This window comes from Phocoena phocoena, chromosome 13, assembly GCF_963924675.1.
Source record: "Phocoena phocoena chromosome 13, mPhoPho1.1, whole genome shotgun sequence".
In the NCBI taxonomy this organism is placed as follows: Eukaryota; Metazoa; Chordata; class Mammalia; order Artiodactyla; family Phocoenidae; genus Phocoena; species Phocoena phocoena.
Genome location: NC_089231.1, coordinates 79,997,142 through 80,285,499, shown reverse-complemented (window position 1 = coordinate 80,285,499; position 288,358 = coordinate 79,997,142). Strand labels below are relative to the sequence as shown.

At 47.3% G+C, this 288,358-nt stretch overlaps 2 protein-coding genes across 2 annotated transcripts; both read right to left on the bottom strand.

Moving 5' to 3' along the window:
• Positions 1–24,406: 24,406 nt before the first annotated feature.
• Positions 24,407–37,967, bottom strand: HSPB8 (heat shock protein family B (small) member 8). The gene is made up of 3 exons (XM_065890037.1): positions 37,147–37,967; positions 31,210–31,273; positions 24,407–25,416 (listed from the first exon to the last, which is right to left on the bottom strand). The coding sequence occupies exons 1-3, from the start codon at positions 37,511–37,513 to the stop codon at positions 25,257–25,259; spliced, it is 591 nt and encodes a 196-aa protein (XP_065746109.1). The 5' UTR covers positions 37,514–37,967; the 3' UTR covers positions 24,407–25,256.
• Positions 37,968–55,998: 18,031 nt separating this feature from the next.
• On the bottom strand, positions 55,999–217,841 carry SRRM4 (serine/arginine repetitive matrix 4). Its single transcript, XM_065889530.1, has 13 exons — positions 217,711–217,841; positions 103,975–104,121; positions 94,335–94,421; positions 91,590–91,661; positions 88,781–88,807; positions 86,959–87,009; positions 83,525–83,623; positions 80,511–80,667; positions 67,363–67,664; positions 64,112–64,303; positions 58,810–58,920; positions 58,036–58,176; positions 55,999–56,290 (listed from the first exon to the last, which is right to left on the bottom strand). Exons 1-13 carry the CDS (start codon positions 217,839–217,841, stop codon positions 55,999–56,001), a joined length of 1,809 nt encoding a protein of 602 aa, XP_065745602.1.
• Positions 217,842–288,358: the final 70,517 nt, after the last annotated feature.

The following is a 288,358-nucleotide window of genomic DNA, read 5'->3' as shown; positions in this document are numbered from 1 at the left end:
AGCTTGAGAGCCTTTCTGTAAAATAATAATAATAATAATAAAAAATGTCTATATATTTAACATATGAATGCTGAAGGGAAAGAAACAAATGAAATGTAAAAGCAGTTATCTCCTTTTCTGAATAGAGGAAATGTGGATGATTTTTATTTTCTTCCGACTTTTCTGATTCTCCTTTCATAAAATATTTTTATGTAGTTAAAAAATAATGAGAGGGACTTCCCTGGTGGCACAGTGGTTAAGAATCCGCCTGCCAGTACAGGGGACACGGGTTTGAGACCTGGTCCAGGAAGATCCCACATGCCACAGAGCAACTAAGCCCATGTGCCACAACTACTCTAGAGCCCACGAGCCACAATTACTGAGCCCATGCGCCACAGCTACTGAAGCCCGCGCACCTAGAGCCTGTGCCCTGCAACGAGAGAAGCCACCACAGTGAGAAGCCCACGCAGCACAACAAAGAGTAGCCCCTCCTCACCGCAACTAAAGAAAGCCTGTGTGCAGCAATGAAGACCCAAAGCAGCCAAAAATAAATAAATAACAAAATTAAAAATAATAATAAGAGGGGAAAAAAGGAATTGATGTAGCTCCTGTGAGAAAAATGAGGAAAAGCTGCCCGCTTAGGCTTCCTCTGTGGTGTTTCTGTAGATGTCCGCGGCCTTCTGCTCCAGGAATGACTTTTTCTCAGCAGGGGTGTGAATCGTAGAATTCAGAGCAGGGAGGTAGTTACAACTGGAAATGGCTCTGTTACAGACTGAAGCCTTATGTCCCCCAAAATTCATATGTTGAAGCAGCACTAACCTCTGGGGTGGCTGCATTTGGAGATGGGGCTTCAAAGGAAGTAACAAAGGTTAAATGAGGTCATAAGGATGGGGCCCTAATCTGATAGGATTAGTGTCCTTACAAGCTCCTTCCCCAGTCACCCCCAGTGCCAGCACCAAGGAAAGCCCAGGTGAGGATGCAGCCAGAAGGCAGCCCTCTGCAAGCCAGGAAGAGTTACACCAGAAACCAAATCTGGGGCACCCTGATCTTGGATTTCCAGCCTCCAGAAGTTTGAGGAATAAATACCTGTTGCTTAAACCACCCAGTCTGTACTGTTTTGTTACAGTAGCCTGAGCCTACTGATACAGGCTTCCTCCATGGTGAGGGGCTCCAAGTTTCCCATCTGCTACACAAACAATTAGAGGCCTCCCTTATAGGTTATCTGACTGAGGGAAGGGAGTCAGACGGACCTGGGTACAAATCCTCCTGCCACTGCCTGGCTGTGTGAACTTGGGCAAGTCTCTTTACATCTCTAAACTTCAATTTTCTCATTTGTTCAACAGTGGTGAAAGCTGCCTATTTCCCTTATTGGGATGCTGTGAGAATTAAATTGAGGGAATGCATCTGCACCCAACTTGACCAAATCATTCTCCTGCTTAAAAATCTCGTTGGGTGAGGCCACATGACATAGATGAGATAATGCCTGCAAAATGCCTGGCATACAGTAGAGGCTCAACAAAGATCAGCTCCCTCATTTCAAAGGATTCTTCATGAATTCATTTATTTATGAGAATAAATTATCTTCTGGTGCCTCAGTTTTCTCACCTGTCAAAGGAGGATACATAAAATAACTATTTGGTTGAACCACATGAAACTGATAATATTTGATTGTTTGGGACCTATGGCAATTTCATAGGGTGCCACCCAATACCTCCTGGGTCTGTGGTAAAGATTTAAAAAAGAGTTAAAACGTGTAAAATGATCGTGAAAAAATATATGAACCCAAATGATGGCTATGATGACAATTATAAAGATGATGGTGATGATGCTTATGGTATAGAAGGCTCTGAGCTATGCCCTGGAGATATTATGGGAGACAAAACACCATTCTAATCCTTAAGAAGCTCACTGTCTAGTTGGGGAGAAAAACAGGTGCGAATGATCCAATGACAGATGCTTTGACATTTATCACCTCTTTCTTGGGGACCATGGACATTAGACAAGATGCCAGAGGGAGCAGAGTGCTGGTGGGTGAGGAGAGTCAGGCAGATGAAGCCAAAAGTGAGGGCAGGTCAGATTGTTTCAGCTGGAAGGAAGAACACGTTTTAAGATCTGGAGAGAGAGCCTGAGATGTCTTCTAGGTAACACCACGTCCATTCTGGTTGCCTCTCCCTGAGGCACTGATCCAGGCAGAGATCCTCCTTTTTTTTTTTTTTTTTTTTTTTGTTCTTTTGTGGTACGCGGGCCTCTCACTTTTGTGGCCTCTGCCGTTGCGGAGCACAGGCTCTGGACGTGCAGGCTCAGCGGCCATGGCTCACGGGCCCAGCCGCTCCGCAGTATGTGGGATCCTCCCGGACCGGGGCACGAACCCGTGTCCCCTGCATCGGCAGGCGGACTCTCAACCACTGCGCCACCAGGGAAGCCCGAGATCCTCATTCTTGAATCACTATATGACATGCTTGGACCTTCACCCCCTGTGCACCCACAATATCCTGACGGGGATTCTTTGCTTGAGTCTCTCTCTTAGTGCCCAGTGTGCTCTGGCAAACCAAACTGAGCATCCTCACTGCCTTGCTTTGCTCTCACTGGCTTCCTTGCCTGGGCTGTCTTCCTGCTGCCCTGCTCCTGGCCCACATGAGTCTCCCTCGTCTTGCCTCATAAGGACCATCCTAAGATGTCTTGTCTGTTTCACCCAGAGAATACTCCCATCAGTCTCTTCCCTACCAGGAACTGTGTCCTGTTCCTCATTATAGCCCGTGTCCAGCAAAGTGCCTGGCACATAGGAAGCACTCATTAAATGTGTTGTAGAATGAATGAATGAATGAAGGTGAACGGGCAACATATATTAAGTGCTTGGCACATAACACCCCCAGATTCTTCTATCTAATCTGCCTCTACCATTTTATATTTTACAGATGAGGAAAGTAAGGGCTAGAAACATGAAGAGACTTGTCCAAAACTAGAAGTGAACTTTTCAGAGAAGCAATAATGATCATAAAAGCTGTCACGTATTAAGCTCGTACCATGTGCCAGGCGCTAAGCTCATCACTTTATGGGATTCGCTCATGGAATTCTCCATGTAACTCTCTAGAGTTGGACTGGGTTTGACCCTTGTTTACACAAGAGGAAACTAAAGCTCAGAGAGGTTGTTAGTTGCCCAAGGCCACACAGCTGGATTCAAAGCTAGAGTTATGGGGCTTCCCTGGTGGCACAGTGGTTGAGAGTCCACCTGCCGATGCAGGGGACACAGGTTCGTGCCCCGGTCTGGGAAGATCCCACATCCCGCGGAGCGGCTGGGCCCGTGAGCCACGGCCGCTGAGCCTGCGCGTCTGGAGCCTGTGCTCCGCAACGGGAGAGGCCACAACAGTGAGAGGCCCGCGTACCGGAGGAAAAAAAAAAAAAAAAAAAAAAGCTAGAGTTATGTGTTTGAGTTTTGGCTCTCAGCCCCTTGTCCACATTCCGGGAGCATAAACAAATGCTTCTGGGTTAAAAGAATGAAGTGGACAGGCTCCTCTCAAAACATGGGCTGCCCTCAGAGCCCTGAGGATGGGGGCGCCCCAGAGGGTCAAGGGCAGAGCTGGAAGATCAGGGCTCCAGCCGAAGCTGGAGGCGAATCTTGGTGGACTCACCTCCGACCTCCAGGAGGTGCTCTGGTTATCTTCTCCAGTGGTCTTTGAGGGGCTTTGGCCAATGCACCAAAAGTCAATTCTATGATATGAAGATCTCTGAAAAATCAAGTTGCCAACGACCAACTGCTCAAATTAGTCAACACTGCCAATTTTCCAAAACCTTATTTAAGGAAAATTCTTATCAAATATAGTTAACAAATATGAATACATTCCTCTTGAAGACAATGACTTACACTCTTATGCATGTGCTAGTTTAATACGCTCAATGACATTCACTGAATTTATACTTCTTGAACACTCCTATCCCAAAATTTATTCAGGATGTTTTAATTATATTCAGAACTTCATTTAAGATATTCAAGAACAAATTCTTCATTAGAAGATCGTCATAAGAAAGCTAAAGAGCTCCCATATTTCGCTTCAGACAAATTGAGCTTAAAATGCTACTGAGAATATATTCGCTGAAAACATTCAAGACTCATTTGTTAGCAAGAAGACCATTTTCATATTCATTGAAAATATTCAAGAAAGCTAGTAGTCTTCATGGTATTTGTGGCAAATTCAGGAAATTGGTGAGTTGATGGCCCAGCTCAGCCAGGTGTTGGTCTGAGGCCTCTTGCACCAGCATGGGGACACACTCCTCTCAGTTCTGTGGCAGACATGGGACAGGCCAGTCCTTCTAGAAAGCTGTGAGCTGCATTTGGACCCTCAGAGGAGAAGACAACATTGCTGTGTCCCCAAGCACCACCTTGACCCTTTGGTCACCTTCATGAGAGGGAGAAACAGAAGACACGTTTCCAAGGGCTCTGTACGCATGATTTCCCTCAGTCACCCGGAGGACTTGGTTATAAAAATGATCCCTTTTTACTGATGAAGATGCTGAGGCTCAGACAGGTGAAGTGACTTGCGCAAGATCACCTAGTTAGTCAAGGGCAGAGTGGGGATTTGAACTCAGGCAGAGAGAGAATCTGAACTCTAGTGGCTGAACTTCGGAGCCCAGGGTCTTGGCTGGTGGACTGTACATCCTCACACAAAGATGACCTTCTATGAGCTTCACTGAATCAATGAACAAAGAAACTATAGTCAAGGTGGGGACCTGCTAGTGGGGACTGAGTAGCTGGGGCTTTGAAGAAGGAAGGAAGCCAGGAGCTATATGGGAATTTGCTGGCATATCCACTTGGAGATTAGAAGCTGCAGGCAAAGCAGGAGAAGGAGAGAGTGAGTCACGAGGACAGGCCCCTTTTCCTTTCTCTATGCCATGCAGAAACGAAAATTATGGATATTCTGATGACCTACCTGTGTTTTTCACTTGTTCCACAGTCATGTGATTGCTTAGAGCCCAGATCTGGCTATATTATGTTCCCTGAAACCTTAAAAAAAAAAAAAACCTAAGCACAAAGCGCAGCAGGAGAACAAGGCTAGCCATTAACGGAGATGCTTGCACTGTTTCCCAGCAGCAACCTTAGAGAAGTTTTCCAAAGTGTTCGCTTCATTCTTCCTTTGGAGGGGAAAATAATGTTCTTATTTTCTTCTTTATTTTCCAAGTGAGATGCACACCATATGCACATTGTTGATAAATCAAAAAGTATGTATAAGCTAAAATAAGACAAAAATCACCCATAAATCTTCCTTCCCCTACTTCAAAAACTCCTTGTTAACAGCGGGTGTACATTTTTCCCCAGGGCTTTTGTTTTTATGCAATTTTTAAATGGGATCATATTACACATGTTATTTTGTAACTTAATTCCTTTAATTTATTATGATCTTATTAATGAAGACAACTTCACATCGTTTTTATTATTGCAGATTTCTGATTGTTGATGATTCATTCCCTGAACCCAAAGAGGTAAGAGATGGAGAAGGCTTTGGGGGCTACTTGGGGTGCTGGCTGTGGGACAAGGTGTCCTCCGACAGGACTTAGGAGGGTTTTGGTGGGTGGGTCTCTGAGGAGGGGCCACCTATGGCTCCCTCCAGCCAGTCAGGGCTCAGGAACTTCCGATGGCAAACATGTGGGGAGACGTTACAATGATCTTCCACAAGTGACAGAACCCCACCTCTGTCAAGTGGGGTAGCTTTGAGAATTGTGTTACATCAGCCTGCAAAGTGCCTGCCCAGCGCCTCTCCCTTGACCCTCTCTACTCCACTGATCTAACACAGACACCTCCACAGACACAGCAGCGTTCTGGAAATCCCTCCCAAGGACGACGGATTTTAGCAGCTTTCGTTCCACCAAGACAGTAGTGTTTTGGCAGGGCACAGCAGAACTTGTCTGGACGGCGTGACCAGGCTCCTCTGAACGGCAGGAACTTAGCTCTGAGGTCACGGTTTCCTGGACCTCAGCATCCTTCCCCTCACCACCGGCTGGCTTTTCCACATCCTCCTCTTCTGCTTCTTGCTTGGTCTCCCTTTCTTATTCCCAGTTGTCTTTTTTTTTTCCAGAGTCTAAACACATAGAGAGAAGCTTGATGTGGTGGATGTTACTGCCAGGGGTGGGGAGCTAATGAAACCCTTGGGAGGTGAACTGGGGCTGGACCACCTTGTATTGTTATTTGCTGCTTGAGAATAAATATAAAGAATAGACACCCTTGGAGAAAAGGGAACCCTCCTACACCATTGGTGGGAATACAAGTTGGTGTACCCACTGTGGAAAACAGTATGGAGGTTCCTCAGAAAACTAAAAATAGAACTACCATATGCTCCAGCAATCCCACTCCTGGGCATATATCCAGAAAAAACTATAATTCAAAAAGATACATGCATCCCCTCTGTTCATAGCAGCACTATTCACAATAGCCAAGACATGGAAACAACCTACATGTCCATCAACAGATGAATGGATAAAGAAGATGTGGTATACATATACAATGGAATATTATTACTCAGCCATAAAAAGGAATGAAATAAAGCCGTTTGCAGCAACATGGATGCAACTAGCGATGATCATACTAAGTGAAGTAAGTCAGAAAGAGAAAGACAAATACCATAGGATATCACTTAAATGTGGAATCTGAAATATGACACAAATGAACCTATCTACAATGCAGAAACAGACTCACAGACACAGAGAACAGACTTGTGGCTGCCGAGGGGGAGGGGGGTGGGGGAGGGAAGGACTTGGAGTTTGGGATTAGCAGATGCAAACTAGTATATACAGGATGGATAAACAACAAGGTCCTCCTGTATAGCTCAGGGAACTATATTCAATATCCTGTGATAAACCATAATGGAAAAGAATATGAAAAAGAATGTCTCTATGTGTATAACTGAGTCACTTTGCTGTACAGCAGAGATTGGCACAGCATTGGAAATCAACTACACTTCAATAAAAAAAAAGAATTAATAGACACCCTCAAAGCAGTCATTCCCCTATGCAACAGAGACTCCTCAACAATATTTTATTTTTAGCTAGTTAGTGAGATAATGTATATTTAAAAAACCACAGTGCCGGGCTTCCCTGGTGGCACAGTGGTTGAGAGTCCGCCTGCCGATGCAGGGGACACGGGTTCGCGCCCCGGTCTGGGAAGATCCCACATGCCGTGGTGCGGCTGGGCCCGTGAGCCATGGCCGCTGAGCCTGGGCGTCCGGAGCCTGTGCTCCGCAGCGGGAGAGGCCACAACAGTGAGAGGCCCACGTACCACAAAAAAAAAAAAAAAAAAAAACCACAGTGCCTGGTACATAGTAAGCACTCAATAGATGCTAGCTATTACTATGATTGTGATCCCTTAAAAATGCATAGAGGGGGGCTTCCCTGGTGGCGCAGTGGTTGAGAGTCCACCTGCTGATGCAGGGGACATGGGTTCGTGCCCTGGTCCGGGAAGATCCCACATGCCGCGGAGCGGCTGGGCCCATAAGCCATGGCCGCTGAGCCTGCGCGTCTGGAGCCTGTGCTCCGCAACGGGAGAGGCCACAACAGTGAGAGGCCCGCGTACCGCAAAAAAAAAAATGCATAGAGGGGTTTCCCTGGTGGCGCAGTGGTGAAGAATCCACCTGCCAATGCAGGGGACAAGGGTTCGAGGCCTGGTCCGGGAAGATCCCACATGCCGCGGAGCAACTAAGCCCGTGAGCTACAACTAATGAGCCCACGCGCCGCAACTACTGAAGCCCGTGTGCCTAAAGCCTGTGCTCCGCAACGAGAAGCCACCGCAATGAGAAGCCTGCACACCGCAATGAAGAGTAGCCCCCGCTCGCCACAACTAGAGAAAGCTCAGGCGCAGCAACGAAGACCCAACACAAGAAGGAAGGAAGGAAGGAGGGAAGGCGGGAAGGCGGGAAGCGGGGAAGGGGGGAAGGGGGGAAGGGGGGAAAGGGGGAAGGGGGGAAGGAAGCATAGAAAGCATTTAGACCTTGCATCTGGGCACCCACGGGAAGTCTGAAACAAACACCATTCCTGCAATGAGACCCTCCTCCCCGACCCTGGAAACAGCCCCGGGCAGAGTGCATGCTAGCAGTATTTTCATACCCCATCACCTCCTGAAGACAGCCAGGGTGTCACCAGGCAGGTAAATGCGCTCATCTTTTCCCGCTGAAATTGGCACGTCCGGCGTGGAGCTTCGATGATCTATTTATCGGGGACAGTTCTGCTCTGGCATGGAAGTGCCCTGGTTTGCTGAGTGGTCTATTCATTTGTCTCTGCTGGCAATGCAGGCTTGTGGGGTCCCCGTCCTGGTTCCCACTGATGCCTTATTCCTCCTGCGTCCTGCAGCTCACACTGAGGGCAGGCACGGGGGCTGGCGGTGTGCTTGCCTCCCCACCTACAAAGGTGCCCTCCAGGGCTGGCTTCGAGTGGGCAGATCCCTGGGGATGGTCATGGGGCTGCGGGGTGGGGGGGGGGCAGCTCACGTGGCATTAAAGAAACCACACCTCCAAGATCAAGGCCCTTTTCAAGATGCCATGGGAGTGGAATTGCTCCAGGCTCAAATGCTGGCTCTGCTTTTTCTTAGTTGTACGCCCCAAGCAAACGGTCGTTATGAGGGAATAAAGACACGTATTTCCCGCTTTCCTGTGAGGAGAGCATATGTAAAGCACCTGGCACATAGTAAAGTGAGCCTGACACACGTAGGAAGCTCTTAATAAAAGGCAGCTATTGTTCACATCTTCATCCTCATTACCATTCCCCTGGGCTCAGAGCCCGTCCCGAAGAGGGTGGGGTTTTCTCCTAGGCTGATGAAATACCAGAGCTGGAAGCAACCTACAGAAAAAGCCAGACAGCTGGATTGAAGCTTTGACTCCGTAACACTGTCACACTGTGTGACGAGCGGCAAGTTATTTCACCTCCCTGAACCTTAGTTTCCTCATCTGTCAAATGGAGTCAACAAAATGAGATACATCACGAGAAGCATCAGGCCTTGAGGGGACTCAGTGAAGATCAGCTTCTTCCACCCCTCCCTCACTTGTGCGATGCTTTACAATTTGCAAAGGGAGGTTACAGACATTATCTGATGCGATCCCCCCTCGACACCCCCAGCCCAGGGACAGATCACAATCCCTGGTTCACAGATGGGGAAACAGGGGCTCAGAGAAGCGCAGCAACTTGTCCCAACTCATATTCATTCATGTAACAAGTATGTACTGAGTGCCTACTGCGCGCCAGCTGCCGTTTCAGGTGCTTCGGATATAGTGATGCGCACAACAGGCAACAAGAAAAAAAAATCCCTGTCCTCATAGAGCTGGGGTGCAGATAATGAACAATGGAGATAACAAAAAGACAAATTATATGTTAGGAAGTGACAAGTGCTCTGGAAACTAGATCATGATGGGGGGATCACGAATGATGGATGGAGGAGAGACAGGTTGTAGTTTTTTTTGTTTGTTTTGTTTTGTTTTGAGGTACGCGAGCCTCTCACTGTTGTGGCCTCTCCCGTTGCGGAGCACAGGCTCCGGACGCGCAGGCTCAGTGGCCATGGCTCACGGGCCCAGCCACTCCGTGGCACATGGGATCTTCCCGGACCGGGGCACGAACCCGCGTCCCCCGCATTGGCAGGCGGACTCTCAACCACTGCGCCACCAGGGAAGCCCAACAGGTCGTCGTTTTAAGGAGGGTGTTCAGGATGAGTCTTACTGAGAAGGTGACAGCAGAGCAAAAACTTGAGGGAGCCGAGGGCGTTAGCAATGCAGACGTCTGGTGGGGAAAAGCATTCCAGGCAGAAGGAACAGCGCATGCAAAGGCCCTGAGGTGACAGTGAGCCTGAGGTGTTCACAGAACAGCAGGGAGTGGAGTGGAGAGAGAGGGAAGGGATGAGGTTGGAGGGACACAGAGGTAATGGGGTGTGTGTGTGTATTCAGAGAGAGAATCCTTTAGGGCTTTGTAGCCATAATAAGGACCATAGCTCCGAGTGAATTAAGGATCCATAGGAGGGTTTAAATAAAGTCGTGCCATGGTCTGAGTAGTATTCTCCCAGGACTGCTCTAGCTGTTGCAGACAAATTGAATGCAGGGTATTCATCAGGAGATGAATGTGTAAACAAAATGTGATCTCTCCATACAATGGGATATCATTCAGCTGTAAATAGGAGTGAAGTTCTGACACAGGCTACAACATGGATGAACACTGAAAACACGCTAAGTGAAAGAAGCCAGACACAAAGGGATCTTGTATGATTCGAATTCTATGAAATACCTAGAGAAGGCAAATTCATAGAGATGGAAAGTAGATTAGCGGTTACCAGGGATGGGGGAGAGAAAGGAATGGGGGTAGTTATTGCTTCATGCCTACAGAGTTCTATTTGAAATAATGAAAGTTTTGGAAAGAGATAGTGGTGATGGTTACACGAACAGTGAATGTAATTAATGCAGTTGAATTGTGCTCTGGTAAACAATGGTTAAAATGGCAAATTTCGTTATAGATTTTACCAAAAAAACAAAAATTGACCGCGGGGACAAGGATAGAAATAGCCTATAGGCTGTAACAGAGGCTCAGACCAAGGCGAGGAGGTGAGAGGGCTCAACGCTGGATACACGTGTGAATTAAGACCAGGTGTGGAACCTGGTCTCCCGAACCTTCCCCAGGACCTCAGGGCCCTGGAACCACACAGAAAGTGTCCTGTGCTCACCGCAGGTCCCCACCCTCCCAGTCTCCTGATGCTTCCAGATCCTGGTGGCGCAGCCAGGACGGGTGCTGGATCCCTCTGGCTCGTTGGGAGCATGCGGTGTAAGTACACAGAGGGGAGGTTGTGGGCTGAGGCCCTTGTGGACGTTGGCACCGCTCCCCCCCCCTCCGCCACATGCACGCACACATCCAGGGTTTGCACCACCAGCCCTGCCCAGGCAGCTCAGCTCCAAGTTGGCAGCTACACCTCTGTTTGCTGTATCGCTCTGGTTGTCTGGGAGATGAGTTCCAAGGTCACGAGCCCAGATTAGAAACTGGGGGGAGCCCATGAGCTCACGAACAACACTGTTGCTGTTTGCACACCATGGACCTTAGTAACCGGCCAGAGAGACACTGGCCCAAATCCTGCCCCTCCGGAATTCGGGCACCATGGACAGAGGGGATACCGGCTCAAGTTAAAAAAATAACCTGAACATCCACTTTATTTTTGTAAAAATTAGTGTCACTTTAAAACAACTAAAATATAAATGCAAATTTATATTTCTTTTAAATGGAGTATTACACAGACTGCTTGCTTGAGGCCGGCTTTCCCCATGCGCCGTGACAATAAATCACCTTCAGGAGTGTGGTAGTTAATGGCTGCATACTTTCTCCCATTGTGTGGAAGTGCCATCATCTGTGCAACTAAACCCCTCACGCGGGCTATGGGTTCTGACAGTCCTGAGCTCAAATCCCAGCTCTGATTTCTACTTCCTATGTGACCTGGGGCAAGTTGCTTCCCTTCTCTGATTCCTTATTTCCTCCTGTGGGGAGTATACCACCCAGCTCCTGGACTTGTGAGGGTTAAGGGACAAACAGGTGAATGGATGTTGTAAAGTGACAAGTGCTAGACAAACAGGAGGATTCGTATGACAGAGGACCTCAGAGAGTACGGACGACGCCTAGTGACAGGCGGACAAGGAGAGAGGGCAGTCGAGGAGAGTCCTGGGTTTTCTGGGGGAGGAGTGCGTGTTGATGCCGTGAGCGAAAGTGGGGAAAGGGAGGGAGGGGAGCAGTGTGCAGGAAGAGATATTGAATTCCGTTTTGCTCGTGAGAAGTTTGAGAAGGCCTCGGGTGGAAATGCTTAGGGGGTATTTGGAGCTCTGGAGAGTCGATCTGGACTGCAAGGAGGAATTGGGTGTGTTAACATAGTGGTGGCCATTGGAGCTACGGAATGTGTGTGCCGATCCCAGGGAGAAGCAGAAGGGGCTTAAGACAGGATCCCGAGCACCACTGCATTGATGGGATGTTTCCAGGAGATGGAGGAACAAAGGGAGAGGTAGGAGGACTTGCCCAGGGTCACAGAAGGAATTTGTTTTTGAGCTGGATCAGAACTCAGGGGCCCCTTTGTAGGTGGCGTGCAGGCGCCGCTCAGCCCAGCACCTCTCCATGTCTCTCTCTCTCTTCCTCTCTCGCTATAGCAGCTGGTGTTCATTGTTTTCAAGGGAAAGAAATGGACTCTATCTAGTTCAGGGGGAAAGGATTTGGTAGAGCACATACAGTTGAAAGGAAAGCTCAGCACTGGCCCCCAGGAAGTGTGGGAACCACTGCCCTACACTGCCCACCTTGGCCAGGCACGACCATAACCACTTGCGTGTGTTGTCTCACAACAGGAGGTCCCGATAAGGAACACAGTGTGCTGCTGCCGAAAACTAACCAGGAGGATTCGGGAGGGGCCCCAAGGAGGGAGGAGACGCCAGCCCATAATGTTGTCCTGCCAACCTCTCGTGCTGGAACCTTCGTGCTGGAACTTGGCTGAGAGATGCGTGCGCCACCAGGAAGGACCCTGAGTCAGACCAAATATGGGCCAAGCAAGATGACTGGCCAGAGACAACCCAGAAACTGACCCCATCACCATAAAACCCGAGACTGCAAGCCACGTGGCAGAGCAGTTCTCCTGGGCTCCCTTACCCCGCTGCTCTCCACCTGGGCGCCCCTTCCCAATAAAGTCTCCTGCTTTGTCAGCACGTGTGTCTCCTTGGACAATTTACCTCCGAATGTTAAACAAGAGCCCACTTAAACCAGGGTGCCCCTTCCTGCAACAGAAGGACAAGAAGGGAGTCGGGCTGAAGACCTAGGGAGTAAGAAAAAGGAGCATCTCTTCAGGGCATCGTCACTGGGATGAATCAGCTTCAGTTCTTTCCCATCCTCCCGTCTCTCTGCTAACGGTTCACATTCCCATGAGAGACCCTGATTGGCTTAGCGTGGGCCATGTGCCCACCCTTGGTGAAAGAAGGACAGGGCCCTGGGATGGCAATTCCCAATGAAACCACACGCAAGGGTGAGGATACCCCAAAGAGATATTAAGGGACTGGAACCAGAGGAAAGGGACATGGAAGCTGCCAGGCAGAAGCCACAGGTGTGACTCCACTGGGCGCAGGGTTCTCTGGAGCCTCCGAAAATGGGTTAAAGGGCATTCCCTAGAGGAGGCGAGACTTGAGCAAGGGTGCCCGTGATTAGTCAACCTGATTAATTCATCACTACCCTCTTATACCTGGCAGGATCCCAAAGGGATGCAACAGAAGGTGGAACAGGATAGCTTTAACGAGAAGAGGAGGAGCAAACAAGACCTTAGCCACTCAGACGCGTTAGGGATGAGAGTGGGGCAGGGGAAGGTAGGCCTACGCTGCCACAGTGCTCTCTCGATGCCAGGACTGCTCCAAGCGTTTTACGTATCTTGACTCATTGGTTCCTCAGCACAACTCCACAAAGCAGTCTATCATCACCTCTACGTGATCGCCAAGGAGCCTGAGGCACAGAGAAGTTACGACGTTTGCTCAGGGATACCCAGCTAATAAATGATGGAGAGCGATTCCAATCAGGGTGGTCCTGCTCTGGACTGTGTGAGAGTGAGTGTGTGTGTGTGTGTGTGTGTGTGTGTGTGTGTGTGAGAGAGAGTGTGTGAGTGTGTGTGTGTGTGTGAGAGAGTGTGTGTGTGTGTATAACAATTACATGGCACATAATGCCATGTTGTCGGAGGGGAAGTAAAATGTGCATCAGGTAATATGTTACCTGAAAGGGTCTCTTATGAGAATCAAATCATTTTTTTCTTTTTTTGGCCGTGTGGGATCTTAGTTCCCCCACCAGGGATCGAACCCATGCCCCCTGCAGTGGAAGCATGGAGTCTTAACCATTGGACTGCCAGGGAGGTCCCGAGAATATAGCACCTAGGTTTACTTTTCCCATTTTAAAGGTAAGACACTCTCTAGGCAGAATATTCAAACAACCCAGAAATGCACAAAGGAAAGAAAATAACTTGAATATCCACTTAATTTTTTAAAAAAATAGTGTCACTGGGCTTCCCTGGTGGCGCAGTGGTTGAGAGTCCGCCTGCCGATGCAGGGGACACAGGTTCGTGCCCCGGTCTGGGAGGATCCCACATGCCGCGGAGCGGCTGGGCCCGTGAGCCATGGCCGCTGAGCCTGTGCGTCCGGAGCCTGTGCTCCGCAAAGGGAGAGGCCACAACAGTGAGAGGCCAGCATACCTCAAAAAAAAAAAAATAGTGTCACTTTAAAGCAACTAAAATATAAATGCAAATTTATATTTCTTTTAAATGGAGTATTACACAGACTGCTTGTTTGAGGCCGGCTTTCCCCATGCGCCGTGACAATAAATCATCTTCAGAAGCGTGGTAGTTAATAGCTGCATACTTTCTCCCATTGTGTGGAAGTTCCATCATCTGTGCAACTAAACCCCTCTAGTTGAGCCGTTCTGTCATTTCCAATTATCCCTGAGTATAAATGCAGCAGACGCTGCGGGTGATCGGCTCAGATCTCCTCATATGCTTTTTACTGTTTCTGAGCACACCTACCCTGGCTGCTGGGCACTCTTGTTGGCATGGGTCCGCATCTGTGACTTTTCTCTGCAGAACCACCCTGGGGGTTACTGAAGCCACAGAGTCCAAAAGCCTGCCGTTTACTTCCTTGTGGGGGAATCTGCCTCCCCCACTTCCGTCCCTAAGGTAGACCTTGGCCTATGAGTGCCGATGTTGGACTTCTAAAGCCCAGACCTCTTGCCTCAGGTCAGAACAAATTCTGACCCACTTGGTCCCTCTCTGGCAGCACTGTTCGACAGTGTAGGGCAGAAGCGTTGTCGTGCCATTTTCACAGATAGATCACAAAAGACCTATCGGGCTTTTGTCTCACGCTCTCTCCTGGATTGCTTGCTCCCAGGGAAGCCAGCTGCCATGCCATGAGGACACTCAAGCAGCTCTACGGAGAGGCCCACGTGGTATATGTGTGTGTGTATGTACATATACACACACAGTAAGTCCCCTACATACAAACGAGTTCCGTTCCGAGAGCGCCTAAGTCCAATTTGTTCTAAGTCCGACAAAGTTAGCTTAGGTACCCGCCTAACACAATTGGCTATACAGTACTGTACTCTAATAGGTTTATAATACCTTCCACACAAATAATACATAAAAAACAAAGAAAACCTTTTTAATCTTACAATACAGTACCTTGAAAAGTACAGTAATACCAGCTACATCACCGCTGCTTTTACACTTGCTTCCAGACATCCTGGTCTTGAAATAAAGATACTGTACTTTATACAGTACTGTGTGTAGTAAAGTAACAAAAGCACAATCACTTGTAGAGGATGCACGCACGTGACAATGCACACCAGACACGGGAACGAACTTACGTGACTGGACATGCGAACACACGTTCACGTCTTTGAAAGTTCACAACTTGAAAGTTCCTATGAAGGGGACTTACTATATATAAAACTGAATCACTTGGCTGAAACTAACACAACATTGTAAATCAACTCTACTCTAATATGAAAAAGAAAAGTAGACCCTCCATTCCAGTCAAACCTTCAGATGACGGCAGACCTGGCCACCACCACGATTCAACCTCATGAGACCCCAGATCAGAATGACCAGCTCAGCCTTAGCGGAATTCCTGAACCTCAGAAACTGTGAACTATTAAATGTTCATTGTCTTAGGCTGCTTGATTTTAGGCTAATCTGTGATGCAACAAGAGCTACCAGCCGAACCTTCTTCTTAAAGGTTCACAATGCACATCGCCAGGCTAAAGAAGAATGTTTGAGTATTGTCTAACCCAGGACTTCCCAAAACTATTTGACTGCAGAACCCAACCCATTCCCTTTTCTTCTGACGGAACTCACTTTAGGAACTGCTGACCTAGTGTGAAATCTTGGACACACCAGAGATGCTCAATTTCTGGCACTTCCGCGAGACCCTGTCTTCTGACAACTGTGTCTTTGCTGGCTTAGATCTGAGGAGCCATTGGCAGTCAGCTCTGTCATCCTGTCTGCTGTGGATTTTGTAAGCTTTCACTGTCAGAATCAGAACAAAATTCACACAGCTGTCACGCAGCTCTGATGGAGCACAAACAGGCAGAGGAAAATGGACACTGTCCCAGGATATCAGGTCACTAGGCAACACGTCCGAGACAAGTGGTCCATGACCCTCCTCTGCCCTTCCTGCTTTACTGGGCTGCTGGGATGGTGATAATAACTTAGCAATGGTCCTGTTTGATTTACAAACTCACTCATCTTCCCAGCCACCCTCTGGGGGATATCCAGGGCAGCGACAAATGAGCCCCATTTTATAGGTGAAGGGACTGAGGCTCTGAGTGAGGATTAAGAGCTTTGTTTTTTTCTGGCATGATTCCCTCTTCCAGAAACCCTTAATCCTTCTTTCTACCACACATGCCCCCCGGCCTAGCTAACACTGGTCTGAAACCAGTCTGCCTGAGTTTAAAACTGGCTCAGCCATGCTGCCACTTCCCAGCTGTGGGAACGTGGGCACATTTCCGCATCACTGTAGTTTGGCTACGGATTAAATGGAAAAATGGATGTGCAGAGCATGGACAGCGCCTTACAGGTAATAAACATTTAATAACGTTATTATTATTAACTCTCATCCTTTCAACTTTGACAACATTTCTTCCTAGAAGCCCCCAGGAACTACTCTCACCTAACCCAGGCTGAGTCCAACCTGGGCTCCTCCTGTACAGCCGTGCCCCCCCCCCCCGCCCCCAATTCTCCAGTGGTTCCTAACCTTGGTTGCACATTGAAATCCTTGGGGAGCTTTATAAAAATAACCGTGCCCAGGCCCCACCTGAGATCAATTAACATCAGAATCCCTTGAAGGATTTCTAGAGCATGAGCTAAGCATTTCCCCACCTGACCTTCCCCTCAGCCACTGAGGGATGCTGGAGACTGGGTGCCTGGGCTCCAGCCTGGGAGGGCATCCTGACACCTTCATTTGGGACATGATGGAGGGAGGCGTGAGGCTAGCCAACCAGCATTGCCCACCTGCGTCTCTCCTCAATTTCCAAGTCTTCCAGGGAGGAGAATGCTGCAGTCTACTGCCAGCCTGCTGTCTGGGCCTCTCCCTTCCGCCATGTTCTCTTTTAAAATTAACCCTCTCCGGGGCTTCCCTGGTGGCGCAGTGGTTGAGAATCTGCCTGCTAACGCAGGGGACACGGGTTCGAGCCCTGGTCTGGGAGGATCCCACATGCCGCAGAGCAACTGGGCCTGTGGGCCACAACTACTGATCCTGCACATCTGGAACCTGTGCTCCGCAACAAGAGAGGCCGCGATAGCGAGAGGCCTGCGCACCGCGATGAAGAGCAGCCCCCGCTTGCTGCAACTAGAGAAAGCCCTTGCACAGAAACGAAGACCCAACACAGCAAAAATAAATTAATAAATTAGAAAAAAAGGCACTTAAATGCTATGAAAAAATAAAATTAACCCTCTCCACCATGGTAGTTTTGTAGGATAACCAACAAAAACAACAGTGATGGTAATAGCTGATATTGTGAACCCTTCCTATGTTCTGGGGACTGTGCTGAAGGCTAAGGGGCTAAAGTCATCCTCCTCTTCCATAGAAAAATACATCATTCAGATTCCAAAGTTATAGCTACAAGTTTCTACTGATTTAAAATAATAGGTTCAGGACTTCCCTGGTGGCGCAGTGGTTAAGAATCCGCCTGCCAACGCAGGGGACACGGGTTCAAGCCCTGGTCCAGGAAGATCCCACACGCCGTGGAGCAACTAAGCCTACGTGCCACAACTACTGAGCCTGTGCGCTAGAGCCCGTGAGCCACAACTACTGAGCCCGCGTGCCTAGAGCCCGTGCTCCGCAACAAAGAGAAGCCACTGCTGTGAGAAGCCCGTGCGCTGCAACGAAGAGTAGCCCCCGCTCACCACAAATAGAGAAAGCCCGCGCGCAGCAACGAAGACCCAAAACAGCCAAAAATAAACACATTTTAAAAAAGAATAGGTTCATGGTACAACCACTGTGGAGAACAATACGGAAGTTCCTTAAAAAGCTAAAAGTAGAACTACCATGTGATCTAGCAATCCTACTCCTGGGCACATATCTGGAGAAAATCATAATTCGAAAAGCTACGTGCACCACAACACTCGTTGCAGCACTGTTTATCGATACAACAGCCAAGACGTAGACGCGGCCTAACGTCCGTCGACAGAGGATTGGATAAAGAAGATGTGGCGCACACATACAATTGAACATTAGCCGTTAAAAAGAATGAAATAATGCCATTTACAGCAACATGGATGAACGTGGAGATTATCAAACTAAGTGAAGTAAGACAGAGAAAGACAAAACTCATGTGATATTACTTACGTGTGGAATCTAAAAAGAAAGATACAAATGAACTTACTTACAAAACAGAAACAGACTCACAGACTTCGAAAACAAACGTATGGTGACTAAAGGGGAAAGATGGGGGGGGATAAATTAGGAGGTTGGGATCAGCAGATACACACAACTATATATAACATAGATAATCAACAAGGACCTACCGTATAGCACAGGGAACTCTACTCAATAGTCTGTAATAACCTATATGGGAAAAGAATCTGAAAAAGAATGGATATATGTATAACGGAATCACTTTGCTGTACACCTGAAACTAACACAACACGGTAAATCAACTATACTCCGACATAAAATAAAAACTAAAACAAAAATAGGTTCATTCTTGGGTGGCGGGGGTGGGGACTGGCAACTAAGATGATAGAGACGTGTTATCAGGGTTACCTCTAGACCTCTGACAGTGGAGACTGAAATCCCCTCAATGCCCCTAATTCCCACTCTTCTTGTCCCTAATGGAGACCTCGAGAATTAGGAGGCAGGTGCTGGGAGAGCATCAGCTCCAGGTGCAGACTCAGGCCACTGGTTCAGTAACCTGCCACGGCTCCCTGGCAGACCCTAGGTTCCGCCTTCCAGGCTGGGCTCGGGCTGAGACCACCCAGTGCTTGTGGACTTACTCTGCATTAGTACCTGTGGGCCAAGCACTTGGCACACACTTGTGTAATCCCCACAGCAGCCCTGCATTGACATCACCCACTTCTGTGGATAAGAAAACAAATGCCTGCCCACAGAGGTCAAGTGACAAGGTCACATGTAGGGTGAGCCGCAGAGCTGTGATCACGGTTCAGATCCCCAGTAGCCTTGCTGCTCCCTGACCTCAGGGCTCACACTTAGTTCTGCCCTGGACCCTGCTATTCTCTTTGCTTATTTACGTATGGCCCGAGATCCCCATTATACCCTCAAGTGCAGAGACTCATGTCTGTCTTTTTCTCCAGGGCGCAGCATGGTACCTCATACATAATGGGCCTGGGGAAAGGAGGCAGTATTCAGAATCTTTAACAACTTGCAGGACCAGGGCACTGGCTATTCAGAATGGCCACTGGTCCAAAGGGAGCTGTTGATTCCTAGAAAAAGTGGGAGAAGGTAGAGGGAGGAAGGTGTCTAGATTTTAAAATGTAGATTTCATCATTATTCAGGTATGGCATGGCTAAAAGATCGGGAGATGAGTGCCATAGAAAAAATAGCTCAGTACATTCACAGATGCCAAGAGGAGGGGGCTTGCCACGTCATGGGGGCCACACGGGGAAGCACCATGTTCGGTCAGAAGGCAGAGAGAATGTGGACAAGAGCCTTTATTGTGGTCTTTACGGGAAGGAACAGGGGAGGTGGCGGAAACAGACTTAGAATAGGCTAGTTCAAATAACTTCAGTTAGCTCTGGGGCACAGGGGCTGTCCCTAGTTGTTTGGTACCTCACCTTGAATGATCTGGGCAGGTGGGCGGTGGCTCAGAGGGAAAGAGTGTGACAAGGGTTGGGGTGGGGTCTCCGGATTGGTCTTCCTAAGAGAGGGGTGCTCGCAGGCTATCTCTGTGAGGGGCAGTCCCTCCAAGGTCAGCAAGGCGCCCAGTAGTCAAAGCACCAGAATAAAAAGACATGCTTAATAAAGGCTGAGACACTGCGGGCAGCTTAGAGGCAGTGCCATTTGTCAAGTGGTACTGAAGTATTTCAGTATTTGGACACCTGGCTCCATTGTACCTGGGCATACAGTTGAATCTGTGCTGAGCCTGAAGAAAGGCACTCAGTAAATATACATCCCGCGGCTGAATTGTATGGGCGGGGCCTGCAGTCTCCTTGCCTCCCCACATCTCAGTTCCCCTTGGAGAATGACCATGGCAGTGCCATTCCACACGGCTGCCCTTCCCTTTTCCTTGGGAGCCACCAGGGAGCCCCCATCTGCTCGTACTTGCAGGACTTGGAGCTGGTGGTCGGGTGGGCTGCTCTCACTGCAGACAGGGTGACTCAGCCAGCTCTCAGCAACCAGAGCGCAGAGCCCACAATAAGCCTTGAGCCTCCCACCCCTTCTGGCAACTCCTGGGCCCAGGGCGCTGGGTGGGAGGGGGCCTCCCAGCGGCCCTCCGCCCCGCCAGCTCCAGGTGTTCACTCCTGGATGAAACAGTGTTGATTTTCACATTATGATGCACAACTCGGCAGGTGCAAAGTGGAGGGGGTGGAGGAGAAGCCAGCCACTGATTCCGGGAATTTATTTCAAGACACATTAATTTGTTTCTTTCCTTCAAGGTCAAATCAAGTCATCTCCATATATCACCATTAGCAGTGACTGGCTGGCAGGCAGTTAGGAGGGGGTGGGGATGGGCTGAGGATAAAACTTTCCAGGGAGCTGGGTCAAGGGAGCAGAGCGTGGAAGCAAGTTCTGGGCGGTCCCTGTCCCAGCACCATCATCAAAGTGAGGGCTCCGGAACAATGTTCCTCCGTCATTTCGTTGGAGATCTCTGGGGAGGGGCCGAGTCATCCGTTTTGATGACAAGGCTTGTGTCTGTAAGCTGGAAGCTCTCAGAACTGAAATGAGCTGGCTTTCTGGGGTCTGAGATCGTGTGTTTGGCCTAATTTCTCAGGGAGACCCACACTCACCATTCCTTCCTTCATTCATCTATTCGATACGTATGTACTTTCAGTGGGTGGGCTCTCAGTTCTACACACTCAGGGTCTCACCATTCAGCGACCCAGAACTGACGAACGTGGAAATGAAAGCTTTGCTTTTCTCTTTCCCTCACCAGGCTCTCAAAGTGAAAAGAAAGGGTAACACGACACCCAGCAAGGTGCCTTGCACTCGTATGTGCCCAGTAAATATTTGTTGAACAAATATCAAGTAAGTAGGGATTTTCCCCTTTACTTGAATTTCTCCTTTCATCCTTAAAAGCAGAGCAGTTGGAATGAGTTTTGGTGTTTGTGATTGTTATTATTATTTATTCTGCTACACAAATGCCCAAGCTGTTACAGGATGTGCTGAGCTGGGATGGGGGTAATGATGAGGGGCTCTGGCCAGCTTGCTGGGAGTCTGAGCTGAGATCCTAAAGGATTAGCCAAGGAAGACGCTGGAGGAGTAAGCCCTGGAGAGAGAGAGCAATGTATTCAAAGTTCTGGGAGCAAGACAGGGCCTGTCTGGTTAGAGGAGCCAAGGGAAGTCAGATGGGGCTGCAGGGCGAAGGGAGGGGGTTATGGGAGGGTGGAGAGCAGTGACCCGGGGGAAGATCCCATAATGCCTTGCAAGTCTTGCAAAGAAGCTTGGACTCAATCCTTTGAACAACAGGGAACCACCAAAAGGTTTTAAAAGGGACATACCCTTCGCTTTGGCTCTTGTGTTTTCTTGTGCCTGTGAGGCACCTCCCCACCCCAGCCTCGTGTGCTCAAGCCTGACAACCGTGGAGTGACCCCTCCTCTGATAAGCCAATCCTATCCCCACCCCCTGCCATGCCCCGATTTGAAAGGTCACTTCTCTTCCCACAAGGTGGACGGACTCACTTAAGACACCCTTACGTTCTGCTTTGCTGACAGAAAGGCAGAACTGGGTAATAGGTTAATAGTAGAGTCAGACTCTCTAAGCCTGTTGTTTAGCAGGTGGGTGATTTGGGGCCATGCACTAATCCTTGCATGCATCAGTTTCCTTATCTGTAAAATGGAGGTAAGAACCGAACCTTCCTCCTGTAAGCGAGCAGGACCCTTACGGGGACAGACCGCCCCCGCTCTCCGCCCTCCACCTGCCTCTTGTTCGTAGTAAAGCTTTAGCTTCCTAGGCGTTCCCCGAGTTCCAAAGAATAAATTTCATCAGAGAAGCGAGAAAAGACTGAGACAAAGGAAAACGGTCAAGCAGACAAAATTATAATAGTTTAGCCTTTAAACAAAGTCAAGGACCTTTAGCTCCTTCTCAAGGGCTGTAGATACTATTCTGAGGCAAATCCTTTGAGCTGTTCGGCAGATACTGAAACCCGCCCCCCGCCCCAGGTGGAAGACGTTAACTACATGCTGAGAATAAACGCACACTTCCCCCCGCCCTCGCCGAGCCTGTTGGAACCAGAAGGTTGATGACGCTGACTCCCAATTAACTCACCACCAACCAATCAGAAGAACGTCCAAGAGCTGACCAAACACCCGGCAACCCTCTTCCTCACTCTGTCTTCAAAAACCTTTCCCCGGGGCCTCCCTGGTGGCGCAGTGGTTGGGGGGTCCGCCTGCCGATGCAGGGGGCGCGGGTTCGTGCCCCGGTCCGGGAGGATCCTACGTGCCGTGGAGCGGCTGGGCCCGTGAGCCATGGCCGCTGAGCCTGCGCGTCCGGAGCCTGTGCTCCGCAACGGGAGAGGCCGCAGCAGTGAGAGGCCCGCGTACCGCAAAAAAACCCACAAAAAAACCTTTCCCTGAAAGCTGTCAGGGAGTTCAGGCATTTTGAACCCTAGCTGCCTGGCCTTCATGCTTGGTGCCCTGCAGTAAACGCTGCACTTTCCTTCACCACACCTGGCGTCAGTAGATTGGCTTTACCGCCTGTGGGCCAGGGGACCCAAGTTTGGTTCGGTAACGCTCATAGAATTGTAGGGTGATTTAATCTATTAATACATACAAGGCACTCAGCACGGTGTCACAGTGAGGATTTGGTGAGGGCCGGGCTTTCTATTATCTGCCTACCCCTGTTGCTGCTCGGAGTTCCACTGGGAAGGAATCGTGGCTGTTTGCTATATGCTTGGCTCCCAGCATGTGATCAAAATAAGTAGGTGCTCAGGAAATAGTCACTGACTCCTGCTGTCACTCCGGGGTTTGGAGGTGCTCTTAAAAAGAAGCTCAGCAACTCATTAACTCTTCCGGAAGCAAACGTCTAGGTTCAAGTTCTACCATCACCATGGGACTTACCTGAGCTACTTCCCGGAGACGCAGCTTCTTCACCGTAAAATTGGACATCTACTTCCTGGGCTAACGTGAAGCTTAAGTGAGATTGGCTCCAGGGATGGAGCATGTGACCCAGGCCTTACCAATCAAAGCACTGATTTCCTGGGCTGTGCTTAGCTCAGGGATGGTCATGTGACCCAAGCTGGTTCAATAAGAATGACTCCCAGCAGAAGCGAAGAGAAAAGAGTGGCTTTTCTCGCTGGGGACTGGAATGTGGGGATGTGGGGCTGTAGTGATCGCAGCTGTCTTGTGACTACTTGAGAGGACATGGGGACACAGAAGAACAGGGGCAGGGGACGTGGAAGGCAACAGGGAGACTGGAGATGGAGCCGACACCGCAGGACCAAGAGACAAACAGTTCTATTAACATCATTAGAGACCTGAAAGCAGCGTTTAACCTGGACTTCACAGCTGTGTCCAATAAACACCCCTTTTTGCTTAAATCGGTTCGAGTGGGGTTTCCCAGCACTTAGCACAGAAACAGTTCTAACTGATGCACTCTGGTAGCCTCCCTGCTCCCCACCACCTTACTTTAAGGGTTCTGGGCTCCTGGCAGCATCAGTGTGGGGCATCCATGAATTGCTGATTGCCCCTTTTCTCCTTCCTAACAGAAGCTTGTTTTTTCAGGCAGCAATGTTCCTGGCCTCAAAGGACAAATCGGTATTGATCTTAGGCCAACACGGCATTCCTTTCCCTTTGCCAGGGATTGGCTGCCGCACACACACGTGACCCAGTTTTGGGCAATGAAATAAAAGAAAGAAATCTGCTGAGAGAGAGCTTCTGGGAAAGATGTTACCTATACAAGAGAAATGCAGACAAAAAGACTTTCGTACCCTTGCCTTCTCTTCCTATACATTGTCATATAAGGTTGAGATGCTTGGAGCTGCTGCAGCCATCTTGCAAACATGAAGACAGAACTTGTAGACTTGTCAGAGACGGCAGAGGAAAATGGTAGAAAGACTCTGGGTTCTTGGTGGCATAACAGCTGAAAAAGTAACTCCGAAATCACTCATATCTAAACTTCTTGTAAAGTTAGACAGATATTTACGTCATTTAAGCCACTATGCATTGGGCATTATTATTTGCTGCCACAAGCATCCCTAATAGATGTGGCATATCTAAGTGGTACCACATTTAGTTCCCATCAAAATGACACACGAAGCTAAGAACAAGCTCCTTTATTATTATTATTATTTACTGTTATTTTCCCCTAAACAGCACAATTCAAATAACAAAGACACACATGTCCCACCCATATACACAGTACCACGAGTCTGCCTGACAGGCAGTCTGGCCTTTGCTTGGTTCCTGGTGGAGCTGCCTGGAGACAGCCCCCTCTGTAAAAATCCCGACTTGGACATAGGAGACACAAGAAAGGGGGGACTTTTTAGCCAGAGAATAAACTAAGGGGCTTCCAGAGTCCTTGGGGAGTGCCAGCTTGGGAACATGCTATAAATGCCTGGGTGGAGGGCAGAAGGCACTGTTTGTTTTCATGTGGTTGTTGGATAAATCCCATATGGGGATGTAAGACCTGTCTATAAGCCTGTGTAAACCAAGTCTTCAGAAACACAGCGGGGTGAGCTTCTGGGCTCCGTCAACCAAACCCTGAGGCAGGCATGGACACTGGGAGCCCAGAATGGGAACCTGGGTGATGGGGAGGTCCCCAGAGAAAAGCAACTCTTGCATAGGCTGCAAGGTAAGATACAATGTGAAATGTTATGTCCCCTTTTATTTGTTTTGCAGCTGTAGAATGTGCAACATTTTCATCACGATAGAAAAGGTAAAGAAAGAAAAACTCCCAGCATCTTGGCCTAATGCAGCGGAACACGACCTGCCAATTGCGCCATCTTGCGGAAAAACCTACTATTACGCTCTCCAGGGAATCTGGTCAATCCACCCTGACCCCCAACATTTCAGTCGCACTAAATCTACGAGTTCAGCTAAAGTAATGTATCCTGGAATCAAAGAAGCCCAGGGGTTGGGGAGGGAACAAGGAAGGGCCACGACTGGGGTCTCAGGTACAAGTGACTTCCTGGCTGTCTTGGGGAAGCTCGTTGTTGAAACTGCTCTCTCCAAATGGTGAGTAAGGGGGGATCTGGGGGGCTTCGATGATCAGCAGGCCTTCTGGGGAAAGCGAGGCGAATACTGTCACAGGATCCACCTCTGCAGGAAGCCTAGGAGAAACACACGATTCACTTATTATCTTTAATATAGCCAAACATTCTCATTTCATTTGAAAGAAAATATTTTCGATATTGCCTGGTGGGATTATTATTTTGATAATAATCCCAGCAGGCAAGTTCCACTACTATCCCCAATTTATAGATGAGGAGACTGAGATCAGAGAGGTGAACTGATTTGCCCAAGGTCACACAGCCGGCAAGCAGCAGAGGGGAACAGAATTGGAATCCCGGTCTCCGAATTCAGAGTAGCTTATCATGTTGCTCCCCTGTCTCCCCAGGCACCAGACTTTTGAAAAAAGGTCCACGGTAGGGAAAGCCAGAAGGTTCAATCCCCATAGATCACCGGTCCAGGCTGGCTCTGACTATTGTAAATGCAGGGGTCTTGATGAAAGACCCAGGAAGTAAGGTGAGCCCATTCTGGTCATGGGCAGAAGGACCGTTCCTGGAGGGGTTGGGGAGTTTTTTGCTGTGAACAGCCACCTGTAGCCACATGAACTTCCTCTACCAGGGAGACTCCTGCCAAAGTGAGCCACGGAGATTACCAAGGGGCCTGCAGGGAAGGATAAGGATGGAAGAGAAAGGGAACTTGCGCAGTTGCCAAGCCAAACTTCTGAAGTAGAGACAAGGCCAAGAGTTTGGACCTCCCTCTCTGGGCTGGGGATGGGCTGACTCCGTTTAACCCTTTGCACGCCAACCCACAGAACACCTGGGACAATATGACAGGGCAGCCATGGTCCACAAGCATGGACTTTGCAGGCGGGCAGACGTGAGTCCAAATCCTGGTTCTTCCTGACTGTGCGACCTTGGGCTAGTGATCCTGCCTCTCTGAACTTGTTTCCTTATAGGAAAAGGGGGTTAAAAATAGCATCTATCTCTTAGGGTGGTGTGAGAATTCTGTAGGATGATGAAAGCAAAGGGCTTAGCACAGTGCCTGGCATACAGGAAGTGCTCAGTCAGCCTCACCTTCTACATTGTTATTGAAGTCATTGGCTGTACAAGTGAGCATCTTGACAGCTGAGACTATTTTAGCAGAAGCACTGACCCGTGAACTGTCGGAGCCCGAAAGGATCTCGACTGTCCAGGATGATGCTCTCATGTTACACACGAGGAAACTGAGGCCCCGAGATGGGGAGAGACTTGTTCAAGGGCTCTCACCGGGTGACCTCTATATTGAAACACGTGGTGGGAGAGCTATTCCTCCTCAACCCTCTTGCAGATCTTTCATTCACATCTAAGGGAAAGTCTCAGCTCTGTGTTAACATGCCTTTAACACCTTGGCCTCTATCTCCTGCTATTTTCTCTCTTTTAACAAAGAAAGAGCTAATCTATGACTTAGACCCTCAGGCAGGCAACACGGCCTGGTTAGAATTTAACCACATTTTGCTTCCCTTGGATTTATTTTACAATTGCCTTCTTCAGTGAACGTTTGACTGATGAGAATTGAACCTTATCAAAAGCGAGTTGATCGAAAAGAAAAAAAGTCGTGAGCAAATAATAGTATGGGAACGTAAGCACAGAAGGCAAAAACTAGTTGAAGATGGTTCGTGAACCACTCATTTGGTTTCCCCTAACCAAACAGGAAGGTCGTGGGCTTGGAAGGTGGAGAGACCTGTGTTCAAGTCCCAGACCTGCTCATCATTGGTTATGTGACCTTAGCTGAGTCCCATCATCCTCTGAGCCTCAGTTTTCTCATCCACAAGGTGAGCTTAATGATACCTACTCTATAGCATCCTTTTTTTTTTTAAACATCTTTACTGGAGTATAATTGCTTTACAGTGGTGTGTTAGTTTCTGCTTTATAACAAAGTGAATCAGCTACATATGTACATATATCCCCGTATCTCCTCCCTCTTGCGTCTCCCTCCCACCCTCCCTATCCCACCCCTCTAGGTGGTCACAAAGCACCGAGCTGATCTCCCTGTGCTATGCGGCTGCTTCCCACTAGCTATCTGTTTTACATTTGGTAGTGTACATAAGTCCATGCCACTCTCTCACTTCTTCCCAGCTTACCCTTCCCCCTCCCCGTGTCCTCAAGTCCATTCTCTACATCTGCGTCTTTATTCCTGTCCTGTCCCTAGGTTCTTCAGAACCTTTTTTTTTTTCTTAGATTCCATATATATGTGTTAGCATACGGTATTTGTTTTTCTCTTTCTGACTTACTTCACTCTGTATGACAGACTCTAGGTCCATCCACCTCACTACAAATAACTCAATTTCACTTCTTTTTATGGCTGAGTGATATTCCATTGTATAGATGTGCCACATCTTCTTTATCCATTCATCTGTCAATGGACACTTAGGTTGCGTCCATGTCCTGGCTATTGTAAACAGAGCTGCAGTGAACATTGTGGTACATGACTCTTTTTGAATTATGGTTTTCACAGGGTATATGTCCAGTAGTGGGATTGCTGGGTCATATGGTAGTTCTACTTTTAGTTCTTGAAGGAACCTCTATACTGTTCTCCACAGTGGCTGTATCCATTTACATTCCCACCAACAGTGCAAGAGGGTTCCCTTTTCTCCACATCCTCTCCAGCATTTATCGTTTATAGATTTTTTGATGATGGCCATTCTGACCTGCGTGAGGTGATGCCTCATTGTGGTTTTGATTTGCATTTCTCTAATGACTAGTGATGTTGGGAATCCTTTCATGTGTTTGTTGGCAGTCTGTATATCTTCTTTGGAGAAATGTCTATTTAGGTCTTCTGCCCATTTTTGGATTGGGTTGTTTGTTTTTTTTGATATTGAGCTGCATGAGCTGCTTGTAAACTTTGGAGATTAATCCTTTGTCAGTTGCTTCATTTGCAAATATTTTCTCCCATTCTGAGGGTTGTCTTTTCATCTTGTTTATGGTTATAGCATCCTTTTCAAGATGAGACAAAATTAAAACTCTACATCTTTTAACATGACTCCTGCCACACCACCGGGGTCACTAAATGGCAGATCAGATAGACACCACGGAGGATGTGGAGCAAAGACACTCACGTCTGCTTTGGTTCTGGGCATCCTCCATTGATGACTTTCGGCATCCCCTGGCCTCTCACTCCAGTTGGGTGTGGAAAAGCTCCCATCTCCAGGCTTTGCCCTGCACCTAACCTGACTGGCAAATTCCAAGACCTCTCCCTCTCTCCCTCATCCAGTCAAAACAGGGTCTTTCACATGGGGAAGGATGTGTTGAGAAGAATTCCTAGCCGTGGCTGAGGCAAACGGCTGGAGCATCCTGTCTGGGAGGATATCTCCAAGGAAGAATCTCAGCCTGGCTGAAGGAGCTTCCCTGGCCTCTAGTGACTGGAGCTTTTCCTGGGAGAGGCAATGAGACCTCTGAGATGGGGCTAAAGCCATCCCAGACCCCAGTCCCACTGCTTGGTGTCTGGAGTCTGGGCAGAGCCAGGAGGTCCCAGGAGTCCCAGCTGCTCTTGCGTGATTCCAGCCTTGTGGAATCTTTAATAATTTTAATTCCCATGGGCTGGGCACTGAGTCTGTACACATCCTCTCGTTCCCCATCCTGAGGGAAAGAGGGATACAGGAACAGAAGTTCCGAGCAGTTCAGCATTTTGCTGCAAGTCACCCACTCAGTCATGGAGCTGGGACTCCCTACACGCAGAGGCGAGGTTCAAAAATATTTAACAACTGGCGCAGCTGGACCAACCAGAATGGATGGATCCATGCTGAAGTGATGGAGGAGGGTCCTGGGGGCCCTTTAGTCGCTGGAATGTTGGGAGGCTTGCAGGGTCCAGGGACAGTGTTGGGATGACTGGTTGACTAAGGAGAGCCTCTGGGGGGCTCCTGGCCGTGTCAGTCCAGCGTCCTAACAAGCAGCCCAGCTCAGCTGCCGAGCCTCTAGCAGCCTTAGGCACTTCTATCTGGTCAAGTAACTCCCCGCAAGCTGTTTCCCCGGAGGCCTTGGAGATGGTGAGATCCATGGAAATGGCTGTCTTTTAGAGATGATGAATTTGCTGACTTCTTTCCGGTTCAGTCCCTTTCACAGCTCTGCCCTGCCTGTGACTCCATCCTGAGACCTTCTTTCAGTCTCTTAAAAGAAACATCAGGGCTTCCCTCGTGGCGCAGTGGTTAAGAATCTGCCTGCCGATGCAGGGGACAAGGGTTCGAGCCCTGGTCTGGGAAGATCCCACATGCCGTGGAGCAACGAAGCCCGTGCGCCACAACTACTGAGCCTGCGCTCTAGAACCCAGGGGCCGCAACTATGGAAGACTGCAAGCCACAACTACTGAAGCCCGCGCGCCTAGAGCCCGTGCTCCGCAACAAGAGAAGCCACCGTGATGAGAAGCCCGCGCACCACAACGAAAGAGTAGCCCCTGCTCGCCACAACTAGAGAAAGCCCGCGCGCAACCAAAAATAATAAATAAATTATTTATTAAAAAGAAAGAAAGAAAGAAACATCAGCCCCCTCCCTCCCTCTCTCCCTCATCTCTCCCCCATCAGCAACATTTGTTCCAGCTGGCTGCGTTACTAGGGAAAGGTGTGGGTCTTGGGGATGGCAGGCGAGCCAGGGAGCACGGAGAAGAACGGTTTGGCGTTTGCCTTATCAGGAAGTGGCTGCAGCCTTTTAAGTACTCCAGAGGCACCCGGTGGGTTAGGAATGGGCACATGGCAGGAGAGACAGGACTACAGAATCCTAAAGCTGAAAGCAGCCTCAGAATTCGGTTTGTGCAATCTCTCCAGACACAGGATATCTTTGCCAGGGCGAGGGGAGGAGTTAAGATTCAGTAACAAAACAATAATAGTAACAACAAACCACCACTTATGGGGACCTGCTGTGTGCCCATCCCAGTGCAGTGATCTCACTTCCTTTTCAGCATCCATCCTTTTCACAGGTGAGGAAAGGGCATTCCTTGCTCAAGGAACGAACACGGTGAACTCAGAGTTCAAAGGTCTGTTTGGGCTGTTCTAGATGCTAATTTTAACACCCTTGGGTATGTCCTTTCACTTCTGGGAGATTTTGTTTCCCCATAATACAAGGAGGGTAATGTCTCCTTTCCCCACTGCATACCTTTGCTGCAAAGGTGAAATGGGACTGGGAAAAGACTTTGGAGCCAGAAGTACACATCAGTGGAAGGATGCTGATTAGGGGGAAGGTGAGTCTCTTCTGCCTACAGTTGTTGCCATCGGGGCCTCGGTGTGGCTTTGACTCATTGGCTCAGCCTGCTGGTCTTTCTGCTGCTTGTATAATCCCCCCCACCCCCCACCCCACCCCCTGCCTCAGCCCTTCTCACTCCCCTCAGCAAAACTGGCCTTTCCTTTGTCCCAATCTCTCAGCCTGAAGACTCCTCTAGGTGGTGAGTAGTGATTGACAGCAGGACACCTTCCAGCCTAATTCATGTGCACGCTCTAGGGAAGGCGCGCGTTCTCCTGGCCATGGGAGACTTAGAGCAAGCAGCCTTCGAAAGATTCTATTGGGGAATTTGGGGCATCATATCTCATGGGTGGGTGAGTGCCCCAATTTTCATGGAATTGTGGACAAGTCATTTCGCCTTTCCCATTCTCGGATTCTTCATCTACAGAATGAGATTGTTAATCCCACCCCACGGGGCACTGAGCAGATGACTTGGCACAACCTACGTGCCGCCCTTTCTGGGAACACATTGCACGTTTGCTGTGATACCTTCTCCCCTTTAGGTGCAAGGGTTCAATTCCCTGCCCTGGGGGCAGGGGTGTGTATCTTGAAGTAGAGATGCCCAAGAGGGAGAGACCTCAGATCTCAGGTCCCAGGCATCCCCACTTCCACTCCAATCCTACCCTGAAATCCAACTGCCACGTTACTTACTGGATTTTCTTTGTGAAGTTCTTGGAAACAATGCCACCTTCTTGCTGCTTCTCTTCATGTTTACCTGGAAGGGAGAAGAAAGCCATGTGTCAGCGGCTATGTCCCTCGGGCATCATTCAGGACTCAGGCTCAGATGTAAAACCTGCCCCGGCCTCGCTGTGTGGCTCGGGGCTTGGTCTAGAGGCTCCGGTTGTCTGCGCCTCTGGTCCCTCATCTGCTAAGTGGACCCACTTGATACCACCTCCCAGGCTGCCGTGAAGATGCAGTAAGACAACAGGCAGGTCCGGAGGCCTTGACCGTGGTTTGTAGATGATTATGCGTTAGACTTGGGAAATTACAGAGTCTATCTCCTGTCTTCTAAGATGTGGCATGGCATCTTCAAAGCCTTGCGTCTCACCCCTCTCTCCTAACCAGCCAGGAGACCCCTGAGGCCAACATCCCAGAATGGGTGAGAGGAAAAAGGTGGGGCTAGTTTGCCACCCAGCTGGCTTTAAAATGCACAGAGCCCTTTCCCAGCTCTGAGGATGGGCCTCTTTCTCCCTCAGTTACCGATGTGAAAACTGAGGCCCAGGGATGGGTCTAAGGGCACCCAGCAAGTGCATGGCAGCCCCAGTCTCAGAACCAAGTCTTGGAATCGAAGCCAAGGGCTGGGGTCCGATGCCCCTCCGCCTGTTCCAGCTTCCAGTTAGTTATTTGGGCCCCATTATCTGTACTGAGTCCTGAAAGAACTGCCTGGAAATAATGCTTCAACCTGCTAGAAGAAAACAACACCCTAAGGGGGCTTTCCTGAGAAGTGACACATTAGTCGCCATGGATGTGAAATTCCACCCACCCCTCCTCCTCCAGGCTGGCAGGCGAGGGCTTTTTTTCTTTCCTTAGGAAGGAAAAATATGAAATTACAAGAAAGCTTAGGCGCAAACTGGCTGTCGTCTGCAATTTATGTAACAAATTCTGAGCCCGTTGGCCATCGCCGCTTTTTTTTTTTTTAAATGGAGAGAGTATCTCTAATTTCTCTTTAAACAAATCGGATTAGCGCCTGGCAGAGCCATCAGGCTCCTATTATTACTCATTCCTCATTTGCGGCGCCACATTCCAGGGCCAAGAACCCTCATTTACCCGCGGACATCCTTCTGAGGGGCTTTGGAACTAGACTGTAAATAACCTTGTGTAATATAGTGTCTTACTGCAGTCAAGATTTTAAGCTGATAATTTATAGGTGATTACATTACTCATTACCTTTTTATTATTCATTATTCCTTTATTAATAACATTTTTCTGATTACAAGATAACGCATGTGTATGTTTGAAAATGTAGAAAAGAAAGAAAAAAACATCAAAACCCTCGATAATTCCATCACCCCAAGGAAACCACATTTTTATATACGTTCCAGACTTTTCTATGTTACTTAGAAATGCATACATGTTATATAGTATAGACGTATATCACCCATTTTATCAAATGAGATCATACTGTATGTTACACCTGAAAATTGTTTTTCTCTCTTACTGACGCGTTATAATTATTTTTCCATATTATAGCGAATATTCACTGCCAACCTGACTTTTAATGGCTGCGGGGAGATATAAGTTCATTTAGCCAATCCCCGGCTTTGGGGCACTGAGAGTGTTTCTGACATCAGAAAGAACCTCACCGTACTGAACATTCTTGTAGCTAGGTCTTCACACCTGGCCTCATGACTTCCTAGGATAAATTCCAAGTTCTAGAATTTCGAAGCCTTGCTCTATATGTTGTAAATTTCCCTTAGGAAAGGCTGCATTAACGTAGTCTCCCACCAGCTGGGCGGAAAGGGGTACATTTACAGGAATTCATTTTTCAACGGGAGTGTCTGGCTAACCAGAACATACTATTCTGCCAACGTGCTGCCTCTTGAAGCTCAGAGAGTTTATTCTGACCTGCCAAGTCCGTGACCACCAGCTGACCAGCTCTGATACAGGCCTGTGGCCAGAGGAACACTGTCTGTCCCCTGGTCCCCTTCCCAAAGCCTGGGCCTCCGGAGACCTGCTTCCCCTGGGGACAGGCCAGTGCCTCTGACTCAGCCCTTTTGCACGCTTGCTGTCCTGGCAATAATAAATGATAATGATGGTGATGGTGAGAATAATAATAGCAAACTCTTATATTGCAGCGCTTCCTTGGTGTCCGCCACTGTTCTAAGCACCTTACCGATATCAACTGTTCATTTTTCACAAAAACCTTAGAAAGCAGGTACTTTTATTATTACCATTTTGTGGATGAGGAAATGGAAGTTCAGAGAGGTTAAGTGATGTGCCCCAGGTCACACAGCTTGGAAGTGCTGGAGCAAAGACTCCAAGGCAGGGATGTGGGTTGGGGATTGGAGTCCCTGCTCTGACACTTCCCAGCACATCTCTCTTCTTCTCTACAATGGCGGTGACAACAACTTCCTAGGAGCCAATGAGTCACAGAATTGCTTTGAAAGTTGTAAAAATACCATGTGAAGGTGAATGCTTGTGGTTTATTTTGATACTGGGGGAAAAAACTGACCCACAGAAGCTAAACCTCTCTGTCCATGCTCTGAAAATAGGGTACTGGGGTTGTGGGGGAGGATCTCTAAGCAAAGGCAGCTCCGTAAAGGGGGGCTTGGGGGAGGGGGTTAAGCTGGGTGAAAGAGGGTTTTTGCTAGGAGGCCCCTGCTGAAGCTTAATTTGCATGGTATTTGGATATCTATTTACTGGGGCAGCTTAAGGATTACAACTGATTTTTAATTTCTTATTTTGCTTTCCTGTCTACATTTTCTACCATGGAAATATTTTATGTTGGTAAACAAAAAAGCAAGTATTACGAAAAAAACAATAAAACGAACCCATCTGGAGGCCAGGGGAAGCTAGAGGTCCCTCACAGCCACCGAGAAATGTAGGTGCCGAGAAGCAGCATCAGCACTTCGGGGAAAGCCACCGGCCCAGCTGAAGAAAGAAGGGGCTGTTTCCAGGGGAGGCAGAGGCCCTGGGGTTCAGGAGAGGGGGTGGAATAAAGCCACCGGCCCAGCTGAAGAAAGAAGGGGCTGTTTCCGGGGGAGGCAGAGGCCCTGGGATTCAGGAGAGGGGGTGGAATAAAGCCTCTGGCTTTCCAGTCCCTTCCTCGGCCAGGGCCTGGGCCAGCGGCCCATGAAGAGAACATTTCTTGGCTGGTGGCTGCAGGGTGGGGGAGGGGTATATGTGAGGCATGATGGAAACCATCTAGTCTAGCATTTTCCAAACAGTTCCCTAGGCCTAGACACTCATATGTGGTCAGATAAGACAGGGCTACCTCTCAGAGATTCATAAACGCCATTAGCAAATTCAATGCTCTGATAAGTCCTGCAGTGAGGAGACCTGCATTTATCAGATGCCCAGTGATATCTTAAAACACACCATTTGGCAAATACTGATCTAGTCCAACTCCTCATAAGACCAAGGGTAAAGCTGAGGCCCAAGAGGTCGTAGGATTTGTCCCAGGCCACTCAATTAGAAGCAGATCCAGCCATCCTGACTTGGAACTACCTAAGCAGGCCTGGCTTTGAATTTCAGACCTTGCCATGGAGAAGCAAGTGATCTCGGGTGACTTAGTCTCTCTGGGCCTCAGTTTCCTCATCTGTAAAATGGGTGCAACAAGCCTACGCATATTTCCTTGGAAGTCCATGTGAGGAACCAGTGAACCAACATCTGGCTGCGTTTAGCACAGTGCCCTGCACAAACAGCTTGAGGAAGAATGGGTGTGTCATTAAGTGAGGTAGGATGGGAGACTGATCTGACTTCCCACGTCCCTTGGAAGTTGCTGTTCAAACGGAGCCCCTGATAATCGATTTGATTTTTTAAATCCCTGTTATAAAAATCTCTGTATGTATTCTTGGGGGATTTGGATTCTGTCAAGCCGATGTTGCTAAGTGCACAGCTGTGAGGCATTTTCAACCTGAAAAGGCTTTGTCTGTCTTTGTCTTATTTAAGCCCCCAGGGACCCCATTTTACAGATGTGGAAGCTGAGGCTAGGTGACCCACTCGAAGTCTCTGGGTTAGTACGGTACTCAGCTGGGATCTCAGCCTGGAGCTGCCAGACCCCACCTAGAAAGGAGGATGGAGAGGAAAAAGCTCTCCAGGCTGGACAGAGTTCTCCTGAAGGGGCCACAGGGCATGGGACACCCTCCACCCTGGGGCGGAAGCCTCTGGAACCCTAATTCAAACAAAGACAGGAGGAGCGGTGATAATAATCACCTTGTTTGCAGAGTGCCAGGCAGACACTAGTATTAGCTCCATTTTACAGACACTCTGCATTTATTATCATGGATTGTCTGCACGTACTTTATCTTCCCTACAGCCTTGCAAGATGGATATTATTATGATCTCCACTCTTCAGATGGGGAAGCCGAGGCTCAGAGCAGTGAAAAGACTTTCTTGTCCATATCCATTCAGAGATTGAACAGCGGTGGTGGGATTTGAACCTGGGTCTCAAAGAACATCTAGCATTTATGTATGTATGTATGCACGTATGTATGTATGTATGTATGTTTTGGGGCCTTAATATTCTAGTAACATCAAAACAATGCCGATCCCTTGTGTTTTAGGCACTATGTACCCACTTTACATGCGTCATCTAAGACAAAAATCCTTAGGCCGTGGAACCATTTGAACCCCAATTTCCAGATAAGAAAACAAAGCCCAGAGAAATGGTTTCAGGCGTCTGGCACCCTGGCCATCTCCCTCCACCTACATAAGGCCCCAGAATGCCGCCTGGCCCACCACACCCTCCGGAGCCCCTGATGTTTATAATTCTGCCCTGGGAGCCTTTGAAACTCCCCCTGAAGACTGCTCTGCTGGGGCTAGTCCCTACCCAGCCTGTTTGCAATGGCTTTTATCGATTTTCCAGCAGGTAGAGCCTGCCAGGAACATGCTTTTTAATGGAACATTAATTGGGAGGGAAGGGACAGAAAGCTTTTCCCCTGCTGCCCTGCTTCGCAGGGACTGAGCGTCCATCTCCTCTTTCCTCTTCCCCAAAACGTTCCCTCTCCCAGGCTGGGATGTGGGCAGGCCCAGACTCTGCCTGCTGCTAACTCACGGCGTGACCTTGGACGAGTGCCCACCTGGGCCTTAGCCTCCTCAGCTGCAAAATGGGACTAGCCACCTCTGCTTCTCAAGGCTGGAGTGAAGATTATTTGAGAGCAGGAATATAAAAGCTGTAGCCCTCGGCACCTGGTAGGTGCTCAACAAATTGTCAACTTGCTTCTGGCCTCCCAATTCCCAGACAGCCGGGGTTGGAATCCTTGGTGATCTTGGGTGGGTTACTTTAACCTCTCTGTGCCTCAGTTTCCTCATCTGTAAAAAAGAGGAGACAGGCCCCGCCCCTTCTGCTTGTGTTCATTGAGATGCCACGGGTAAAGCTCTGAGCATGGTGCCTGGGAGACCGTAAGCGCTCGACCAGGGTTACCACGTCGCAGCCTTATAATGACAATTATGCCTCAGTTTCCTCATCTGGGACAAGGGAAGGTGTTTCTCTTGAAACCTGAGCTAGTTACTAACACTGTCATTACACAGCATCAAACACCCCCTTCTGGACTGTGTCGTGATGCTTGGGTACGTGAACCCCACTTCTTCTTTGGCTTTTTATTCCTATGTCTGTTAAACTTATTCTTTATATTAAATTCTCTCTCTTAGGACATGCAACGTGGTTTCTATTCCCCTGCCTGTTGGCTGGCTGACTGACGCAGCGCCCAAAGCCCCCAGCAGCTGAATCAGGTTAAAATTCCCCCTAGGAGCTGCAAGAGGAGAGCTTTTCTGTAAAGAGAACTTTTATGGGCTGCATTCCTGAGCCCTGAAGTCACCTGTGTCATGCAGCCACAGCGTCCCCTCCAAAGGAGCCTTCTCTTGGCTCTTCCGGGTCTGAGGTCTACACCCCCTCCCCGGCTTCTCTCCTTCCTGCCCCCCACTCACCAGACACCTCCACGTATCCGTCCTTGGTCTTTACCATCAGCTCCTCCGGCTTAAAGCTGTGCACATTGACACACACTTTCCAGGGCTCCCCGGGGAAGGGGGGCGGGCTCCTGCCCTCGGCAGGCACCCCAAATCTGGCCACAGCAGAGGGCCCCCGGGGCACCATGCCCGACCTCAGGGTCCCCGGCCAGGCGGAGGAGAGTCGAGGCAGGGCCCAGTCGGGCCAAGGGGCAGTCAAGTCGTCGGGGAAGGGGTCCATGCCGAAGCCATCATCCAGCAGGCGGGAGGACAGAGATGAGTCCCGGAAGGGGTCCCGGCGCCGGCGGCTCGTGTAATGGCAGGGGAAGGGCATCTGACCATCAGCCATGGCGGCTGCTGAGCTGGAGGGGAAACAGAGGCTCAGAGAGAGGGAGCCACCTGCCCAAGGTCACACAGCAAGGTGATGTGGGTGCACTGGCCTTCCAAGGTTATTCTTCAGCTTCGGAAAATGCCACTGCCAAGGACAGAGGCCCAGCCCCGCAAGACTCTCCAGCCACCAAAGGCGACCCTTGGCCGCTGCAGCAGAATTCTCAAGGACCCCTCTCCACACAGCCTCACCGGAGATGAGCCAGCCACCGTCCGCCCAGGCCGTCCAGGCTGTCAGCCAGGGCCGCTGAGTGGAGCGGAGAGCTTAATAAACCGGGAACGCGGGTCTAGAAACTTCTCGCTCCTCCTGAGCTGGGTGCCTCCTATTTATTCCTGCTTGGGGCTGGAGGCGGCTTCTGCAAGCACCTCCCGTCACAGGAGTATTCAGAGGTGATGAACCAGCCCCGGAGAATCTGCGGAGGGGACAGCTGGGCTCCCGGGGGGCTGGGAGGGGCCTTCGCGGCCAAGTTCTGCCAGCCTCTCCGGACTCTCCTCCCCCAGCTCGGCTGGGCTCAGCTCCGCCCTCCCTCCCGCTCCCTTCCCCCCAGAGCCTGCCCGCCCCTAGCGGGGCACAAAGGCCTGGCTATTAATAACCCTCGCCTGGCTGAGGGCTCAGATCACCCTCCTGAAATACCTTCTCCAGAGCCTGCAGCATCCCGCCTCCCCACTGGGGACCCGCGGAAGGGGAGGAGAGAGACGGGAGCCAGTGGACCCTGGGTTGCAATCCCCCCTTCCAAGCCTCCAGCATCCTCAAGCTCTCAGAGCTTGCCTTCTGAGGGGCGGAACATTCTCCCCCGGGTGGCTCTGAGCTGTCAGCTTTCCCACCTGTAAAATGGACGTAATAGTAGCCTCCTCAGGGATGTATCCTGAGGTCATCCTCCTTAAGCATTCAGCAAACCATCACTTTTATATTTTCAACGTTGATTCTCAATTACATGACGCTTGCTACATGCCAGGCCCTGTTCCAAAGGCTTCACAGACATTAGCTTTGCGTCATCCTCACCAACAATCCCGTGAGGTGAGAGCACTGCGACGATCCCCATTCTACAGGGGAGGACACTGTCATGGCAAGTGTTATCCGACGGTAGCTTCTACTGTGACGGTGACAGTTAATAATGGTAATTATCCAAAGGTGCTGTTCAGGCAGAGTGTCTGGTCTGGGATTCCAAGCCCAGAGAGGACCTATTTTCTAGACTTCCCTGCTCCTCCCAGGTAGCTCAGAGAATGAGTCCGTAAATTGTCCTTTAACCTAAAGGCCCCTCGAGCTTGGGCTCCTCTTTCATCTGTCCCCAGCGGGTGTGCAGTTCGGGGCGTGCTATGCCCCCTCTACGGGCTTAGGGTCGGGACCCTGCCTTCCTCGTGGGCTGGGGTGGGCTGGGGGTTGTTAAGGAGTTCAGTGAGTCATCGGTTGAGATATCGGTTTGGTATTAAGCAGGGCGCACATGGGGCAGTTTGCTAAAAATAATAGTATGGAGGGTGACAGCACCACCATTGTTTACTGTTCCCTGCGTACCTGCCACGGCGGTGAGCAGTTGCAGATGTTATCGCCCTAAACCCTCACAACAGCAGTGCGGGCGCTGTCACCACGCCCATTCTGCAGGTGAGGAAACAGAGGTGCAGAGCGTGGCCTGTGCACACCGCTGGGGGGCGGCAGGGCCTGGGTGGGAACCTGCAAATCTGGGCTGAGCTGACAGACCCAGACCCCGCTGCCTTCTCCTGGGGCCGAGAGGGGAAGATGGAGGCGCCCCCATCCCAAGTGACTGGGGTGAGATCAACGTGCTGGAAGCTTCAGGCTGACGTCACGTTGGGCACCGAGGCCTCAGCTCTCTCTGTAATTACAGCGGGGCGAGGCTGGCTGGGTGTGGAGCCAGGAATGGGGAGAATCACTGCGTGACACACAGAAGAAAGCTGGCCCTGCCTGCGACCCGAGCAGGGGCTGGAGAGGTTTCCGAGCAGGGCTGGGGGTGGGGCAGTGTTCGCCTTCCTAAGCGCGAGTCTGCTGGTGGGTGTGGTCTAGAAGATGCTGCTTCTCCTTCCTCCCAGTCTTCCCTTCGATAAAGGCTAGGGAGGGGGTGGGGAACACAGGCTCAGTGACCTCACTTACCTTCTCATTTCACTGATGATTGCGGCATTCAGGCCAGCAGGAGGGAAGAGACTGCTGTGCAGCTAGAAAATAGCGACAGCAATCATTAGCATTTATCTGGCACTTTCCACGTGCCAGGTTCTGTCCTAAGCACTTTAGATTTATGTATATTAACTCAGCTAATCCTCCCTACAACTCCATGAGGAAGGGACTTTTATTATCCCCATTTAACAGATGAGGAAACTGAGGCACGGGGAGAGGATGTGTCTTGCTCCTGTCTATACGCCCAATTAAGTAGCAGAGCTGGGATTTGAACCTCAGAAGTTTCACTCCTGATCCCTCTGCTGTACCGCCTCTTGTAATCATAGTCACTGCTCACGTTGATTGAGCACTGACTGTGTACCAGGCCCTGTGTCCAGCACTTTCATTCATCGCCTCAATGAATCCCTGTAGTTCAGAGAGGTGAAGCCACCTGCCCCGGGCCACACAGCTGGCTGAGGACTGGAACTCGAGCCAGTGGGATGTGGGAGACCCCGGTAACCAGAATGGGACAATATTGCCCAGGCCTTGTCTGGCGATCCTCCTGCGTGCCTGTCGTCCTTTCCGCCCCCCCCCCGCCCCCCCTCTCCGCCCCCGGGGGGTTCCTATGTTTCTGGGTCAGGCCAGCCTTCTGTTTTGGGAAGCTGAGCAGGGAGGCAGCTGCTGGCCCTGCTGACAGGCGGCCTGGAGAGGAGTCAGCGAGCACACAGGGAGAGTGGTCAGTAAGCCCTGCAGGCTGTGGGCGGGTGGCAGGTGAAGTATGGGGTCAGCTCCGGGAGAGGTGGGGGTGGGGGTGGGGGGGCGGGGAAGGGCCTCCAGGCTGGCTCTCAGGGAAGAAAAGACCCCGGTGGGGCTGGGGAGGGGGCGATGCTACACCCCAGGTCCTGGAACAAGGGTTCTCTTGGCTGCCATCCTCTTGGAGCTTTCACGCAGGAAGGTCCACAATTAATCTTCAGACAGACAGCCCAGGGAGAGGGTGACATCACCCTGCATTCTGGAAACGGGGGCCCTGGGACAAGAAACAGCAGCCTAAATTCACACAGGTAGTGCCAGGACAAAGACCCAGGCTGATTCTGTGCAAGTTCTTTCCACTGCCATGAGAAACCCAGGTTCTCTCCCTCCCCAGCCTTTACCCCTTCACCTGCAGGTACAGCCACGATGGGGGTGGGGTCTGTGGGAGCTGAAGGGGGGCTCTATGAAGCCCTCCAAGGCATGGCTTTCTGGATGTCATTTTTGCCTAAAGTTTGCCCTACAGCTCCAGGGGTCCGGACTCTTGCTCTGGGCGTGGAGGCGGGTTCTGGCAGCCTCCCCGCTTCACTCAGGCTCCAGGTCCAGGAAGACCCAGCTCAGAGTTCGCTCTCTCGGTCGCGCCCAGAGCCAGCTTACTCCCCAGCAAACAGGAGGCAAGAATCATCATGCCTTTTTTCCTTCCTTTTCTCAGCTCCCCTGTGGGTGACAGTAATGGGATTTCCAGTATCTTCAGCTCCACAAGAGCAGGACCCTCGGGCATCTCGTTCACAGCAGCATCCCCTGTGCCTAGAAGGGCACCTGGTACATGACGGGAGCTCAGGAGATCTTGGCTGAGCAGATCAGGTCTTATTCTTGCTGCGTCTGAACTGCCTTGCTACGTGTGACAGACTCCACACACAGTGACAGCACTGGAAAATTAACTGAAATTTCCGGAGTGCCTAGAAGGTGCCAGGCACGGTGCTGAATGCTCTCCAAGCATGTTTTTACTCAATCTTTACAACAGCCCTCTGCCCTGCAGTTTGTACTATCATCGCCCCAGTTTTACTGATGAGGAAACTGAGGCTCAAGGCATGACGTAACTTGCCCAAGGCCACCAGCCTGTGGGCTCCGAACCCAGGAGTGTCTGAGCTTCAAGCCCTTCATCTGCCGCACACCCATACAAACACGTGATTAATAAATAAAATTAAAAACAACCCACATGGCCGCTCCCTTAACAAGCCGACACCCTCCCAGCCCCATGCAGGTGGTGCTTGCTTATTAAGCTCTAGCTTCTTCCTACCATTGTCTCCAAAGTTCTCTCCTGACGGCTCCCTCTGACCACCTCTAAAAGTAATTACGGTAATCCTCATCACAATTAAAATAGCAAACATTTACCATTTGGTACCAGTTGTGCTTTATGTATCGACTTAATCGTCAGCCAAATCGCTCTGCAATCGCTATCATTATCTCCATTCATAGATGATGATACCGAGTCACAGAGAGGTTAAATAACTCTTTCCAGGCACACAGCTACCAAGTGGCAGAGCTGATATTCAAATCCAGGCACACTGGCTCCAGAGTCTGTGCTCCTAACCACTCCGTGATTCTGGGAATAAGAACAATCAAAACAACGAAACAGTCATGAACCCACCGTTATTCTAGACCGGTTATGTCAAGACCGAGCTCTGCTAAAGGCCCTGTCTGTCTTCTCTCTTCATCCTCATAAAAACCCTATGAGGCAGTGGGATACCGTTAATCCTGTTCTACGTGGAAAAGTCTAAGGCACAGGGTCAGGTCTGTGCTGACTGGCTCCTAAGCCTATACCTTCAGCTGCCCAGTAAGCTGGGCCGCCTGGCCCCCGCTGTACGCCTGGCCAGAGCACCAGCTCTCCAAACCCAGCCGGGCCCAACAGACCGCAGCTGAGGTGCAGGTCACGGCCCACCTCTCCCTTCATCTTCTCACTGGGCCTTCCTCTCTAGAACTTTCTACCGGTCCGTCCAGACCTTCCCAGTAGAACAAACGACACCAGGACACACTCACATTTGGGAGCCTGGAGGCTGCCTGGGATGAGCCATCATGGTGTCAACCAGAGGATCCTTACGTGTTACTGACGTGAAAGGTGCTCAGAGCCGGGGCGGGGGCAGGGGCTCGGTGGACTCCGCGGAGGGGGTTGGATCTTAGCTGCATGTGGCTCCAGAACGGAGTCAGGGGTCAGCTCTCTCCACCCATCTTCAAAGATGGACAGCCCTGGCTAACGGCTCTCAGGGGCCCCTTTACTTATTCCTCATTATTTATTCCTTTTATCAGGACTTCTGAGACCCCTTTCATAACTCAAATAGTTATTCTGAGCCAGGCAACCAGATTTTTAAGGAGTGAGAGTGCCAGCATTGACCACTTATAAAAGACAGTACAACATGGTGGGTAAGAATGTGAACACACGCTGATTGAATCCTGTTAGCTGTGCTGCTCTGGGCAAGTGTCTTAGCCTCTCTGAATCTCTGTCTTGCCAGCTGTAAAATGGGGATGATAACAGTACCTATCTCACAGGGTAATTGTCTGCACAGGTTGTGAGGGGGACATGGTCGAGGAGGTCAGTATGGGCCAGGTGACGTAGGGCCTCGTAGACCCCACTAAGGAGTTAGACTTTGTCCTGAGCACTTTGAAGATCCACTGACCTGTCTGGAGAGGGAGGGTGATGTGATGAGATGTGAGATTCTAGAAAAATCACGAGCTGCTTATGGAGAGTGTATTACAGGGCAAGACTCCAAGGAGACCAGTAAAGATTTTGTTGTAGGATCTGGGGAAGATGGTGGCCTGGGCTAGGAGAGGCCTGGCCTGTTGGCTAAGAAGAGGTGAAGGGTGGATATAATCCTTGATACAGTAAAGAAGCAGAAGCAATTTGACCATGGGATTGGATGGGAGGGGAGGCTTAGGAGTTTTTAGACCTGGGCGACCAGGTGGACGGTGGTGCCGTGCAATGAACATGTGAGGACAAGCAGATATGGGGAGTGAAGGGACCCATTCGTTCATTTACTTTTTTTTTTTTTTTTTTTTGCGGTACGCGGGCCTCTCACTGTTGTGGCCTCTCCCGTTGTGGAGCACAGGCTCCGGATGCGCAGGCTCAGCGGCCATGGCTCACGGGCCCAGCCGCTCCGCGGCATGTGGGATCCTCGCGGACCGGGGCACGAACCCGTGTCCCCTGCATCGGCAGGCGGACTCTCAACCACTGCGCCACCAGGGAAGCCCCATTTACTCTTTTATTCATTCACTTCGTATTTATTAAGTTCTTACGTGCCAAGCACTACCCTAGGGGCTAGAGAAATCAGTGAAAAGGCGAAAGTCTCTGTTCTCACATCGATCAATAAACAAATAATCCAATCAACAATTTAAATACCTTCAGATGGGGCTTCCCTGGTGGCGCAGTGGTTGAGAGTCCGCCTGCCGATGCAGGGGACACAGGTTCGTGCCCCGGTCCGGGAAGATCCCACGTGCCACGGAGCGGCTGGGCCCGTGAGCCATGGCCGCTGAGCCTGCACGTCTGGAGCCTGTGCTCCACAACGGGAGAGGCCACGGCAGTGAGAGGCTCGTGTACCGCAAAAAAAAAAACAAAAAAAAACCCTTCAGATGCTGAAAAGTCTTACGAAGGAAGTAAAGGCTCTTAGTTCTGATCTGATTTCCTGCTCCCATCCACCCCTTGCTCCCTGAGCTGAAGTCCCAGTGGCTTTCTTTCTGCCCTTGGGACAGAAGAGCCACACTTACTCCAGTCCGAGGACCTTCCAGTAACCTGTAACACTCCTCCCCAAATCTCGGCATCTCTGGTTTCTCACTTTATTTGCGCCTCTACTTAAATGTCACTTACTTGGACAAACCTTCTCCTATCGTATTCTCTCACATCAGCTGGTTTCTTTTTCTTCATAGCCCTGGCCGTTAACTGACAGTTACATTCTACCACTCTATTATTTGGGTTTTTTTCTTTTTAATCCATCAGAATGAGAGCTTCACGAGGGCTGAGGGTGGGGACCTTTGTTATTTAGGGCTCTGTCCTTGGCACCTAAAACAGTACCTGGCACATCACTGGGATTCAGTACAATTCTGGGCACTTGGTAGGTAGCAACGTACTTCCAGATGCACTGTGGTTCAGAAAAGCCATGTAACTAGTTGTGGCCAATGAATTGTGAGCAGAAGTGATGTCTGTCAACTCCAGTCCCAAGCATTTAATATAATAGCCCCAGGGAGACCTCAGCTCCATGAGGGCAGGACCCTTGGGTGATTCACCTTTCCTTCGGCACTCTGGTCCCCAACATCATCAATGAGAGACGTCCCCCTGCTGGATGGGAAATAAAGCTCTGTGCTCGTAAGACTCTGACATTCGGGGTTTCTTTGTTAGTACAGCATAACCCAGGCTATTCTGATGAATAGTTTTCCAAATTCTGTCCTTTTGTGGTTGCTGGTGTTCCTTCAAGAGAACTTTCTCGGTGCTAGCATCGTTCTGAGGGGTAAGTCATTCTCTCTCCTTCTCTATGGAGAGACCTGGCTGGGAAAGAGGTATCTATTCCTCCCAGTTTGGGACATTTATGCAGAATGCCATTACAAAGCACTTAGCAGAGGGTCGCTCTGAGACCTTTGGGGAGAGCTGGAAAGTCTGTAATCTTGAGGTCCCCTTTCCCAGATATCTCTGAGGTCAGGGCAGGAGGTGGTTTGACCAGTTGGTGACCGTGACACCAGGCAACTGCTTTGGAAACTTTTTTTAATTTTAGGTCTGGGGATGACAGCTCTTAGGAGGGCTCAGCCTGAGAGGGTTCTCACGGTCTGTGCTGGGAGGGGGAGGAAGGTTGAAGTCTCTGGGAGGATGTACAGAGATGGACAAGGGGAGATATAAACATGATGTCTCCTTCTCAGGGCTGGCTTAGATTCACCCCGAATACGAGGTAGGATTAGCTTCAGCTGAGAACAACAGAGAGTCAAAATAACAGTGGCTATAAGAATAGAGAGGTTTCGTTCTTCCTAATATTAAAGTCCAGAGACATTCTTTCTGAGCTGGCACGATGCTGTGTTCCCCGCAGACCTTGGGGACTGACACCTTTCCCTCTTACTGCCGCATCTGTATGGGCTCCATTCCCAAAGCCATCTCATGGACCAAGGAGCCACCTGAGTTCCAGCCACCATGTCCTCATTCCAGCCAGTGAGAAGAAGGAAGGGATGAGGAAGAAACCAAAAGCACACAACGAATCTCTGTTATAGCAACTTCTGGAAGCAACCACGTAAAAATTCTGCCTTTTCTCGCTGGCCAAAATTAGCCACATGGCCACCATAGCTGCAAGGGAGGATGGGAAATGCAGTCTTTATTCTGGGTGGCCCTGAACCCAGTTAAAAATTGAGGTGGGGGTTATTACTCTGGATGAAAGGGCGATGGCTATCAGGAGGCAACAGAAACTCTGCTGCATCTTGAGAGAGTAAAGACAGATTTTGCAGAAGAGTCCTAAAATCTTCAAGTTGGGCTCTTTTAGAAAACTGGTGGGAAATATGTACTTCTCTGCACCAAAATGCTTATATTTTCTTACATAAAAACTTGGCATGGGTTGTCAGATGATTCACGGACTCTCTGAAGCCCAAGCACGGGAGGTCATGGATTCCCTTAGGTTAAGATTACTTTACCTAGAGATAGGATTTGAGGTGAGAGAGACTCCAGGGAGAAAAGAAAACCTGCCACGAATCACCCGGCCACAGGTTGGCCATAGTTATAGAAGGTTCAGAGCCAGGACTCAGAGGGAGTGGAAACCCCTGTTGCTCTGGGTACAAATGCCTGAATGATGCCCCGTGTCTTTCCACTGATGGAGGGATGTGAGAACTACTCTGGTAGAAAATGTCAGGGTGGGGATACATGTGGGGAGATCGCCAAGCTCTGAGGCGACTCTGGATTCTTCTAAGTGGAGGAGATATTTATGGAGGGCGGCAGCTGGGAGCGCCTCTCTTGAGAATTCAGTGTTCGAGGTGATGAAAGGTGAGAAGAGAGGCTGTTTGTTTGAGCTTTTGCCAAGGTGACCCGGCACCATCCATGAAACTTATCAGGAGGGTATCTAGGCAACTCAGCCAGCCTACCCCCAACCCCCAACATTTTTAGGATCAGTAACAAGGACACTACCTCCATCAGGCCCTGGGCTAAGTGCTTACACGCATCACCTCTATCCATCTCCACGGCACCCTTATGAGATCGATACGTTCATTGTCCCCATTGGAAACACGAGGCACCTGAGGCTCAGAGAGGCCAAGCCACTCACACAGAGACACTGAGCTAGGAAGTAGCAGAGTCAAGCTCAAACCCAGGTCTTTCAGACTCCCAAGCCCTCACTCAGAAACTGCCTTTAAAAAATCATGCCGTTTGCCCATATCCCCCAGAGCCTCACACGGTGCTGGGTGAACAGCAGATGCCCTCATCCGTCCGCCTCACAGCCCACGCTGTCTCCTCTCACTCCGGGGGAGGGACGTAGCCCCTAGTGGGGACGGTGTGCACACCAGAGATCCTGTGGGACATGTCACTGCTTTGTCCTCCTAGCCACACTCCCCATCCCACACCCCACATAGAGTAAAAATTAACCAGTTTAGAAATGCATGGGAATTGGAAGGGTGGGGCGCAGAGCTGACAACTCCGAGCAGACTCAACTACACGGCAACCGGCCAGGGCCAGGGCCGGCACTTCCTGCTGGGCATACGGGGAGCGGGGATGGACGAGGCAGGCAAGGCTTCTGTCCTCTTGGAGATGGGCAGCGAACACATAAGCAAGTAAACACACTAATTACAGATAGTAATAAGCGCCATGGAAGGAATGCACAGGGCAGAGCCCGACTTTAGGCAGGTGAAGTCGTTCCTCCGGTCCCGCACACATGCACTCGCCCCTGCCTGTGATCCCCGCCCCTCCCTCCTCTTTCTTGGGCCCCCTTTTCTGGCCTGGCCAACTCCACTCATTGCCCAGGCATTAGCCTAGACGTCAGTCTCTCTGCAATGCCTTCCTTGAACCTCCAAGGCTGTTTTAGGTGTCCCTTTGGACTCACCCTCATTCTAGCATCCAGCTGTGCCACCTACTAGCTGCGACCCGAGGCCCCTGTCTGTGCCTTAGTTTCTGCGTCTGTAAAACTGGCATAAAATAACACCTACCTCGTAAGGATGTGAGGTTGAAATCTCATAAGTAATTTGTGTCAATATCCATGAAGCGCTTGGGATCGTGCCCTGCACAGAGTAGATCCTCTGCAAAGTGGCCGTCGTTCCTTGTGTTCTCAGTACCACGATGGCAGCTTGTACCACACCACAGGATAGCAAATCTGGACGGCGGATGACATCGTAGGTGCCACCTAACTCAGTTGTTCTCAGTCCTGGCTTCATATTAGAATGACCTGGGAAGCCTTTAAAAAGATGGCTGACTGGCAACCACTCTCGGCGATTCTTATTTGGGGTGGGGGGATGGGACTCGAGCATGGCTGGTTTTATCAAGGTCACAGGTGTTTCTAATGTAGAGCCAGGGTTGAGGAACCCTGGTCTCAGCCAACCTCTTCTATCAGGTGGAGTAACTAGGGCCCAGAGAGGGCTCGGTTTGCTCTCCTCATGAAGCCAACTAGGGGCCCCTGCCCCTTGGGAACTTTTATTTCCTGATGTTGCCCCCCACCCCCTGCTTGTCTGATCATCTTCACCCAGTGGAGGGGCTGTGTGTGCCCCTGGGGCTGGAGAGGTTTATGGTATACGTTGCCTCTGCTCCATCCCTGGGCAGCCGCCAACCTGGCTGGAAAGAGAGGCACTTCTGGAAGCAGGGCTGTCTCCCCTGGAGACTGGGAGGGCTGGGTCACCTGTTCAGGCCAATCGCAGGAAGAGAAAAACACAAGAGCTCCATAACTGGGAGCCAGAACACGGAGAGAAGGGCAAAGACCTCCTCCATGAGTCACTAGGAGGCGGCTGGCATCACAGGGACCACCTCCTGGCAGACACATTTTCCAGAAGTCATCGGAGGCCCTTAGGGAGGGCTAGCTCTGAGCAGATGGGGCTCGCACCTTTGGGAGCAGAAAGGTGCGGCAGAAATGGCCCTGCAGCCCACAGGCCTCGGTTCAAATACCCACTAGCTACATGGACTTCCCTGTCCGAGCCTCAATTTTCTGCTCTGTCAAATGGGGCTAAATGGGGTTTAGGAAAATGAAATAAGTTAATGTACGCAAAGGGCTTGGCACATAATTGACCCATAAAAGGTAATTATTATTATTATATTATTATTTATTGATGAAACCTCAAAAGAGGACACTGGTGGTTGCCTTAACCAAGCCAATTTGGGAAGGAAGGAATCAGTGTGCACAAGGTCGGGCAGGGGGCACGGGGCAGGGAGGGAGTGGGGATAGATAGCTTTGGATCTACCCCAGGGAGGTGATCCCATCCAAATGACTCCCAAGGACGATTTCCAGAGGGATGGTGGTAACCGGTTTTGTTTGATCTTTCTCCCCTAGCTAATTAGTAACACACTTGTGTGTAAACAAGGGGCTGAAACAACCTCCCAGTAGCCCTGGGGGTATGGGTGAGCGTGGGGCTGAGGCACATCCTCCTGTCTGGCCCCTGGGATGATAGATATAGATATATATATGGTGTGTATGTGTGTGTGTGCGTGTACGCACGCAGTTTTGTGGACCCACAGAGTGTTTGAAAAAAGAATGAGTTATGAACATTTTAAACATCAGGAAATTCTATCTAAAAATTCAGGTTCTCTTGAGAACTTGGGAGATGTGGCAACACCAATTTGAGAACTCTCCCTGGCAGTGGAATATTGGGCTCCCCGGTTCCCCGGAGTCCCAACCCTGTACACTTCCTCACCTGGCTGTCCCCACGGGTGTTTCCAACTCCTGTTCTCCACGGAAAGTAACTTTCACACCCGACACTGAGAACATTTCCGGGGGCCTCCACGGGGTCTCGGGGGGCCGCCCACTGTTCCGAGCTGGCTACTTTAGGCTGTCTTTCCGAAAGCCCCTCCCATAGCTCGGTTTAGGAAACAGTCATATGCTCACTAACATCCACTGAGTGCGTTGCATGCACTCAATTAGTTTTTTTTCGAGCCACCAGTGGGGTGTGCTCCTTGCTCCGTGGCACAGCGCTAATAATGACGGCGTCCAGACTAGAATCCAGGTCTCTGGACTCCCAAATCTGTGCCCTGCGCTGAACTTCCTCCTGACCGTGAAGGCCTCGGAGAAAAGGCATTGCACCAAAGGAAAGTGGTCACTTACTGCACAAGCAAATGTTGTAGGGCAGAGCAGTGAACAGCCTGGGGTCTGGAGTCAGCCCGCCGGGATCCTATCATCGATTCTGTGACCTTGGGCTGGTGACTTTGCTTTTCTGGGCCTCAGTCTCCTTCTTGGTAGAAAAGAGATCTTAATACCTATACCTAGTATAGGTTGTGCTGAAGACCGAGATAAAAAGGCTTAGGGAAAGGTGGCTGCTATGGATGTATATATGAACCCAAAATACTTACAGGCTTGTTGTGAGGAAAGGAGCGAGATGAACACTGTGATGATGTGTAGCACAAAAGCAGGTGCCACTTGGCTGTTCTCTGTCCCCGTCTCCCAGCCACCCTCCCTCTGCTTCTGGGCACCCTACGTAGACAGAGGACGCTGGGCCACGGATGAGAACACCATACCATGGAACCTTTTATTAGAACAGAGACACGTTTCGTACAGGCTGAAAAAAATCGGAAACCTAGGGTAGGTTATGCTTAGCTGTGGACACCAGATATCAAACAAGCCATGGCCACTGTATCACTGGGTAGAGCACAGGGTCCCAGGATGCTGGAGAACACAGGAGCTTCTCCCCCTCTGATGTGGGCATGTGGGCAGAGGCCGGCTGCTCAGGCTGAGCTGGGCTGGTGGCGGATCCCCCAGGTCGGGGTTTTCCAGGTGGGAGTTCCAGCCCCCGATGTGGATCAAGCCCCCAGGGCTGATGTGGTAGATTTTACTAGGTCCTTGGCCAATGACTGCTGGAGGAAACAGCTGGGTATTGGGAGAGAAAAGATACAGCACACAGAGAAGTCCTCACAGCCTAGGCCTGGCAAGAAAGAGCTACCGAGAAGAGCGTGGGTGGGGCGTGGAGTCAGGCAGGTTGGAGCTCAAGAGAGCCTGGGCACGTCAGTTCCCCCTTCCCAGGCCTCAGTTTTCTCATCTGAAAAGTGGAAATATGACCCGTGTCACTGGCTTGTTTGAACAATTGTACAAAACATGGCCTGACACGATACACGGTGGTGAAATCCAGAGCACGGGCAAAGCCATCCTGGTCTCTCCTTTGAATACACTGGATGGCTGGGCTTGGAGAGAAGTTCAAGCTCATACAGAGGGCTTTAACCCAGGCCACAAGGGTTCCCAGGGGGCAGCACCTGGAGGTCTCCCGTGTCTGACTGCAGGACTCAGCTGCTCCCACCTCACCCTGCAGATGAAGTCCATGCCCTGCTTCTTTATTTTCTTCTGGCCCTTCAACCTACAGAATACACGAGGGACCCTATATCTGACAGTTTGGAACTCACAGCATCAGAGTTGGAATCCCCTCCCCTCCAGCCTGCCAAGAACACTTAGGCCAAGCCCCATTTTACAGATGATAAGACTGAGGCCTGAGAACCACTCCATTTCACCCAGACAGACACATACAGGCAAGAGAACCACAAAAGAATGCTGTTCCCATCTTTTGGGTTCAGCTCGTTAGAAGATGAGGCATAGCTTTTCTTGGCCACAGAAAAGGAATTACAATTTTTTGTTCTCTCTCTCTTTTTCAAGTTGTGACTTTTTAATAGAAGTTAAGTCTGTGCGCAAGCGTTTTCGTTCCTCAATTTCCATCTAAATGAGGATTTCCTGGAGATAACCAGTGTTTTAGTTCCCTTTGAGCTTAATTTGTATGACTGAAGCCTCCATTCCCGCCAATTCCAATTTGCTGGGTGGTTCTAGCACTCATTACCTGGGCGATTACGTCCCCACTGCAGACAGCCGCACCCAGAGCTGAGAGACGGACGGATTTCCAATAGCAATTTGGGAGAATAGGTGGTCCTTCACCTCTCCCAATACCACTCAATAAATAGGAAATAAATTATTAAATAAGCCACGTTCTGATGAGGAATCCCCATCATGGTATTTACAATGCAAAACAACTACCACCATCAAACAAAACAAAAAAACCCTCAAAAATCCAAAAATAACCCAAAACAACAGCCACAGACAGAGGGGAGACAACAACTCCATCAGTATCACTGGCTCATGGGTGCGGAAGTGAGAAGGAAAAGGTCGCAACAAAGCATTGCTTGATGACACTGCATCTACCCTAAGTTCCTCAGCTGGACGCTGCTGGCCAATGGAAGAGGAGGTGTGGTTTGAGGAGCCTTTTTTGGTTTTTTTGTTTTTCTTTCTTTTTAATCAGACAAAATTTTCTGTTCAGCTGGAGAAGAAAACAAAGCAAGACACGTGCACCTGAGACTATTCTGAATATTCGTGGAAAGGAATACAGCAGAAGAAAGGATGGAAGTGGGGCTCGAGAAGAAATACATGTGCTTTCAAACCTTTGGGAGCACCCCAAATGTTGGCCTCTTCAAGCAAAGCCTTTTGGAAAGGAAGACGGGTCTAAGTAAATGAAGAGATGGGGGCTCTCTGAGACTGAGACCCTCGTGTCTTTCAAACATCATAATTTGTGTTTTACTTTTTATCTTTTGCTTCTGGAAGATTGACTTTCCAAAGAAGGGAAGACGTGGAGGTAGGAATGCAGTCCAACCTGGATGAACTAGAATGTCCCTGGGTGGGGGATGTGAATTAGCTTTTCTGAATCAACTGAAGGGAGCTCACATATTGCTTTTAGGTTTTATTCTCATGACTGAAAACCTCCTAAAAATGTTTGAGGATGTTTTCCTTTTTTCTCTAGGTCTCAGTGAACTCACGCTGTCTTTGAAGAATTGCCCAGGCCTCAGGTCAACGTTTAGGGTTGTATCTCAGAAATTCCTCCACTACTCAAAGGTGGAAACTCTGGTCCACAGAAAGGAAGCAATTTGCCTAGCTCCACTCATCTAGCGACTATCCATAGCAGGAAGGGCGAAGGGCTGAATGTTGCTTGACCTCAAACCACGTCCCCCTCCCTTTTTCCATACTGCTTTTAAAAATAAGTCCTCACCATGAGCAGGTTGCAGGCAATCTGTCTTATTCCCTGGAAGCAGAAGTGCAATGAAGGTGCACTAGGCAGAGGAACAGCAGTGCCAGGGATTGGGGGTTCTGGTTAAACAAGGTTTACCAGCGCCCCCCAAACAGTTTTATTTTTGGATGGAAAAAAAGGAAATGTAAAGGAAATTCGAGAAACACGCCAAGTGACAGGGAGGGGACAGATTTTTCTCCCAGGAGGCATTTAAGCTCTTGCAAACCCTCCCAGGTTAGGGGTACTCCCTTGCTTGGGTTAGGGCAGAGCAAAGTCACATTGCCAGGGAAACAATCAGGGATGTTGCAGAAGTCTCACCAGACCCAAAGCTAGACCAGGCAAACTGGCCATGTCAAGGCAGTGAAGAGCGACTTTGGAAAGGGCAGGAGCCGTCTCCAGCCAGCAGCCAGAAGACACTGCTAGCTGCTCAGAGAGGCAGGGCTGGTCAAGACCGCTGGATCCTGGTTCCCAACACAGGTTCCAAAATGACCTTCTTGGTGGGAAACTCTGGCTGCTCCTTTCATCTTGTTTGTTTTGTTTTCTAAGTTCAGAAATAGTTGTGTGCTCTCTTCTGAGATCACAGAAAAAGGCTTTGGCTTTGGGTTTGTGTGTCTCTCCCAGGATGGCCGATAACCTCGTCACAAGGCAGGCTTGTCCACAGAGCAGCCTTGAGCTCTCAGGGGATGGGGAGAAATTAGCTAAGGGGGAGTCAGAAGCATGTGTTAACTTACACGAAACCAACTAGGTAGGCTCAGAAGAGCAAATGATCTCACCCACTAACTGTGTGCCCTGGAACGAGGGTGAGATTAAGATGTGCACATCTGTCTCACGTTGGGTGCCTCCCGAAAGGACTCTCCCAGGTGATTTAGACTCTGCAGCTTCGGCCTTACATGCTCACTTTAGACTCTGACCCCCGTGTCAGCTGTGACTCTACCATGTCAGGTCAGCACCTTAGCTCGTAAGCCTCTTGACTGTTTTCATCTTTCTGGTACCTCAGTTAGGTAGCTGGGGGGCAGGGGGCTGGAGCGCAGGCCTGAACCTCACCGGACGTGGACTTAGTCATGAACCTTTGGTCTGCAGTGCTTCCGGGCCACCTCCAGGGTGTTCCAAGCTTAGAGCTCTGTGAGTCTCCCCTTCAGGGAAAAGGCCAACATTCCCATCCACATCCAGCCTCTCAAATCCCATCCATGGAGACATGAGGGAAAAAAAAGAGAGATGCACAAAAATACTGTAGAAGTTCCCCCTCCTCCCCAGACACACACACACACACACACCCCTCTCCATATAAATAAATACTTGAATACTGCTAACGGCAACTGAGAGAGCGAGAATCCCATAAATAAATAAATAAATAAATAACCATAACTAAATAAATAAGAGGTTTGCTAGGAGCCCCCCCGCAAAATGATCCCCTAGAGTTGCTTGAATGAAGGCAGTCTGGACCGGGGGGCCGGCTCTTGGGTCTCTCACTGCTGTGGCTCCAGAAAGCCTTTGTCTCCATGGAGACTGGAGTCCAGTCTGGACTCCTGGGCGGGGAAGAGGGTTATTTACAGTTGCTGTACATGGCCTCCCAGGGCACCTGCCATCGGGCCTTCTGCGGTGGTAGCACTGGCATTCATTAGTCTTGGCGGGCGGGGCCCAGGTCTGGGCCAGAGGGCATCGTGGAAAGGCCAGGTCCTCCACTGCCGCCCTGGCACCTGGCCCCGCTCTCCCAGTGGAGGAAGGACTTTCCGGTTGGCGGCAGGGCAGTTTCTGGACCCGGGCTGATGTGATGGGAAAGACCGGGAGGGAGGATTTCACTGCTTCCAAGAAAAAGGATTTTTTTTTCAAAATGTTCCCCCCCCCACCCCTGCGCACCCCTCCTTGGGGTGTAAGGGATAAAGAATGTCTGGCTTCTGCTTCCCAAAGCCCCAGCATCCAAAGCTGGGAGCTGTCCCTTTCACCCTCTCCCTCCACGCCCTGTCCTGCTGCTGTTGCCACCACAAAGTGGAAACTCACCCGCAAGGCTCCGGAAAGCCAGTCAGCTGGTGAGGGGGATGCCCAAGAGTTTATTTTAAGGATCTTCTCCCTCACGCCCCTGTTCTCAGGGCCTTCCATGGGTGAAGCAGCTGGTGGTATTTGTGTGCTGGAGATCAACTTACCCTCGCTGCCCAGCCCTGGGCGGGGGAAAGTGGGGCGAGGGCAGAAATGAAGGTGGGGCTTTCCCGAGCTGATAAGAAACTCCGGAAACCAGTGCGAGCTGCGGAGCATCCAAGCCCCCTTCCCCCAGACTCGCTGCATTTGGATCTTTTCCCCCAAACCTGAGCTGCTGGGCCCCATCCCGGCAAGATTCCTGAAAGGCAAAGGAGGCGACTTAGGCTGAGGGTGGGTGGGTGCTGGGCTGCACTGGGGAGGATCCAGGGTGTGGCAGTCTGGGCCGTGGGGAGGGGCAGGCAGGCGCCAACCGGAGGGTAAGGGCAGACTGGCTGGCGCTGGGGACTGGCAGCGGGCCACGGCACTGGTGAACGTTCAGCAGACGGTCCCGTGGAATTAAGCTGCTGCCAGCTAACAGGGCTGAGGCAAATTTGGGAAGCGGGGCCGCAGACCAGGCTGTCCTGCTGTCCACCGTGTCCGTTCTCAGAGGTCGCCGGGTCCGTGTGAGCCGCCCAGAGGCATTTTGTGTAAACGGTGCGGTGGCCTCTCCCTGGCTAGAAACTACTGGGCCCGTCTTCCTGACCACGTGGAGGTACTGCGAGTGGCACACTGACCCCCTCCTTTTTGCTTCTACACTCACAGCCCGAGAGTCCATCTCCTATCTCCCGACACCTACCCCCAGCTGAAATGTCCATGACCCCTACCCACGTGTCTCCCTTTCTAGGACCCAACAGCCTTCTAGCTTTTGCTCTGGCCTATGTAGGGAGCTGAAAGGACCGGCCCCTCTCCTGGGCCCGAACTGCCCTTGGTCTCTTCTAACATCCACCCCTCACTCCCATCAGGGTCCACACACATGCAGCCATGAGACTGAATGAGAGGAGAATGAGGGCGGGTGTGAGGAAGCACACTGGCCTTCGTGTGCCACCTGCCAGCAGCGGGTGAGCAGAGCTCTCTCTACATTTTCCTGGCCTGACCCAAACTTTTGAGTCACGGACCCATCGCTTCTTACAAACCTTTGAGATTTCTCTGTGCCAACAGAAGGTGGTTCACTCCATATGCTCAGGCCTGAGTTGAGCCCCAGGGTGGTGTGGTGGAGGCTCCTAGGAGCTCGACATAGAGGCTGAAGCCCCCATACCCTCTTTTCCTCCCGCCCCCAGGGGAGCAGGAAGGACAGGGCCCAGGAGCCCTCAATGTCTATACCAAGGAGAAGGCAGAGCGGGCAGGGAGTGGGGGAGGCTGGCAGAGTGAAAGGGGCACCACAGGCAGCCGGCTCAAGGGAGGGCCTTTGCTTAGCGTCTTGTGCTGGAGTAGCTGTCTGCTGAGCTGTAGCTCCGGCTCCGAGAGCATAGGCTGGGGCTGCGGGAGCTGCAGCTGCTGCTAGTGCGGGTCCGGCTGCGGCTGCGGCTGCGGCTGCGGCTGCGGCTGCGGCTGTGGCTGCGGCTGCGGCTGTGGCTGCGGCCGTGGCTCGGGCTCCGGGAAGAGCTTCGGCTGGCTGAGCGGCTGTACCAGGAGGAGGCGCTGCTGAGGCCACTGGATGAAGAGGGGCTGGGCCGGTAGTAGGGGATGGGGCGTTTCCGGGCACTGCAGGGACCAGAGGGAGACGGCATGAGGGCAAGACTCCTCCCAGCCTCAATCCAGGGAGCACAGGCACTGTCCCAAGAGACATTTCCCAGCTCCTCAGGAAAAAAAAATGCAGTCCTGAGAACATCAAGGAGATGCTTTCAGTCTACTGCTGATATGTTTTGAAAAGTCATAATCTCACTTTTTTTTTTTTTAAACACAGCAAGGCTGGGCTCAGGGAGAACCTCCAGCTGGCAACAGTTTTGTTTTGCTATTTTTATTTTTACTAGAACCTTCTATTTATGGCAAAAAGAAGAGGCTGATTTTCCACTCACTGTAGTGCATCAAGTTTCCTCTTGAAATAAATGGACCTCTTAAAAAAAAAGCACATCTATTTACAGAAAATTAAGTAAATGGTACACTTAATAATCAGACAAGGCAAAAGTGGGGGATGGAAGTTTGGGAAACACTGAATGGGTTCATCACGATGGACTATTTGGGGTTGAGTATGGAAACCAGAGCGTCTTTTGGAAATGCAACTCTCTTCCTCTCAGCCTTCCTCCAAGTCCATTCCAAGGATACCTTCGAAAGTCAAGGCAGTGGGTGTACGACTCCCTTCCTGCGTGCCAGACCAAGGCAGGGTGTTCTGTGAGACACTTGAGAAGGCAATGCCATTACTCTGCCTTACTATCTGGGGCACAAGTTCTTCCTCCCCCTTCACGTCACCTCCAGGGAGGAGGCGTGGGAGGCCAGGATCCTTGTGGGTCTCTGGACTGAGCAGCTGACCCTTGGATGACCAGGAGGTAGGCCAACCGATTGTCAAGAGCCATTTTTAGGGCAACATTCAGCCATTCTCTCCATTTCAAGGTCTGAGAAATTTGTGTCCATTTAGACCTCAGGCTTCTCTTCTAGGGCCTTTCTCGTCCAAGACTTTATCTGTTACAGGAATCTTTAACCATCTAGTCTGACCATTCAGTCCATCACAGTGGAACACAGTGGGTTCTAGTGTTCTGCATGTAAGTTTATAAACTGCATTCACATCTCTTTGCCCCTTTTCATTTCATCCTTATGATACTTCTGGGAGTTATTTCCTCCAATAGTTCATGGGTCAGAAAACTTAGATTCTAGGAGATGAAGAGACTTTCCCAGCTCACCTGGAAAGTGGCAGAGCCAACATTCCTCTCCAAAACAGTGCTCCTCCCCTTACCCACTAGGGCTCCCTCCCAGTCCTTTTGGCACCTAAACAATCCTGTTTGCCCTCCCTACACTTGGTTCAGGGTATAATTACCTATGGGTCTCTTCAAGCCTTGCATTCGGGCTGTGGGTCTAAGGGCGGAGGTCTGTTGCCACCGCCTGGCTCCGCCCCCACGCAAAGTCCCGGTTCTGTTCCTTGCTTGGGTCCCCATTCCAAGGCCCGACCTCTTTCTACGGCCCAGCCCCGCCTCCCTCGCCCCCGCTGCATGCGCATATTCCGGCCACACCCGATTCCTCCGGCTGGGCTCACCCCTTTGCGGTCACTGCATTCTACCCAGCCCCGCCGGCCTAGGCCCCACCCGCTTCTTGCAAGCCCGCACGGTGGCTGAGGGTGCTGACTCCCCCGAGGCTTTGAACAGAAACTTCATTTCGGTGGCTGATGGCGGGCAGGGTGTCCCTGAGCTCCCACAACCCTGCAATCCAGCCCCAAGGAGGCCTGGGGAGAGTCTGAGACCCCAGCGGGTGGGAAGGGAGTGGAAGTGAGGGAGGAGGTGGGTGCCTCCTGGCTTCACCTCGTTATTCTCCGCGCCTCCAGGTGGCTCGGGGAGTCTCTCCGGCGCTTCCGCATGGGCGAGTAGGACCGACGTCTCCGCCGCGCTCGCTCGCGCTCCCGCTGCTGCGAATCCTTCTCGCTGTACTTGGGGTCCCGCTCCCTGAAGGGGTGCGGTGGGGATGTTACTGGGGAGCTGGGGCTGGCCTGGCTTTTCGGTGGGAGGGGGGCACTCACTTCCTCCTTACCTTTGCCCTCCCCCTCGCTGGGGCAGGGATGGGGTCTGCACGGGGCCCCTAGGGAGGTGGGAGGGAAAATGACACGGCTGTGGGGAGAGTCTGCATGGATGGGTGGGTACCCGGGGGCGGAGGAGGGCCTTGCAGCTGGACGTGTGTAGGGGTGTCAGCCTTTGAAGGTGGGCATTGCAGGGTGAGGATATGACTGTTAGGTGGGCCCAGGTGCCGAGTAAGAATCAGAACTGGGGGGTATGGACATAGGGATGAGGAGTAGTATTAGGTGTGCGAAGAGTCTGAGGGCTGGGGTGTGGCCGTTGGAGTGTTTGCGGTGAGTACATGAGAACGCTGGGATGTACTGGGGGCCTGACTGCCACTCCAGACACGGCAAAGGGAACCACTATGATGCTGTGTCATCTCCCATCCGTAACCCGGCAGGGCTTGACCAGAGAGAAACTCGCGGGGCTTGGGAGACGCCCCAGAGAAGCAAGTCGAGGAGGCGATGCCAGACAGGCGGATCCGAGCAAAGGAGTGGGGACTGGGGGGGGGGGGGGGGGCGGTACCTGCTGGGACTGTAGCGGGAGTAGCTGGGGCTGCGGCGGGACCTAGAGCTTCTGCTAGGCGGGCTCCTCTTGCCAGAGTTGGAGGAATAGCTGGGAGAGCGGGAGGAGGACCTGGAAGAGAGGAGACAGCCTCTGAGGGGCCTGCTGAGCTCTGCCGGGCTTGCCCCGTCTGTCCAGCGTTTTATTCAGCTGGTCTCCAGGCCTTTTTACTTCTGGAGGCCAGGCAAAGGAACCAAGCCCTTACCTGAGGATGAAATCCCCTCCCTTTTGGATGGTTAATAATGATATCAACCACTTCCCCTTATTGAGTTCTTCCTCTCTTGGCCACGTGTTAGCTGTGTGACCTTTGGGCAGTTGATTTCACTTCTCTGGGCCACTACTTTCTGATCTGTAAAATGGGCTAATTGTACTTACCCCATAGAATTGTAAATTAAACGTGTAAATTAGGGTCAATTACTTAGCATCTTGGCATATAGTCAGCACACAGGAAATGTTTATTATTATATGAGTATTATATATTCTACTATGTGCCAGATTTTGAACTAATTTTTTTTATATCTTTATCGGAGTATAATTGCTTTACAATGGTGTGTTAGTTTCTGCTTTACATATATCCCCATATCCCCTCCCTCTTGAGCCTCCCTCCCACCCTCCCTATCCCACCCCTCTAGGTGGTCACAAAGCACTGAGCTGACCTCCCTGTGCTATGTAGCTGCTTCCCAGTAGCCATCCACTTTACATTTGGCAGTGTATATATGTCAATGCTACTGTTTCACTTCGTGCCAGCTTCCCCTCCCCCCACTGTGTCCTCACGTCCGTTCTCTACATCTGTGTCTTTATTCCGGCTCTACCACTAGGTTCATCAGCACCAGTTTTTTCGATTCCATATATGTGCGTTAGCATGCGGTATTTGTTGTTCTCTTTCTGACTTGCTTCACTCTGTATGACAGACTCTAGGTCCACCCACTTCATTACGAATAACTCAATTTCGTTCCTTTTTATGGCTGAGTAATATTCCACTGTATATATGTGCCACATCTTCTTTATCCATTCATCTGCCGATGGACATTTAGGTTGCTTCCATGTCCTGGCTACTGTAAATAGTGCTGCAATGAACATTGTGGTACATGTATCTTTTTGAATTATGGTTTTCTCAGGGTATATGCCCAGTAGTGGGATTGCTGGGTCATATGGTAGTTCTATTTTTTTTTTTTTTTTTTTTGCTGTACGTGGGCCTCTTACTGTTGTGGCCTCTCCTGTTGCAGAGCACAGGCTCCGGACGCGCAGGCTCAGCGGCCACGGCGCATGGGCCCAGCCGCTCCGCGGCATGTGGGATCTTCCCGGACTGGGGCACGAACCCGTGTCCCCGGCACCGGCAGGCAGACTCTCACCACTACCAGGGAAGCCTGGTAGTTCTATTTTTATTGAACTAATGTTTTGTGTATATTATCTTATTTAATCCTCAGCATTTCCTAGGGTTAGGTACTATTATCAATCCCATTCTATAGATGAGGACACAGAGGCAGAGAGAGATGATGTATTGGGTTGGCCAAAAAGTGCCTTTGCTTTTTAAGTAAAAATAAAAGACACATTGTTCATTTTCACCAGGAACTTTACTGAACAACATATTCACCCTTTTGTTCCACTACCTTCTGCCATTTTTCAGGCGACTTCATAATTCCATCTTCCCCAAACTTTTTATCTTTTTGAGCCAAGAACTGTTCCAGGTGCCTTTTACAGTCTTCCAGGGAATTGAAATTTTTTCCATTAAGAGAATTTTGTAAAGACTTAAATAAATGGAAACCTGAAGGTGCAATGTCTTGTTCAAAGGTGGCGGATGAATCAGAACTTCCCAGCCAAGCTGTAACAGTTTTTGCCTGGTCATCAAAGACACATGTGGTCTTGTCTTACCCTGATGGAAGATTATGCATTTTCTGTTGACTAATTCTGGATGCTTTCCATTGAGTGTTGCTTTCAGTTGGTCTAATTGGAAGCAGTACTTGTTGGAATTGTTTGGTTTTCCAGAAGGAGCTCATAATAGAGGACTCTCTTCCAATCCCACCACATATACAACATCGCCTTCTTTGGATGAAGAACAGCCTTTGGTGTGGTTGTTCATTTCGCTCTCCCCGCGATCTCTTCCGCTCCAGACAACTGAACAGTATCCACTTTTCAGCGCCCACCACAATTTGTTTTAAAAACGGAACGTTTTCATTACGTTTAAGTAGAGAATCACATGCGGAAATATGGTCAAGAAGGTTTTTTTCCGCTTATGTGGAACCCAAACATCAAAGCAATTAACATAACCAAGCTGGTGCAAATGATTTTCAATGCTTGATCTGAATATTTTGAGTCTGTCAGCTATCTCCTGCATGGCATAACGCTGACTGTTCTCAATGAATGTCTCGATTTGGCCGCTATCAACTTCACTGGTCTACCTGACTGTGAAGCATCGTCCAGTGAGAAATCTCCAGCACAGAACTTCGCAAACCACTTTTGACATGTTTGATCAGTCACAGCACCTTCTCCATATACTGCACAAATCTTTTTTTGCATTTCAGTTGCATTTTTACCTTTCTTGAAATCATAAAGAATAGTATGCCAAAAAAGTTGTTTTTCTTCCATCTCCAATATTAAAATGGCTACACAAAAATTCGCCGATTTTGATGTCTTTTTTTTGAAATTTTGAAACTTTATTTTTTTTAAGTTTATTTTATATATTTAATATAATTATATTTAATACTTTTATTAATTTTAATATAGTGTTTTCCTTTTAACATCTTTATTGGAGTATAATTGCTTTACAATGGTGTTAGTTTCTGCTTTATAACAAAGTGAGTCAGCTATACATATATCCCCAAATATCCTCCCTCATGCACACTGATATGACAGCTGTCACATACACTCTAACAAAATTGTTTTGAATCAAGTTAAAGACAACTAAGTGCTACTAGAGCCATCTTACAGAAAAAACCAAACAAACCTTTTGGCCAACCCAATAATTTGTTCAAGGTCACTCGGCTGGTAAGGGGTTTGAACCCAGGTCTGTTTGGCTACAAAGTGCTCCTGACTTCTGCTAGACCACACTGTTGTGCACCCGAATTACGAACCCCTGTGCGATTTCCAGTCTTCTTCCCTCTTGCTAATGCCTCCCACGTTTAGAGAACGACTGCCTTGCTTTCTCCACCACTTTCCTAGGAACATCTACCCTTCTTTCTCAGTCTTTCAAATAATTTTCATCTCACAGTTGCTGATTTGATCTGCTAGTAGTTCCTGCCAGGGTTCAGAGGGATTATGTGGCCATGTCTGTGTTCAGTGGGAAAGAGGGCTGTGATGGATTAGCAATGTCTGCTACAGGCACAGGAATGAGTAGCGGGGGACACTCTCTCATGCTCTGTTTTTGCCAGCTTTCCCTCACAGGAATACTAGCAAAGTTTTCCCGTCCTTTTCAGTTTGAAAAGAAGTCTTGCTCTGACTTGCCCTCACCCAGGTGTTCCTTAGCCCCTTCCTACTTTCTTAGGTGATCATAATAACCATTGCCTTGGGACTCTATTCTTACATGTTGCCCAGCGTGATGGAAGGAGTGTGGACAAGTAATACAGCTCCTCCAGTCTTAGTGCCCTGGGACAGTGTCCAGCTATGGCCCCTGAAAAATTTGCTTTGCCAACTTGCTCTTTGGCTATATATTGAGAGACATTATAAAAAAGAGTTACGATGCAACAATGCTTTTGGACACTTTGAAAGGACGTCAGGCATTTCTAGCCACTGTACCACATAGTGTCCCTTTTCTGTGGAGCCATGTGAATAATTTTTCATACTTAAAACTCAGAAATAACTGCTCTTCCAAGCAACTGGTTCAATTTTTATCTTTTTTGTTAATAATGTAAAGGGACAATTTCCCTTTTTGCCTTGTCTGCCAGGGAGCTCAGAGTCACATTTGCAGCACACCTCCATAGCAATAACCGTCATCCCTCGGTATCTGCAGGGGATTGATTCCAGGAGTCCCTGCAGATACCAGAACCTGCAGGTGCTCAAGTCCCTTATATAAAATGGCATAGTATATTGAATACACTGGCCTTTCATAACCAGGGATGTGGAACCCACAGATACAGATGGCCAACCATACAGAATGGTAGGACATGGCTTTGGGACTTAACCTTCCTCCTGATTTAATTTTATTTCTCTCAATTTTCCTTTTAGCCTGATTTGCTCTTCTACTTATGTCACTCCATCATGTTGAATATTTCTGTTAGCTTCCTTGCCTCCTTATTTTGAATGAACTGGTCTTGAGGTAACCACCTACGTAAGCAACTGTTTTTTGATACGGTTGCCGAAGAGGAATAGTTGGGTTGCTGTTGGAAGTTCTTGTTTGTAGAGGGAAGCTGGACTCCATGAAGCTGTGGGTTGATTAGATTGGATGGAATCTTCCAATTCCTGAGATCGCATGTCTCTGCATTCTGCCATATCGTTATTCCACATGAGAAAATCAAACAATAACCAGGGGTTATTAGAATTGAGTGGTAAAGTGAAAAAAATGGGCACAATTCTTCTCCCTGTATCCATGCCCCTTGCAGTGTGATTTTGCAGTTCCTCCCACTAAGAGGAGCATCCCTTGCATCTATCTGGATTGGTCCTCTGACTTGCAATGGCTAAGAAAACAGCTGAAGAGGTCATGCCTGTTCCAAGCCGAGGCCTTGCACACTACTTCTCTCTCTTGGAACCCTGCCATCACCATGTGAACGAGCCCAGACAAGCCTGCTGGAAGATGTGAGGCCACATGGAGCAGAGATGAATCAGCTGGGGTCATTCAAACCAGCCAGCCCCCAGACAACCCACCAGCTAATGGAAGACACATGCATGAACCCAAGAGAGAACAGAAGAAGAACCACTCAGCTGAGCCCAGCCCAAACTGCTGATCCACTGAATCAAGAACCGACGAAAAACTTATTGATAAGGATGCTACACTGGGGGGATAATTTTTATGCAGCAGAAGATAACTGATACACGTGAATGCATCCTCATGCCAATAACAACAATCAAAACTGGTATTATATTCCAAGTACTGATCTAAGTGTCTTATAGTCCTCAGAACAATCCTTCAGGGTAAGTATTGTTACGGTTTTCATTTTGCAGGGGAGGAAACTAAGGCTCAGACAGGTTAACTGACAACCAAGGCCACCAGTGAGTAATAGATAGAATGGGCATTCAAACTCAAATCTGTTCCACTCCTGTCGCCTGGTGGTCAAACGACATCTCCAGTTACCTTAACTAGCTGCAGAGCCAAGGTCAAAATTGCACTCACCTTTTCCCAGAGGAGGTGGATCGGCTCCTGGTGTACCTGGGGGAGGTCCTGGGGTTTGGAGATCTGGAGGAGTGGGCGCTGGCACAGGACGAGCTGCGGGAGCGCCCTCTCATGGGGGAGCTCCGGGCTGTGGATGGGACCAAACTGGACTTCTTCACCTCGGTGCACTCCAGACAGGGTGACTGGAATCCTCTGCAGAGGGGAGAATGGCTGTTAGCACTGGCCCGCCCGCTGGTCCAGGGCATCTTCAGCTGATACTCACCTCCGTACTTTGCCTCGGCTGTGGTGCTCTCAGAACCCCCCATCCACCTTTCCCCGTCTTACTACCTCTGGAAAGACTTCCCAGACCACGGATGTTAGTGGAGCAGAGATAGAGTAGGACACATACCACAGGGTGCGTGATGGGTATGATCCAATCACATGGTGGAAGATTTCGTCCCTTTCCAGTCCCTCTGATCATATGAATGAGAAAGCCCGGGTTGGGTACTAGGGGGGTTTTACTGTCTCTTTAATGCTTGCAATCTCCCAAAGAGAGAGAGAGCAGGCCTGAGACTCAGAACCTTGGGCAGGCAACTGTAACTAACCAGAATTAAATACAGTGATTGAATCATATGTATTTTCACAGGTGCATTCTATTGAGGACAGGTGATACAAATTTTCTATTTAAGATAGTACTACAAGTTTCCTCATATTAAAAAGTGAGTTTATTAAAGTAAATAAGAGTAACAGTAGTATCTGGATACAGAACGACTCAAGAAAGTGACATGTAGTTGGTTTAAGTTGGGAAACTGGCGTAGCCCATTTTGCAGATGGGGGACTGGAGACCCAAAGAAGGGTGGAGGCTTGTACAAATTCACCCAAAGCACAGGGTCCTGTCATATTCTCACCTTGCCTAGAACCATGCTGGGTTCCTGTTGGTTCTCAGTAAGGACATGCTCATTGGGATTGGGCCAAGGGTCAAGTTCAAATAACATTAATGTAGTTTCATCCTGACCCAGCCCCTGCCCATACGCCATTCTCAGCTCTGGCACTTCCCTCTCTTGACTCCAGCCATAATGGACTACTTGTCCCTCCTGGAATATTCCTATTCCCTTCCTTGTCTGCAGGCTTTAGAACATTCCCACTGCCTGGAACCCTCTTCACTTGACAACTCCTACTCATGGTTCAGGCTTTCGACCCCCCTAAGGCTGGTTGTGTGACCTCCATTGTGTTATCAGAGCCCCCAGGCCCCAATGCCTCCCCCCACCCCTAGATGGCTCGCTTGGTCTTATAATTGCTGTCTCCCTCCCCCAGACGTGGAGCTCCCTGGGGACAGGACTCATGTCTCTCTGGACACTGTATCCCAGCACCAGGACAGAGCCTGAGACAAATGTCCTAGGTCATTGATAAACAGCTGTGGAAAAAACAGGCTGAGCCCCTGCACATCCTGGGAGCTTCACAGCATCATCTCATTTAGCCCCCAACAACCCTAGGAAGTTGGCACTATTATTATCCCTTATTTACAGAGAAGACCCAGAAGGGTGAGTTGCTTGCTCACGGCCACCCAGAGTCTCAAACCCTGATCTGTCCAGCCCTGAAGCCCACGTCCCTGCTACCTTGCCAGCCCCTGCCTTTACTGTCTGTGGTTCCCCTGATTTAGAGCTGATGTCTCTTCCATTCTGCCCTCTGCTCATAGCTGACATGACATAAATAGCCACGGATCTAAAGATCATCTATACTTCACAGTGAAAGGCTGGGTCTAAGTTACTTAATTTGGCTGTCCACATAGATCAGATTAAGCAGGTGACTGCTAAATGCTGTTCAGGCTTAACTCCAGTTCTGGAGACAGATCTGTGTTTCAATCCCGGTGTCCGCCCTTATTAAGTGAGGTTCTTAACTGCTCTGAGCTTGGTTCACCATCAGCTAAAAAAGAATTATAACACAACCTATCCCATAAAGGTTTCAGAAGGAGTTTAGGAAGATTATCTATGGAAAGCACCTGGCATAGTACCTCAGGGCTCCATAAATACTAGCTGCCGTTATTATTTTTGTTGTTGTTGCTATTCTCAGTATTTCCTGCATAACAGCCCTGAAGTATATGAGTAGATATCTGGGAACATCACTGCCTGTTCTTGGAGACATGGACGTTTGCTCTGACCCAGCCCTGGCTCCCAGCCGAGCTTGGGTGTGAACTGAGGCCAGGGATGCCCCGAGGCAGGCAGATCCATCCCTCTCCACCCTCTCACCACTGGCAACCACTCATCTTTTCACCGTCTCCATAGCTTTGCCTTCTCCAGAAGGTCTTGTAGTTGGAATCGTAGAATATGCAGCCTTTTCAGATTGGCTTCTTTCTATTAGTAACGTGGATTTAAGTTTCCTCCCTGTCTTTTCGTTGATTGGTAGCTTGTTTCTTTTTAGTGCTGAATAGTATTCCATTGTGTGTATGGACCACAGTTTATTTATCTCTTCACCTATTGAAGGATATCTTGGTTGCTTCCAAATCTGGGCATGAATAAAGCTGCTATAAAAACATCCATGTGTAGGTTTTTGTATGGACATAAATTTTCAATGCGTTTGGGTAAATACTGTGGTATACTTTAAAATGACAGTGACTTTAAATGTTAGACTTTCTCCTCTGATTATTGGCAAACTGATATCTGTTTTTTCCTGCCCAGCCTCCATCCCTCCTCCTGATAACAGTACCCTGCTTTTCCTTCAGAGAACCAGACATTCCCCAGTTTTAGTGTACATGGGAAGACTCATTAGCCCTGATGGTGGCATATGACAAGTTCTAGCCAAGAATACTGCATCCCCTGGGCAGTGTGATTGGTCTAGTGTGGGCAGATGACCCAAGCTGGGCCAAGCAGAGTCAATGAGCACTTGCCCTGATATTCTGCTGAAATTCTCGGGAAAGAGGCATTTTCCTTCCATTGGCTGGCTAGACGGATAGAATGTTAACTGGATGGCATCTTTGCCAATGCTTTGGGAGGATCTGCTAGAAAATAAAGCCAAGAGAGGGGGAAGCAGAACTGAGAGATGTAATAGGAAAGACAGATTCCTGATGACATATTTTTTGAGACCCTGGATCCAGCTATACCTGAAGCTGATCTCCTTGGATAGTTTTTTCAAAAATGATGCCAATCTCTCTCTCTCTCTCTCTCTTTCTCTCAAATAAAAGAGCTGGAGTCTGTGTGTGTGGTGTAGTGCTAGGGTGAGAGACTGAGATTGTGGAGCTCAGGCAGGACCCCCTCCTGCCACCCAGGTGCACTGACCTTGACTCTCTGCCCCTGCTGGTGGGGGAGAGATTCTCCAAAGCGGCCCCCTCGTTCTGGGGGGAGGAGGTGGTGAAGGAGTTCCCTGAATCAGAGGTGTTGCCGCTGTTGGGGCCCCGGCTCTTGCTCAGGCCCCCAGTGGGGCTCTCCTTCTCCTGACCCCGAGACCTGGCTGAGCTGATCTGCATGGAGGGTGGCGAGGAGGTGTCATTGCCCGAGTCATACTCCTGGGAGCGTCCTCGGGACGTGGCGAGCAGCCTGGCAGTTCTGGTAAAGAGGGTAGCAGCCCCCGGCCCAGTGATCTGAAAGCAAAAACACCCGTCGGACACTGCTGCGCGCTGGGTCTGCGGGCTGTGTCTAAATAACCAAGAAATGTTTACCATCATGATGCACTGCAACGAAAGGAAAGAGAGAGAGGAGAGGCAAGAAGAGACGCCAAAAGACAAAAGCACAAATTCCTAAAAGAATACCACAGAAGGGAGATCTTTTCTTTACCCCCTTCTAGGATAACTGGAAGATTTAGGTATCATGCAGAGAAAAAAGCATGCGATCCAGATTAAACCAAAGAAAAAGGAAATGATACAAAATTTAATTTCTACGGAATTAAACGAAAGCAACAACTTAAGAGAAGGGGGGGTGTAAACACCCTTAACCTAAAACAATAATAAAAATAAAGAAAAGTGGGGGGAAAGAAAGGAGGCTATGGGCCTGAAAAAATATATCTTGAAACTTAAGAACAAAAAAAGGAGATAAAGCCAAAAATTTAAACGTCAACCAGATCCTCAACAAATTTGACTTTTTTTTTTTTTAAAGAAAAAGTTGCCCGAATAGAACCCTAAACAAATATCACATGGGGAAAAGAAATGAAATAAAGATGAGAGGTTCTTTTTAATATAAAGTCAAGGTCACAAAATGATATTTTAGTAGTTTTCAACTAAAGGGGAAAAGAAAGAGGGGACAAAAAATAAAAAATGGAAGTCAAACTGTCTGACGGAAAACAAACAAAAAAAAGCTCTCTACGGATATCTGCGTGTGTCCTTTTCCCCCTGGAGAAGGTAGCTAAGGCGCTCGAGTGGCTTCTAATAAATTCTCTCATGTCTTTGCGGATTATATCCACTTACCAAGCAAGAACTCCTCCTTTAGTAGGTAGGTAAGGTGTAAGAGAAAGGGAAGAGCGGGCAAGGTGAGTCCATCATTAGAGTCGCAAATGACAAGAAAAAACACACACCTTTCTGTACATCCTCACACTTGGCCCTCAACTTTGGGTTTTGGGTTTTCAGTGTTCTTGACAGGTGAAGCATCACTTCTGGTTGGCTTTCTCAGTAACGGGACCTCAAGCCATCAACACTAACCTCATCAGTCCCTTAATGCCCAAGTTGGATCAAGAAACCCTTGCTGACAATGCAGATGGCGGCTAGAGTTCGCATCAATGTAAGGTGTCAAGATGGGGGGCGGGGAACAGGGAAGGTGTGCTTGTGACAAACGGCTTTGGGAGGGGCTGCCTTGGGGTGCCTGGGAATGAGGAGGGGTCCCCAGGATCCTGTGTGGGGCTGATCTAGGACAGATGAAGGAGTAAAGGAGGCGAGGGAGAGACAGCCCTCGGGAAGGCTATGGTGTGTTTAGAAGTACAATGGATGGTTTTCTTTAAACGTTCAGACCAGTCTCACAGCTGGGATGACATAGTGGGTTTGGTTCTGGTCCCGCAACAATACCATGCTTAGATGTGGGCAAGATGGACCTCTGCCCTGGGTCTCCTCCAGCAATAACCATCCCTTTGGGGTGAGAAATCTATGGGGCTGAGAAGGCACCACCTGTAAACCACTCCCCCTGAAATGACTCTCTGGGGACCTGAAATCCCAGAATTCTCTGTTTAAATGACCCCTGAGTCCCCTTCCAGGGTCTCTGCAGGATCATCCATGGATCTATCCTCCCAGGGGTAGACCATGCTTCAAGTGTGCACATTCCTAGGTCAAAGTGTGGCTATTTGAACAGAAGTTGGATGTTCAGGCTTAGGTGTCCGTGTGCTTGGGTGGGAGGTCCATCACGGTGCTGGACAGTGCAAGGACATGGGGGGAGAATGGGAGGGGCCAGGGCCTCGGGGCAGTTTCTCTCTACACTGTCATGTTGTGGCCTGGCGCTCCGAGGGGTCCAAGATTCTAAATCCAAATCTGACTTTCCAGATCATTTTGAAGGTATGTTTGCCAAGATAGGAGAACCTATTTCATCTAAGTTTGATGGCTTGATTTATAAACATTTGCATATATAGTGTGTGGCTCTCCTTCTATGCGCTTGTCCCAGGCCCTGCAAATATTAGTGTAGGCCTCACCATCAAAAGCCTGCTTCTCCCACCCAGTTTCTCCCATGCACCTTGGGCCTAAAGAAGGGGGACTTCTGGGCTTTCTTAAGGAAACCCTTCTGCCTTCTCAGCAGTTGGTCATGAGGGTGAGATACAGAGACAACGGAACTGTGAGAATAACAGTGATGACTCCACCAGCTCAGGATATCAGCTCCTGGAGCTGGGGAGGTGGGACTTCCTTTGCAGATTCTCCCAGGAGGCTTTGCACACAGACAAGGTGGTGGTCCAGCTTTACCAAGTTCCACCCAGCGTGGCTGCCACTGTACATGCTTGGCAATCTGGCTAGCTTTGCTCTGGGACAAGGGACCTCAAAATAAGGTTGCCCAAGTGGGGTTTTCTAGTGTGAGACTTCTTTAAAAATTAATGTAAAGGCCCTTTTTCCATTCAGCTCCTTTCTGTCTTGCAGTTTGCAAGTTGGATGCCATATCCTTCCCACCTCTGAGAGTTCAATGGCTACATATGTATTTCCACCACCTCTGTCAGGAATGACAAAGCATCGTGCCAGGCAATTAGATCCTGGGACCTGGGCTCTCAGGCTGGGGCTTGGTCTGGGGATGGGCTCATGGAATCTTTGTCTCAGAGACAGTGAATGTTTGGTAGCCAGTGTATCACAAGTGACTCAGGTGAACCCCTCCTGGAAGGAACCAGGCTGGACCATGAATACAATGGTTTCCAGTATCCTATGGCTTTTGCTACCTGGAGGCATCCAGTCTGGGCCTTTCTCTGCCCAGGTACTTGTTTCCACCCTGACTACTAATTTCAAAGGATATGTCCTGGTGCATCAAGAGTCCCCAGGGGGAAGGATCTCCTGAACATAAGGCTCCTCGGGGCTCGTGGATATAGAAGGGGACTTTGCCCTTTTCACATTCTCAACCCCACATCCTGAGCTCACAGGGACACTTTCAGAGTGTCGCTACCTGACCACGGCCACTATCCACGTGCAACTTGTGTGATCAGAACTGAGAAGTCTCTAAGGCATCATGCCCTCCCATCGGCACGAAAAACAGAGATAAATGTACTACTGAAATGCCCTCATTGGGCTGACCCTGGGGCTTGAAAATACCAACCTCTCCTGCTTGTTTAAAAGTCCCATTTCTTTGGATGAATCTAAATTCTTTGACATGCGTGACAGTGCCGACACTTCACAGCTCAACCCTGTGTCCTTCACAAACCTCATCTCTTCCATATACCCGCCCCCCCAACTCTGGCCCCCACGACCTTAGGCCAATCGATTAGAAAGTTTTCTCGGTTCTAACACCACATCTCGCTCTCCCAACCCCAGGCCATTTGCCTATGCCATTTCCTCTGCCTAGAACACTGTTCCCCTCTTCCTCACTTCACATGGCTGAGTTTATTCATCTTCCAGTTTACATATCACCTCCTCTTGAAAGCCTTCTCTGAGCCCCAGGCCAGGACAGCACAAAACTCTCTACTTCACTCATTCTAACATTCACTCTTTCATTCATTCACTCATTCATGAGTGGCTTCTGTCTGCCACAGCACTCTTACTGGGGCGAGGGGGCAGTAATTGCTTGTTTTACCTCCTGTCTCCATCTGGATGGGCTGAAAGTTGGGGTCTTGAGACCAGCTTAGGGCTGGGCATGTGAGCCAGAGAGAACCTCTAGAATAAAGTTTTAGGTCCAGGCCAGTGGCAAAGAGAAGGAATGCCCTCTGCTCTTCCTCCTGGCCCTCATCAGACCTAGGACCCTCAGAGAAAGCACACAGGAGCCCAGTCTACACATGCTCAACAGCGTAAGTTCCAGGCTAAGGTGAGAAGTTCCTGACCCGAGGAGCCTTCCAGATGAGACAAGCGGTGTTGGGTCTCCTTACTCCCTTTTCCACCTTCTGCTATTCTGGGAGGTCAGGTTAAGAGATGAAATGGGTCTGGCCTCTTGCACGCAACAGGGCTGCTGGCCCATGCAGTGACTTTGCTCGGGTGCTAGAACGGTGCTCCCCCTAGGTCAGGAACTCGAAAATGGTGCCCCACTCTGGCCAGACAAATTAGAAAAGAGATATACCTTTCTCTGGGCTGAAGCAGCCCCACATCGGTTTTCACAGCTGGCTCGACAAATGGAGGGTCGGTGGGGTGTAACTCCAAGGCCAGTCACCCTTGGACAGGGCACAACCAGTGTAACATGACATGCCTAGCAGGTCCTGGAGACGCAAATCTTCTCCCCCTGTTCGGCCTGCTTTAAGGATTACTTTGAGGGCCGCGGGAAGGGGTGGTGGCCCGAAGACTTGCATTCCTGCTTCCTTCAGCTGAACTCTATGTGGTTTTGTCTTTACCAGTCTTGATGGGCTCTATCTCTGTTTCCAGGTGATAGAAACATTTTCATAAACTCAGTAGGGATGTCTGGATCGTTTAATGGCCTCTTAGCCTCAGATTCCTCCTTCTCCAGAGCTCTCCAGTCACCCCACACACGGAGGAAAGACACAACGGAGGGGGGCCAAAGGCAGACTGTGGGGTGTGTGTGTGTGAGCGTGCGTGTGTGTGCGTGCGTGTGGGAGTGATGCCATGATAATGCAGGGGAGACCTTCGTGAAGTCAAGGACTTTATGACAGGCAGATGACAGAGGCCTCTGTGCGCTCGCCTCCCATCTCTAAGTGTCTCCTTCCTCGTCAGATGTTCACTCCCCCTCCGCATGGAGGATGCAGACTGCTGCCCACTGGCTGCTGGCGTGACAGGATGGCTCCCTCGCTTTCCTCCCCGTCTCCTCATTTAGATAACAGGCCACTCACAAGTTGTCTTTGACGAGCTCTTCTTCATCCACTGGAAATTTCTCTTGTATGCACATAACTGCTCTGTGCCCCTGTAATCCCCAGCTTAGCTGCAAAACGGTCTTCAAGAGGCCCGCTGGGAGGAGTCATCCTAGACCCACTTTTGTCCAGGAACAATGCCCTCATGGTACCCGGGACCCCTGTCTAAGATCTGGGACCCTCATACCAGGGCTCTCTTCTGTGGTCCACTCTGACCCCTTCCTCCATCCCAGACTTGCCCTTCTTTTTATGTCTTCACAAAGGCCTGCTTTTGGGGCTTGGCACAAAAATTCAGCCCCTGTAAGATTTGCTTCATCACCAAGTGAAATGCGCCTGTCTTCATATGGTTCTCCTAGAAACTGAGACAGGAATTTCAGTGCTGGCCGTTTCTTTGAGGACAAGGAACTTCAGTAGGAGAGTGGGGGCAATGAACAGGGGAGAGAAGCAGCCAGATGAAGATGCGTTATCAAGCCAGCTGCCACAGAGGGCTTCTGGAGGACACCCTGGGAGCCAAGGCAGAGACAGCTCCAGAGTTAACCCCAACCAGGGAGGGAGCTGTGATATTTATACACCAGTTCCCTGCCACTCATGGGTTAAAGGCTGCACCCAAAGGGTGTCAATTCTCTAGTAGGTCCAAACTGCCACCCAGCCAAACAAAGTGGTCTTTGGCAGCCAGAGAACATTACCTGGAAGCTGGAAGCTGGCAGTGTGTGAAGTGGGGAGGGGGAGGGGATATAAATGGACGGCATCTGTCTCAACACCCCAAACCACCACTAGAAAACGGACAGGCCAAGTTATACATTGTTTCAGATATGCTTTCTTTAGCCCATTTACCGGCTAAACAAATTTATGTTCGACAATAAATTTGAATGAACTGTCAACATTTTAGAGTGGGGCAGGTCCACATAACAGCCCATTTCTACTTCATGCTGAAAAATGAGAGGATCTGGCAAGATTGAGTCGACATTCCTGCTTGGTAATAATTGGCTTGTGAGTAATCGCAGCTGCCCCTTTTGGAAGCAGCACAAGCTCTCCCGGCCCCAGGCCTTATGGGTTCCCTGCTGCTTGTATCTATTAGCTGCCTGGCCCTTGAGACAACTAAGTTTGTGACCCTCTGTTCTAAGTGTTCGCTGCTACCCAGATCTAGCTGAAAGCAGCACAGACACGGTGCAACCTGTATGTTTCATCTCTCCCTTCCATCTCCCCCATCTCTGCCCTTTCGAACCCTCTTGGACTTTGTCAATGAAAGGAACCGGGAGACAGAGTCATGAAGCCATATCCAGACCTCAGAGCTATTACAAGCTTTTCCCTTCTGGGTCAGGATTGCTAATCTCAGATTTTTTTAAGGACAAACTGGTTTTCACAAACTCACGGCCACTGGGAGAAAACAAACGAATACGTTCCCTTTATTCTCTTAGCCCCTGCCAATGTGAAGCTCCAGTTTTTGTTTTTGTTTTTCTTTTAAACTCATAAGCTTGCCTATTCTCCTTTTTCCTTAATATACTCAGCGTCAACATTCGGGTTTTTCTAATAAGTAATTAAATCCCCCCACCATGAACTCCAGCTCCTGGTGTTTCACTGGGAGTTTCTCTCAGCCCTCCAGGGAAGCCGGCACTGTTATTTATTGTTTTTGTTTCAAATCATTATTTAATCAAGAACGGGGGAAAAGGCAACCTCTCACACTTCAAAACTTACTTTCGGCTGAATTCCGAGATCAAGAGACAGCACAGCCTAATAGGTTACAAAAATACAATCAAGAAGAGAATTCCAATTAAACTGAACAAGTCCATTTACTGAACTTCAAATGGCTCCATGGAGAGATGGCTATATATTTTTTTTCCCTCCCTGCCATATGGGGGGACTGGAAATTCTCATGTGAATGTAGAGCTGCATGGCAGAGCTTTTAGCTAGAGGGTTCTGCTTATTCCTTTTTTTTTTTTTAAACCTTTTGTTTCACAAAGACATTAAGTTTATTTTCCTCATTGTTGTTCATCTTCCTTTGCACATTAATTAGGAAGACATCAAAAGACTGGATTCATTGACCTGTTAGGAGTTCATTAGAGAGGGGAGGAATGGAGAAAGACAGGGATCTGCTGAGGATGTTGGGAAGATGACAAAGTCCTTTAGGGCTGGGGTGGTCCCACAGGGCTGTGCACTGAAGTTGACCTTGGGCCTGAGGCCAGATGTCTCTCCTTCCCTCCGTCAGGAAGCTGAAGGGGACCAGCAGCTTCAACCTCATCATTTCTCGGAAGCCCCTTTTGAGGGCCCTCAGCCCACCTTTTCTTGAAAATTTCTACATGGATCCAGTCAGGCAAAATTTTCACCAGTCCAAATTGAAATGAGAAAAAAAAAAGTTCAGTGGAATGAGTTTTTCATCCAACGAAATGCATTTGATTTAAAGGCTCATCCTTTCTTCTGAGGCCATGTCTATTCTTCCTCTTCAGATGGTAAATGTCCCTTTCAGTATAGAAAATGGTGGTTTTCTTTTTCCTGTTCTTGCTTGGCAAAAGTAAAAGTTGACAATGCTATTCCGTTTTCCATTTAAAAAGAATAACTGGTCCCACAAATGCCTCAGTCTCACGGCCCCCTGCTTCCGCATTTTAGTCCCTTTGTTCTCTAAATGGCAATGAATGGCATTGGATTAGCGAGTCTCCTAGTTTGGGCAAGAGCTCACTTTTGCAGAATGTACGTGAGAACCTGGGTCAGAGGTGGGAAGGCTGGACCCTCCATACATGCTCCCTCAGCCTCATTTCCCCTGCCTTCAAAATAGGAGGCATATCCTGCCATTCTCCTAGAGTTGTTCTGAGGTTCACCTGAGATCTTGGATATAATTACGCTTTTTGAGGCCAGAGATGCTTCAAAAACATCATGTCTGCTTTTACTGGGGGCAAGTTTAACCCAGCCATTATGATGACAAATCAATAACACTAGCAACTACTGTATACTGAGGGTTATGTCCCAAGCATCAGGCTAAGTTTTGCTCATAAAACAGAAGCTGCATGAGGGTAGAAATCTCCTCTGTCTTGTTCACTGCTATTCACCCAGTGCCTGGCACATAGTAGGGGCTTATAAATGAATGGGTACCTTATCTCATTCCACCCTCACAACCGCTCTGTGCAGTAAGTATGCTTATTAGTTAAAGGTACAGATGAGGACACAGAGGCCCAGCGAAGTGAAATGACACAAGGGAAGGCAAGTAATTAAGCACCTGGACTCTGAGGGTAGACTTTCTGGGTTGAAATCCTAACTTCTCCATTTAACAGCTGTCTTTTACTTAAGTTTTCTAGGCTGCAGTTTCCTCATTGTAAAATGAGGATACTAGCGGAAGATCCCCTGAAAGGCTATCATGAGAAATGCATGAGATGACACATGTAAAGAACTCAGCCTAGCACCTCGCACATAGTAGGTGCTCAGGAAGCATGAGTTATGGCTGTTATCCAGTCTCATAGGGAGATGAAATCAAGAACTCTGGAGTATCCGAATCTGCTTCAAAGTTCCTGTCTTCATCACTGTCACCTCCTGCTTCCTACTATTCACAAGTTTCATGAGGTCCTCTTTTACGGAGCCCAAGTTTTGCCTTTTTTTTTTGCCGTATCTGTGCTGATTTTTGTTGGCAAGGGTTATGTGGCAGCTGTTGGCTTGCTAGAGGCAGAAGGAGGAGAAAGGAGGAGACTGCCCTCTCCTGGGTCTAATTTCAGTCTTGATCAGCCCCCTTTAGATTCCCCCTCCAATTAGGATAGACCTCACAGAGGAGCCCCTGCTAGAGGACAGGGCGTGGCCAGACCTTGGGGCCACCAACCTCTCTGTCATCCAATAGGCCCTCTGGCTATCACAGTAAGCTTCTGAGATACAAGCCATGATTCATACCAGCTCCCCTTCCTACTCATTGGGTTACTGACCTAAGTCACTTCACCTCTCTGAGCCTCAGTTTTTCCATCTGAAAAATGGTGATAATGATGGCATCTACTTCAAAGAACTGTCTTGTGAATCAAATGAGAAAAAAAAAAAAACCGTGTAAAGTATGTGACAGTGCCTGGCACACAGTGGTATTTTGCTATCTCAGTAGCCATCTCAATTGGGTGAACTCCTACTCATCCTTCAAAGCCCAGCTCACATGTTCCTTTATTTGTAAAGTCCTCTCAGACACCAAGATCTCTTAGACATTGGTCCTTCCTCTGCGGTCCTACTACATATTGTACTTGCTTCCGTCACCTCCAGGGGTGATATTCAAAATATTCAACAACTGGTTGAGTGTGGGTACTGCCCCATCTGCAGGTAGCTGGCCTTGGCACTGAAGGGCTGCCAGGTATCACCGTTTATCTGCTGGACTGTGAGAAGGTCCAGAAGGTACCAGAGGAGGGAAGGGATGGCTTTGTTGACTGGGGGATGGGTGGTGACAGGGTCTGTTTGTCAACTGGTGTGCAAGTATTTGAATATTTGAACAGTGGGGGAGTACTAGCGTTCACTGACTCAGTCTCAGCCCTAATGACAACGCTTATCCTGCTGCATTGCAGCCTTCTGTTGACCGCTAGATGGTGAGCTCTGGAATTCAGGAAGCCTGTTTATACATCTCTCTGTCTCCCTAACACCTTGAACAGAGTTGACTGAGTGTAGATAAGGAACAAATGAGGCCATGAAGGATTCACTCCTTGGGACCCTCCATTTGGATTTGGGCTCTGACCAAGAAAGAGGGCTTCAGGTTATCTTTAGCTCACCAACTAGGATTTTAACAAGATACAACCCACTTCTGCATATTCATGTATGCAAACAGGCCCCCTTGATGTAATGTGCCCACCCCTGATTTTTAAAGAGCTCTGCATATGCGATGCCCACCATGGAGTGTGGCAGGAACCATGGCATAGGAGACCCCTCACGCTTGGGCTCCTGTTCACCTCCAGAACCCCCAGAACCCCATCTCCTTCCCTGGAATTCTTTCTCCATCCTGATTCCAGCCTTTGTTTCCTGCTTCCACTGGCTAGTTTCTCAGTTGTCACCTCCTCTGCCCTAACCTAACCCTAACCCCAATTCCCTTCCCTGCCTGCCTACCTCCTGTCCCATCTCAGCATTCACTGTTGTGCATTGTCTTTTACAATTTTTACCTTGTCTGTCTTCCTTTTAAGAAAGCACAGGCTGTTTCTTATTCACTGGATCCTGAGAGCCACATCAGAGCTGACCCTTTATAGATGCTTAGTAGATAACTGGTAGATTTGAACAAGTGATGGAATGGGTGACTCAATGACAATGACTGTGCTGTTCTCTTCAGCAGAGAGCTCAAAAAGATCTTGGGGCCAGGACTCTTGGAAAATCTTTGGTCCAATGTGGTATCCTCTTCCATCCCTGCCTGTGCAGGAGAGAGGATGAGAAAGAGCCCAGCATGGAGAGCATCCAGAGGACCAGACTTGAGGGGCGTCTGATGCCCCAGGAGTCAGGCAGCCACGAGCAGGGTGGGGCTAGCCATTTGGGCTGCAGCTGCCACTGAGGATGGGAGGAAACTGAAAGCAGGGGAAGCAGGGCTTCTAGCTGTGGTCTCAACTCATCCACAGACTAGCCTGGAACCTGGGCCTGGAACCATTCTACTATTACTACTCCACTACTGTCGTTGCTACTACCATTACTACTTCCATGGTTAATCCTGCTGCTGCTTCTATCCACCGCCAGCAACCTAGCACCTACCACGTGCCTGTTACAGTCTGAAAGTCTTACTTACGTTGAGTCATTGCATGCTCCCAACATTCCTCTTATGAGGTAGGTCTTATTATTTTCCTCATTTTGCAGATTTGGAGAAAACTGAGGCACAGAGAGTTTGTGTAACTTGCTCAAGATTCCACGGCTGGGAAGTACAGAGCCAGCATCTGGAATGTTTTCATCACAACACCTGCTTCTATTTGCTGATCTCTGTCCCTGTGCCGAGCACTGGGCTCGACTATGTACAAAATCACTCTGCTTCTGTCCCCAAAACAAGGCTTTTGAGGAAGAGGTTTATTATCTGCAGTTTTTTTTAACAGATGAGGAAAGTGCAGGTCAAAAAGGTTTAAACAACTATCCCCAGCTCACAGCCAGGATTTGACCACATAAACACAGTCCCAAGTTTTTAACAACTCCGACCTGCCATAGCCCGTGGAAGTCATTTTTCTCCTGTGAGTCCAGGTTCTCTGTTTGGAATCAGGGTATTGGATTAGGTGAGCTCTTAAGGCCTCTGCCTTCTAGGTGCGGATGAGCTTTCTGCTCTTCTAATAGCAGCTGGGCCCTAAGAACCAACAGCCAATCTGGTACCTCACTCACTGGTGTGGGAGGACCACAATTTTGGGGTAGGGGGGGAGTCAACATTTGGCTTTTTGCAACACCTCGCACCTGACTGGTTAGGAAACCATCCCAGGTGAGAAAACACAAGCCAGTTGCTCCCAATGGCACTTTTTAATGAGGGTCAGTTAGGGCCACCGAACGGGTTGCCATAAATACCATGACCAGGGAGACGGGGTGGATTTTACCAACTTAAAACCATTCTTCCACCTCTTATTGCTTGTATTTTCAATTTATTTCTACCTTTGCAACAATTCCTTTGGGACACAAATGGGATAACCATGCTCATTTTCCAGTTGAGGAAGCTGAGGCTGGGAGGGGTAAAAGGATTTGTCCTGCCAAGCCAAGACTTGCCCCCAGGCCTCCGGACTCCCTGCTTTACTGGAAAGACCTTTCATAGGACATTCGTGGAGGGGAGAATGCAAGTGAGCATCTACCATCTGCAAATACTGAGCAACTACAGGTATCTCTACAAAGGAAGGCCCTGAGGTGAGTTGTGGATGACTCCAGCTAGGTAGAAGATTTGGGCAAAAGGAGACCTTGGTGATACATGGTGCCTTTACTGGTAAAGAAGAGTTTCCCAGAATGCACTGGAGATATAACTATTGTGTCAACCAGACCCAACCAGTGCTTATCACCTTCTCTTCCTTGACCTCTCAGCAAGAACCCCTGAGTTATTCCTTACTTCCACCTCATCCTTTCTAAGGGAGCAGCTCTCTGAAATTTTCAGATTTATGCCTAGCTAGAGGAGACAGGTCCCTTCCCAGCTGTTAGCTGTAAGCATAGGGTACGTCTGTGTGGAATCTCCTCCTATTTGTGTGTCTGTCCCTTTAGAGTCTACAAAAGGCCTTCACGTGATTTCTGTTATTGGATATCCCCAACAATCCCACATGGAAGTGATATTATTTCAAATTTACCAATGAGAAAACTAAGTTTCAAAGAGGTTAAGTGACTTTCTCAAAGCCACACAGCTAGGAAGTTGAGCTCAGACCCAACTCCAAATCCCTTGCTCAGCAAACTTCCTGGCATCGAACTGTCTGAAGTTGTATTCCAGGCCTCCTTCTTGACCTGAGGGACTGTTGCGTGATCCCATTCAAGGCTGGGTTCCTCGACTGGATTCGCTCTTGCTTTACTCAGTGGCTTCACTCCAGACCTTAACCCTTCTGAGCATCGGCTTTTCTGTCCCACCTGTGGAAGGGACTAGTGAGGGCAGCTGCATCCTCAACTCCCTGAGATCTTGTGTGGACACGAGAGGCCGAGTGCTATCAGCTCCTTGGAGGAAAATTCTCGCATACATTCAAGGCCGAGCTTACACAGGTGACATCAAACCCCAGCTGCTCGTCAGTGCTGCAGCCTAGCTGTCAAAGATGCAGACGTCACCGCAAAGCTGCAGTGCCTCTGCTGCCTCAAAGACCCCCTCTTTTCCTTCCTCCCCAAAGAAACCTCCTGTGGTGTCTCATACATGCTTTCCTGCAGATGTCACTCTGGAGGCCAACATGTACTTTCCAAGTTCCCCTGACAAAGAGCCGGGGGCTTCGGGTTTTTCCTGTCCCCCCAAGCCCTCACTTCCCAAGCCGCCAAGCCGAGTGCTGCCAAAGGCTGGTGAATGACCATCTGGTTAATCAATAAGGAGGTCTGAAACCAGTCGGATATTTGCCCAAAACTGAATTAAAATGTGTCATACACTGCCCTGAACTTGTGCCTCCACCCCCTCCAGGCTGTGCGGAATACTTACTACACCCCTGGCCGACAGGAAGCTGAGCATCTGCAGGGGCTGGCTGGGCGCGGGGCTGGACCGGGCCTCAGGGCTGGCCTTGCAGAAGCTCTTGGAGCAGCGGCGAGAATGCCTTCGGCGGGACTTCCGCCCTTCCTCGGGGGACTGGCCACGGTGCCTGGGTGCAGGAGAGAGAAAGCTGAGGGTCTTTTGATGGAGAGCATGGCAGAGAGGTGACTGAAGGACCAATAGGATCTGAGGACAACAGAGCATGTTTGGGTGTGTCTGTATGAATTACGTGTGCAGCCACCCACCCACCCACCCATCCATTCATTGATTCTCTCATTTGTTCATTTGACAAATGTTTATTCATGTACCTGGCACTGCTGTGGGGGCCGGGGATGCAGCTGTGAAGACAGGAAGGGTCCCTATCTTGAGGTAGTTGTGTGCCTGTGTGATTGTCTAGCTGCTTGCCTGTGTCTGTGACTGTGTGCATGTCTGGGTGTGTCCATCTGTGTTTTCATGTGTTTGTCTATAAATGTAGCTGCTTATATTTGTGTGTCTTTGTGTACGTGACTTTACCATCTGTGAAACAGAGGCATCTTATTGACTGTCACCCAAAACGTAAAAAGAAAATATCTGACAAAACCAACAAAGATGCCTCCGCAAGCCTGTCACATCTAGATCTGGCTGCCTGTCTGCAGTGGAAACCAAAGGAATCTCTGACTCCTCAGAAAGGGTGTGTCTGGACCCTGCATTACCTGTGAGCTCTGAGTCACAGTAGTGATGAAAATAACACCTTGTGGATTTGCACGGCACCTGTAAGCCCCTCTGCAGGTGCTTTCACAGGCCCCTCTACAACTTGAAGACATACACAGGGCAGATATTACTTTATTTTCAGATGAGAGAGCTGAAGCTCAGAGATGTTTAGGGACCTGCCTGAGGTCACACAGCTTGTAAGTGGTGGAACGAGGGTCCCCGTGGGAACCAATGCCTCTGGTTCTTGCGCTGGAGTGTCCCTCTCTGCTCTGGGGCCTCCAGGTCACTTTTCTACGGAGTGTGTGGCCCGAAGGCCAGCTCTCAGGTTGCTCCCACCTGTGCTGTAGTGCCTCTCAGCCCAACAGGCACTGGGGAGCTCGGGCGGCAACAGCAGCGGGAGATGTGACAGCAGCAGGAGGGCTGGGGCCAGGGCTGCGAGGTGAGCCCTCTCCCGAAGAGGTAAGCTTTGGAGAAGGTAGAGTGGAGCGCGCCGAGAGTCAACAAGCAGGCCCTGCACCGCCCTCCAGCCCAGGCCTCAGGCTGAGTCACACAGACCTGGGTCCTGGTGTCAGCTCTGCCAGTCACCGTGACCTTGCTCGGACCCCTTTGCCCACCAACACGCAGGTTTCTCGGCTGTAAATGTCTGTAATGCAGTTGAGCTCAGTGCGTCAACACCCTCCAGATAAAGCCCACTGGGGGCGCCCTGTACTTGAACAAGCATCGTTACTGCTCCCTGCAGTGGCAGGGAATGCGCGTCACGGGGGAGTGGAGGACGTCTCTGTCCGAGGGTGTTAGAGAGAACCTATTATGAGCACATGGTCGGGGACTCTGGGAGCACGCAGAGAGCTGGCTTTGGCCTGGACCGGGTGCTGTCAGAAAGCGGAGGTAACTCTCTGATTGGGTGTCTGAGGTCAAGGCTACAACTGGTAAAGGAGCGGCAGTCACTCACGTTTGCCAGGATGGAGAGATGCTGGGTTACTTTTGGGTTCTGGACAAAGTTCCTGTTTTGTCTGGGCTCGGACCTGATTACAGAAGGGTCTTGTTGTTGTCTGGACCACTCAGGCTCACAGAGCAGCCTTGTGCGATGGTGATGCCCTTTGAAGCTGCTGCTGTCCAGTGGGAACACCAAGGCTCCAGTACTCGACGCCAGGGGCTGCTTTCTCCTTTCAAACGCTTTTACACCTGGCTCCACATTCACATCACCTGGGAGATTTAAAAATCTCGCTGCCCTGGACCTACCTCATCTGGATTCGATCAGAATGTGTGGAGCTGGGATCCAGGCACTGGTATTTTTAAAACTTCCAAAGTGACCACAGTGCAGCCAAAGTGGAGAAGCTCTGGTCTAGCTCACGGTGTGACTGGGGTGATTAAGAGAGAGAACGTATTTGCAGCTGCAGCACAGCGCCTGGCCCGGGGTAGAATTTAGGTACATATTTCTCCTCCTCTTTCCTCTAGACGTTCTGACTTCACTGGGATGCAGTGGGACCGGGACAGTGAGATTTTTAAACCTTCCCAAGTGACGTGCCCACGTAGCCAAGTGTGAGAAGCACTTAAGAAAGAATAAAGGAGCCTCTGACATCTGGAAGCTGGCCTGGTACCATCAGGGGGCCCTTGATGTTCCCACTGGTCTCAACAATGTCAAACGCCAGCCTCAGCGAAGCCCCACTCCCTCCCCTCACCCACAAGAACCTCTTCCTCTTCTCAGGCCAGGGCAGCCAATGTGTCAGCAAAAAGAGGTTCCAGGTTAGGAGAAACCAGACTCGGAAGGGCCTCAGAGCTAGGTACCTTGTGCTGTGTGGCCTTTCATAGGTCACTTAGCTTCTCTGTGCTTAGAACAACCCTTAGTGAGAGACAGTCAAGTGCAGAGCCAGATGCCCCAGTTCAGTCCTAAGCTCTGTCACTTAGTAGCTACGTGCCTGGCAAGTTCCTTAACCTCTCTGTGCCTCAGTTTCCTCATCTCTAAAATGGGGATGACAATAGTGCCTCCTTCGTAGGGCTGGAGAGGGGATCACACAGGGGATCAGGAAGAGTGCTCAGTAGCTGGACACGGAAGCACGGTGTTATCGAGTCCTGTAGGTGGGGGCAGCGGTCCGTCTGTCTGCAGCCCCTTCTCTACCGGGAAGTGCAGACAGCCTGAGTGCAAGGCGGGGGCGCCCCTCTGCTGGGAAAGCGGCCTCCCCAACAGTGACAGTGGGAGGCAGAGCTGACGGTGACCGCGTCTCAGACGGGCTCTGGGCAGATGCCGGGGTGAGGAGGTGCCTCAGGGAGGGGGTTACCTGCTGTCACAGCTTGAGGAGCGGGACTCCGAACTCTGAGACCGCGAGGGGCAGTGGTGATGACGGTGGCGGTGAGACTTTCGGGGCCGGCTTCGCGATCTTGGGGCGGGTGGAGGGTGAGAAGAAACAAATCAGAGAGAGAGACGGAGAATTTCTGACCTTGTTACACACATCTTTCTCTTGCGCCCGAGTCACTGTCCCTCCCAAGGCCATGCATCTCCCCCGACCGGCCCCTTGCATCACCCTCGCCTCCCGCCTGTGTAACCAGCCATCCCTAACACAAGAGAGCAGAAAGGGGTCGTCTGGGGGAGACGGCCTGCCCCCCAGGGCTCTGCTGGGAGCAGAATCGTCACCTCTCCCTCGCCTGAAGCAGGAGTCTCGATTTCACACGGTTTCACGAACCAGTCAGATACCATAATGTGTGTATCAGTCACTCAGAAAATACCAACCAACTGAAGGGTATGGGCTAAAGAAAGTGTTTTGTCTCCAGAATAGTGCCGTGGTGCTGTATCTTCTAATTTTTCAAGTGAATATAGAAGTTGAGCTTTTTATGTAAATTATTCCTATTTTAAATGGAAGCTCTTTTTTTTTTTTTTAAAAAAAGACACAGTTTGGGGCTAACAAAACACATTTGCAGAATCCATTAGGCCTTTGGGCTGCCAATCTGTAACCTCAGCCCTGGAAAGGTAAGTCTGGATTCTTAGCATGGAGTCAAAAGCCCACTCTCAGAGGGAGTTACAAACATCATCGACAACAAAAATTACACTACCAATAACTGTTACCGCTGCCACTAAAACTGGTGCTATAACAGGTTACTTCAGCTTTCTCTAAATAATAATGATGACTCAGAAGTAGCAGTAGCAGTGGCAGTGGTCACTGAGGATGTACAAGGACTGTCAAATAGTTTGGGCCAAGTCAGGAAGCCAGTGGGAGTTAGAGATGATTCTATTGTGAGGTACCTTGGTTATCCCAACAAAAGACTCAGGGATTCTGGTAATGTGATCATCAGACCATATCCCTTCCCTGTTTAAAGCCCTCCCATTGTCCTTACGTCAAGTCCAAGCTCTGACCTTGAACCCCAAGCACCTTCAGGAGCCAGCCTCTGCCTAGCTCTCCAGCCTCCTTGCCTGGCATCCAGAGCCCTGGTTTGAAAGGCTCAAGCAACCCCGAGGTGCTTGTATTCTGGCTCACACATTTCCCACATTTTACGATGCCCTGATGGTGGTGATGGGGATGGTGGTGATGGGGATGGTGGTGATGGGGATGGTGGTGATGGGGATGGTGATGATGGGGATGGTGATGATGGTGATGGTGGTGATGGTGGTGATGGGGATGGTGGTGATGGTGATGATGGTGATGGGGATGGTGGTGATGGGGATTGTGGTGATGGGGATGGTGGTGATGGGGATGATGGTGATGGGGATGATGGTGATGGGGATGGTGGTGATGGTGACGGTGATGGTAGGTAACCCGTCTCTAACACATACTGCCTGCCAGGCACTGGGTTCTAAGCATTTTCCTTAAATGGACTCATCTACTCCTCAAAACAACCTACAAAGTGGATTCTCTTATTACTCCTATTTTACAGATGCAGAAACCAAGGCACAGAGAGATTAAACCACTTGCCTAACCTGCAGCCTAGAGTGGTTACCTCCATCCTTTGCCCCAGCCTAAGTTGCCCCTCCCTCAGGAAGCCTCCCCTCACCACCACGCCCTCTTTCCTGCACCCGGGCTCCCACCTCACCCAGGGCTTCCATCTGCCACTGCTGTGCTGTGACCTGTCCCACATCTGTCCCCGGTATCCTGCTGCGAGCTCCTCGAGGCCGGGAGGCACATCTGTCTAATCTCTGTCCTCGGGCCCCCGCACAGGGCCTGACACCTGTTAGGGCCTCTCTAAGGGATGCTGAATGAGAGGAAGTAAGTTACACCAGTGGTGCCCTGTTTACAAGCCGCCTTAACTAACCACGGACCTCGGCAAGAACCACCACCTGATCTCAGGGGTGCCTCGCGTTTCTTGCTTCTCCGTCTCCTGACTCTCGTTTTTTGGCTTTCACAACCTTCTTTTATGTCCCACTAGTGATTTCTGAGACTCGTCCATCTCTTGGCGCTGGGCAGGGTGGCCACCTTGCTGCCTTCAGGCAGGCGGTCCGTGCCTCTGTCGTGATCTTCCCACGCAGCCCCCAGCTCAGTGACTGTCTAGACCACAGCTCCACAGACAAGCCATGCTGAAGCCTCTGAGAACAGGCTCTGTCTGTGCTTAGCGTGATAAGAAAGCGTGACCAATGATTGCCTCTTGACGTGAACTGAACAAGCTTGATGATCGGGAAGTTCTTCCCTGAGCTAACTCACAGCTCTATTGCTTCCTTCTGGAGCGTTCCCCAGGCCCCCGTGGTGGTGTCTGAAATGCCTTCTTTCGCACTGGCCTTGGGTGAGGCGCTTCAGGCCGGCAAAGCTGAGCGCCAAGCCCTGCTTCCTCTTTTCCCTCCCCAGCAGCCCACTGACTCTCATCCCACTGCCTCTGATTCTCGCTTTAGAAGCTTCTTGGTGGGAGATAAAATGTTAGTTGATTGGAAAACACACTCACTAACATCTGCAAGGGTATAAAGTAGATGGGTTGTAACCAAATCTACTTTTAATTTGGCTGGGAACTGAACTCTTCAGGCAGCGCTGGCTGGTTTGAATTTCTACTACCAGCTATAAACCGTGAACCAGCTAGGACCCAAGGCCGGGGGAAGGAGCTCCCCTGATATCTCCATGCTCTAAGCCCAGAGGCTGGGGCTGGGACTCACATGCACACACATGTGTGTGCACGCATGTGATCACGTCCCGTTACCCACCTGTACACACACAGCGCACAGGTAAACCCCATCCCGCCCCTTCCCTATGAGTAATGCACACAGATTAAGTGGTGCACACGCCGAGGGCACCGAACTAGCACACAGTAGCAGACAGGGCACTACATGCATGCTATTCATGCTCACATAAGCACGGGCACACATACGCATTCGTGTGAACACAGATATATACCCCCCCACACACACTATGCACCTGCGTTGCACACAAATGTTCGCACGATGGAAGAATGTACAGGTAGTATTTACACAGTGCGCGCTACACGTATACGCACCACGTACAAACGTTACACAACGCACACAGGCACACAGAATTCACACACATGCACACCGTTCACTTTCATGCAGACACAGACACGCATGCACACACACACATCACATACACAACCTTATGTACCCATGCACGACAAACCCACGACTGCAAGTCTACAGAGTTCTGCTTCCCCTTCCTTCTCCCCTCTTGTTCGCCCACCCTCCTCTCCCGGTCCCCGCTTCTTTGGCAATTCTAACCCTCTGGCTGTTCACAGGTCAGTCCCCCACCTCCCCAAGCTGGACAGTGCGTTGCAGGTGGAATCTACTTACTGTTTTTTGTGCCTCTTCTCTTCCCTTCTTTTGTTTTTTGGGCTGCAGGAGCTGAATGGGAAATGGCCAGTTACCAAAAGATGCAAAATTCTAGCGAGAGATAAAGTGGTCAAGATGCTAAACACGCGGTGGCCACTAGATTCAGGCAGTTTGGGAATGGACGCCGATCGTTTCTAAGATCAGAGCAGTTGCTGCCAACGTTTTCGCCCAGTGGGTTCAGCTAGACACACTAGCCCACACGTACAGACTGGGGATGGGGGACGGAGGATGCTAAGATCAGCGCTGGTAGCTTCACAATAACCGCAGTAGCAAAGGTCATCATATCTGCCATGCTTTGAGGCTTTCTTATCAGGTAAGCGCTGTGCTAATACCTCTTGGCAATAATCTCATTTCATTCTCCCTACAACCTATGGGCAGTGGCACATTTAATAAGCACTCATTTTCCAGAAATAGAAACTGAGCCTTAGACGGGCTAAGAAACTTGACCAGGATCACACAGGTGAGCTGGAAAGTGGCCCCAGACCATGGGTCCCCAGGGCCCGTCCTCTTGACTGCTGTCCAATCAATTTCTAAGAGAAAAGAATGGGATATCCAGGGAGCTGCTCTAAAGCCTCATGAAGTTCGGCAGATTCTGAAACGTTCCGCTCGCGAATATTCGAGCATCTGTTTTCTTTTAAAGCCACAGTACTGGGGTGTGGGCAGAGTGGACAATTACGACTCAGGGTCCCAGCATCATCAGAGGCCCCAGACGGCGAACACTATTTGGTAGTTCAAGCCAGACCGGCGTCAGAGGGGCACCAGGAACGTGTCACTGACCTAAGTCCTGGGAACGAGAAAATTCGATTTCACCCAACTGAAGTCGCACCTTGACACATGTCTGGGACTCAGCCTGGGAGGTGGAGAGCCCAGGACCTCACTGAACGATCCAAATTCACATCCTGGCTCTGCTACTGAGTCGCTGTGTGACATCAGGCAGGTTACCTGTCCTCTTGAAGACCCAGTTTCCTTGCCCTTAAAATGCGGCCATTGCTCAAGCTGTTGGGCTGAGCGGACGGACGACATTGGTTATCAGTGTCTACTTGTTCACCGAATGAATGAAAGGCCTTTGCACTCTGCCAGCTGCTGGAATTGTGCTATTGTTATTCTGGAAGCCACGCAAGGGTGCCCTGACCCTCTATCTGACAGATTTGGGTTTGAGTTTTGGCCCTGCCACCTTCTGACCGTGTGTCTGTGGACATGCCTGCCACACCTCCTGAGTCTTAGCTTCTTCATCTGTAAAATGGAAATAATAAGGATATCCACCACACAGCGTTGTGATGGGGATTAATGGAGATTAAATACACACACGCATGGAAAAGGCTTAGCACAGGATCTGATTTATAGCGAGTACCCCATAGGTGACAGCGTTATGTGTGCTCACCCTGTGCTTCTAGTACTCGGCCTCTGTCCCTTGGCTAGGATCTGGGAAGGCTTTGGTGGCTGGCGTGTCTGGGGCTGATGCTTCTCTACATGCCCCAACCCAAGATTTCAACCAGCGGTCAAACAAACAGACCCTGGCAAGGGTGGCGAGACCTGCTAGGGAGAGGAATCGGTAGGAGCTGCTCTGGCAGCTGCCACCTGGCCTGGGGGAAACCGAAAGTCTGGCTTGGAACTTTCAGGGAAACCAGATCATGGCCTTCATTTCAGAGGAAACTGAGGCCCAGGAAGATGAAGGGGGCGTGAACGCAGAGGTAGAGGCAGAGAGCTTGACCCTAGATGCTGCCTAAACCTGGTTAGGAAAGCAGAAAGCTAAGCAGGTAGCGAGAGGCAACAAGATGCTTACCTGTGCCTTCTCTTCTTGGAGAATGACCTGATTGAGGGCAAAAAAAAAAGAGGAAGAGACAGAGGGAGGAAGGAAAGGAGAGAGATGGGGAGGGAGTGAAAGAGAGGAAGGAAGAGGGAAGAAAGGAACAGAGGGAGGGAGGGAAGAAAATAAAAGTGAGTCTGAAGTTTCTTTTCCTGGGATGGATGTATCAGTGCATTTGTGATCAGGCTACAAGGGGACCGGGACACCTAGCAAATCCTCCTGTTTTAGATTTGAAGATCATATGGGAAACATTGGTTTGCATTTTGAATTTCCAGGTCAAAACCTATCAGTGTTTCAATCCTCACCCAAATTTGTCAGTAAGCCTGTCCTGGAAAAGGTTGCATGAGGGGCCAGAAGAGAGTCCCTCTGCCTCGTCCCTTCCCCCAAGTCTCACGTTGGTCTTTTCTCTCCCTAGTTGTGGATTCTTCTTCATCATCATCATCATTATTTTCATCTTCATGGGACAACCGACTTCCACATGTGGAACTCTTTACTGGTGGCCAGACTCCGTGCTAAGCATGTCTCCATACAATCTCATTCAACCTCTTCCCCAAACCTGTGAAGTACTATTAACAACCATTTAACAAAGACAGTGAAGCTCAGAGAAGTTAGTTAAGTTGCCAAGGGCCACACAGCTTCACCTACGTAACCCCGATTCATTCTTCAGAGCGCCACACAGATGTCACCTTCTCCTTGTAGCATTTTCCAATCCACGCAGGCTGGTTTGGCGCCTCCTCTCTGTTCCCACAAACCCTGGGTGAGCTTCTGAGCTTAGCCTGACTACGGTACAGACTTCTGCGTAATATGACTACCGTTTTCCCCACTAGAACGTGAGCAACTTGAGGGCAGGGACTGGGCTCTAGTCACTGTTCTGTTCTCAGGCCCGTGAATCCTAATTCGTGACACACAATGGGTATTCAATAAATACGTGTGAAAAATGGTATATATATATATATTTTTTAACCCTGAAGGCTTAGTTAATTGAAAGGGAGAAAAAAAAGCTCAATGCGTCCTCTACCCCTACATCCCAGCTCCAAAAAGTCAACCATCACTAAGCAAACATTTCAGGAACTTGGAGAAAATGGACTAGAAGTAGAGTGATGCTCAGTAGATGAGGGTTTGGGAAGAACTGGCATCTGTATTTCCCCCTCCTAATTCCCCATGTTATGGTCCTTCTTCGCTCTAAACCTCCAACAACCCCTGTAGCCCCCAGAAAGAGAGCCTGTTTCTAACCCTCTGGCCTAGTCTCTTTCCCATGAGAAGAAGCCCTTGAGTAAGAAGCCACCTGGCTCCCAAGATTCATAGAGAAAAATGCTCCTGCTTCGCACCCAACCCCTAAACTGGGACAAACTGCTCAGCATAGTAAGGTGACGGCAGCCTGTGGTCACAGGCAGGCCCTGCCTCGACCAAGGACTCTGTGTTGGGGAGGTTTCGAACACCAAATTAGCAACATTTTACAATTGGTTTGCGCCCACACCTTGTCTTGAGCACAAACTCAGAGAGCATCAGTTGGCGTGTTTGGGCAGGTGGTAGACATAATAGGTGAGACGAAACTGAGTTGAGACCTTTCTGGCAACAAGGGCTGAAAGGCAACCACACCCCTGGGTTGGGAAAAGCCACGCGGGGGCTACTTTGAACGAGAGGGTGAGATGCGGTGGGGAGGGGAACCCACATGACCTCTTACCTTTTGTTCTGCTGTGATGGTTTAATTGCACAAATAATCCACCACCCGTGTAGGAAAATTGGAAGATACAGATAAGCAAAAATAAAATATAAACCACTCTTTCCCTGTCATCCACAGCCAACCACAGCAAATACCTTAACTTACCAAGACAGCTTCAAACTCTCGGAGCCCAGGGGGCCACACAAGCCTTGTAAATGTGTGTAGATGGAGGGGAGCAGGTTAGGTGGGGACAATGCGGCACCTCCGCTCTGTCTAAACGCACAGCAACTCATCAGCTCCAGCTGACGGCTGCCTGTGGGAAAACTGGTCCAATGAAGAGAGAGCTTCTGATTTTACAGAGGAGCAGGAAACCTTTGATTTTTGTATTGTGAAATCTTTCGATTATAAAATGTTGGCTCGGTCCATTAATCACAGATTTGAGACCTCTGGCATATAGCCTTCCTGTCTTTTATTTTTCCCCATAAGCATACGTGTGTGTGTGTGTGTGTGTGTGTGTGTGTGTGTGTGTGTGTGTGTACATGCACATGTGTATAGTGAGCTCCTTTGGGACTGTGTGTCCAGTTCCTAATGCCCCTTAACCACTGTCCACAAGGGTGTATGATCCAGAAGCCATGTTTCACAGGATCCCATTCTCTAGGACATAGTTGGACCAACCAGAAAGGTCTCTCCTTGGGAATTTGGAATAAGGAACAAGACCGAGAGATACTGGATCTTCCTGTGGCTGGGTCTGCAACATGAAGAGACAGGAACAGGGTGCAGGGTCCACATCCCCCTGTGTGCACTAGGGGGTTCGGCTTGGGTTGTGTCAGCTTTCCATTCATCGGTTCTAGTCCCTCACTGAGGCCGGGCTGGTCCCTGAGACATTCCTGTCTCCTTAGAACAAATCCCCCTCTGGCCTGAGTTAGCATTAGTGGGCCTCTGGTCCTTGCAACCAGAGTCCCAAGTTAGACGAGATACAAATACACGACAACACATAGATGAGTATTTTTTATAAATGAAATGATAGGCTTCCAAATGACCTTTCAGTGCCATCCACTGTCACCTCCACCCTCACCCCAGTGGGAACATCCCCGTTTATTTGCAGAGGAGGAAGGACAGTACCTGTGTCTCTTATGTTTCTTGGAACTTTTCTTCTTCTTTTTCTTGACAGGCGATGGGCTATATGATGGGGACCTGCCGGGGAGGGGAGACACACTTCAGAGGGAGGCTTTGAGGGACACGGTTGGTTTCACAGAGACCCTTCTCCAGCCCCCAGACATGCCTCAGGTCTTTCAGTAACACACATCAAGGATGATAATTTGTAGAGTTAGTTTGCATTTGTTTCAAATGTTATCATGTGTTTTACTACAGGTATTATCTCAGTTAATCCTTCCACACACTTCTTAGGTAGGTATAATTGCTACCCTCCCTTTTCAGACAAAGAAAGCGGGGTTCAGAGAGGTAAAGTGACTTGCCCAAAGACACACAGCTAAGAAGGTGGGTGAGCTGAGATTCAAATTGAAGACTCACTGATCCCAGGGGCTTTGCTCTCAATCACTATAGCACCCATAGCTGCCCTCCTGGTCAGGCCATAAGTATTTATTTTTGTCTGCTGCTCTCTTCCAAAACTGCACATACTTTAAAGGTCTCTCCTCTGCTCCACCCTGTGTCTCCCTGGTGAGACCAAACCCCTGCAGGAGATCTTGCCAGGATGCACTCAGCACGGTGGTGCCATGAAGGGGTAACCCGAGAAACAGAGACGCCCTAGGATCATGGTTATGACTCAAGGCTGATGTTCGGGTAACCCGAGTTCCAATTCTGACTCTACCATTAATTTATAAGTCACCTCAGGCATGTCACTGCTCACTCCAAGTCTCCTGTTCTCCCACTGATAAAATACCAACGTTGAAGTGTATCAGGAGCTGCAAACTCAATGCCAACACAGGCCTGCCTCTCAGATAGCTTAAATGGATGCAGCAGGTTGCGGGGGGCAGGGGGGAGCAGGGGAGACAGTAGGGAGTGGTGAGGCCTGTGGTGAACCAGAGAGCACCTGACCCAGGGGTATGGCTACTTCTCAGATCAGCTGAAGGTCCAAGGTAGGAATGTAGGCCTGGGCTTCTAGAGCTCCTTCCTTTTGAATAGAAGTTGCCAGAAAAACATATTTTCATATGACAGCTCCTGGTTTTAAAATATGGCCACCAATTAAAAAGACAAAAAACACTTTGCAGGTCAAATAAAACGTGTCTGCAGGGGTTATGAAGGGTTAAGAAACAATCGGACTTAGGGAATCATAGCGCTTGTCCCCAAAGAGTGCTCACTGAACATACTGAATGAATGAATGAATGAACGATGGGAGCCTGATCCCTCTGGTTTCCTTCTTTGATGTGTTCTCCTGTCCATACCTAAAATCAGGAAGCTCAGGCCACTTACCCCAATTCCACCCCTCGCCCTGGAATGGCTGGAACTCACGGTCTTCATTCACAGTCCCCTCTGGGTCCTCTTTGGGCCTAGCCCCTTAGAACTAGGTGAAAGGGGTGTGGAGGGAACAGGGCCCCAGAAAACCTCGAGTTAGGGCCTGAGTCATTCAGACTCTGCTCTCTGCTGCCCCCTGCAGGCTTCTTCAAATACTGCCTCCAAGGTTTGCTGGGATTTTTAACTTGCCCCTCTAAGGAACATCTCTTTGACCACCCCTTGGGGTGTGGAACACTGAACCTGCTTTTAGTCTAGGGATTGACAGCCTAGAAGAAACTCTGACAATATTTTTAAATACAAAAAAATTAAAAGGTACTGTACATAGAAAAACCTCACAGGGTACAAAAGAGTCAATAGCTGGCCCAAAATATAAAGTCCATTATCCTTGGCATTTGCGTGTGGTGGAAGCAACTGAGGAGCCTGGAATCAAGTGTCTGTAGGTTCTGTCACCTCCTCTCTGAGACTTATTTTCTCATCTCTAAAATGGGGATAACAGCTATAAGAGAAATGAGTCATGGTGACTAGAGTTGACAATACTGTACTGCTAAGAGACTAGATCTTAAAAGATCTCGTCACAAGAAAAACCATTGTAACTACATGAGGTGATGGATAGGTTAACCACAGTTACTGTGGTAATCATTTAGCAATATAAACATATGTCAAATCATGATGCTGTAACCTTGGACTAATACGATGTTATAGGTCAATTATATCTCAATAAAACTGGGAAAATTTTTTTCAATAAAAATAAAATGGGGGGCTTCCCCGGTGGCGCAGTGGTTGAGAGTCTGCCTGCCGATGCAGGGGACACGGGTTTGTGCCCCAGTCCGGGAAGATCCCACATGCCACGGAGCGGCTGGGCCCATGAGCCATGGCCGCTGAGCCTGCGCGTCCGGAGCCTGTGCTCCGCGACGGGAGAGGCCATAGCACTGAGAGGCCCGCGTACCGCAAAAAATAAATAAATAAAATGGGGATAATAATGCCTGCCTGCTAGATCGTGGTCAAGCGTAAAAGAGATCATGGAGATCACAGTGCTTGGTACAGCCGCTCACATACGTGAGGTCTCCAAAAATAAATAAATAAGTAAATATTCATGGTCATAACTATGCTTCAGACTAGTCATTTACTATGTGCCAGACACTGAGACAGCTGCTTCCACATCCACTTTCTCACCTAATTCTCATAAAACCCCAAGAGGCAGGTATTTCTACCATTTTATAGAAGTGGAAACAGGCTCAGAAAGGTGAAGTGACTTGCCTAAGGTCACACAGCTAGTTAAGAGGCATAGAGGGGATCTGAATCCCAGGGGAGTCACTGTCTGACTCCAAAGCCCTTATTACCCCTCTTTTGTCCATTCTCCCATCTTCAGTGTTCCATGTCCCTTGGGGCCCTCACCTCCTTCTCTTCTTCCGGGTAGCTTTCTTCTTTTTCTTCTTCCCCCTGGAGGAAGGGGGTGGCGTCAAGTCTTTGCCTTGGGAGGCACTGAGGGGAAAACAGAACTGGGTATTAGTGGACACAGGGTTCCCCAAACCCCCAATCAGGGCTGTTGCAGCTGGGAAAGCATCCAGTTCCTTGGAGGGTGAAGGACCCATAGTGAATACTTAATTACCACCTCATGGCTGATTTGGTTACACTTCAGATTAAATGCCTCAAATAAGGAGTTAATGCTGACCTAATGAGACAGATGCTGTACGTTACCCAAACATCAATTGATTAGTTAAACCAGAGTTACAGAGGTTAACTGCTCTTAATAGATTTATTATTGAATTTGCAAATGGCTCACCTTGGTAAATAAATCAGTTTTTAAATAATTAATCGGCAATTCAGCACCCTCTCTCCACAATACAACGTGTCTGTAGTTCCTGCTGGAAATTAAATAGGAGGCAGAAGGTAGGTTAAGTAGCAGCCGATTATTAAAACTATATTTGCCAAGGTCTAATGTAACAAGATCCATTTCTTATATGGCTTCACGGAACCTCAAAAATCTCCACTCTTCAGGAATAATTATTTGCTGTTCAATTAAATTCAAAGGCTCAGGCTGCAGTTAAATGAAGTCAAGTTATCTCCTTTTATAATTGGGGCAGGCTCCAGGGATTTTTTTTAAAGCACTATCCCATGGCTAAAAGATATGGTTTTGGATGAAAAACTGCTTGGGAATTGAAACATGCCAACCCAGCCGAACCTCTTTGGGAAAACAGATTATTAATAAAATGTTACTGTCATTATTAGTAACAACACAGCTACCGTTGATTCACTTACTATGCACCAAATGTTTTATATACTTTGATGCTCACAAAAGCACTTGAAGGGTGTTACGATTTTTTTTAACATCTTTATTGTAGTATAATTGTTTTACAATAGTGTGTTAGTTTCTGCTCTACAACAAACTGAATCAGCTATACATATACATATAGCCCCATATCTCCTCCCTCTTGCGTCTCCCTCCCACCTTCCCTATCCCACCCCTCTAGGTGGTCACAAAGCACCAAGCTGATCTCCCTGTGCAATGCGGCTGCTTCCCACCAGCTATCTATTTTACATTTGGTAGTGTATATATGTCCATGCCACTCTCTCACTTCGTCCTAGCCCACCCTTCCCCCTCCCCGTGTCCTCAAGTCCATTCTCTACGTCTGCAACATTAGTCCTGTCCTGCCCCTAGGTTCTTCAGAACCATGTTTTTTTTTTTTAGATTCTATATATATGTGTTAACATATGGTATTTGTCTTTCTCTTTTTGACTTACTTCACTCTGTATGACAGACTCTAAGTCCATCCACCTCACTACAAATAACTCAATTTCGTTTCTTTTTATGGCTGAGTAATATTCCATTGTACATATGTGCCACATCTTCTTTATCCATTCATCTGTCGATGGACACTTAGGTTGCTTCCTTGTCCTGGCTATTGTAAATAGAGCTGCAGTGAACATTGTGGTACATGACTCTTTTTGAATTATGGTTTTCTCAGGGTATATGCCCAGTAGTGGGATTGCTGGGTCATACGGTAGTTCTATTTTTAGTTTTTAAAGGAACCTCTATACTGTTCTCCATAGTGGCTGTATCAATCTATATTCCCACCAACAGTGCAAGAGGGTTCCCTTTTCTCCACACCCTCTCCAGCATTTGTTGTTTGTAGATTTTCTGATGATGCCCATTCTGACAGGTATGAGGTGATACCTCATTGTAGTTTTGATTTGCATTTCTCTAATGATTAGTGATGTTGAGCAGCTTTTCATGTGCTTCTTGACCATTTGTATGTCTTCTTTGGAGAAATGTCTGTTTAGGTCTTCTGCCCATTTTTTGATTGGGTTGTTTGTTTTATCAATATTGAGCTGCATGAGCTGTTTATATATTTTGGAGATTAATCCTTTGTCTGTTGAGTCGTTTGCAAATATTTTCTCCCATTCTGAGGGTTGTCTTTTCATCTTGTTTATGGTTTCCTTTGCTGTGCAAAAGCTTTAAAGATTCATTAGGTCCCATTTGTTTATTTTTGTTTTTATTTCCATTACCCTAGGAGGTGGATCAAAAAAGATCTTGCTGTGATTTATGTCAGAGTGTTCTTCCTATGTTTTCCTCTAAGAGTTTTATAGTGTCTGGTCTCACATTTAGATCTCAAATCCATTTTGAGTTTATTTTGTGTATGGTGTTAGGGAGTGTTCTAATTTCATATTTTTACATGTACCTGTCCAGTTTTCCCAGCACCACTTATTGAAGAGGCTGTCTTTCCTCCACTGTATATTCTTGCCTCCTTTATCAAAAATAAGGGGACCATATGTGCATGGGTTTATCTCTGGGCTTTCCATCCTATTCCATTGATCTATATTTCTGTTTTTGTGCCAGTACCATACTGTCTTGATGACTGTAGCTTTGTAGTATAGTCTGAAGTCCGGGAGCCTGATTGCTCCAGCTCTGTTTTTCTTTCTCAAGATTGCTTTGGCTATTTAGGGTCTTTTGTGTTTCCATACAAATTGTGAAATTTTTTGTTCTAGTTCTGTGAAAAATGCCATTGGTAGTTTGATAGGGATTGCACTGAATCTGTAGATTGCTTTGGGTAGTAGAGTCATTTTCACAATGTTGATTCTTCCAATCCAAGAACATGGTATATCTCTCCATCTGTTTGTATCATCTTTAATTTCTTTCATCAGTGTCTTATAGTTTTCTGCATACAGGTAGGTCTTTTGTCTCCTCAGGTAGGTTTATTCCTAGGTATTTTACTCTTTTTGTTGCAATGGTAAATGGGAGTGTTTCCTTAATTTCTCTTTCAGATTTTCCATCATTAGTGTATAAGAATGCAAGAGATTTCTGTGCATTAATTTTGTATCCTGCTACTCTACCAAATTCATTGATTAGCTCTAGCAGTTTTCTGATGGCATCTTTAGGATTCTCTACGTATAGCATCATGTCATCTGCAAACAGTGACAGCTTTACTTCTTCTTTTCCGATTTGGATTTCTTTTATTTCTTTTTCTACTCTGATTGCTGTGGCTAAAACTTCCAAAACTATGTTGAATAATAGTGGTGAGAGTGGACAACCTTGTCTTTCTCCTGACCTTAGAGGAAATGGTTTCAGTTTTTCACCACTGGGAACGATGTTGGCTGTGGGTTTGTCATATATGGCCTTTATTTTACTGAGGTAAGTTCCCTCTATGCCTACTTTCTGGAGAGTTTTATCATAAGTGGGTGTTGAATTTTGTCAAAAGATTTTTCTGCATCTATTGAGATGATCATATGGTTTTCATCCGGCAATTTGTTATATGGTGTATCACACTGACTGATCTGCGTATATTGAAGAATCCTTGCATTCCTGGGATAAACCCCACTTGATCATGGTGTATGATCCTTTTAATGTCCCGTTGGACTCTGTTTGCTAGTATTTTGTTGAGGATTTTTGCATCTATGTTCATCAGTGATATTGGCCTGTAGTTTTCTTTCTTTGTGACTTCTTTGTCTTGTTTTGGTATCAGGGTGATGATGGTGGCCTCGTAGAATGAGTTTGGGAGTGTTCCTCCCTCTGCTATATTTTGGAAGAGTTTGAGAAGGATAGGTGTTAGCTCTTCTCTAAATGTTTGATAGAATTTGCCTGTGAAGCCATCTGGCCTTGGGCTTTTGTTTGTTGGAAGATTTTAAATCACAGTTTCAATTTCAGTGCTTGTGATTGGTCTGTTTATATTTTCTATTTCTTCCTGGTTCAGTCTCAGAAGGTTGTGCTTTTCCAAGAATTTGTCCATTTCTTCTTTTCTAAGAATTTGTCCCGGTTTTCCATTTTACTGGCATATAGTTGCCTGTAGTTCTCTCTCATGATCCTTTGTATTTCTGCCGTGTCAGTTGTTACTCCTCCTTTTTCATTTCTAATTTTGTTGATTTGAGTCTTCTCTCTTTTTGTCTTGATGAGTCTGGCTAATGGTTTATCAATTTTTTTAATCTTCTCAAAGAAACAGCTTTTAGTTTTATTGCTCTTTGCTATCATTTCCTTAATTTTTTTTTCATTTATTTCTGATCTGATCTTTATGATTTCTTTCCTTCTGCTAACGTTGGGGCTTTTTTTGTTCTTCTTTCTCTAATTGTTTTAGGTGTAAGGTAAGGTTGTTTATTTGAGATGTTTCTTGTTTCTTGAGGTAGGATTGTATTGCTATAAACTTCCCTTTTATTACTGCTTTTTCTGCATCCCATAGGTTTTGGGTTGTCGTGTTTTCATTGTCTTTTGTTTCTAGGTATTTTTTGATTTCCTCTTTGCTTTCTTCAGTGATACCTTGGTTATTAAGTAGTGTACTGTTTAGCCTCCATGTGTTTGTATTTTTTACAGATTTTTTCCTGTAACTGATATCTAGTCTCATAGCATTGTGGTAGGAAAAGATACTTGATATGATTTCAATTTTCTTAAATTTACCAAGGCTTGATTTGTGACCCAAGATATGATCTATCCTGGAGAATGTTTCATGAGCACTGGAGAAGAAAATGTATTCTGTTGTTTTTGGATGGAATGTCCTATAAATATCAATTAAGTCCATCTTGTTTAATGTATCATTTAAAGCTTGTGTTTCCTTATTTATTTTCATTTTGGATGATCTGTCCATTGGTGAAAGTGGGGTGTTAAAGTCCCCTACTATGTTACTGTCGATTTCCCCGTTTATGGCTGTTAGCATTTGCCTTATGTATTGATGTGCTCCTCTGTTGGGTGCATAAATAGTTACAATTGTTATATCTCCTTCTTGGATCGATCCCTTGATCATTATGTAGTGTCCTTCTTTGTCTCTTGTAACAGTCTTTATTTTAAAGTCTATTTTGTCTGATATGAGAATTGCTACTCCAGCTTTCTTTTGATTTCCATTTGCATGGAATATCTTTTTCCATCCCCTCACTTTCAGTCTGTATGTGTCCCTAGGTCTGAAGTGGGTCTCTTGTAGACAGCATATATATGGGTCTTGTTATTGTATCCATTCAGCCAGTCTATGTCTTTTGGTGGGAGCATTTAATCCATTTACATTTAAGGTAATTATCGATATGTATGTTCCTATTACCATTTTCTTAACTGTTTTGGGTTTGTTATTGTAGGTCTTTTCCTTCTCTTGTGTTTCCTGCCTAGAGAAATTCCTTTAGCATTTGTTGAAAAGCTCGTTTGGTGGTGCTGAATTCTCTTAGCTTTTGCTTGTCTGTAAAGGTTTTAATTTCTCCGTCAGATCTGAATGAGATCCTTGCTGGGTAGAGTAATCTTGGTTGTAGGTTTTTCCCTTCACCACTTTAAATATGTCTTGCCACTCCCTTCTGGCTTGCAGAGTTTCCGCTGAAAGATCAGCTGTTAACCTTATGGGGATTCCCCTGTGTGCTATTTGTTGCTTTTCCCTTGCTGCTTTTAATTGTTTATCTTTGTATTTAATTTTTGATAGTTTGATTAATATGTGCCTTGGCGTGTTTCTCCTTGGATTTATCCGTACAGGACTCTCTGTGCTTCCTGGACTTGACTATTTCCTTTCCCATATTAGGGGAAGTTTTCAAGTATAATTTCTTCGAATATTTTCTCAGTCTGTTTCTTTCTCTCGTCTTCTTCTGGGATCGCTATAATTCGAATGTTGGTGTGTTTAATATTGTCTCAGAGGTCTCTAAGACTGTCCTCAATTCTTTTCATTCTTTTTTCTTTATTCTCCTCTGTAGTAGTTATTTCCACTATTTTATCTTCCAGGTCACTTCTCCATTCTTCTGCCTCAGTTATTCTGCTACTGATTCCTTCTAGAGAATTTTAAATTTCATTTATTGTGCTGTTCATCATTGTTCGTTTGCTCTTTAGTTCTTCTAGGTCCTTGTTAAACGTTTCTTGTATTTTCTCCATTCTATTTCCAAGATTTGGGATCATCTTTACTATCATTACTCTGAATTCTTTTTCAGGTAGACTGCCTATATCCTCTTCATTTGTTAGGTCTGGTGGGTTTTTGCCTTGCTCCTTCATCTGCTGTGTATTTCTCTGTCTTCTCATTTTGTTTAAATTACTGTGTTTGGGGTCTCCTTTTTGCAGGCTGCAGGTTCATAGTTCCTGTTGTTTTTGGTGTCTGCCCCCAGTGGCTAAGGTTGCTTCAGTGGGATGTGTAGGCTTCCTGGTGGAGGGGACTGGTGCCTGTGCTCTGGTGGATGAGGCTGGATCTTGTCTTTCTGGTGGGCAGGACTGCATCCAGTGGTGTGTTTTGGGGTGTCTGTGACCTTATTATGATTTTAGGCAGCCTCTCTGCTAATGGGTGGGGTTGTGCTCCTGTCTTGCTAGTTGTTTGGCATAGGGTGTCCAGCACTGTAGTTTGCTGGTCGTTGAGTGGAGCTGGGTCTTAGCGTTGAGATGGAGATCTCTGGGAGAGCTTTCACCATTTGATATTATGTGGAGCCGGGGGTCTCTGGTGGACCAATGTCCTGAACTCGGCTCTCCCACCTCTGAGGCACAGGCCTGATACCTGCGGAGTACCAAGACCCTGTCAGCCACACAGCGGCAGCTCTGTCCCTCACTGCACCTCCTAGGTCATGGCCTGCTGCTGCTGAGCCCATGTCCTGCTTCCACCTGTGGTAACCCAGCGGGAGCACGGGCAAGAGGACGGTCTTGAGAGGGTCTGCTGCTGAAGGGTGGCCAGCCTCGTTCTCGTCCCTCGTCCCGGCAGCAATCCAGCAGCTGCAGTCGGGTCTCCTTTCTAACAAATCCTAAAGGGTTACTCAGATGACACCTTGTAGAACTTTCTGGGGATCAGGGTCAAAGAGCCTGTCAACGTAGTGGCGACTGCTAGCTGCTGCTTCCGAAAGGACGCTCGTGCGGATTGGGGTCTCCGTCAGGCACGCCATCTTGGTGCTATGATTTTTACCGTCTTGTTCTACGGGCAAAGAAAACCAGGCTCAAGGGAGTTGGACTGTCTTGCTCACAGCTGCACAGTAAGGAAGTATCTGAGCTGGAACTTGAATCGAGGCCTGTGTGATTCCTAGCCTGAGAGCCTTCCCATAAAACCAGCTGCCTTTTCACACTTGTTTGTGTGGCTGATCTTTCGGAAGTTTCTCAGCTCTTTACAAATCATCATAAAATGCTGCCATGATTAACTCCATTCTGAGAATCTGGTATTTACAGTTACTAGAAAACAACGATACAGTGATTAGAATATATGTTAAGGTCTCCGCATTGTCAGCCAGTAAAAATCATGTAGCCATATGTAGAACAGTTTCAAGAGAGTCACTTTTAGCAGGTTAAAAATAAAAAGCATAGGGATTAAGTACCTAGCTAGTTAACTACACTTACATGTTATATAAAGCACAAAACACAGCACACATACCCAGGAAGCAAACAGGCCTCTTGTGTAAGCATGGTAAGCCACTTCCAAATTTTTCCTTCAGCGAGGGATTGACACAGAGTAAGAGCCTAATAAACATTTGTTGAGTGACCAAATGAGGGATGAATGGATGAAATAATTTAGACACATGTTAAATCATCTTGTTTCATATAAACACTTCCCAGTGTAACAGCTGCTAGGAATTTGAGAAAAACTGAAAACATTTAAGGCATAAATGCTTAAGGAGAAAGAAAAGACCTTTAAAAAATGTGTCTTATAAAATAGAGAAAGATTTTATTGTTTCTGTCAATTACTGTCACTTCATTCTCATACCCCAGGGTCTCAGGGGAGCAAGGTTTGGGAACCACTATCCTAAACTCAGATTTAAGTGATGAGATAAAACCCAAAAGCCCTACAGAGAAAGACAAATATCATATGATATCATTTATTTGTGGGATCTAAAAAAATGATACAAATGAACTTATTTACAAAACAGAAATAGACTCACAAATACAGAAAACAAACTTATGGAGTGGAGTGGGAGGGGGGAGATAAATGAGGAGTTTGGGGTTAACATATACACACTATATATAAAATAGGTAAACAACAGGGACCTATTGTATAGCACAGGGAACTAGACTCAATATCTTGTAATAACCTACAATGGAAAAGAATCTGAAAAAGAATATATATATATATATATATATATATGAATCACTTTACTGTACACTTGAAACTAAAACAACTTTGCAAATTAACTATACCTCAAAAAAAATACTGGTAGGAAAAAAAAAAAGCCCTTGAATCTGGATGGATTTGATGTCTGTGAGGGGGGTAATTAACCCCCTCCCTAAACCCCAAATGCCTTTCCTCTACCTCTTTATTTTCCATGCACCAGTCTCCCAGGTATGCCCTTGCACACAGTGGGGCGGTAGGGCCAGAATAGTGGTTAAGTGCACCACAGTGACATAAGGGGCGGTTAAACACGCAGCAGTTAAGTATGCAGCGGTCACATATACAGTGGTTCACTACACAGTGGTCAGATACGCGGAGGGGAAGTATGCAGCCATGAAGAATGCTGGCTCCAGAAACGGACACACTTGGATTTGAACCACTGCTCTATTACTTCCTAGCTGGGTGGCCTCTATGAGTATCATTTTCATCATCTGTAAGATGGGTATAAAACATGAGACCTGTGTCCTAAGTTCGTTACGAGGAATGAGGGAGCTTTACTTATGCGATGTGCCCTGGACCAGCACGGAGCAAGTTACAGTAAATGTAGTGTCTATTATGACTTTGATTATCACTAGCAATAGGTTTATCATCAATATTGTGGTTTTTACTCACGTCAGAGAGCAGGTCACAGATAGGGGAAGGGAGCAAGGGGCCTGGACACTCTACAATCGAATGGACGACACGGCATCATTTTTAGATTATCATGTCCAGAACCTTCTCTTCCGGCTCCGTGAGACTCCAACTAACATCTTAAGGTCCTCTTATATTCCAGGCTCACTGTCAGGATCTGTACACACCTGATCTGATTTAATCTTCACTTGACTTTGAGAATTAGATCTCAATATCCCCATTTTATAGTTGTGAAAACTGAGGCTCACACAAGAAAACAATCTTGCCCAAGGTCACTCAGTTAGTAAGTGATGGTGTGCAGGTTTGAACGCAAGTCCCTACAACACACTAAGTCCCCTTTGGCTGTTTAGGAGTCAATGTTTTGAAAGTATGGAAATTCCCTTCCCCTCCCCTTCTCTCTCCATCTCCTTCAGCCTCTTATGGAAACAGCTTTTCTTTTCTGTTTCCTGGGGAAAATCCTCCAGAACCGATGTTGAACTTCACTTCTTCAAGCTGATAGGACTTAACTGTTTCCCCCTCATTGAAATCACGGCCTGTAGCCAGCCTGGGTAGAGGGCACCCTGGGTGGGGAAGCAGCCTTCATCCATGAAAGCTGCTCTGGCTTCCTAAGCCACTGCCTCAGGATTCAGGCTCTTAACTAGAGACTCCTGTTCATAAGCCTCAGGGGTCTATGAGTCCTATGAAATGGTACACAGAATTTGGGGAGTATTCTTGGCATTCATAGCTTCCATCTAATTCTCAGATGGGTTTTGATCTGATTTAGGATCTCAAAGAGGAACTTGCAAAAGCGAGAGGGGAAGAATGGTCAGAGAGACAAACTTCATTTCTCCATCCTCAAGTTGAACTTCCTTGTTAGATTGAAGAGGGGAGCGGGGGCAGGGTCTCACCTGTGTGCTCTGGCAGGACTGGCCTCCTGGCAGGCTTTGCCTCTCTCCCAGCTGTTGGAGCCCAAGACCTCAGTGGCCAGAGGCTGGCTCAGCTTTTCTGAGGGTCCATCCTGAGCTGGGACCATGGGGCTGCTCTGGGGTTCTGTCCTATAGGGGAGGAAATAAGGAGGCAAAAGTGTTAGGATATGACAGAGATTCTTACTGTTCATCAAACATTCATAGATGTCAGAATATTTCCAACCTCCCTCGGAGTTAAGGTGGGGCCATATCATCATCAAGGGTCAATGGTCTCTGAATGGGAGTGATATGTATTGTTTCCAGTATGAGGCAGTAAGATCTGTGTGTCATCTCCAGCTCTCTCTCCCTCTGTCTCAGTGACTTTGGAGGCCACACATTCCAAAAGGTGAAGCTACTTGATGGAGGAGAGATGCCTGGGCCACATGAGACTTTGCATGACAGAAATAAGCCTTAGTTAGGTTAAGCCACTGAGGTTTAGGGACTTACTTGTTACTGCAGCATAGCCTAGCCTAACCTGATTGAATCACAGGGAGAGGCTGGAAACCAGCATTTTACTTCCTTCCTCAAGACTTAACTGGAGGCCAAAGCAGTATAGGATTAGTTCAAACTCTCCTTTGCCGTTTCGATCCCACTTTTCTGCCTTATCTGTGTATGGCACGGAGGCAGCTTCATTTAAACACTATCTTCACGATTTAGTAACTCTAGGTCCTGGGATCAGTCCTTCAACCTCTCTGAGCTGCAGTTTCCTCAACTATAAAATAGGGAATAATATCAGTCCATATATTGTTGAGCTGTTGTGAAGATAAAATGAGATAATGCAAGCAAACAGGAAGGCCTAAGAAATATCACTGCCCTTTCCCTTTACTTCTCTGTGAACCAAACCTCCCATTTGGTGTCCTTAGCAGGTGCGAAAACGCCTACTTGGGACGGCAGTTCCCATGAAAGCCTGAAGTTCTCTTCTCTGCCTCTGAGATGAGGTCCAAATAACACAGGGAAATTACCTGCGTCCCACCTCCTTCTCTGAGTCCCAGAGAGGGAAAGGAAGTTGCTTAGTTACTCAGTCTTTGAAGAAGTTGTCACTCAAGTCTCCTGGCTCCTGTCATTCAGTCAGGAGTCTGAGAACCACAGGTGGATCTGGCCCCATCCAGCAAGCATCCCAGCCCGCTCACCCTGCCTGCAAATCCCAGGTCAAGCATTGATCAAAGGCATTAGCATTTCTCCTGCACCGAGCTCCTGCAGCCAGTGCATCAAGATTGGCTTTATGACTCAGGATGAATACATTTGATAAGCCCCCTGCTCCTTCGGGCTGCCAGGAGCGCAGGCCAAGCCTGGTCAATATTGAAGGAAGGGCAGCAAAACACATCCTTCTCTGTCAGCCACTGATCGGTGCATCTTTAGAAGCAGAGCTGGGGGATACTTCAAGCCCAGGAAGGATGGAGATTCTAGTCGGGTCTGCCCAGCCCTCCTCACTGCCAACTCCATGCTACCAGAACTCCAGTTTTCCCTACACCTCCCTGCAGCCCTTCTCCCACGATGAGGGTTCCATTTCCATGCCTGCGTTCCCTCCAGCCTATCTGTGTGGAATGCTGCCCTGGCTCTTTTCAGATAACTCAAAGCTTGCAGTTTATGCCCAGCCTCCAGCAAGGTTTGCCTCTTGCCACACTTGTCCTAGCCAAGGCTAACCCAACATTCACTAACGCCTATTCCCTGAGTGCGTGCAGTGTGTCCAGGCCAGTTCTAAGACCGGCGATGCAGTGAACAAGACACAGGTGTTCCCCGAGATCATGGAGTTTAGATTACAGATGGAAAAGCAGGTAATAAACACACAAGAAAGTAACAATATGGCTTATTTGTTGGTAATAACTTATGGAGAGAATAAATCAGTGGAATGGGGCTAGGAAATGGGAGCGGGTGACTGTTATGTCGTATATAGTAATCAGGGAAGGACTTTTTTAGGAAGTAACAAGAGAGTGGAGACTTGAAGGATCAGAGACTAACCTTGCAGCTCGTGTTGGTTTTAAAATGTGTTCACAAATTCTTTGACACTCATACCATCAAAAGCTGAATCCTAGAAGATGTGGTATATATACGACGGAATACTACTCAGCCATAAAGAAGAATGAAATAGTGACTTCTGCAGCAACATGGATGGACCTAGAGATTACCATACTAAGTGAAGTAAGTCAGACAGAGAAAGAGAAATATCATATGATACCACTTATATGTGGAATCTAAAACACCCGATACAAGTAAACTTAGTTACAAAACAGAAATAGACTCACAGATATAGAAAACAAACTTACGGTTACCAAAGGGGAAAGCGGGGGGAGGGAAAAATTAGGAGTTTGGGAGTAACAGATACACACTACTATATAGAAAAGAGATAAACAGCAAGGACCTACTGTATGGCACAGTGAACTATACTCAATATTTTGTAATAACCTATTTGGGAAAATAATCTGAAAAAGAATATCTATATATGTGTGTGTGTGCATGTATGTGTGTGTGTGTACACACACACACACATACATGCACACACACACATATGATGGAATCACTTTGCTGTACACCTGAAACTAACACAATATTGTAAGTCAATTATACTTCAATAAAAAATAAATAAATTTTAAAAAGAGAAAAAAAAAAAAGCGGGAGCCTAACTTCCTTCCCTGTGAATACTGGATGGGCTAGTGACTCACTTTTAATGAACAGACTGAATTAAAAGTGATGATATGTGACTTCCAAGACTAGGTCATGAAGGCAACTTCTGCCTCTTCCTCTTGGATTGATCACTTTGAGGGAAGCTGGTCGCCATGTTGTGAGGACACTCAAGCAGCCCTGTGGAGACGCCCATGTGACAGAACTGAGGCCTCCTGCCAACAGCCAGCACTATCAGCCATGTGACTGAGCCACCCTGGAAGTGGGTCCTCCTGCCATAGTCAAGCCTTCAGATAAGACAGCAGCCGTGGCTGACATCTGACCACCATCTCATGAGAGTGGTGAGTGAGTCAGTCACCCAGCCAAACTCTTGACTCACAGAAACTGCAAAACATAACTGTTTATTGTTGTTTTAAGCCACAAAGATTTGGAGTATTTTGTTGCTCAGTAATATACAACTTCTATACAGGTATCCGCAATCAGTGGAAGTATGTTCTAGGCAGAAGGAATAGCAAGTTCAAAGACACTTGGCATGTACAAGGAATAGCAAGCAGGGGTTAGAGTGATAAGAGGACAGATCAGAGATGAGGTCTTTGATGGGACCTAGGAATCTGTATTCTTAAAAAGTTCCTTGGGGGCCTCTGATACTGTGCCAGGTTTAGCAAAGCCTGGACTACATAGGTCATGGAAGACCTTTGGGTCCCATGCGGCTGAAATGGGTGATGTGGTCTGGCTTACATTTCAGAAGGTTCTCTCCACAGGCTTCGGACACTCAAAGGAAGGGAAGAAAGAGATCGGGAGACTTGCAATGACTTAGTGATCAGCGAGTTTATCAATGGATGCGTATTGCCCAGCAGAGTCTTGAGTTGGACACACACACAAGAACGGAATTTTGGACTTTCTGGAGCGTTACAGGAAACCAAGACACAAATATGTGCCCCAGGCAACCTGGCACTAGGCGGAAACTGAGTCGACGTGAGGAGTTTGGCAGTGAATAAATACATGACAAATAGTGCTGCCATTGGATGGAAGGTCTCAGTGACTTGTGCTAATAGAGGCGTGGGTTATCCCCAGTGCAGGGAAAGCTGGGGGATACTACTGCCAGGCACTGGCGGACAAGGCTTAAGGCAGGGACAGTGCCTCACCCATCGCTGCCAGCAGCAGGGTGGAGAATCAGGGATGGCAACCCCGACAATGGTTTGATGAGGAGAGCGGTATAATGGAGCTGCTGCAGCTTATAGCTTAGCTTGACACTCCCTGATGTGGTAGTTCTTTTTTTTTTCCAATAGCACTGGCTTCCCCTTCCTGGTGTTGGGTACCTCACCTGGGATTATAGCACAAACAAAAACAGAATTGATTCTACCAGGCTGACAGGGAGTGGTGAGGGAAAGATGAAAGGATCCTTCCTAATGTAACATTTAAGATTGTTTCAATGTGTTCTAATACTTTGCTTCTTAGCTTTTTTAAAACTGAAAGAGACTCAGGGATCATGTAGTCCAGGTCTGCTAAACATGGCACAGTATCAGAGGCCCCTTAAGGAACTTTAAAAAATACAGATTCCTAGGTCCCATCATAGCCATAATAAATCAGAGTCTCCAAGGGTGAAACGTGGGAACCTGCAACTTAAAGAAACATCCCAGGTAGTTCACCTTCTATTAGGTCAAGAATAAATCCAAACTGATTATTGGGATTGAAAGGCTCTGAATGATCTGGCCTCTGTCCCTCTAGACCCCATCTCCTACCCCCTCCCCGTCCCTTACTCTGCTTTGGCCACATGGCCTTCTTGCTGCTCTTCACATGGAACAGGGCCCTTACTCAGAGCCTTTGCTCTTTCTGTTCCCTCCACCTGGTATGCGGTTCCTCCTCCAGCTATCTGCATGGCCGGCTCCTTCTTTTCACTCAAATGTCACCTCCTCAGAGAAGCCCTCCCTGATCCCCTTATGTAATCGTGCTCCTCTCATCACCAGCCACCGTCACAATGGCCTGCTGTGCCTTCCCTCCTTCACAGTACTTGTTACTATTTGAAATGACCATTTTACATGTTTATTTGCTAACCGTTTGTCTTCTGGACTAGAATGTAAGCTTCCTGAGCGTGGGAACTAGTCTCTTCTCTCACCACCGAATCCCCAAGGATCTAGTGTCTGGCATAGACAATGCCTCCTTACTCAGGAAGCATTTGTTGAATGAATGAAGTTACAAATCAATTCTGATGACCAATCTCATGTGAGAACCACAGGTCAGATGCAACCTCTCCTCACATATAAAGAAGCAGAGGTCCAGGGAGAAGGACCAGTCTGAGGCCACACAGCACTTCAGTGGACTCAGACCTCAGTCATGGTACCTCCACCCCCTTAGCCCCACCCATCTTCCTTCTTTGCCTCCAGCTTTGCATCTTTGCAGAGCTTTAAGAAAAATTCTGTGTCCCATCCTTGCTGAGGAGTACAGGCAGCTGCCTCGTTTTTTCCACGTAGCTCTTTGATGTTGCATTAAAAAAAAATACTTAAAAGAAGGTGAGCTCTTCAGGGGACGGCTAAAACAGTGAAGTCAAGGGCCAGTGCACTCCACTTCACAGAAGGAGGGAGGGAGGCACAAGTGCTGCATTCCTCAAGGCCTCCCGCTCTGGTTCCTGCTAATCAGCGACCTGGAGCTTAGATGCTGCTCTTCGTAGTCATGGCAACCAGCAGATTCACAGCCTGTGATAAGAGGGCTGAACTTTCTGCAAAACTCTCCAAGATGACTGGCTCCCTAGCTGCTTCCCTGCTTTCCCCATCAAAGCTCCTGACTCCAACAAAGTGTTCACTCAGTCGGTTGGGTGCCTCGAGCACTAGTGTGAGTTAAACACCGTTTGGGGAGTCAGAGACACACAACGGTGGAGGGGAGTGAGGACGCCGGCCCCTGCCCACCTCTGTGCAGAATGAGGAAACCGAGGCCCCAAGAAGAGAGGAGCCTTGCCCAAAGCCACAGGGCGACTCACGTCAGAGCTTCAGCTTGAACTGTGGCCTTCTGACCCCCAGTCCAGTACTCTTTCCACGTCCTTTGATCAAAACAACAGCTGGCATTTATCAAGCACCTACTCTGTGCCAGACACCGGGCTAAGCCCTTCTCTGCGTCGTCTCATGTCAGCTTCCAAAGAAAGCCAGGAGCAGGCATGGCCACCCCCACTGTACAGATGGAGAAATTGAGACCCAGGGGTAGTAAATGGCAAGAGCACCAGAGGCCCTGCTTGTTTATGAGAATCAGCTGAGAAAAAAGGAGAGCAATCTGGAAAACACTTTGAAAATATAAGGAAATAATAAGTGGGGGCATAGGGTGAATGTTAGTAATTTCCCTGTACGACAGGGATTTTTGCCTCATGTGTTTGGAGAAGGGGCTGTATCTCAAGCCTCTGGCCTGAACCTTACATTCCACAAATAGAAGTGGCACTTGGCCATTAGATTCGGGACATCCCTGACACTTACTTTCCCCATCCCACTAATAGCTTCTCCTGGGTGTAGAACACTTGCAAATCCAGCGTCTCAACAGATGCTGACAAGGCTCTCGGTAAGGTACTCAGTTTGGTGAACTTATCCCCATTACTTACACGAAGACACTGAGACCTGGGGAGGCAAAGGAACTTGCTTCCCATCCAAGATTCTTGTACTACACTTGCATCCAGGGCTGTGAATGATCCGCCCTTGTCCCTGCACTTAGCCAGACACCTACTGTCTCCCCGTTTCAGTAGACAATGAAGGCGCAGACCCTCAGCTCACGAGTCCAGCAGAGAACCCAAGGTTTATCACTGGGCTGAGCCAGCCCTTGGGGAAGATGGATTTGGCTAATTTGTGCCTTGGCTACCGGGGCTTCAGTCTGGGTCCTGTTAATATCCCGGCCTGACGTCTCGGTACCAAGTCCTTTTCAAGGTTAATTAAGCCTGGTTGGGGATCCTCTGAGGGAGCTGTGATTCTTTGAGCTTTGCTATCACGATTGGAAAAAGTGTAGGAGCTTGGGGGAAGATCAGGGATTCCAGACAGCCACCGTGGGAGGCATCGTCTGGATGTGGGAGCCACGATGCTCAGCTTAGTAAGAACTGAATGAGAAAGAAAACAAGTTTTATGAGGCTGGCACTTCCCTCATTATTTCATTCATTTATTCAACAGCTGTTTACTGAACGCCTACTTGGTATCAGATTTCAAGGACCCAAAAGTAACTAAAACTTATCTGTGTCCTCAAGGAATTTCCAGCCTGGAAGAGGAACACTGATTCCTCACCTGGGGATTACAATATGGTATATTCAGTTCTCTGATGGAGAGAAGCTCAGAGAACCATGGAACCACAGAAAGAGCATCTAATCCAGCCTGGGGAACATGGGCAGGTGGCTGTGAAAAGTCTCCTGAAAGATATTCGGAAATTGGTCATGTGCAAAGGCCAGGCACTGAGACACAGCAATGGACTTCAAGGAACTGCAGAGGAAGTCGTAAGTGGGAAGAGATAGTTGGGGTGGAGGATGGAAGGTAAGAGTTGAGACTGGCTTATTTCACTTAGCATAATGCCCTCAAGGTCCATCCATGTTGTTACAAATGGCAGGGTTTCCTTCTTTTTCTGGCTGAATTCTATTTCACCTATCTATCTATCTATCAGATACATATATGATATATATATCACATTGTCTTTATCCATGGACACTTAGGTTGTTTCCATGTCTTGGCTATTGTAAATAATGCTGCAATGAATGTGGGAGAGCAGGAAAAAACAGGAGCTGAGACTAAGGAGGTAGACAGGGCTAGGTTCTTCAGGGCCAAGCGGGCAGGTGCTTCTCACACCTTCACGTGTATGTGAACCACCTGTAGGGCCTGAGCTTCTGCATTTCTAACCAATTCCCAGGTGAAGTTATTGCTCCACGGACCATACTTTGAGTTGCCAGGTTGTAGATTTTACAAATGATTTGGACTAATCCAGCTTTCTAGCACCCTCTGTCCTCAGGCAACTGGTGAGAACGGTTTAGTTCAGTTCCCAGGGCTGAGAGCATGTGAGTGTGTGAACATGTGTATGTGTGCATGGTAAACACTCTGGTATATCAAAAACTGTACAGTTCCTGGGGCTTCCCTGGTGGCGCAGCGGTTAGGAATCCGCCTGCCAATGCAGGGGACACGGGTTTGAGCCCTGGTCCGGGAAGATCCCACATGCCGCGGAGCAACTAAGCCCATGTACCACGACTACTGAGCCTGCGCTCTAGAGCCCGCGAGCCACACCTACTGAAGCCTGCGTGCCTAGAGACTGTGCTCCGCAACAAGAGAAGCCGCCGCAGTGAGAAGCCTGCGCACCACAACGAAGAGTAGCCCCCGCTCGCCGCAACTAGAGAAAGCCCACGCACAGCAAGGAAGACCCAACGCAGTCAAAAATAAATAAATAAAATAAATTAAAAAAAAACCCCATCCAGTTCCCAAGTTCAGGTCAAAAGACAAAAGAACCATATGGAGACAAATCAGCTCAGCACTTCTTACCCAGCTCAGCCAGGCAGGTCAGGCCCCCAGCCTGCCTGGGTTTTGAACTCTCATCACAGAACACAAGCCTACTGCCCTGCAATCCACCCCCAGTCCACCCAGTCATTTTGCCCTTCACAGGCTGGCCTGTCGATTGCCTATTTGCCTAGTGAGGGTTCAAAGTGCCAAGAAGGGGACTGAATCAGATTCTTGGTGTTGTCTGACATGAGGGCTGCCCCCGGCTTGGGAGCTGGCTGAATTCCAAAATGTTGTGGTTTCCCACTTGACCACGTTGTGAAGGGTAATCAGGTGACGCTGGGAAAGTGCAGAGGTCCTGCAGTTCTACTGACCTGGCTTCATGCCCTGATTCTACCCAGCTGTGTCACCACAGGAAAAAGGAACACCTCTCGCTCCAGCCCAGGGGCAACTGCAAGACCTTTCTATCAGCTGGAATTGCAGACACAGAGTTTGGATTTCTCCATGGAGGGAAAATTGCTGATTAGATTTTCTTGCCCTGGGAGGGACTGTGCTAGATGAGTTCCTTTTGGACATCATTAAGGCTACTGCTAGAGGAGGCGCCAAGCAAGCAAGATCTGCTGGGAAGAGGGAAGAAGCCCTCAGCCTCATAGGAAACCTTCAGTCCGGAGTAGCAGAAGCCTTGGTTCAAGAGCTGAGAGAGTAATAACTGGTCCCAGGAGGTCCCGTCAGGGACTGTTCACGTATCCTTCCTTCAGCCACTGACACAACAAATATTTATTAAGCACCTACTATCTGTGGGGCATGTACTAGGCACTGGAGACACAGCAGAGAATGAGACAGAAAAAACTCTCTACCTGGCGGAGATTGCATTCTCCTGGGATGGGCAGAGGGGAGAGGAGAGCAGAAAATAAGCGGAACTGCATGAACTATGGAGCGTATTCGAAGGCAAAGAAGGCTATTAAAAAAAAAAGAGAGAAAAAGAAAGAAAGAAAGGGAGACGGATAAGGGGAACTGAAAATGCTACCAGGAGGGGAATGTGGTTTTACTCGGTATGATCACAGGAGGTTTCACTGAGAAGGGAACATTGGAGTGAGACTTGAAGGTGATGAAGGAGTGAGCCTGGAAACGAGCAAAACGGGCAGAGGGCACAAACAACGCGAAGGCCCTGAAGTTGGAACGTACGAGATACACTGAGGTTGGAAGTGAGTCAGCAAAGGGGACGAGAGGAGGGCGTGATGTCAGAAGGGTAAGGGGGGCTCAGATCATGTTCTGGTGGGCTACTGCAGGGCCGTGGCTTTTTCTGAGTGAGGTGAGATGCCGTTGGAGGGCTCTAAGCAGAGAAGCGATGTAATCTGACTTAGGTTTTAAAGGATCTCTTTGGCAGTTTGCTGAGCGTGGATAGCCAGGGAGCTGGGATTAATGCAGGAAGACCCGTGAGGAGATGATTGCAGCACCCCACAGGAGACGAGGGCCGGGATCGGTGTTATCGCTGGTGTAGTGGTGAGAAGCGGTCGGTTTCTGGACAGATACTGAAGTTGGAATCAACCAAGTTCGCTCACGGGTGACTCCAAGGGTTCTGGTCTGAGCAACGGGGACGATGAGCTGCCGTTGACTGGGCGGGGACAGCTGCAGGTGAGGGGTGTTTTGTAAGGGTTCCCCAGAGCTCAGTTCTGGACAAGTTAGTTTTGAGATGCTAATTAGACACCCCCTCGTGGAGATGGCAGGTGGGCAGTTGGATACAGGAGACTGGAGTTCAGAGAAGACATTAGCGCTGGGGAAAAGCCCTTGAGTGATGTCAGCATTTAGACGGTGTTGCAAGCCAGAAGATTGGATCTTCTGGGGAGTAACCAGGAGCACGTGGATAGAATGAAGTGGGAAACTGAGGACGAAGGTAAGCCCTGAGGGAGTTGTACCGGCAGAGTTTCAGAATGACAAAATGGCTCGATAGAAGTGTCCCAGCCTGGCGGACTGGCTCTTAAGATATACTCATAAAATGTCTGATTCCTCTGATTCATTCCTTTAGATGCAGTGATTCATTTATTGTTTATGCATTCATTCATCTATTTCTTCATTAGCTATTCATTTATTCACTGATTCATTAATCACTCATTCACTCACCCGCTAAGCATCACCTTACTTCTGGTGGAGGGTCATTTCAAGACGATCCAGACATGAGCCTTTCCTTCAAGAAGCTCACAGTTCAGAGGAAGGCAAGGGGTAGGTACATAAGAAACTCTCACGTGGGGTGAAAGTGACCCAAGAGAGGAGAAGTCCTGAGTAGAGACAGGGCACCACTGCCTGCAGGAAACAAGACAGGTGGCACAGAGGGGGCTGAGCTGCTTGTCCGGGGAGGGCTGCCAGAGCACAGTGGTTAGATTTCTCACACTGGCCCTGCCTGGGCACTCACCGTGCTCAAAGGCACGACCCTGGGCGAGTCCCTTCACCTCTCTGGTGAAAGCACAAGTTGTCTGCACCTCACAGGACGGTTGTGAGGATGAAATGGCACGATGCATGCCCAGCACTTAGTTTCTGGCACACGGCGGCACTTTAAATATCAGGGAGATCACATTGTTCACCAGCCTCACTGCTCATTCTGATATCCTTTCACCAAACAGCTCAAGACAAGGGATTCTGGGAAGGGAAAGGGCAGGGAGGTCAGGGTGCCCTTGAGTGTCCCCGGAGATCCTCCCTACACTGGGGCCTTGCTCCCCCCACCAAGCTGAGTGGCTACCCATTCGCTGCTGGGTCCTGGCTTTTCTCTCTCAATAGCCCAGGGATGAATTTATCTCTTCCTGTCTTCCCGGGACAACCAACTGGACCCTTTCATCAGCTGGAACTACAGAGGTGGGGGTGGTGATGAGGGAGGGCATCGGGGAGCGTGGTGCAGTTGGGACTTTGTGTTCCTGTAGACACACACAACACAGGTGTCCCCCCTTTCTGGGGCTGAGGTTTGGCAGAAAATTCCTAACAAGCAGAGTAAGCTACCACTAAAATCTGCAGAGAGGACAGAGCGGACAAGCCACAAACCTCGATGGCAGGCGGTGAGCAGACGGCAAGCTCCTGGGGTCTGGGCTCGTTAGTTTTTTTTTTTTTTGCAGTACGCAGGCCTCTCCCTGTTGTGGCCTCTCCCGTTGCGGAGCACAGGCTCCGGACGGACGCACAGGCTCAGCGGCCACGGCTCACGGGCCCAGCCGCTCCGCGGCATGTGGCATCTTCCCGGATCGGGGCACGAACCCGTGTCCCCTGCATCGGCAGGCGGACTCTCAACCACTGCGCCACCAGGGAAGCCCATGGGCTCGTTGGTTTAAAATAACACAGCAGAGAAGTGAGATAAAGGGCTTCAGTGGGGGAAGCTGTCAGACACCTCGCCTTACGCTGTTGGAACCACCCGAGGGGTCCCATCTCTCCTCCTGGGTTTCAGAAACAGAGACTGCAGGCTGGGGCAGTGGCTGTGTTGCCTGATCACAGAGCCAGAACTTGTCAGAGCTAAGCCAGCCCTTGCAACTCTACCCAGGAGAAGCTGAGGTCCAGAGAGGGGCCAGCGCTACATTCCAGGACACTCGGCGAGTTAGGGGCTGAGCAGGGACCACCAGTCAGTTCTTCTGCAGCTGTAGTGAAAGCTATTGCTCAGATCTTAGTCAGTGTGAGTGTTGCCTACAAATACCGCACAGGCACCCCTTCCAAGAAGGTTATATCCACCCCTGGCGGGTGGCGAGGCATCCCATAGCCAACGACTGACTTGGGAGTACAAACGACCTTCCCCCTTGCGGCAAGGTAATACAATTCACACTCTAGAGCTCCCTGTGGGATCAGGCTGAGGCTGGATCCAGTCCAGCTGGAAGTACATCTTTTCTTAGCTTTCTGTACTGCCCTAGCTTGCTTCGTCTCTCCCTTTCTCCTGAGAGCACACCCTCAATAAGTCTGTGCATCTAAATCGCTGTCTCAGGCTTAATTTCTTGTGAATTCCATCAAAGACAGAGCCAGACCAAGTTTTCCTCTACCAAACCACTAAACGCAAAACAATAGTTAAGTACTGTATTTGTTCAAACAGACATGGGTTTGAAGCTCTGCGTTGCTACTTCCAGGCTATATTTACCCAGCGGAAGTTACTTAGTATCATTAAACCGTCAATGTTTTCCCAGCCGAGGACGGCAAATATTCCTGGGTATGTTAATATTACCTGTCTCATAAGACGGTTGTAAAATGTTTAGCACATTTTATGGGGACATAACAAATGCCCAATATATGTTATCGGATGAAGCTATCTGACGTCTTTGACGATGATGGTGATGAGGAAGACGATGGCGGCGGAATGAGCGGACAGGCCGGTCCAGTCACAACTCCACCAATCAGCAGAAAGCTCTCAAAAGGCTCCACCTCTGAAGTTCCCGCACCAATCATCAGTGAGTTCTCAAATCACACCCTTCCCATTCATCCTCCTGTAGGCTTGGCCCAGAGGCCCCTCCTTTGCCATTGTCATTCTTCCCTGACAAAGGACTTCCTGTGGGAGAGAGGGATCTCTGTCTTTACCCGGAAGTGCCCATTTCTCAAGGCCAGCCCAGGCGTCCAGCTGTACCACCTGTAGAAAACGGCTCCTCCACAGTAATTGTGAGAAAGGAGTTGATGGGAAAGGGCTGTCCCTCTGCTGGGATTTTTACCTGCCTTTTAAAAGTCAAACCTTTATCTTTAGTAGGTAGTCAGCTTCAAGACTATCTCCCACCAACCGTGATGGGTCCCCGGGCTCCAGGAGGGCTTGGGGTGGTGGGGAAGGACTGTGGCAGGGACGGCTAGGGGCCCCCAGCGCGTGGGCAGAGGGCTTTTTCAGCTCGGCGGTTTCTCTGCTGGCCACAGACAGCACCCGAGCAACCGGGAGCCACAAGGAGCACTGCAATCAGGCCGACTGCAGCTTGAAAGCCGGTTTTGCTGTTTTCAAGCTGTGATCTTGGACGAGTCACTTCATCTCTCTTCTGCAGAACGGGGTAACTGGTAGTGTCCAGCTCGGAGAGGTGATGCACGTGCAGTGCTTAACACCATTCCTCGTGCAGAGCAAGCGCTTCATCAATGTTAGCTGTCATTGTAACTGGAATTATTCATTGTAAATAGCCTTCGGGGCAGAGTCTCTCAACTTCGCCGTCTGCTCAAGCAGATCCCTCTGCCCTGCAGTGCCCTCTCTTCCCTTCTCTGCCAGGAAAAGCCTCACTCAGCCGTCAAGGCTCAGCTCAGCTGTTTCTGACTCCCCCAGCCCACCCCCGACCCCACTGCCCATTTCCCCATAGAAATAAATTCTGCACTCTCTTTGCTCCAACATATTGCAGCATATTGAGCAAGGTCTCTCATCTATTTAAGCCTCAGTTTTCTCATTTTTAAAATGGGGATAATACCTTACGTATTGGTGTAGTTGTGGGAAATATATAGTTATTAAGGTAAGCACAATGTCTTACTATTATAATTGCAATTAGCACTGAAAGAGACTTGGTAGCTCCCATCAGAGAAAGAATTTTTGCCTGGGGAGGAGGCTCACGGATCATTCTTTCAGTCATCTTTGAAGAGTGCATGGCTTCCAACCTGCCTGGGACCTTGGGACCCTGAAGACAGGGGACTGGCCCCAGTGACCTCCGAAAAGCCTGTCCAATTCAAAGGCTTCTGTGAGTCAGATTCTCCTCTGGGTCTAAGTCGTCCCCATCTCTTTGCCTCTTTCTGAACACATTGGGGTGGCACAGTGGGGACCCACATGGCCCATTCACCCCCAGTTTAAGGATGAGAGTTGTCACCTCTAAACAGTTTCTGAGCTCCTAGGTGAGAGCATGGATATACCGACTTCTTCAACTCACTGTGTTACAGTAAAGGGACCTCATGTTTACTGAGCACCTACATTGTGCCAACACCTCATCAGATATTTAAAACACATTGTTTCATTTAAGTCCCATAATAAGCCCTTGAGGTGGGAATTGTAAGGGTTGTTTTTAGATGAGAAAAACAGAGGTTCAGAAAGCTGTAGTGACTTGCCTAAGGACACACAGCAAGTGAGGGAGCCCAGAGCTCTCAAGGAACTGTACCTGGGTGTCCCTGGTCTCCAGACTGAGGACGGCCACACAGTTCAGCTTTTGGTGTCACTATGTCTCTTTGCACTGTGACCATGTCTCCACCTCCCCCATGCTGACTGGTGTTCTGTCTCCTTCCTATTTGCTCTCCTGCACCCACTCCCCCGGCTGCTGTCTGCACAGTCTATTGATGGAGACAATCAATCAGCCAGCTTGCTCAGACAGCTAAAAAACATCCCATCGACCAATTTTCCCTCCAGCGCCTTTCCGCGGACCATGCAACCTCACTAATTTGGAATTTGCAATGATTTCTGACACAGAACCTGCATTTCTCATTCTGGTAAAAAAAAAAAAAAGAAAGTCTGAATGAAATAATATCCCATGGACCCCTGCGGACTTCTGAGTAAGGCCCTGGCAGCCAAGAGGCCCTGTTTCCACCCCTCTTCTCTTTGTTCCTGCTCCTGGTTTCTTCCACCTGCACCCACTTCTAGGTTGGATTATAACTGATGGCACTACTATAAATGCTAATACTACTAGTAATAAGAGCAGATGTTCCTGAAGCGGCAGCTGTGTGCCAGCACTGTTCTAAGCGCCTGGCATTTGTTTGCTCTGATATTCGTCACCACAATGATTTGAGGCTGGTACAATGATCAACCCCATCTTACCGATGAAAACACTGAGGCAAGAGGAGATCCCGATAACTGGGGGTGGAGGTGGAATTTGAACCCAGGCTGTCTGTTTCCAGAACCCATGGTCTTAACCCCTTCCCCCACTGTGCCTCTAGGGCTGAGCACTATGGGGGCCACTTGTGGACCCCTTGGACCCCAACAGTGCTTCCTGCTTTGGGCCTCTGAAAGCACCATGCAATGGGACAAGAAAATGTCGTGTCCTTCTATAGATGTGTGATGGGCGTGTTGAGCCAGGGATTGGAAGTCTGTGGGAAAGCTGCCTCCCGACTTGTGTCCGCAAGGACTCTACCGAGTGAGAGGCACAGAGCCTTCAAAAGAAACCGGTGGCAAGGGGTTTGAGAAGGATCTTTCCTAGGTTCAGAATCCTGTTTTAGAGTGTTGATTGCCCTTAGGGGTCAACCATCTAACCAAAGCCCTGGTTTCTTTCTACAGGTATTTTGCTCTATGCTGATAAGAGATGCAAAGTGCACCTGGAAAGCTATGTGCTGTCCCACTTGCCCCTTTCCTGTGCAAAGGCCCTGTGGCATCCTTTTGCATAGGCCCAGAGTGGACTTGCCTTTGTGGATCTGCAGTAGGGCATCCTCTTTTTTATGGGGGGAAACGCTGCCCACTCCGGTTGCCTTGGAATACGGTTTAAATGGAAAAGAAAGACCATGCCATTAAAAAAAATTCACTGAAATGACTTGACTCCTCCAATTACCCATTTGGTGGCGTTTAGACAGAGCCTTGGTTCCTGGTACAAATCTCTCAGCCCCTGTGGTAGGACCTGAGGCTTAAAACAAGTGCTGGGATTCTGGCAGGACTGAGGCAAAGCCCTTTAAACTAGTCCAACACTCCTCGACCGTGATGAAGCTGTCTCCCTGGCCACGGTATTCATGGTCGCGTTTTTACTTGCATCCAGCTAAGACTCTGCACATGAATGAATATATACGATGTGCCCAGAGGTGTGTGTATAAGGCGGGTAGAGCCTGGACCCCGGTGTTCTCAATGTCGAGATGCGTCATGTGGCAGCTCAGAAATGTCCAGGGTGGCCAGAGAATTCGTTGTGCAAACTGGAACACTTGGAGGATCAAAAGGGGCACAGACAGTAGATACCCAGGATCTGTGGTCACCATGGCTATCTCCCTTTTCTGACCTTGAGACTCGAGTGTCCAGCTGTCTCTTCTCCCTCTCCTCCCAGAAGTCCTATCGGCTCCTGAGACTCACCTGTCCAAACCTCAACACATCGCCACCCCCACCACCTGTTCTCCAGCCCCACCTTCTACTTTCTTAGGCAAGCAGCAACCGGCCATCCCCCGGACCCCCTCTTTCTCTCACTCTCATATCCAGCCCATCAGCAGATCTTCACCATTTCAAGTTCAAAACATCTCAGCACCCATCTCCTCTCCATCTCCACTGCCACCTCCCTGGTCCAAGCCCTCATCATCTCTCACCCAGACAACTGCAACGGCTTCCTTGTTCACCTTGGCCCCACCCCGCCCACTCTCCATGCAGCAGGCAGGGTTCTCTTCCAAAACGCAGATTCAATCACATCACTTCTGTCTTCAGAGCCCCAAGAAGCAAGTCCAAACTCCTTGATGTGGCTCTCATGGGCCTTCAAGGTCCACAGCCCCAGCTGACCTCTCCTGGTGTGTCATGCTCCGCTGCTCTCTCACTCACTGTGCGCAAACCACCTGACATCCCTGCACAGCCCTGAACAGTTCCGCACAGCCCCGCACAGCCCTGAACAGCCCCGCACAGCCCCGCACAGCCCTGAACAGCCCCGCACAGCCCCGCACAGCCCCGCACAGCCCCACATCCAGATGCAGCAGAGCGTGAAAGTTCAGGGTGCGGCCTGGTGCCAGACTGCTGGGTTCAAACCCTTGTCCTGCCACTCTGGGACCTTGAGCAATTGACTTCACCCCTCTGGGCCTCAGAGCTTCATCTATAAGATGTGGATAATAAGAGTACCTGCCTCATAGGGTTATTTCAGGGATTAACAGCGAATACATGTAAAGCTCTTAGAACAGTGCTTATTTCTTACTAATTAAGAAATGGCATCACTCACCTTGCCTCCTTCAAACTGTCCAGTTTTCCTCCTGTCCATTCTTCCGATTTCAACTTACAATGCCACCTTGTCCAGGAAGACTTCCCTGACTACTTAGACCGTTTATATACCTTCTCTATGCTCACAATATCCTTTACTGAAATTGTCAGTTTAAATCTCTGTTCCCCTCCCCTGGACTGTGAAGCCTTTGAGACAGAACCTGAACATTTTGCAGCACTGTGTCCTCGGCACCTGGAAGGTGCCACGCCCGTAGTGTCTTCAGTAAATACTGGTTGAATGGGAGAACTGACTGGATAAATAGCCCAATCAAGCCAGCAAGGAAGAGGTTAACTGAGGGGACTGGCAGTGGATGGCAGTGTATCTCACTGTCAGTGTGGCTACAGATAGCCGCTTGGGACAGCTCCCAAGTCCCAGGACACCGGCATTTGTAACAGAAATTTCTCCAAGATGGGCAGGTACTGAAGGGCAGCCAGTCTGCCCTGAGGATGCTGCACACAGAACAGGAGCACGGGTCTCCCTGGGTTTCCTGCTGTAGATGCCCCGCTATTCCCCTTCCCACCTTCCAGGCCACTGGTTCCTCAGCTCCAGGGGTCAGAGGACAAACCAAGTCCCTCTCCTTGGTGTTCTGGAGCCCCTCCCCCCACTGACCTCTCCTCCAGGTATCCGCCCCCCCGCAACCAGTTAGACCCTCTGAACCCAGAGACCTGGGTTCCAGTCGAGCTTTGCCACATACTAGTTATGTGGACTTGGGCAAATGAATTCACCTCTCTGTGCCTCAGTTTCCCCACCCATAAAGTGGTAAGCATAATAGTGCCTACATCACAGGGCTGTGATGGGGATTCAGTGAGGTCATGCATTTGGTGATGTGCACGGTACGTGGCAAGAGTGCAGTACTGCTTTTCCAGACTTTTAAAAGATGACTCTAAATTCCATGTCTAGTTTGCACTGTTCTTCCCACTTGAGATGCCTTCCCCCTGTGTCCCTGCATGGCCAAGCCTCCTGGGTGGGTCTCTGCTGTGCATCTAGACGCCCCAGCTGCTCTTCTGTCCTCTGGCGCAGACCCACGGCCATGGTGGACACCCGGAATGTTCTGGGCAGCTGCACCGTCAGCTTGGCTCTGGGCCCAGTAAGTCTGAGCCCTTTTCTGAAGAATCAGCTGGCCAGCAAATGCCCCTGGCTATCTTGGGAGTAGGACCATTCCCTTATATGCAGCCCTAGAGATGTGATCCCAGCATCCTTGGTAGGGAAGTGGGGAGGGAGACAGGGAATGAAGGAGCCACTAACATGTGGACCTGGAGCCTAATCCTGCTGGGGAGCCCTGGGAACCAGTGTAGACACACAACTCCGAGTTCTTTCACCTGAGGCACCTGGAGAATTTATCCTTCAACTCCCATCAGTCCTGACTGAAGGCTACTCCCCAGGGGCATTAACTCCTGCCCTGTGTCTGGGTGGAGTGGGCTTGGTGGCTGGAGAGAGCCCTCAGGTAGAGTCTCAGGTCCTGTTAGTTGGAAGTCAGGTTGGCATCCTCAGAAATGGTGGGCACTGAGGGGACACGGGCAGAGAAATAGCAACATCACTAATTCTGCCAGGCCCAGGCACTGAGTGGCGCCTGGAGGGCTGCAGTCACGGCCACACCCCAGAAAAAGGCCAACCACCAGGCAAAGCCCAATTTCCCTGGAACTTTCACAAGGTGGGGTCCTGAATTCCAGAAAATACCGGACTTCATTCCTTTGTCAAATCCACCCTTCTTGCCTCCCTTCCTTCCTACTTTCTTTCTTTCTTTTAAAATCAATTTTTATTGGAGTATAGTTGATTTACAATGTTGTGTTAGTTTCTGCTCTAGAGCAAAGTGAATCATTTATACATATCTTCACTCTTTTTTAGATTCTATTCCCATATAGGTCATTACAGAGTACTGAGTAGAGTTCCCTGTGCTATACAGTAGATTCTTATTAGTTATCTATATTATATATAGTAATGTGTATATGTCAATCCTCTTGAAGCTTTTTTTAAAATTATATTTTATTTATTTTTTATACAGCAGGTTATTTGTCATCAATTTTATACACATCAGTGTGTACATGTCAATCCCAATCGCCCAATTCATCAGACCACCACCCCTAACCCCCCACTGTTTTCCCCCTTTGGTGTCCATGCGTTTGTTCTCTACATCTGTGTCTCAATTTCTGCCCTGCAAACCGGTTCATCTGTACCATTTTTCTAGGTTCCACATACATGCATTAATATACAATATTTGTTTTTCTCTTTCTGACGTACTTCACTCTGTATGACAATCTATAAATCCATCCATGTCTCAACAAATGACTCAATTTCGTTCCTTTTTATGGCTGAGTAATATTCCATTGTACATATGTACCACATCTTCTTTACCCATTCATCTGTCAATGGGCGTTTAGGTTGCTTCCATGACCTGGCTATTGTAAATAGTGCTGCAATGAACATTGGGGTGCATGTGTCTTTTTGAATTATGGTTTCCTCTGGGTGTATGCCCAGTAGTGGGATTGCTGGATCATATGGTAATTCTATTTTTAGTTTTTTAAGGAACCTCCATACTGTTCTCCATAGTGGCTGTATCAATTTACATTCCCACCAACAGTGCAAGAGGGTTCCCATTTCTCCACACCCTCTCCAGCATTTGTTGTCTGTAGATTTTCTGATGATGCCCATTCTAACTGGTGTGAGGTGATGATACCTCATTGTAGTTTTGATTTGCATTTCTCTAATAACTAGTGATGTTGAGCAGCTTTTCATGTGCTTCTTGGCTATCTGTATGTCTTCTTTGGAGAAATGTCTATTTAGGTCTTCTGCCCATTTTTGGATTGGGTTGTTTGTTTCCTTAATATTGAGCTGCATGAGCTGTTTATATATTTTGGAGATTAATCCTTTGTCTGTTGATTCGTTTGCAAATATTTTCTCCCATTCTGAGGGGTGTCTTTTCGTCTTGTTTATGGTTTCCTTGGCTGTGCAAAAGATTTGAAGTTTCATTAGGGCCCATTTCTTTATTTTTGTTTTTATTTCCATTACTCTAGGAGGTGGATCAAAAAAGATCTTGCTGTGATTTATGTCAAAGAGTGTTCTTCCTATGTTTTCCTCTAAGAGTTTTATAGTGTCCGGTCTTACATTTAGGTCTCAAATCCATTTTGAGTTTGTTTTTGTGTATGGTGTTAGGGAGTGTTCTAATTTCATTCTTTTACATGTAGCTGTCCAGTTTTCCCAGCACCACTTATTGAAGAGGCTGTCTTTTCTCCATTGTAATTGTATATCCTTGCCTCCTTTGTCATAGATTGGTTGACCACAGGTGTGTGGGTTTACCTCTGTGCTTTCTATCTTGTTCCATTGATCTATGTTTCTGTTTTGGGGCCAGTACCATATTGTCTTGATGACTGTAGCTTTGTAGTATAGTCTGAAGTCCGGGAGTCTGATTCCTCCAGCTCTGTTTTTTTTCCCTCAAGACTGCTGTGACTATTCGGGGACTTTTGTGTCTCCATACAAATTTTAAGATTTGTTGTTCTAGTTCTGTAAAAAATGCCATTGGTAATTTGAGAGGGATTGCACTGAACCTGCAGATTGCTTTGGGTAGTATAGTCATTTTCACAATATTGATTCTTCCAATCCAAGAACATAGTATATTTCTCCATCTGTTGGTATCATCTTTAATTTCTTTCATCAGTGTCTTATAGTTTTCTGCATACAGGTCTTTTGTTTCCCTAGGAAGGTTTATTCCTAGGTATTTTATTCTTTTTGTTGCAGTGGTAAATGGGAGTGTTTCCTTAATTTCTCTTTCAGATTTTTCGTTAGTGTATAGGAATGCAAGAGATTTCTGTGCATTAATTTTGTATACTGCAACTTTACCAAATTCATTGATTAGCTCTAGTAGTTTTCTGGTGGCATCCTTAGGATTCTCTATGTATAGTATCATGTCATCTGCAAACAGTGACAGTTTTACTTCTTCTTTTCCAATTTGTATTCATTTCTGTTTCTTCTCTGATTGCCGTGGCTAGGACTCCCAAAACTATGTTGAATAACAGTGGTGAGAGTGGACATCCTTGTCTTGTTCCTGATCTTAGAGGAAATGCTTTCAGTTTTTCACCATTGAGAATGATGTTTTCTGTGGGTTTGTCGTATATGGCCTTTATTATGTTGAGGTAGGTTCCCTCTATGCCCACTTTCTGGAGAGTCTTTATCATAAATGGGTGTTGAATTTTGTCAAAAGCTATTTCTGCATCTACTGAGATGATCATATGGTTTTTATTCTTCAATTTGTTAATATGGTGTATCACATTGATTGATTTGTGTATATTAAAGAATCCTTGCCTCCCTGTGATAAATCCCACTTGATCATGGTGTATGATCCTTTTAATGTGTTGTTGGATTCCGTTTGCTAGTATTTTGTTGAGGATTTTTGCATCTATATTCATCAGTGATATTGGCCTGTACTTTTCTTTTTTTGTAATATATTTGTCTGGTTTTGGTATCAGGGTGATGGTGGCCTCATAGAATGAGTTTGGGAGTGTTCCTTCCTCTGCAGTTTTTTGGAAGAGTTTGAGAAGGATGGCTGTTAGCTCTTCTCTAAATATTTGATAGAATTCACCTGTGAAGCCATCTGGTCCTTGACCTTTGTTTGTTGGAAGATTTTTAATCACAGTTTCAATTTCATTACTTGTGATTGGTCTGTTCGTATTTTCTATTTCTTCCTGGTTCAGTCTTGGAAGGTTATACCTTTCTAAGAATTTGTCCATTTCTTCCAGGTTGTCCATTTTGTTGGCATAGAGTTGCTTGTAGTAGTCTTTTAGGATGCTTAGTATTTCTGCGGTGTCTGTTGTAACTTTTCCTTTTTCATTTCTAATTTTATTGATTTGAGTCCTCTCCCTCTTTTTCTTGATGAGTCTGGCTAATGGTTTATCAATTTTGTTTATCTTCTCAAAGAACCAGCTTTTAGTTTTATTGATCTTTGCTATTGTTTTCTTTGTTTCTATTACATTTATTTCTGCTCTGACCTTTATGATTTCTTTCCTTCTGCTAACTTTGGGTTTTGTTTGTTCTTCTTTCTCTAGTTCCTTTAGGTGTAAGATTAGATTGTTTGTTTGAGATTTTTCTTGTTTCTTGAGGTAGGCTTGTATAGCTATAAACTTCCCTCTTAGAACTGCTTTTGCTGCATCCCATAGGTTTTGGATCATCGTGTTTTCATTGTCATTTGTCTCTAGGTATTTTCTGATTTCCTCTTTGATTTCTTCAGTGATCTCTTGATTATTTAGTAACGTATTGTTTAGTCTCCATGTGTTTGTGTTCTTTATGATTTTTTCCCTGTACCTCATTTCTAATCTCATAGCGTTGTAGTCGGAAAAGATGCTTGATATGATTTCAATTTTCTTAAATTTACTGAGGCTTGATTTGTGACCCAAGATGTGATCTATCCTGGAGAATGTTTCGTGTGCACTTGAGAAGAAAGTGTAATCTTCTGTTTTTGGATGGAATGTCCTATAAGTATCAATTAAATCTATCCGGTCTATTTTGTAATTTAAAGCTTCTGTTCCTTATTTATTTTCATTTTGGATGATCTGTTCATTGGTGTAAGTGAGGTGTTAAAGTCCCCCACTATTACTGTGTTACTGTCGATTTCCTCTTTTATAGCTGTTAGCAGTTGCCTTACATATTGATGTGCTCCTATGTTGGGTGCATATATATTTATAATTGTTATATCTTCTTCTTGGATTGATCCCTTGATCATTACGTAGTGTCTGTCCTTGTCTCTTGTAACATTCGTTATTTTAAAGTCTATTTTATCTGATATGAGTATTGGTACTCCAGCTTTCTTTTGATTTCCATTTGCATGGAATATCTTTTTCCATCCCCTCACTTTCAGTCTGAATGTGTCCCTAGGTCTGAAGTGGGTGTCTTGTAGACAGCATATATATGGGTCTTGTTTTTGTATCCATTCAGCAAGCCTGTGTCTTTTGGTTGGAGCATTTAATCCATTCACGTTTAAGGTAATTATCGATATGTATGTTCCTATTACCATTTTCTGAATTGTTTTGGGTTTGGGTCCTTTTCTTCTCTTGTGTTTCCCACTTAGAGAAGTCCCTTTAGTATTTGTTGTAGAGCTGGTTAGTATTTGTTGTAGAGCTGGTTTGGTGGTGCTGAATTCTCTTAGCTTTTGCTTGTCTGTAAAGTTTTTGATTTCTCCATAGAATCTGAATGAGATGCTTGCCAGGTAGGGTAATATTGGTTGTTGATTCTTTCCTTTCATCACTTTAAGTATATCATGCCACTCCCTTCTGGCATGTAGAGTTTCTGCTGGGAAATCAGCTGTTAACCTTATGGGGAGTTCCCTTGTATGTTATTTGTCATTTTCCCCTTGCTGCTTTCAATAATTTTTCTTTGCCTTCAATTTTTGTCAATTTGATTACTATGTGTTTTGGCGTGTTTCTCCTTGGGTTTATCCTGTATGGGACTTGCTGCACTTCCTGGACTTGGGTGGCTATTTCCTTTCCCATTTGGGGGAAGTTTTCGAGTATAATGTCTTCAAATATTTTCTCGGGTCCTTTCTCTCTCTCTTCTCCTTCTGGGACCCCTATAATGCGAATGTTGTTGCCTTTAACGTTGCCCCAGAGGTCTCTTAGGCTGTCTTCATTTCTTTTCATTCTTTTTTTCTTTTTCTCTTCCACAGCAGTGAATTCTACCATTCTGTCTTCCAGGTCACTTATCCGTTCTTCTGCCTCAGTTATTCTGCTGTTGATTCCTTCCAGTGTATTTTTCATTTCAGTTATTGTATTGTTCATCTCTGTTTGCTTGTTCTTTAATTCTTCTAGGTCTTTGTTAAACATTTCTTGCATCTTCTTGATCTTTGCCGCCATTTTTTCCCCAAGGTCCTGGATCTTCTTCACTATCATTATTCTGAATTCTTTTTCTGGAAGGTTGCCTATCTCCACTTCATTTAGCTGTTTTTCTGGGGTTTTATCTTGTTCCTTCATCTGGACATAGCCCTCTTCCTTTTCATCTTGTCTCTCTTTCTGTGAATGTGGTTTTTGTTCCACAGGCTGCAGGACTGTAGCTCTTCTTGCTTCTCCTCTTGAAGCTTCTTATGAATACCCTTTATGGCTTGTGTTCATGACACACTTGGGAATTCCAGGGCGGACCAGTGCTTAGGACTCAGCGTTCTCACTGCCAGGGGCCAGGGTTCTATCCTTGGTTGGGGCACTAAGATCCTGCAAGCCGCACTTCAAAAATTCCTCTTTTCATTTCAGCTAACGTTTTTCTCTTGTTCTTCCCACTCAAGCTATCAAAAAACCTTCCTTCCTACTTTCTTTCCCTCATTCCCCAGACATTTCTTGAGCTCTGGCTCTGCTAAGCATCCTTAGGGTGTAAAGTTGATTAGGACACTACGGTCCACCAATCTAAAGCCTTTTTCCTATAAAGCTCAGAGAGGGGATGTGACCTGCTTCACATGAAGTGGCAGAGAAGTAAGCAGAACCCCGGTCCCCTAACATCTTAAGCCTCAGGCTACTCTGACTGACGAGGGCTCTTCCTGGAAACTCCGTCCCTGCCCATTCTGCCAGAGCCAGAGCCGCTTCCTCTGGCTGGAGGCCCAGGGTGGGGCTGGCGCAAGGATGCGGAGGTCAAGCTGGGCTGCTGGGTGCGGGGCTGGCAGCAAGCGACACCTCTGTCCACAGCTGCCCCGGGCCGAATCACCAGCCGGGCCAGTTTGCCTCAGCGTTTCAAACCGATCCTTATGCACGGGTAGTCTCAGGGAGAAAATAGGATTTTGCCTGTTGTTGCCATTTAAAAGAAGGGGGGAAATCACAAACACATTCTCTGTCTCACCAGAAGGCGGCCCATTTGAGACGATCAGTCAAATGTTTTCAGCCAAAGCCCAAACAGGTCCACATTTTCCCAAATTACATGGGTTGAAAGGAAGATGGGAGAGACGGAGAAAGGGCTGATGAGGCTAGGCTGGTGAAGAGATTATCCACAGCGGAGGGGGAGGGGGCTCCACTGTGTCTTTAGTGGGGTGGGGGGAAGAGGCTGGACAGGGTGTGGGGCTCCTTCTCTTGGTGGAGGGTCTTGGCTTGTGTTCAGAGATGCTGCAGAGCCCTGCAAAGACACGCACTGGGAGTTCAGCCCACTCTCAGTAACTCCTGTGGAATAATGAGGCTGATAATGAGACCGGCAAGCCAGAGCCGAGGGATGCTACCAGCTCAGGGGAGAAGCGTCTCCCTGCAGTACAGCTCAGCGGTTGTCAGCCACCGTGTGACTCTCTGATCCATCATCAACTGTAAGCACTGTCATGGGTTCGTTACTAATGACTGCTAAAGATGAAAATTTGGGAATGGTTTCCAGTTGAAGTAAATATATAAATACATGAATCTTCATCACCCCAGCTAACGGCAGCTCCTTTCAAGTGGTAACCTTGATGCTCTCCTTGACTTCTCTCTCGCAAACCCGAGGTCTGACTTATCAGCAAATCTAGATGCTGCCTTCAAAATGTATCCAGAATCCAAATAGTTCTCTCCTCCTATGACCACCACCCTGGCCCAAGCCCACATCATCTCTCACCTGCATTATTGCAAGAGCCTCCTAATAGGTCTCCCTGCTTCCACCCTTGCCATCCTGCAACCTGTTCTCCCAGAGGCAGCCAGACGGATCCTGCTAAATCTCAAGCCAGGTCACGGCACTCCTCTTTTCAAAGCCTTCCAAAGGCTTCCCTAAAGCCAAACTAACTAGAGGCCCATGCAACCTGGCCCCTGTTACCACCCTGACCTCACTTCCCATTCTCTTTTCCTGCTTTCTCTACTCCTGCCCCACTGGCCTCCATGCTGTTCTTCTGACACGCCAATTATAATTCTGCCTCAGGACCTTTGCACGTGCCATTCCCACTGCCTGGTACATGCTTCCTCCATATATCCATATGACGTCCTCCCCCTCATCTTCAAGTCTTTGCTCAAATGTCACCTTCTCAGTGACATTTTTTCCCTGACAACCCTACATAAACCCTATTTAAAATCGCAACCCCTCTCCACTGTACAATGGTCTCTTCTTGCTTTATTTCCCTCTATTGTACTATAGACTTTGTGATCTGAGATAACCATTTACGTGTTTATTTTGCTTATTGTATGAGCTTCCCATTCCCCCATTAGGATCGAAGTTTCGTGAGGGCAGGGATTTTTTTGTCTCTTTTGTTCACAGCTGTTTCCCCAGACTCTTGAATAGGGCCTGGCACAAAGTAATGGCCCAATTAATATTTGTGAAACGAGTAAGTGGATAGATTCACGATTCTTTCTCTAACAGAGTACTTTACCCTGAGTTGCACTCTGTATATTTCCTTGAGCAGGAAAGAAAGGTGTGAAATTAAGTTTGTGCACTGAATGTTAACATTATGTGATCTTGGGTTCATGCGGGGGGATGTGCTCGGTATGTGAACATCATCTGTCGTATGTTTGGACTGCTGGGAAAAAAAGGTTGAAAACAACAGGACTTATGAGTGGGTTTACAATATTGCATGGCTCTTAATTGCCTCCTGGCTTTGAGCAAGTTGCCTGCCCTTTCTGAGAGACAGCGGAGGAGCAATGGGACCGTCATCGCACCCAGAGCACTTTGGCTCAGGTCCTGATTCTGCCACCACAAGCTGAGTGACCCTAACCAAAGAACTTGATTTCAGAAACCTTTGTTTCCACGTGTCCATCATGGGGAGAAAGAAGCCACCAGGTAAGAGGGACAGCATCTATGAGGGTGAGCTGTGGAACCGAGACCTGGACTTGAATCCTGGCTCAGCCACTCCCTAGCCATGAGCTTCATTTCTTTTCCTTAAATGGGCATAACCCAATCCCACAGGAATGTTGTGAAGATTAAATGAGTTACTGAATAGACAGTGATACGGTAATAATAATAAGTGATCGTTTTAGTACTTATTTTCCAGTCTTCTAAGTTTTTATAGATAGATAACATTTAATCTTCATCACAATGCCATGAGGACAACATTATTATTCCTTCTATTTTAAATACAAGGAAATTGAGTCACAGAGTGGTTAAGTAATTCACCCAAGGTCACACAGCAGAGCCAAGTTTCAAAGGTCTAAAAACCAGCCCTTCCTCCCCGCTCCCTCTCTAGCCCTAAATAGAACCACCTGGGTCCTTAACATCCTCTCGTGCCAGTTAACAGGAGTTGGGGCTTAGGACCAGCCGACACCCCGCATTCTCTAGGTATGGCCCTACATCTTTAAGCACCAGAGTTCTCCTGAGCATCTGAGTGGAGAGGTGCGCCAGGTAGCTGAATTCGGGTTGATTAAATCAAGGAGAAAATCAATTAAATCTAAATAAAGAAAAAAGATTGGAAATCAGGCACAATGCCTTCTTAATTACAGCACCTAATCACTGGCTGAAAAAAAAATAACTACAGAACATTTCATTTCATATACGGCCTTGTGTATCTGAAGTGAGAGGCTCCTGATGAAATGCACATTTCCCCACTTGATTAGTAATTGACTAGGCGATTCCGGCAGTATCATGGGTGGAAATGATCAGGCATAATAGCGAGAGCTTTTTAAGGATGTGACGACACAGGATGCTTTGGGGGTTTATTGAGGGGTAGTTGACCCCAAGGTCCCCTATCCTTGCGGTACAACTCACAGTTCTCCCGACAGTGAATGCGGCCACTGGGCAGGGCCAAGTGTACAGTGCAGCAGGCGAGCGTGATTAAATGGCTTTTCTCTGCACAGTTCGGAGTCATTGCAAACACACAGGGCTGGGGAAGATCGCCAGCTATCAGCGACCAAACGCCTCAAAGAAATTACCCTGACAAGTATCCCTGCCATTCAAATCCTGGATTATAGCCTTCTAATTGGTCTCCCTGTCTCCTGTCTCTCCCCTTCCAATCTTTCTCGTCCACTGCAGCTAGGGGCATCTTTATAAAGCACATCTCACTGAGTCACTTCCTTGATTAAAACCCTTCATTGGATTCTTGTTGCGATTAGGGCAGTCCAGACTCCCTACCCTGGCCCAGGAGACCAGACATGATCTGATTCCAGCCCATCATTTCTCCAGCCCTCACTCCCCACTCCTGCACCCTTTATTCCAAACATACCGATCCAACAGAGTTCTTGAAAACCTTTCATGCTCTCATGATTGCATGTCTTTGCACATGCAGTTCCCTCTACCTGGAACACCCTTCTCTCCTTTCCCCACCTGACTAACTCCTGCATCACATGCTCCTGAACCACTCTCTCACCTGGCGAGGTTTCCTTTCCAGAAGAGCTTTCTCCTAACATGGCAAATGTTACGTGAAATAATAATTGTCTGTGAGCTCAACGAGGGCAGGGTCCTAGGTCTCTTGAACTGTTTTGTCCCCAGAACCCAGCACAGTGTCAGCCCTGCTTAAGGATTTTGTTGAATGAGTGGGTGTAGACTCACCAGAAATGGTCGTGATAATTTGGGTGATGTGCAGCCTCCTTCTTACAAGGTAATGCATTCACAACACCATCTCTCATCTGGGATGCTTTCTTGCCTTTTTTGACTATGAGTGAGTGTGACAAGGCTCAATGTTTGCTTGTTCTCCTGGTCCTTTTAGGATGTGGGAGCAGTGCCCAGAGCTCTTGGGGACATCACCGACTCAGTCAACGAGCCCCTATTTATTGTGTACCTGTGATTGCCCAGCACTGAGCTGGACACCTGAGCTCTAGAACGCTGACAAAGGTGCGGTATCCGTGCTACAGTAGCTCACAGCTCAGTGCACAACAGGTGTGTAAATGGATGCTTACAACAGCAGGACACGGGAAGGATAGATTCCCACAACAGCTCCTTTTACCTAAGGGAGGGGGACTGAGATGCAGAGATGTGCTATGGCTTTTCCGAAGTCACAAATAGGAAAAACATACATCCCACCTGCCTCCCCTCAAGGTGCCCAAGGTGGGGGAGAATCTCCCAAGCCACCAGATAAGCCAGATCCAGTGAGGTCATTCCTCAGATGGATAAGCCTGAGCGCATTTGGAAGCAGGTGAGGTTTAGAGTAACATGAGAATTAGAGTTAGTGAAAGACGCAGTGACTCCAAGAAGTGAAGGTCTAGAGACCAAGAACCCTACCCACTGGGTCTCTGCTCCAGGTCCACCGGGTGGTGCTGGAGAGAAGTTCTCTTAAAATCCCTCTTGTTGCCTGTAGTTTGTGGAAGGCAAGTGTTGAACCATCCTTTGAATTCATTCATCCACTGAACAAATACTTACCAGATATTTAAATGAGCCAGGTAGTATGCCAAGTCCTTTGCAGACATTTTCTCATTTAATACACAACCCTTGAATTAAAGCTGATTTCAAGGTATTATTCTAATTTCTCCCCCTTTGCATATGTGGAACCTGGAGTCAGAAAGGAAAATAACTTGCCCACGTAGGGGCCATTTATTGCATACCTGACATGGTGCTAAGTTAATATATCAGTTTTAATCCTCACAACAAGGTTCTGGGGTAGGTACCCTTAATGTCCCATTTTACAGATGAGGGAACTGATATTTAAAAGGCTCGAGGAACTTGCCCAGAGCGAATAGCTGGTGCATGACGGAGCCAGAATCTTACGCTAAGTCCGCTTGAGTCCCTAGTCCAGTATTAATCAACATGGTCCCTGAGTCACCTACATCAGAATCAGCTGAAACATTTATGTAAAATGCAGAATCCCAGGCCCACACAGCCCTCCAGAATCTGAGGGCGCAGCCCAGGAATTGGCATTTGATACAAAGTTTCTAAGTGGTTCTTACACTCACTAAGGTTTGAAGAGTTTGTTGCCAATCCTCAGGTAGGGACCGAGCAGCTTTCAACTAAAATATTGCATTTGACTCTCTCACTCAGTTGATTTGGAAAAACATAACCAAAGGAAGAAAATCAGTGAAACTCTCCCTAGGTCCCAGGAGGGCTGCAAGAGATGTAAAATGAAGACGGCAAAGACATTTTGATGCCAATACTCCAGCAGATGTGTTTACGTAAGTCGGTTTGATTACAGGTGCTAAAAATATCCCATTTAAATTTAGAAGCCTAGACCATTTCCCAGTGCTTTACCAAAAAGCAGTTTTTTAAAAATTTTAATTCATTCCTAACCCCAACCTCCTTCAACTAGTTATTAGTATTGACGCTGGAGTCCCAGAGTTTGTTATCGAGAATTATAATGGCAAATCACGAAGACATTTTCTCTGATTACACAGATTCTCAGTGTGTTTGGCTCCCATCTCCCTGCCAGCCATTCCTCTGAATCAGCAAAGCGCCAGCTGTGCTCCTTGACTTCCTTCGGGTGGTTGAATACCAGACCTCGACGACTTCCCCAAATAAATCTTCCATCCGTAGGGATCAGCCCCCGCTTCCTTTCCCCCAACCTCTCTTATTACAATTTTGTACTTTACATCTTTGAATCATATATTGGTAAGCCCTGAGAGGTTCAAAGACTCAACTCACAGAGGAGGAAACTGAGGCACAGAGAGACGGGGAATAATTCACCGGAAGTGGCAAAGCATGAAATGACGGGGCTGGCCCAGAGCCCATGCAACCTGCCTCTGAGTCCAGGGTTCTTCCCATTACCCCAGGCTGCTTCTCCTGGAATTCTGCTCTCCACCACTTACTAGCTTTTGACCTTTAACGCAGCTTACTAAACCTCTCTGAGCCTCAGTTTTCTCATCTGTAAAAGGGCTTTTGTGAGGATTAAATGACTCAATCTATGCAAAGTACTAAGCACGGTGGCTGGTACATAGTAAACCCTCAATAAAAGGCCGCTAGCAGCAGCAGCAGCAGCAGCAGCATGCAGTCCACAACACATGTTGATCAGTGAGTGATCACTAATATTAAAAATTCGGATCATTTTTTATCCTGCTCGCTTTTTTAAAATAAGAAGAAACAATGCCTTGCAAAAAACATAGTCAAGTGTTTGAAAAATATTGGCAGATGTTTTATGAACGAGTAAGAAAGATTCAAAATTACTAACCTTGAGATTTTGACCAACTTAACATTTATTTCGATTGGAGATTAGGGATGCTGACTATTGGTTAACCTTCACACAACCCATCAGCCCCTACAGGGGGGGACACTGGCCTTGATCACCGTTTCTCCTTCAAGACTCAAATGCTCCCCGCCCCTGGAGTCTTCCTTGGTCCCGCCTTCTCTGAGCTTCTCCCACAGGGCTTGGCCTTAGAGAAAACTTTCTCTTCCATCCCATACGGGTGCTCATTACCCTCACACTGCCTGTGTCTAAACACCATGAGGGGAAAGACGGCAACTCGCCCTGTACCTGGTGCGTCATAAACACTTGATGCGGTGAATTAGTTGGCTTATTTGCAGTCAGCTCCTAGCCCTTCTAGGACTTCTCCCTTCTAGACCAGTGCTAGATCTCTAGAGTAGCAACTTCACTGAAGAATCCCCGGGGAGCTTTTTAAAAGTGCCAATGTTTAGGCCCATCTCAGATCAATTAAACAGAATCTCTAGGGCAAGGGCTTGGACATTCATATTTTTTAAAAGCACCTCCCTCCTCCCAGGAATTTATTGTCTTATAGAGCCAGAGATGACAACTACTGCTTTGGACCATTTTATATATATATATATATATTTGATTTTCTAGCCCACCTGACTGGGAACCCATTGGGAGTAGGTCTTATTCGTCGTAGGTCTTATTCGTCTTTTCATCTGCAGCCTTAACATAGGGATTAACAAGCACTTAATAAATGTTTATTGAATTCGTGGCAATAACCTTTCATACTAATCACCAAGACCCTTACTGGCTCATAAAGACGGTGCTTCTGCTCTATTTAATCTCTGAGTCCCAGCTTCCCCATCACTTCATTGGGGGTGAAAATAATATCTATTTCCTGGAGCTATTTATGGTGAGCGTTGAATGAGATCATGTGGGTGAAATGCCTAGATGGAGCCAGGAACATCAGAAATGCCCACAAAATGTGATTTTTTTTTTTTTCTTTTCCCTTTACTAGTCCCCCTGGCAAGCAGTCAGAGGAAAGGAAGGGAATCAGCTGTGCTTAATCCAAACAGGAAATGTACACAATATCTAACACTGCCACACCCCTGCCATCAATACCATCACCACCAGCAACAGCATGATTAATAACGAGCCCAAACTCTGGGCAGACTCTTTTTTTTTTCAAGCACTGTACATATATTACTTCCTTTAAGCCAATGATGACCCTACTGAGACAGGCCTGGGACCTGGGACTGGGACCCTTTGCTGCAGTGCTTGCACCTGGACAGAAGTCTCCTCAAGCGACAAAATACAGAGAAACTATAAGGGACTAAAAAATAACTGCGTGCATGCACAGTTGGGGCAAATTCTGGACAACTAGATATAAAAGAGACCAAAAAGCCCAACTGCCACTTCTGATGAGCCGGGAGCCAAAGCAGGGTACTGTGCACGCCCCCTGCACATACCACCACCAAAGCGGTGGGCAAAACACCTAAGCCAACCCTCTGGCCCGACCCGTGGACACACCCCTACCCTCACCTCTTATAAGGACCCAGCTCGCCCCACCTCAGCGAGCAAGTGAGCAAGGGAACCTGTCGTTTGTTCTCGCTCCCCCCGCTGCAGCAGGGGCCCCCATAAAGCCTTGCCTGAATTTCTTGTCTGGCCTCTGATCAATTTCTATTGATTAAGGAGGCCAAGAACCCTGGTCAGTAACACTATAAGGTAGGTATTACCATGCTGGTTTTAGATGAGAAAATGGAGGCTCCAAAATGGAGGCTCCAAAAGATTATGTGACTTGTCCAAGGTCACACAACTAAGTAGTAATGCCAGTGTCAAACCCAATGTTTTAACCACCTCCCTCATATTCGTCACTACACTTCCCGATTTTTCAAAGACAGGCAATTCATTTTGCAAACTAGCTCCTGACTCCTGGAATGTCACATTCTTTCCTTCTTTGTGTGCCCAGCTGAGATGACACATGCCTCTTGTCTCACGTGTTTGCTCAGATCACCAGACAATGGACAAGTTGGCTGTTGGTGCATCTCATTTCTTTGCTCTCCTTTGGACGCAATAATAACTGTGGATACTTTTGAATCCGTCTGAGCTAGATTCCTATCAGAACCCTGGCTACTCTGTGACTTCGGGGCAAATGTCTTAAAGTAGCTGAGCCTCAGTTATTCCTTCGGTACAATGGAGCTAAGAAGAGTGGCCAGCTCACAGGACGCTTGTGAGAATTAGATGACGCGTGCAAAGTGCCTTGAACCTCACGAGGGCTCAAGGCAAACTAGTAAGTGGTAGTAACAATAGTTGTTGTTCCTCTTTGGAGAAGATGGTCTAGCTGCCCAGAGGCCGGCCACCTGCCTGTAACCAGAGCAGACTGGCTGGCTGCCTGGGTCCTGGCGATGTTCAATTACCTCCATCTGTGGGTAAAACAGCCCCTGCATAATGGACTGATTAATCTCCTTATCGCACGGAGCACACAGTGTAATTTCATCAGAGAATTCAGATCGCCAAGCGCAACATCAATGAGCGCAGAGGGGGCAGCTTCACCCTCCCTTCCCTAAGAGCCCGGGGAAAAATAACATGTCTTCCATCTCTGCCTCCCTCGCTCATCCTTCCCTCTGATGTGAGAGTGGGACTAAGAATGCATAGGCAAAAAGCTGCCTGGGGAGCAGGTAGAGGAGGAAGGTAAGAGGAGGGGACCTATTTTTAGGTCCGTTACTTCTGGGGTTCTGTGACAGCTGTCACTCCCCACCCCCCACCCCCCTCGGAAGTTGCTACTTGAGTTTGGAGGGAATAAGCAGTTGGGGGAGGGGGCAGGAGAAGAAGCCCCACTTGTTTTTTTTAAGGGATGGCTGGACAGAACAGTAATAACAACTACTCATAGTTGTCTGTTACGGGATTCTAACCACTGTGCCTGCAAAGGTTATCTCCTTTTGTCTCACGATAACCTTGTGAGGAAGGTGCTATTATTAGTCCCCATGATGCCGATGAAAAGAACGAAGGCTTGGAGAAGTGAAAGATTTCCCAGCTGGCAAGTGGCAGTCAGGGATCAAAGGCTGCCGAGTCCAGCTCTGAAACACGAGCTTTCTGGCTCTGCTCCCGTTCCCAGCCCCAAGGGCTGGGTCTGTGTGACAGGACACCTAGCTCCTCGCTTCCCTCGCTGAGAGTGTAACTCAGCCACCTTCATCCCGATTTACCTCCTGAGCTCTGCCATCCACTCATCAAATAATTTATGAGCATCATCTATGTGCCAGACACTGGCTAGGTGCCAGAAAGGCAAAGATATACGTATACACTTGGAGCCCACTCTCAAGGTGACCTAAGTCTGATGGGAGGATGCTCGCCCAGACCTTCACTGAGAAGTAATGATGGTGGCAACACCATGGATGAATCTCACAGAGCCCACGCTTTGCAAAAGAAGCCAGACGTAAAAGGTGGAGATGGCCTAGAGTGTGACTCTGTTCCTATGAAGTTCTAGATCTGGCAAATCTAACCTATCATGAAGAGTCATCAGGACGGTCAGGACCTTTGGGAGTCGGGGGCTAAGGAGAGACCTGAAGGAATTTTCTTGATGGGTGTAGGTTTCAAGGGTGTGTGCATCTGTGAAAACTCACTGAATTGTACACTTAGATATGTGCATTTCATTGTACGTAAATTCTCCCTAAAAAGTACGGTGAGCAAATATCAAAAAATAAACAAAAGTAACCACTTGTGGTGTGCTTAGTATGTGCTGAGCCTTTATAAGCATTAATAAATTTAATTCTCATAACAGCATTACTGAGGCACAGAGAGGGTAAGCAACTTGCCCAAGATTACACAGCTAGGAATGGCCAGAGCCAGGATTCCAGCCCAGATCTGTTTCTTTTGTTTGTTTGTTTTAATACAAATTCATTTATTTATGTTTGGCTGCGTTGGGCCAGGGCTCGAACCCATGTCCCCTGCACTGGCAGGTGGATTCTTAACCATTGCGCCACCAGGGTAAGCCCCCCAGATCTGTTTCTGACACATCAATCTGTGCTCCCAACCACTAAGCTATCCTGCCTCCACTTTCTCACAGTGCTCACACTGAGATTCATTTATATCTGTTTATTCGCTCACTCAACCAACAGATGTTTGATGCGCCCTGCACTGGGACTAGGTTCAGAACCACATGGTTAAAACACACCCCAGGATTTGAGCTAAAGGAGCTACTAGTCTTGTAAGAAGGGAGACGTGGAAGCAATCGGTCATATCGCAGTGTGATATGGTCTGTCGTGGAGGACCTGAGTCCTGGGGAGGACACACCTAAGCCCCCTTGGGAGAGGTGATATCCAATCAACCTGCTTTCTCGTAGCCCATTTCAGTGCCTGTCCCCTCTGTTTAATCTCTGGGCATCTGAAAGACAGATGGCGTGGAGAGGGGTGGGATGGCAAGCCAAGGAAATGAGGCTTCTCTTGGTGGTTTGGTGACGGACTACTTGTGCATGATCTAGGACATATCACATCATCTTTTTGGTCCCTAGTTTTCCCATTTGTAGACTTGGTGGCCACCTAAAATCTCCCCACATAAAACAGATTAAAGTGGAGCTCTTCCATCGGCAGCAGGGCTGGTAATCGGGATACCGGACCGTTCAACCGTCTGCCTGTTCTCTGAGGTGAGCTCAGAGATAGCTCTGCAGAATACAGTCTGGAAACTACAAACAGAGGTGGACGCTCAGACTTCCCAGCTCTCAAATACGAGGAATCTATGACTCCAAAGGCTATGGTCTGTCTTCTTCACAACCGAATCCCCCGTGCCTGGAACTGTGCCCTGGCCCAATAAATAGATGAGTGGACAGGTGATTCAAAATTGATTCACTTAGTGGACAGGTAGAAAGAAGCCAGGTTTTTTCCCCCCGGTTTAAAGAAGCTCCTGGAGGGAAGAAGCCTGCAGACATGTTTTGCTTGTGCTGCATGGTACTTTCCAACACTCAAGTTCATGGCCATTTCAAAAACAGGTGTTTCATGTACAAATTTCAATTTTAAGAAAGATCAGGGCTTCCCTGGTGGCGCAGTGGTTGAGAGTCCGCCTGCCGATGCAGGGGACGCGGGTTCGTGCCCTGGCCCGGGAAGATCCCACGTGCCGCGGAGCGGCTAGGCCCGTGAGCCATGGCCGCTGAGCCTGTGCATCCGGAGCCTGTGCTCCGCAACGGGAGAGGCCACAACAGTGAGAGGCCCACGTATCGCAAAAAAAAAAAGAACGATCAGCGTTGGAGACAAGGGACCTGCACTGCTCTCCCAAGGCAACCATCAGGCAGATCTAGGCAGCAGCGACCTCCTAGCTCACCTTAGTCCCCACCTGTTATCCTCAAAAGCGTTGGGAGTGAACAGAGCTAGCCACACCTGGGTCCAGCCTTGCCAGGTATCCATAACTTGGGCGATAGTTGGTAATCTGGTGGTGGCTTTCTATCCCCGACAGCTTCTAAGAAATTAACTGGCCTGTATAGAGCTGGCCCAGAAAACCAAGGCCCACCCTTTTCTCTTCTAGCCAGGAAGAGACAAGATGACTTCACATCTCATTGGCTGGGGGTGTTCCAGGAATTGCCCACATGGGCCCACACCCACGTCCTCATTTCCCTGGTAGGAAAGAAACAACCAGCCTCCCACTTTCTCCCTTCTCACACAGAACTCTTTGTTCCCAGGTTCCAAAACGCAGGCTCAGCCCCAATCAGGTTTGGGAGTGCCATGAAGCCAACGCTGTGGTCTCCAGCTGCTGGGATTATATTTCAATCACGGAAATCCATGGTTCTTAAATGTGTGTCAACAGCCCATGCAGATCTGGCTCCTTCAGAATCAGGGATGGCACTTTCTGTAAATACAGATTCCTGGGCTCCACCCTCAGGGATTTTGATCTAAGAGGTCACAGTGGTGGAGGGGTAGACTCCAGTATTTGTATTTATGGAAAGCTCTCCCAGGAGGGTGATTCTACTGCCCAGCCATGGGTGGGGCCATAGAGAACAGGCTAAACCACTCTGTGTTCCACTTACTCTGCCTTCCACCTCTTTAAATGCTGACTTTTCGATTGGGAGCTCTCCTGTTTCCAATTTTTGCCTCACCTTGAACTTCCCCCCAAGGAGATCTCTCTAAGCCTGATTTTCTCCCTCAGCTACCTTGAATTATATCCTTTGGGCTTAGCTCGGACCCCCTCTCCCCTCAGTTCCCAGTTCCACATTATACCCTGGCAGAAAAAAAGACACCCCAAATCAGTATCTTTGGGGACAGGCAACGCCCTTACCAACCACAGGCCTCGCGTGGGGATTTCTTGTTCCTTCTCCCTGCCATCCCCTCCTATTTCTAAGCCTCGCTGCCTTCCTTTTAGGATCAATTAATGGGAACAAGTGTCGTTCTATCTCCCGGCTTTGGAGATCCATCAGTTGTCTGTCTGCGACACCTCCATGGTGGGTACTTGGAAGAAGTCAGTCCTGAGAAAGAGGCTAGAAGCCCCGTGGCAAGCCGGGTGTGGGTTACCGTGCCCAGGGGTCCAAGCGGATGGGAGACAAATATCTAAAACTCCCACAGCCATGGAAACAGCAGCTCTTCAAGGTGATTTTTGCACACACACAAAAGGAAAAGAGAGTGGAGTTCCGATGAGGGCCCTGGCCCCACTGCGGCTACCCAGCCTTTCTGCTTGTAGAAGGGGCCGGTTTAGAAAGAGGAGGAAAGGAGAAAGCAGCAGGATAGAGGATTTGGCTGTAGGGTAAGCAGTCTGCACAAAGCCTGTTTTTTCTCCCTTTTTGTCCTCTGGCTCTGAGGCTGGGTCACAATAGTGACGATGGTGGTTATGCTGATGACTGCTAACAGGTATTCAGCGCTCGCCATGTGCTGGCTCAAGCCAGGCACTGCTCTACGTGCTGTTTGCATTTGCCCCTCACAACAGCTATGACATAGCTCCTATGTTACCACTGCTGGGTTACAGAGGAGAAAACTGAGGCAAGGGGGAAGTTCCAAAGCTTGGCCAAGCCCACCAAGGGACGGGGGAGGTGAAAGAGCCAGGCCTGTCTCCGTCTGAATCTGGAGCCTGACACTAAATGCCAGGCTGTGCTGGCTCTGGTCATCCTAGGCCCTGTCCGCACTCGGACGTCCCTAGTAGACTTGTATTTTTGTGAACATCTGCTAGGAAAGGTGTGCACCACCAGCCATTTAAGAACCTGAAATACAGCGGGGGAAGCCAGATTTAATAAAAATAGACCCTTAGCCCTAGATTGCCAGGCACTGTGCTAAGAATTTTACAGCACTACCTCATTTAGTCTCCTGACTACTCTGTGACCCACATCTTACAGGTAAGGAAACTGAAGTTCAGAGACATTAAATCACACACCCCAGGTCACACAGGGTGTGGGGGAGGAGCTGGGATTCAAATCCATGCCTGTTGGCTTCTAAAGCCCAAGCTCTGACCCAAAAGGTTCATGAAAAGGTAACAAACCACACTAGGGTAGTTACAATAAGCTACAGCATGACAAAAAATACTGGGCTCCCGAGTCTTATTTGTACAAATGTTTATTGAGCACCTACTATGTGCCAGGCACAGTACTAGGCACTGGGGATAGGATGTTGAGAAAAACGGTTATAGTTTCTTCCCTCATGGAGATTACCGTCAAGTGGAAGATGCAAAAGGTATGCAATTAAACAGAAGAACTAGGAAGGAAAGCGGCTAGTCCTGGGTGGACGTGCGGTAGTGGGGCTGGAGCAGAAGTGAGTGAGTGAGAGAGGGTAAGGGGAGACAGGCAGGGCAGCCAAGAGCCAACTCTGCAGAACCTGATAGGCTATGAGCCCTGTTTGGACTTTATTCTGAGAGCAGTGGAGAGCTCTTGATGGAGATTGGGCAGGAGAGTGACATGGACGGCTTCCTCTTTGGAAAGACCTCTCTGGCTTCAGTCCATATGATATTATGGATTGTGTATGTATGAACCCACATACGAATGTGTGGAGCCGGGGCCAGAGCCAGTGGTAGGAAGGCAGGTAGGAGGCCCTTGCAGGGATTCTGACAAGAGAGGATGGTGGGTTGAGGAAGGAGCGAGGGACTATGTTCCCTAAATCCAATCAGTGCTGTTGGTGACAAGCAACCTCAGGTGAAGGGTGTGGATGATTTAGTATAAATGCATCCCTGCAATCTAAGGAAGCAACAGCTCGACTCTGGAAGAGCGGTCCGCAAACTTGAGCATGCCTTGGAAACACCTACAGGGCTCGTGACAGCTCAGGTGTCAGGCCCCACTCCAGGAGTTTCTGCTTTGGTCGTCTGGGCTGGGACCCAAGAAGGTGCATTTCTAACAAGCTCCCAGGTGAGGCTGCTTCTGCTCATAGTGGGACCACATTTTGAGAACCAGTAGTGTAGAGTAAAAAAGGCACCCAATTTGCAGCTACATGCACTCAGGGTTGAATCCAGTATCTGCCCCTACTTAACCTGGGTAAAACTGGATTACCTCTCCAACGTTCAGTTTTCTTCATCTCTAAAATGGAACCAGTAGTATCAACATTATGAATTTGTTGTATATTTATAGTAAATCAGGTAAACGGCTTATTATAGTACTTGGCACATAAAAGAGGCTCAATAAGTAACAGCCATTGTTAGAGAAAAAGATTAAACCAGCACTTAGCCAAAAACGCATTAGCACTGGGACTAAAAAATGGTACTTTCAATGAGCATGCAAAACCTTGGGCCCCTAAAGTTATAAGTAGCTAATATCGGCAAATAACAAAAATTGGGTAACACATATTAAGGGGTTACTCTTTGCCGAGCGAGACTTCAAAGGCAGCCAGAAAACAGAGGTATTCATGGCTGCTAAATCAGCTTGTCTATTTATGTACCTATTAAGTGGGAAATCCCTTCATTAATCCACCATTTTCCATCTATCCATCCATCATCCATCCATCCACCCAACCACTTATCCATAGATTTTTCTAAACCCCTATTTTGGGCAAAAAAACTGTCCTAGGTACCATACAATTCAATGGCAAGACCCTCGATCAAGTGGGTCTAGCATTTGTGCCCTTCTGGCATTCCAGTTGGCTCCTGTTTCCATATTTTATCCAGGGACTCTGACTCACCCAGAGCAGTCTACACCGTGGTGGAGGTGGGCAGGGGGCAAAAATAGAGCAGCATGTCCTCAACTAAGATGAAAACCAAAGGAGAGAGGTGGTTAAGAATTAAGGCCCCAGAGACAGACAGACCTGAGGTAGATTCCTGATCGCTGGCCCTACCATTTATCAGCTGAGTGACCTTGGGTGAGTAACCTTTGTGAGCCTCAATTTTCTTCTCTAGAAAATATGGGAGTGTGAATAGTGCCCAACCCATGGGGGTGCTTGTAAGATAATACATAATGTATATGTAAAGAGGTTGGCGTGATTCCTGGTATATATTAATTAAATGCTAAACAAATCATAACTAGCATCGTTAGCAGTGGGTCAACGGGGCCATTTGCTCAGATCCATGTCTTCATTATCAGCTGAAGCCAAACCTGGCGTGGGGTTTTCCCTGGGACTATACCCTCCCCCTGCAGGAGACAAGAAAATAGTCTTTCTTTCCCCCTTTTCCACAAAGTTCTGCTTGATAAATCAGTGTCTGGTTTGAGGAGTAAGAAAGAAAAGCACTTATCAATACGTCTGATATTGGTAAAGCACTTTCTGCATTTCCAAAGCATGTTTATATCTTTTTTCTCACTTTACCCTGACAAAACCCTGAGCTTTAAATAAGCAAAGTCTTCTTCGCCTCATTTTGAAAAGAAGGAAACAAGCCCAGGGAGGTTAAGCGGCTTACCTAAGGTCACACAGCAACTTAATAGCAGGGCTCTGGTTAGTTTTCTGAAATGTTCTTTCCAAGATACTGCATGACAACCTGCGTTCACTTTCTTGGTTTTACGCCTTTTCATAAATATGAGACCAGAGGACTTTGGCTGACTCCTCTGGTTCTTTTTTAATACTCTAATGCCATCACTGGAAAAAATAAGTCTATGCATGCATTTTTGGCTATTGTGAATTATTAATGACAATCTCTTTAGTGTGTCAATTCCATTCCTTTGTTCGAAACGTTCCTTTTGGCATTGGCAACAGCACTGAAATAAATAGTTTATTTGCCAATAACGTAGCTTGTTAAATTTTAATCAAATAGAGTATTGTAAGCACATCGTTACTGGGATACACCCCTTGGGAATGAGAGACATCACTTTAGAAATGAATTAATAATGGAGCCTTTCGAAGCCAAAATGAAATGGCCAATGGAGCCTTGATGTGAATTATCCCTATTTGAGTTGTAAAGCAATGGAGTTGGTCTCACGCTACTCCCATTAAAATTTCCTTGTTAATTATTTTCGGAAGATAATAGGAACAACCCAACGTGGGGGGTACTGCTTTGCTTATTTTCTTTTGAAAAGCATGAGCTCTTCTTATGGTGTTTCAAGCACATCATCCAATATCCTTGCATGTTAAATCCTGGGGATCTGATGTTGTGGCTTTAGGGATGGAGACGGGAGCCCAGACCCATGGCTTCCATTAATTTCTCTCTCTCTCTTTCTCCTCTGTCCTCTTCATGGTCAAGAGAACATGGTATCGTATTTTGTGAGTGAAGATGCTCTTTACTCATCACTAGGAGGATGGAATTATTGAGTTGTTTCTGTTCGTGGAAAGGGATTTAGCCATAATCCCTTTTGCTCTTACTCACATATCCCCCTTATGGACCAATGGCTAGCGCTTGGGAAATGGTTATATGGTAGTTACTAGGGCTGTTGATTTCCAAATTCTTCGTTCACGCACACAGTAGGATCGCACTTACCCTCCCCCTTACATTGAGGCACATACTGTGACTTGCTTTGACTGATGAAGTGTGAAAGGAATTGATGTGTGTAACTTCTGGATAGAAACCTTTAAAGGCAAGTGTGAAGTTTACTATTTTCCCTTTCCCTCCGCCCTAGTAACATAGACTTTCCGAAGCGGTAGAAGTTCATTCAGCCTGGGCTCTTGAGAGCGGACACCACGGAGCAGGGATTCCCGCCAACCCGTGACGAACGTGTAGTGTGAGCATGAAAAGAAACCTTTGTTGTTTTAAGTCTCTGATGTTTGGGGGTTGGTTGCTACTTCAGCACAACCAAGCCCATCCCTACCGACAGATGCAGGATAAATAATGCATATGTTACCACGGGAGTCACACGCAGTGATGACCGTGAGATCACATCCGGGACTTCTAGTTCTTTGGGGGGAAAGAGATTGTGGCTTGTTCATCTCTGAACATCCACTGCCTAGCAGAGTGCCAACTGTCAGTGGATACCAGCAGTGTTTTCTGGAGTAATGACTTAGAAACATGGCGGCATAAGCTCTGGACTCTCTTCAATGGCTAAGGTGACGATGATGATGATGACGGTGGTGGCGACCACCTTACTGGTGACACCAGCACCTACTGAAGGCTTACTATGTGCCTAGCACTATGCTAAATAAGCTGACAGGCAACATATCATTCAGTCCTTGCAGTAACCCCTTAAGTTAAACATTAACGTTGTCTCCATTTTGCATATGAGAAAGCAGTGCCATGAAGAAGGTAAGGCAGTTGACCAGGGCCATTAATAAGTAGGATTCAAATCCAGATCCATCTATTCCAGGGATCCTCAAAGAAGGTGGGAGACTTTGCCTGTGACAATGTCTGGAGACACTTTTGGTTGTCACAACTGGGGAAATACAACAGGCATTTAGTGGACAGAAGCCAGGAAGGCTGCAATCATCCTACAACACACAGGGAGGTTCCCCAAAGAATTATGCAGCCCAAAACGCCAATAGTGCCAAGAAACCTCGATATATTCTTATGATGCCCTTAACCACTAAATTACACTGTCTCTACTTCTATCTCTTCAGAAATCAGGGAGACCAAAGCTTCAAGATTCCCATTTCAGTTTCCTGGAAGACCTATTGGAAATAGATACATGTGTTTCTGACTTGATCACATTACAAAATATAGATTTATATACAAATTTTCAGGAGCACACATTTCCCATTAAGTGAGACATGTCTGGAAAGTTATGTAACTAGTAGGTTCAATAGGTAAGGATGGCTGGAATTACAGACAGGAAGTGGTTCACGGTTGAATTCACCACACACGTAAGTCCTTTAATCAGCGCCCGCTGTCCTTGGTGCTGAACCACTGTCTGGGTCTCACAGACATGAATCAGCAAAGCCCCTGGGTTTGAGTGGAAGTTCTGCCCACGCGCCCAAGTGCTCACACAGGGCTACACCTTTTTCCTTTTCTAGCCTCCCCATTTCAAGGACATTCTGCTCCCACCTTTGGAACAAATTAATTAGCATGTGGGAAACTGCTATTTCTGAGTCCATCTTGAAGAATTTTCGGTCTGGGGCTTGACAGGGTGGCGATTGTTTTCCTTCCATTATTCATTCCTTCAACCTTTAAGGACTTTTCTGCCACTGAGTACACAGCGCTGCCACAGAGGCTGACATGTGCGTACACACACACACACACACACACACACACACACTCCACATTAAGAGGTGCTGGGAGGGAACAGGCATGCTCAGATGAAATAGGGTTTCTGAAAGGATGAAGCTGGGGAGGGAATGATAGAATACAGGGCTTCATTATCAGAGGAAACTAGCCAGTGACCAGCATTTGGCTGCCAGGTGAGGATTATGTTCCTTCCTCCCACCTTAGACTATGGGCCTTATAAGGTTGGTAAAGTGTCTGATAGAGTAGGAGTGAGCTGATCTCATCCTAGAAGCCTGTCTTTGGAAGTCATTATATCCTTCATGAAGCTGGAAGACCTGGAATGTCGGATGTGGAGGATCCAGTATAGGGGAGTCGTTTTGTGAGGCTTAGGACGGGATGGAAAGTTGAGTGCTAGGGAGCTGAAGTCCTTTTATGCTCCTTTGGAACATTCTCTCTCTCTCTATTTTTTTAATATTTATTTATTTGGCTGCGCCAGGTCTTAGTTGTGGCATGCGGGATCTTTTTTTTTTAGTTGCGGCATGCAGAATCTTTTTAGTTGCAGCATGTGGGCTCTTAGCTGCGGCACGCAGGATCTAGCTCCCCAACCAGGGATCGAACCCGGGCCCCCCTGCCCCTGCACTGGGAGCGCGGAGTCTTAACCACTGGACCACCAGAGAAGGGGCTGGACCATTCTTGGGAAGGACTCATGTCAAAGAAGTTACAGACGATGCATGGAGGACGTTGACTAAGTCCCAGTCAGCTAACTCAGACCTCACTTTCTTAGTCTCTGCTGAAACACCTTAGGGCCTGGGATATTCTGCCTTGTGTAGGTTCCAAAAAATACGAGGACTGATTCTGGTATTTGTGTGTGTGTGTGTGTGTCCCAAACCCAGATAAAAGTGCAGAACATTCACAGAGGTCTGACCCCTGTGAAGAACATTTGAGGTACAGAAAAATCCTCAGGGACTCTGGATAAATGAATAAGAGCGTATATGAGTGTACACGTATGTGCACACACACATGTAGTTATCTATGTCATGTAGAATGTGGGAATGTGTGCATGGGTACATGTGAAAATGTCCGTGAGTGTTTAACAGAGTGGGATGGGAGTGTCATATTCAACAGCAATTCCTCCTTTGGATCCATGGTTCTCCTGGGCAGTTTTTTTACTTTGTTTTTGCTGGTTTGTCCATCTGTCCACTGAGGTGGTTAATTCCAGGGGAGAGGGGTTTTTGCATCATGGGCTGATATGTGAGATGTTCTCAGGCCCCAGTCATCACAGATTCTGTTTCGTTCTCCTTTGATACCACTATACTCATGGAATCTCAAAGCTGAAAGACCTTCCAATCACTTCAATTTGTAGGGGGAGAAGCTGAGGTCCAGAAAAGTGAGTCAAATCTATACAAATTCACATAGAAGTCAGGGTCAGTGCCTGGACTGAGTCCACCATAGGGCTCCTTCCACTCTCCTACTTATGTTTCCTCAGCACCAGGGGACTGGATTAGCATCAAGCAGAGAACTGACTTGTAAGCCAGTCAGCTCAAATCTCCATCTGATCCCCAGCATGAAGGGACCCTGCACCCTCTCTCCTTTCCCCAGAGATGCTGGACACTTCCGTCTTAGAATCTGGCCTGCTCTGGGCTACCAGGATCGGACCTGGTAGGGGGCAAAGAGTTCCTGAGAGAAAGATCCAGAGGAAAGGTCAAGAACCAGGTTGGCATTGACATGAGACACATGGAAGATGTGGCTCCCCATTGCCTTTAAGATAAGACATGCCCCTGTGATTCGCAGGAGGGTCCAAGCCCTTCCTATACCTTCTCAGCTCCCTCTCTTTCAACTCCCAACTTGCACCCACACGCTAGCCAGGGTGGCATTTCCCAAGACGGGCAAGGCTCGTTCTCACCTCAGTCTTTCCACATATTGGGAACAACTTCCACGGCTCCTCTCCTCTTTCCTGGCCGACTCTTGCTTGTATCTAGAGTTTTGTCCCAATCATTACTTCCTATGGAAGCTTTCCACGGCTCCACAAGTCCTTGATATGTGTTCCTCTCTGTGGCCCTATCACCCAGGGAGATTAAAACGGGGACGTTCTTATCTGGTATCTGTGTCTGGTTGGCTCAGCCTTGTAGCCCCAGAGTTTTACTCAGTGCCTGTCAGAATGAATGAATGAATAAATGAATGAATGATGAACAAATAAACAAACATCCTTCTGAGTCCCTTCAACAGAGTTGGCAAGGGACTGAGTATGAAGTAGAAGCCCTGGGGAGTGTGTAGAGAAGGGGGCACTTAACTGGTAGAGTCAATGTTTCTTAAGCCAAGACCCACACAGAAGTGATTTCAGGGCTGAGGACTACCCCATAGGCTCTGAAATGCTGTCTGTTGTTCACAGGTCTTGTGCTTGCTGGACATGCAGGAGGGCCGGGCGGAGGTGTCTCCAGCTAAATAGCTGCAACCTAGGGAGACGTAATTGTAGGATTTGAAGGCAACTTTTCCATGTGTGGCTCTGCTCAGGGGAAAAAGTGATCACAGGCCTCCCAACTGGAGAGCCTGCCAAGTATCAGACAGCTGCAGGTGGGGAGGATTATACTGAATTTGGCTGCTATGGGCAGGCCAACCTCAGACAGAATGTGAGGGTGTTAAGGGCACAAAGTCTCTGGAAAAAAAAAGATAGGAGAGAGGAAGGGAAAGGCAGAGGAAGGGGGCTGCAGGGTGTGCTCCAGGAGAGAGAGTAGCTGGCTGGTCTCCAACTCTAGGGAGCATCAGGAGAGGTAGGGAGAGGAGAGAGATTTCTGACAGCAACTTATATTTCTGAGGAATGCTTGTGTCATTATTTCTGGAAATTTATATTATGATGGACCTCCTCCATAGAAGAGCTATAGAAGGGGCGAGATAACCAACGGGTAATGAACTTGGGTTTTTAACTCAAGCTGCCTATATTCTAATTCTAGCGTTTCCACCTATGGGCTGATAACCTGAGGAAGTCAGTTAATCTTTTAAGCCTCCACCTACCCCTCTCTAAAATGGGCACAACTCCTGTACCAGTCTCAGGGAGTATCTATCTCATTGTTACTGTTACAACTCCTGTACCAGTCTCAGGGAGTATCTATCTCATTGTTATGAGGGTTAAAAATGAGATAGTTCACATAAGGCACTTAATACAGTGTTAGGGACACAACATGGGCTCGATAAAGATTAACTAGTATTATTCGTGTCTTGTGTTATTATTTACCTAAGTATTCCTAATGCCCCCACCCCCAAATGTCTGGCACATAGTAGATCTCAAGAAAATATGGCACAAATAAATGAATGGATGGATAAATGAATGGAGTAAATCAACAAAATATTTTTTATGTACTCAGTGTTTGCTATGAGGCAATTTTATATATGCCTTGCATCTGGTGTTCCCTCTTCCTGGAACAGCCTTCCTCGTCTTCTTTCCCGGTGATTGCCTATCTGCTAATCAAGATTCAGCCCGGAGAGGCCATTTTCCAGGAAGAGGCCTTCCTGGCATCACTTGCGGGGGGGTGGGGAGGGGTGCTGGGAGAATCATGGTTGTGTCTCTGTTCTAAAAGCGGCTGTGAGTAGAAAGAACCCTGGACCTTTTCGTTTCTGTTCTGTTTCTAGCCTTATGAGTGACCTTGGAAAATCCCTTGATACCTTTTTAAATTGAAATATAGTTGATTTACAATATTGTGTTAGTTTCAGGTAGACAGTATAGTGATTCAGTATTTTTTGCACATTATATTTGTGCTTCTATCTTGTCATTTGTTGAATGGGGATGATGGTGTTTACCATATAATGTTGTTTTCAACATGTCCTTCCTTCAAAAATATTGAGCTCCTCTTATGAATCAGTCACTCTTCTGGGCTCTGGAGAAATCTCAGTGAAAAAGACAGGCAAGATCTCTACTATAATGGAGCTCATAATTTAGCGTAGAAGACAGACATTAAAGAAATGTGTTATGAAAAAAATATGTATATGATTATAATTTGTGATATGTGCAACAAAGGAAAGGAGGGAGTGGGAGAGACTAGGAAAGACTTGCTTGAAATCTGAATGGCAAGAAGGAAATAACCATTCAAAGGAGAGTTGAGTAAGAGCATCCCAGGCAGCGTGAGCAGCATGTGCAAAGGTCCTGAGGCAGAAGAGAGAGCTTGGGGTGGGGGCGGGGGGTTGAAGAACTGCAAAGAGGTGGAAAGGACATGAGGAAAATGGGACAGGGGAGGAGAGGAGTACCATAAGGTCAGAAAGGTGGGCACAGAAACCAGGTCTGCCAGAGCCTTGCAGGCCACAGCAAGGAGATTATAAGTGAGACAAGGGATGTCAGCTCTCCTAATAAAAGGTAAAGCTGCATGCAATGTCACATAAGACCCTGGCTACGGACCTGTAACCAGCCCTTTGGTTTCTCCATTGGCAAAGTGAGAGAACATCATCCGTCCTGCCACACGCCTCCGCCCCCCACCCCCCAGGTTTACTGATGGGCGTGACATCTCCTTGTAAGTGACATCTCTACATGACAGCGTACCGCACCTAAGCCTTACTGTGGCTGCACCAGGCACCGTGGCCCTGGTTATGCCAGCCCTTAGACAAGGCTGAGCTATTATCAAAGGGGAGGAAGCATCCTGCAGACTGTTTTGGAACCATGATGTATGTGGCTATTCTGGGCCTGGTGGGAGGGAGGCTTGAGGGGGGCCGGCCGGAAGAGCAGAGTTATTTCAGGACACTGCAGCAGGCAGTTTGCAGCCTGAGTGTACAGAGCAAACCTGGAGAGACCGGAGGGGCCAGGGACCCTGAACTGCCGAAAGCTAAAGGACGTCCTTAGACGGACCCAGAAGTCACGTGCTTCTTTTGTCAGGCAGCACGGCAGGGGCCCTGGAGGAGGACAGGGCTGGGACCAATGCCTGCTGTGTGACCTTCGGCAGATGCCCACTAGGTGCCAGGCGTGCTGCCAAGTCCTCTACATGCCTCAGCTCATCGTGTCCTCCCAACGACCTTATGGCGTAGCCTCTGGGTTGTTCCCATCTTACAGATGAGGAAACTGAAGCTCAGAGAGGTTAAGTGGCTTGCCACGGTCCTGGTGCTATTAGAGGGAGAGTCAGCTCCCAGATCTCCAGATCCCAAACTGTCTACCCTATGCTATTCTCCCTGCCTCTTATTACCCACGACAGAACAGGGTTGTCAGGCCAACTAAATGAGACGGTACCTGTAAAACACTCAGTACAGCTTTTGCCATGTAGTATCTGACACATAGACGTCTTGGTAAGATATCACTTGATTTCACCTGCACTCTTTGAAACTGCTCATTTGAACGTATGTACCAAACGTGAGGCACTTTATTCTTGTGGTGAGATAAAGGCAGGTCTTAAAACTCCAGATCCAGCAGGGACTGGCTAAACTGGGATTCTGAGGGGGGTATCAGCCATTGGGAAAAAAAACCTAAAGTGTGTGTGTGTGTGTGTGTGTGTGTGTGTGTGTGTGTGTGTTTTAATAGAATCCATGGAGGGATAAAAAGCTGCAACGTTAATTACATATATAAATAGCACTATTGAATGTGGTCTTTAAAAGAGTCTTGCAAAGTATAACGGCAAGAAGTTACTGTCCCATGGAACAGCTAAAGACATGGAGACACAATAGGGTTTATGGGGTTGTCCAAAGTCACAGAGCAAACCAGTGGGAGAGAAGTGACGGAACCCCAGTCTGATCCTTTCTGGTGCAGGTCTCTAACCCATGAATATTCTCAATGAAGATTGTAAATAAGATTTCATAGTTTTCCCTGCTAAGCATCTATTCTCTGCTATTATAATATGAGCAGTGGATTCTTCTTGAGGGACCATCCCCTTCTCTACTCTCAGTCCATCTGATTCAGGCAAAGGTAACTTCACTCCATCTCCCTGACGAGCTCATGATCCAGTCCTGGCCAATCACAGCATCACATGCCCCTGACCACAGTGACAGGCTCATAAATGGGCACCTAACCAAACCAGGCCAACTGAGCTACTGAGACTCAAATCTGGGGCTTCTACTGAAACCACTGGGAAGGGATCCACCATCCTAGAGGTTGCTAAAAAGGATATGATGAAAGCTCCTGGTAGGCCAAACTATACCCCCAAGAGGAGAGGATGCCTAAGAAATAAATAGGGGAAGACACTATTTAAGATCCTGGATGCAGCTAGACCTGAAGCTATTTAACTTTTCAGTTATGAGAACCAACACATCCTCTTTATTACTGGGGTGACCTTGGTATGGTTTACGTCCCTGTAACCAGAGGACTCCCAGCTAATGCAATCATTGTCATCATCAACAAAAAACTTTAGGTCTACAAAACGTAGGAGCTTCTGGTACCCATGAGAGTGGTTAAGAGCATGCATACTAGAGTCAGGCTCCTGGATTTGAGGACTGCCTCTGACATTTTCTAGTTGTGTGACTTTTGGTAAATTACTCTACCTCCCTGTGCCTCAACTGTAAAGTGGGAAGATAATATCCCCTACTTGGCTGAATCATTAAATGAGATAATATGTGACTAAGGCTTAGAGGAGTGCCTGGCACACAGTAAATACTCAATAAATGTTACTACTGGAATGTGGATCAGAAAGAAATTGTTTTACCCCAAACCTGGGACCCTTAGAGGCACCATGTGTACAAATCGATTTGATGGTCACAAAATAAACACAGTGAGAGCTGTCACTTTTTGAGTCCCTACTAGGCGCTTTACATGATTATTTTACATCAACCATATAAGACAGGTAATTTACTATCCCCCCTTAACTGACTACAAAGCTGAAACTCGGAGAGTCAAAAACCCTTACTCAAGACAACACAGCTAATACGGAGTGGAGCTGTCACTTAACCCAGACTTGCTTTCTCCAAAGCCATGTCTCCCTCAAAACATGTTTCCTAAACCTCAGCTGTTCACACAAGACCAATCACGATTGTTGACCATTTATCCCTGTGCTTTTTATATTTGCTTAATATTATTGAAATTGACTTATTTTTTCAATACATTTAGTTAAAGAAGAAACCTAACCTCACAACTGTAAATGGAAAATGAGTAACCTGCTCAGAAACAGAAGATAGCCTTAAAAATAGGTAGGATGAGAACAAAGAACATTATTAAATTCTAGCCATACTACTGCTATCTGCTTTGAGCTCTGAGCCTGACACCGGCTCCCTCTTTTGTTAAGAAAAGAAGATTAGCAAGTGTTGAGAGGTGTTAAAAATATAGCAGTCTCAAACTTAGACAACGCTTTGACAATCAGAAGGATAGAAAGTGACTTGAAAGGTCAATCACTTTCTCACTATGTTATTACATGTTATTTCATGTGTCCATGGGGCCACCTAAAATATCTCAGACAAATAATAATATGGGTCCAAAACTCTGGAAAACACAGCACCTCAAACTCCAATTTACCTATCCGCTATGGACCCTCTCTGTCTATACTCCACTGCGTTCTCTCTCTCTTTCTCTCTCTCAACCCTTGAGCATCCTAAATTATCAAAAAGTCTTCAATTCACAAGATTCTTCCCTCGGGTAAGTCTTGGAAGCACCATATTGTACGCTGCCATATACACCCACCCCATTACACCCACCTGACAGATACATATGGTCCTTATCAGCTGAAATTCACTGCCCTGCCCCTCTATTGTGGATGAGCCAGCACCCATCCACCCACTGCTACACGGGGATCCATCTACATTCACACAACAAGAACAGCCACTGTTGCCACAGTGATACATTCTAAACAAGGCAGGTGATACAATTCTCCTTGGGTATGTGGCATCAAAGAGATGATTGGGGCACACTGTTTCTGATTCAGACTCCTGGGGAGAAAGACTTCACACTGAATCGAATATACTACCAAGAGTCAGAAAGAGGAAAATGATAAATAAATGCCCACCAAGCTCTGAAAGGTACACTCTAGCTGTGTGGCCTTGGGTAAGTCATTTAGCCCAGATCCAAATTACAGCAAATGACTCCAAGCACCAGGACTTGCCCATGGTCACACAGATAGTGACAGAAGTACAGACAGACCCAAGGGACAAAGGGATTGTAGGATATTCCGTTCTGTGCCTGAATGTGCTACAAAGCAGCATTTACCAAAATGCGTTACAGTGAACACTGGTGCTACATGAATAGTTGCTTTTTCCTCTAAAATGGTGTGGGGATGGGACTGTCTACTCAAACGGAACTGAGAAACTCCAGGTTAAACAAAAAGGACCAGGTTTTGTTGCCACAGGACTTATCACAGCTTTAATGTGTTAAGTGCAATGTGGAAGCCCAGGAAGGGAATGTGTGATGCAGCCTTTCTCAAAAATTTGTGGCCACAGAACCTTTTTCTTAACATCTTTATTGGAGTATAATTGCTTTACAGTGGTGTGTTAGCTTCTGCTTTACAACAAAGTGAATCAGCTACACATATACATATATCCCCATATCTCCTCCCTCTTGTGCCTCCCTCCCACCCTCCCTAACCCACCCCTCTAGGTGGTCACCAAGCACCGAGCTGATCTCCCTGTGCTGTGCGGCTGCTTCCCACTAGCTATCTGTTTTACATTTGGTAGTGTATATATGTCCATGCCACTCTCTCACTTCGTCCCAGCTCACCCTTCCCCCTCCCCGTGTCCTCAAGTCCATTCTCTACGTCTGGTCTGCGTCTTTATTCTTGTCCTGCACGTAGAGAAACTTTGTTTTACGGTCTAGTGGCTAACAGTCCATGGAATACTTTGGGAGACACAGCTCCACGGAGTGTTCTCAGTCAGAACACCTTCCACAAGGGGAAACTCACTCCTTTCAGAAAAATTCTGATGGTTAGAAAATTCTTCCATCTGAACCAAGAAAGAAAACTTAATTGAGAAAAAACAGCCTCCCTGTAACTTGCACCCTTGAGTTCCATTTCTGCTCCCTTTTGGGACACCTAACATTTCTAAGCCTTGCTCTTTTTTCCTATAAACTGGGAGTGATTCTAGCCCTAATTAAATCCCAGAATTGGAAGAATTACACAGGATAACTCAACTTTTTTAGACTGTCGAGCGTTGTAGATATGTGAGCCATCGTGTATAAAGCAGAATCACAAATTGCTTCAGGCAGAAATGCTTAGGCCTAGCCCTCGTGGAGACAAATTATCCAGAACAGGGTTTCCCACCCTCGGTACTATCGTTTTGGGGAACCATGCTGTGCACTGCAGGACGCTGAGTAGCATCCCTGGCCTCTATCCACTAGATACCAGCAGCAACTCCCCAGTTGTAACAACCAAAATCATCTCCAAACATTGCTGAATGCCCCTTGGGGGATAAAAGTGATCCTGGTTGAAAACCACTGCTCTAGGTCAGCAAGCTTTCTGTGGTGATGGAGACACTCTAGCTTGTATCTGTACTGTCCAATATGGTTGCCACTAATACACATGGCTATTGAACACTTGAAATGTGGCTAGTGTGACTGAGGAAATGGATTTTTAATTCTAATAATAAACTTAATATTAAATCAATAATACATTTAATAATAAAATTTCATATTATTTAATTTTTAATTTAAATATATGTAGCTACAGGTGGCGAGTGGCTACCATCTTGAACAATACAATTCTAGATAATGTAATTTGAGGTCCATCTATTATGCCAAAAATATTTGTTGAGCACCTACTATGTGCCAACCACAATGCCCCTTACTTGATCTATACTGAAAAATGGCAATATGACTCCTGGTCTCACCCAACTGGGAGATACCTTCAAGTAAGCTACTATAAAAGACAGTGTGTGCTTTGGGCTTGCATGCCAAAGGATATCCCCTCTACAAGCCTGTCTCTCTGCCTGAAACCGTACCACATGCAGTCCATTGAGTTGCAAGGTCTCCAAAAGACACATATGTTATCTCAAGAGGAAAACTGATTACCCCCCACTGATGTGTCATGATGGGTTTGTTTGTGTGATTAGCTACACTGAACAGATCCCTAAGAGCTCTTTGAAAGCAGAGCCCTGTCTTGCTCATCACTGTCATCACCAGATGACAGTGGCACAGTGCCTGGCACAGGTGGGTGATCAGCAAATACTTCCCAAAAGGATCCCCAGAACAGATCCACAACAGCCTGTTAAAGACAGTGACGGTTCTGAAAACCACGCCACGTCAAGAACAACTAAACCACCTGACTGAACTTGATCAGGACAGTATCCCAGTACCTGGCACCAAGTATGTGCTTAATAAATATTTGTTGACCAAAGAGCTGGGGGGAAGGGCATGTTGAGAAAAGCTCAAAGCCTGTGTCAGACCCGGAGAGGTGAGGTTCAGATATGAAGAGTGTGTGATTGGTATACAAAAGAGAGACCCCAGCTGGGGTATAAGAAGAAGAAGAATTTATTATTACTTCTACTGTTACTGCTTGTTATGGGCTGAATTGTGTCCCCCACACCCAATTCATATGCTAACATCCTAACTCATGGTACCTCAGAATGTGACTGTATTTGGAGACAAGGCCTTTAAAGAGGTGATTCAGGTAAAATGAGGTCATATGGATGGGTCCTCATCCAATATGACTGTTTTCCTTATAAGAAGAGTTTAGGACATGGACAACATACAGACTGAGGGACGGCCATTGGAGGACACGGCAAGAAGGTGGCTGTCTGCAAGCCAAAGAGAGAGGCCTCAGAAGAAACCAAACCTGCCAACACCTTGATCTTGGACTTCTAGGCTCAGAACTGGGAGGAAATAAATTTGTGTTATTTAAGCTGCCTGATCTGTGGTCTTTTGTTATAGCAGCTGGAGTTGACTAATACGTTACCGATCGTTTAAAACACATTAGGCTCTGTACTAACTGTTCCACATGCATTATCTCCTTAAATCCTTGCACTGGTCCCCGTAAGTCTGCAGGTCCCCTGCAGCCTGATCTGGCTCCTTTCAATGGGAATCAGCCGTGTCATTCCTGTTTTCAAACCTGGGCTTCTCACCTCACTCAAGGTAAAAATCAAGGTCCTTATAATCACCAAAACTCATCATACAAATTGGCCCCCTGTTGACTCTCTAATCTCATTATTCTCTTCTTCTTTCAAACTTGCTGTACCCATGGCTGGCCAAGTGTATTCCTGCCTCAAAGCTTTTTTTTTTTTTTTTTTTTTTTGCGGTACGCAGGCCTCTCACTGCTGTGGCCCCTCCCGGTGCGGAGCACAGGCTCCGGACACGCAGGCTCAGCAGCCATGGCTCACGGGCCCAGCTGCTCCGCGGCATGTGGGATCCTCCCGGACCGGGGCACGAACCCGTGTCCCCTGCATCGGCAGGCGGACTCTCAACCACTGCGCCACCAGGGAAGCCCATGCCTCAAAGCTTTTGCATTTGCATGTCTGCCTTCCCCCCAGATGTCACCTGGATTGTTCCCACACTTCCTTCAAATCTTTGCTCAAGTATCACTTCATCAGTGAGGCTTGCCTTAAACACCAGATGTATCAATACAAGGTAACCAGGGACCCCTGCCCAATGCCAGCCTTTCCCTAACCCCCCTTTCCCTGATTCATTTTTCTCCCCACCAAGTATGCTGACTTGCATATCAATCTATGGCCTCTTTCCTTCCACTAAAACTTAGGCACCACAAGGGGAAAGACTTTCTTATGTTTACTGCTACATCTCTAACATCTAGAACAGTGCCTGGCACATAGTAGGTACTCAGTAAATATTTCTTGAATGAATGAATGGGTCCTCACAACCTCTTTATGCAACAGATATTATTATGATGCCCATTTTACAGGTAAGGAATTGAGGCTCAGAGAAGTCAATTCCCCCATTCAAGGTCAAATAACAAGGAAGCTGCAGGTGGGATTTGAGCCCAGTTTTCTTTGCCTGCAGTTCCCATGCTCTTAAACACCAGGAGGCCTTTGGAGAACTCTACTGTGGGCAGAGAGTGAGAATAACCCCATCAGCTCACAATCCATGCCTTTTCTTGCTGCTCTATCTAGCTCCTTTAGCTCCATCACATGGGCTGGCTGAATAGGTCTTGGTAATTTGACTCTAGAAAGAAGAAGAAAGGTAATGGCCACTGGGAATCATCTCCTTCCATATGACGTCATGGATCCAGCCTTGATCTGGGACTGAGCTGGGGGACCCAGACTCGGGTCTGGCTTTGCCACCCTCTCCAGGTGTACGATCTGGGGAAAGCTCCATCTGTTACTTCTCTAATCTCCAGCTTCCCCAACTGTAAAATGGGGGTTCTAACTCTTGCTTCACAGCACTGTGGTGAGGGTAACATACCAGAACATATGAGAAAGGGAAACCTTGAACACTGCCAAGTGCTATGCACACATAAGGCAGTATTCAAGCTGCTGAGTTCAAACATTTGTCTACGAATTGCTGGCATTTATTGTATACTGGGGCAGATTGTATTGCTGTTCTCTGTTCTTCTTGCTTCCTTGTGTCCACTCCCTTTGTCATGTGACTTTGTAGTTCCTCCTACTAGGGGTAGGCTTACTTCTCCACCCCATTGGTGTTGGGATTGGCCATGTAACTTGCTTTGGCCAGTGGAGGGTGGGGGGAAGTGACTGTGTTCCAAGCTTAGGCCTTCAGGGGCATTGTGTGTTTCTGGTTGTCTCTCTTGCACTTCGACCATCATATGAGAATTTGTCCTGGGAAGCGGTCCAAGGAAATGAAGGCATATGAAGCAGATCTAAACCCAAGCCCGGCTAGACTCAACCTAAACAAGCTGACTCCCAGTCAACCTGCAGATGCATGAGTGAGAATAAATGATTAACGTTTTAAGGCATTGAGTCCTGGGGTGATTTGTTACACAGCACTATTGTGGCAATAGGTGACTGACATACCTACTTGCTAAATGTCACATTACCCCATGAAATATGTGATAGGTTCAATAATTATCCCCACTTTAAAGATAAGAAAACTGAGAACAGATGGCTTCAGAGGTTTGCTCGTGGTCTAGCAAGAAAATGGCATAACTAAGCCAAAAACCATGGAACTGTGTGAGTGCAGAATCCTCTCGTTTTATACTCCAGGCTATGCTATTTCCTTTCACCTGTGAAATAGAAACCAAATTGTATCCAGATTATTTAGGCTAAAGAAATGCCATATTCTCATTGTTCTGGATATTTCAAGAGAGATTGGATAACGAAGAGTTTAGGCACCATGCTGAAATTAAAAACAAACAAAAACACCCAGTAACAACAGACCCCAAAGAGACCTGGGTTCTGATCCCAGTTTTTCCACAAACTGTGCGTTCTTGGTCAAGTTCTCTCCCTTCTCTGGGCCTTCACTGAACAAAGATGAGACTGGATTTTGAATCATTTATGAAAATAACTTATGTCATTAGCTCTAGGATGTTTCACGGGTTGTCTCATTTAATCTGTCCAGTGATCTTTCCAGGTACTGATGACAACCTGAGACAAAGACAAGTTAAGTAATTTGCTAAAGGTCACACAGCTGGAATTCAGAGCCAGACCTCCAGACTTACCCCAGGGCTCCAGGGTCCCTTCCAGATCCAAGGTTCCCTGGATGAGCTTCAATGTGGATAGAAGCCCAGAGATCTCCTTTCCCTGGCTACTTTCCTCCTTCTCCCCCAGGGGTATAATGGGAATAAAGACAGGAACTCTGCTTCCCCCTCCCTCCGTCCAGGCTGGGCTGGGAGGAGATAAAGGGGTCCTGAAAACCAGCCCTGGGATAATTAATGGTGCCCAAATCAGGCCTCTTTTCCCCCTCGGTGGGTCACTGGGATTGTTAATTCTTTTCTTTATAAAAATAATTAGCCTCAATCAAGACTGGAGCTCTTCAGAATTACAACTCATTAGCTGTGTGTGCATTCTTCGGTTCTAAGAAAAGTCCTGCGGCACTGATGAAAATTACAGGCCCCTGGAATCAGCATTAGAGTAAATCCAGCCCGTGCTCCCCGCCGATTACCATCAACCACGTTGACTCGGCTTCTGTGATTACAGATGGAGATGGAGGGTGCGTCTGTGTGTGTGCTTGAGTGTGTCTATCTCTGCGTGAGTGGGGTTGGGCACCGGTGACAAAGGCCTGGGAGTTCCGAAGTCTGGATGGCAACACACTCAGCTCTTTCTCCTTCTCAAAAGGAGGCATTTGCATCAAAGATGAGGCTAAGGGTTAATTCAGAAGGAACAAGCTACAGGGTGCTGGCAGTGGGGATGGAGTGGGGTGGGAGATCTTCTCCTTGGGAAAGTGTGGCATGTGGGAAGATTCCTCACCCACGATTCTGGAGTTTGGGGACATCTTGAGCCAGCAGGCAGGTCTGGGTTCAGATCCCAGCTCTGCACCAACTGCTTGTGACTATGGGTGTGTCTAGTTTTTGGTCCTCGGTCCCCACATGCATACAGCTGAGTCCAGTGACATTAATAATGAGAGCTAACCTTTATCTAACACCTACTATGGCTCGGACCCTGATAGATTTCCTCTGTATCATCTCATCTGATATTCGTGAACAATCCAATGAGGTAGGAACTGGTGTCATTCCCATTTCAAAGATGAAGAAACTGAGGCACAGCAAGGTATTTAACTGGCCCAAGTTCATAAACAGCAGAACTGGGATCTCCACCCAGGCATTCCAATTTACAGGGTTTATATCATAACCACAGCGCCATATTGAGTTTCTCAAATTCTAGCTAAGGAGAATCTTCCCAGCTCTGCTGGGCATCTCAGTGCCCTCTTTTTATTAATAATGAAAATCATAACATATCAAGCACTTAGTATGTGCCGGGCTTCTTCTAGATACTCCCCACATATTTTTATCTCTGTGGTGCCTCGCGGCAGCCTTATGACACAAGGCAACGTTGATCTACATTTCGCAGAAAGTGCGGCTCGGAGAGTTGAAGGGTCTTGGCCGAGTCTGCAGGACTGAGTCTGGGTCCAGAGCCTGTGCTCACAGCCACCGCGACACTCTTTCCATGGCCTGTTGTGGGAGCTCCAGCCCTGATCCGGGAGGAGGGACAAGCAGCCTGGGAAACTTTGCCTCTGACTCTGTTCTCCTCCCTGGGCCCCCATCTCCCCATCTGTGAAAGGCTCTGGGTCTTTGCGGCTCTGAGATGCTACCAGTATGCCTCCCCGGCCCGATCTCCCTCTCATCTCCCGAGGTGGCCACAAGGAGCTGCTCAGCTGTGCTCCGACCCCTGTCATGCAGATGGAGATAGCGCCAGTGACCTAGAAGCATTTCCTTTTCAGGAGACTGGAAAATAACCTGGAGCGTGGCAGGCCCTTGGGGCCACCCTAGTGTCTGGAGTCCAGAACATGTCCAGCCGATGGGCCCCCAGGGGTACCAGGAGATGTGCCCATGACACGGCTCTGAGTGCAGGGGTGGGTACGGGCGTTTGCAGCTCATTCTTCCGCTAGACTTTTCTCTCCCCCCCCACCCCCCGCTTGTCCTCTCTCTCTTATTCATTCTTTCTCTTTGCCTCTCCTTGTCTGAGCATCTGTCCTCCGTCCCCTTCTGACTTCCTCGGTCTCCCAGGTCTCCCTGACCTCCCCTCTGCTGTGTTTATTTTTCCCCTCGTTTCTGCTCTCCCCTCAGTCTCTCCCCGCTCCTTGCTTTCCCTCCCACCTCTCTCTCGCCCTTCCACCTCCAGCCTTCTTTCTGGTCCTTTAGCTATTTTCTCTCCATCTCCTCTCTTTCCTCAGCTCTTACTTCTCTTCTCCCTCTCCTCTCTCCACCTCCCTCTCCTTTTTCCTTTCTCCGCCCCCCCCCCACACTTTCCCTCTCCTCCCGCATCCTCCCTCCGGATCCGCCGTCCTCTCCCTCCCTCTCTCATCCTACATCACCCACCCCCGCCCCCTCCTCTAGGGCCTGCTGTTTGTTGCTGTCTGCAAAGGCTGGCAGTGTCATTGGTGGGCGGTGGATCACTCACATCAGAGGTCTGAATCAAATCAAACTGCAACTGAATTACACTAATAAACCAATTAAATGCCTTTCAAAAAGTAATTTCCGTAGCATCCCTCATATTCGCGGCTGCAAATCCCGTTTCTCGCACTGCCTTCTCTCGTTCCCGCCCTACCTCTCTCCTTCCTCCTCAGTCTTCTCTCTCACTTTCTTCATCCTCAGACGCTTTCCCCTTCCCTCTCTCGCCAGCTCTGCCTGCTTCACCCAGCCACCCACCCGGCGCACAGCCTGCTTCCCCAACCTGGGATTCCGACTACATTCTAGGCAGTTGGTCAGACGAAAAGAGAGCTGAACCGGGAGTCAAGAGACTTGAGCTCTAGTTTTTGGCTTTGCCGCTCACTGACTATTCTGGGAAAGTCCTGGGGTCTCTCTAAGCTCTTGTCACCTGCCCAATGAAGGCCCTGGACCAAGCTATTTCCAAGGTCATACCTAGCTTCTGAAGTCTACAGTTTCGTGTCCAATGCTGTTGAATGATGTCAATGATTCCTAGAGTTGAGGATCCTGAAGAGACCATCTGGTCCCACCTCCCTGCCTTGAAGCAAGATCCCTGGTGGGACCAAGGCAAGCTGAGCAGAGATCTCAGCTCGCTCTGGCGGCCGTTATCCACTCTCTCCTCTCACCGAGAATGCAGACCACAAGCCAGAGCATCCAATCACCTCGGTCCCATTGTTCCCATTTTGCAGATGGAAGTCTCAACACTACATGATTCTCAGTCAAGAACCCAACGAGGCGTTGGTTGGGCTCCATTTGTACACATCGCACCTCAGATCCCCCTCAGTACACACAGGCATCTTACAAAAGCTGGAGTCAACAGGGATTTTGGTCTGGGGACAGACTTCACCCTATCCCTTTACTTTCCTGAGGGCCGCTTAGAAATGTCCAACACTATTGCTGGCACTTAAACTTATGAACGAATTTGATTCAGTAGGGAGCAAGCAGAAAGCAGCTTTCCTCTTTCTCCCACTAGAAAAAAAAAATTTTTTTAATGTTCATGGGCTCCATATCACAGGGCTGTCTTCTGAAGTTGTATGGTCTGTTGTTTTATTCTTGAATTGAAATATCGTTGATATTATAGAAATTATGTAAAAATAGCTTACATGAGTAAGATTAGGAAAGTACTTTCACAGCTACACTGCACCTTTATAATATCTCTGTAAGATAGTCAGGGGACATTATCCTCACTTGACAGATGAGGAAACTGAAGCGTAGACACCTTAAGGGGCTCCAACAAAGTCACACAGATTTAGATTTGTGACTATAACCCAGATCACCTAATTAGACCTAGACAGAACTGGATTTGAATCCAAGCTCTGTACTTATTATCTCTTAAGCAAATGGTTTCACCTCTCTGTGTCTCAGTTTTCTCCTTTGAATGATGGAGGTTAAAACGAAATCCCCTCAAAGAATGAGGGTTATTATGACGATGAAATAAGCTAATATATGTAAGATTCTTAATATGATGCCTTGATCACAACGAGCAAATCAGTAAAGAGTAGCCACTGTTACTATTGTTCTTACTGCTACTGATGTTGGGACAAGTGTCTTTCCCCCATCCTCACATTTATGCCTTGCCCCTTAGGGGAGGTGGCTTCCCCCACTCTCTCTCCATTCCTGTAAAATTATAAGGAGCATTTCTGGCCTCCTCTCCACTCTCAAATTCACTCCTTTCTGGGTGAAGGTTGTCAGTCCAATTGGTCAGAGTAGGGAAATAACTAGGTCATGCTTTACTGGGATGGGGGAGGTTGCTGTGTATAAAGACAATGCACGTGCTCTACAGGCTGTCTCTTCCCGCTGTGTCTGTGTGGGTGAGAAAAGCTCTCTCACACTCTCCAGCCACATCTGAAAAGGTGGCTCTCAAGGTCCAGCACTTAGTTCAGGTGTCAAAGATGAATGTCTTCACTGAGCCTCAGAGCCAGGTCACCTTTTCTCCTGCAGCTTTCCCAAATTCAGCCCTGGCTATTCACATCAGTACTCTGGTTTTCATGTGGTTATTTACCTGCCACACTGCTTATACATCACATTGGTTGGATGGCCGACCATCTCGGTTTGCCTGGGACTGAGGGGAGTTCCCTGGTATAGAACTTTCAGGGCAAAGACTGGGAAAACCCTGAGCAAACTGGGACCACTTGGTCACCCTGAACACTGGTTCAAACTTTGAAGTGATGAGTGACATCCCAAGCCGCTTAAACAAGTAATAATAATTACAGTCATAAAACATGAAGACTACAGAACATTTGAAACATGTAAAAATATTTGAAGTCACCCCTAATCTCATCACTCAGGGACTCCTCCAGCCAGGCCCACCAGAAGACACTCCCGGGTGCTCTCAAGGGCACACACTTTACCTTGGCCATAACACAACTGGGGCCTTCTTGGTGCTGGGCAGTGTGTCACCACTGACCACAGCGTCACCAATCTTGTTTTGTGGGCTTTTCTCCTGTGTTCCGAGGGGAGCGAACAGCAGAACAAGGAGTGTGTGCGGTGCTGGTTGGTGACGAGAATTGTCAGCCTGCTGTGTTTGAGTCAAGTCCTGCCCCTGACCTCCTTAACTGCCTCAGCTTCCTGCTCTGTGCTCTTGGACTTGGAGTGCTGGGACAGAGGACGGAGGCAGATGAGACCTACTCTCTCTCAATCACTAGGGCTCGTTATCAAGAAAACAGCTGGATATTGAGAGGCCAAGTCAGCTCCTCCTTTTTCACCCCCTGGGCTCCTGTCTTCAGAGAAGGTGAGGGAGAATCATAATGGCTTTCCAGGGGGAGCTGATAATAAACTGGGTCTAAGAGGGCAGCAGGAGTTCCTATTAGCAAATTCCCGGGGACACCACCCTCTCGTGGCATTCCAGGAAGACGTGCAAATGAAGAGGATAAAAGAAGAAACGCAGAGCATGAATCCAGGACACAGGAGATAGCAGAGCATGATGAAATGATGAAGAAAACTTGGCTGAGTTGAGGAACAACTTCTGTTGGCAAATCAAATAGACGCAGCAAATTCCGGGAACAAAGAATGAGAAAAAACAAACACCTAGAAATCTTGGTAAATGATTTGAATTTCGAGAATAAAGAAGCAAGGATGCAAGCAAGGCAGGGGAGAAAGGTTAATTATCCGCTTAGCCACTGGATTATGAGTGGAGCAGAGACAGTGGTGGGGCTCACCTTGGTCACAGCTGTGTCCCCAGCACCTGTCAAAGCGCATGGCTCATAGTATTGGGTTGGCCAAAAAGTTCACTTGGGTTTTCCCGTAAGATGTTACGGAAAAACCCAAAGGAACTTTTTGGCCAACCCAATAGCTGCTGAATAAATGTTTGTTGAATGAATTAGGTGAAAGCATGTAATAGTATTATTAACGCTTGCCCAAGTTAGTCACTCCTACAGTATTTCAGCCACAGTCATACTTCACTGACCTGCTGGACCAGCAGAGGATACAACTACCCTCATTTCCCAGCTGAGGAAAGTGAGATTCAGCCAGATGATGCTATTGCCCAAGTTTATGTGTCCAGCAATGGGCGGAGCTGGAACGGGAACCCAGGTGTCTCCGTCACCAGCCCTGGACTCAGGCCTTGAGGGCTCAGAGGCAGCCCAGATACACTTTCATGGCTTCTCTCTCCTTCTCTTTAGCAAACGTACTGCAGGGCTTTTACCATGTTCCTGGGCAACACATACAAGCCAGCTGTCCCTGTGGTGAACACAGTGTGGAAGGCCTAACAGACACCTGCAGGGTACACATATAAATAAATCAACCACGTTGACCCGTGGAGAATTCCATGTGAAAACGTGGCCCTTGGCAACAGAACCTTGATTCGTGCAGCTCTGTTTTCCTTGGTGGGCCTGGGATAACTTTTCACCCAGACTGTAATGTGATGGGGAGGTAAACAGACATCTATAAAACATTCAACAGAAATCCAGTTTTCATTCGGAAGGGTTAGTGGTGCCCTCTCTCTCTCTCCTTATTTCCTAGTCTCCCCTCCTGCCTCAGCCACAAGACCCCTACTTTCTGTTTTGCATTCGGATAGAAAAATCTATTTTATGATAATGGTCCTTAACTCCCAGGGTATATTTCCCCTCATACAGTATGGCGTTTTGCAATCTGCGTGGCATGCATTCTGAGATCTCTGTCTTCGTGTGTGTGTGTGTGTGTATGTGTGTGTGTGTATGTGTGTGTGTGTGTGTGTGTGTGTGTGTGTGTGTCCCTACCCCTCTCCTTCCCTCCCTTCTTTTTCCCATCTGCCTCGCATTCCCATTTGACCGAGAAACACCAAAGTGGTGAGCTACCCAAGAGAGGTGGAGTCACTTCTTGTTTTCACCAGCAGGGGGCGAGGATATCCCCCTTGCCTTCAATATCCCTTGTTGATGCCACCACAAATAATTTCTAAGACCTTTGGAGAATGAGACCAAAAAAAATTGGGGGGTGCCCTCTTTCCCCAGAAGAGTGGGTGGCAGAAGTGAAAAGAGCTCACCCAGAACAGCATCCATAGCACCAACATGTTCCTCAAATACCACTGGAGAATCTGGGACCACTCTAGCAACCCTGGACACAGTTGGCTACAGCGATGTGAGCTATCATAAGGCACAGGTGGGCCGCACAGACCGTTCTGTAGCTTCGTCCTCCTTTCTGTCCTGTGTCCTTCCCCCTCTCTTCCTTGCCTTTCTGCATTCAACTGCTTCTTTCCCTCTTTCCTTCTCCTTTAAACTTGGACAATTACTTGCTTGAGCAGTATTCGCAACCAAACTGGCAATCAGGAACTCCCCAAAGGTGTTATCCATGTCCTTCCACTTGCGGTCCCCACTCTGCCACTGAGATGACCGAGAGACTACAATCACAGAGAGAAAACTGTCCTCTTCCTTTATTCAACCACGGGACCTTCTGTTTATGCTAGAAGCTGAGGAAGGGCAACCCTCACAAACCAGAGGAAAACTGAAGAACATCAGCAAGGTGGAGGATTCACCGGGAACGCATGGAGGCTGGGCTCCCCTGGTGGCGCAGTGGTTGAGAGCCCGCCTGCCGAGGCAGGGGACACGGGTTCGTGTCCCGGTCCGGGAAGATCCCACATGCTGTGGAGCGGCTGGGCCAGTGAGCCATGGCCGCTGAGCCTGTGCGTCCGGAGCCTGTGCTCCGCAACGGGAGAGGCCACAGCAGTGAGAGGCCCACGTACCGCAAAAAAAAAAAAAAAAAAAAAAAAAAAAAAAAGAAGGCCCAGGCTCAGATACAGGCCACTGTGTGCTCAGAACAACGGGTCTGGAAGCAAAGGAAGAGACTCTGGCTGGACCTTACAAACACCTGCTGGAGCCAGGGTGGGCCACAAAATCATCGGGATAATTTTGGAACCCACTGGTACCTCTGGAAATTGAAGTGGAGCCAGTGGCCACACGAAATAGCACTGATTCATACTTGGAGTGTGAGAAAACGTAGGGCACTGCTGGTATCTTGCTGGCTTCGCCACAAACAAGAAAATCTTTCACACAGTCAAAACTCCTCACCAAAGATATCTTTGGCCCTAGCTACCTCTCTTATCTCTCCAAGCAGCTGAATCTATAAAAAGGAAAAGGCAAATTGCAATAAATCTAAACGTTTCCCTTTTCCCTTCATCTGGCCTGATATATCCAATCAAAGATCTACTAAATACCTCTTAGAACCTGTACAAGCTTCCAGTTTACGATAAGCATGTACCTCACCCCATAAGCGTGAACAAACAGAGAATAATGTTTGGCTACATGAAAAGACTCAAGGTTTAGAAAGAGAAGATAAAGAAGACTCAACAATATAGAGATACTACAAGGAGAAAAATTCAGAAATTCTCTTGCTAAGATGAAAGAGGGTGTTGCATCTATGTAGCTAGAAGAGATAATCCGAGAGGGGTACCTAAGAAATCTGGAAAATGCCATGGAAATGAAAAACATATGGGCTGAGTTACAAATAAAGTTGCAATAGAAGCATTAAAACAGTAGACTGCTTATTACGAAGGATCAGATTTTTTGAAATGTAAAGATAAGCTCAAGAAAATCTCCCCTAATTCAGAAACATGTAAATGAAAAAGGAAAACGAAGAGACACAAAGGATGGATCCATAACATCCAATACTGTAGAATGAGAAGGAGAGGCAAGAGAACCAAGATACTGTGAAGAAAACTTCGCTGATCCAAAGAGGACATCGAAAAGAAGATGTGGCACATATATACACTGGAATATTACTCAGCCATGAAAAGAATGAAATAATGCCATTTGCAGCAACATGGATGGACCTAGAGATGATCAAACTAAGTGAAGTAAGTCAGAAAGAGAAAGACAAATACCATATGATATAACTTATATGTGGAATCCAAAATATGACACAAATGAACTTATCTGCAAAACAGAAACAGACTCAGACATAGAGAACAGATGTGTGGTTGCCAAGGGGGATGGTGGGTGGGGGAGGGAGGGATTAGGGGTTTGGGATTAGCAGATGCAAACAATTATATAGAGAATGGATAAACAACAAGGTCCTACTGTATAGCACAGGGAACTATATTCAGTATCCTATGATAAACCATAATAGAAAAGAATATGTAAAGGAATATATATATATATGTATATATATATAAAACTGAATCACTTTGCTGAAGAGCAGAAATTAACACAACATTGTAAATCAATTATGTCATCAAAATAAATTTAAAACAACAAAGAAGACATCAAAATGGCCAACAAGCCCATGAAAAGATGCTCATCACTAATCACCAGAGAGATGCAAATTAAAACCACATGAGGGACTTCCCTGGTGGTGCAGTGGTTAAGAATCTGGGAAGATTCCACATGCCGCGGAGCAACTGAGCCAGTGTGCCACAACTACTGAGCCTGAGCTCTAGAGCCCACGAGCCACAACTACTGAGCCCGCGCGCCACAACCACTGAAACCTGCGCGCCTAGAGCCTGTGCTCCACAACAAGAGAAGCCACCGCAGTGAGAAGCCCGCGCACCGCAACAAAGAGTAGCCCCCGCTCGCCGCAACTAGAGAAAGCCTGCGTGCAGCAACGAAGACCCAACACAGCCAAAAACAAATAAACAAACAAATAAATAAATAAATTTATTTTTAAAAATCCCCACAATGAGACACCACCTCACATCAGTTAGAATGGCCATCATCAGGAAGACAAGCGATCACAAGTGCTAGCAAGGATGTGGTGAAAAGGGAACCTCTATACGTTGTTAATAGGACTCTGAATTAGTCCAACCACTACGGAAAACAATACAGAGGTTCCTAAAATTTGTTTTAAATAGATCTACCATACAATCCAGCAATTCCACTTCTGGGTATACACCCAAAGGAAATGAGAACAGGATTTCAGTAAGATATATGCACACCCATGTGTATCGCAGCATTATTCCCAATAGCCAAGGTATTGAAACAACCTGAAATCCCATCTATGGATGAGTAAATAACGTATATACACAATAGAATATTATTCAGCCATTAGAAAGGAGGATATCATGCCATTTGTAATGACATGGGTGAACCTTGAGCATATTATGCTAAGTGAGATAAGACAGAGAAAGACAAGTACTGTAGGATATCAGTTATATGTAGAATCTGAAAAAGTCAAACCTATTTTTAAAAAGAGAGTAAAATGGTGGTTAGCAGGGGATGGGGTGTGGGGGGATATGATTGATGGTGTTTAAGGATACAAACTTATAATGAGTAGTAAGTAAACCATAGATATCTAATGCCCAAATCATAATTTTATTAGAATACTTTAACATACTTCAAAAAACTAAGTAGGTAAAAATCAGTAAGTCTGAGTAATATATATGTATTAGATGTTTTTCCTTCTGAGGCATGAACAAGATTCTTGAACATAGGTGGATAATTTATGAAAAAATAAATCCCCAGACTGGTAGAGGTTGGGATGCCCTGCCCAGATTCACCTTTAAGAGTGAAGGGTGTATTCTCCCAGACCCTGGAAGTCCTGCCAGCAGACAACACTTGGCTGTCAGCCCTGTCAGGGACTGCCCCCGCTGCAGACTGCAAAGCTCTGCCTCTTCCTAAGGCAGCCTGCATCCAATGACTGATGTGGGAGATAAAGGTTCATCCTCTTGCCCCCAACTCCAGACAACTCTGAAGGGTCCTCTCTGCTTCAGCGCTCTCTGTGGGGTCAGCTGCGGTCTCCACTGAGACTTCTTTGCAGACTGACTTTTCCCTCTGTGCATCCTGCTTCCTTCCCTTCCCTTCCTTCCCACAAGTGTCACTTGACCCCAAAGTCATTTCTCATAAATTCCCTGCATCTAATCTCCATCTCAGATCCTGCTTCCCAGGGAACCCCACCTGCAAAACAGACCTATGACTTGCTTCTAACAGACAGAATATGGCAAGAGTGATGGGCTATAATGTCTGTGATTAAGTTACATAAGATTGTAACTTCCATCTGGCAAGCCGACTCTCCCCCTTGCTGGCTCTAATGAAGATGGCTGCGACGCTGTGAGCCATTCTATGGAGGAGCACACGCAGCAAGAAACTGAGGGAGGTCTCAGGTCTACAGCTAACGAGGAGCTGAATCCTGCCCACAACCACCTAAACGAACTTGGAAGCAGATCCTAGCTGGCCCAGTCGAGACTTTGAATGAGACCTCAGCTCTGGCTTACACCAAGATTGCAGCCTTGTGAGAGATCCTGAAGCAGAAGAGCCAGCTAAACCTGATCCGTGGAAACCGTGAGCTAAAAAATTGTGTGTTGTTTAAGCTGCTAGATTTGCGTTATGTTAATTTGTTACATAGCAATACATAACTAGTGCATAAGGATTTACCATCAGAAAACAATCGTGGATGTGTGCAATGATGTGGACACAAAGAAGTTCACTGCAAAATTTTTATAATTGAGAACATTTGGGAACAGTCTAAATGTCAGTGAGTATCAGGCTGGAAATATCAATTATAATACAGGTGAACCGTACGAAATTGCCATTTTTATAGGTTAAAAAAGGTCAAATATCACTAATGTTATGTCTCAACCTAAGGTACTCATACAGTATAGACACTAAAAAATAGTAATCACAAAAACCAGTTTTCAATATGGTGGGAAAACCTCGTGAAAATTTCATGACATATTGTTAAGTGAGAACAAGTTTATAAAACTATGGAAGTATGATTTTAATTTTGCAATAGAGAGAGATGTACACATATGCATGTGAAAAAGACTGCAGGGATATCAATAAGAAGCTAACCGTATTTATCTTTAAATTATGGGATTTGGAGTGATTTTTATTTTCTTTCTTTCTATACTTTCTGCAACGGACTAATATTATTTTTAATGATCAGAAAGCAAAGTTAATTAATACACGTCAGTCAACAACGCAATAAATTCCTAAACCAGAACTAAACTTCCTGCTTAGAAGGCTGACGCTTGTTTCTCACAAATCATTCTGCCTGATTTCCAGGCTTTACAGAATCCCTGGGAGTGTATCTGTTAAGTGCCCTGTGATATCATCAACAGCTCTGCTGGATTAGCTTGCTGGTTTCTGGAAATTTGTCAACCCTCCCTTGTGGATAGATTCTCCCTCATCTTGTGGCATACCCTAGGTTCTCTGAGTTGCTCTTTACAAATCCCTTGGCTTCTGACATTTCATGGTGCCCAGCAGTCCAGGGAATTTCGAGGCAAACATGTGTTCTAAAAGAATGTGGAAACTCACCATGTATTTTTCTCTCCTGTTTCAGTTACCTCTGCCCTTCTGTCCACTGTTCAGTTTCATCTGTTACCCAGCTAATGACCCTGTTAGAGAGCTAAACGCTCCCCGGCTTCGTGGTGAATGGCTGCTGGATTTTCTCTCCCAGATCCCAGAAGTGCCTTGGGACAGCTGTGTGGGCCCCTGAGGGATGGGCCATTAGCTGGGAGCTCTCCCTCACTGAGAATTATCCCCTTACATCAGAATGTGTTCCTACCCCCTCTACTTGGTACAGCCTGCTTACTGTGTCTCTGACCATGTCGTGTCTGCATTGAATCCAAGGCTCCCACTCCGTGGAGGAGACAGGATTTGAGTGATGTGGTTTTGGCAAATTTCATTACCATCAAAGGCATATGTTATCACTGCAGGAAGAAATGGGGGTGTTAGGAGAAGGGTTAGTTGGTGACCATCCACATTTTCTCTCGCTGACGAGGGACTTAAAGTACTTCAACTTCAAAAGAGCCTAAGTTTTAACAAGATGGATTCAGGCCAACCGTGAAGACAAGAACCATTTCTGTTCGATTCTCCAAGCACCTAGGACCGTCCCTGGCACACAGTGGGCTCCTAGTGGATGGCTGTCGAATGGCTCAGTGACTGGATTAATGGATGACATCAAGAATTGTTAGCATGCTCTTTCGTAGTTTGGAATTCCCACCGGTTGGTCCAACTTCTAATCTTGGCAACCACACAGAGTAAACCTTCTCTCTTTTGCATGTGATTTTTGAAATGTTTGCTCACAACGCTTGTGTCTTCATGTCTGCGTTGACTGTTTCCTTGAAGCTTAACAACCCCGGTGGCTTCAATCACAGAACATTATCATTTTTCAATCAATGACAAAGGAAAAATCTCTGTCCTTGTCCTTTGCTTTGATTAAGGAAATTAGAATGGTAATAAGGGAGCAGGTGCTGGTGGGAGTGGATCCAAGCCATGTTGCTCATGAATGAATGGGGATGGTGTAATGCCTACCCATCCCCTCACATGAAAAAAGATATTGTAAGTTGTTCCTCCCCTTTGGGTATGGGGCATAGTGTTTTCCCACCTGTGTTTACCTTTTTCGGTGTTGGTCTCCTTAATCAGCTCCTTCCTGCCCCTCAGATCCCTGCAATTTTCCTACTATTCTGCCCAGACCTCCTTTTATGGAGCAACCCTCACTATGTGTCCTCACCGCAATCTTCCCGCTATGCAGAAATTCAAGCCAAGAATGTTTGCACAGCTATAACGCAGCAAGTCAAGCATTCCTTTGGTCACGGCTGTAGCCTAGGATGGCCAACTTAAACTCAATTTTTTTCAAGGTCTCCTCCTCCCCCTCCAGGAAGCCTTCCCTGAGCATTCCAGCCCACAGTGTTCTTTCCTCCTGAGTTTGAGATGCACTTCTATCTTGAGGTAGCATGGTGCAACAGACAGAACATGGACTTTGGACCCAGACTGAACCAGGTTCAAATCCTGGGACTAGCACTTACCCACGGTAAGGTGTGGGCAGATGAGATTTCCCAGTATGGTCTACTTTCTCCATTTGCAAAATGGGGATAGTAATGAGGGATACTAATCCCTCAACTACAGAGGGACTCATTCTAAGGCAGTGGCCCTCACAGTGCGGTCCCCAGACATTCCGTATCACCTGGGAACTTGTTAGAAATGCAAATCCTGAGATACCTCCCCAGCCCGTATCTGCTGAATCAGAAACTGGGGGTGGGTCCCAGCAATCTGTGCTTTTAACAAGCCCTCCAGGTGATTTCATTGCTCAAGTTTGAGAACCACTAAAGATTAGCAATAACATGTGCAAAGCACCTGCACATACGTGTTGAAGAGTCTTCACTACTATCAACCTGTACGTCCGTCACTCAGCTCGATGCTGCCTTGCACTAATGAATGTCTATTAGGGCAGACAGTGTAGCACAGTGGTCAAGAGTACAGCCTCTGGAGTCAGAAAGCCTTAAATTCCATCTATACCAGCTTTGTGGTCTTGGGTGAGTTAGTAATCTCTGTGCCTCCATATCTGTAATATGATGACAATGACAGTAAAAGAAAATAGTCTGTTGTTTGTTGTGAGGAATATCTGTGATAAGACGTGTTGAATACTTATCCCATTGTCTACCATGTAATAAGTGACCCTTAAAAGTGATCGATGGGCTTCCCTGATGACGCAGTGGTTGAGAGTCCACCTGCCGATGCAGGGGACACGGGTTCGTGCCCCGGTCCGGGAAGATCCCACATGCCGCGGAGCAGCTGGGCCCGTGAGCCATGGCCACTGAGCCTGCGTGTCCGGAGCCTGTGCTCCGCAACGGGAGAGGCCACAACAGTGAGAGGCCCGCATAAAAAAAAAAAAGATCGATTATTCTAGTCTCCAACTATGTTCATTTGTCCTCAGTTATACCATAGACTCTTTAAGAGCGGGGCTAACATAGGTCATTTATGCCCTCCACAATGATTTGCATCGTGCAGAGTATAGAGCAAGGGCACAACTAACGCTCGTAGATCTCTCATTGCCACATATACTAATATCACACAGGGTAAGAGCTTGAGCTTTAGCATTATCAGGTGATTCAAGCTGACATCAAAGAGGAAAACTGTCATTGACAAAGGAAAGTGATCTTGTAGGAAAACCTGGGATTGTGTCCTTACTCTGCCATCTATCAGCTATGTGACTTTAAGATTCCATTTCTTTATCAGTAAAACAGGGATTATGCTTTGCTTGAGTTTAGAAACAAATCCTGACTCAGATTGGTGCAAATCATAAAGAAATATATGATCTGAATTCTAAGCAGCCCAGTGCTCAGGTGGGCTCCAGGGCTGGTTTACTCAGTGACTTGATGATGTCATTCAGAGCCCAGGTTCTTTCCATATTTTTGCTCTCCCATCCTTGGTGTGAGGGCTGTGCTCTCAGGCTGCACTGTCTTGATTTCAGATTGGCTGCCTGTCCCAGACATTCTACCCAGACACCAGAATGTCCAGAGAAAGAAAAAGACTGTCTTTAAATGTGACTCCTTCTTAAGAAAGGAGAAATCTTTCCTGAAATTTCCCCAGCAAACTTCTCATTATGTCTTATTAGCTTAGACTGGGTTACACATAAAACATCTTAAAACAATTGCAGGTGAGAGAACAGGATTGGTTTAGACCTATCACCTGGTTTGTGTGGCTGGCTTGGGGGTGCACCAATGCCACTACATAGAACCAAATTTACAGGGTTGTTGTGGCAATTAAATGAGACCATTGTACCACACACTATATCCAGCACACAAATGACACGTGATAGGGTCCTCTTTCCGTCCCTTCTTTCACCTCCCCCATACATCAACCAAGTTCTAAGCATTCTGCCTCTTTAATTTAATTCCAATTTGTCCATTTCTCCATAGATCCCATCACCCCCAAGTCCAGTCCACATCATGCTTGTCTTGAACCTCTGCACTTTAAAAAAATAATATTATCAACCTCTTCTTACCCATCCTCTGCACAGCCACTAGAGTGATTTTCTTAAAAAACATAAATTGCTTAAAACCTTCCAGGGCTCCCAATTCTCCCTAGAATGAAATCAAATCCAGATGTGGGGGTCATGAGAATGTATTCCCCAGATCTCCAACCAGAGGGAGCATAACTGGCCGAAGGCCTCCAATGCCGAGCTCTGACCTCTGCGGAATCAATGGCTGGGATACCAAGGCAGGGATGCAAGAAACTCCTCTGACGGCCGCCGACTTTAGCTGGAGGGCTCCCCAAGAACCTTGCTGAAACTTCCTCAGACTGCACAGCAAGCTAGGATGCTTCCACTCGACCTTTCTTCCTCCCCTTTCTCCTCTGTTTAAGGTCTGATGCTCTCCCAGCCTTCCCTGCTCCCAACCACCCCATTTGGCTCCTGGGCAGTGCCCCTAGTAAAATCCTTATGTAATCCTGTCTCGGCATCTGCCTCTTGGAGGACCTGGACTCACAAGAGTGAGAATCTCCACGATCTGATCCAGCCTCGCCTCTCACTGCTTACCACCCGCACTAGATGTGCCGGCCACCCTGAAACACAGACGGCTCCCCTTTAGCCCCTGGTTTTGCACACGCTGCTCCTCTGCCCCATGCCACCCCCTTTAGTCTACACTCCCTGTTTGACTAAAGCCTCATTTCTTCTGGAAATCTTTACCCTCTGTTTCCCCCTACACACACACACACACACACACACACACACACACACACACACGATTACATGCCTGTGCCACGGACACCCACACTCTTCCCAGATCCCCATCACTCCTCAGTGTATAACTTTTTTTTTTTTTTTTTTGCGGTACGCGGGCCTCTCACTGTTGTTGCCTCTCCCCTTGCGGAGCACAGGCTCCGGACGCGCAGGCTCAGCGGCCATGGCTCACGGGCCCAGCCGGTCCGCGGCATGTGGGATCTTCCCAGACTGGGGCAAGAACCCACGTCCCCTGCATCGGCAGGCAGACTCTCAACCACTGCGCCACCAGGGAAGCCCTATGTTATAACTTTTGACTCAGGTGCCTCTCCACAGAGGATCAAGCCTGCAGAGCGCAGGACCATGTCTTCTCATTTCTCCTATTTGTCCGGTACCCAGGACAGGACCTGCCACACTGTAAGTGTTTAACAGCTAATGGTCCCCTTCTCCTCCTATGGCCCCAATACATGTCTGGGAAGACACAGAGTCCCTGACAGGGCCCTGAAACACATGCAAGTTACATCCCCAGCATCAGCCTGGTTTGGATGTAGAGGGATCAGAAAAGATCCAACGGCCCCAAGATCCAGCTCAGAGACCTGGCCAGCCTGCCTCGCCCTCTGTTTCCACAGGAACAAGTCTTTGCCCCAGGGAGGCTGAGCTTAAACGCATGTCAATCACGCTCTGGCAAATCCTGGATTAAAAGATCAAAGCTGACAGGCTGCCTGCTCGAGGCAGGGGCCAGCCAGGACATACAAGGAGAGGTTGGGTGTAGAATACACACCAAACCGGGGCTTGTGAAGAGCAGCGCTTCTGTGTGTGTGTGTGCAGTTGATGAATTACCCAAAGGTGCTCAGCCTAGGGGGCTTATAGGGGCTGAGCCCAGCCCGAATTCCTTCCACCAGCCTGTGTGCCCAGCTGTCAGGTTGCATCAGCAGAATCCAACCACCTAGAGAGGGCACCTTTGGTGACTGCACAGAGATACACCATGAGCCAGCAGCAACCCGGAGTGAGGCGGGGCCGGACTCCAGGAAAGAATTTGAGGCCAGAATCCAGCCCAGTTGGGAGACCAGAGCCTAGCGCGCACCAGGGGCTCAGTGCCTGTGGGCTGCTGTTGGGATGACGCTGAGGCCTCTAGCTCTGCTCCCCCGAGACACAACAAGCAGCCCTCGGCCATGTGACCTGAGACCTGTGACCTTTCCCTTTATCATCTGGCTCTCAGTGGGGACCAGAGGAGTTGCTATGCCTTATGGGATCTTGGCTGTCATAGTCCCCCCGCAGCTAGGGGGGCTGTTGGTCTAGAAGGAGTGAGAGGGGAATAAACACAACCCCACCAGCAGACACTAAGCTGTTGGCAGTCTCATCCTTTTGCAAAGGCACCCAGTTGTTCTCCATGTTGTGATCCAGGAACGTGTCCTTGTTAACCAGAATCCTGATTCTGTTCAGGTATTTGGGCTGGAGGAAGAGGGTGTGCCTCATTAGGGAAGGCTGGGCAGCACCACAGAACGAATGTTGGTTAATCAAAGCCAATCACGGAAAGTCCATTCTCCTTGCCGGTGACGGCTTAGGTATAAGCGTGTGACAGAATTCTGGGAGGCCTCGAGGGAATTTGTATTGTACTATTCCTAAGACAGGACACGAGACAGGATGCTCTGTCTCACTGTGTCTGCGTGCAGTGGCTGGAAACGCTGCACCCTTCTTGCAGGGTGGAGGGGAAATATCATTAACACCCCGAGAATGGCAGAGCCAAGCCTAAGGTCTAGCTGAGTTGCTCAATTAACCTACCCTCCCTCAGGACTTCTGTTAAGTGGGAGAATACGTTTCCCTCATCATTGAAGCCATTTTCCATTGTGTTTCCTGGGACCTGCAGCCGAACACACCTTAACTCGCACAGGGTCTCTGGGCCCACATTTGAGACATATATATATATGTATATATATATACACACACATATATCTATAAATATATAATGCCTTATAAATTTCAAAATCCCTCTGCCAATATTACGTGGGCGATGGCTAGCAACTCAACTCCATGATATATGAAATCTACGTCCAGTAAAGCTTCCCTCCTTCATATCAGGTAGATGTTCAACTAATTATGCAGTCAGGATGCCAGGAAGTTCTGCCGGGCATCTGGCTTACATTTCAACTGCTGCTTTAGGGACTCTCCCTGTGAAGCAAGTCCCATGGAGATCATCTCTTTGCCTTAAACAACTACCTGGAACCTTGGCCCCCATGGGACGATAACCTTAGCTGTGGTTGGATCCCTAGCATCTGGACCAGTGCCCAGCACAGAGTGGGTCTTGAAAAAGGGTTTTTTAAATGAACAAATAAACATGAGGTCCTCACCAGAGGCTCGAGCGGAGGCTTCACTATAAGAGAAAAAAACAAGCGTTCTCGTCTTTTGATTGAGTCACAACCACGTCCCTTTCCATTAACTTCAGTTCAGGCATGGTGCCCCTAGTGCGGCAGGACAAAAGCCAGCATTCTCAGCCCTTTATGAGAGGGATTCCAGCACCAGTGGCCACTGGGGGGCAGTGGTGCCCACACTCCCTCACCTGTCTGATCCTTGGGAGGCTCTAGTCTACTCAGGCTGATCCAAGGTGTCCCTAAAGTCTTCATTCTCGGAAGCCACGCGGTGACGAACGTACACCCCTCCCCTACCTACAAATCAGCTGCTCTCTGCTGACTGTTCTGCCTCAATTCCAAAACTCCTGTATTGTCTGCCTTGAATTTATAGGTAGTCATTTGCCTACAGATTCCACCTCCTCTACGAGCACAGGTTAGTTCTTTTCCTTTTTTTAAGTAAACTTCTAAGTGAAACATAACAGCCCGACAGAAGAGCTCCCAAATCATCAATATACAGCTCAACGCACTTCCACCACATTAAAGAAACAGAATTTTTCCAATACCCAGACCCCCCCCTCCACCGCCATGCTCACTCCTGGTCACTCTCTCATCTTCCTCTCCTGACTTTTCTGACTTCTAGATGAGTTTTGCCTGTCTTGGGGCTGAACATTGTTGGGGAGGGGAAATTTCTCCCTGTAACCCTCCTGAGTTCTTGTGGCTGGACTGATAATAAAATTGACACAAGGCCGGTTAACAAGAGAAAAAGACACAAAATTTTAATTCATGCACGTGAAGGTCTCATAGAAACGGGACCTAAGAAGTGGCCAGAGCAGGCAGCTTTTATACTTTTTAGACAAAGAAACAATACATTTGTGAGGAATTGAGAGGACAAAGAAACTTGGGTTTTGGGTGTTTAATTAGTAAGAAACCTAAACAGAGTTTGGGCTTGAATTAGTACTTTTTTTTTTTTGCAGTACGCGGGCCTCTCACTGCTGTGGCCTCTCCCATTGCGGAGCACAGGGTCCGGATGCGCAGGCTCAGCGCCCATGGCCCACGGGCCCAGCCGCTCCGCGGCAAGTAGGATCTTCCCGGACTGAGGCACAAACCCGCGCCCCTTGCATTGGCAAGCGGACTCTCAACCACTGCGCCACCAGGGAAGCCCTTGAGTTAGTACATTTTAAAAGTAACAAGGTTTGTTTGTACAGGCTCCTCATCCCTGTATCTCCGGTGCTAAGGGCATCCTTCTACCTCCAGAGGCAGGGAGTGCATCTTGCGCATGAGAGATTTATTTCCTGCTTTTGGGGAGACAGAAAGGAGGGCCAAAGTGTCCCTCTTGCATTGGCCATTTCTTAAAATAACTTTAATTCAAAATAATCAACATGCCTTTGTGGCATATTTTGGGGCAGCCTGCTCTGAGCCCCAACAATATAAATGGGATCATACTGTAGATGCCCTTTTGTGCCTGGTTTCTTTGGCTCAACGCTAAGTTTGTAAGATCCATCACTGTTGTTGCCTATAGAAGTTTGCTGATACCCATTGTACAGATAAGAAAACCGAGGCTGAGAAAGAGGAATCACAAGCAAGGTCCCCAGAAAACCAATGGAACCCATAGCTCCTCTCCACTGTCTCTGTGAATCACTTTCTTGGTGCCATGATAGCTCCTCTCTGGGGGGATCAGTATCACCTTTTCCTGTCCACCCAATAGGACTATTTCTCTTTGAAAAAGACGCGCTTAATCACCCCCTTTTTTCAAAAGCCTTTCCTCATTCTTGGCTACAAGATAAAATCCTCTTTATTTCCCCAGCTCTTTCCTTCCTGTGCTCTCGATAGAAAACCTTTCTCCAGCTCTGCCTGCAATTACCACCGAGAGAAATCTCAACTATTTTGGGCAATTCATTTGCGCTTTCACACCAGGCCTGTCTTTAACACACCTGAATGGTCCTCTTCAGGACAACCTTCCCCTTTGAGCTGCACTTTTGCAATGCCACCAGCCCTGACTCACGCCCCTTCCATCCCAACTCTTATCCTTTCCGTGATTTCATTCCTTGCACTGTTGGAAATGGATCATTCAACCCAGACTGTGCTGATAAGATGGATAGCTCTTCCCTGCTTGGGGCCACTGGGTTTAACCAACACCTCAATGCAAGCATCTTCTACAAGGATTTAATTCAGATATTTAGACAACAGATTTTTATCTACCACACCAGTTGCTTTGCCTCTGAGTAGAGTGGGGATAATCCTTTGGCTTTAATCAGGAGGTAGGTGAAAGGGTCTGTGTATGTGGGGTGCAGGGGATAAAGTTAGAAAGGCTGAGCGTCAAGACTCTCATCCCAGGTACCTGACTCACCGTCTGACCTTGAGAAAGTCAATTCCCCACTCTGAGTCTCAGGGTCCCATCGGTAAAATGAAGGGGTTGAGTGTTAAATTGGAGAGGGGGTGATCGATCCAGCAGGGAGTCCACGCAGGGCCACCACTCTCAATTGTGCAAGTTGCTGCCTGTACAGGGATACCCTGTTAAGGGGCTAAGTTGAGGGCGGAAGTCCACCCGGAGAAAGGGGTTCCCTTCCCTAATTCAAGGTGCCTTGCCACTAAGCAGCGGCCCTGGTGCTGTTGTATGCGCATGATTTTTCTGGGAAAAGCATCCATAGCTTTCCAGCTTCTCAAGGCATCCCAGTCCCCCTGAAGGATTCAAAACCATTCATTTGCATGGTCTCTCCAGCCTCTTGCTTCCCTGCCTCCAGTGAGTTTGCTGGTATTTCCTTTCCGCTTCAAATACCCTCACTTCTAGCTCTGAAATGATCCATAAGCACAGAGCCCTACCCCTCGAATAAAATTGCTGGAGAAGGGAGGTCTTGTCTGGGACGACTGTTTCATTTCTCAGTGAAGGAGTTTGACCCAAGGGAGGCTGAGGGAGAATGCTCAAGGGCAGAGGAAGCAGCTGTTAGGAATAGTGGGGTAAAAAATTAACTAAATGTCTTATTTGGGGAGGAGGTAACAGGGTACAAAGGCAGCCGCCGCCAGAGAAGGCAAAAAGCAGTTGCTGTTTGGGGTTCGGGGCTGAGAGTGAAAATTGAAAACAAACTCAGCTGAGGTGGGTGGATGATGGGAACATGCTTGGGGGAATTCAAATCCTGGGAAACTTCAGGGATTACCTGAATCCCTCTTTTACCCATGCTGATCGGAAGAAGGAAGATAACAGGACTGGATCTGCAGGCGACCCCTTTTCTGCAGGCAGAAAATCCATTATTTCCACCTAGGGATGGCAAGTGTGTCTATGATTAGGGCTTAATCGTCCACATGGCACAAAGGATTTAGTGCTCACCTTTTTCTTTAAGCTTCTATTAAATATTTAAGGGGCTGGCCCCCAGAGCATTTAAATTAGGATGTGGTTTACATCAAATTGGTTTACTTATCACCTTTGCCAGTCAGGTCCTCTCTTCTGGGAATGCGGAGTTGGGGCAAGGAGATTCAGGGCGTCATTGGTGGGGTGCAGATCTGGAAGATTATGGAGAACTGAGGGCTTCATCTGGCCATGTGGAGCGGCTGGGCTCTGGGGTGTTTCCCTGTGATGGAGGGCTTCATCTGGCCATGTGGAGCGGCTGGGCTCTGGGTTGTTTCCCTGTGATGGAGGGTTTCATCTGGCCATGTGGAGCGGCTGCGCTCTGGGGTGTTTCCCTGTGATGGAGGGTTTCATCTGGCCATGTGGAGCGGCTGGGCTCTGGGGTGCTTCCCTGTGATGAGCCCCTTCTCTACTTGGGCTTCACTGAGCCAGTTTTGGCTTCTTGCAACCAAACCACCCTTAAGGAGACACAAACTTCAGGCACCACTGGGTGGGGGGTGGTGATGGCAGGATAGATGCTCTAGAATCTTCAGTGAGGCCCTCATGACTCCTAGGTGGCTTGAGAGTAAGTATGCCCCACTTTAAATCAGTCTAGGGTATAAAATTCCAATTTACAACAAAGCAAATTAGAGTAATTCTTTCCATTACTCTAGAGGATTCCTCTTCCATCCTGGTGGCCCCCCAGTATTTCCAATTAAACCCATTCATTCTAGCTCTCATCCAGAACACATGCATTTCTCTCTCCCTCCCTGTCTCTCTCTGCTTCTCTTTTTCTCATAAGTACAATGGCTGTCATGCTTGGAGCTCATGCTATGTCCTAATGCTGTGCTAAGCTTTCTATTGACATTGTTTTAATATTCACAACAACCTGCTAAGATATTCTCCCCCATGTTAATGATGAGGAAATTGGGGTTCAGGTGGGTCAAGTAACTTGCTGGAGGTCACACAGCAGGTACGTAGCAGAGTCAGGATTTGAGTCAAGGTCAGTCTGAGTCCAGAGGATGGGGCAGAGCAGAGCCCCTCCTCTGCTGATAGGTGGGAGCAGAAGGGCTGAGGGGAGGGGGGCAGAATGAGTTCACTAGTAAACTGGCTGAGCCTGGAGACGGTGGGAAAGGGGAGTGTTGAAGGAGAGCCTCTGCTAAAGTGAAGAGGAGATGGACACACACCCCCCATCCTACAGTAAAGGATGCCAGAAACCTTTACCCTCGACTCTCCCTTCAATGGACTCCACTCATTGCTGCTTTTAAGAATCTCCAAGTCTCTAGGTTCTTGTCCCCAGTTTGGCTGGCAGAGCAACACTCATCCACGCATATCTCTGCCCCTGCTTCCCAGAAGCCCCCTACTCCTGCCACCCACCCTCCTGTTCCCCTCCCATCTTCCCCAGTGCAGGGAATGCAGCAGCTGCCTGCCCCTGAGCGCATGCTGAATCCACAGCCCAGATGCTGAAGTCCACAGTCGTGAGGGAGAAGCTCCAGAGGAAAGTATCCAGAGACAGGGCAATGTCTCAGCAAGGAGACAGCGCGCTGGTGCGCCATTTCAGGCACAGACTCAGGTAACTTTAGAACTGGAGGAAACCTTAGAGGTATGTCGGTTTCAAGATGGGGGAGAGTGAAGTGCAGAAAGAAGGAATGACTTTTCTACCATCATGCACTTAATGGGTGGAAAACCTGGGTTTCATTCATTTACTCATTCATTTGCTCACCCAAGATTTATCAAGCAGCTATTGTGTGCCAGTCACAGAAGATGGAGATACCAAGTGGAATAAAACAGTCTCAAGGGGCTTGCAGTCTAGGCTGTAGATGGTATGGCTCCCACGTTAAGGAATTTTCTAATTCGCGAGGATATTAAAGTTGGCTACATATTTAATAAGCATAATAGTACTTAGCATGTTCTAGACCCCAGAGTATTTACAATTATTATCTCATTCAATCCTCACAACAACTCAATGAGGTAGGTACTATTTTATCCCCATTTTGCAGATGAGAAAACTGAGGTACAGAGATCTGAAATGACGAAGGCTACACAGCTGCTAAGTGGCAGAGCTGGGATTCAGACATGGGCTGCCTGGCCGCCTGCTGCCACTTTGCCGTTCTCAAGCACTTCCATAGCATGTTATTATATAAGGAAAAAAAAAACCCTGCCCATATGCTGCTTAAAACGCCATAAAATAGGTAAAAATACAAGAGAATACGAAATCAGTATTAAGAAAAATAAATGACACAGTAGTCAGGGTGATGGAGGGGAAAACAAAACAGGGATTTGTAAGGTACGTGTGTTCTTTCCCAGGATTACTAGTGATGAACCGCAAATTTGGATATGTCTCCTAGCAGACAAAACATAAATTAAAAAGTCTGTTATATTATTTTCATAATTTCTGATTAGAAAATTTAATTTCTTATAGGGAAATACAACAATCTGTTTATTTTTTCTTAAAAAAAAAAAATATCGGGTTTCCCTGGTGGTGCAGTGGTTGAGAGTCCGCCTGCCGATGCAGGGGACACGGGTTTGTGCCCCGGTCCGGGAAGATCCCACATGCCGCGGAGCGGCTGGGCCCATGAGCCATGGCCACTAAGCCTGCGCGTCCAGAGCCTGTGCTCCAACGGAAGAGGTCACAACAGTGAGAGGCCCGCGTACAAAAAAAAAAAAAATCTATATATATACACATATATATGAACTGAACCCTGAACTCTTGAGGGCAAAGACCATGTCCTGCTCATCTCTATGAAGGGTCCTCTGACAGAGAATAATGTGAAAGGTGTTATTGTATTGGGTGGGTGGGTGGGGTGTGTGTACCTGTTTCCTAGAGCTGCCATAACAAGGTAGACAAACCAGGTGGCTTAAAACAACAGACATTTATTCTGTCACAGTTCTGGAGGCCAGGAGTCCAAAATCAAGGTGTTGTTAGGGCCAGGCCCTCTCCAAAAGCTCTAGGGGAGGACCCTTCCTCGCCTCCTCCAGCTACTGGTGGCTCTGGCTTTCCTTGGCTTGTGATAGCATCACTCCAGCCCCTGCCTCCATCTTCACATGGCCTTCCCTCTGTGTCTGTGTCTCCTCTCGTCTCATAAGGACACCAGTCATACTGGATGAAGGACACACCCTACTCCAGTACGACCTCATCTTAAATTACATCTGCATTGTCCCTATTTCCAAATAATGTCACGTTCAGAGGCTCTGGGTGGACTTGAATTGTAGGGGAGACACTATTCAGCCCGTTACAGGTGGTAAGAGAGAACGTTTCTGAGGAGGTGACCTTCTTGCTGACGTCTGAAGAATGAGGAGGACCCAGCCAGGCACACATCTGGGGGAGGAACAGTCCAGGGTGAAGTGTGAAGGCCCTAAGTCTGGGATGAACATGGTATGTGGGAGGGCTGGCAAGACCCCTGTGGCTGCAGCAGCATCGGGAGGGGAAGAGTGGGGGGAACACGGAGACACAAGAGGAGCTAGGAGGAAGCTGGGACCATTGCCAGGAGCTTGGATTTTATTCACAGTCCAGCAGGGCAGGTCTTGAGCAGAGGCGTGACAATGAAAAGGTTTGGTTTTTAAATGATCGGCCTGGTGGCTGCATTAAAGCACAGCCCAGAGAAGAATAAACAACTGGAAGTGGCAGTGGGGGATTTGGGAGACTGTCCCTGGGAGTCCCCAGGTGAGAGAGGATGACAGCTCTGACTAGTTCAGGGGCTGTGGGGATGGAGAAGAAGAGATTTCGGCTATACTTAGAGCTGAGAGCCTCCCTGACGGATCGACTATATGCTGGGGAGGAAAGATGGTCCTGCTGTCCTGAGAATTCTGCTCTACGTGTATCCACCTGCAGCTGGCATTTTCAGTGAAACACATGCCCTCTTTCCATGCCCAGACTCGGAGTTCAGCCTCATTCCTGTTACCGGCTTCACTGCCTTCCGTATTTGGGGTTGATCACAACTTATTATTTCTCAATTCCCCCATTCTTGGGCACTTAGGTTGTTTCTGATTTCTCACAGTTACATCAGTGCTACAATAAACGTACATCCAATTGCTCATGCCTTCAACAGATTTCTGGAACAGAATTTGGGCGTGTGTCTGAGGCTTTCTCCATGCTAGAAGGGGTGTAGCTGGGTTCTAGGGTACTCCCACTCTAATGGGATTATAGGTTTTTGTCAAAGTATACTCCCATGGGTTCAGTGACCAGAGATGTGCTGGTTCCTAACTAAGCAGAGAAAGCCCATCCCTTCCCCACCTTCTGAGGCTGAACAGTCCTGCAGGAGGCCCCCATCGCACGCCACCTCCTCACTTCCTGTGCTTCCCTAAATTTAAAAATTTCAGGATTCCTGTAGGCCATATGCTACCTTGTGTCTGGTCTTTAGAACACGGAGTGGCATTTGGGGAATGGGACCAGGCTGCCAAGTGTAGCTTGGATCTGGGAAATGGCCAGACTCTCCTTGCAGACGGCTTTTCTTTTCTCTAATACATGCCCTCACTTGAACGCAGGTCCAGCAGGAGAAGAGGAGATTAGATCCTTATACCTGTTCTGACTCATAGGTCTCCATCTGTTACAGCAAAGCATTCTTGGGAGAGGGAGAGGATTGGGGAGGGAGATACAATCTAGCTTCATTTCTATCCTTTTTCCAAACGCTACCTACAATTTTTTTGTCTGCTCTGAATCTCTATCCTCATCAGAAACAAACAAAAAAACTGTAAGGGGTAACACACATGACAGATAGAAGAATAATTTGCTTAATATGCAAAGAGCCCTTACAAATTAAAAAAAGAGAATGACCTAATTCTATTAAATGGATGAAGGACACGAAGTAAAGCAATCACAGAAAAATACAAAACAGCAAACAAATCTGCAAAGATGTGCATCCTCGCTCATTATTAAAGAAAGGGGAATCAGAACAGGCACATACTTGCTAACTCTCAGAGTGACATAGATGAAAGAGCTTGACCATTCCCTATCTTGTAAATGTCAATACCCTCGGGAAGGGAGGGTGCAAACTTTGGGGAGGGCAATAGGACAGTATCATTTTCTTTGCCCCCACCCCCTTTTCCTTTTTTTTAAATTAAAAAAAATTTTTAGGACAGTATCTTATGCTAGGAATATTAACAATTCCATTTCTAGGAATTTATTATAGATAGATATAGAGATAACGAACTCCAAAGTGGGCAAAGATATACCAAAATTCTTATTATAGTAATGTTTTTTAAGGGAAAATTCTGAAAACAGAGTGACTGTGAGTCAATAGGACATTGACTAAATAAAGAACGATACATCCATACAACAGAACACAATGCAGCGATTAAAAGAAGAACAGGGCGGCTCTAAATGTACTAATATATTTTAAAACCCAAGGTACAAAGTTCAGAAGAAAAGGCAACTTTCCTGGCATAATGCATTGTATTTTCATATAAAACATTTATGGAAAAATGGATAAAAAAAGCACAATAGCGATTGCCTCTAGTAGACAGCAGTAGAAGATGAAGAGACTTTCACTTTTGTATACTTCTACAGTGCTTTTTATAAATTATTATCAAATGTTACCTTTATGATTAAAACTTGTTTTAAAAATATTTAGCAGAAAGCAGATGATTCAAGAGTGGACTTAAAATCTGGAACTTGGAACATCTGAATCCTAACTCCAGTTTATGTTCTGTTTTCACCTGTGTTACATCAGGTAACACAGGCAAATCTCTGGACCTGACTTTCTCATCATTAAACTGGAGATGTTATGGGTTTCTTGGTGCTGGTGTCACTGTTGATGTTCTTTATGCCGCTGCAGTGACAAACTGGTGCAGAAAAGCAAGCAGCTTAATTGTTTGGCTCCAAAATTTGTTTTGTTTGTTACCCACGTGCAAACATCAATCGGATATTCTTGGAGATCGTGTCACTTACTTAGTTAAAGAAATAATAGTGATGCTTCCCGGCCGTGAAGGCGTATTGGAGATGTTAGAGGGCCATCCAATTTCACCCATCCTTCTGCTAATTCCGCCTGTAGCCTAGTGCATGCTGGGATTAAATAGCATCACCTCCCGGGTTGATGTAAAACACCTGGTGAGATTTTTCTCATGCTTGCCTTCCCTCAAGTTGAGAAGGTAAAATCGGGTCATTCTCCATCTGGGGTAGGAGTAAATAAAGACATAGTAAACGTCAACAGAGGAAATCACTAAGCAGGGGAGATATTATTAACAGGGACAGGAAGACTAGAAACGCTTAGGTGAGAGGTAACTGAAAAAAAAACAATAAAAGAACTTTGCAGGGTCTTTGCAGAGAAATTGCAAAGAATTGTGGGTTAAGGAACGAAGATGGAGGCCATGGTGGGGCAGAATGAAGAAGCTGGTTGAGTTGGCAGGAGTGCAGTTGAAAAGGGAGGGCCTCAGTAGCAGACAAAGAGTATCTCGGAGGCGTTCATTGGTTGATTAAAAAAAGGGAAGGGGGGACAGACAGGCTGAAGGACAGGGAGAAGAAAACTGTTCTTAATGATTATAAGCAACTTGCCCTACAATCCCAAAGTGGGACAAGGAGGACGGGTAGAAAAGGCTGACTCCAGAGGCCGGGAGGACGGTAAGCTGGGAAGAGTTCCCGGAAAGCCTTGTCTCCGAGGAGTGTTGCTAAGTCAGGGGATGTCCACCTGGGAATTATGTCATGGGAACCTTGGCTAGAAAGACACTGGGTGAGTCCCAGCTCAGACACCCTGTTACGTTGGTGTGTTGGCACTCCCCACGGGCGGGTGTCTGTGTTTGATTCATCTCTATCCAAAGGAAGTGGCCCATCGTGAGCACGTGGTGAATGCTGGCTGCACGAATGAAAGTCCTTCCAAGGAGGTGGGAAGAGAGACTCTAACCTTCTTCCCCACGTGACTGCTATTGGCTTATATTAGGACCTTGGCTAAAGTACAGCTTACAACTGTTGCCACTAAGCGTCGTAGCCACGGTGACTGAGCACTTTGCCACATCAGGACACCGTGAAATGCTTGCAGACATTCTCGTAGGTTATCCTTGAATCCAACCTAGGGGGTGGGTGTTATCCTCACCCCCCTTTTACAGATGAGGAAAGAGCTTAGAAGGGTGAAGTGACCTGCCTGGGGGTGCCCAGCTGGGATCTGAAACCAGATCTGTCGATTCCAAAACCCAAGAGCTTTGCAACAAGATACCAGAGACTGACAATGGCCCATGTGGGGGCGGCCTTAGTCTCCCTGTTTTACAGATGAGAAGACTGAGACCCGGGCAACGGAAGTTCAGATTGTCAGACTCCAATCGCGTGCTCCTTCCTCTGTGCGACTCTGGTCCTCTCTAATCCCATGGGAAGGCGGGAGACGTGACTCAATGTGGCTTTTTTTTAAATTTCCAAAGCCTTCCAAAGTTGAACAGTCCTGATTTTCCAGCCATGTCAGATATTTCTGACTGGATCAGTGGGTCTCAACCAGTAGCGATTTTGCTCTGCAGGAGACATTTGGCAATCTCTGGAGACGTTTTTGGTTGTCACAACTAACGGTGTGTTTTTGGCGGGGGAGTGGGGGGAGCAGTGTGGAGATTCTACTGGCATCTAGTGAGTAGAGCGCCCAGGGAAGCTGCTAAATATCCTAGAGTGCTGCTTATGTACCTCCACCTAGTCTTTTTTTTTTTTTTAATGTTTATACACATAACTAATACAGGGGGAAATCTTGTAATTTACGAAAACCTTCTCATTAAATACATAAGCCACAGAGACAAAGCTAAACATCCAGCCACTCCCCACCCGCCTTCATCAGCAGCGACACTGTCAGCAGTTTGTGTACATCCTACAGTGCAAAGGAAGTTCCTCACAATGGAGAATACATCATTCTTTTTGAAGTGGATAGACCCCTCTTTGGCCTCCCTTTGAGGCTGGTACTTTTCACCCTCAGTCGCTTAATATTAACTTAATCGCCCAGGCTGTCTGGGCGATTCATCCCAGAAAATATTTTCTGAGCACCTACTATGTACCAGGTGCTGAGCCTGAAGCTGTTCTGATGCAGAGAGAATATCTCCCACGGCACAGTCATGAAACATTAGAGCAAACAGCTTTGGCCGTGACACACACCAACTCAGGAACTAAGAAACAAAGGGGGAAAATGGTCTGACTGACAAGAGCGGAAGGAGAAGCATCTGGAAAAGTTGCTTGTAGCGACTGCTCTTTGGGCCCTACTCACACCTTATTCTTTATCAGTTGGTTTCCTTGTTCATTGTTAGCACCTCCCCGCACCCCAGTCTGTCACAGGTTCTCTTATATCTCTGACTCCTAGCATAGTACCTGGTATACAGCAAGCACTCCCTAAATATGTGCCCTTTGAATGAATGATATTATCTCATTCAAAAACCCCGTGAGTAGGTATTGCTATTATCTCCATTTTACAGAGAGGAACCTCAAGGCTCAGAGAGGTGAAGTACTTGGCCTAAGGTCACACAGCCAGCAAGGAGCAGAGGGCCAATTAGAATCCAGAGGTGCAGAACCCAAAGTTCTGCTCTTGACACCAGCCTTTAGAAGGCAGCCCTGATGGCTTAGTGAGTGAAAGTCATGCAGGGCAGATGGATTCAGGAAAGAAGAAAACCAACTTTTGCAAATCTTTTCTTCAACCTGTGGATTTGAGAAGGTCTGGTTCTTTGGGGCTGGGATCGCTGTGAATCTCCTCCATCATCCCTCCCCAGTAGCTAGTGCATCCCATCCCTTTCTTGCCCCCCGATTCTCCTATTTAATGGTCTTTCTCTCCCCTGCCTGCCTCCCTCTTCCCCATCTTGTCCAGTCCCCTGGGGCTGCCAAAGGTGCCATTCGGTCAGATAATTAAAGTTCCCCTCCTGTTAGCATCTCGCTCCTGAGCCCTTCCAGCAGCTGTTCAGCTGGAGCGGGTCTGGGAGAGCGCACAAAAGCTTTACCAATAATTGTGTCTACAAGCTGCGTGTGTGTGTGTGTGTGTGTGTGTGTGTGTGTGTCGCGCGCGCGCGCATGCATGTACACAGCCAGCATGCGCCCGGCCTCACCCCAGCCCCTTGGGTGGGGGCCACGGATTCATTACAGATTTTTCTTGGCGGCGTTGAGAGGAGGGAGGGGAAGGGGACCAGATGGCAGACAGGCGGGTGGCGGTGGGCCCTGCCTCCTCTTCCTCTCATCAAGCAGATGCCCTAGGAACAAGGGCCCCGGAGGCAGAGGCAGGATTAGAGGGGGAAACACCGTATCAATTAGTGTCAAAGGCCGGGGGACTTGGTGGAGGAGGGGCAGCCAGTTGGCTCTGGCTGGTGGGGGAAGGAGAGAGAGAGAGAGAGAGAGAGAGCACTGATGCAGGAGAGGGGACCAGACCAGCCCGCAGCCCACAAGGGGTTAACATGCATCCTCGCGAGGAGGAGCTGGGAGTGAGGAGAGAACCACCCTCAGAAATCACCAAGGGCAGCACCGCACTTTCAGGTGGGTAAACTGAGGCCCGGGAGGAGAAGAGGCTCAGCGGGAAGTCTTACAGCCCCTGCACTGGGGCTAGTACTACGATTAGAGTTTTAATATTATTAGATATTAGACAACATTAGATAATATTAGATAATAATAATAATAGATATTAGATAATATTAATACTACTAAGAACATTAGTAATATTCTTGTCTGTAGTAATATCAAAAATCCTAGCAGCAGTGAAATCGTATGAGCCTCACTGCTGAGCACTTACTCTGTGCCACATACTTGCTGGACAATTTCTTACCTAATCTAATCCCCCCAATGGCCTGATAAGCTAGATCTTAACAGCCTTGTTTTATGGATGAAGAAATTGCAGCCCAGAGAAGGGAGTGAGGCTGCCCAAAGTCACAAAGCAAATAAAGATGTGGCTGAGATTCTAACACAGAACCGAGCCGAGTGAACAGTCAACAAGCACGGCTCGTCTGGACTTGCCCTTGGAGTGAGCTTCGGTCCATGTTGGTTTTGAGGAGCAGCATTCTTAAACCCTCACTTCTTTTACTCTAAAAAACAGAACAGACTTTAAAGTTCCAAGACCAAAATTCAAGTTCAAGCTCTTACTGACAATCTGTGTGACCTTGGGCAAGTCACTGAGCCTCTCTGAATTTGTTTCCTCCTCTGCTCTGTGAGGCTATCCAACAACGGTGGATAGGAAAATTACTTCTGATTAATGCCTATAATGGAATATTATGCAGGCTTTCAAAAGTGACGAGATGGGTATTTACTGACATAGTAAGATACTCGGACTGTATTGTTAAATTAGAAAAAAAAATCTGAAATCAAAAAAATGCCCAATATTATCCCAAGTTGATTAAGACATATAGAGAGAAAGAGTGAGATGAGAAAATGAGAGAGAAAGCGAGAACAAGAGTGAGTTAGTGAGTCCAGAAGGATAAACTCCAAAATATTTGCAGTGGTTATTCTCTGTGCAATGATACTTTCTTTTTTGTATGTAAGTGTTTACAAAAATTAGTATGAATACAAGTGATAATATTACAAGTTTGTTCTGTCATCAGTCTTGCCCAGTCCTGAGTATTGTGAGGACCAAAGAGCCTGGCTCTGCATCCTGTAAAGTACCCACACATCCGAGGGATGGTTTGTCTCCTGGGGTGTGATGAGACGGGGAGGGGAGTGATAAGATGTAGGCCAGGGTCTTGTCTACAGCTCAGTTAGAGACCCAACAACATCAGTGGGTCAGGTCAAAGTCATAAAGAACCAGCGTCTGAGGGCTGCTGGGGAGGGAAGGGTTAATGTGCAAATCCATAAAGCTGACCCCGGGGTGGCCCGCTTAGGAGACCATCTGCCAGCAGGCCTGCAGCTGCCAATCCAGGCAGGCCCTGCCTTCTCGCAGGCTCCTCCCAGCCCGCACAGCTTGGAGCAGCCCAGATGCCTCTGCCTCGGCCTCTGACTCCAGCCAGGGGAGTCACATCTCTCTCCCCGTCCGCAGCAGCCGCACTGGCATCCGAGGCAACAGCGGCCGCCGACTTGCCCACTTAATGGTCTCACGTGACTAGGCAACAGCGGCCGCCCACTTGCCCACTTAATGGTCTCACGTGACTAGGCAACAGCGGCCGCCCACTTGCCCACTTAATGGTCTCACGTGACTAGGCAACAGCGGCCGCCCACTTGCCCACTTAATGGTCTCACGTGACTAGCAGACAACGACGTGGTAGGTCTTCCCATTGTGCCGCTGAGGAAACTGAGTCTCAGAGGCAACGGCGCTCGGCCGAGGATACGGAGTCTTGGAGACAGCCCAGGTTCCTGGGGGAAGCGGCGAGCCCCGCCCCACCCTCTGATAGTCTCCCACGGGCAACGACTCCTCCAGGAGCAGTTGAGGGGCCAGGTGAGGCTGATATTCTAGAGCCTGTCGCCAAGAGCTTGAGGCGACGGGGCAGGGGTGGAGGTGAAGCAGAAGAACACAAGATGGGCGTCTTCAGGAAGCTGGGTTCGAATCCCTGCTCTATCTCCCCACTCTGCCTCATCTGCTGGTCGATCTAGAAAGTCTTACGGGGACCTTCCAACCCTCCCATTTTGGGGAATCCAAGACCTCTGACTACTTCCGGACCCCAGGAAAAAGAGTAAGATGAGCGCCACTGGCACCCACTCTGGAGTCAGATATTGGTCCTGAGAGCCAAACGAGGGGAGAGAAAAGAGTTAACTTGAGGGGCGGGTGGAGAAGGGACAGAATCCTCTCTGGAACCTGCCCACGTGTCAGACTGAACAGCTCCGGACTGACGGCCAAAAGATGCAGAGAGAGACCCAAAAATTCCCAGAACAGATGGGCCAGCCCGGGCGTGTGGGGGATGAGATGGCCGTCATAATCATAATATCTCAAATTCCTCTGGTGCATTCCGGTTTTCAAAGCTCATTCAAATCCATTATCTTATTGGAATCTCACAACTCTTCTGGACAGTAGATGGCCAGGGGCTACAAGACCCATCTGGCAAGACGAGGCAACTAAACTCAGAGAGGCTAAGAGGTTTGCTCAAGGTCACACAGCTCGTGTGTGGTCAGAACAGTCAAAAAGAGAATTAGGTCTCCTGAATCCTAATTCATCCATCAGTGGACCTGTGATTTGATCCCCTCATTTTCTAACTTGGGGGCTTGGAATGATGATATATGTTAGTAATAAAATAGCAACAACAAAAACAGTAATAAAACCAACACGCACTGATCACTTATAACACGATAGGCACTGCTTTAAGCACTTCATACTATCTCATTTAATTTCCACTTTGACCCTGGATGAGGTAGATATTACTATTAGCTCCAACTTACAGATGGAGGAGACAGACTCACATGAATGAAATCACTTGCTCAAGGTCAAAGTTATAAAACACTGTAGCTAAGATTCAAATGTAGATCACCCTGTGCCTTCACCACCGCCAGTGGTTCCCAATCATCACTGCAAATCAGAATCACCTAAGAAGAGTTTAAAAAATCACTATGCTCATATGTCACGTTGAATCAATTAAATAAGGGCGTCCAGACATGGGGCCCAGATATCACTATTTTTTAAAGATTCCTAGGTGATTCCACTGTGAAGCCCAGTTTGGGAATCACCATACTACACTCTCCCCAGGTACAGTTCCATTGATCATCTCAGAAGAGCTCTGTGACAGCTGCGTTTCTCTGTTTCCCTAACTGTAAAATGGAGCCCCTTTAGCTTTGTTGACTAGGATCCATCCTCTCCAGGCTCAGGGCAGGAAAGTGTCAAGGCCCCAGAACTTTGAGCTGAGAGCTCTAGCTGCTCCCCCAGAGTCAGCTAGAGTGTGGGAACCCTATACCCACTTGACCCTGTTGTAAAACTTTTATTATGTTTATTTCAAATCAGGTTTTGTGCAACTGCAAACACTGGAATCTGTAGCAACAGGGAATGTGATGCTGCTAGCCGCATTCTTTACCTTCTCTGGGCAAACCCGTTCAGTGTCCCCCCAAAATATAGTGAAATCATAATGGAGGAGAAGCCAGGGGCACCGCCAAGGGAACAAAGGAAAACAGATCCTGGAAGAAGGGGCTGTGGCTTGCTGGAAACTGGGACAGTGGTTTTGTTTTGTTTTGTTTTTCCCAGACTCTGGCAATCATCTTCATTCCTGCCTTTGAAATCATCCCCCGGTTCCTCCTCAGAAGGAAGCAAAGTGCCTTCTCTGTGCCTGCTCTCCTTTCTGAGTCTGGGGGAGCAAAGTGTAGAGGGAAGGTGGTCTCTTCCCTGGGTTCAAGTCCTGGCTGTTGGCTAACTTGTTGCACGGGCTTGGACCGGCCGCTGGCACGCTCCAGCCAACTTCCCTGCCTGTAAATAAGGAGACTGGAGCCCCTCCTGACCTTGACCTACCTAGTTCTGTCATCAGATCTGTCAACCGCAGGATGGATAACAGAGAAACTCAGACGCACGTAGAAATGCAAAGAAAATCAGGCCTCCTCGAGAGCTCTCTGCTCCACCCCCCTTGCCCTTACCAGGAGAAGGTGCCATGGGAAGCTGTGGTGCTTTTCTGACCCCCTTGGAACTCGCAGTCCTGGTCCACAAATGCTTTGGGCTCAAAGCTGGGAGTTCCACGATTGTGAAGTCTAGGATCAAATGTCCTGATGAACAATGTCCCAGAGGAGGCGGGAGTGACCCCATTGGGCTCAGCAGATGACAGGTCTTGGACCCACGGAACTTAAGAACCATGGGATCCTATGGTCTCAGAATCTCAGAACCAGGGGCATAACCAGGTGTGTGGGGCCCGAAGCTTACACAGTTAGGGGCCTTCTTTAAAAACACAGCCTGAACCACTTCTATCATACTTTACACTCTAGACTTTTTGGTTGTATATTCCGACTGCCTCATCATATGACAATTTTGTAGTATCGTCAACTACAGAGAGAATAGGAAGGTGATTCTGCATTTTTTCTGTGTTGGTTGTTTAGGAGCACTTGGAGACCACGTGGTTGAGAGGTCCAAAGGTCCCAAAGAGATATCAAAGTGAAAGGAGTCCACGGCAGTGACCGACGTCAGGCCGTCTGGCAAGCCTGAAAGGGGCTTATGAGGACAGGGGTGTTCCAGGGTCCCTGTGGTCTTTCTCCTGCCCGTGAAGAGGGCTTCCTTTTGAAGCTGTGCTAGGAGCGGTATCTTAGCCACACTGAGCTCTTCATGCATAGAAGATAGCTCATTTTCAGCTGGTTATCTCCCCTCATAACTTCTACCAGCTCTCCTACTTAACAATCCCACACCCTTGGGGGAAAACAGGAACAGAAAATATATGCACAATGGCCCTCCGTTTTGATAGAGGTGTACGCAGTTGCTGACTTCAACCTTTTTGCAGCAGCTCCCTGAGAGAATCAAGAATCGAGGATGCTGCAGAAGCCTGGGGACTGGGGCTCGGCACGCACCGGAAACGATGAAGGTACGGAGCTCGGAGGTTTAGGACTTGGATTGGACGCTGCTGTTGTTGGGGGGGAAGGGAAGACAGGGAAATGCAGGCCGAGTCAAAGGGTTCAATCTACTTACCCCTGGCCCTGGATCCCAGGCTGTACAGCAAGGCTAGCAAAGCCTTCCCACAACTCGCCTCCTGCCTGGGACCCTGAGACGATGGGTAGCAATGCGGTACAGTGAGTCCAATCCCGATTCCCCCTTTACTCGCTGTGTGACCCTCCTCTGACCTCCGGGCTTCTCAAGTGTAGGATGAGCACGATGAAAATGTACCCGCCTATAGAAGCAGCACAACTCACACACCGCTCTCAAGACAGTGCCTGGCGCTGGGATAAACACTCAGTAAATGCTGGGCGTTATGATTCCTGTCCAGCTTGGCCCTTCTCGCCACCAGAGCCCAAGGAGAGACCCCTCCCTTGCCCCCGATCCCAGGGAAGGGCTGAGAGTGGCCCTCCTAATATCATATGCTAGCCCTGCACCGGTTACAGCATCTAGGGTAACTGAGAAATAGAACTGTGCCTCTTGCAGCCCTAACTGGTATGGAAGCAAGGCTCTCTACGGGAAAGGAAAGCTTCCTGGAAAGACTCAAATAAAAAGAATATGGTCCTTTACACCTGCCTACTGACTAGGTTTGCCCTATGAATGGGATACAGATCAGACCCTCTCAGTCAACTGAGTTTCCGTCCTATCCCAACGGGCCAATCAGACCCCAATTTTCTGACAACTCTGGTGTCCTTTCTGAGAATGTCTAAGAATTCTGGGAGAATAAATCCATCCCATGTCATAACTCTGCTCCTGGAGAGCAGAGACTTTCTCCAGTTCATTGTCACAGCCCAAGCATCCAGCACCAGGTCTGGCACGTAGAACACACCCGATAAACATGTTACTGAACGTGACAGTGAATAAATGGACACGAAATCTTCAAAGGAAAAAACAATCAGGGGAGATTACTTCCCAAAGATCAAAGAGAAACCTTCTGACAGTTGAGTATTTTTCCTTGTTTTCTTTTTTGTAGCAACATTTAATAAGCATTAATGGCAGTCGAGGCACTGACCTAATCACTTTGTCTATCACTGCATTTAATCCTCCCAGCAACACTCTGAAAGTTGCTCTTAACATAGGCAGTGTGGTCTGATGGTAAGGAATACAGGCTTGGGCTTCCCTGGTGGCGCAGTGGTTGAGAGTCCACCTGCCGATGCAGGGGACACGGGTTCGTGCCCCGGTCCGCGAAGATCCCACATGCCGCAGAGCGGCTGGGCCCGTGAGCCGTGGCCGCTGAGCCTGCGCATCCGGAGGCTGTGCTCCGCAACGGGAGAGACCACGACAGTGAGAGGCCCGCGTACCGCAAAAAAAAAAAAAAAAAAAATCAAGAATACAGGCTTTACAAAAATCGGGACGGTCCTCCATTACCAAATAACACTTTTGCGACATGCGTTGCTCTTGCCGTAGTTCTGGCACCTTATCGTTTTATTAAGGACCTTGTTGTGTTTTTTACCAACTTATTACTTGAAATGATAATACAGCCTGTCTGTTTGCTGTTTCAAGACTGTGATATATTTTCCTAGTGGTCTGGTTTTAAAAACACATAAGACTTAATTTTTCTTCAAAATAAAAAGAATACAGTCTTTAGAATTAGACCCGTGTTCAAATCCTAGCTTCAGCAGCTTCTAGCTGTGTGATCTTGGATCAGTTACTTCTCTCCTTGAGGCTTTCCTTGTCTATAAGATGGGAATGACAATATATACTTGATGGAGTTAATTTATTTAAAATGTTAATGCATGTGAAGACTTTAGCACAGTGCCTGGATCACAGGAAATGCTCAAAAAATAGTGACTGTTATTCTTCCGGCCCTCTTCCTCTTACATGGAGAAAGAGCTTATCAGAGGCCACAGATGCTCACCGCAGGATGTGACTCCAGGAATGAAAGGCATTTCCTGTGTATGGGAGAGGATGGCACCGAATTCCCTCCCCTTTCCACCCAGACCTGCTACTAGATTACCTTTCTAGTTCTCTTAGCACCTAGGAGGGACCCTGTAACTAGCCTTCACCAATGGAATATACACAGGAGTAATGGGTCACTTCAAGGCAGACGCAGTTAAAAGCAGGTGTGACCTCTCCACTTTGGTTCACTTTCCTCGTCTTCCAGCTGGATCATGCCACATAGCAGGGAAGCCACGTTACGGAGGTGGGTCCCTATACGGCTACATGAAGCAAAGCCCTCCTCCAACCCATTTAGGACTAAGATACAAACAGGAAACGACTGGTTCACGTGAAGCCACTGAGATCCCACATAGCTGCTACCTCCTGCCTACCCTAACCACACTATTTTTATTTAATGACCTTCTTGTAACATCCAAGATGCTATCTACTCTGCTTATTCTTCAGGTCTACCGGTATAAGCAGCCAGCAGATGTGCTCTCATGGTGAGAGATTATGTTCCCTGGAGAGAAAAAGCACTGGGAATCGATTCCAGTGCTCTGAGGGATTCCTAAGAAAGAACATGAGATGTGAAAGGAAGTCCCCGTCTCTCCAGCGGCACTGCCTTCCAGGTTCCCCCACTGGGCAAACAACCCCATGACTATGGAGAGTGCTAAGCTTCCACTTAGGTTAGGTTCTGGCAGAATGTCTTCATCTCCAGCTGTTTCTTTTTTTAAATTTTTTTATTTATTTTTGGCTGTGTTGGGTCTTGGTTGCTGCACGCGGGCATTCTCTAGTTGCGGTGAGCAGGGGCTACTTTTCGTTGCAGTGTGCGGGCTTCTCATTGCAGTGGCTTCTCTTGTTGCAGAGCATGGGCTCTAGGCGCACAGGCTTCAATAGTTGTTGCATGAGCGCTCAGTAGTTGTGGCTCATGGGCTCTAGAGAGCAGGCTCAGTAGTTGTGGCACACGGGCTTAGCTGCTCCACGGCACGTGGGATCTTCCCGGACCAGGGCTCGAACCCGTGTCCCCTGCCTTCGCAGGTGGATTCTTAACCACTGCGCCACCAGGAAAGCCCCTCTAGCTGTTTCTTGAGAAAACTCAGAACAGCCCAAGGATAGGACTGTCCATGGCTAGATGACTTGTAATCACAAAATCTAGGTTCCAATGGTAAGTGTACTTTCTGTGTTCTCTTTGCCTCTCTTTTCCCAGAGATGTCTCTCGCACCTAGAAACAGTTTAACCCAATCCTGGCTAAAGCTCTGGTATGGCTTTGCCCAAATGGTGACCAACACCACTATGGACTTTAATACAGGACCAGTCACTGGAAACACAGGGTCCACTGGAGTTAAATATATTGGAGATCCCATGGCGCCTGGGCCCAAGTCCCTTCCTTTCCCGTGACTAGCTGTGCAGGGGTGAGGAGAGGATCCTAGGAATAAGTGGCGCTCCTCCTTAGCTACAGGTGACCACGCCAACTCCCGCCGGTCACCTCCCAATTGTTCATTCCCATCCTTAAAGAGAACCAGCAAGAGAAGTATCTGCTCACTCCTATAAAATGGGAGACTCCCAGGTGTGCATCTGGGTGTTTCTTTGGTGTGCCAGATGTGCTAGGCTCTTTTCTAATTTATCATCTCCAATGCTCACAGTAACCTTGGAAGAAAGTTATTTCCCCCAGTTTAGAGATGATAAAATTGAGGCTTGGGGTAGTGAAATATAGTACCATGCTGGGGTTACTTGGCTGTGCTATTCAACGTATCACATGTCACACACAGTGTACAAAGTACAGTGCGAGCAGAGCAGAAAGTACCTTCGAAACTCCCGGCACCATTTTTGATGTGTCAAAGGATGTGAAGAAAAAGGATACCTGCTCCACCCACCTTATAGAATTAAAGCACTAGAGCGCGGCTCAATGGCACAAATATACACAAAGTATTTGAAAAAATGTAGAACACTGTATAAATGCAAATTATTAATTAATAGGCTAATTAATTGATTGACAAGGAGTTTGTATAGCATGGAGGTTAAGCGCGTGGGCTCTGGAATCAGATAGGACTGGGTTTGATGAAGTTTTGACCTCCCTGAATCTCAGTTTCCTCTTCCTCGAAATAGAGGTAAGAATATTTCCCGTCTCATAGGGCACTGTGAAGCTTTAATGAGTCAGTATATATGAAATGTTTAGTATAATGTCTGACTCACACTGCTACTATTTTTACAGATAACTCTATTAGTCTCAGTTTTTTCTTCTGTGAAATGGAAAAATATAATTCGACCCATTGCATGGTGCTTTCATGATTTGAAACTCTTTTAAGAATCCAGTATGCCAGGGTTTCCCTGGTGGTGCAGCGGTTGAGAGTCTGCCTGCTGATGCAGGGGACACGGGTTCGTGCCCCGGTCCAGGAGGATCCCACATACCGCAGAGCGGCTGGGCCCGTGAGCCATGGCCGCTGAGCCTGTGCGTCCGGAGCCTGTGCTCCGCAACGGGAGAGGCCACAACAGTGAGAGGCCCGTGTACCGCAAAAAAAAAAAAGAATGCAGTATGCCAATTCTGATGATAAATCACCCCCAAACTGAACAGAGGCTGGACACAGCTGGGAAAAGATGTGGCGGGAGAAGATTGGCATCCCTGAGGCCAGCCCTCCCTGCTGCCTCCTCGCCTTGCTGCACAGCAACTCAGGCGCTCCAGGCAAGACGAAGCTGGCCTCCATCGCCCTGGCTCTGAGTTCCGGAGCCCCAGCAGCAGATATGGCTCCTGCAGCCTCCCAGCATCGTGCTGGGAGAACACAAAGCCAGAAATGGCTCCCTTGGTGCAGGACGCCCCTTCTCCTCCTCGCCCTGCTTCAGCTCCCTGACTTGCCTGAGGAGATGGTGAAATGTGTCTGCTTGGCCTGGCATACTGTGGATCAGCAGTGGGCAGGCTGGTCCTTGAGCCCTGTCTCCATCCAGATTGTCTTGTCTTCTGAATCTCTCCCAGTAGCCAACTCCTCTAGAACTCGCTGATTCAACAAATACTTACTGTGTACCTAGTTTGTGCAAAGCACTGAACTAGATACTTTCCCATCACAAGCACAGCCAAAATCTCTTCGCTCTCTAAACCACCTCTCCCGGGGTATATAACACAATGCCTGTTCACAGCTCTAAGTAAATATGGATTGGGTATCAGTTGTGTCCTGGGTCCTGTGCTAGTGGCTGGGTATATGGAGATAAACAAGACAAAGCCCTCTGGCCAGATATATACATTCAGGCACTAACTAACAGATTCCGGGATTGCTCTTCTATTGACATTTCTATTCATCAACCTAATGGTTTATGTATTTAACAGTAGTTATCAGAGCTGGTTAGCCACTGTCTAGCTTCTTTAGCCTTGGGCAGGTGACCTTCCCTTTGTGAGGTTCTGTTTTCTTATCTGTTTAATGGGGGGAGGGGGTGTTTTGTGATGAGCATTAATTGAAACAATGAATGTAAAAAGCAAAGCACCAACAGCAAGGATACTACTTGATCTGATCCTTCCCAAAGCTGTAGCACTCCCTTCCTGGGAAAGATAAATATATAGCATGCATACTGCGACCTTCCTTTCTTGCACCAAGGACAGACATCACTAATGAATCAAAGCATTCTTCGTTACTCATCTCAGATGTAGCCCCAGAAGCCTTCTCAGCACAGTGATTCGGGCACATACTACTAATTGATTGAAGCTGTTGACATTCTCTATGGAACTTTTGTTGCTGTTGTTGTGGTACGCGGGCCTCTCACTGCTGTGGCCTCTCCCGTTGCCGAGCACAGGCTCCAGACGCGCAGGCTCAGCGGCCATGGCTCACGGGCCCAGCCGCTCCACGGCATGTGGGATCTTCCCAGACCGGGGCACGAACCCGCGTCCCCTGCATCGGCAGGCGGACTCTCAACCACAGAGCCACCAGGGAAGCCCCTATGGAACTTTTTTTTTGCCATCCTGCCCTTACTTCACTCAGTTGCATAGGTCTGTAGTTTAGCTGACACTCCAACGAGTATCCCTTTCCTCCCTGAACTTTACTCTTGGGTCTTGAGTGTAACCTCCTTAGAGACTGAACTACACGGGCATAGGCCCAGACGCATGCAGGTGGTGCCCATTATATGTAAATATTGACTGATATGCCTCTGACCAGCAAATGTGGCTCCCATTCTGCTGACTTGCTGAATGGTCTTGGGCAAGTCAGTTCTCATCTCTGGACAATTTTGACATTATTTTCTCATAGGTAGTGTGTTAGTAGAACATAGTGGTTAAAATCTTGACTGCTGGGGTCTTACAAGCTTGGGTTTGAATCCTGGATCCACTTCCTAGCTGTGTTACCTTGGAGAAGTCACATAACGTTTCTGAACTTCAGCTTCCTCATCTGTTAACTGGAGATGTCTTAATAGTACCCACCTCAAAAGCTTAAAGGAAATATTGCATGGAAATGGGATACTGTTTTGAGATCCTGATCTACTTGTTTTTTTTCTCCCTGTATTTTCCCCTTTTCTGTTTTACCATTTAAGCAGATCATGGGTTCTACCCTCCTTGCCTCAGGGGAGGCATGTGTCAGGGCTGAAAACAGGAAGAATATGAGAGTGTTTTTAGCTTTTGCTTTTTGGAAAACTCAAAGCCTTTAGGGGAAGAGGATTTACGGACTTAAGGAGAGAGTCCTGAAGAAACACAAAGGAAGAAAGATTTCTCCAGAGCAGAAACAGATTGCCTCTGCTGGGGAGTGGAGAGGAGAGAAGATGAGAGAGGGGAAGGGAGAGGAGGAGAGGGGAGGAGGGAGAGGTCTGTAAGACCAGAAAAGTCCCATGTGGGCAAAAATGATGGGTGTCTCCATGGTAATATGTGTGAATTGATGGTCAAGCTGGGCAACCTTGGGCAAGTAACATAACCTCTCTGGACCCGTGTTCTTACAATGTAAGGCTGTCTTGAATCACCCTACAAGTTTAGCGCAAGGAAATGGGACGTCCTTGTGCTTAACAAGTATCTATTCTCCCACGCTCTTCCTCAACACCAATGATTCCACTTGCGATCCTCTGCATTGCCGTGTTTGGGTTTAGCTCTGGGCAAGAAAACACATGGTTAACTACCAATATCTCTTGTGTCCTTGTCTTGAAGGGTTGTCCCTCTTCATGGATGGTTCGATAATCCTCTTGTTGGGCATGAAAGGCAATTCCCACTGGCGGACTCTCCTTCTCAGTAACTGCCCCGTGTGAAAAAGGACCACCACTACCCCCAGGCAACCCCTCACCCAGCCCCATGAGGTCAGCCTCCCTGCTGGGCAGTCCCTTCCCTCTCTGCTGGAGCCCAGTCTTTGCGGAAGCTTCCACTGAATTGATCATCTAGAAACTTGAAAGCAGGAGAAAGCTAGGCCTCACCAGTGACATTCCCCATGTTGTGCCTGTGGGGAAGCAAGAGTTGGGTAAGAGAGAAGACTGGCAGCAAGTACATCTCGGTTATAACCCTAACTCTGACCCTTACAAGGTGGTAACCTTGGCCAAGTTGCTTAAAGCCTCTAAGTCTCACTTCCACCATCAACAAAATGGGGACAACGCTATCTACTGCATAGGACTGGGGGGGTGAATTCAGTGAAGTGACATCTACAAATGGCCCAGCGTAGAGCTTAGTTTATAAGCAGGCAATATCTAAAATTGCATGGCATTACGACTAACTCGCTGATCTCTGGCCAGTCGCTTTACCTGTTCAGACTTTAACTCTCTTTTCGACAAAATTAACTCCTGCCATGCCTGCTAATTGCTAGTTATTAATAGACATGCCTCTCCTACTAGAATGTAAGCAACTTGAGATATCTTTATTCACGACTATGCTTTGCAGTGCTGGGTGAAGGTATGAATGGATAATCAGAAGGGATTTCAGATGTGAAATCCCCTTGCACAAGTTTTAACAAAGGATCATAGCAATTGTGATTCTTTGTTTCTGACAAGAATGAATAAGTACAATCATTTAAATCTCAATAGCAAAAGGCCTCAGAGAAAAACCAACAAACATAAAGTGCCTAAATTCCTTGGGACTACAATGTTTTAGGTGTCTTACAAAGAACTAAGATTGGGAGAACAAGTTCAACCAGGCTTTATGCCTGTAAGGTCTTAGAAAATAAATGATCTGACCTGCCATTTCTTATCATCTGTTAAATGAAATCAATAAACCTTACTTTACCATAAATATAGGGAAATGGTAAAGAAAGGCACAAAGCAGATGCTCAATAAATGTTGGTTGGTTGGTTGATTGATTGGTTGGTTGAATGAATGGATGGATGGATGGGAGAAGAAAATATCTGGAAAAAGGATGAAGGAACAAATAGCTGGAGAATAGATGAAGGGATGGATGAAATAATGAATAAATAAACAAATGGTTCCTTGATCAATGGATGGGTGTAGGGTAGATGGATGGATGGATGGATGGAGGGAGGGATGGATGAGTGACTACGTAGTGGATGGATAAATAAATGAACAGAGGAAGAGATGATGAGTTAATGGATGGATGGGTGGATGTGTCGGTCAAGTTCGTAGCAAGTGTGAAGTACCGTGCCTATGAAGAATGACCATGACTGCATAATAGATGCACCTAAATGGGTCAGCTTGGGGTAGGTGCTGCAATTAGAAGCCCCAAATTTCTCACTCAAGAAACACTTGTTCTCCTTGTTTCTCTCCCTCCCTTCCCTAGGGAAACTTGCTTCCAGGAAAGCTGCTCATTAATGTAGCATCAAACTCCTTCAGTGAGTTTGTTCACCTGAAAATAAAACTGGGCAGTACTAGTGGACATATGTCTTGAACTATGTTCTCTCTCATGCATCACTGTGGCACTGGGATGGAGCAATGTAAACAGCTTGTCAAGAACTTCCTCGTTTCCCTATGGTGCTCCTAATTTTTCTGATCTTTCCTTCCCACACCAGGAGATTGGCAGAGCAGGCATTCCCAACAAGAGCTAGTAAGAGTTACCAGCACAGGATTCAAATCGCATCTCTGACATCACCTAGCTGTGTGAGCTTAGACAAGTTACTTACCTTTCTGATCCTTAATTTTCCCATCTACAAAATGGAAATTGTCATAATATCTAACTACCCTAAAAAAATGGTTCAGTGTATTAAGTGATATACTGCAGATAAAGCATTTTGCTCAGTGATTGGCATGTAGTAAGTATTCAGAAACTATGATTAGGAACTATTATTAAAACTTTGACAGGTGAAGAAGTTGAAACACTGACATTCATGAGGTCACTGAGACAGAGAAGTAAACCCTGGGAGTCAGGAGACCTGTTTTCTGATTCACTATTTGACTTTGGGCAGGTAAGTACCTTTTCCTCTCTGAGCCTTTCTTTCTCTACCTGTATAATAGGGAATGGAACCCATGAGCTCGGAGATTTAGGGGTATAATCGCAGTGTCTTTTCGCCCTCCCCCTCCACCAAACTGATCCTCTTTTGAACATGAACCTTAATGTCCAAGGGCAATCACTCCTAACAGGTAAAACCAGGAATCAGCAACTATTCAAGTTAGAGACTTTTGTCACCCTGATGCAGACGAGGCTCAGGGTAGCAAAGTGACTTGCTCAAAATCACGCAGCTAATAGATGGTGGGATAGGATTCAAGCCCAAGCTTATCAACCACAGAGCCAGAACTCATCCAACTATGCAACCCCTTTCCCTTGGCCTGTGTCATAGCCGTGTTTGCTTGGCGAATGGGAGGTGATGCCTTCCTGAGGGCTGGATGAGCAGGGTGGATGGAGGAGTATGCTGAGCGCCCGGAATTTCCATGGAGAGGGAAGGCAATGGGGTCTTTGGGACCAGAGTGGGGACAGCAAACGTCAGCTGGCTGTGATGGCACCTAGCCCAAGCGACAAGATGGGAAACATCAAAAACATCTAGGAGCACTTAGACCACAGTCCCCAGTTCCTGCATTCAAACTATCACTGGGGATAGATTGAGAGTTGATTTGCTAAAGGGCCATAAATGCTATAGGTCCAGGGTGGAACAGCCAGTGTTTTGGGGTGCGGATGAGTACAGGCAGTGGATGGCAATCATATTAGCTCTTTTCCTCTCCCCTGGAACCCACTGATGCTCTACAGGGAACCCACTGTCTCTGGCATTAATTGCTTGTGAGGCCTTAGGCAAGTTACTTAACTACTCTGGGCTGGATTCCTTCCATAAAAGGAAGTTAGGGAGGGTGGGATGAAGAGACTCTTAAGGCCACCCCTAACTCTCTCAGTGGCAAGATGTCCTTTCTTGGGGGAGCGGGCGGTCACGCATAACCTCCCCCGTGGAAGGAAGGTTTCCAGACGCATGCTCCTCCCACTGTAGTTTGGGGCCTGTTTCCCCTCAATCAGGCCCCTGCAACGATGGGGTAAATTTCTTCCTCAGGCTCCTGAGCTCTGAGTCCCCCTTGCTGTTTTGGGGTCCTACTGCAATGTCTCCCTCCTCCCTTGGCCATTAAAAGGGATGTCACTCAAAGGGATGTCTCCACTTAGGAAAGGGAGCATACACAGGGGGCAGCTGTGTGGGGCATGAGGCTGGTACACTTAGTGTAGAGAAAGAAGGGGGCTTCAATGGGGGTAACACTGGCAATGCAGGCTGGTCAATGACCAGAGGTGGTCACACCTTTCCTCCCCTTGCCTGGTGGATCCATGCTCAGTGCACAAGCTCCTGGGGTCACACATTTTGTCTGCAGTGGGATGGGGACACTAAACTTGGAGTCAAGAGACCCGGGGTTTATTCTGGGTCTTTATAAGACCTTGAGCCTCAGTTTCTTCTTCTGCAAAATGGACATAAAACTGGCACTTAACTGTTGTGAGAATCAAATGAGGTCAACAGTAATAGTTAAACCACCACCACCACCACGATAATGTATCACGATTTCATGGTGTGACTTTTGGCAAGTCATTTCACATCTCTGAGCCTCATGTGTCCTATTTGTAAAATGGGAATACACGAATTTTTCTGCTTTCTTCTCCAAGGAACTCTGAGCAGTGCGGCGTCTTAGAACTGGGTGTCAGGTGGCCCGTATGTCAGCTATACCTCGGGCGCTAACACTCTGATGCTCCACAAAGTGCCCTGTGGACTCTCTGTGCCCCTGTCTCCCCATCTATAAAATAAAGAGGCTGTGTTCGAGTCCCTCCAATGTCCCCTCTGGCCCTCCCGTTCTGACTGCCGACTAAATGCCCCAGGGAGCTGACACTGGCTAATAAGGAGCTGATCACTGGGAAGTGCTATTGTGGTGATGGTTTCCGGCTAGAAAAAACCGTCCACACGGTAAAGAGTTGCCCCGAGCCTACCTACCCTCTATGGGAGTGGGCTGGGCCCCAGAATCACCTGCCGCTTGGCCTTGGAAGGGCGGCTGGACAGGGCGGCTGGCCAGAGAAAAGCCTCCTTAGTGGCTGAAAGCTCTGAAATATGATCCCAGGAACAGCCAGGCTGAGTACAGATGGACATCTCATCAGGATCCCCAGACCAGGCTTTGGGCGGCATATGTCACAAGAGGTCTTCATGGGGCAGGATGCCATATCTCACAGAGAGGGGTCGGGGGCAAGAGCGAGCAGTGTCTGATCTCCTGATCACAGCAGGAAAGCTCACACACAAACCTTGATGTTGGGCAAACACCACTTCACCGAACCCAGAGCTCACCCAGGCTGAATGAGGCTACGTAAGGGCCTTGGACAAGTCCTTCCCCTTTTGTGGGTCTCAGTCTTCCTATCTGCAAAATGAGGAGCCGAACTACGTGAGCAGGTCCTGGAAACCTTCTGACCTCTTAACTCTCTCAGTAAGAAGTTTTGAGAATGAACCCTCAGATAAGTGTATTTATAAATTATATCTGTACAGTTGTTCCGACACATTATAAAACATATCTTTCTGTCCTCCACGTGTAAAATGAGGAGACTGGATAATCTCCTAAAGGTCCCTTTAGCTCTAAAATTCTGAAGATGTATGTCTGTAGGTCTCTGAGTTTCCTCATCTGTACCATGCACTTATATACCCTCAATCATTCATTCAACAAACATCTAAAGAAAATGGGCCAACCACAGGCCACTGTTCTAGGTGCTGAGATACAGCAAGGAATGAGACAGACATGGTCTCCACCCTCAGTAGTTCAAAGAGTTCTCCTGTGAATCAAAGGAAACACTGCTGTTTTTGAATGTTGGACATTCCATGTGGTTCAGACTATTAGGTATAAGAATGATTCGATGAGGTGAAATTGCTACAATTCATGCATTCAACCAACATTTGTTTGGCCCCCTACTATGTCTCAAGTGAAAAAGGTAAACCAACAAGCAGACTGACACAGTCCGCATCCTCATGGTGCTTTTGGTGTATTAGAAGAGGTACACTTTAACCAATGATCCCGTAAGTCAGCGTAAAATTACTAATGTGTCGAGAACCAAGAGAGGTACTATAGTGATGAGAGTCTGTAATGCCAGGTGTGACCTAGTCTAGAGCATTGTGGGAGGATTCCCTAAGGAGATGACATTTGAGTTGAGATCTGAAAGCGGAGTAGGTATAAATTAGGCACCAAGGGAGAGGGACAGCTTTCTTGGCATCATGTGTAAAGGCCTGGTGGCAGGAAGGGCATGGAAAATTTGAGTGACTAAAAGGAGGAATGGGATGCAGCCGGAGCGAGAAGCAGCATTTTAGAAATGATCTTGTGGAAGGTGGCCAGGGGCTGTACCATGGCAGGGAGTCACCAAGGCCTAAAGTTCTGCAAACCAATGGACAGTGATGCAGCGCTTTAGATGAGGGTAAGGAGAGTGTATATGGTCTGGATTACTTTTCAAAGAGGTTCTTCTAGCTCGACATGGAGATGGGTAAGAAGGGTAAGGACAGAGGAAGACAGTGTTACGGACAGTGGTGTGAGATGGGATTATAACAATGGCAATTGCCTAAGCTGACTGGACGTAAAAAAAGATGATTAAAATAACACAAAAACACCCATGACCTTAAAATCCAAACCACAATGACAGGATGTACAGCAGGTAGAGAAGAACGTACTTGCCATTGAGCAGACCTGATCTCAGATCCTGGTTTCGTACTTACATACTACGTGACCTTGGACAAGCCACTCTTCAACTCTCTGGTCTCAGCTTTTCCTTTTCTGCAAAGTTTACTAGACTATAAACTTCTCAGTTAAAAGCTCTGGGTTTTTATTCCAATTCTGACTCACCAGCCACGTTCCCATGAGCAGGTCACTTCTACTCTCTGAGCCTCAGTTTCCTCATCTGTAAAATTGGGTCTTCAAAATACCTCTCTCCTAAAGTTACCGTGAGGATGGAATCAGACAACAGATGAAACGTGTTTGGCACAGGGCTGGGCACATAATAACGTAAGGAGCTCGGCACACACATTCCCACCGTGAGCAAGTGCGCGCACACACTATGAATGCACACGCGTCAGGCCCAGATGGCACCTCTCTTCCCGTAGGAGTGGTAACTGCCTTGTAAAATCCCAGCTCACTTGCCTAAGCTTCACTTTCAATGAAGCCAGAGAACAGTGATCCGCTGGTGTTTCTGCTCAGCGAACCCGGCAGCGGGATGTAAGCCCAGGGAATTCAGCAACGAAGGGATTCTCCTGATGAGAAACATTGCGTCCAGAGGATCTTAATATTTGTTTGCAACAGACAAATGCAGACGTGAATTACTTAATGACTGTTTTAGGGTTCGGCATTGTTCCTGGATTTGGTTTGGCTTTGTCTCTATGACATCTTAATTCTGTGTTTTATTTCTCAGAGCTCTACATACAGGCTGTGGTATATGGGAGCTCCCTCAGCAAAATCTCCAGTGGAGATGGGGGAGGGAAGGAGGGAGAGAGAGAGAGAGAGAGAGAAGAGAGAGAGAGAGAGAGAGAGAGAGAGAGAGAGAGAGAGAGAGAGAGAGAGGGAGGGAGGGAGGGAGGGAGGGAGGGGGAGAGAGAGGGAGAGAAAGAGCCTGCGAGCGCAGACTGTAGCTTCAAGGGTGTGTGGCAAAGGGGGCCGTGAGGTGAGAGGGATAGTATAGATTTGCACCCATGGATATGAGAGATACACCAAGCCCTCACCGTCATGGGAATAAGATTTGCCACTTCTGTTTGGAAGTCTAAACAGTGTCTTTTTCAATTTCCTAATCTGATTGATCACAATCAGAGTGACGTGTAAATTTCATGTTTGTCCATAACACATGGAGGGGCCCAGCTAAGCTTCCGACTCTGCCATTCAAAGTCATCCCTGGTTGCACTAGAGTCGGGAGAGAGGAGCCAAGAGAAGCAGATCAGACCAGGGACCCTGACTGAGAGGGCAGGAGCGCCCCTGCGACCCCCTCCATCCCCCCAGCCTAGGAGCTGAGGACCTGGGAAGTCCTTAGATGTCTTACAAGGCCCTGCTTGATCTGTTTCCTGCCTATGTCTAGGGAGTCAGCTCCTGTCAGTCTCCCCCTCACCCATTCTGCTCCAGCCACACTGACCTCCTTGCTATTTCTCAAATACATCAAACATGCTTCCACCTCAGGGCCTTTGCACATGCTGTTCCCTCAAACACTTTCCCCCCAGTAATCCTCATGGCTGGCTCCCTCCCTTCTCCAGGTCCCTGGCCACTCCATCCAATAAAGCCATCCCCGCCCCCACCCTCTAGCCTTTTGCTCAGCTTCATTCTTTTTAAAAGCACTTACTACCGCCTGACCTTATATTATTTGTTTGTTTCTTCATTTACTATTTTTCTCCCCCATGAGAGCGGGGGGGCTTCATGCTGTTCACTGCTATACCAAGCAGGAGCTCAAGAAAATTGTTGAATGAATGAAGTACAGCTTTGGTTTTTAGCCACAGGCAGCTTCTTCTTCTTTGTACATTCATTCCCCGGTGGTTTATTTTCTCTTTGACATGTATGGGCTCCCTCTGCTCCCCCCAGCGTCGGTGGCTGCTTGAGGAATGAAGACTGGATTTTGTTTTAGCCAGCGCTGGACCATGAAGGACAAGAAACCTAACAGCCCATGCCCGAGTCTGTATCCTTAAGCCACTGACAGGGGAGTCAGGAGATTTCTATTATAAGGGCAGTTCCTTTCCATAGCCTCCCTTCATTAGCACTGACTGGGACTCCCCACAGATAATGCCCCCTCCAGAGTTTAACCTGCTTTTTCTTCTGGGAAAAGGAAGCTCTTTCTTGAGACTCTACGGGGAGTAAAGGCTGTATCCATTCTGATCATTCCTTGCATTGTAGGTAAAACTGATGAAGAAAAAGAATCATTCCCATTTTACAGATGAGATAACTAAGGATTACTGTATGATAATAAGCAAGGGACTCCAGGTCTCACTGAGGGTCTCTTCTTCCTCTGGTTTTCCACATCCCCCTTTCTTTATTCCTACCTACATTTATAGTACTTAAGATGATCTGCCTCAGTCATACACACTCCTGTCTATGTCTCCCTTTGCTGCTAAATTCCGAGGCCCTCAAATGGAAAGACTGCATTTCATTCATCTTTTCCTCCCTGATGGGCCTGACACGTAGGAATAATAAAAACGATCATTTATTATTAATGGTAAGAGCTAACACTGATGGAGCCCTCACTGTGTGCCAAACAGTGCTTCTCATACATTAGTTCATTCAGTCCTCCCAACAGCTCTTGGAGGTGGCTGCTATTATTAGTCCCATTTTATGGATGAGGAAACTGATATTGAGAAGGTCAAGTTGCTTGCCAAAAGCCACGGAGCCAGTGAGCGTCTGTAAACAGTAAAAGGAAACATTTCCTGCGATTAGTTTGCCTTCAGGTCCTGTCGGATTTTTAAAACAGCTCTGTACAAATCCCCAGGGGCTCTTTTAGGCGACTGTAGTGAGAATAATCTCACTACAACTCCGTGAGATGAATATTTCACCGATGGGGAAAGTGAAGCGTAGAGAGGTGAAGTGACTAACAGATTCCAGAGCTGGGAAGTAGCCCAGCAGAATGTCAGCCTGGGTCCACCTGACTTCAGAGCCCAAGCTCTTCACCATTCTACCTCTTCCACCCCAGAAATATTCTCTCTCACCTCAGAGAAAGTCTTACTAACAAGCAATTACAGAACTCCGGTTTCGTTAAGCCCCTGCGAACTCTTCCACCTTGCAGGAAGGTAAGTCCAGCCACTCTGAAAGAAACGATATTTTAAAAAATGTACTGTGCCCCTGTGGGATGACTGAGGTGCCATGGAGCAGAAGGCACCTGACCCAGGCTTCCATCCTCATTTATAGGAGGTAGGCTTTTTTTAGGGACGTGGCCCCATTTTGGTGGCCTGGAGTCGGGGTGGAGTTAACGGAGACTGACACGGGCCTGGAAAGCACTTCCAAGTGACATTAAGTTCGACCTCCTGCCCCCGGACAAGCCGGCATGTTCACTCACCCAGCCACACAGACATCTATATCTAGAGAGCTTCATCCTGACACTAGTGAGAGTCAAATCTATTTGCAGTGTGTGTGTGTCTCCCAGCCTCCCGGGTTGCACTGACCAGCGTCCTCAGATTGTCAGGACCAGGGTGGGGCTGGGAGAGGGCTAATCTGATACTGGATCTGGACCATGTGTACTCATTCAATTAATGCATCCAACTTTCATTGAACATCTACCGCAGCTCGGGTCTCTAAGACAGCACAGCTGCCAGGTGAACATGGCAGTGTCAGAAACGATCCCCTCATTGACCCTGTACACCATTCAACCAATTTCACCTTTCAGAAGGAGAAAGGTTTGACCCAAACAGTAACACTCCCTTTCCCGAGAAAATGTTCATTCATCGCCAGGGCAAGCATTTTCCCTGACCCTCGTCTCCTGGCTCTTAACCACAGGACATCGCCTCCCAACAGCCCCTCACTCTGCTCCTAGAGACAGAGTCAGCACAAATGTGCTAACTGATCTCTTGGCACGAAGGGGAGACTTGAATTAAGTGGTTCAAAGGCATTTTCCCTGCCTTACAATTTGGCCGTCTTTCCCTTTATGCAGTAAAATCTCCAATAGTTTGGAATTTATGATCCTTTAGACAGGGACTGGGCTGAAGTCTGCTTCTGGACTATTCTGCACGGAAAGGATTTTCGAAGAAAATTAATAGCTTGCCCAACGAATGGTAAAGGGAATGCATAGTCTACTTAAGGGGGCCACCTCTCTAGCCCTTTACAAACACTCCTGTATCTACAAACAACTGAGATACTAATTACAAGTGATAGTTACGTGTTCATTAAGTCCTCAACTACTCTTTGTTGATCTGAATATTACAGTTTGAGTTGGCCTCCGACACTAGGTTTCCCACTTTGAGCCTAAACTTCTCAGGTGAAAACTTTTCTGGATTAAGCAATTAAAAAAGAGAATGACTTAATGCCAGGAAAACGACTGCACTTCTTTGGCAGGAACAAAAGAGGGGGTCTCCTACACTCCAAGTATCTTATTGATTCATGCTGGCTCTCTTCCAGCTGGTACAGGGTGAGGTTTGCCTGGGATACTTCCCATTAGAGCTTCCATCCTGGAAGAACCACCCACAGGCAACCCTTTTCACTCTTGATATGAACAACAAATGATATTGTCACTCTAGAGTTGATGGGCTAGGGGTTCAAACTATGGTTTTCAAGGGATTTGAGCCTTGGCTAGACTGGCAGTGCTTGGTCATCCCTACACAAAACAGAGTAATCTTCCATAGGGATGTCGTACCAATCCATTCTGAATCCAGACAATTCTTCACCAGCGCTCCACCCCCTAACTGAAAGCATCAGATCACAAAGCAGCTAACCTCCCCTCAGGGAAGGAAATATAGGGCCTTAGGGAGGAAAATATGGGACTGCTCTCATCCCACCCACCCCACCTCCTGTCGCCTGTCAGGAGCTGAAATCTCACAATTTTTATGGTCAGCATTATCAGGGTGAGAAATGGGTAGGCAGGAAAAACACAATACTGGAAGGAACTGTAGATTTCCTTTGGCCATTATAGCTCTGAGCTGTTTGTTTTAGAGGCAGTGCGTATTAAACAATCACTCTGTCCCTCGCACTGTGGGAAGTGCTTTACCTGACTCAGTCCTCCTAACTCACTGCCTGAGACAGCTACGATTATTGTTTCTATTTTCAAGCTGACAAAACAGGCTCAGCAAGGTAGAGCCACTTGCCTAAGGCACTCAGATAAACCGCAGAACCAAGTACCGGTGTTAGGGCCGAAGCTCAGCTCTGAGCCCTTAAGCACCGTTCGGACATTTGAGTCAGACATCTGCTCGCAACTTGATACATTATAAAGATATTGCCTCATCAAGTATGCCTCACAGAGGCGGAGAGGGAGGGACCAGGGGATGCTTTGCTTGGAGTAAGGTTGTATGATGTATGCATATTGCTATGAAATCAACGAATTGAATGTAAGCTTCTATCCTGGTACTAAATTATCTTCAGAAACAGACTTAAAATATCCTGGGGAAGTTCACTCAGTGGGTAGTAGCCCTCATCCATAAACAAGTATTAAGTGTGCAACCAACAGGACTGGCTGGTGGTTCCTCCTCCCCCTCCCCCAGCTCCCTGTAGACAGCTACTTGGGCAGATCCGCTGACTGTGAGCTGGGCCTCATTCATGGAACTAGACAACATTTCTGATGAGACCAAGTCCCCAGACTGCCTGTAGAGGAAGCTGCTGATGCTAAGCTCATGCCTCTGTCCCTTTCCTTCCTCAGAACTCTGCTTTAGAAACATGGTACTTTCACCCTTAAGTAAGCATAGAACCTTAAAAAGGAGGTAGAAATTGACCATCGCTGCATGTGGCTGGCGTGGGTGCAAATGTGGATGTTTCAGGCTTTACAGCCAGTCTGTTAAAAGACAACTGCAACCCAGCCCCTCCTGAAGACTTAAACGCAAAGTGGAATCTATCCTACAGAGAGGCCACGCCTGTTACAGAAGTATTAAAGAGGATCCTTTCAGCACGACAGAAATTAGGGACTAAATGCTCAGACTTTCACCTCGGGAGTGGTTTTCAGGGGGAAGGAGACTCAGGAGTGAAATGACGCCTGGGTGGGGAGGGCTGGCTATTATGAGTCTCATATGGATTAGATCGGGATTTGCACAAAGCTGCAGAAGCATGCGGGGTGGGAGACCTCGTGAGCAATCCATATGACTGAGAGTATGACCAGGAAAAAAGGCATGACAGTAACAGACTGACAGGCAAAAGGTGAAGTTACCAAGCAAGGTGGCCATCAGGTATGCTTATCTGAATTAAAATACCACCAGGAATCTGCTCTCCTCTCCCTGCACCCCTGAAATACATGGAATACTCGGGACCAACTGCCACACTTCTAGTTTCCAATGGAATTTCCTCTAGTCCCTTCTACAAGGGCATATCCTTTGGCCAACGCAGCACCTGATTTGTCAACAAGAGGTGCACTCCGAAGGTGGAATGGATGGCAGAAACCCAGGAAGATAAAACCACCGATGTCAAAGCTCTCTACAAAGAACCTCCTTCCAAGCAGAGCAACACCAGCTTTTGGTGGCATTTGGTGTTACTGTTCCCCTTCTCCAGCCTGTGTCAGAGGATGTCCCCTCACCCCAGCCACAAATACTGGCTGCTGCTGCCGCCACTTGCCGTCTGCTACATCCTGCTGGCCCGTCATGTTTCTAGTTCAGCCATTCCCAACGTGGGGTACCCGTTTTTCTTAAAGACCTGTACGAGCCAGGTCTCTATCAGACTATGAAAAGTTCTCCAGTCTGAGTTTGATCCTTAAAATATAAGTCCCCCATCGGTCCTCCGCCCCACACCCACTGGGGAGTTCAGATGCAGCTGTGCCATAACAGGCATTCTGTCCGAAGCACTTTCCCAGACATGTTTTCAATCTACTCCCTAATGCAGCCTGCCAGGATTAATAAATCCTCCAAGTGGTCTCCCCTGGTCCACTTCTTTCTTTTTCTCCCACCCAACCACTCATCCAACACCAGCAAAAGAAGAGTTTTCATTCAGCCTTGATTTTCCCTGACGGAGGGCACAGGCTTCTTCCTTTCGTTCTCGAACTCCTCTAAATTGAATGATCTATGAAAACAACTGGGTCTTCTCTGTATTGGAATGCTTCTGTTCCCCCCAACCTCCTCTCAGTTTCACCCCACATCTTCTTCTCCCTCTTTCTGCCTTTCTTTCATTTCTTCCCTCGTCCCCCCTCCATCACACTATTTCTATACCACCACCCGAGGATCGGTTCTTATGGCTGAGTTCAAAGCAATCAGATTCTTTTTGAAAAACCAAATAAAACTCTTCTGAGACCATCTTCACGATCTTGGAAGGCTCCTCCCTGACTCTTGAGCTCAGACTCCTGGTTCTGCGTGCTGGAGACCAGATAATTCAGCAGCAGCCGCCGCCAGGAAGGTGTGGAGGAGGGTGCTGTTTAGGGTGTATTTGAGGGAACAGCATATGGGCTTTTGTCAAAACAGTCAGAGCTCACTAGTTTCTGAGCTGAGCACGGAAATGTGCCGCTGTCTCTGAACAAGGCTTGAGCTAGTTCAATCCTCATCTCTTCTGGTACAACACCGCTAACTGCCGCAAATCCACCATTCCTTCACCCCCTGCCCTCGGAGCCCTGGGATATCAAGAAAAGTTTCTCAGTCATCTCCCACCTCCACCGCCCACCCAAAGACAGCAAAACCTTTCAAACAGCAGCTGCCAGGTCAACCGGTTGAGCGTCGCTCCCCTTAAAGACTCTCCGTCCCTTCCCACCAGCTGCCACCTCACACAAGCAATTCGTTCTCCCATGTTCCAGTGGGAGATACAGAGTAGTGACGGGAAAAGACAGGGGCTCTGGCCCAGCTGCCTGCCTCCACCCCGCAGGGCTCTGGGGCACAGGCCAGAAAGGGGGACCATCAGGGTCTCCCCTCTTAAGCAGGAGGTCATTACCTTGGCAGCGGCTTGCGGGCCGTGATACTGGCGACAATGATGCTCTCGGGACGCGGGGTGGCCACGGCTTTAAAGGTTCCTCGCCAGAACTTCTCAAAAAGCTGTTTCTCTCCTTGTTGAACGCTCGCCATGGCCAACCAAAAGGGCCCGGGGCTCCCGGGCGCTGTCCGAAGTGCTGAAACGAGGCTTCCGAACGGGGGCACACCCGGCCCCGCTCTCTGTCCGTGTGAGGCCGAGAAGGGTGGGGTGGGAGAGACAGGGGTTCAGGGCGGGGGATGGGCGCCTCAGCCCGGGCCGGCAGGGGAGGAAGAAGGCTTGTGCGCCGGTTCTCTCCGCCTTCTGGGTCGGCTCTGGGCTGCGCTCTGAGCTTGCAGAGCCTCCGCGCCCCAGGAAGGGAACGTTGGGCTGGCTTTCTCGGCAGCGCCGGAGAGAAGAGGCGACGGGGTCGTCCGTGTGTGCGTGCGCGTGTGAGCTCCGGAGCGCCCGGGTTTTGTCTCTCTCACAATGTGACGTTGGAAAAGGAGGCTGGTCGCGCGAGCCGCACTTTCCTCCCCGCTCTCCGCCTCTCCTCCGCCCCACCAACTCCCTCCGCCTTCTCAGCCTCCAGCCGCCATCTGCATAACAAAAGCCCGCAGGTCGAGGGAGGAGAAAGGGCTGGGCGCGCGCCCGTCACCGGGGCCCCGCGGCTACGGAGTTGCAGCGCTGACCCCTGAGAAAAGCACTCGCGGCACCCCGAACTGAACCGGGCGTGAGATCCTGCTACCCAGCCCCCTCGCCTCCCCCTCCGCCGCGGGCCTTCCCCCTACCCTCTCCTGCCGTGCTCTCTGGGCCCGCCGCCTCCCTTCCCAACCCCTTCGCGAGTCTTGAAGATCTTCTATCAAGGGAGAAAAAAAACTTAATCTATCCGCCCCCGCCAACCTGCCCCACCCCTCCGCCACCGCCCCACTTCTGGGAGGGGCTGTCTACAGCAGCAAGGGGACGGGGGACGTCTTCGGAATTCCTCTTTGCGCCTGGGTGCTGCGAGATCCCCACCACCCAGAAAGTGCCGTTTGATGGACCATCCGTCAACAATTCGGCCTCTCGCCATCTGCCGAGCCGGCCCCGCCCGCAGAGGGGTGCAGCGTTGCATCTGTGCACGCGGCTCTAAGGGCTATCTCTTTTGTGCCTCACTGCCAGCCAGCCCAACGTCCTGCTACCAAACCCATCCAAAGGAAAGGGTGCCCACACCCCACCCCACCCCATCCACTCCTGCGGAACTCTGCTGCAGCCGCTTTTCCTTAAGACAGCTTGTCTCGGGAGAGGAGTCCGTTTTGGAAAGGAAAGCTTTGGGGGGTGGGTTTTGAGGGGGACATCGGAAGATTATAGGGGGATACTCTTCTGTCTCCCCATCTGCTACCCCTTCCCAGCCCAGCCCTAATCCCAGAAAGTGGAAGTTCAGAATCACAATAAAACCTAGACGCAGAGGGTCTGGGCAGAATTTCTCTCCTTCACGCCCGGGGTTTTCATTAAGGAAAAGAGACACGGGACCCCTCAGCCCATCTCTCCCTTGGAGTCCTTTAATCTCAGCAGAGCTGCTACTCCCACTCCCCAGACTTCGCATTCCTGGAAGGAGGCTTCGCCAAGTCTTAAAGGCCTCCCAGCACCTGGCACTGGGTCTTGGCCACAGTGGGAATAAACTTCTTGCTGATGGTGATAGCGATGGGGACCAAAGGGACCAGGGCACCAATGTGAACTTCCGAAACTCGCTGAAAGGCAACAGGAGGGGAAGAGGAGAGAAGGGGGGGGCGGGGAGGAAGGCAGAGAGGACTCCTGAGTCACCGAGCATCCTTCCAGAAGTGTATCTACATTTGGATTTTTGGGTATTTGGATATTTGCGTGTCTGCTTGTGTGAGCGCCTGAGAGCACTGCTCGCTCAGCAGTGACCCCTTCTGGTCAACAGCTAGAGATGCATTTGCTGGCTTCTTGATGTGGGTTGCCCTGCCAGCAGGTGGAGGTAAGGGCTGGGGAGCTTGGAGGTGAAGGAAAGTGGAGGCTAGGCCCAGATGTGTTCCCTTCTCTCCCTCCTGCCCCAAATTCCCCACTCTCCCATCACTCTCAGGCACTATTTCCCACCCTGAAGTTGCTGTCATTTGAAATGCCATTGAGAACTGGCTCTTTAAGTAGCCCGGGATATTTGACACCATCCTTAGTCATGACATTGTGGTCTGAATTGAGTCACAGGCCGGGGAGAGGTAGATGGGATCCTACCCCCACCAGATCAATCAACATTTCCCAGCATGTTCCTGTTCTAAGTTCTTAGAATGTTGATAAAGTTTCCATTTGCACAATATTGTCTCTTTTGAACCTGAATAGCAGCCAGGTAAGGTGGGAGGGGAAGCTGTTGATATTGCATTTTAAAGGTGAGGAAGTTGAGGTGTAGGATGGTCAAGTGACTTGCCCAAGGTGATTCTACAAGAGCAAAGGAAGTCTGTACAAAATATAGTTTCTGGTTTTTCGTGGTGGATAGGGGATCTTGGGATACCAGGCACCCCAGGGTGGCACACTGTGAAAACTGTCAGATACCAAAGGAGGCACATACTGAGAAGCACACAGTGTTTAGACTTCTAAGTTGGGAGTCTTGGGTGATAAATTCAGGGCCTCGAAGCCAGACTGCCTGCCTGTGTTCAAATCTCAGCTCGGCTATTTCCTAATTGTGTGGTCTTGGAAGAGTGACTTCACTTGTCTATGCCTCAGTCTCCTCATCAGTCACATGAAATTCTATAAAAATCAAATACCATGTGTGTAAATGGACTTTAGGTCTGGCTTCTCCAATGCGACTCAAACTCCAGTTCCTCCATCACTTTATCAATGCGTACCCACCTTGTTCTCATTCCCATAGGATATTGCTCTCTGTTTTACCAGGTGCAATCAGTCACCATGCTGAGACCTTTCAGTATGCTGGTTAATGAATACAAGCATGTGGCACAATCACTGCCTATCCTCTGTGCTACGCCGGTGTCAGCATTCTTTCTGAGACAAGACCTCAGAATCCTTCTCAACACATTCTTTAGATAGCCACCACTAAGTGGTTGGAGTTGGCATTCCAATTAAAATCACTTTGCTGGCCAAGTCTAGAGAGTACTTCTTTACCTGAACGGCATTGTTCTTTCATTAGAAAAAGGGAGACCAGGGAGAAGGGATTCCAGGATTTGCAAACCCAGGTACTCTAGAGCAGGAGCTAAAGAGGTTCTTATACGTCCTTCTCTCTGATGATGCAAAAAGGCAGCACCACCAGCTCAGAGAAATAGCTGCCCCTCCTCCTGAGGCAGTTCAAATCCCACCTCACTAACATGACTGTGTTGAGGTAAACCCCTTACTCTCTCTGTCCATAAATTCTCTGAGTATAATATGGCTAATCATTATCCACCATCATCAAGGGACACCAGGGTACTTGACAGTCTGTACCCATTTCCAAAAGTCCAGTGAACAGTAAATGATTCAAATAATTCCTGAGATAATGGGAAATATGATAATGAGACCAATTCAACTATCTTTGTGCCCTTAAACAGGATCATGCTAAACTATTCAAATTACAAGATTCTGTATTTTTTCGTACAGACTTTTAAGGAGAAAAACTGATTCTATTATTCAGGGCTTACTAATCCTCACTTCTTGAAAGTTCTACTTTATGTTTAATCTGAATCCCACCTTCTCTAATATCCATTTCTCTTCTAGAATATTGATATAAACTGCTCCAAATGCCCCTGGACCAACATGGATAAACCAGGAGTCCTCCTTCCCTGGTTGCGTAGTTCCCAAGAGTCTATAAGACAAATACATTCATTGCTGTCTCAGATAATAATAACTGCACTTATCGAGTAAGTGTTACTATGTTTTATGTTCTAGTCACCATTTGTGTTAAACCTTTGATAAACGTTATCTCATTTAGGGCAGAGACCTAAATAGACGTTTCTCCAAAGAAGACATCCAGATGGCCAACAGGCGCTAATTATTAGAGAAATGCAAATCAGAACTACAATGAGGTGTCACCTCACACCAATCAGAATGGCCATCATTAAAAAGTCTACAAATAATAAATTCTGGAGAGAGTGTGGAGAAAAGGGAATCCTCCTACACTGTTGGGGGGAATGTAAATTGGTGCAGCCACTATGGAAAACATTACGGAGGTTCCTCAAAAAATTAAAAACAGAGTTGCCATATGATCCAGCAATCCCACTCCTGGGCATATATACAGAGAAAACTCTACTTTGAAAAGACACATGCACCCCAATGTTCATAGCAGCACTATTTACAATAGCCAAGACATGGAAACAACCTCAATGTCCATCAACAGATAAATGGATAAAGAAGATGTGGTATATATATAAAATGGAATACTACTCAGCCATAAAAAAATAATGAAATAATGCCATTTGCAGCAACATGGATGGACCTAGAGATTATCACACTAAGTGAAGCAAGTCAGAAAGAGAAAGACAAATATCATATATCATCACTCATATGTGGAATCTAAAATATGATACAAATGAACTTATTTACAAAACAGAAACAGACTCACAGACATAGAAAACAAACTTATGGTTACCAAAGGGGAAAGGGGGAGAGGGATAAATTAGGAGTTTGAGATCAGCAGATACAAACTACTATAAATAAAATAGATAAACAACAAGGTCCTACTGTACAGCACAGGGAACCATATTCAATATCCTGTAATAAACCATAATGGAAGAGAATGAAAAAGACCATATATATATATATATATATATATTATATTGGGTTGGCCAAAAAAGTTCATTCGGCATTTTCCATAACATCTTAATTACATCATAAATATAATTAATATATTTATATGTATATAATCTATTATATATATATATAACTGAATTATTGTGTGTGTGTGTATATATATATATATATATATAATTGAATCACTTTGCTGTACACCAGAAACTAACACAATATCGTAAATCAACTATATGCTTCAATTTTAAAAAAAGCATTATCTCATTTAATCCTTCTCAACAACTCTATGGGAAAGGAACTATCATTGTCTGAATTTTGCAGATTTGGAAACTGAGTTTCAGAGTGGTAAGAGGATTCAGTGTGTGCAAAGACCACATATTGAAAGAGTTGGGTACACACAAAAAAGAGGCTGAAGACCAGAGAACACAGTTAGTGATGGAAGAATGGAGGAGAAATGGAACCGTTAGTGATGGAGGAATATGCTCCATGCGATGAAATGAGAGCACTGCCATTATTCTGCCCAATTTTAAAAGCCAATGACACTATATCATTATTTATCAAAGTAAGGTTCCTTGGAACCCTGGTGGCAGCCCCCCTCCCCTGCCACAGAAGGTTTTAGGTGGTAACCAGGCAGATGGAGTATTAAATAACCTCAGAGTACATGGTCATGTATGATGAGAAAGTATTCCTTTTATGACTTGCCTTCCTAGCTATTAGGTTAGCCCCAGAAGTAAATCTCCATATTTTGATTTTCTGAAAATGTCTTGAACACATCTCTTAGGACTTACTTTTCAACAATGAGAAAGTGACTTCAGATTCAGGGGCTTGGACAACTAGTATTTAGTAATGCTGCTTTGCCTTCATTGTATTTATTTTTATAGTTATCTTCCATTATTGGCATGTGACTCTAATTTTTCCTTTCTAAAATGTCCTCTTTAAGGAAATTTGTTAGGTAAAGAGGTGATTCACGTTTGAACAACTTTTTACTATAGACAATTTCAAACATATTCAAAAGTAAAGATTAGCATAAAGTACCCATTTCCCCTGTGTACCCATTTCTAAGTTCAACAATTATCAACACATAGTTGATGCTTTTGGTCTTACTCTGACCCACTTGCCACACTCCTAAATGATTCTGAAGCAAATCCAAGACATTGTATTATTCCAGTTGTAAATACTGCAGGATGTATCTCTTTGTTTTTTTTTAGTATAATGGTGATATCGTTATCACACTAGACAAAATTAACAATAATTCCTTGATATCATCAAATATCCAGTCAATGTCCACTTTTCCCCAACTGTCTTAAGTGTTTGTTTTTTGTTTATTTGTTTGTTTGAACTGGGATACCAATAAGGCTCATTCATTGCGGCTGACTGATGCTTCTCCTTCAGTATCCTCTTCTCTATAAGTTCCCCCCACCACGCACACACATATACATACACGCATTCCATTTCTCTTTCTTCTCTATTTTTGATAAGAAACTTGCTTGTTTGTCTAGTGGAATTTCCCATAATCTGTATTTTCCTGATTACACTGATAGCATTTCTCTGTGCCCTCTATTTCCTGTTAAGTGACAGCTAGATCTAGAAGTTTAATCAGATTTAAGCTCAAAAGAAATTCCACCAGAAGGTTAATAATGTATGATTTTTTTTCTTTTCTTGTGACGCTAGCTGAGACTGAAGATCTTTGCCTAATTTATTAGGGGTTGCAAAAATTGTGCTGTTCTAATCCATCATTTATTTTTATGTATTAGCTGGAATACTCCTATAGAGAAATCCCCTCATCAACTATTTGGGAAACTCGAGGCACCATGAGTATAGAAAAGGCAGAATAAATACTTGATCCTTTCCCTTTATTTACTAGTTTAAATAACAATGAGTTGGTGTACTAATATTCTTTGAAAGTACTACTGAGTTTTTTTATACTTACGATGAATTCATAGATTTAAATATATTTGATGTGCTTTGTTATTTTTTAAATAAAATTTATTATTATTTTTTATTATTATTTTGGCTGAGTTGGATCTTTGTTGTGGTGCACGGGCTTCTCATTGTGGTGCTTCTCTTGTTGCAGAGCTTGGGCTCTAAGAGCAAGGGCTTCAGTAGTTGTGGCTCGTGGGCTCAGTAGTTGTGGCGCCCGGGGCTTAGTTGCTGCGCGGCATGTGGGATCTTCCAGGACCAAGGCTTGAACCCGTGTTCCCTGCATTGGCAGGCAGATTCTTAACCACTGCGCCACCAGGGAAGCCCTTAATTGCTACTATTATCCTTACTAATGCTAAAATTGTTTCACCTCTAGCCAGGAGAGTCTATTCAGTTGGTTCCTGAGTCCTGTGAAATGACCCTAGAAGCCTCTGACGACTTTCTTGCTTTCTGCTATGTCCAGAAATTTCAAGCTCAACTTACAAATTTCCTGACTGCCCCAGACCTGGAATCAGCCATTTCTCCAAACAGCATTGGTTCCTTTTAATGAGTGCCAAGGTTGCTCATCCCTACTAGATTAGTCAGTCATTGTTTCTAGGACTTTTTAATATACAGACCTAGGAAATTTTATTTTAAGACAAAAAAATATATCATGATTTTCTACTGGTATCTCTGGCTCAAATAAGCGCTGCAGGTTTTTCTCATAAACCATAAATCTCACATTTGTATTTCCTTTCTGACATGCCAAAAACCCAAGTTTAGTGACACCAACATAATTACTCATTTTCTCTGTCCCACAATACACACGTTTTAGAACAAGCATACTTATACGACCGCCTATAATATGATTACTGAAATCAGTTTCAGATTTTGTTTTAACCTCTCACTTGGGTGTATATTCAGATTACTGTTTTATTTTGTTTTGTTTTTTTTTTTTTGCGGTACGCGGGCCTCTCACTGTTGTGGCCTCTCCCGTTGCGGAGCACAGGCTCCGGACGTGCAGGCTCAGCGGCCATGGCTCACGGGCCCAGCCGCTCCGCGGCATGTGGGATCTTCCCGGACCAGGGCACGAACCCGTGTCCCCTGCATTTGGCAGGCGGACTCTCAACCACTGCACCACCAGGGAAGCCCCAAATTACTGTTTTAAAGTCAAGTGGAATAAAATCACATTGAGGTGTATTTATTTACATTTAAGCTTGATTTTTAGGGATTGTTTTCAATATAACTTTATTTTTTAATTATGTAAAATATTTACAGTGTTCTAAAGTCAAAACTTCCACAAAGTATATTCGGAGAAGTCTAGACACCCTGTCCTGTCCACCCTCTTTACTCTATCTCCATAGGTAATTTAATTTTTTTTATGGTTTATCTTTCCATTTAAAAACTATTCCTCATCCAATTATTCCATTTTTCTTAAAGTGTCAAGACTAAGTAAGAGCACAGGTGAGACACAGATGCTACAGAAATGCTAAAGTAGTATTCAAACTACTAATGTTCAGGACATATTGTATCATCTATCTGTGTGTAATAGCCTGACCCGCCTTTTCCAGGCCTGGAAAGGGGCATTGCCAGCATTTGACTCAAAGGCCTTTTTGCCCAGAGGTGTGTAGCAGAGCTCCTTTACTTATAAGCAAAAAGTATCTGGCATATGCACATGTGGGCATCTCATCAACTGCACTATGCTGGTGTAATATTTAAATGTGGACACACACATCTGTGTTCTTCTCAACAGCAAGGTGGGAAAAGAACTTGCCTAAGAGAATCCAATTTTGCATCTAAAAGCATCCCTCCACCTGTCATGATGGCTCACCTTATTTAGTGTATGTGTGTGTATGGACTGTATATTGCCTCTAGTGCCTTCTGTTTTTAAAGATAGGACGCAACTTCTGAATGTATCTCGCTTTGTCTTGTCTGTTACTTCTTTTCTCCTGAAAGGAGCACAGAAGCCTCTCCTGGAATGCTTTGAAGCAGAAGACAAAGGCAACTGACCTTTGGTTTGGAAAAAAGAAAGGACAGAAAGAGAAAACCGAGGCTGTTCCCATGCCCCTGCATGCCGCGGATCTCTAGGCAGAGCTGAAGCCAGGCACCTTCTGCAGCCAGGGCCTTTGGGGACAGTTCCGTGGCAGCAGGACCCTCCCTATCGCCTTGCCCCTGGATTGGATGTTGCAGAAATAATTACCAAACAAACCGATAGTCCGTGTTGTGACGTGACCACAGTTGTTAACGCATCGTCTCCCTCCTGGAAACTTAGTTCGCCTTACAGGCAGGCCAGATTCTAAGCAAGCTCCTGCCAACCCAAAGCCCAGAATACCTTCCAATGCATTTAAGCTTTCCTCCCTGTGCAAGAACTTTACCAACATTTTCAGCTTTTACTCCCTGCGGTGGCCCTTTGAAGCAGGCTCTGTAGGAAGCGAAGGGATTGGCTGAGATTATACAGCCAGAACGTCTAGGGGGCATTTCTCGTTTACTTTGTTTGGGGGGCATGATTAAAATAAATAAATTAATCAAAATAAATTTTGTTTTTAGAAAAGTGATAAATGCTATTTTTAAAAAATCCCTCTCAACTAGACTTTATAGAGGATACCCTGGGTCTATGATTCAGTAATTGGAGCAACAAGCTTGACTCTCGGCCCCCTCTCCTTCAAGGGGTCTTCAGATGAGGCTGGGCAATGCACAGAAGGCTGGAAGGGCCAGGATTCCTGTCCTCATTAAACTTGGGCAACTCATTCCTAACTCTGGCCTCAGTTTTCCCACCGGAAATTACACGGTTGGGTTCTCAGAGGTCTCCAACTGGCACGCCACAGGATGAATTTCTGACCTACAGGTGTGTTCTGTTTGAAGCCCGCAAGGTATTCAAAAATAGAGAATTTCGATGACTACAGGTCGAAGGCAAATGCTCTCCTTCTCGCCACAGACCCCACCGTTCTTAATTGCATCTCACCCAGCCTTCCTCGGGCATAAACATTTCCACCCTCAACCCAGTAGCAACTCCTGGACTTGGGCATCTCTAAGGGCCTTCCCAGAGGTGACGTTTTACAGTTTCTTCACGATTTTGTTTGCTTGGAATAGTCATAAGAGTCATTTTAATAACAGCAGAAATCTAGCATTTGTTGAGGGATTACTGTCTGCCTTTGCATTGGATTAAGCATGAATCATCTTGCTCCCCTCTCATAATAAGCCAAGGACAAGGCTATTATTGTGGTCCACCCTTTGCATATGTGGAAGCTGAGGCTCAAAGAGATGAAGCGCTTTGCCCAAGGTCACACAGGTGGTGATAAGTGGAAGAGCTGGGATTTAGGTCTAGGCCTTTCTGAGCTGGGATTTAGGTCTAGGCCTTTCTGAGCGATATTCAAAATACTTAACAACTAGGACAGCATGGAGCCGACTAACCAGATGGATGCTAGGCCTAGGGTAGCCTGGGTTCCAGGGAAATGGATGGAGTGACCAGGATGGTGCAGACAGTGGGCCCTGGAGGGGGGTGAGAGGAGCACGTATTTACTGAGATGAATGGAAGTGCTTCAATAGTAAACATCCAGTGTGGCTGGAATTGCTCTCTGGCTTCATGGCTGGGCTGCTCTTTACCACCACTAAGCCCGTTGCACGATGAGCCAGAGGCACCTAAAGTATCTTTAGCACATGTGTTCCAGAAACACACAGAAAATGGTGTTGAACAGAAGGCAACGGTGCCAGGCGATTCTGGGGGACAGGTCTCCCGAGAGATGGAGAAATGGGGAAACAGAAATACAGACAGGCTCCCTGCTTTCAGAAACTTAGAAATAAAAAAGGGCGGTGGAGCTGACCTGGAAAGACAGTTCTGTGGGTTTCTACATGAGTTGAAGGAGGCTAGAATTAATATTAAGTGGACCACTTAATATGGCTCTGGCCCCAAACCAACCACAGAGAGTGTAACTGACTCTTAAAGAAGTAATTCAAGTTATGTGCCCTTTCTAATTATTATAACGCATTTACAAAATTTATTGGGCACAGACTAAGTGCCAGGGATTATACCAAGTGCTGAGGTTTCAACAAGAAGTAGGAAACTGGCTCTGCCTTCAATAAGCCCACAGTCCAGGGTGAGGGGAGGGGGTGTAGGCAAGTAGCCTGGCAATGCCTCTGGGCTGCGATCTGTGATATCACCCCTCAACTCAGAGGGCTGAGGATGCACACAGAAGGAGTACTCGTCTCTGTGTTGAGGTGGTCAGGGAAAAACCAGACCCTAAGTGTAGGTTATCCAGGCCAAGGAGGCAGGGAGAGGGAGAGGCCACTCCAGGGAGAGAGCTCACAGGTACACAGACCCAGAGCTCAGAGTCCAGCAGCTATTCTCACAGTGGAGTCCAGACCAGCAGTAGCAGCATCTCCTGGGATCTTGATGGAAATGCAAATTCCCAGGCCCCACCCTAGGCTTATTGAGTTGCACACTCTAGGAGGTAGGACCCAGCAATCTGTTTTGACGAGTCCTCCAGGTGAGGAACGCAGAGAATAGGCTTTCCTCAAGGTTGAGGGTCGGAAGTATGGCTGGAGAGGAGGGTGGGGCCGGGTCACAAAAAGCCTGTGTGATCAAGGTTTTATCTTTAGGGTCATGAGGCACTTTCGAGGATTTTAGAAAGAGCAGTGACATGGCACTTGCTTTTTTAACCCACGTAAATGCTCCTCAAAACTGCTCAGCTGGTTCCTACCTCTAAGCCTTTGCATTTGCTGATCCATTTGCCTGCAACCTTCTACCCGCAGACTTTAAAAATACGAATGCCTTCTCATTATTCAGATCTCAGTTCAAATACTAATTCCTCTAATCACCCAATAATAAATGGTCCTTCTGTCCTCCTCCGCGCCACCCCCACTTCAGCTCTTATCTCCACCCATAATCATCTTGTTAATTACGTGTTTATTTGGCTATAGTGAATAATGCTACATTAACATTGGTTTATGTGTGTCTGCTTGAATCTCTGCTTGAAGGTATTTTGGGCATGTACCTAAGAATGGAAATGCTGGATCATGTGGTAATTCTATGTTTCATTTTTCTAGGAACCTACCCCTCATTTTACATGTCAAGGAACTGAAGGCTGGAGTGGGTACAGGATATGCCTAAATTCATAAAGCACTGAGTAGGTGGTAGAGTCGTAAACAGACTCCTGGACTCTTTATCAATCCCAGATAGTGGAGAGCAATAAAGGGAGAGGAGAAACCAGAGGGTCACGATCAAGGAGACTGGCAGGGGTTGGGTATCCGCTGGGCAGAAGAGTCCACTCTTTGGCAGTCAATTTTTCTAATACTGGGCCGACGGCACAGTCAAGTCTCTATGATAGTAAAGCCGAAGAGGCTGGGTAAGCAGGATAGAGTGGAAGAAGGAAGACCAGGAAAAAACAGAAATTACATTAAAATGGTTTTGCCCAAGTGCTTGGGAGCAGGGACCTACATCTTGGGAGAAGGGAGGAAGCAAAGAGAATGGATGGGAGCATCTTGGCTTCAGAACTCTGGGCTAATGCTGTAAAAGGCCTGCTCCTAAATCAATTACAAGTAAAACTGGAGGAACAAAACTCCTACCTGGGAGACAACTCCAGCGCTAGTACAGCAAGAAATAGAAAGCTTAGAAAGCTTCGTAAGAGTGTGGGCTGGGAGTGGAGCCTGCAGACCTGGATATAAATCCCCAGCTCTTCCACTCACCAACTTTGTGACTTTTGGTATGAGACAAGCCCTCTCTGAGGCCCTGTGAAACGGGACAGCGACAGTGCCTACTTCCTAGTGAATTGACACAGTGATGGCGATGCACCTGCCGATGCTGAGGAGTCATCTACTCCCAGTGGTTCTGGACCCTGGTCGCACACTAGGATCACCTGGACACATCTTGCAATTACTGATGCCTGGGCCGCGCTCCCAAAGATTCTGGTTCAGTTGGTCTGAGGTTGTGCCTAGTCATTTTTTTTAAGCTCCCGGGTGATTCTAACGTGCAACCAAAGTTGAAAAGCAGTGTGTTCCAGCGCTTTTCAAGACTCGATTGGGATCTCGTTAAAATTTAGATTCGGATCCAGTAGGTCGAAGGTAGGGCCAGAGATTCCGCATTTCTAACCAGCTCCCAGGTGATGCCTGGAGATACTAGTCCCCAGACCTCACGCCGAGTAGCCAAGTCATAAAAAGCCTACTCTGGGCCTGGTATGACCCAAATGAAGTGCTTGCTGAATGTCGGCTCAGAAGTAATAAGGATATTCAGTGGGTTGTGGAGTGAGGGGGCCTGATCCAGTGGTCAGAGTAAAATCGTAAACATCCTAGAAGCAGCACAGGGCCTGCCGCCTCAGTGCGGGCTTTATGTGAAGTGAGTAACTCTTTCGGGTAGTTTCTGCTGCTCGCAGGGACGGGCGCTGGAAGGCCTGAGTGTAATGATAATTGTGAACCAGAGTCCCGTGGCTGCAAGTCAGCTGGAGTCTGGGTTCATACATGCAGGTTTGAGTCACACGGGAATCAAAGCTACCAGTCTAGGAAGTGACCTTTTGGGGACAAGTCTGGGGCACTCCATTAATTTATTCAGGTAGTACTGACAGAACATCTCCTGGAACACAGTGGTACTGGGCACTGGGGTCTAATGAAAACCACAGCCCCTGCTTTCAAGGAGCTCACAATCCAGTAGCTGGGGCACAAACCATTAAACAGGCAAAATTCAGAATTCAGAGTGATCGGCGCTCTAACGGAGACAGCTTTTGAGAAGGGTCCTTGGCCCAGCCCGAGGGAGTTACAGGAAGATTCTTAGAGGAAGCAACAGCTGAACTGAGCCGTAAACAGTAATAAGAGTTCCCCAGGAGAGGAGGTGGGAGCAGAGAGTGTCCCAGGCGGAGGCAAGAGCACAGGCTAAAGCAGGAGGTAGGAGAGAACAGAGCCTCTTCCCAGAAGCAGCTCAGTTCATTGGCGTCGGGGCTAGGGATACAGCCACAGAAGAAGCGGGAGCTGTAGAAAGGGCATGAATGTCACACTAAGGCATCTGGACTTCTTTTTGAAGCCAGAGGTCTATGGGATTAATGAAACCCTTGAAGTTCTCTGAAAAGTTTGTGCTTACATGTCTATATGCACTATCCTGGTATAAAACTACTGGGTCTCCATCAGAGTGTCCAAGGGATTACAGATCCCCAGCTAGGTAAGAATCCCTGGGAGCTGCAGATGGGATTTAAGCCTCCCATTGGGTAGAGCTCACTCTGTGCAGGAATGGAAATGTCACAAACACTGGGATGGAGGGCCCAGGGGTAGAAGAAGAAACTACTACCCTGTTCTCTCCTTCCCCCTTGAATCTTTGCACATCAGTTCTCTGCGCTGGGATGCTTTCTCTTCCCCGCTGCCACCCACACCTCACCTAGTTAAGTCTTATTCATCCTCCAGGTCTCGACTCAGAATCTTCCCCAGCCTTGCAGAAGACCGGCCCCCTCCCAGGATACACACCTGTAGCTCATTTGAAACAACTGCCACACACTGTGATTATATAATAAATAATGTAAGTCATCACTCAAAACTATCTGCACCCCTCCTATCTACTAGAATAAGCACTCTTTGTTGGAAGATATCATCCACTGTGTTCATAGCTATAATCTCAACACCATGAATGGGTCCTGGCACATAGTGGAGACTCAAGAAACATTACTGAGCGATGGCATGAGTATTTATTTGAGTGAATGAATGAGTGCATTCACGGAGTTGACCACTACCACCTGAATTCTTTTCCCTCGCAGCCCTAGCCCTAACTCCCACCCAACTCTTCATTTTGTATTTTAAGCCCTTCTCCTTGCAGTCCAGTAGGTATGGTGGGAAAGAGCTGCAGGAGGGAATCAACTGGACCGGGCAGGTTTCTGAAGCCCCTGCCCCAGTGGTTTCATATGGATGTTTTTAATCACTTAGTGAGCAGATGCACTCTATGGGTGAGAATCCAAGGACATTTCCAAGTTGGTTAGCAAATTCCCTCACAGACCAGCAGCAGCATGGCACTCACGGCTGCATTTTGAAAATCCTGATATCTATTTTCTAATGAGCACATTGCCTTATTTGGCTTATTCCTTTTAAGCTGCCAGGAAGGTGGGAAGACTTTCATTTGTTCTACGTCACCCCATGTGAAGAGAAGAAAAATACCCATACTACAATTGCAGTTTGGGGTCTAATATTATTAGAGTAAGGATGAGTAATTCTGACGGCAAAGAGTGCAACTACGGTGAGTCAAGCCAGTCTTTTAATGGGTGTCACATCAGCAGCACCAGCCCCCGTGTTCTAACTCCTCCCCAAAGCTTTCACCTGACCTCATCAAGTCTAAAGCTCTGTGAGCCTCAGTTTTCTAATCTGTAAAGTGGGGAGAACAGCATTTTATCTGATAAGATTGTTGGGAGGATTACAGGAGATAATGTATGCAAAGTATCTGCTTCTATAGTTCCTTCTCCCACACTAGCCCACACATTTAAGCAATTTTAAGATTAACATAACTACTGGACCCCAAATTCTAAGCAGCTCCTGCAACAGAGGTCAAAAATGTGAAGCTTTGGGTCAGGGGGGTTGCAGAACAATGGTCAAAGAAAAAAGAAAGAAACTATGCAGAACAGCGTTAGGTTTCATTAGCCCAGAAGGTTTGGTTATGTATCTCTAACTAACAGGGAGCTTTCTATGTCTTTTCCATGCTGTAAGCATTTTCCCTTCAAACTTTTTTTTTTTAAGCTGATGGAACAGGAAAGAAGAAGGGAAAGAAGCCACTCTTTCTTTCGTTTCTTCAAAGGCAACCCAAATTTGATCCCTTTAGTGAATGGCTCAAGATAAAAACTCCACTTCAGTCTGCTTTCTGTGATTAAGCAACCCACTTGTTTGTCAAATAGCAGGGAGAAGAGAAGAAAGGGAAACTCTTGTGGCTGCTAAGTGCTCTGACATGTACTCCCTCCCAGCCCCCTCCGGTTAGGTGCGCGGACTGCCTGCAAAGGGATTCTCGAGATAGGGGGCAAAAGTGAGGTTCAGCTGCACAGAATAGAAGAGAAAATGGGAATGAGGTCCCACAGGATTGTGGAACCCCCGAGTCAGGACGAGCTAGGACTCCTAAGCCCCGCTCCCAACCCCCTGCCTTCCTTTTAGGGACATTGTAACCTTTGAAACCACCCTTCTGCTCCACGTAAGAAATCGTACTACTGAGTAAAACTAACAGACTGCTCTTTCTTTTTTAAGGGGTCGGAGGGGGCTAACCTCAATCCATCTTGCTTCGCTGAAATCTAATTTCGGCTCGACGGGATGAGAACTTGAGTTTCCACGGGAAGCAAGGACTTTTCGCTCAAAGCACTGCTAAGTCCTGTAAGTTCTGGTTGGGATGTAGATGTAAACGTGCTGGGTTGTTGAAAAGGTGGATGGACGTAGTCCATAAAAATACAGGACACCGATACAGGCCACCCAGTTAAATCCGAATTTCAGATGAACAATGAATGTTTTTTAAGTATGTCCCATGTAATGTTTGGGATATACTTATGCTAAAAAAAGTTTCATTGTTTATCTGAAAATCAAATTTAACTCGGCATCTTGTATTTTATTTGGCAAAACCTCAGCTATCGACAATCTAACCCCAGCCTACACTTCCTTCTCATTTCCTTGTGAGCAGAATTGGGAGTATGGATAAGAGTGGAGAGCCACTGAAGGCTTTCTGAGGAAATTTCCAGGGTGGTTAAACCCATGGGCTTTGATGTCAGGCAGGGCTAGATTCAAACCCCATGTCTGCCTCTTACTACGTGACCTCCAGCACGTGACCTTCCCTACTGAAACTCCTTTCTTTATGGTAAGATGAGAATTGTAATATCAGCCTTACAGAGTTGTTGTTAAGATTAAAACGGGGTGACATCAAAGCACCGAGCAACCTGTAGCTCCCAGATAAACGGCAGCCCTTACAAGCACACCCCTCTACCTTTCCACGGGCAGTTCCTTCCTTGAATTCCTCCTTACCTATGAAGATTTCTCCATCTTTCTCTTCAGCCCAGGTAGCTTTTTGTCTACACTGCTAGAGCACAATGCCATGTGCTCTGAGGCGCTGTATTGGAATCAGCATCAGTGCTCACAAAGTTCACAAAAACTGTTCAGTTTTCCCAGTTGAGACTGGATTTTTTTGGCATCAGATACCAAGTTTCCTTCATTTCTAAAGGTCCAGCATTTAACACAAGGCTTAACACAGAGGAAGAGCTTGATATTTCCTAAATGAACATGTTATGAAACCACTAACACCTTAGCATAAATCGCCCCGACTGCGGTTTACAAATGGTAGCACAAGCGCAAAAGACTAAAGTCAGTACAGGAAAAGTTTCTCCAGAAGCTGAAATTGTCCCATTCAACGGATTGTCTTTATTTGAGACTATTCTTTCTTCTTCGTTTGGGGTTGAAAAAAAGTCACTTATAGAATAAGTTTTTAAAGGTATTTATCTGACAAAATAGAGAGTTAGCAACCTCCACACTGAGACAAATCTGCATCTCTATCTCTAGCCCAACAAGGAAGTTTCAACATTGAAAATGCACTAGTACCTGAAATTCGAAAGTCTGAGGACTGCCACTTTATGAAATAACAGAGTGAAAAGCAGAACTGGAGGGAATGTAACCCACGACTGGTAAGTTTTGATGAGAAGAAATGGAGAGGAAAGAACTACAGCATGAGACCCAACTACGGAGGTACATTTTACCTGAATAAAAAGACCAAAAGGAGTTTGGTGGAGCAAACTGGTGGATGAAGAAAGCAAACTAACTTCCACTACTTCCTCACTTACTTAGGACATAACCCCACCACCCCAGAGATCAGGACCTTCATTGACTCAAGTCTGAGGTCCCTCCCAATGGTCCCTCCCACAGCTGCTGAGGTCAACGACCTCCTTCAAAGGATAACAATAGAGTACAAGGAGGGATGTCGGATCCCAGTGACCTCCAGGGACCCTCCTGTCTTTGGAAGCCACGTCAGGCCCCTCCCTCTGAATGAGAACAGCTGTACCAGTGCCCCATGCAGATTCTGGGAACTTGCCCTTGACTTGGCCTCAGAATTACATTTCTGTAAAGATAGTTCCTTAAACCTCTGTAGCTCTGTTGACCATGATTCCAGGCACTGTTTGGTCATTCCTCAGCCCTTCCTCCCTTTGTCCCTCCCGCTTTGTTCTGTCCTAATTGGACACATCTGTCACTTTCAGGTCTGCATTGCTCATCTGTCACGGTCCGCAGCCAGGAAGAGACAAGGGAAAAGGCCAGATGAATGTTTTGCCAATAAGAGGAAGACGTGGATGTTTTAAAATTCTCCAACTCTCAAGGTAATCATGTCCCTCATCCCCAACTCAGAAATAATAATAATAACAATAGCAACTATTTAAGTACTTGTCGTGGGCTCACCATAGGACAGGCATTCCACTAAGCACTTTACGGCATTACTTCATTTAATCTTCACAACAAACCCACGGGGGAGACGTTACCATACCGCAGATGAAGAAACTGAGGCTATGAACTTAAATCATTTGCCCCAGGAGCTTCTCCCAGCTGTAAGCAGTGGAGCTGGGGACTGGAAAGCCAGTGTTCCTGATTCCAAACTTCTGTGCTTAACCTCACTTCATAGAGCCTCCACTCAGCCACCTTCCAAGACTCCTATCGGTCTACCCGATGGACCTCAAAATTCTCAAGAATTTTGGGCTCTCAAGACCCTTCAAGACCCGGTCTTCATCTGCTATCGCAATCTCATCTCCCACTAATGCCCTCCTAGAATCCCCCATGGCAGGTATTTTGGAGTCCCTTTTACTTAAGAAGTCCCTCATATCTGAGCCCTCTCCCACACCATTCCTCACCCCTTAGCATGCTATTTCCCTGACCCAAGTCTACCCATGTTGCAAGCTCGAGCTCGAGCCCCATCTTGCCCAGCACACCATACCCAATGAGTCCACTTTCATCTCAATTTCAGAACCCTTAGGGTCTGATGAAGCACGCGGCCCACCCCACAGATGACCCTGAGTCGCTGTGTCATCATTGCTCATGTGGGTGTTTCATCTCCCCATCTTGACAGCCACCTACGGGGAGGAGACATGTCACGGCCCACGTGTCTCTTGTATTCTCTTATGCGGAACACGACAGGTGTCGAGCCAGTGTTTGATGACCGACCCCCTTCTCCCCTCTTCTTTTGTCATCTCCATTCTTACTTCTTCTTCCCCCTCTCCTCCTCATGCTTTCCTTTTGGATTTCATTCTCTTCGTTTTGCTCCCCTCTGCTCCCCTTTGCTTTTTCAAGTGTGGCAGGCAGCTGCTGAGGGTGACTTGCTTCTAATGAAGAGTGCAGTGAAGGTAACGGTATGTCACCTCCATGACTAGACGACAGAGGCTGTGACTCTCCTGTTAGCGCTCTCTTGCTGGCACTCTTTCTTGTCCTCTCCCTTGCTCCCTCTGACGAAGGCAGTTCCATGTTGTGAGATGCTCTGTGGAGAGGCCCACATGGCAACAGATCAAAGAAGGCCTCTGGCCAACAGCTCATGAAGAAGTGAAGTCTCCGTTCAACAAGCTGCAGGAGACTGGCTCCTGCCGACAACTGCGTATGAGCGAACATGACAGTGGATCCTTCCCAGCTGAGTCTTCAGACGACTGACGATGCAGCCCGGGGCCACACCTTGATGGCAGCCTTGTGAAAGACCCAGGGCCAGAGGACCCACTAAAGCAGGACAGACTTCTGGTCCACGGAAACTGAGATAATACGTATGTTGTTTGTAAGGGGTGAATCGTTAAGCAGCAGTAGATGGCTACGACACTAAGCGTTCATTTGCTCAAACATTTGTTGAGCATCTAACATCATGTCCCTGTTACATGAGGGGATGGTCTGATGACTCAGGTATGGCTCTCTCATTTTGAAAAGCTCTAGTCTCGTTGGGAGCTGGGAAGAGAGACAAGTTATCAGGTCACTGAAGTATCATTTCAGTGAAAAGCCCTAATAGAGAAAGGAAGAGGGACCTAGTCGAGATGTCATTCTGCTTAGGAGAATCCGAGAGGCTCCAAAAGTGGAGAACGTTGAGCTAGGCCTTGAAAACAAGTAGGAGGTCATCAAACTGCGGGAGTTACACAGGAGGGAGGGAAAAGCATTCCTGGCAAAAGGAACATGATGAACAAAGACACAGCGGCATGAAAAGGCTTGTCATAATTGGGTAAACAGTGAAAAGTTTAGCATTCCCTATTCTGACTCTTCTGTAACAAAAAGAACAATATGATTTTATTTATTTATTTTTTTTGTGGTACGCGGGCCTCTCACTGCCGTGGCCTCTCCCGTTGCGGAGCACAGGCTCCGGACGCGCAGGCTCAGCAGCCATGGCTCACGGGCCTAGCCTCTCCGTGGCACGTGGGATCTTCCCGGACCAGGGCACGTACCCGTGTCCCCTGCATCGGCAGGAGGACTCTCAACCACTGCGCCACCAGGGAAGCCCCCACTGTTAAGTTTTAATACTCAGCATCTCATTGAATTCCTACCACATTCCTACAAAATGGAAAATCTCCATTTATAAGTGAGGAAACTGAGGATCAGAGAGTAGAAGTGACTCAAGCGCTCAGGGTCCCAGAGCAAGTCACTGGCTAGGCTGGGATTTGAGCATTGAACTGTGTTACTCTCGAGCAGCTCTCTCAACCATCCGCTGCCTGTGTCACAGCTGTGACAGGTGGCTCCAAAGGGAGAAGCTTCCAGTTTCCTCTGGATAGGGTAAGTCTCTCCAGGCCTGTGGACCCACACACTCCGCTCACAGCCTGGTATGAAAACAAAGAGGCCGGCCCAGTCAGGCTCCCTGCTGTCCTGGGGCAGGAATAGAGTGCAGTAGAGAAGGGCGCAGGCCTGGGTTCAAACCCTAGCTCCTCCATTTACCATCTAAGTGACCTTAGGCAAAGCATTTAACATCTCTGAGCCTCGGTTTTCCTATCAGTGAAATGGAGAGATAATAACAGCACCCACTCATGGAGTCAATGTGATAATCCACAGAGAGCAGAAGCAGAGGCGGTGAGAGGACGCCATGAAGATGAAGGGCCTCGGTAAGTCTGTCCACGTAAAAATTCAGAGACGGGAACCTGAAAACGAGACAGGGAGAGGCCAGGTAGCCCCGTATATTTTCCTCAGGTTCTGACGACTTTGCAATTCTGATTCCCTCATATCCTTAAAACCAATGTGCCATTTTCTTGAGACCACCTGATGTTGAGGGGGAGAAGATGGGAGGGGGAACACTTATTCCCCAGGCCTCATGTTTCCCTATAGGAGGACCTCCAGTAGAGTGACACTCCTGGCCTCTTGCCCCACCTGACTGGTGCACCTGGAAGAAGGAACTGAACTTGCTCAGCTAGTCTCTCTTTGGGGATCTGCTTGCCTGCAGAGAAGGTGCATTCTGGGCTTAGCAGAGCAGGCTTTGTCTCTTCGGTTTTGCCTGATGCTGGGATTGGGGGTGAGTTCAACTGAGAAGAGTATTAGCAAGCTGTGTCCTCCAAAAGAGCTTCTTATCAGTAACAAAGCTGACACCTTGATCTCCATCTGACTGGCTCTTTTGTGTCTCTTGCAATTAGTTTCCAACCACCTTGAAAGGGTTCATTCCCCTCTTTTTACATTGCTCATTCCAACCCTCCATTAGGTCTCCTCATCATGATTCCAGATGGCGGTCCGAAGCAAACTTTCTGACAAGACAGCTCTTCCTTGGCTTACCTCTCGCCTGACATTCTGGCTTCCCACCCATCCAGGTCCTGAATCGTACAGCAATTTGGCGGATCCACTTCATACCCATGCCTCGCCCTCTGCCAACCCTGCAGATGCCTTGACTCATCCAAGTCATTTCTAATTACATCTTGGCTGATAACTATTCTAGCAATTTCTTCTTGTCTGGTACATGTTCCAACTTTTCCACTTTCTTACTGAATCTTATAAAAAAAAAAAGGAACTTGGTAACTCTGGCATTTTTGAATCATCATTAATTTCAAGCTTGTCTTATTTTATTAGCTGTTCTACATTCCCTCTGAGATCTCTTTCCTCCTTGATGGACCTGAAAACCTCCATGTATTTTCTTTCCCATACTGAGCTAGGACTAACTTGAACTAACTTAGAATTCTAACGAACGTGCAGAAGCAGCAGTAGATGTAGCCTCAGGGTGGGGTTCCCAGGTGTAGACTGCTGGCACCGTGAGCCCTCAGAACATCTCTTCCAGGGGCTTGCTGATCCTCTGTCTGTTCTGAAATACCTGCCAAGAATTAGTTTTTCTGAACTAATCAGAGGCAGGCAAAAGCCTCCAGAAGGGCTATGATGCACATACTCACTGAGAGGAAGGTGAGCTCATCGACTCACCTCCCCCGGTTAACACATACGAAATGATTTTCTTTTCTCCCTCCAGATAAGCTCTCCTGTCTCTGGCTGAGAGTTCCCTAGGGAATTAGGGAGCAGAGAGGTGTTTTATGGCGGAAGAGCAGAGAAAAGGGTCAGGTCCAGGGTGTGATTCTCAATAGCACCATCTAGAAGAACGTCCCGTGATCATGGAAATCGTCTGCATCTGTGCTGCTCTTAGAGCAGCTACAAACGACATGAAACGTGGCTAGTGTGACAGGAGAACTGAATTTTTAATTTTATTTACTTTTAATTAATTTAAATATAAATAGCCACATGTGACTAGTGGTTACTATACCCAACAGTGCAGCTCTACAAAATGCTACTTTGGGGTTTATCTGGACCTTCCTTCTACAGTAGCCATAGTTCTTTGTGAGTCCTGGGATAACATACAAGAAGACAATGATCCATCTGATTCACAGAATCTGGGGCCAGTGGATGGATGTCACGATGCTCCAGGCCCATGGGAACTACCCTCTAGTAGATATTTCAAGCAAAGGTCACACATTGGTGGTCCACAGGCAAAATTCAACCTGTACGCCTGTTTGACTTATACAATTTTTAAAACGTCAACTGGTTGCTGACATTTAAAAACCAAGAGGTTTCACATAACGATTTGCATTTCTAGCTTCCCTTGAAGAAACCAGAAGACCCCACCGGCCAACATTCAGACAGTGATGGGTAGCAGCAGCGTCCTTCACGTAGGACAAGTTTGCCACAGTTCCCACCCCTCCCTATGGTCTAAACGTCCCATGTAGACGTCTGGGTTTGTTCGTCCATGCGTCATGCTTCTAAGCACACGTGGGCTTTTGTTAGGCATCAGACATCCTGAGCTCAAATCCCATTTCTGCCTTATCACAAGCTGTGTGACCTTGAACAATTGATTTCACCACTCAGAGCCTCAGCTTCCTCCTAAGTAAAGTGGGGAAAGTAATAAAAACAGACTCCAGAGTGTTGTAAGGATCTGAGGGAATAGTACCTGTAAAACTCTTGATATAGAACCAGACTCAGGGAAGTGCTCCAAAGATTCACGGTCGATGCTGGAAGGAGAAAAGGGAGGATGAGGAAATGGAGGAAGAGGAGACACGAGAAAATAAAGAGAGAAGAAGCAGAGAAAGAGGGGAAGAAGGAAGAGTCAGAGGGAAATACGAGCTTCTAGTCAGTTTCCAAACACATCTAAGACCCACGAAGAAGGAAAAAACAACCTCTTTCCCCAGTGAAATATTCCCTAATTCCCTACAAAACAGCAACATAATACCACACCCACCCACGGCGTAAGCCCATGGGCACGGGGTGAGAGTTGAGAGGTTACAAAGGAAGGTACTAAAGCAAGGAAATAAATCAGCTGGCCCCTAGCACCTCTGCCCTTGGATCTGCAACCTTTGTCCTGAGAACCAGCTCTTAGAGGCATTTGGGACTTTGTGACAGAAACACCAAAGGGTCTGGGCTTCATGAAATCCATTCGGGCTCAAGTCCCTCCCTCACATCCAGCGTCTATAATCAGAAGAGATCTCCAGGTGGCACAGTTTGGACATGTCTATCAAAGGAAAAGCAAGCCCTTCTAAGACAAATCCAGGGAAAGTTACCAGCTATCTGTTTGCAAAAAGTAAAGAAATGCAGGAGATCTGGCTAGATTCTCAGGGAGTTATGACCTCAGGTTCCCAGCGTTTAACTTTGCACAGTTTCTCAAAGTTAATTCAAGGACCATTTAATATGCTGAGAGAGGCACATCAAAATGCTGATTCCAAGGCCTTGCACCAGACACGTGGATTCAGTGGATTCCGTTCACCTGGGGGGTGGGGCTAGGGAGTCTGAATTTTGTAGATATACAAGCTGTTCTACTTATATGACTTATTGAATCAAGGCATATTAATGCTGGGGAAGCATAGTTAGCAGCTGGTGAGACTAGCAAGATCATTGCAAATTGGAGTGGTCAGGGAAGGCTTCTCGGAGGAAGAGAGCCAGCCCTTTTGCTGGGTCTTGAAGTATCTAGATGGGGGCCACAGGAGGAGATGAATGCACTCACTGATTCATTCACCAGATTCTTACTGAACACCTGCTATGTGCCAAGCTTTGTTCTAGTAAGCAAAACAGAGAAAACCCTCTGTCCTCATGGATCTAGTTGGCAGAGGTGGGCAATAAACAAAATATGGAAGCAAAATACTTAGCTTGTAAGATGGCGAAAGGCACTAGGAGAAAAACGAGACCTTTGGTAGAAACATGTTTCAAATTTGGATATAAGATAATATTATATCAATACAAGCATGAGTCCCAGTCTAGCGGTCAGATGTCGGCAGGAGGCTGCCCATTGTTGTAAACCATCACACCCAAGATCCATCCATTCATCCATCCACTCATCCACCAATTTATCCATCCATATATCCATCTCACCATTCATCCTTCTATATTCTATTCTTTCCTTCCTTCCTTCATTTTTAAAAAAATCAAAGTATAATTGACCTACAACACTATGATAGTTCCTTCCTTCCTTCATTTATACAATCTACTTAGGAAACCGTGTGCTAGACCCCCTGTGAAGTTCTGAGGATACAAAACTAAGACAGACACTGTTATGGTATGAATTGTATCTTCTTTCAAATTCGTATGTTGAAGCTCTAACCTCAGAATGTGACTGTACTTAGAGACAGGGCCTTTAAAGAGGTAATTACGTTAAAATGGGGTCATTAGGGTGGGCCCTAATCCAATATGCCTGGCGTCCTTATATGAGGAGGAAATCAAGACATGGACCAAGAGAGACAATGGATACATGCAGGCAGAGAGATGACCACGTGAACACAGTGAGAAGGCAGCCGTCTGCAAGCCAAGGAGAGAGGCTTCAGAAGAAACCAAACCTGCTGACCTTGGTCTCAGACTTCCAGCCTCCAGAACTGTGAAAAAATAATTTTCTGTTAATACCCAGTCTGGGGTATTTTGTTACGGTAGCTGTAGCAAACGAATACAGATACCATCACAGAAGCAGGGGTTCACCCTCCAGAGAGAGAGAGAGAAGGAAAATTAAACAGAAAATTATGATATAAACATCTCTTTGCCTTGCCTGAAAGCCCACCCATAGCGGCACCTCCATTTGAATTCATCATTGCTCTCTCATTAATTCAACAAATATTTATTGAGCACCAACTACATTTCTGGTTCTGTACTAGACAGTGGGGATACAATGATAGATAAGGTAGATACATCCATTGCCTTTAGAAGTTCACAAGCTCCCCTACCCCTCCCTCTAGACTGAACACTGTTCTCTACCCATTCTCAAATAAGACGGTGCAGTGTTGTGTGATAGATATGATCACGGACTGGGGAATCCGACAGACCTCGATTTGAGTCCATGTTCTACCACTAATGGGCTGTGTGGCCTGGGGCAGTCTGAGCCTCAGTTTATCTCTAAAAGGCAATAACAACACCCAGGTATGATTGCTGTGAGAATTAAATAAGATCAGGGACATAAATCAGAGTAAGTACTCCACAGATGTTTGCTATGGTTATCAATGCAGCCTCTGAAGCACAGCCAATCAGATGATAATCAACATCATCACTAACATGGAGTGCTTTCTCGATACCCAAGAACTCTAAGTAATCTGCACACATTATCATTATATCCATGAAGCATCTTCCCTACAACCCCAGCCTTCCCTAGTTTAATTTTGTGGTTTCTCTTTTGTCTACTTAGTGTTTTATCACTCCCAGGAAAGCACTTAAGACCCAAGATTGTCTGAGGGAGAGGCTATAGGCCTGTCTGGAAAGAACTTGTGTTTTTCTCCGCATCCATGGTTCCCCTGATGCTCCAGTTTGCACACTGGCTCAGGCGAGCTGGAAGAGGGATCTGGAGGGAACGGTGCTGGAAGTCTCTCCCTTAGAGTTCCAGTCACCAATAACACATTGGATTACTGGTCCCCAGTAAAGCAGTGCAGCTGTCTCTGTACATGTCATTCCTAGCAGGGTTTTTGCGGTCAAATTACCCCCAGTGCTACTGGAAGGTACGACCCACTTGCCTTTGAGGGAGTGGAGATGGGAGCCAGCAAGGACTTGTTATCATGGAAACCACGTCTCCTCTGGGGCCCCAAGGGGCACTTCTGGAAATGGTTTGGAATTTGATCACAGTCTTCAAGCATAAGAACTGTGGTTAAAAGCTGTTATTTCCTCACTTCTGGTAAACGGTTGTCAAGAAGCTGCCAGTTCTGTTTTTTGCTGGGGGAGATTGGATTGGGGGAGGATGTGGGTCGGGAGGATGGAAAGAGATGATAGGATGGGGATCCCAGAGCCTCAGAGCTGCACCGCACCCCAAACAGAGATGACGGTTTGGAGATGGTCCTGCCTGACTCCTTGTCAAGAGCAAGACAGTCAAAGGGACACTGAGATTAGATGGGGTGAGTCGTAAGTGACCACCCTCTCAGGTTGGAAAGGAGGCTTAGCTTTAAGTAAGAAACTGAAACACGCAGGTAAGGATCATCAAGTCTGAGGGTCTTAAAAGAGAATTCCAGGTACAGGGGTTGCAAACTCAAATACTTATTAGGCACCAAGAGGAAAAACACCACTTAGTGACGTTGAAATGAGCTTGGTGAGGCTTTAGGGGAACAGGAGATGGCACCCCATCTAAAGGAGAGGGCAGTCACCAGTTCCAGCTGCCTGCTGGAGACCCCGGGTGGGTCTGCAGCTCCAGCACAGACCAATTACACACGTTTTCAGGAAAAGCCCCAAGTCTGGAACTTCAGGTGAAATCTCCTGACATGGAAATGTAGGCTATGGATTCAAACATTTAAAAATCACATTGCAGGCCAAATAAAACATGCCTGAAGGGCAAATCCAGCTCACTCATTCAAGCTTGCAAACTGTGCTATGAGTGTTGAAAAGAAATTCCCAATTCCAGAGGCGGAGGGAATTTTAATATATCATCAATTACCACCACAACAATGAAAAACACAGTAAAAAGAATAGTTATGATTTATTCAGTACCTACTGTGTGCTTAGCAATTTGTTTATATTACTCCATTGAGTTCTCACCACAACCCCGGGGAAGGCATGGATGTTTACCCCAACTTAGGAAGAAACTGAAGCTCACAGAGGTTAAGTCATTTGTCCAAGGTCACACTTTACTACACTGGAGTCTCTGCAGAGAGGGCAATCACTTCTCCATGTATCTTCTGCGGTACAGAACGCCCCACACACCTCCAAAGTCTTCTTCCTTCTCCAAAATTTCCCCTTGTCTATCGATCAGGCTTGTTCTAATGCAGTGGTTTTTAAATGGGAGGGGGGGACGATTTTGACATTTAACGATGTCTCCAGACATTTTTGGTTGTCACGCTGATGGGGGAAGAGAGGGGGTGCTACTGGCATCTAGTTGGTAGGGGCCAGGGATGCTGCTACACACACACTACAATGCACAGGACGGCCCCCACTACAGAGAACTGTCCAGGCCCAAATGTCAGTAGTACCAAGTTTGATAAATCCTTGTCTAAAAGGATTAGGGGAGGGAGAGCTGACGGCTGAGGGGTTCCTAAGGAGATGAGAAGGAGGAGGGAGAGAAAAATACTGAGGGTGACATTTGTAGAAGCAGCTCCACTGTTAGAGAACCTGCACGATTTACCAAGGGTCCTCACTGCACTGTTTCACTAGTACTTCATGACACCTGTTTAACACATTTTCTTATTGCCATTTTACAGATGAGGAAACTGAGGCCCAGAGAAAGAAAGGGATTTTCCCTCAGGCTTCATGAATGGCATCCCACAAATACCATTAGTGGGATACCAATAATACCAATAGTGTCTAGGATATCTTGGTTCTAGTTGACGGCTTTGCCCCTTCTGCTAACACTTAAGTGTTTTCTACCTGTCAGGCACTTCACTAAGAATTCTACATGTATCATCTTACATTCTTCCAACAACCCAATGAAATGAGTACTTGGTGTATCTGCATTTTTACAGTTGAAAAACAGATTCAGAGGAGCGACACCACTTGACCAAAGGCATCAGAATTTGAACCAGGCATTTTTGACTTTGAATCCTGTGCTCTTAACCATTCTACTGTCCTTCAACCTATGATAAGTATCCCATGCTTATCCAGTAAGGAAGCATTTACTGAGTTCCCTATTTAGAGGAAATTGGGAATACACAAGAGCAATTCCTAATGCATCCTGACTTCAAGGAGCTTACATTCCAATGGAAAGAGCAGGCATATGCACCACTAGCTGTAACACAAAATGAAAAGTGACCAGGTCATAAAGAAGAGGCAGTAAAGCACTGAAAGACAGAAGTCAGCAAACTATGGCCTGTGGGCCACATCCAGCCTGCTGCCTATTTTGATAAATAAAGTTTTATTGGTGCACAGCCATGCCCATTGGTTTACATAATGCTCATGGGCTGCTTTTGAGTTGAGTAGCTGCTATAGAGACCACCCAGCCTATAAAGCCAAAAATATTTATTAAATACATGGCCCTTCACAGAAAAAGTGTGCCGGCCCCTGCTGTAGAAGAGAAAGGACCAATACTGAAAATAACCCACCTTCTGTGCTTCTCTGTAGATCCATTGGTGATTGATTACACCTCATAGATATTAGCATGGGGACCCCTGGAGATGACATTAATGACATTAACAAACTCTAGATACTGGGTGTTGACTGTGTGCCAGGCACAGGCCTAATCCTCTCCAGTTGCCCCAAGCAACCCATCAGACAGGTATTATTAACCTCTTTCACACATGAGGAACATGAGGCTCAGAGAGGTCAAGAGGCAAACCCAAGTTCAAGTAGCTATCAAGGGTCTGAAGGTGGACATGTACGGCTCCAAAGCTCTCAGCCTCCTGCGTGCGGAAACACTCAGCACGAGCCCTGGCTCTTGTCAGGAAACTCTGATAAATTTTCAGAGATTTGTATCTCTGAAACTTCAGAGATTTGTATCTCTAAAACTGACTGAAACTTCTCAGTCAGGAAACTCTGATAAATTTTCCATAAATAAAATTTTCTTCTTTCCTTCCTTGACCAAGTCTCCCACCCCTGTAAACCAGGTTGATACTGTGATTAATATTAAGAAATATATATTTGGCCTTCGTCCCCATTCCTGGCACAGAGCTCCTAAAACCCTTGGAATTTCCTAAGTGATGACAATGATAAAGGTGTATTATTATGTCAGTGAGGTGATTTTTGGAAAACTCCAGTGTAACCTAAGAATGGAAGCTGGTGGTCAGGGGAACCAGCCATGTGATTAGAGGGTTGGAACTTTCAGACCCACCCCACCTCTACCTCTGGGGAGGGGAGAAGGGCTGCAGATGGAACTCAGTCACCAAAGGCCCTAGTAACAAAGCCCATAAAAACCCAAAGGACAGGTTCTGACTGCTTCCCGTGCTCAGCGAGGCAGGGACGCTCTGTGCTCTTTCCCACCTACCTCGCCCTGTGCATCTCTTCCATCTGGCTGGTCCTGAATTATATTCTTTTATAGTAAACCAGAGATCTAGTAAGGAAAATGTTTTTCTGAGGTTTGGGAGCCACTCTAGCAAATTAATCGAGGGGTGGGTTGTTGGAATCACCCATCTACAGCCAGGAGGTCAGAAACACAGGTGACAGCCTGGACTTGGCACTGGTGTCTGAAGTGGGGGTGAGTGACCTTGTGACACTGAACCCTTCACCTGTGGGATCCGATGCTACTCTCAGTGCAGACAGTGTCAGAATGGAGTTGAACTGTAGGACATCCAGCTGGTGTTGGGGAATTGTTTGGTGGGGCAAGGGAAAACCCACACTTGGGATGCAGTGTGGCAGAGTGGTTCTCACACTGGGTGTCAGAATCGTAACCAGTAAGAAGCTCCTGCCACCCTCAGATAGTCCTGGAAGCTCTTTTCATAACCAACTTGTCTGTCTCAGACAGCACCCAGAAAGTTCCAAATTTCAGAGGGCTGCAAAGCTGCTACCTCGGCCTCACCTCGGGGAGCTACTGTGGCTTCCAGATGGGCTCAAGTAATTTCCCGCCCCCAGCAGTCCAGCAGTTGGTATTACACAGCAGTTTACAACCTCCCCTGGTTAATCCAGCCTGCTCCCTGGTCACTTCTCATTAAGCTGAGTGTGGCCTCCTTTCAACTTTCTCTGAATTAAACTGTCACTTTTCCCAGCAAGGGGCTGCAGGTGGAAAGTACAAGCGCAAAGCTTGGAAGACAAGTGAGGGAAAAGGGCCCCCCCCCAGACCCCATCCCCCCATCAGCTCCCACCCCCTTTCCTGGAGCCACAGTGATGCTGCCCCTCGCCACCTCCTCCCACCTGCAAGCTAAACAAAAATAAGTCCCAGCATGTGGGGGATTTTTTTAAAGCTGAGGGTATTCGGCCCAGCTGCTGCAGGAAAGTACTCGACTACCTGTAAATTTCTCCAGGCCGGCCAACTATCCCAGCTGTGCAGCCACGGCCCCCCCGGGATGTTTCCAAGAGAACTAGCTCACAGCAGACGTGCTGCTCTGATTTTAGTTGTCTCCAGTCAAGCATCCCAGAGCCCCAGCTCTTCCTCTCCCAGCTTGATCTCAGACCACAAACTCCAATTGCCTCCCCAAGGCCTTCACTGGCTGACGAACTGCTGCCCCGGCAATGGTGGAATGGTCACCAGGGATCCCTTTGGCCGCAAATCCGTGAGCAAGTTGTATATTTCTGTGCAAAGAATTTGGGTTTAAATCCCCCAACTCTGTTTCTCCCCAGCTATGTGATTCTGAGCAAGTGACTTAGCATCTTGGAGCCTCTGTTTCTTCTCCCATAAGATGGGCTGTCATTGGGGCTTGTCTCCAAGGTATAATTAAATAACACGACAATATATTTTTTAATTGTGGTAAAAATATATATAACATAAAATTTGCCTTTGTAACCATTTGAAGTACACAGTTCTGGGGCATTAACTACATTCACACTGCTGCACAACCATCACCACCACCCATCTCCACAATTCTTTTCACCTTGCGAAACTGAAACTCTGTACTCATTAACACTAACTCCCCATTCCCCTCCCCCCACCCACCATTCTACTTTCTGTCTCCGTCTAGTCTCAGCACCTCATATAAGTGGAATCATACAGTGTTTTCTCCTTTTGTGACAGGTTTATTTCATTTAGAATAATGTCCTCAAGGTTTGTCCAGGTGGTAGCATGTGTCAGAATTTTCTTCCCTTTAAGGCTGAATTATATTCCTTGTATGTATACAACACGACACATTTATTTATCCATTCATCCACTGATGGACCCTTGGGTGTCTTCTCTATTTTAGCTATTGTGAATAATGCTGCTATGAACCTGGTTGTACAAATATCTCTTTAAGCCTCTGCTTTCAATCCTCTGGGGTATATGCCTAGGAGCAAAACTGATGAATCATAGTAATTCTGTATTTAATTTTTGGAGGAACTGCCACACTGATTTCCTCAGCGGCTGCACCATTTTCCATTCCCAGCAACAGCGCACAAGGGTTCCCACTTTCTCCACATCCTCACCTACACTTTGTTATTTGGAGTTTTTCGTTTTTTTGTTTTTTGCAGTACGCGGGCCTCTCGCTGTTGTGGCCTCTCCCGTTGCGGAGCACAGGCTCCGGACGCGCAGGCTCCACGGCATGGGGGATCTTCCCGGACCGGGGCACGAACCCGTGTCCCCTGCATCAGCAGGTGGACTCTCAACCACTGCGCCACCAGGGAAGCCCTGGAGTTTTTTTTTTTTGATAGTAGCCATCCTAGTAGATGGGAGGTGGTATCTCACTGTGATTTTGACTCACATTTTCCTAATGATTAGTGATGTTGAGCATCTTTTCATGTGCTTGTTGGCCGTAGACAACAATATTTTTAATTAGTGCCTGGAACATGTTGGGGGCTAAAACCTGATGCCCGTAATTTGTGAGATACAAATCATGATTCCAGCTGAATCTTTCTTGTAGGTCGGAATGCTTGTCTGCTCCAGGGCTCAGAGCCATTTAGAGGGAGAAAGCTGGTGCTTTCTCTTGCCTATTCTCTTAGGCTGTGGGAAGTCACTTCATTTCTCCGAGCCTCATCAAGATGCTCTGAAGACATATAAAATAAATTGAAAACAATCTTACAGGTGGTGGAAAGATCACTGTACTAGGAGTCACACAGACCTGGGTTTGAGTCCTGCTCTGCCGTTTATTAGCTGTGTGATTTGGGCCAAGTCATCTATCTCAGATTCCGGCATAAATGAAGCATTCCATGGATATTTGTTAAATAGATGAATGAATGGGTGAATGATCTCTTTCTCATCAGCAAAATTATACCCATTGCTGGAATATTCTATCCACTAATACAATGTATTTGCAGAGTGCTTTGCAGTTTTGAAACTACTTGGGATGTGGTACGGCTGAGTGGTTGAGAGTATATATTTGCATATTTACAAAGAGACGAATCTCAGTTTGAATCCCAGCTCTGCCAATACTATCCATGTGACCGTAGACAAGTTATGTGATCCTTCCAAGCCTTAGTTCCTCTGTTTTCAATATGAGAATGATAGGAATTCTCACTGTACTAGTCAGCCAATGATCCTTGTTCCTGATGTTCAAGTTCTTACGTAGCCCCTACTGAAAATGAATAGGGCTGATCTACACGACCAATAAGATACTGCTAAAACGATGGGGCGTGATTCTTGAGCACGCCATAAAGGATACTGCAGACTCCTCCTTGGAGGCTTGCTCTCTCTTGGATCAGTGAGTCTGAAGGAAGCCAGCCACCACGTCATGAGGATGCTCAAGCAGGAGGCAAGGAGATGCGGCTTCCTGCCAGCAGCCAGCTTGCTAGCTTTTAAGTGAAACACCTTGGAAAATGATCCTCCAGCACCAGTCAAACCTTCAGATGAGGCTGCAACCTAAAGAGACACCCTGAACCAGAACCACTTGGCTAAACCGCTCTCAAATTCCTGACCATCAGGAATGTGTGAGGATTAAAAAATAATAAATTAAAAAACAACAACAACTATGCGTCAGGTAGTAAACGTTTACTGATGTTTTAAGATGCTAAGTTTCAGGGCAATTTGTTATAAAGCGATAGATACCTAGTACACTCACCTCATAGGGCCACTGTGAATTTTAAATGCATGTAAAGGATCTTTCCTGCACAGTGCTTGACCCACAATAACAGCTCAGAAAGTATCATTCATTATTGTTATTTTTGGCCATAAAAGTAACTTATTTGCTCTTTGCTCTGATTCAAGGACTTAGAAGGGGTGTGTCTATAAAAACATGCACTTGAGAGGCATCAATAAATTAATTAAAGCACAGATGATGTGAAGCCAAGAATATAACCTTTCTGTTATCTAAGCTAAAGAGAGGGGAGACGGGGCAAATAAAAACCTAAAAGGCTGAAGGTTCTTTCCAGCATTGCAAAGATTTAAGTAAGTCAGTGGCAGAGACCCAAATTAAATACAACTTACGAAGACTGGAACACTCAGAGTGCTGTATAAACAGACATGGTATTATGGTTTCCTGTACTTTATAAAGTCTATGGAGTGCTCATGGAATTACCTCTTTTAATCCTCCCCAATAAGTCCTGTAGGATGCTTATGCTTGTGTCCATTTTATGGAAGGGTCAACTGAGACTTGGAGGCCTGAGGCAAACTTCTCAGGAACATATAGTCATCAGGTGCTAGTGACGGGTTTCAGACCAAGGCCTCCTGTCCTCTTGACTCAGACCAAGCCCAGAGGTTGTTCCATGATGCCAGGCTTCAGCCTCTTCCTCTCTCTGAGCTTCAATTTCATGAAAAGTAGGGTTTGGAAGAAACCAGAGACCACATGTTCAGAAGCTTAGTGCACAAAGCAGTTTAGTTAAAGTGCAAAAAGCAGGTCGACAGCGACTGCTTTCTCTACTATAAGAAAAGCAAGAGCACACATTCAACATACATAGCAAACGACACTGGGCCTCAGAGTTGGAGAGGCAATAGGGACTGGCGAGGATGCTGGCCAACTGAAGAGCATAGGTCTTTTCTTGAGAGGGTGTTCTCCTTGCTCTATCCAGGTGCTGCCATGCAGGAAGAGAAGCCTAGGGCTGCCAGATCACCTGCTTCTTCAAGAGAAGCCTGAACCTGTATCTTATATGAATTCTCACCAAGTTTAAAAGTTGGGTCAAAGAAAATAAAAATAAAACAAAACACTGTATGAGTCAAACACACACGTCCACAAACTAATTCAGCTCATGAGCCACCATTCAGTGACTCCTGGACTAGATACTTTGCAAGGTCCCCCCCTGCTCCAGGGCACGCTGTCTCCATCAGTACTCAGCACGACTGTTTGTTTACACGGGATACTGGGCAGCCTCATAAATATTCCAAACTGGTTTTCATGTGCAGATGTGAGCTGTGTCCTCAAATAAATTCCAGACTCTCTTGAGGGCGGGGACCAGGTCCCTGGTTTCCTGTGGGTCTTCGTTTCTGACTCTTTCAGTATAAGGTGCAGCCACTCAGGGTGAGGGTGCATTCAGCTGGGGCAGAGGGTCAGGCTGAATGATTTTCCCCAGGCAGTGGCTCCGGAGAGCTGCAAGTCTCACATCACTGAGGTTGGGGGGAGCTTTGGATCCTGGGAGGGCAGCTTCCATCACTGCTGGTGTTCTAAGGAATTGAGGCCAGGGAATCAAGGTTAATGACTTCCATCTATATCATGCTTGCCAGATTTATAAACGAGGATTCTGTTTCCTTTGGGAATTGTGCCTGCTGCTGGGCAGATGTGGCTGCTTTCGCAGAGGGAACTGACTTCCTCCAATCATCCCAAATGAAGAGGCAGCTTCCTCTGGGTGTTCTCTCCCTGGAGTCCCCGAACCATCTCATAGTGTCCCATAATGTGGGTTCTGGAGCTACCCTTCTTGGGTTTGAATCCCAGCTCCTTCACTTACAAATTAAACAGAACTGAAATTGCTTCTTGATCATCCCTGTGCCCATAATGGTGAAGAATCTGTGTTTAAAAATATAACTTATAGGCTTCCCTGGTGGCGCAGTGGTTGAGAGTCCGCCTGCCGATGCAGGGAACACAGGTTCGTGCCCCGGACCGGGAGGGTCCTGCATGCCACGGAGTGGCTGGGCCCGTGAGCCATGGCCGCTGAGCCCGCGCGTCCGGAGCCTGTGCTCCGCAACGGGAGAGGCCACAGCAGTGAGAGGCCCGCGTACCGCAAAAAAAAAAAAAAAAAAAAAAAAAAAATATATATATATATATATAAAAACTTATGTCCTCTGCTCCCCAGGGTCTTATAATTTAATTGAGGAGATAGAACCAAAAAAGTTACAAAGGCTTAATACAGATATGAGAAGTTACGGCCCATGGCAGTAAACGATCATTAGCAATTGCGTTGTGCAGAAAGTACCATAAGAACAGAAAAGAGGGGAAGGGTAAGCTGGGACGAAGTGAGAGAGTGGCATGGACATATATACACTACCAAATGTAAAATAGATAGCTAGTGGGAAGCAGCCGCATAGCAGAGGGAGATCAGCTGGGTGCTTTGTGACCACCTAGAGGGGTGGGATAGGGAGGGTGGGAGGGAGACGCAAAAGGGAGGAGATACGGGGATATATGTACATATGTAGCTGATTCACTCTGTTATACAGCAGAAACTAACACACCACTGTAAAGCAATTATACTCTAATAAAGATGTTAAAAAAAAAAAAAGAACAGAAAAGAGGAGGAGAAGAACACAGTGAGATTCATGCAGGAGCGTTAAGGCTTTACAAACTGATGGAGCTGGTGGGGGAGCAGGGGGTATTGATGAAAAGTGCTCTGCTGGCCCCCACTGAAGAAGACAAGGTTGAACAGTGGTTAGAAGTATGGACTTTGGAAACAGACCTAGGTTTGAATCCTGAATTTACCAACGGATTCTTTTAGTTGAAGGTGACAGAGACCCAGCTTCAACTTAAGCAAAATGGGCCTCTACTGATCCACAGAAGAGGGAGGGGGTAGCTTACAGAATAAATTGAGGTGATTAGGGCAGTTCTGAGGCCTGAGAAACTGGAGGCCACTGGGGTTGTCTGACTGCTCATCTCATTTCAGCTTTTCTTTCTGCCCCATGTCACACTCTCCTGCAGCAGATGGGCCTTCTCCATCTGGCAGCACATACAGCACCTAGAAGCTCTGGATAAGGGCCTTTGAGTTCTGTGACCACAGAGAATAGGCTATTTCTCCTCCAGCTCCAAGTAAAAAGTCCCAGGGAAGAGCTCTGATTGGCTTGGCTTGGTCACATGACTTTCACAGGCCCTTCTCAGTGACCACAGAGGAGTGTGGTCCTGTGATTGGATAGGCTTGGGTCTTGGATGGAGTCTTGTGAATGGCAGCTCCACCAGAACCACAGTAGTAGGGAGGGTATGGAGAGAGGCTTCCACTATTCCAAGAAGGATAGGATATTTATCAATGCTTTGTTTTGGTAGAAGGTCTTGGAAATAATCTAGCCTAGTGTTTCCCACTCCTGGATGAACCTGTTAAAATTCAGATTCCCAGGCATCACTCAACAGCCTAAACCTGTCTCTAGGGATTAGAGCCCAGGAAGCTGTTTTTAACCAGCTTCCCACATGACTCCAGCGATCAGCTAAGTAGGGAGACCACTGGTCAGTCTATCCCAATCTTATAATTTTATTGGGGAAGAAAACTAGGCACAGAGATGAAAGTGATTCACCCAAAATCACAGATGCAGGAAACGGGAGAAGAGAAATAAGACTTGAGTTCACCTGCCCTGCAGTGCCCCCCTCATTCTCCTTCGAGCTCCTTGTTTTCCCCAGCTCTTCCACTGTCTCCCCAGACCACACAGGGAGGAGGCCCCATGAGTCACCTTTCTACAACTAGATGTCTCTACTACTGAGTCTCTAACACTGACCCTCCCAACACACTAACACTAACACACACACACACACACACACACAGCTAGACACTCTTCCTCCTTCTCCAGCAGCTGTGTCTAGAGAAAACTTGATGTGATATGATGGGCTGCAGAGATGGCACTTCAGGCAGGGGGAAGTGGGGAAGGGAGGGAACCGCAGAAGGACTGGGTGACGCAACCCCCAAAGATAACCACGGCTAACCCCACAGGGCGCTCTGAAGCAAGAATGGCCCTTCTTCAGAGGTGAAGCAAGAATGGCCCTTCTTCAGAGGTGTCTCAAGTTGGGCCTAAATGGTCAGATCTTTGTACTCCCACATGGATTACCAATTCGCTGCGGGCTGCCCTGAGAAGGGTTATGTCTTTGGATGAGGTAGCTCTCTGCAGCTGAGGCAATCCCTGAAGGGCCGGCAGGTGAGGACCAAGCTATTGACAACACCCGCACGGCTGGATAACACGTCCTTCATTGAAGGAGGATTCGGGCAGTGCATTAGCATGTCCACCACATATAAATGTTTATAATTTACTGTAAGTAATATTTGTAATTCGTTTATTATAAATATGGTGTCCTATGTATTCTTATACATAATGATAACAGCACACTTTTCCAAAAATGCTCAACATGTATTAGACACTACGCTAAGCACACTGCCTTGTTACTACATTTAATCGTTACAGTAACACTACGAGGCAGACATTGTTACCCTTATTTAACAGATGAAGAAGATGAGGCTCAGAGGGTTTAAATAAGCTTACACAACTAGTATGCAGTGGATCTAAGATTCCAACCCAATCCTGTCTGATGTCAGAGCGCTAGAGTAAAACCACTATAATAAAACTGCTGCGTGAGTCATTCAGGTAAAGTGGGGGAAGAAGTGGTTACCAAGAATCAGCAAAGAGGAGGACACTGCATCTGGGGGAGTCTCGACACAGAGGAACACACCCGACGACCTCTGAGAGATTCCTGCAGTTCCCCACTAAGATTCATAGGCAATTCAGCATTATTTAGCTTACCAGCGTTTTCAGTTACCTGTAGAACATGAGCACATGGGATACGGGAGCCATATGCTTTGACTAGAAAGAGAAGACAGACAAAGGAAAGAAAATTCCTGCCCATACCATGGTCTCGAAGTACTGGGGAGGGAGTTCAAGATAAGGAGCTTGGGGAGATCCCAGGGGGTGTCCAGAGTCTGAAAAGTCAGTTTGGGGCTAGGAAGGTAGTTAGGAAAGTGAGTCAAGGGAAAATTTCACAAATTAACTAAAGGTCAGCCCTGTCTTGGGATTATATCCCACAAAATCTCGAAAATTAAAAAGCCTCTTGGAGACCATACGATCCAACCTTCTCAAATTTTAGCGAGGGTGATGGAGACCTAGATATGGCCTGGCTACGGCTTGACAAAGACTGCAGAGAAAGAATAAACAAAAACATAGGTCTCCGGATGACAGTTGGCACTATTTATTAACATGCCTCCCTTTTTTACCTCAGTGTTGGTTAAGTTCTCTAAGCAACAGATGCTGAGATAAAACGAGTGTAAAAGGTTTACTGGAGAGTAACAACCCTTGAAGGAAAAGGGAAGGGAGGAGGATTGGACAGAGGCCGCTGCCAGGCTGCAGTAGAGCCCGGGACAGTGTCTACCAGCCCAACAGGGAGCCCCGGAGCAAAGAGTGCCCATTCGAAGCATCTACACCACTCTATTCTCTGCTTCTATGAGTTTGATTATTTTAGGTTTCTCACCTAAGTGGAATTAGTGCTTCTGTGCCTGGTTTATTTCACTTAGCATAACGGACCAGGGACCGTTGGGGAGGGGGAGTTGGGGGGTTGTTGCTCCATGGGTATAAAGTTTGCTATGCCAGATGGATATATTCTAGAGCTCTGCTGTAGAGCACAGCACCTATAGTCAACAATACTGCACTGTGTGCTTAAAATTTTGTTAACAGACTTATCGTGGTGATCATTTTACAGTATATACAAATATCAAATCATTTTATGTACACCTGAAACTAATATAATGTTGTATGTCAATTATACCTCAATTTAAAGAAAAAGGAAACTTTTGCAGGTGATGGATATGTCTATCACCTTGGCTGTGATGATGGTTTTAAGGGTGTGGGCACATGTCCAAACTCATCAAATTGTATACATTAAATAAATGCAGTTTTTTGTATATCAATTATACCTCAGTAAAACTTTTTAAAAGCATCTATTCTCTGGGCTTCCCTGGTGGCGCAGTGGTTGAGAGTCCACCTGCCGATGCAGGGGACATGGGTTCGTGCCCCGGTCCGGGAGGATCCCACATGAGAGGCCCGCGTACTGCAGGAAAAAAAAAAAAAGCATCTATTCTGGGTGGGAATGGCTGGGCCCTCTTATCCCTCTCGTGTTTAGCCATTGGCTGGGGCCTCCCTCAAAGGGTGTGACCTTGGGAGGCTGACCACACTCATTAGGGCTGGACAGTGAGTCCTTCCCTGAAGGGGGATCTGAGCGATGGTTTTCTGTGTCTGCTACAACTCTCAATGGAAAGAGCTATTCTTCTTTTTTTTCCTGACCAGATAAATAATCCATGTCCACTGTAAATATCTGAACAACACAGAAAACTAAATGGCAAAAGGTAAAAGTCACCTAAAACTGCCAGGATTTTGAAAACGTCCTCTTATATATTTTTATGCATATACATTACATTTTATGTAAATGGCATCATATAATACAATAAGTTTTTATCGTTGACTTTTAAATATATATATATATTAACACCACTCCACTCCTCCCTGCACTTCCCCAAATAAACAACATTGTGCGTGGCCACCTTATGTTTTATGGGCATATAGGAATTTTAGAAGTGTTTTACACGACAGAATTTTTTACACCCTCACAACAAGTACCTTGTCGGCTGGCAAATGTAAGCTCTGCTTCCCCATTTCGAGAGGAGAAGACTGAAGCCTAGAAAGATTCGGTGGTTATCTAAGAAAGTCACTGAACTTGTAGGCGACGGAGCCAAGGCTCAAAGTCCAGGACTTCCCATGCAGGGCCCTCCCTGTAAGCGCCCTGGCCCAATACCGACTACACGCACCGCACTCCTCTCTGTGACTCGTGACATACCAGGCAGTGAACTTTCCATCCCAGGAAATAATCAAGCTAAGTTCTGGTGGCCATTCATCAGAGTCGCAGCGTTAAGCAGACTCTTATGCTGCAAGAAGGTCCTGCCGCAACGCCGCAGAAGGAAGGGCAGCGCTGTTGCTGAGTCAGCGTCTATTGGCAGACAAGGAATCAGCTCTGGCACTTCCTGTGTTTACATCACCATCTCACCCTCCGACTAGCCGTGTTCATATGATAGCTGGATTTGGGGGATTTTTTCCCCCAAATTTCTATTTTGCTCTGCACCTCTATAGAAATGCAAACGCTGGCCCATTAAAAGAGACAAATGACAATACCATAGTAATAGCCCATTTTTTAAATCCACGTGGGCTGCTTTGGTCAGGGTGGAAAATGTGCTTGTTAAAATGTGAGGAGGTGCTCTGACTGGTTTCCTTGATGCAAACACAGATGTGCCAGGTAAGCAACCAATAATCAAGGCATTTAGTTAGGTGATTAATTTTCAAGCTTTCAAGGATGAACATTTAGTGGCAAAGAGCATGGGTCCCAATGTCAGCCAGACCCGAGTTCAAGTATTGGTCCCTCCACCTCCTGGCTTTATGATCTTGGGCAAGTCACTCAACTCCTCTGAGCTTCTTCACTGCGCCTGGCACAGAGTAAACACTTGACAAACAGCAGCTGTTAACAAGCAATAACGCTAACACTGCTATTCCCCCATTACTTGTATTACAGACTCAAGTGCTATAGAGGCTTCTCGGGCTAGAGGTTCCCCCTAACTCAGTCTATTAGATCTCTCCCCACTAAGCTGACCTAAGCCATGGACCCAATCCCTGAGCACACAAGTTAACTTCACTTGGCACTATCAAATGTATGCTCTCTTAGCCTAAGATAACATGTGTTTCAGGCCCACATTTCACAAAGTGTAGAAAGAATAGACCTACCGATATTAATTACTAGAAAAAAGGAATTGGTGATCAAATAAGTTTGGGATATACTCGGTTCAACTTGGTTAAATGAAGTGAAACATTTGGTTAGAGACACTCGGTTAAACAAAGTGAAACAGATTTATTTCCTGCAGGACTTGTCAGAAACTTTTATATCCCAATAGAATTTGTGCCTCTCTAACAAGCAGATATAATATTGTATTAATCTTGACATTTTCAGTTGCAAATGGCAGAAGCCCAGCTGAATTTAGGTTATGCAAAAAGACACTTTATTGGTCATGTAACTCTATCGCCTAGGATTGCATATACTTTAGGTTAAAAGGGTCCAGGGGTTCAAATTATGCCATCTAATCTGCCTCTCCTCCCTCCCTCCTCTCCCTTCTTCTTCCTGCCTATTCTCTCCTCACCTATTTGAACATCTCTTCCCTGTTTGGCTTTGTTATTAGGCTTTTGTGTTGGACAGCAATATTGTTTCATGGAAGTCTCAAGATTACAGTCTAGGACACAGAGAAAGTAAATACCTTCCCCCAATTTACCTATCTTGGGTCATGGACCCATGTCTGATTCACTCTCCGTGGCCAGGGGTATGAAGTAGCCTGATTGGACAGGCGGACATAAACTAAGCATGGAAGAGGGGGAAAGGTGTTTCCCCAAAAGAAGAGTTGCAATGGTGACCCAAAAGACATGTACCCACTCTGAATCTTTGGCATTTCATCTTACTGGGCTAGTGTTCTTTAAGAAATGCTGATTTTGTACAAACTTGGTCTCAACAGAGGAAAAAGAAATCACCGCTTGAGTGACCATTTTTTGAGTATCTATTACGTGCCTGTTACTGTTCATGGAACTTGGATACAAAGGTAAAGGAGATACATCAACATCTTCCAGAAGTTCACAGTCTGAGGAGTAAAGATCTGAGGCAGACTGTAGGCAGCTAAGTACAAGGCAACATTCTAGGTAGGATAACAGTGGTATAAATAAATCGCCACTGGAACACAGGAGAGACAGGGTTAATCTGCCTTAGTGATGACAGAAGCACTTCATAGAGGAGACGTTCGTGTTAAGTTTGGAAAGAGGCCAAGTTTGAGAAGGGCAGGTTATCTTGGCATAGAGAACTACCCGAGAAAGCTTCTGCCGTTTGAGAGTTCATACCTTAATTTGGAAGTGATGATAGCTGTGCGATTCTAATGCAGCCTATGTGGTCAGGCAAGAGACAGAAGTGAGAGTGCTGGAGCCAGGTTGAACTCCTGACTCCCAGCTCACCACTCCTTCCCCAACGTCCCTCCTGAGAGCTTTCTTTGTAAAATAATGGACTATGGACCCTGTTTTTTTGTGTCTACCTAGAAAGCTTCCTCACCCCATTTCTCTACTTTCTGCAGGTCCACAGAAGTTGTATAATATGATCCAGGCGGAGCCAATCATCCTCTATATTTTCCTGATCCCCAGGATTGGTCTAGGGGTGGCCATGTGATCCAGATGCAGCCAATCAGTGCCTGGCCTTGCTCTTTAAAGAGACATATTTGAAGAAAATTGTTTTTTTATTCCCATTGTGGGTAAGCGGCTGAAAATGTGAATCTGTGACTCCCCAGTATCCTTCCATGCTACATGTTTGGTAGCTTAAATTGGGCTTTGTCCTTCAAAACGGTCACTTTCTCCAACATTTCACCTGAATGTTGCAAAACCTCCCTGGAAAGTTTCTGGAAAGGGGAAGCCTATATTAGATGGAAGTGGTACAGACAGTAAGTAGTCTTTGGAGCGCTACTCCACGACTCTGTCCTGCTCCCCTTAGAGGACTGGATGTCAAAGTCTGTTGACCCAATCCCTTCCTGAGTCAAGCCTCACCCCTCCTCCTTATGAGGCCCACACCTGCCTCCATGTTTGCCTCCACGCCCAATCCACTCTTGGCACTGCATGGAGGACCCTTTGGGTGCCCAAACCTTACCATGTTACTTGTTGTTAAAACCAAGGTGTATCACCTGAAAAAAAAGAGGGTCTCAGTTCCTCAAGTTAGCCTACAAGACCTTCCAAAGTTTGGCTTTGACAGGTTCCAGTCTCATCTCTCAACACGCCTCATCATTTGCCCTCCGCCAACAATGGATGGCTTCCGTTCCACTGCATATACCATTTTTAGAGCCTCTTCTCCTCTTGGGAAAATCCCCCTCATCCTTTAAAACTCAGCTAAGGTATCTTCACTACTTCACACTAGGTGCACAAGAAGGACTCGTATTACCCGTCACCGTACTTCATTCCGCTTTATGATCGTATGCTCGGGTGTCTGTCACCCCAGGAGAGAAAGGGTCCTTTCTTAGTCTTCTTCGTCTCCCACCTCATATCCAACTCATGTGCAAATCTTGTCAGCTCTACTATTGAAATACATGTATATATTCCAAATCCAACCACTGGTTGTCACCACCACTACTATCTTGGTCTGAGCCCCACTAATTCTATTCTAACTAATAGAATTAGTTCTATTAATTAACTAATGAAGTTAGCCTTCTCATTGCTCACCCATCTTGTTGTGTTAGCCCCCTCCCAGGTCTCCCTTGATTCCATCCTTAGCCACCTTCTTGTTGGGAAGCAGCCAAAAAAGCAGCCATCGTCAAGACAGCAGCCGAAATGTACCTTAAAAAACCAACATTCAGGATTGGTTGGTCCTCTGCTCAAAACTTTAAGTTGGGCTTCTCATTCACTTAGAAAAAACTGCAGTCCCTACAATGGCCTACAAGCCCTCCACGATTCTGCCTCTGTTCCTGCCTGATGTCATCTTCCACTACCCTCCTTCTGCCTCATGCACTGCAGCCCCTGTGGCCCACCCCACGGTCCCTCCCGCCCACCAGGCACACTCCCGCCCCACAGAGACACACGTGTTATTCCCTCTGCAGGATTGTTCTCCCACAAGTCTTGCTCCCTCACCTCCTTCAGGCCTTCTCTCAAACGCCACTCTCTCAATCAAAACTTTCTGGATACCCTGTTCTAAATGTCCATTGACAGAGGAATGGATAAAGAAGATGTGCTACATATATACAATGGAATATTACTCAGCCACTAAAAAGAATGAAATAAGGCCATCTGCAGCAATGTGGATGGACCTAGAGATTGTCATACTGAGTGAAGTAAGTCAGACAAAGAAACAGAAATATGGTATGATATCGCTTATATGTGGAATCTAAAAAGAAATGATACAAATGAACTTATTTACAAAACAGAAACAGACTCACAGACTTAGAGAATGAACTTATGGTTACCGGGGGGAAGGGCGGAAGGAAGGGATAGTTAAGGAGCTTGGGACTGACATGTACACAGTGCTGTATTTAAAATGGATAACCGATAAGGACCTACTGTATAGCGCAGGGAACTCTGCTCAATGTTCTGTGGCAGCCTGGATGGGAGGGGAGTCTGGGGGAGAATGGATACATGCATACGTATGACTGAGCCGCTTTGCTGTGTACCTGAAACTATCACAACGTTGTTAATTGGTTAGACTCCAAAAATTTTTTTCCAAAAAAAAAAATGAGTTTCTTGTTGAACACTTCCCATCCTCCTTTCCTATTTTCTTAATTTTATACCACTATACCATGTATTTTCCTTGCTTATTTATTACGTGTCTCCTGAGTAGTACCCCACCCCCAAAAGATAAACTCCCTTATGAATTCTGAGTGTTCTGCTCGTTGATATAGTTCCACTGCCTAAAACAGCGTGTGGTGCACAGTAGATGTCCAGTAAATATTTGTCAAATAAATGAATGAATGAAGGAGCAAGTTATTTGAACACAAACTGCCTAGCGTACAGTATGCGATCAATATAACTGATCGAGTAAAGTAATTAACTAACGAAGTTGGTCTTCTAGAAGTCTAAATGAGGTGTTTTCTGGTGTTTTCAGGGTTCTCTCTCAACCCCCTTCTCAAGTTTCTGGGTCTCCAGCATCCTAATCAATTATCCGTGGAGTTATTTTGTCCCTCTCTGATGTGGTTCTGTAAATGTCTTCTCCAGGAGCAGGAACAAAGTCAATCAATGAGTAGCTGACAATGAGGGGCCATATCCCAACTGATAAAGCCCAGCTCCATTCAGGAGAGTCTGTCATTCTTAGTGACACAAAGCCAGGCAATGTCACAATTCTTCATCAGGAGTTTCCAAAATACTGGGCTGGGCATTCATCTGCAGGCAAAACTAAACTCTTTGGGTTCTAGGATTCTACAAAAAGGGCTGGACATAGCGACATTGATGTTGAAATCACCAGGCTAGCCCTCAAAGCACATGGGCAGTATATGTGAAGACAAACCGATTTCCATGCAAAGAGAGATATGTACAAACTATGTCTCCATTCAACCTCTATGAGACCCGTAGAGAGCTTGGCATTAGGGAGTAATAATTAACATGAACACAGAATTTAATAGTCTGTAATAAACTTTCATGTGTATGATTTCATTTGGGCTTCATGAGTATCCTAAAAGAAGGGAGTATTATCATTTCACTGGTGTGGGTTATATTACGGTTCCAAATTATTTGCTGCCCTGCCCGTGAGAGGGTTATACAACCCTGCTTACGGCCATGTGATTTCCACTGCCTCTCTGTGGCAGAGGTATAACATCCTTACCCACAGAACGTGAATATCGGGGACATCTGAGCAAAAGCTTTAGAGACACTGCACGACTCTACCTCATTCCTTATCCCTGGGCACAAAACCAGTGGATGTGTCTTCATCTTGGACCTCAGAATGTAGAATACACATGGAGAAGAGCCACAAAAGCATAGCTGAGACCTGACCACAGCAAAAATATAATATGAGCCATAAATAACCATCTGTTGCTGTAAGTCACCATGATTTGGGGGGCTGTTTGTTACCACAGCATAACTAACTTAAGCTGACTAGCACACCCATTTTACAGAGGAAGAATCTAAGGATTAAAGAGATTAGTGATTTTCCCAAAGGCATTCATCTAACGTGTAGCAGATCCAGGACTCAAACCCAGGGTGTCTCACCCTGCAAACCGTGTTCATTCTACCAGATCATTCTGATGAAGGACAATGTCTCCTTCTGCACATCTCCTGCAGTGATCTGGAAAACTGAGTGGTGCCAGGCTCCAAGCTAGTTTTTTTTCACCACCAAGAGCCCTTTCCTCTCTGAGCCCCTGCCAAGTCAGAAAGGGGCTCTGAATTTCACAGTTATTTAGGAAAACAGAGTTGGCTCAATCTAGTTGTTTTCATAGACTGGTCTCTGGAAACCATCCCAGCCCAGAGTAAAATATGAAATTTAATCACAGGGGGAATTCAGCCAGACCACCAAGCCCCATCAACTGTTCCTCTTGCTTCCTTTCAGTACTCAATTGTTTTTCAGAAGCCCTTGGATGGGTCTGGAAGAGCCCTGGGAGGATGGGTTTAGAACGTTAGCTTTATTTAATCGATTCATGCTTTTGAACCTTCCCTGGTGTTCTTAGAGGGACATCTGGGGACCCACGCAGTCTTGCTACAAGGCTAATATTCCTCAACATGTAGAGTCTACACATATAAGATTTGTTCTCTCAGGGCCCAGTTTGGAGCACAAACACTGAATTCCCAGGAACTAAAATCGGGGCCGTGGGCATTAAGCATACAACGAAATGGTGCACATCACCCAGGCAACCTGACTGTCCAGCAGTGTTTCCAAGAATTCTACAAAACAAATGTCCTTGGCCACTCATGGTACAGGGTAAAAGCTAGCTGTGCCTGGAACCTGCTCATGAGGAGGCAGGAGAGAAAGGCCAAAGTCAGCTTGGATGTCCCACTACGTTCCGATTAGAGACCCAGGCCATGTACAAGAAAGCACAAGAGGAAATTAGCGAAGTCTGGGCATGGTTTTTAGTTCAGGAGCTATGCAGGGAAATGCAAAAGCAGCTTCATCTCTTTAACAAGCATTATCTAGCATCTACTATGTGTCAGACACTTTTATAAGCACTATGTCAATATTACTGAATGCTGGCAGAAATTCTCTGAGATATGAACTCATATTATCCCTATTTTCCAGACGAAGAAACTGAGGCACAGAGAGAATAAGTATCTTTTCCAAGGTCTAAGAGCTAGAAATGGAGAAGGCAGGATTGGGACCCCCATAGTCTGCCTCCGGAGTCTGTGTTATTTACCTCTATGCAGTGATGCTTCTAAGGTGTCGCGGAAGAATCAGACCTCGGCAAAAACTGAAACTGATTGAATGTGCCCAGCAATGGCATGGTTTCTCTTTCAGTCTGACTCCACTCAGAATGAGAGGGCTAAGACCCCACCTCCCGAGGTGGAGGTTGAACACAAGACACTTTTCCCATATTTCATGTCCCTGGAAACCTCTAGACTATGAACTCACAACAGGTAGGGAGAGAGCCACTCTTTGTACCACTGTCTCCATAGCACCTAATGCAGTGCCTGAATCAGAGAACGCCCAGTAAGTATTCGTTAGAGGGAATGGAGGGAGAGGGGGAGGGAGGGATGAAGAGAGCTAAGGAAAAAGGAGGGAAGGCTAAGGGAGGGAGGGAGGGAGCAAGGAAGAGAGGAAGAAGGGAGGAGTTACATCTAGTTGTCAGCTGCCCATCATCGCATCCCCAGCTAGGGGTTAGCTGATGAGAGCTTAACGTGTTGCTCCTCCTAAGAATGTTTAGAGGTCCTCTCAAAGGAAAACTTCCGCAACTGCTGTGGCTTTGTCCCCTCTCACTCACTCTTCCGCAGTGTTTCCCCCCTAGCTTTCCAGGTCCCTTATGTACTGCTGAACATCAACACACACGCACGCGCACGCACACGCACGCACACACGCACACACACACACCCTACCGAACACCGTTTGCCCAACAGTTAAGACATGAGACCTCGTGCTCTGCTGTTCTTTTTTTCTTTGCACAGAACCAGAGAAAGGACCCAAGTGCAGACATCACTCCAGCTGACTGCTCTTTGTTTTGGGCAGCAGGGATGCCTACAGCTCCAACCTCTTCTCTGCCCATGAGAACCTCAGCTACTAATAGCACTTAGCTGCAGGTGAAATGTCACGGAATCTGAGGATGCAACAGCCCAAAGGGACCTGTTAGATTGCCTTGCTTAGGAATTCCTCATCTTAATTTTGGGGGAATCCATTATTGTCCCTCCAAGGCCTGACTCTTCTCATTATACTACGCTGTCTTCCCATTCTCATGTCTTTTCTCATTATTTCCTCAGACCAATATCTTCAAACAAGGCAGTGTAGCGTTTTAGTTCAGAGCACTCGAATTGGAGGTAGGGAGACCGGTCTGATTCCTGGCTCAGCCAGGAATAAGCTGTGAGCCTTAAGCTCATGTCCTGCCCTCTCTGAGCCTCAGCTCTCCCATATATAAAACGGTGGTAAGAACAGATGCTACATCAGAGCACTTCTGTAAGGAATCAGCGAGAAATGCATCTAAAACACTTAGCACAGAGACCAGCACGTAGTGAGCACTCAGTAAATACTTGCGGTTATCTTCATCCTTCCTGCTTTGCCCACACCCCACGCGGCAACAGCACGCTTGTGATTCCACGTGATTTCCCTTGTCTGCAGAGTCAGGAATAGCCCTCCCTTGTTAGCCTTCACTTGGAAAGTGATTTGACTCTCTGACATTAAAATTAAAATATAAATAGCCCAGCGCCTGATTTAATGGACAATTAAAAATTAAATTAACAGTTAGTAAGTGATGAACTAATTTTGTTATTATAACCATATTAGCCTCATATTCGGAAAAATATAAAAGGGAAAACAGACCCCTTAAGCTATATATACATACACGTACACACACACACACACACAAGAAAAGATTTAAGTTCATATATTACAGCCTTGGGAGATTCACTCTTTGAAGCTATTCCTCCCAAAACTCAGCTGTCTGATATTTATGCAAAAATGTTTAGATGCCAAAGTAATGAGAATTAATGATCTGGTAGAAAGAAAAAGAATACTAAAGGAACGTTTTATTGCAAGCTGTAGAGCAAACAGCTTGGTAAAGCTGCCTGGGTCATCTCACCCCATGCTCGTTCGCGGCCTCTGGAAAGACCAAGGGTTTTCTTGCTTGTCTTCAAATACACGGATCTGTCAGATGTGCTAATTGCAACTCTCAGGTATGGTGCTCTTGGCTGGGATCCTTACTCTCAGATCTGATAGGAGGGCAAGAAGAAAAACAGCGCAGGCGACCTGGAGAGGGCTCAGCAGAAGACGGGGTGGGGGGGGTGCGTGGAGGAAAGGCACCACCCTCTAAAGAAGTCCCAGAGCTCACCTTTCCTTCCCTTAGCCCCTTTGCGCTGTGCCTATTCCCCCTTCTTCCTCCAGGGGTGCACTGCTCTCAAAGCTCTCATCATTTTAGTATCATTGCATATTAATGTATCTGTCCTTCCTGCTGATCCGTTTGGTCCACGTTAAGCACTGCTTCTATCTTGTTTACATTTACACGCCAGCATACAGCAGAGTGTCTGTCGTCTTGAATTGATTTCATGTAAACGAGTGAAAAATTTGTTCAATCTCAGGTATTAAGACCCATGATGCTGCCCTTTCTAGGGGCATTTGCCATTTCAGTAGGGGGATTGGAGGAGCGATGCTGAATCCAAAGAGATGGCTTATGCATGGGGTGACTCCAGGCGTCGAGAAGTGGCCAGAGGCTCAGGGGATAGTGTTGGGAGGGGAGGCTTCCAAGAACTCATCCAATCACAGCTTGTAGATGCCTATCTGCTCCGATTACATGCTGGTCTGGCTTCAGTGAACAGAAACTGTCTTAGGAGCACAGAACACCGCTCAGTTCTCACGATATGTGACATGTCTGACAACATGCGACCTGATTCTGATGAGAAGCGGTCTGGCTGGGGCGGCCCTCACCCCGCAGAGTCCTCGTCGCCTCCGTGTTTTGAGATCCCCACTGTCAGAGTCTCTGCTTTGGAGTGAAGAGCATTAGTCGGCTTCTGGGACAAATGTTCTTTACTCCAGGATCCATTCCCTCATAGCTTAATTTCCTTTGGGAGATTTCCTCTCACCCAGTGTGTGCAGTCTTAATGATATCAACAGTCAAGGCACTTCATCTCCCACCCAGAGATGTATGACTCGAGTGTGGCAGAGCAGTCCTTCCCTGCTGTGACTCTGAATCGCGAGCAGAAGCCCGTGAGGAGGAAGAGTGTCTGCCATTGCTTCTTCCAGAGGGACACCTTTTCAAGAATGTCGTCCACTTCACACCACCCAGATACCAGAGTATCACTTTCCTTTTCTGAGCTGGGTTCTCCAGCCTTCTCATTGATTCTATGATCCAGTACCTTCTAGTAAATTCATTTTCTGCTTAAATTAGCCTGAGTCTGTTTAAACATCTTCTGACCCGAGGTCTCTAACTGATACTTGGGGTTGGAAGCAAGAGGTGAGGGCGGGAGGAAGCCATCATCCGGGCTTCTAAACTCTCTCCCGATAACACAGTAATTCATCACATTTATTAGTTAGCCTCGTCCAAGGAAAATACCCAAATGAATTCAATATTTGGTGAAAAAAAGAAGGGGGAGAAAAAATAAGGTAAAATCATGCGGAGGACAAGTCCTATAGGAGTGGCAAGAAGCCAACAGGAGAGGTCTGCCGAAGGAAACCAATTTTTGCCTATTTTGTTCAGCTTCAACCTCAAGTAAATGTAAAGATCCTCAACGGTCTAGCCTCAGGGAGGAAGGTGGGGATTCTGTGTGATTAGTAGGACTCGAAAGGCCTTCCTGATATGCATCCCCCTTGAGCCTAGTTTCTCTGTCTCATTTCCCAGGTGATCCAAGTGCCCAGCCATGGGGTCCCCACCTTATCTCTACGTGATGGTCCAACCTCACAGGCTGCACGGAGGGAAAACCTCCAGGACATGAGGGGGACAGCACATCAGAAAATACCACGGCTTTCCAATGGTCCCTATGTCTGGAAGCAAACTGGAGGTTTGTGAAGTTGGTCTTCCACCTTCAATTGCCACCAGTCACTTGTCGCAAAGGTAATATTAAATAATTTTTACTGCACCCAGTATTAGGCAGAGTCTATAAAAGGACAGACGAGTGGGACTTCCCTGGCGGCCCACTGGTTAGGACTCCATGCCTCGACTGCAGAGGGTACAGGGTCCATCTCTGGGTGGGGAACTAAGATCCCGCATGCCCCGTGGCACGGCTAAAGAAATAAAAACAAAAGCTTAAATAAGAAGAGAAAAGGATGGAGGCACAAAGAGAGAGTCACATTAGGGATGTCGTCATTCGGTGCTTGCCGCCATATGCTCATCTCAGGAAAACGATCTACCCTATGTTCCCCCATGTCTTCAACAACCTCCTCCTCCGGCCAGCTAACCGGGCCACACGTGGACTACATGACCCAAGGATGATGGGTCCAAAACACGGCAGTGACTTATGACCTGTGTGACCCGGGATGCAAAGATATATTTGGCCAATCAGGTGGCTCTGAGCTACTGAGAACTGTAAAGCTGAGAAGGGAGATGGCACAGGGGCTGAGGATGAAAAGACACCTTCAAACCAGGAAGAAAGCAAAATTCTATGTGCGCAGAAAAGATAAAGAGTGAGAGGAAATCAGCCCGCAGAGAGAAAGCAGAACTGAGCAAATAATTGGAGAGAACAAGAGAGAGGACGAGAGAGAGAGAGAGAGAGAGAGAGAGAGAGAGAGAGAGAGAGAGAGAGAGAGAGAGAGAATAAGAGACACTAGTTCCTAAAGCAGCCGCAGGTCTTGACAGCTTTCCAGACCTAATTACAGTTCACGGTTGTCCTAACAATACATCGCTGTTCTGGAGGCAACTTGAAGGAGTCTGTTTCTTGCAACTGAAAGAACCCGAATGAAACAAAGGGAAGCCAGGACACAAAGACCAAGGTGAAGACCACGTGAAGCAATGTCAATTTTCTCTGGCCCTAGCTTCCAGACCAGAGACGGAGCCATCTAAAATAGCCTCTGGTGCCTGGAGCATATTCTATTGGTCACTGTGTGCACCGTTATCCCATTTGAGCCTTACGACAACTCTGCAAGATACTAACGTTCGACACACATTCATTCAACAAGTATTTGTTCAATTCCTGCAACATGTATCACCAGCACTCTCCCAGAAAGGCCAGAGGATCATGGCTCTTGCCCTAGAGGAGGACGCCAGCTTGTGGACAGCGGTATCTGCATCTTACAAATGAGGAGAAAGACCAAGATGGGGGCATGGGTGTATTCAAGCGCACCCAGCTAGTCAGTCACGGGGAGAAGATTTAGTTCGGGTCTCTGAACTCATCATCTTTCTAGACTGCTATTAGAAAAGGACCCTGCTTCTCCCAGAGCCATGACCCCGCCAGGGGTTGGCAAACTTTTACTTAAAGAGCCAGACAGTAAATATTTTAGGTTGTGCAGACCATTTTTGGTCTCTGTCATGACTACTCAATTCTTCTGTTATGGCGCCAAAGCAACTTTAGACACTATGGAAACAAAGGGGCACGGCTGTGTGCCAATAAAGCTTTATTTACAACAAAGCGGCTGGCTGGGTTTGGCCTGTGGACCATAGTTTGCCAACCCCTACTAAACGCCTGTGTGCTTGAAGGAGCCTCCTCCTCCCATGACCCATGAGAGTACCAAGAGCTTTAATGATGGCAAAGCTGTGGGAGTCAAGTAACATTTAGACACTTTCTCAACCTTATGGTGGCTGACTGATTGGGCCACAGGAGGAGATTATACACCATCTGCAACCTGACTTAGAAATGGATCATTTCACACAGATAATATATTTTCTCCAAGAGCCTCTCAATATCCCAGCTGCCCATCACCATAACAACCCACACTCTATAATGAAAAAGCAGAAGCAGTAACAAATAAGGGAAGAACTCAGGCATTGACTTTTTCGGATGTAAGTTTTGACATTTCAAGGTATGCTACTAACAGACCAGCCACTGGTGCCTTCAAACACTCTGAATTCCTTGGATCCTCATACGATGGTAAGTGTGTTCATGTTTTCCTGGAGGCCAGTAGTCATGTATCAAGAATCTTAAATTATTTAGAGCATATATACATACCAAGAAGAAAAGAAAACGCAGCCTCTATCAGGAGAGGCAAAAATGTAAGAGTCAGAGATGATAGATATACTAAAAAATTAACTGAGAAATGCTAAGAAGGACCATTGTGTAAACACAGATGAATCAGCTTTATGCAGATTCCTGGTGGGGCAGATAGAGAAGGAGCCAGAATATACCCCATATTTTTCTGCCCTTGGGAAGGATGCATTCTAATTCTGTTTGAATGTTAGGATTTGCTGTGAATAGTGTTATAACTTTTCTATCATCAGAGTCCACTACGATTAGAGGGATGAAAGGCAGACCTCTGAGCCAGGCCCATGTCCTCCCCATTCCTCTGGGTCCCTGTGAGATAACAGAAAATATATGTATTGGCCTCTGCCCCCAGCTCCTGGCACAGAGCTCCAGAAACCCTTGGAATTTCCTAAGTGATAAGAGCACTAGGAACATCCCTTGTTCTAATATTTGGTCTCTAACTCCAGTTCCTGACACAGGGTTCCTGAAATCCTTGTAATTTCCTGAGTGACAGGAGTGTCTTTTCCTCCAATGAGGCGACTCTGGGTGGTTCCTGGATGAGCGCTGCTCACTAGAAAGACCAAACCCTGATTAGAAGCTTGGAATTTTCAGCCCCCAGCCCCATTACTCTTGAGAAGGGAGAAGGGCTGGAAATGGGGTCAATGATTGGTCATGCCTAACTGATAAAGCCTCCATAAAAATCCCAAAATTACAGGGTTCAGGGAGCTTCCAGGTTGGTGAACACATCCACATACCAGGAGGGTGATGCACCCCAGCTCCACGGGGACAGAAGCTGCTGTGCTTGGGATGCTCCCAGACCTCACCCTATGTATCTCCTCATCTGTCTGTTCATCTGTGTCCTTTACCGTATCCCTTAATAAACTGGTGAATGTAAGCGTTTCCCTGAGTTCTGGGAGCTGCTCTAGCAAGTTACCTGAACCTCTGATTTACAGCCAAGTTGGACAGAAGTTGTGGGTAACCCGGGGACCTACTACTTCCAATCGACACCTAAAGTGGGGTGGGAACAGTCTTGTGGGACTGAGCCCTTACCCTGTGGGATCTGACACTCTCTCTAGGCTGACAGTGTCAAAATTAAGTTAAATTGTAAAACACTCACCTGGTGCCATGGAGAACTGCTTGCTATGGGGGAAAACCTCCACACACGTGCTGAGTGGAGGGGTCAGAAATGAAGTGTTTTGGATGAGGAGTAAAGGATACACACAGCAGAGAAAGAGCTTTCCCAACGTGGGGCCCAAGTCCTGGGTATCAAGACGCGGTATCCTCATCTACATAAGCCCAGCAGTTCCCTGACCCTGTCCTCTGGGAAAGGTTGACGGGCACAGAATGACGGTGGCTGTTTGCCCAGGATACAGCCTCCAGAAACATCCTCTGCACTGTGGCTCCCTGAAATAAATGGGGAGGGAGGCAGCCTAAGGAAGCCCAGATCGCTTCTACTCACGATACCCTGACTTGAGGAAAACTGTATCCTGGGAGTGTTGTTTAGAATTCTCAAACATATTCCTGCCCAGCTGCGATGTCTGCTTAGTTTCAGACAAACCCTTCCCTCCTTGCTCCTCGGGGTTTCCGTGGAGACACTGCAGAGGAGGAGGAGGAGACTAGACAAGTGCATCTGCCTGTGGTTGGGGGTCACCTGGGGGCTGCCATTTCAGCCTCCCCGTAGCGGTGGCTCGTGAATGTTTCATTAAATACCTTCCTTGGGATGGTTCTTGACGAAGGCCAAGAGCTACTCTCCTGAAGGCAACGAGGGGCATCTTTTCAGCCTTCTTCTGTTTGTGGGACTGACCCTTTCCGTTGCTCGCGTCTTGAAGGTACCAAACAACAAGAAAGGCAATAATCACTACAGCTGAATGTATTAAGCACTTACTAGGTGCCATGCGCTCAGCTAAGCATTTTACATTCACGGTATCATTTCATCTGTAGGAAAGTTTTTGAAGCAGGTACAAGAAGTAGCCCTGCATTCCAGTAAGGCAGTAGAGTGTGGTGCTTAAGAACGTGAACTCCAAAGCCCGATTCCCTGAGTTTAAATCCAGATTCTCTACGTACTAGGTGTGTGAAATTGGGCAAGTGACTTAAGCTTCCTGGCTGTTATTAGTCATCAATGGCTGTGTAACAACCCTGCAATTGAGTGGCTTAAAACACCACTCGGGCTTCCCTGGTGGTGCAGTGGTTGAGAGTCCGCCTGCCGATGCAGGGGACACGGGTTCGTGCCCCGGTCCGGGAAGATCCCATGTGCCGCGGAGCGGCTGGGCCCGTGAGCCATGGCCGCTGAGCCTGCGCGTCCGGAGCCTGTGCTCCGCAACGGGAGAGGCCACAACAGTGAGAGGCCCGCATACCACAGAAAAAAAAAACAAAAAACACCACTCATTTGTGATCTCACAGTTTGGGGCGTGGCCTATCTGAGTCCTCTTATTCAGGGTATCCCACAAGACGATAATCAAGGTGTCAGCCAGGGCTTCAGACATCTCCATGCTGGACAGGGGGAGTATCTGCTTCCAAGTGCATTCAAGCCTATCAGGATTCAACTCCTTGAGTGTCGTTGGACAGCTGGCCTCAGCTCCTACATGCAAGTTTGCCTCGTCAAAGCCTGCAAGCTGAGAAGGCAAATGAAATGGTCTGCTGGCAAAATGGAAGTCACCGTCTTTTGTAACCTAATCAGGGAAGTGACATCCTATCACCTTTGCCATATTCTACCGGTTAGAAGCAAGTCACTAGTCCAGTCCACTCTCAAGGGAAGGAGATGACCCAAAGGCATGGATTCCAGGAGCGGGGGATCACTGGAGGCTATCTTAGAAGGCTGCCTTCCGTATCTGGGTCTCAGTATCCTCATCTGTAAAATGGAGACAGTAGTGCCTGCCTCATAAGGTTATTATGTATATTAGGTTAGTTACTGTATGCAAAAGCATTTAGATTGGGGCCTGGCATATACAGAAAGTGTTATCAAAGTGTTCGCTATTATTGTTTTCATAAAATAATGAAAACTAAGTCACTTGCCCAATGTCATTCAGCTAGTGAGTAAGGAATGAACTCAGGTTGTATTAACTGAGTCTCAACTGTGCACGTAGAGGGGCAGCAGTAACTGAGGACAGACACAGTTCCTGATAACACGGGGCTTCTAGTCTAGAGGAGAAGAACAGACATCAGTCAGGGAATTACTCAAATAATTCAAAGTGTGGTAAGTGCTACAAATAAAGATGTACCAGGTGCCAAGAAAGTGCATACAAATCCAGATAAGGGGGTGGCCTAACCTAAGTATGGCTGACTGAGGAAGGTTTCCTTAAGGATGGGACATTGCAGCTGGGGTTGAAAGGATAAACAGAAATTGGTTGGGTTGAAGGGAAAGGACGTGTGCTCCAACAACTGGGAACAGCCTCTGGGAAGACCCTGGGGCTGAAAATGCACCCTCGATGACATTTTTTTTTTTTCCAAATATTCCTCTCTAGTCTCGCATGCACTCCCCATACGTCAATGACAGGTCAAATACCACCTCATCCACGCAGGCGTCCGTGATTGTCTCTCTCCAATATCTGGAAATATGCTGGCTGTTCTCCCAAAGCATTTGTATCCAGTTTGGAAGGCACCTGTCACACCGATCTGCTTTGTCTGGTAAGTTTGCCTCTGTGGTGCTTTTCCTGGCTTCACAGTTGACCTGGAAACTCCTGAAGGACACTCCACAGACCTCTCACCTCCTCCTCTGGGGGACGCTCACTGCCAAACTTTGGGACCAGGAGATAGGGGTAAGGGAGGAGATTTTGCTCTATACATTGATGTGCCTTTGGATTTTGTAACATTTGGAGATATAACTTAGTCCAAAAGTAAGAGACATTAAAATTCATAATAAAAACGTGAGGCAATGTCGCACAAGTTCAAAGAGCATGCGCTTTGGGATGAGACGTGCATCGGTGCCCAGTGATTCTGGGTAAGTGTCTTAACCTCTCCGAGCCTGTGTCTTCTTCTGTTACATGGGGATCGTCCCGCCTCCCTGGAAGGGTTGCTGTGATGCCGTATCTGATGCGCCCAGTGAAATACCCAGCACACGGCGGGCACTACGATCTTATAACGCAGGCCGACGGCACTATCGTCTTTCGCCACCCTGCTGGGGTTTCAGATGGTTGAGCTTAGACCCCTCTCCCTTCCCCTTCTCCCTGCTAGTGGCGCGGAGGCTTCCCAGTGCTGAGCTGCTGAGCACGTCTCAGGCGGAGGGAAAAGCCGGGGTCCTGGAAGGTGCACAAGACGGAGCTCAGGAAGCCTCCCCCACCGTGGTTCTGATGGAGCAAAAATGAAGCCATACGGGAAGAGTGCTTGTGGCAGCTGGCCAGGCTGCATCCCCATGTAAGTTCTCATACTGGGAAAGGGATCTGAGCAAACCAGTGGAGCAGCTGAGACTCCCCCTGTAGGGGAAAACCTACAGGAAACAGTGGATTGCCCTACAGACTAAGATATCTGAGGACAGGGCTGCATCTTTTCATTCCTGCATCCCAAAAGCCTACCAGAGAGTGGACACCTTAGAAATAATTATCAGGTCACTGATCCAGCCAGCCAGCTATCCGCCCAACCCTCCAATTTCTCACGAGCCCTGGAATTCTTCAACTGATTCATCCACATTGAATTCCTTGGTTATAGACTCATCCTTGTACCCTACCTCCCAAAACACAGATTTTTAAAAAAAAAAATACATTTATTTATTGGCTCTGTTGGGTCTTCGCTGCTGCGCGCGGGCTTTCTCTGGTTGCGGCGAGCGGGGTCTGCTCTTCGTGGCAGTGCACGGGCTTCTCATCGCGGTGGCTTCTCTTGTTACGGAGCACGGGCTCTGGGTGCGCAGGCTTCAATAATTGTGGCACGTGGGCTCAGTAGTTGTGGCTCGCGGGCTCTAGAGCGCAGGCTCAGTAGTTGTGGCGCATGGGCTTAGTTGTTCCGTGGCATGTGGGATCTTCCCGGACCAGGGCTCGAACCCGTGTCCCCTGCATTGGCAGGCAGATTCTTAACCACTGCACCACCAGGGAAGCCCCACAGATGGGTTTTTTCACAGATCTGTTCTTCACAGGGAGGCTTCCAGATGAGGAGGCAGAAGTGCCCAGTGGTTAAAGATCCAGGCACTAGAATCAGACATCTGGATGTGAAATCACAGCTGGGCCACTTCCTAGCTCTGTGACCCCGGCCAAGTCATTTCATCCCTCTGGATCTCATTTCCCCAAGTGTACAATGGAATAGCAACAACAGATTGCTAATATAATCGGGTACTTACCCTGCGCCACGTACCGAACGAGTACTTCACACGTTCATTATTAATGATACTTACTTCATATGGTTGCTATGCAAACTAGGTAAGTGCTCGGCACAGAGACTAGCATACAGTAAGCATTCAATAAGTGCTACTTATTGCTGTTGTTATTCTCCCACTGGGGCACAAAGACTTGATTAACTTCTGTTTCTTGGTCCAGTACCAGCCTGATACCTAAGACAACTTCCTTCCACCCAAACAGATGGATGGTATTTCCAGCAGAGAATAAAAGCTCAGCCAAAAATCACAGACATCGATGTTCTGCATTTGTGAAAATACTGATACCCACATTTTTAGCAACAGGTGTTATTACAAAAATACTAAATACGTTGGCAAAAATTCCTTCTGTTCTAATGTGAGATAAAAACCAATTGTCATCCCTTTCAGCAGTGTCTGCTGTCTTCAGGGATTCCCAAGTTAAAACACCCACATGCAAAAGCCATACTCTTCTTTAGGAGAAACTTTTGCCATCATGGCTGTTTTTGAAAACATGGTTGAAAAGCATTTCCCTTTGTTTATAAAAATGCCTGCTGCTGGCACATGCCCGGCAGGGCAATGGAGGCAGAAGCCCCTCTCTCCACTTTGGAGCCCCTTACATCACTCCCATCCCACCCCGATGATGAGCCCACACTCACTAAATTGCTCCTAACCCTCCTTATCGCGTATTGTGCATTACCACCTCCACTACGTTGCAGTATGAATTTGATTTATGGCCCAGCCGCCCCACCTGAGGCCCGAGAATATGGCTCCCCTCCGATCGCTTCCATGAGCAGCGTAAGTGGAAGGTAATAAAAACCCATACGTGGCTCAGACTTTCCATTTCAATTGTAAATTGAAACCGTGCAATCTGATTAAAGTTTAATCTGCATCATCAATAAACATGTGTGCTAAAGCAATGAGGGCTGCTTCACCTCGTGGTCACAGGCATGGATTCGATGAGAGCGTGTCTGCCGTCTCTTGTCTAAACGATGCGTTTACTGGGGTGGGGGGGTTGCATACACTAGCGCACACGCATGCGCCGTGGGGAGGTGGCATATTGGAACAAAGAGGTGCAATCACCATATGGACGTGTTTGGGAGGAAAAGGTTGCTCACACTCAGAGGAAACTGTACTGAATCAACAACTCTACAAGGATCTGCAAAGGGTGCAATGGTTTTTCAAGGAGTGCTAATTAATACTCATGTCTTCATTCATAAAGTATTCATTGGGTGCCTACTGTGTGTCAGCCCCTGTGCTGGGTCCCGGGGTCATAATTGTGAAGGGGAAGAAGACACTGTTTCTGCTCTCGGGAACCTTACAGTGATGGTTGAGAGGGATGTCAGTCAGATAATTAGGCAATTAAATGTAAAATTGCTCCCCTATGAAGTGCCCACAGCGAAGAGGTTTATAACGCTCTGAGCGCTGTGAAGAAGGCGATGTGACCTATCCTGTAAGGTCAGGGAAAGCTTCCTGGAGGTGATGAGGATTGAGCTAAGGTCTAAGGCGTAAGTCGTGTGGGGTTGACTAGGCTGGGGGTGGGGACAGGGCTTGGGAGATGGTACGGGAGTGATCCAGCCACAGGAGGTTCTATATGCAAAGGCTAGGGGGGCAAGAGGAAGCATGGCAGACCTGAGGAAGGGTTGAAAGAAGGCAGGATGGCTGGAGCAGAGAGGAGGAGGCTCAAGAAGAGCCTGGAGACTGTACAGAGACATTACACAGGACTCTGTAGGATGTGGCAAAGGGTGTAGATCTTTTTTTTTTTTCCCTAAGTGCAAGGGGTAGCTATCAGAGGGTTTTAAGCAGGGCAGCTTTGTGGTCTGTTTAACAGATGCTGCGTAAAGAAGGAAATGGAGGAAGCAGGAATGGATGGGCAGGGACTGATGTGGAGGCTATTTCTGTGGTCCAGGGGGAAGGTGAGGATAATTTGGACTCACTGATGACAGTGAAAGTGAGAAGTAGACACATTTTCTACAGGGTGGAAGTTAATGCCTGCCCTTCAAACACGTGATAAATGGACTCATCTCATCTCCATTCTCACAGCCCTTACTCAAAATATATCACCTCCATGAGCTCCCCCAGCCTCCTACTCTCCGAGAAAACAGGCCACTTAACCTGCACTTCAGCAACTTTGACTTCCATCCCAAATGTACCTGCATCTTTACCCCTCTTTACCTATGTCTGTTCCTCCTGAAGGTAAAAGGTAGACCGCCTTTGCTCTAGCCTCCAGACCTTTACACACGTGTTCCTTCTGCAAGAGCACTCTTTCTGCATCCCCCTCAAGTCTCAGCTCAGAGGCTTTCTTCCAGAAGGTCTTCTCTGACCCTCTCTAAATACCCGGGTTAGAGACCATGGATCACGGTGCCCATAACTGCCTGCTTAGCTGGCTCCAGGCAACTACGAGACTGGGAGAACCTCGAAGAGATGGCCAGGACTTGTTTCCCATTATATCCTCCAGGACCCTGGACAGTGGCACATGAAAAGGGCTCAGTAAATGTGTGTCTGAGGATTGAAGAGCTCTAACGTCTTTCTGAAGCCAACTCCTGCCTTTGCGCTACTGACAGCAACTCTTCCCACTTCACCAAGACCTTGTTGCATCAATTGTCCCTTCTCTTATATTCAAGCTCACTCTCTCACCTAGATACTCCCTCACAACGAGAAAGGCATACTTCCCCATCCTAAAGAGCCCTTTCATTCAATCCTGGCTTTCCCCCAAGAGTAGAAGCATCCCCCAAGCTTCTGTTCAGTCAAACTTCTAGAAAACACGGTCCGTACACTCTTCTACTTCCTCTTGCCTTGCTTCCTCTACCATCTGGTTTCCATTCACGCAGTTCCACCGAAATTGCCCTCGAGAGCGCTGGGGACTTCTCAGTTGCTAAATTCAACGGGCACTTTTCAGCCTTCACTCTACGTGACCTTTCAGTAACATTTGCTGCTGTTGACCACCTGCCTTCTGCTTGAAACCCTCCTACCCTGTGATTTTCACAGTATTATCTCCTGGCTCTTCACTTAAATCTTTGACTGTGATTTCTCATTTCTTACCCTTTAATGAACGTTCTGGGGTTTTTCATGCCACTCCACAGGTGAATAAACTAAGGATACAATAGCCATATGATTGTGAATGTGTTTTTTCAAACGTCCTCATCTGCTAGAGATATTCACTAAAGTACTTTTGAGGGAAGTGGTGTATCTTGGAATTGCTTGAAATACTCCAGGTGTGGCCATGTATTATCTGTGTAATTAAAAAGGTAAGCATAATTTTAAAATAAAATAAAAGGTTATATGATCCACCACCACAATTCCATCTTCTAAAACTAGGTCTCCTCTGGAGTCCTAAGACCACTGGTGTTTCTACCACAAAGATCAACATAGTTCAGGTGATCCAAGAGAGGTCTTAGTCAGAGCAAGGGTTCATAGTGTTCTGCCCGACAGATGGAAGGTCAAGGACCATGTGTTTATGTTACGACAGAGGAAACTTGGAAACGTTGTCAGGCTTGGCCCTGCCGGGATCCACACATGGAACCCTGAATGGCGTATTTATCCCGGCTGAGGTGAGTCTCTCTGTATATGAAAGCACACTTTAGAAAAACAGACTTCTGTGAGGGAAACCAATTTTGGATCTCTCAAATCTTAGAAATTATAACTATCAAGAAATTTGAAATGTTCTGTGATTTGTAAAGAAGGGCAGCATGGTGCCACGGTGAAGAACACAGGCTCTGGAGTAAGACAGAGCTGGATTTAAACCCCTGCTCCATGCTCAGTAGCTAGGTGAACTCTGACAAGTCACCAGGGGCTTCGAGTGTCAGTTTCCGTACATGCCAAAAGGGGAGAGCAATTCCCTACCCTGAGGGGTTATGGAGAGGATTAAAACGTGAAAACCCCTGGAATACAGTAGATGTCTACAAATTCTTATTAGGGATGGTGGACAAATTGGAGGCAGGGAGCAGCCCTGGCCCTCCAGGAGAACCTAACATTGGTCCCTCTTCCCATTTCCTGTGCGTCTCACTCACTCAGGATGATTTGCAGTTGGTGGCGAATTCAGCCCTGGGACCAGAGATCTGAGACTGGTGATAAAACCGTCAGCCAAGATTTGCTACATCTTTTTTTTCCACCTCCTAGCCTCCCATTAAAAATGATTTGTCGTTAGGACGAAACACGGGAAAACAAACGTGATTACAATTTTCCCATATTAAACGCCTGTGTAGCAACGGCAGGCCTGAGCTGAGCTCTCTGGAAAGGCTCTGATTCATCCATCTGGAAGGGGGACGAGCAGCTGGCAGAAGAGCCTGGGTTTGTTCCTCTGCTGCCCCATACACAGCCCGGCATCTTCCTTCCAGCCGGTTGGCTTCATCCCACTGACTCCGTCAAACACAGGTACAGCTGATCAAGGATTAAAGGTGTCTGGGGCCGGGGGTGGGCATCGTCACAGCAGCAGGGAGGTAGGAGAAGATGGGGAGGGAAGATGTGCCTATCTCTCATACTCTGCATTCCCAGAGGTGAAAAACAAATCTCTTGTGACCTTCGGAAACGTGATAGATCTGCCAAAAATCCATGAGGTCAGTTATATAGGTTATAAAATTCACTTCACAGTTTTTCCATCGTTCAAAAACCTTTAGCTTCCTTAAGTTCTGTGGCAGATCAATTGCAAAAGCATCCAAATTCTTCACCCCTCCCTGTATCCACGCCCCGTGCAATGTGACTCTGCAGCTCCTCTCATCAAGAGGAAGACTCTCCCCCGTCCTTGATGGGGGCAGGTCCTGTGAGTTGCTCTGGTTAAATGAATGCAGCAGAAGCGAGCGTGTGCCGATTGCAAGCTTGGGGTTCAAGAGATCTTAAACACTTGCACTCTCTCTTATAACAAGCCTGAGTTACTCTACAGGATGATCAAAGATACAAGGCTCAGTCATCACCTATCACCCCATCCAACAACCAGCTAACCTCTACATATGTGAGTGAGGCCATCCTAGACTAGCATGCCTCCCACCAACCACCATCTGACCACAGATTCATGAGCAAACCCAGCTGAGATCAGCCCATCTCATCCTACATCAGTAGAACTGCCCAGCTGACCTGTAGACCAGTAAACAATAATAAATGTTTATTGTTTGAAGTCACTGATATTTGAGGTGGTTTGTTGTTATGCAGTGAAATTGACTGATTCACAGTCCATATGTGTGTGGCTTTCCATGATCCCCTCCTAGTAACATGTAACTCCTGCCTAACCCTTCTGGAAATAACTTTAATCCATCAGGCCCTGAGATTGAAATGGGTGGTGTTGTTGGTTTTCTTCAGCTCTGTAGGATCCAGTAAAAATCCTCGATTAATGTGAAAATCCCTCCCCCAGGGCTCAGACCACAGGAATTTCCTCTGGAAGAGGTCTAAGTGTTAGTCGCTCAAGGACCATTGGAGAGAGAAGCCCTTGCTCTACCAAACCCACCCGAGCATGATGGCCAGGGCTGCTATCATCCCACCCCAGATACAACTTACTGTACTGTTTTTTTCTCCTCAGAAAGAATATGATGACTGTAATATGCTTGACTGGTAAGAAACTTCAGTTAATAGGAGAAAGAATCAAAAGTAGAGTAGATATTTGTTTAGTCATACTCACCATACTCATAGAGATTTCCCTTCCCTCATTTGATCACCAAAGATGGTGAAGGTTCATCTGGATTGGCCAAGCCAAGGATGTGTGATTGGGGCAAAGGTTTCATTGGCCCAAACCTGCCAAGGTGACTCAAAATCTCTCTCTCTCTCCTAATTATGAGATTGGAGAACGTATACTATCTCTTCCCTCTTGGGGAGGGTCATTTCCCCTACCCCTTTGGAATCTAAGGGGGAACTAGAGTGAGGCCCAGAGGAAAGGCTATCTCTGCTTGTCTAAACTCGGTGAAGGAAGCTACCCACATGCTCCAGCATCTGAGTGTATAAATGGTGGTTTGAGAGCAGGATTCATTTGTTCTCTTAATAGCATATATGCTCTTAATGGTACCCCTCACACACCCACTGCAACTCAAAGACTTTTTTCAGGAAATGTCTCTCCCAGAGGACTAACATGAAGGAGGGAGTGCCTAGAAAGTTACTGAACCCAAAAGAAACACACAGATGGGTTACTTTAAACGCTGATGAGGAGAAAAACAGAAACGGCATCGGCAACGTAGAAGACTTGGTGTTGTAGGTAAAATTGCATCCTATGAAAATATTAGGATGTAACTAGAGCATCTGAGATGGAACTCTCTTTGACATGAAGGTATCAAACGTCAACTGCACGAAATGGGAATCTGAACACATAAGAAGAAATTCTCGAAGTGTTTCCCTAAACAGAAAGCTTTCCCTAAAGCAGAAATCTTTCCTCCTCAAACCCATCTCCATTCTGCAACTCATAACATTATCAGAATTTTCATTACAAGGCCATTTCTCCATCTTCTGGGCCTTGCCTACCCACACCAACCCCATTTCCTTACACTCCCCGTCTTGGATGTTACCTTCTAGTCATTGTTACACCTTAGGAAACACTGGGTTAACTCCCTTCTGTTTCTGCAGGTACATCGTCTCTATATGGGACATTCATATCCCTTCTCTCTTCCTAGATAATTCCTACTCATCCTTCAGGTCTCTGCTTAGATGTCCCCTCCTCCTACAATTTGTGTCAGTGGACCTTCGGGCAGTCCTGTTTCAGCTGGTGGAGAACCCCAGGGCATTTTCCATGTGTCATTGCTTCCTTCCCTCGAAGATACAGAACTGGATAAGTTGTCACTTGGGGCTCACCGCACCGTAAGGCTCGGGCCATTTCATGCCCACGAGATAATTTCTATGAGTTACAACAAGGGAGGAAACAAAATCATGAGCCTTTAAATTCATAATACTTTAGGTCATAAAATTTTTTGTGTGTGCTTACTAGTTATTTCTATCACAGAATATAGGGAGCCTGCCCTCCAAGCCCAAATATAAATAAAAAACTGTAATTGGATGTCATCACTATCAATCATCCCTCTTAGGGAAGGAGCAGTGCAGCAGTGACTAGGTTGTAGTCAAGGAGTTTGACCTGGACAAATCTCGTTCTGCCATATTATCCTAAGACCAAGGCAGGAGAGGGGAGATGGAGGTGCTTTCATTTCAGTTAGACCGTTGAAATTATTTAAGGAGAGAGCCTCATGAGCAGGGGGTTAAGAAACCAAGGAGGTAATATCTTATTATTTCTTAATGGTACCTTGAGTAGAAAATAAAGGAGTTTGTTGGAAAAAAAAAAAAGCTGTACTGATGGATTTCTGTTCCTTGGAATTCTAAACCTTTTCCCTACTGCTTTATAAAAAGCAGCAATTAATGGATGCACTACTGGCAGGAAGACAGGTGTCCCACTTGTTCTTTGAGTAAGATTACCCCTAAAATCCAATTTTTGCTAATCCTGCCAAGAATAGGTTTGGGGCTCCTCCTCTAGCTCCCACAGATCTTGTGGAGGACACAGAAACCCTCCCAGAGCCTGTTTCCATCCCCTCTCCCCACTGCCAGATTATGAGCTTCTTGAGGACACAGGGTAGGTCTTGTTCACGTAAGTGTTGACTGGTTCTCAGAACTTACGGGAACGCTAACCTGTGAGTCAGTTCAGGATTCCTTCAGCAGCCACAGAGCTAAGCATCAAGAGAGGATCTGACCACCAGTTTGGTTCAAATCCAGGTCCCTAGATCAGCCAGTCACCAGCTTTGGTCTCACCAACTCAACTGACTTAAAGCAAATGACCCTTGAATTATCAGCTTGTGATTTTTCTGGTGAGTGAACGATCCAGGTTGGCAGTTCACCTACCCTAGGTATCTGAGAACAGAACTGGGCTCCAATCCCAGCCCTGTCACTTACTTGGGAAAATTACTTATCCTCTTTGTGTCTCAGTTTCTTTATCTACAACATGGGGACAATAATAGCACCTCCTCTCTAAAGTGGTTGTAAGGAATTAGAGAGAATATATACACATATAGTCTTTGGGGCACACACTAGACCCCCATGAGTGTTTGCTATGATGACAAGGATAATGACCACATTGTTGATGACATCATCAATGACACAATGATACTACGCCTGTTTCATTCTTCCATAGCGTTAATTAGTTGGGAAATATTCCAAACAGAATGAAGAATGAATATGGGCCCAATATACACCTGGTACCTGGGACAGCCTTCAGTGTAATTAGCACACTGGGCACACTGACAGGATATTTCTGGGTCCTTGCTTATGTGCTTCCCCCTTGTCTTTCGGTGTCTGTCCCAGCTGGTGAATAGCTATGCACAAACATTTCCGATTGACAGGAAAGTCAGAGAAAGTGCAGTCTTACAGTTCAGTTGCTCCAAGTCTTGGTGATGTGATTGATGGAAGTTTTATTGCAAATGTAAAAAATCTGTATTCCTTTCTTCCTGTCCTGGCACGTCACTGTTTTGGTCTTACACAACACGTCCTGGTGCATTGAAGATAATAGAGCTCTAATGTGCTTGATGGCTCTGCGTCAGAGCCGGTCAACGTACCACCCGCAGGACAGAAACCACTGGGTCCACAACACTCACACACCCACTGTCTACTAAAGACAGCGAAAACTCGCAGAGCCAGGGACGCAGAATATATGCCGATACAATACCAATTTCACCAATGTTAACTGAGCACCCTGTATGGGTGAGTGTCTACTGCATGGGTAGGTGTGAAATCAATTCTTGTTCTATGAATGAATGGATGAATGGAAGTCTACGTATTGTGAAATTGTTGAGGAATCTAAAATGCTTCCTCTTTTGGAAACCGAATTTTCAGAAAGCAATCAAATCTCAAGGGAATTAGCTAGAAGAGATGAATACATGGCAAAATCCCAGTGGTGTTATTCCAGCTGCTGCAAAGGTGACAAATGCACAGCCCAGGGGAGTGGACACCGGCTTGACTGCTAAAAGATGAAGATCCGCAGAGACTTAATTTCAAGAAGACAGTGTTTGACCGTCAGCCACAGGCACGAGTTGGATCCCACAGATGCGGTGAGGGCCTTCGCTTTAGTCGACGTGCTTCAGAAAACCTTGAGGCCATTCTCTCCAGTGGCGGCTGGGTTACTGTGGGGGCTGGAGGCCAAGGAGTTTTTAGTCTCGAGAAGGACAGACAGACAGATTCTAGGCTCTGTGTCCAAAGGTCCCGCCAGTCTTCTGCACTGCTGTAACCTCAGCAGCTAGCACAATGCCTGGCACAGAGCAGATGCTAAAATACAGCTGAATGGATGAATGAAGACATCTGCAAAGTATACTACCTACCTCTGTATTGATATAACATGTTATCTGCATCACTGTGAAAGTATTGATAATATATAGTATATATATATCTAGTATATCTACATTACCTTCATGGTTCTAGAAGATAATGTTTATATATATAGTTTATAATACTGAGTCTATAATCTATAATAGAAGGTACCCTAATGAAGGAGAGATAAAATGGAGTAGCCAGCAGAAAGAGAAATGCCTTCAAACCCGGGGAAACGGGGAAAGGCATTATGGAAGAGGAGACATCTCATATGGGTCTTAGAGCAAAGGCAGAATCCAGGATGCCTGGGTGTTGCACAATCCAGGCTGAGGAAGTAGTAGGGAAAAAATTTCCGCAAAATACAAATACAGAGCAATGTTTCTCCAAGCATATCCTAAGGAACCATTTATACAAAACCACCCAGGAATGACCATCCCTAGCCTACTGGGTCAGAATCTCTGTCGATGAGGCTCATGAATCTGAATGCTAACAGACTCCCTAAGTCATTCTTATGAGCTACATTTTGGAAACCATTTCCAAAGAGTACCAAGCTCACTCTTTCATTTAATCCTCTCAGCTACCCAAGGAGGTAGGCGTGATTATCCTCAATTTATGTCCAGGGATACTGAGGTTCAGGGAGGTGAAGTGACTTACCCAAGGTCACCCAGCCTGTAGGTAAAAGAGCTGTGATTCAAACACAGAACATCAGACATCAAACCTCTAGGCTTACCTACCACTAGTCACTGCCTCTCTGAATGCAAGGCTACAGGGCAAGGTGTGTGAAGAGGAGCTATCAGAAGTGACTTTGAAAGAGTATGTTCTGATAATAATAGTAGTAGAGATCAATAAAGACAATGATACTGCTTTGTATCTTTTAAAAGAAAGAAAGAACACACTGCCACTCTGGCTGCAGCAGACTTTATCAAGAGGCTCTCATTAATGAGCAAAGCCCTGGACTCCGCTCCCTAATAGATGCCTGTTACATCACCAGGAGATTCCCATCTCAGTGATGCACTGCTATACCACGCTTAGGCTGCAGTGTCGATTCTGCCCTGCATTTGATCAGGCTCATCTCTGTTTCTAAATAAAAAGGTCAATAAGTACATGCATCCAGTAGAGTAACTCGTGATCAGGAGATGAAGTTAAAGCGACTGTTGAATAATTCTCGGGGTTCAGCTCAGCATTGGATGTGAGTGGTGTGGTTGGACATTTCATTTGTGGTCAGCTGGACATGGAAGGTTAAAAATCCAAGGTCATAGGTCCAAATGACCAAGGGAACCAATCTTCCTTATTGTTCAAAAGCCTCACTTGACTCTCAACCCTACCTGGCCACCCGAAAAGTCCATGGAGGGGAGACCACCTGAGAAGGTCTGGTGAATCAGAGGTCTCGCTTCCTCCAGTTCTCTGCTCAAATGTCAACTTCGAAGGACTCTGTCCACCCACGGGAATAGCATGGCCTTATGCTTTCCTTTACTTTCTTTTGCTCCATGAGGTTAGAGACCTTTGTTCTCCTCCATTTCCCCAGCATCCAGGGCTCTGCCTGTTATATGAGACATTGCCTAAATATTTGTTGAGTTAAAGAACAATGTGGTGGCACGAAAGCATCCTCTTTTGGGACTTCCCTGGGGGCCCAGTGGTTAAGATTCTGCGCTTCCAGTGCAGGGGGTGTGGATTTGATCCCTGGTCAGGGAACTAGGATCCCACATGGATCCCACATGCCACAGAGCGTGGCCAAAAAAACCCCCAAAAGACCCAAAAAGCAGGAAACAAAAAAAGCATCCTCTATTCTGAGAAGCAACTTCATTCTCAGTCCTGTCATTTAAAAATAAAACTTTTTTTTCTAATTAAATCTTTCAACAGCTTTCTTCTTATCATCCCTAGGATAACTTGCAGACGTTGTGATGTGGTTTATCAGATCCTCTGGTTCATCCCATGCCTCTTTCTGTCTTGCATCTGGGTATCATACGTTCTTTCAACTGGACAGTAGTGCCCTGCTTTCCCCCGTTTCCAGGTCTTTCTATATGCACCCCCTCATCCTGAAACACCCTTTCTTCTTCCTCTTTCTTTACCTTGTTTGTTCCTAGGCATCCTTCCATTCTCAGATTAAACACTACTTCGGGGGCTGTCTTCCCTGAATTCTCAGGCTCAGCTAGCTCCCCTCTCATATTTCTCCGTGGCATCCTGCATTTCCACCTTCTGTCACATTTGAACACGTCTCTATAGACTCCACTTTGTGAACTCCACCGAGATGGGGCTGCATCTTTCCTCCTGACTGCTGAATTCCTAGCAGTCAACACAGCGTTGGAGAGAGTCAGTGCCCAGTAAATATTGCCTTTAGGAACAAATGCATGCATGCATGAATAGCAGGGCCTGAGAGTTCTCTCCCACTGAAATTACCTCCAAACACAGGACACACACAGATCTTCATCCCCTGAGATGGTGTTCGAGGACACGTGGGTGATTTTGGGTCTCAGTGTTGACAGCAGAACCTCACTCACTCCCATTATTCTCCAGGTCCAGCCCCTCACTGAGCAAATTAAGTGATCTTCTTATCAGCCAAGACCCTGGCCCTCTCCTCGGGAGCTGAGGTCATTCTCCAGTCTACACCCTAGATGGCAAAAACATTAGGAAGCTGGATCTTTTGCAAACCTATTACTTAAGCCTCTAGCTAAGAAACAACACTTTTGTTTTTGGAGGTGAAAAATTTGCAACTAACTCAGCATCTAGAATGCTAGCAAAATTTGAAGGAATCTAGAGAATTGTGCTGAAACTGCAAAGCCGGGAGGCCAAGCAAAAAAGGCCATGCTAGCTTTATATTCATAGAGAAACCAGAGCCAGTCTGGAGACCACAGGGGAGGAAGACAGGGGCTGAGCAGGGGAGAAAAACACATGGAGACCTTTTATTGCTTTTGTTTAACTCTAATTACAGAAATCAAAAACAAATGCACAAATCTCCCATAATTAACCATCCAGAGATAACAACTTTTAATATTTTGTTGCATGCCCTTTTGGTACTGAAAAAGATAGGCTGGAGGCTGCACTTTTTATTTAATAACCAGCTTCCTTACTTAGCAATGCAACACAATCGTATTCCAATGGGAGGCAGATGGCATCAGTCAAAAACATGGACTTTGTAATCAGACAGACCTGCATTTTACTCTTGCTGAACCATATACTATTTAGTTCTTTTGGCAAGATGCTTAAGCCTTAATTTCCTCATCTATAAACTGGGGACAAAAGTGGAATTGATCTCTCTGTGTTGAGGACATTAAATGAATTAAAACATGTAA

Coding starts and splice junctions, on each gene's coding strand:
- HSPB8 (XM_065890037.1), bottom strand. CDS start 37,513: ATGGCTGATGGTCAGATGCCCTTCCCCTGCCATTACACGAGCCGCCGG. Junction 31,274..37,146: donor CGGATACGTGGAGGTGTCTG/GTGAGTGGGGGG, acceptor TCTCCCTTCCAG/GTAAACATGAAGAGAAGCAG. Junction 25,417..31,209: donor AACTTCACAAAGAAAATCCA/GTAAGTAACGTG, acceptor TGTTTCTCCTAG/GCTTCCTGCAGAGGTGGATC.
- SRRM4 (XM_065889530.1), bottom strand. CDS start 217,841: ATGGCGAGCGTTCAACAAGGAGAGAAACAGCTTTTTGAGAAGTTCTGG. Junction 104,122..217,710: donor GCCCGCAAGCCGCTGCCAAG/GTAATGACCTCC, acceptor CCTCCCCTATAG/GACAGAACCCCAGAGCAGCC. Junction 94,422..103,974: donor AGTCCTGCCAGAGCACACAG/GTGAGACCCTGC, acceptor TTTTCCCCTCAG/TGCCTCCCAAGGCAAAGACT.